General features: G+C 35.0%; 3 protein-coding genes and 1 non-coding gene across 18 annotated transcripts; 3 read left to right on the top strand and 1 right to left on the bottom strand.

Annotated features, from left to right (window-relative positions):
- The first annotated feature begins 2,151 nt into the window (after positions 1-2,151).
- Positions 2,152-96,246, top strand: LOC138714900 (constitutive coactivator of PPAR-gamma-like protein 1 homolog). 2 transcript variants are annotated; one of them, XM_069847160.1, is made up of 21 exons: positions 2,197-2,215; positions 2,337-2,448; positions 9,436-9,739; positions 15,665-15,837; positions 21,695-21,808; positions 29,329-29,475; positions 32,230-32,397; positions 33,117-33,312; positions 35,112-35,236; positions 37,074-37,254; positions 44,106-44,239; positions 47,296-47,451; positions 50,713-50,869; positions 55,672-55,810; positions 57,345-57,470; positions 57,583-57,697; positions 65,930-66,230; positions 69,782-70,071; positions 79,945-80,100; positions 83,117-83,223; positions 90,156-96,246. In XM_069847160.1, the coding sequence occupies exons 3-21, from the start codon at positions 9,514-9,516 to the stop codon at positions 90,433-90,435; spliced, it is 3,291 nt and encodes a 1,096-aa protein (XP_069703261.1). In that variant the 5' UTR covers positions 2,197-2,215; positions 2,337-2,448; positions 9,436-9,513; the 3' UTR covers positions 90,436-96,246. The 2 variants fall into 2 exon arrangements, with proteins under 2 accessions (XP_069703262.1, XP_069703261.1); XM_069847161.1 differs by having other exon boundaries at positions 2,152-2,448; positions 47,368-47,451.
- On the top strand, positions 12,713-12,796 carry TRNAN-AUU (transfer RNA asparagine (anticodon AUU)). The gene has a single exon. It is a non-coding gene; the product is annotated as a tRNA-Asn (tRNA).
- A 9,132-nt stretch (positions 96,247-105,378) lies between the features above and the next one.
- LOC138714901 (protein anon-73B1) lies at positions 105,379-121,128 on the bottom strand. Of its 8 annotated transcripts, none has more exons than XM_069847168.1 (5): positions 120,113-120,275; positions 110,725-110,891; positions 110,317-110,503; positions 108,168-108,320; positions 105,379-107,411 (listed from the first exon to the last, which is right to left on the bottom strand). In XM_069847168.1, the coding sequence occupies exons 3-5, from the start codon at positions 110,347-110,349 to the stop codon at positions 107,298-107,300; spliced, it is 300 nt and encodes a 99-aa protein (XP_069703269.1). In that variant the 5' UTR covers positions 110,350-110,503; positions 110,725-110,891; positions 120,113-120,275; the 3' UTR covers positions 105,379-107,297. The 8 variants fall into 8 exon arrangements, with proteins under 8 accessions (XP_069703269.1, XP_069703266.1, XP_069703267.1 ...); XM_069847165.1 differs by lacking the exon at positions 120,113-120,275 and adding an exon at positions 114,266-114,612; XM_069847166.1 differs by lacking the exon at positions 120,113-120,275 and adding an exon at positions 114,285-114,612.
- LOC138714899 (inactive histone-lysine N-methyltransferase 2E-like) lies at positions 114,733-237,657 on the top strand. Of its 7 annotated transcripts, none has more exons than XM_069847159.1 (23): positions 114,734-115,087; positions 139,962-140,102; positions 148,091-148,751; positions 152,246-152,375; positions 156,932-157,085; positions 164,399-164,561; positions 169,279-169,326; positions 170,664-170,857; positions 176,669-176,964; positions 186,307-186,567; positions 191,154-191,402; positions 197,242-197,459; positions 200,424-200,742; positions 200,954-201,213; positions 202,741-203,047; positions 204,416-204,607; positions 206,345-206,753; positions 207,670-207,854; positions 211,036-211,215; positions 217,834-218,307; positions 224,210-224,492; positions 228,215-228,358; positions 231,891-237,657. In XM_069847159.1, the coding sequence occupies exons 3-23, from the start codon at positions 148,165-148,167 to the stop codon at positions 232,724-232,726; spliced, it is 5,889 nt and encodes a 1,962-aa protein (XP_069703260.1). In that variant the 5' UTR covers positions 114,734-115,087; positions 139,962-140,102; positions 148,091-148,164; the 3' UTR covers positions 232,727-237,657. The 7 variants fall into 7 exon arrangements, 5 of the variants coding, with proteins under 5 accessions (XP_069703260.1, XP_069703258.1, XP_069703257.1 ...); XM_069847156.1 differs by having other exon boundaries at positions 114,737-114,951; positions 210,838-211,215; XM_069847155.1 differs by having other exon boundaries at positions 114,737-115,087; positions 210,838-211,215.
- The last annotated feature ends 46,370 nt before the right edge of the window (positions 237,658-284,027 follow it).

Below are 284,027 nucleotides of genomic sequence, written 5' to 3'. Positions count from 1 at the left end.
TGTGTTCTCTTACTTCCTAGCTGGAGGGGTGTACAAGAATCTATTCAAGTGTTGGATTAAATTGACATTAATTGAACATTATGTAAGAATACTTAGCAAAAGAAAAAGAACACATTTATTGTCAATACATATTGAGAAAATATTAAGCCTAAAATTAATTAACTTTAGAATAATGTTTTATATAATTACATACTACTTTAGTAAAAATTAACAAAGCAGCTGTTTAGTCACGTTATTCCATTCAACAGTAGCATGTAGCGAGTAGCTTATTGTTACAGGAGGCTGCAAATAAACTTGGCCTGGCATATGTTGTTTAGTCAATTGTCCGAAGACAGGTCTGAACAAGTGATACCAGGCAACTAGGTCAGGAGATAATGGGGTAGCATGGCCAGTTTCTTTCCCCCTCTCTTGCATACATCGCCAACTAGCTACATATTACACTAATCAGACTTCAGATGCCTACAAACAGTTTTTCTTCCTCTGATACATATCGTCAAATGAGATGTAATGCCTGATAATGGATTTAATTACATATCAGCCAGAACCCTCAGAGGAGCCTATAGGCATCCAACAAAGAAAACTCAGTGCGCAGAAACCAGCGGGCGTGACTTCGTCGTGCAGATGACGTATGCTCCCGTTCCCAGCATGCTCTCACACCTACTGCAGGGGGGTAAGAGAGGTATAGCACGCGCGCCGCGAGGAGTTCGAGCTGAGTTTTGCTTGTAGGATATTATGGGTAGAATGAGTCTACAATCAGAAGTTAGTCTGAAATAATGATTTTCTTCGCTGTTTAGTCAACTGCCGAAGATAGCTTTGTACCTAATAAGTGAAACCTATAAGGCATCACTCATGACTCATGAGACAGTGAAGTCAGGAGATAATGTGGTATGGTGGCCAGTTCCTTTTTCCCTCCATTGCATACATCATTTACTAGTAACATACCAATTACACTATAATCACACTTCAGATGCATACAGACAATAATTGTTCTTCCCCTGACACCGTCGAGATATGGGCACAGTCTACTATATACAGTCACGAAGCTTGAGTTTTGAGGGTGCTAGAAACAATAGACTGTGACGGTACTATTTTGCATTGCCTGTAATGAGGCAATATTAGCGATCCTAGTGGTGAGCAACTATCTAATGTTTGCATATTTACTATGTATTGAGCTTCGCGACTGTATATACTAGACTGTGATATGAGCCTACTATCTGATAATATATTTAGCCTACATATCGCTAGAACCTCAAAGGTACCTGTTGACAACAATTAATCCAAAGAACTGTCATTGAATGATGTACGTAACAGGAAACATGATGATTGGGGGCTGGAGAGTTGAACCCTCTGATCCTCACAGTTCCAACTTAATAAATAATTAGGAATGAAGGTGAGTGAAGAACCAGAAGAAAACAAAGAAAATGTCGTCTTTACGAGAGATGATAACATATATATAATACATAGCCAGAAATGGGTTTATAGACATATAAAGAGAATATGTGCACAAATAGATATGTACGTATATCGTACCGGGAGCCATAGCAATAATAACTTCCTCTCTTATGAATCTGCGCGCTACTGGGTCACAAGAGAGGGTGAAGAAGAAATTTTTCAAATTTATGTTCCATGAAGTGTCATTGCTTTACAGTAATTTTGAAATTATTATTTTTTTTTGTGTACTCAGATCACAATTAATATTAAGATACCAGTATAACAGCTGATATTGGTTTGACTAGATAAGGGCAGCCACGGTCGACTTTGGGTAGCTAACAAAATTTAATTTCTATTCTTGTGCATGTCATGCAATTATCTTTGCGGAGAAAGTAAAATCAGTACCTCTCTTCGTTATTAACATTGTAGATATCTATTATTTGTCTATGGTGGATATAGGCTACTTCTTTATATACGTATATATTTTGAATTTTTTATGTCTCTTCAAACATTTTACTTCATTATGTAAAAAAAAATAAATTATTAAATTTCATAAAATTAAATTGGTTAGTATTGCGTATAAACCGTTTACATTTTAGTAAATTGTAGTCTTTTTCGACAATTATTTTGACCACAGAGTAATTTTGTCTTATCGATTTTGGTAGCATGTGCTAGGAGCTAGGAACGGTGCATGTGTTGCCTGTTAGGGTGTATTCTACGTTCTGTCTACCTTGTCTTTCTTTATGGTAACCATTTATGGTAAACATTTCTACTGCAATACAGAGTAGGTGGTCACTCACAGTCACGAGATAGATTACTCAATTTAAATATTTAAAATCCGTACACTGAGTTTTTAGTTTAATTTAACTTCATTAATTTCACATATATTTAAATCGTAATTTTAGGCGCTCAACGACGTTAGTGCTATCTATGTTCGAATGGAACCTACGTCATCGTGTGTGTCGTATAATAAAATGGAGGATAGTATTCAATGATGAACAATTTAATACTTTTTATGTAAGTACAAAGTGTAATTGTTATGTAAACTGTACAATAATGACTCTATGTTGAGTGGATTTATTTTAATTGCAAGTTAACCATTTTATGTTCATGTAATAACTAGTAATGATTTGCATGGGTTGGGCTTATAATATGGCCATGCCGGTCGTGTACATTTTTGGAATGGAAAATAAATTAACTGTAATTTAACGTGGGAAAAATTATTGATCATATTGAGTTTCATTGTTCTTTGGCTTACTCTAAAGATTTACGATCGTACTTAGTTGAACTGTATGTGCATTTGGCTAATTGAAAAGAGTGCAAAGAAAGGAATTTAGTTCGGAACATGCTGGTAGTTTACATTCACTAAATGGAATTTTTTATGTTATTGATAATTGGATAGTCAGAAGAATGTTCATATGATATTGTAGCCGTTAGAATTTTTTCATGTTCATGTTTGTGTAAGAGAGTTGAAGTTTTGAGTAGTAGGTTTCAGTGCAGTCATTTTTTTTACAACCATGTGCACATCAGAAATGTTTGCGAGATTTAGTGTGTACATTATGCATTTTTTAGAACACATTGAACTAGAATAGTTGTTGAATTTGAAAATTGAAGGCTTCAGTATCTTGTATCAGTAGTATGTTGCTTTCTTAATGTTTAGCCTATCATGTTAACTGATGTAGAAAATGGATTCTTTTGTCTACATACTGCTCCATGTCATGTAAACATTACTGCACTGCAAGTTGCAATCTTAATTAACGTCTTTGAGGGAAAATGGAGTACTTAATTTTATGATTATTATATTTATGAGAACGTTCAAGAATGCTATTTAATATGTCTATGTGATTCGTTGTTGCACGTTCCCGTGAAGGTAAGTAACATATAGGCCTATTACAAAGGAATGGGATTAAATTTGCCTGCTCTTTCCAACGTGTGATGGCGATTCAGTTTTCTAAACTATTAGGCCTATGCCTATAGCCTATGAGTCAAAGTATTGAATCCTCGATCTCTCTGCAGGTATGCTTCACACACGGGACTGACGTCTGAGTTGTAATTGCGTTATTTCATGATGAAATGAAACTGAGAGATGGTATAACTTTACAAGTACCTTACCGTATACATATAAGTTATCTGGAAAAATAAATAAAGGAGTTTTCGTAAGGTTGAGGATCAGTGACAGATTAGGTTTGGTTTATTCAGGCTTTTGGTATGCCTTAATATGCCCTTTGGTAGATAGATACACAAGTAAATTTACCCTGGACCCAAGAAAGGAGTGCTTTCCCGCTTAGTACAACATTGGGTTACATGATTTCGTGTGAAAATGATAAATTCATAAGTAGGTATAGCTCTGGAGTAACGGTTAGCGTGTCTGACCGCGAAACCATGTGATCCAAGTTCGAATCCCAGTAGGGACAAATTACATATTTCCCGGGGTTTTCCCTCAACCAAATATGAGCAAATGCAAGTAACTATCGGTGCTGGACCCTGGACACACTTCACCGGCATTATTACCTTCATTCCATTCAAACGCTAAACCTGAGGTGTTGGTACAGCATCGTAAAATAACTCACTAAGAAAAGTCAGGTATATAACAAACTAAGGTATTTGGGGAGGATTGAATGAGTCTATGGTTTTCTCAGTGATCACATCGTGTCTTTAGTGTGGTGTACTACAATTTTGAGATTATTTTCAATGATTTAAGTACTTGCTAGGTGGGCTAAAAACCACCAGTTAGTAAACCATGTATTATTCTCTTCAGCAATCCATGTAGATTATACTAATGAGCTAATATGTTCATCGGTGGAATTGAAAAGTGTGTTGGCATCTTTGTTGTTAGAGCGTAACATCCGCACCTCCTGGGAACAGCTACAGTGAGCCATAGTAATGTGTACTTAAGCTGTTTTACGGAAATTTGCTTTAAGTATTGTAAAATATATGCTATTCTTTATTCCACTTGTGTTGTATGAGATTTATAGTATTATATTGTAACATAACCTTGTGCTTATAGTCAACATATGGTGGACTTCGGAAATTTAACTTTACCGACTGATTGTTGCTCTGTAGGTTTAACATTAAGTTGTCACGTTTAATTTTTCTTCAGTATTATGCTTATACTACGCAGTAATTTACTATTATAGTCTAATTAATTAATAGGCTACTGTATATCAGAAGTAGACTTTTGAGATCACATTGTTCTGGAACTTAATATTTCCATTTCGAAAATAAGTAGAGTCTACAGGTTCCATTATCAGGACGAAATAAATATGACCAGAAGGCTTTTCTGTTGGGCTTGTTATGTCTGGCTATTGCAATAATTCATGGCCATGAGGTCGTGCATTTTTGTCAGTAACAAATTCTTTCCTTAATTTCTAAAGCATTAATTTTTATGGGGATCTATTTAGGAGTCCTATATTTGCATCTGTAATGTTAACTCTCATAGTCTACGATGACCGCAGATTTTGTGAGTCAGGATTGCCAATAATTCGTTTTCAAACCAGTCCTCAAATAATGTCTGCATCCATCTTGGCATCTGAAGCAGCCATAAGCTTAGTCTAATACAACAAAGAAAAAATAATAAATCTAATTCAGAAGAAACTAAATCAGTGAAATAAGGAATAATACGTCAAGCCAATACACCAAAATAATCTAAAAATAGGAGCAAAATCATAACGTAAATAATTAGCTAGATAAAAAAGGAAATGTTTGCTTTAAATGTTTTTTGAGAATAAACAGTTATGAACCTAGCCTTTCTTACTTTCAGCATGGAGTGTCATAATTCTCTTTTTCAGAGACAGAGATGCTGGAAGACCCTAACCTTTTTTTTTTATATACATGTGTGTGTCATACCAAGTTTTGTCCAAGAAAAGTATCTGGTGTCCAGCAGCCTGAGAATTTTGTGTAGCATGGATAGTTCTTACTTGTTAGGCACTTTATATGCTTTTACAAAAATTCTTCCAGCTATTTATCTCTAATTAACTTAGGTACCTTATATGCACTCCAGTATTCCTTGAACTTCTTTCAGTTCCTTCTTTTGAAAAGTCTTTTCACCACTTACCTTAACCCAGTTTGCTTTTCTTGCTCTTTTGAAAAGTCTTGTCACCACTGACCTTAGCTTTTTGATGGGTCTTTACTCAACAAAGAACTGTAATTAGGCTTAATGAAACTGTTCATCATAATGTCGCATACAGACTTACGATATGATAGGTGCTTTTGAGATTTTCTTTTGGTAGGCCTGCTCTTCTTAGTTAACTGCCCGGGTCAGTTTTGAGGACCTTTAATCTTTAATGCTGAAATTGTGACACCGTTTTGTTTCTAACAAAATGCGTATCAAGGCAAAGTGAGTGCATAGACTTTTCACTACACTTCCATAGCTGATTGTCCTCTGTAGTCTCCTGGTTACCACGCGTGCCTTTGGATCTGAGATTGACAAGTTTAAACTTGTTCAAACACGATGAGAATTCTTAACGTCCTGAAACTATCTATAATTTTACTCAGTCTGATTTCATTCTCCAGCACTTAAAGAGAGTGTGTATGGATTGTTCAGATACACTTTTTGATCGTCTGCAAATATATATAAAAATATTTTATCATAAAAACGTAAAATCTGAGGTGTTCTCTTTGTAGCCTGATATTGAAATGATCTGTTTTGAAACTAGCCGCATTCAATGGCAACCTTGATGGAAATTGTAGGGTTATTTCCTGAATTGACCTTTACTATATATTGTTAGTTCCAAAACTGGCTATGTGAAGCATGTAATATTGTAATAGTTGACTCAAGCAAGTATGTTGAAATTTTTCTGGATGTGGCATTACTATTCTTCTGGGGACACAATGTGTAGTTTGTGACGGAAATCAATGGCTGAAGACTTTACAAAACCAGCAGGATAGTGGCATTTCAAGTTTTTTCCTTCAAAGTAGTTTTCATTTTGGAGAAATGAGAACAGTGGCGCCATTCTAGTTTCGGGAGAATTACATTACAGGTCAACTTGAACAAAACTGGAATTATTTCTTCACCACTTTGTCCATTGTGCAGTCTTAAGGAAGAAATGGATTAGAATCATCTTCAGTAGTGTACAGCCCATTTCTCTAAATCCACTGTGTGTAAGAAATATTGTAGAACAAAAGAGTTAATGGCTTTCTTGCCAAGAACTCAGTATTAGATCAACAACATTACAGGTCAGATTTTGTAGTCAACGGAAGTGTAACCTAGAGAGACAAGGATCTACGTAAAAACTATTATTTTTTGGTCCTGTTATGGAGGAGAAAAATTCGCTCCGGTGCCGGGGATCGAACCTGGGTCCTTGATTCTACATACCAAGTGCTCTAACCATTGAGCTACGCCGAAGTTCAATCCACAGCACTGATCGAACCCCTCTCCTCCAGTGTTTTTCCCTTTGTGGCCTGACTCCAAGTTGGGCATGTATGCTGACATTTTATATTAAGTCAACTACCATTATACAAATAATATAAAATGTCAGCATACATGCCCAACTTGGAGTCAGGCCACAAAGAGAAAAACACTGGAGGAGAGGGGTTCGATCCAGTGCTATGGATTGAACTTTGGTGTAGCTCAATGGTGAGAGTGCTTGATACATAGAACCAAGAACCCGGGTTCAATCCCTGGCGTCAGAGCGAACTTTTCTCCTCTTAATATTAACTTAATTGTTACCATAATAGATGTATTCTGTAGGACCAAAAAGTAATGATCTTTACGTAGATACTTCGAGCAACAGTGCATATTACTGTACAGATTACTGTGCATATTACTGTGGAATCCCGGCCACCAAGTCACTCAACTGAGTGTACTCCTTGTATATGGCAGTTGGCTTAATATAGAATGTCAGCATAAATGCCCAACTTGGAGTCAGGCCACAAAGGGAAAAACACTGGAGGAGAGGGGTTCGATTCGGTTCTGTGGATTGAACTTCGACATAGCTCAATGGTGAGAGCACTTGGTACATAGAACCAAGGACCTAGGTTCGATTCCTGTCGCCGAAGCGAATTTTTGTTCTCTAATGTTAATAGAGAGAGAGAGAGAATGATTTGAAAAGTGTCACCAGGAGTTGTTACTAATAAGTGTATTCATGTCAACTTCCTGAAGCTTAGGAATGTTGGCAAGTTGTTAGGAACATATTTTGGGACTGACAGGAAAAATTCCTTGCATTCTGTGAAAATGTTTTTGAACACTGTAATAAAGATACTTAGAGCACTTGAGTATATATAGGATGTTAAAAAAACGTATTCCATATTTTGAGGGGATGTAGTGTGCACGAAAACAAGAAAAAAAGTCTGACATAGGTCCTAAAACTCATACCTTAAGAGCTATGAGCATTTGTTCTCCATAGCTATAGGAGGTACTCAATGTGATATCCATTCAGAGTAATGCATCCTTCTGCCTACGTCTTAGGGAAGCACACACTCTTTTAAACAGTCATTGTTGGTCTCAGATGTGCTGGCAGGCATTAATGACGCACTCCTGTAGTATATTGGAGTATATTGGCTAGTTCAGTCTTCTTGGTTGATGTTATCCGCCAGCATTCCATTATAAGATGTTTAGTTGATTCTGTACCATTAAAGTAGTCCCCGCCCGGAGATCCGATTGGGAGACTATTTTACCTCCGGATAATTTTACCTTAATGGTACTCATTTCATATTGGAGTTAAATGGCAATTTGTAGCCGATTTAAGTGAACACCATATTTTAACGTTTTGGTGGCTACTTCATTCACACACAACCCCCAGAGGAGGACCACACCTGCTGTTGGTCGACAGGTCCATTGGACCTAGCTGGGAGATCTTGTTGATCACCAGCTTTCCCTCCTTAAGCCACTGGAGGACGATTTTAGTGCCATAGCAGGTCAGCACTAGGAACAGAAAAGTAGAAAGAGGAGGAAGGAAAGGGAAATGAACCCCTAGGCCTCGAATGCTCTAATGCCATTGGGGTCGAAGAAAGTAAGAGTTCAGTCAGACGACTGGATAGGAAAGGGTAAAGAGGGAATTAGATATTGGATAGAGGAAAATTATACCAAATTCAGTCATTAACTCATCAAGCTGACCAGTGCTAATGGATGAGTAGCCCCTCCCTTTAGTTCAGCTCGTAAAATTATGCTTACTAACAGCTGCACCACAGGAAGGTAGGGATGGGACATTGGGTATTTGTCCAGGTTGGTTCCTTAAAGCCTTCAATGAGAAGGATTAATGGCTCTCCCCCCTGTATCCGACAGATACCCTTTTGCAGCCAAATATGGAATACTTTCTTTTAATAACCTGTATAAGATAAAAGATTATGTTTGTGATAATGATTTTTTATAAACAATATTTTCATTTTCTACCTTATATATTGTGAATTCTATCCATGTATCATGTCTGGGTAATAAAGAGTATTTGTAGGCTTATTAGTAATGTTGATGGTAAGGGTAATGTTAATGAAGACTGTTGTGAAACGATGGTAGACAACACTGAGACTGTGTAGAATGGTCTTAATTTTGCTGCAAGACAGCAAGGCTTATGAAATAGTATATTTGTAACTTTCTGATGTAATAGAAAAGTACTGTGAACAATTCCAGTGCTATGTAGTTGTGAGAAAACCAGCCATATCCACATGGATTAGTTCCAAAACCAGCAATTTCCAAATTTTTAATTTAAATAACTCAATATGGATTAAAATATGGACTTTTTTTTTTTTTAGTGGCATTACAGTTTTGTTTTATTTCAACCAAGGTTGGGTTAGGTTTATGTCTCTACTAAGAAATCTTAATGCAGATGGCTGGTTTTGGAACTAAAGGATTCAATTATATACTTGTGTAGAGCCCTGCTTAGTATAGGATACCAAATTGTCATAATATCCTTTTGTGGGCCTAACTAGTATCTAGAGAGTACTAGGTGGCCAACATATTTGTCTTATGGTAGAACTGTCTTTTATGATCTAATGTCTCTTGGAGAGATTAAAAAAGATAGTATGCAGCAGGGTACTATGATTAAAATTTTATTCCAATTTGTCTTATAGGTCTGAGAGAAGAGATCTGGCTTAGCTTATCCAAAGACTGTTTGAAAAAAAAATACAGTATAAATTAATTTTGTAAACATGGGAGTGCAAGACTTGCAAAGTTTTCTTGAAGGACCACAAGTAACAGGTGGATCAGTTCCTGTGGATCTTCTACGTATTGCACATGGATTTGCTCAGAGGCAGGCACGGCAACAACAAAGAGGTGGCAAGAGTGGTGGATCTCAGCATGCTGCTAACAATAAGCTCAGTCTCGTCGTGGATGGTGAATGTTGTTTGGATAGATTGTATGGAGGTTATTTCTCAGGTATGAATGTATTTATTTAGTATTTTCTGTTTAGAAGGATGTTTTCTTTGACTATATTCATAGCTGTAAATAATCTGAAAAACATTGTTTCAGAGCTTAGCTTGCTTTCCTATTAGGTGATGAGAATACTAGAGTAAGCACAAGAAGTCTGTTGGTTGCTGTCATGAATCATTTCTTGGATGAAAGTAGGAGGGGTACTTACACTGAATTTGTTACGAACTGGATCTTTCAGTTGACTGTTATAAAAAAAACTTTTATCAAAGGCAAATCACTGCTGTTTCTCTCTATAACTAGGCCTATATCATTTTATTAAGCTGTCAGATGTAAGATACACTCCATCTTCATAAGTAGACAGCAGATCTGCAAAAGAATGTCTCAGGAGGAATGTAAAATACAGTACTTCAGAATAATGTAGTTTGGGTTAAACTACATCAATTTAACCCTATGTATTTATGTCCGAACAATTGGGGAGAAATTGATAGGAAAGATATTTGAATGTCTTGCGGTTTCCATGTATTATACTTAATCTGCTACAGCAGGTCTTTTCACATGGCACTGCCAGGGCATTGCAACTTCTGAGCTTCAAAAACATAACTGAATTCACATTCACTTGACATTTAATTCAGTTGAATTGTGTTTTTACAATGCATTTAATTCATCAGTAAGTATACAGTATTATTCTTGAGTTGAATACATTAAATTTGTGTTGTGTTAGAGTCTTGCAGTGCCATTTGTGTATTTGCGTTACGAATATGCAGATATGCCTTTTGTTTATGGATTTTGTGATATCAGTGCATTGGCTGCTGTAGAGGAATATGGATAATGTTTTTCTAATCGAAGAGTTCCATCTAGCCATGTGTCTTTCAGTGTTTACCAGATATTAATCTGAAACTGGTAAGCTACCAGGTGTTTTCATTGAGGTTGGAAAGCGAACCAGTAAGTTACCTGATATGAATTTATGGACAAGCATACTGCAAATAGTATAAAGGAGTCCATTTCTGGGAACTGGTAGAATAGTTTCATGTATTGGTGTGCCTTGTTCATGTATGTGGCGAATCCTGCATGGAGGGCACCTGTATTGGTTTCATGACGAGACTTCATCTCAAACCTGAGAACTATGTTCATCGGTAGAATTTATGTAATTGGATCACTGCTTATCATGAACTGTTAATGCGTGATTATGTTCACAGCTGAAGCCTCCTTTACTTGGTGCGAGATAAATAATACCAGAAATTTTCACACATTGTTGGCAGAAAACCCATACATGACAAGAATTAGTCATTTTCAGAGGTAATTCTTGGTAAATGTATGGTGTGTCTTACTAAATGATAATTGGCCCATTTTTGTTCGAGAAGAATTTGAGAGAAGGCAGATATGAAGTGTTTCTGCCCGATTAGTTACCAGTGGGACTTGAAGAACTTCTGCTCTTGGTGAGAGGTCAGATGTATATTTTCATCATGATGGAAGTCCTCCACATTACACTCAAAGCATAAGGGAATAGCTGTATCATTGGTTCCCTGATTGCTGGTTGAGTCATGGTGGACCATGAGAATGGCCACCAAGGTCGCCAGATCTATCTCCTCTTCACTTCATTGTATGGGTTTACATGAAGATCTTAGGCCCTGTTACTGAAATGTAAATCAAATCAGCCCCTGATCACTAATCAGTTGATGTCTGATTTGATTGTTCATTGTGTTGCATGAGAAACAAATAGATCAGATGGACACTGATCAAGAAAACAAATTAATGCTTTGCTGTTTTGTTGTTTTTGTAAAGTAAAATGTGAAGGGCCAAATTTTTCTGATAATTGTTATGATAGAGCCCTCTTATCAAACATTATCGAGCACATTGGCTCATGCATATCGAATAGGACTTGCATTCAAGAGGTCCATGGTTTGATTCCTGGACCAACCAACCTGACTGTGGTTTTTCCGTGGTTTTCCACGGTTACTAAGGCAAATGCTGGGTGTTGGGTTTGAATTTTCATTGCTATGGTCCATTTTCCCTTCCCCTTCTGTGTAGAAAAAGAATTTAGATTTTCTTATATCATCTTTCTCATCTCGTTCAGTAGCCATATTCAGGTCAAGACGCATGTGTTCATCCGCTTATGGGAGGGGGCATCCTCTCTACAATTGTTTCTGAGTTCCCAACCTTCCCCAATATCTCTGCCAGGATTAATTCCTTAAGAGCACTTCCAAGGGCGCTTTGATACCTTGGAAGTGCTGATGCAATGGATCCTGTGCTGTTTGGTCACCTTGACAGGGTGAACTTAGAGCGGGAGAGGGTAGAAGGCCCCCATTGGGTGAGCGGATGAGGGTCACATGTGGCCGGTGAGTTGGTACACCCTCATCCTCATTCATCACATACACTTAGAGGTGCACAATAGGCCTCTGTGGCCGACATGCAAAGGGTTGTCCTAACCCTACCATAGCCACTGTGACCTAATGTAAACTAACCTACCTATGAAACATAGTAGAGGGCCTTATGAATGTTGTAGAAAATAAGATGGATGGTGTTTGGGTGATGCAGAAAAAAAAATTGTTATTTTTCGTTCCTGATTTTTGAAATCACGACATCATTCACCACATAACATCAGACATTGCTTATGAATATTTACCGAATATTTCTTCACATTGAACAATTTCGAGGGAAAAATTGTTCTGGGGCCGGGTATCGAACCTGGGATCTTTGGTTTAACGTACCAACGCTCTACCAACTGAGCTACCCGGGAACTCTACCAGACACCGATCCAATTTTTCCCTCTATATCCACAGACCTCAAAGTGAGCTGACAACTGTCAAGCAACCAACATTGAGTGCACACTAACTCCGTATGACTTAAATTGTCACTGTTCGTTAACAGAAAGCCACAATTTAAGTCACACGGAGTTAGTGTGCACTCAATGTTGGTTGCTTGACGGTTGTCAGCTCACTTTGAGGTCTGTGGATATAGAGGGGAAAAATTGGATCGGTGTCTGGTAGAGTTCCCGGGTAGCTCAGTTGGTAGAGCGTTGGTACATTAAACCAAAGGTCCCGGGTTCGATACCCGGCCCCAGAACAATTTATCCCTCGAAATTGTTCAAATCAACTTTACAGGGAGTTATACCTGAAAGTTTGATTTGCATTTCTTCACGTTGTTCGAAAATTTCATCAGAAGAATCTATTAGGTCATTTTAGAAAAATATATCTACCTACCTAAACTATTTCCTATTATAAATTGCCATAACTGCACTATAAACAACATACACTTTATTTATGATCACTCACTAATAGCAAAAATCTCGATCTAATGAATCTGATCAATCAAATACTGATTTTTTTTTTGCAACGAATATAGAACTGATGGCCAGTCAAACTTTCCTTAATCGTTGATGATATCTGATCGGCTTTCCTGCAGCTGGACCTAAAACTGTGTATGATCAGGGTCAGTACCAGAGAATAGCTGGTCAAACGAATTTTTGTTGTTGCAAACCACATATTGCTATGATTGCTGCATCTATGCACCAGAGCAGAAAAATGCATAGCTGCTAAAGGAGAACATACATAGCAACTTGTTTAAATTGAAACTTACCATACTGGTACTGTATTAATGTTACGAGATTGTATCTACAACTGTAGAAAAACGTAACTTTGCCGTAGTAGTATTACATTCTGGTACTCCCATGCAGAGTGTACTGATGAAAGTTCTATTCTATATGTTTACTGTATTTTATTTCTGTGCTTATCAGTTGGTGAAAAGAAAGAAACTATCCTTATCTCCAAGATTCACTTAGCTCTGGTGTAAAGATGAGCGATTGCTTATCATACGCATGAATACACGAGCCTGGTCAACTTGTAAATAAACAACACCATTTAATCTGCCTTAAACTGGACAGAAGAAAACTTCACCAAGAAGTTTTAGGACTGTATTGAGAAGCAAGAGAGAAAATGGAGGAAACTAGTTAAACCTCATCACTATTCAACAACAAAAATGTTTTAAAACTTAGAAATACGTGTATAATGCCTCTTTCCATTTAAAAGGTTACCCTTCAGTATCTCTGTTACACTTTGGACATTAAGTATATCAGATTAAATCGATGTAAGTTAACCCAAACTACATTATCCTGAGTATTTTATATTCAAATTTGGCGTGTTTAAAACAAAAAGTTTTAAGCAAAGTGTTCAAAATTGTTTAAAACAATATCCATTGATTAAAACAAGTTTTAAACACTACATTTAATTATTTTTTTTATAATGTTGTAAAACATTATTTCTCACTGTTAATAGATGCTAAATCTTCAGCAAAATATACGTAATTAAACTGACGTAAATTTGAAAATTTTTATGAAACTCGCCTTTAAGTTTAATAAAATTTATTATTTTTTTTCGTTTAGGATATCCATTTTATGAATAATAATATTTAGTTTAATAAACAGCGCAATAAATTAAAAATATATAAAATGCTGGTTTCTAGAACTTTTCTTAAAATATCAGGAATTTCGCGAATTTTTACAATACCCATCTGGCAACTCTGTATAAAATATGTTTTTAATGTAAAAAAAAAAAAAAAGCATGTCAGCTTTATCATTTTCAACAGTTAAAAGATTAATCAACCCAAAATATCAGTTCTCCCTGCCTGCCACAAACTGTTGGGCAAAATTATTGGAAGAAAGGGAAGAGAAACGAAATGAGATATGGCTGGAGTTCTACTCAACGGAAGCAATAGTAAACCGATCGTGGACGGACACGGATCAAGAACTTCGCCACTTTGTCACCTCCATGGCAGTACATGGCTACCACCACAAGCTCTGCAAATCAAACATTTACCACGATCCCAATCCAGAGTGTATATGTGAACTGTGCGACCTAACCTGCGATCGATACCACATCACCCAGTGCAAGAAGCTTGACAAACCAATAATCGAATACAGCAAGAACTAAAGTGGAATCTACTAACACACTCCTGCACAGTTTGTGCGCATTTCATATTTCAAAATATCAAGGTGTAAGATCATTTCCATGAAATTTCAAATTATAAAAGCTGGGACAGTCTCAATGTACAAAATATAATTCCTTAATATCCAAGGAAAAGTGCAGTTGCATCCTTTCTACTGTTCACAGGGCATGACTATTTGTCAAAAATTGTAATTTTTTTTTCATCACTTTCTTCATTGTGTACTCTTCAGAAAGAAATGGATCAGAATCAGAATCCTCTAAACCCACTGTATGAGAAATAATATAGGAGAGCAAGTGAGTTAATGACTTTAATACCAAGAACTCAGCATTAGTTAATGACGACAACGGTATAACTCTTCACAGATAACACATCTTATACAGCGTGGCTTGCTGAAATGGTGTAATACCAAGAACTCAGCATTAGTTAATGACGACAACAATATAACTCTTCACAGATAACACATCTCATACAGCGTGGCCTGCTGAAGTGGTATATAAATTGAAAATGGGTCACAGTCCTGCTATCTACCTGAATATGCGGAACCCAATTCACGCAAGTGAAGTGGGTAGGCATGAGATAGATACTATTTCATGGCATTGTTTAAAACAGTAGGCTATAAAAACTGTTTAAAGCAAATATATATATATATATATATATATCTGTTTTTTTTTTTTTTTCAATTTTTTAAATTAAACTGGTTTTTTTCCCCAACCCTGTTTATATTCCTCCTGAATCACTTTGTATGCACTGCAAGTCAATATATATGGCTGCGTAGCTCAATTAGCAGAGCAACTGACAATGGACTGAAATGTCCTGAGTTCAATCCTGAGTGGTATCAGGATTTTTATCATTACTAAAAGTTACAGAATGGTGGGGCGTTGTTTTTTTTTTTTTTTGTGTGTACGTGTGCGTATGTGTGCATGTGTGCCCTATGTACTTTTATCTTGTTGAGGAGGGGGCTTAAACTATATGTTGCATAATCATTTTCAGATTGGGCATGTGGTGGACAGTGGAATCGCATGGTCCAGTTTCTCGCTGTTCTAATACAAACTGTACAAACAAGTCACATTGAACTTGCAGTTTTCTTTAATGGTTGCTTGGAACAGCAGCGTATGGGTGAATGGATTGCATCTCAACAGGAAGTGAGGAAGAAAATTAATCAGGTATGAAATATTTTTGTGGGTCTTATTCCCTTTCTTACATACACTTATGTGCAGAATAATTGAATGGATATATGGACACCTCAGCAATCAATCACTGATATAAGACTCACAGTTACTGAAGTTTTGAAGTGTTAAAAAAACGGTACTGTAAAATGGGGTGAATAGGGACAAAGTTTTATTATTTTTTATTTCTTTGTGTCAAAGAGTAAATATAATAATAAGAGTGTTTATTTGTTCACTTATTATGAATGAAAACATAAACACTCATATTTAATCTTTGACACAAAGAAATAAAATATAATAAAACTTCGTGCCTATTTACCACCTGTGTCCTTAATCACCCCATTTTATTGTAATTCAGAAAGAAGAATATTACAGTAAAACTTCAGTTTTACGTTTTTATGGGGGTGTGAAGAGAAAAACGTATAGGTGAAATGCCATTTAATTTATTTACATCTGAAATAATATGTGATTATTTTTCCAAAAAAAAAAAAAAAAAAAAAAAAAAACACTCCCTCTTTCTTCCATTCACTGGAATTCAAAAACTAACCAGCAACCTTATCTCATTTTTTGAAATATTTTTAGTTTGGAGGGGTGTTAGGATAGTTGAATTCAGTGCAGTCACAGCTTTGGAGCTGGATCCTCATTGTTTAAAATGCTCCATTTCTTCCCTCTGCACATACTTGCATACTTCTCTTCCCTCTCTGAATTGATTCTCCCACTGGCACATAACTGATTTACTGAAGCTAGCAAGTGCGGAAACAAGAATGGGCAACTTCGAATTTCCAGAAATTTCTAAACCGACCACACCTTAACAATGAACACATATTGTATTGATGTGTACGTAATTATAATATGCACCTTTAAGTTTTACAAAATGTTATCTTGAAAACTGGAGTGTGTTTTGTATTCGCACACAAACACTCAGACTCGAACTAATTTAAATTAACTCTGTATTTATGTTACGAGATATGGTGGGAAACAACTGACAGAAACGGCCACTGTGAGTTCGTGATGTCTTGTGTTTTACACACTTTTCATTTGTAATTTCTTGTCCATTTCTGACAACACTCATAAATAAGAATATTTTTAACTACAAGAATGACGTAATAACATTTTTTTCTTATATTGACAGATTTTATGAATACAACTTCAATAATTGCACTTCTTTAATTAAACCAAAAGAATTAACCAATAATTGAAGCATGGACTGTAATAACGTAAGTTACATTTAGAAAAGTTTATAGAAATCACTAAAAATTAACCAGAAGCCGAAAGGTGTGTCACATGTTGTTGATCAAATAGTGAAGTATGATGCAAATTAACATTTATTAGCTTCTATAAATTTTATGATTTTTTTAAACAAAGAGATCATTTTAAAGCAAGTAAATAATATTCCATGTAACAATGTTGTATATGCAGTGATATACAACGTTGTTACACTAACAAGTAACAAATGGGAAATATATGCACACTTTCTAAAATACTGCATTTTAAGTTTATTGCAGTAGTTGAAGTATTACATAGATGTATCAAATGTGAAAGATTTATCACTATAAAAATTAAATGCTAATTTTTATTAACAAGGAACAGATCAAAAATGAATTTTATGTTTTTATAGAATTTAACATAACACATTAAACAAAGATCGAATTTTCAACTGGCAGACTTTGATAAAACTCCTTGTATTGAGGCAAAAGAAACAGAAACGTGTTCAAAAGTTCCTTCTTTGTAGTTGGTTTGATAGGAAGGGTGTAACGTATGCTGCTTGTAAATGTGAAATATCTTGATTGGAGACATCTCTTTCTTTCCTCAGTTTGCTCGAGGAGTATGATATTCAAGGTTGTGAAATATTATGAGATTTCCTTGCCCGAATTTATGTGGGATCATGAGTAGTCATTTGAAGCTACATGACTTGAGTTATTTTTAGCTTGGGATCTCTTTTCATGCAAGTTTCATTTTGTTAGAAATCTTTGAAATCTTCTCTTTCCATTCGAGTGACAGTGAGCGAATTGCTAGGTCGTGTCATGACTATACACAGAGCATTCGCTTACTAGGTCGAGTGGGCTGTACGCATTTGGCACGAAGGCCATGCAACTTGCGGCAAAGTATATCCTGCATGCTCAGCAGTCCATTTCAGTATTTTCACGGCAAACCTAATTTCGAGCAACAACGAATTAGAATGTATAAATCAGGTTTTGTACCTCCACAGTTTAAAATATGATCATATAAGTGAGCATAACATATAAACGAAAAACATATAACTGAAATAAATTAACATGAAAAGTATAGAAATTTTGCAGGGACCTTAAAAAAAAATCAATATCCAATACAATGGCCTACACCTTCCTAGGACTTATGAATCCAAATATCTTGGAGTGTTTTCGACAGTAAGTTAACATGGAGCAACTAGTTGAAATACATTTCTGAAATAGTTCGTAAAAGATTCTCCATTCTGAAAAGACTAGGAGAAAAGAAATGGGGATGCTCTAGAAATACTTTGAACACTACATACAAAATGTTTATACAGCTAGTGCTGACATAATGCGGAGAAATTTACTTCATCTTCATAAACGAAATAGAATATGTTCAAAAGCAAGCTCTCAGGCTCATTACTGGTGGAATCAAAACAATTCCAATAGATTCCATGAGATTCCTCACTAATATTAACATCAAAATGACAATAGAAGAAAAAGCACTGATTCAATATGAAAAACTTATCATATTACCAGGAAACAACTGGCATTCATACAGTCTTTTCTGTAGATTAGAAACTCAGAAAAACTCAAAGAACTAAAACAGAAAATCAATATCCCGAATTTAAAAGAAAACTTACAAATTAAACCAAACCCTTTAACTCTATTAAATATAGAGTATAATCTAAATTTAACAGAAGAAATATTGAAATCAGAAGTAAACACTGAAATAATGAAACAATTGTCTTTAGAGACAATCTCCAGGGAACAAGGTGCAGGTGCAGGTGTTACGTGCTATCTCTTCTCACTTTATAGGTCTCGTGGTTATGGAACAACAAGTTTTGATGGAGAAATCATTGCAGTAAGTGAAAGTCTTAGGAATCTTCTATGCCACATCAATAAATTTAAGAATGCAGTTATATTGTCAGATTCCACAGCAGCTATTCTATAAATAGTCTCTAGACACACACCTTCATCTCAGACAGCAGAAATAACTAAAATGCTCTCTCAATTAATAACACTCAATAAAGGAATTGTATTCCAATGGATACCATCCCATTGTGGAATCCTGGGAAACGAGAATGCGGATGCTTTAGCAAAGAAGGGCAGCACTGCTACTTACAGACCTGTTACTAAATCTACGTATTACTCTGTGAAAAGATTTATTAAATTACATATTTAGACTTCAACAAACAAAATTTGATAACACAATCTCAAGGGAAAGAATGGAACTCTCTGCATCATAATCCACAGTTAATTCCCGATTTACCACGAAAATCGTCTGTAGCTGCATTTAGATTGGCAACAGGCCATGACTGTTTGGCCAAACACCTACATAGGATTGGAATATATCAGTCCCCTAACTGCCCATTGTGCAACTCAAACCAAGAAATGGATTCAGAACACCTCAAAATCTGTGCTTCAGTGGCTGACCATGATAATATCTTTAAAAAATATTGGAGTGCAAGAGGTCAAATGACTTTATTGTCAAACACCTGGCTTTAGAAAACACCAACAATTTATGAAAACACTTCTGAAAAACTAGTAGGTTGCATTGTAGCCATGATAACTTCGTGTTGAAGAGAACTTACACAAAGCTTCTTTTTCACATGTGAGAACAGGAAATATCATAAAGTGTTGGTTTGGGAGAGAGAGAGAGTGTGAAAATTTGCTACTGTCTTTTAATCTATGACAAATTTATATTTACACTCTGAGGTAATGGAATTGTCATTTCACATAAGTGTAGTCATTTTCACATAGAGTACATAGCAAGATCACTTGTCTGCGAACACTTCATAGAAGACAAAATAAAGTGTAATCTATGATGCAGTGTAGAACAGCTCTGTATGGCTTTCTGTCCACAAAATTGTTTCTCCTATGTAAATAGAACATTATTTGAATATTTAGTGCGTCATAATTTCATTATGCGTTATTTAGAGGCAGTGAAAGTCATTTGAAGGAAAGGTGTGAGATATTTGAAGCAGGAAGTGGTATTGGCAAAATTTAACTTTGAGTAGACTGTATTTCTTCAGTCATCCTCAGTCCAATCTTCCTTTTCATTCCTATGCTACTTTTCCTTCTTTGTTATCATGCCGTCATTTTATTAACTCTGAGTTTCAATGGTTTCGAGATCCATAAAGAGGAATAAATGCAGTACATTATGGATTCATCGAATGTGAACATTTTGGATTTTTATTGTTAAATATTTTGTACATATATCAAGAGACTTATATAGAACTCATTGCCCTCAGTGATAAAGTTGTTACAATAAATGCTGTTAGTTTTTATGTTTGAGAACTTAAATCCAGCTAATTAAATGCACTAAATTTTTCATAGCAAAAAAATTATTTAGGCAAATTAATGTGGGATCCCATGTTACAGACTTAAACTATGTAAAAGGATATGATTCCTTAATGAAAGGGATCAAGGGAAAATTTGCTGCCCATTTCTCTCCCATGTAAAACTTCAGCTCTTTAAATAGTCATTCTCACCTGCCATTGTGGAGAATTAATTCTGATTTACTGATCTCAGAAATTGAATCTTCCATATTGCCAGTTAAGTAGGGTTCATAGATATCAAACATTGTATTTTATAATTAAATAATCATATCTGCTTTTAGTTGCAAGATTTATGGTTAAAAGTGACGGAGAGGAATAAATTTGTAATGTAATGTAATAAATTTACCATTAAGCAATTCTTTCAGTGAGATGGTACTTCACAATATTTTGCATACAGTGCCATCTCACATTACTACATAGCAATTTATACAAATAAGCTCATTACTTAATTCACTCTTCCACTCATGTTCCTTTTAAATGTATCTTTGTCACCTCTTATTCCCCGCCCCCCACTGCCCATCTATTACTCCCCCATTTCTCATACTCGTGATGACCCACTACTGAGACCCACACTTATTCCAACCCCCTCACTCCACTTGCCATTGACATCTTTTATTCCCCCTCTTCCTACTATCTACTTTTTCTTTCTTTTTTCTCTCATTACTTCCCCACCACACCAACTCCTTAAATTATATTGTTTCTTGCTATTATGCCTTTCCTTCACCATTGCTCCCCGGATCAGTTGTACTTCTCGACTGCCTTACCATTGTTTTCTTCTGATGTTGTAATTCTCTTATCCTATTTGGTATAGCCCCCAACTAATGACCGCTAGTCTTCTCCAGTTTCACTATGGTCGAATTCTGAATGAATTTGTGATAAAAAATATTTCCTTTGATGGGAAAACTTAGGGGCACGTGTAGCAAATTTTTGACACGTGAATGAGGTGGTCTCTTACTAAATTTATCTGCAGTTTTCTCGCCAAGCTTCCTTCTTAAATGAACACGTGTCTCTGAAAGCCTGTGATAGTTGTACTGGGGAAAATAAGATTCAAGTCGTGGTATTGTAAAGTTCTATTGTTTTCTTCAAAGTTGTTAACATCTGAAAGGTATAAAACTGATTTGATTCAGGTTATGGCATTGTAAGGTTCTGTTATTTTCTGCAAAGTTGTTAACATGTGAAAGGTACAAAGCTGGTTTGACAATATTGCATATGAAAGAGTTCGCAAAGAGTCAATATATTTACACATATACTTTATCATCATTCTAAATCTAATGTAAATGTTCACAGAGTTTAGTTCAGTAATACTTTGTTCGTTTGTTGCAGGTGTTAAAACATATCAACACTAAAGGCACACCTCCACCAAAAGTCTGGTGGACTGCACCTGTGTGTCTGAGAACATGTTTACGCATGGCCTTGCGACATCTCAGTGTCAGTGTGGTAAGATATTTCTCTTTGTTCTAATGTACATCTACTCTAATATTTGAATGCCTGAATGTTGAAGGTAAACTGAAGATTTGGAAGATCACTACAAATGAAGGATGTATTCCATTTGACTAACGAGGGAACCTTCTATCATGGTGAATTGAAAAGGTGGTAATGCCATATATTTTTGGAAAGAGGAGGCAAAAGTAAGTCAGCAGGTGAAATTTTTCCGCCTGAGCTCCATAGGGATAAAAGTTATGGGACTTTAAATTTAACATGGCAGTCTGTGGGAATTGACTCAATGTGCATACTCAAAGGTTAAAATGAAGTTGTTTTTGAAGTCACTGCATTGCAAACGAGATATTCAGCTGTTGTGCATCTGAATTGCAAACATGGATATTGATCTTCATGCAATGAAGAAATTCTGGGTGAAAATACTTGCGAAAGTATGTCCTTCATATTTGCCTTCTGCATATTCGCTGAATCAGAAGCATATGATTTGATGTTATATGAGTCAGCAAGTTTATTTTTAGGGAACATTTTCTGTGAATCAGCTGACAGAAGATACATTGGCGAGGAGATTTGTCCGTCCATGGAAATGACTGGCGTACGTTGTCGCAGCCTCTGATACTATTGTGAGATAAAATTTCTTCCCTCCTTTGAAACGCAGGGTTCGTCCGGAGTGAATCTCTTTTTTTCAAATCGACTTTGATCAGTGTTGAGGATCTAGCGAAGAGTGAAGCCACGATCGATGAACAACTGCTTCATCTTCGACACGAAACTGTCTGATTTCTGCTTCACCTCTGTCTCTTTCCTGCGAAGTTTCTACTCACTTTATGCGCCACAGAACGAGAAACGGTACGATTCTGCTGCTTGAATCTCAATACCCACGAGTCAGAAGCTCTGAAGTTAAGACGGTCGTCAGGATCAATTTGAGCCTTCACTTGTATGCCCCAAAGCCTGATAGTTCTGTCATGTATGACAGTGTTCGTACTCGACATTTCTTTGAAATGTTGCAGGACCATGGCATTATTATCTGCCATTCCAGGTTTCTTCTTCTTCTTCTTCACTTTTGCATCGTAATCGTAAAGCATCTTCTGTGTGATGAGAAGGAATCGATTATTTTTACAGAGGTGAAGGATCGTCTCTTTCCACTGACTGTATCGTTCGTATAGTCGAGCGATTTCTGCTCGTAATCGCCGTCGACTAGGTTTTGATTCTTTTAGGAGAGGGATGTAAGAAGATGTGCTGATTTGCGACGACGCGATGTCTCCGTCTCTTCAGCGTCCTCCACTTTCTGGCGTCTCATTAGTTCGTCTTCTATGTCACCATAATCTTGCTAACCATCTTCCACGTCCAAATCTGGTGTTTCATCAATAAGAGCGACATGTACGTTTCCACGGCCTCCTGTTCGTCTTTTAACTCATTCTTCAACTGAAGAAACATCCGGATGAATACGACTGACGGTTTAGCGTCACTGGTGCCAAACTCCCGCACCACCGTCTGAACCACAACTTTCGGATCCATCCTGTATATGGCATAAATGAAACGTAAGAGTAGCTGTAACACCAGAATTAGCTCGAAAAAGATTTACCTTCCTGTAATAAAAGTAGGTGATCGCATCCTAGCAATAATACGCAGTATTATTTAAAAGGCACAACAGCTGCAATATCTCGTTTGCAATGCAGTGACTTCAGAAACAACTTCATTTTAACCTTTAAGTGCGCACATTGAGTCACTTGCCACAGACTGTTTTGTTAAATTTACAGTCCCATAACTTTTGTTCCTATGCAGCTCAGGCGGAAAAATTTCACCTGCTGCCTCCTCTTTCCAAAAATATGCGGCATTACCGCCTTTTCAATTCACCATGAGAGAATGTTCCCTTGTAAGTTACGAGAGTGATATTACTAATTAATAGAAATTGGTATTACTGTTAAAAATTAGAGCATGTATTATTGTATTATAAATAGTATGATGTTATGGTTAACTGAGTTCTGCATGAATTAGTGATTACAACTACCCGCAGTTCATGATTCAGGACTGCTTCCTATGAAGAGAGGTTATATACAGTAGAATTACGCAAGTCAAGAGAGATTTGAAAGTCCTCTTTGTATAGACTATAATAAGTACAATTTTGTTCATAAAAGAATTGGGGTTTATTCAGGTACAAACCAATTTCAGAATGAGATATTGTCTCCATTTTTCTCCTCTATCATTAGTACTCTTTTTTTTTCTAGAGACTGAACAGCATTCAGAAGGAAAACTTGGGGATTTCAAATTTTTTTACAACTTTAACAATGACGACAAATTGCAGGGTCCATACAAATTCATTTGGATCTGTTGTAAATTGGTCTACATAACTGACTTTAAATTGGTGAATGACTAACAGTCAAATACCCGTTATTAGTAAAAATTATGATAGGCCCAATAATAATATAGTTACAATATTTAAAATATAAAGTAACATATAGGTTTATTTTTCATCTAATACCTAGTCTAACTAGGAAAGAATACCTTTTAATCTTCCAAAACTCAGAAATTCATTTCCAGATCTAAATGAAGAGTTCCTTGAAACCTCTTTTAACCCTTCAGAGATCGTGCACTGTCTTTTCGACCTTGCGTGATAAACTTTCAACTTCTGCTTCAAGGTTACTTGAGTTCCGGCATTCACCTTCAGTACCTTTCATTCGACTCGCCCAAAATAAGTTCTGATTGTTGTCATGTGCTTTGTTATTGGCCAGTATGATTTGTAACTGTTTCCATTCAGGCCCGGTAGCTTTGACCATGCACCACTCATAAAGCAAGCCAGTTTAGTTGTGACTTGACGTATAAATTTTGTATAGCTTCTGAAATTTGTAGTTTTTCGTGTATATACTGCATACATTTATTTCAACGTGCTATTTTATTCTCACTACCTGTCTTCTAATATAAGTGTGTATATAGGAAAAGATGGAGTAACGAACTGGAATATGTACTGCCCACCATGTAACAGACAAGTTGCTGCTGAACATAATTTAATAAGGTTTTTGCCTAGTGTAAAATTGGTAACAAGAAATGCATCCACTGCATTAGAGTGTTGGAAATTATTTTTTACTGATGCTAACAATGATGAAATCGTTAACTTCACTAATCAAAGAATTAAAAAAATTCGACCAAATTACAATCGTCCTAGAGATGTGCATAACACTGTGAGAATTGAAATTGAAGCTTTCATAGTTCTTCTCTCTATATGGCTGGAGTACTGAGAGCAGCTCTTGTGAACCTGTTTGAGCTTCGGTTTAATGATGGGACAGGCATTCCTTATTTCATAAAATTGTAAGAATGTGAGAAGAATTGAGTTCCTGATCACAGTCTTAAGATTTGACGATTCAAATATTCGACAAGAGCACAGAATAGTTGACAAGCTTGCTCCAATTCAATCTCTTTTCGAACAATAGTTCAGAAATTCTCTGATAATTATACTATTAGTGAGTATGTCACAATCAACGAGATGTTACAGTCCTTTAGAGAAAAGTACAGTTCCATACAATTTATAAAGACAAACTGGCCAAGATATGGGATAAAGGTATTCTTTCTAGTGTATGCGAAAACTTCTTATACTCTGACTATGGAAGTCTACGCCGATAAGCAACCAGCTGGCCTTATCAAGTGGATACCTCTGCCAAAAGTGTAGTGAACAGGATGGTGCAGCCAATTAGTGGATCCAGGAGAAACGTCACCACAAGCAACTTGTTCACTTCAGTGCCCCTTGCAGATGATCTTCTATCAACTCATAAGTTAATGTTGGTTTGAACGCTGTGAAGAAATAAAAAGGAGATGCCTCCTTTATTTTTACAAAGCTGCTCTATGGAAAACAGTATATTTGGATTCATCAAAGAAAAATCTCTACTGTTCGAAAAAGAAGTAGCCTAGTATTGCTCTTGTCCACAATGCAATGTACTGATGACATTGACCCAGACTCTGGGCAGTTAAGAAGTCTTACATGTTGATGTTTTATAACTCAACAAAAGGAATGGACAAAGTGAACCAGTACAAGTCTAGGTACTCAGTAGCAAGAACCAGTAACAGCTGGCCTCTAACTCTGTTTTTCATGCTACTGAACAGTAGGAGTGAGTACTTTCATTACACTGAAACACAATCTTGGGTCAGTTTGACATGGTTCAAAGGAAATTCTTACAAACACTCAGCAAAGAGTTGTGCAGAAGTATCCACTTGAAAGACAGCAACTTGTGTATCTGCCACGTCAACTGAAGATAAATATTAGAGAAATGACTGAAACTGTAGAAGAAATAAAACCACCTCCATCTGAAGAAGAAGAAGAGGATCCAGGAATGTGTCACCTCTATGAGTGGAAAAGAAATTGTAAGTCCAAGAAAAGATCAAGTGTGTGTGGCTGCTATGTACAGTAGCGTGCAAATTAATCCGAACACGACATATTTTTACATTTTCTGTCATTGTTGGCATTACAGCTGCTCATACCGCTTTGACATCTGTAGTACGTGTAATTCCATTGTTGAAGGTCTGTCATTATTTTTTTTATAATATGTGACATATTGCCTGTCGTTTTGTACTTATAAGCATTTCATTGTGTTGAAGACTTAATACTGCAATCCTGTGTACATTCTGTCGTCTTCACAAATGGATACAACTCCACGAAAACGGTCTAAAATTATAACATTAGCAGAGCATTCTTCTATGACACAGAGGCAAATTGCTGCAGAATGTCACATCGGTTTGGCTACTGTTAATTCGATCATAAAACGATACAGGGAGACTGGATCCATCACACCCCAGAAAAAAGGAAACTGTGGCCGGAAAAGGAAGACTTCACCTGCAGATGATCGTTTGTCAGGAAAAGTAAGTTAAATCCTAAACTAACCGCTGTCAACTTTATCCGCGAGTTAATGGCTACCACTGGGGCGAATATTCACGTCACAACAGTGCGGCGTAGACTTTTGGAAACTGGGTGAAGGGCTCGTAAGCCTATTAAGAAGCAACTGCTAACTCCTGTTATGTGCAAAAAACGCTTAATGTGTGCAAAATTACATCAACACTGGACAGTGAATGACTGGAAGAATGTACTTTTTTCCGATGAGTCTCATTTCGAGGTCCACGGCCACCGTGTTTCTTACGTACGGAAAGGATCCGAAAAAGTAACAGCAGCTCATCTCCAACAAGCACCCAAATACCCCCCTAAAGTAATGTTTTGGGGTTGTTTTACACATGAAGGGCTTGGAGCATTAATACCTATCAAGGGAATGATGAATTCTGACAAATATATTCACTTATTGGAAACCAGAATCGTACCCCAGCTGCAAATATCATTTCCGGATGGCAGAGGTGTGTTCTAACAAGATCTGGCACCATGCCATACGTCTTGAAAAACTACAGAATTCTTCAACAAGAAGAATATTCAGGTACTCCCCTGGCCAGGCATTAACCCCATTGAGAACTTGTGGTCAATTTGCAAAAGAAGAATGCAAAAAATGGATTGTTCTACAAAGGTGAAGATGATTTCTGCCCTCATTGGTGTATGGTTTCGCGAAGAAATGAAGAATATTTGTGGGAAATTAGTGGAATCCATGCCAAATCGTCTCAGAGCTGTTATTAGGAACAAGGGAGGCCACATAGATTACTGAGGTATGTCTTAGATCCTTTTTTTATCCCGTTTGAGTGTTTTTGCATAAGTAATTACGTTGTTCGGATTAATTTGCACGCTACTGTATGTGGAGAACATACACAATCAACATGCACTGCTTATGCTAATCCTGAAGTAAAGATGTGTAAGATTTGTAAGATGTATAGTACATTGTTTTCCACAGTAGATTCACAAGAATCATATTCGTATCTAGAAATTATGATGTAGGATTTTTTTTTTGTAGTTCTTTGAATTATTTCACACAAACAATTGTAATGAATAGATTTTTTTAGTTCATTGAATTATCTCACGCTAACAATTGTAATGAATAGATTAACACTGAAGTAATGTTTTTATAAGTTTTGATCAATAAACGTTAGTGAAAAATACCAATTTCGTTACATTTTTTGCGAACGGTCAATTAGACCATGTGCAATCCATTACATAACTTTTACGTGCGTGACATCTCAAAGGTTAAATCAAAATTTGAGTCCTCGTGCAACAAATTGTCCTGCATACCATCCAGTGCATTACTGATGCCACACATCTTAAATGATTTAACCATTGTCTCAGAGCATCCTACGAAGCTTTGAGCCATTCAGAAACTCAGTATCAGCATATTATGAGATGCACCCTTTTTTTTCAGATCTATTTTCAAAGAATAGAAGTGCATCTTGTATGTTACAAAATACGATAATTTCGTAAGAAACTAAGGCATTGTAGAATTTCGTAAGAAACTAAGGAATTGCAGTGGTTCGAAAATCAAATTAACTTCAAATCCGAATATTGACACACACCAATTCTTAAATGATTTAACCACTGTCTCAATTTTAAAACTCCCATAATGCTATGACCCAATCACAAACTCAGTATTGGTGTATGAGACACACCCTGTTTTTTTGATAGTAAGAAATTATCATATGTAATAATCTTTTCATTTAATTTGTAAGGAAACCATCCACTTTATTGAAAAACTGCAAAGTGGTAAAAATGTTAACATTTAGGAGAAAATTTTTTTTCTGAGAAAAGTATTCACTTGGGACTAATATGGGATTAGAATTTTTTGTTGTACTCTGTCCAAGGAATAGGCTGTTAAAATTTGCAGTTACATTACTTCCACACTGTAGATCACATTTCTTGCCTAAGCAGCATCTTCTAGTGCTCTAGGCCAAGGGGACAACTTCGGTTTAGGGTTCTTACTTAAAAGAAATAGAACAAATTATTTTCCCTATACTGTCGAATATCTTCCTTTGTGTTCACGCGAGTTTGGGGAATAAGTGATGGTGTGCTGATACATTATAATTAAGACCTACAATATTCCATAATTTCTTGAATTGTAGTATTCAATTTTAATGGAAAAAACATTATTTTTTTGTTTGTGTATTTGTTATTAAAGAATTATTATGGACAAGAAACAAAAATGAAGAACTGAAGAAAATATGGAAGATAAAAACTTCAATAAAAACAGACGGTGATGAGAGAGAATCACAGATGTATGGCAGGAATTAACAGAATGTGTGATAATGGAGTAACAACTAATTATTTTGTTTAGCAACTGTGCCAATGTTAAGTTAGGAACTTAACTATATTTCTGTTTTTTGAAGAGAGCAAATGTGTTCTTTGAAATATAATGGAGGGGGAAATACCCAAGAGCATTCATTGGTCATGCTCTGTGGAAGAGAACATTAAGACTAGATAGATAGATAGGTAGGTAGGTAGGTAGGTAGATAGATCTATAGATAGATAGATAGATCTATAGATAGATAGATAATAGGTAGGTAGGTAGATAGATTCATAATTGCCCCCCTACTCCGTAATTCACGAGCAACCACTGCTAACTGTACCAGCATTACGAAAAGTCATTATTTCTCTTTTATGTACATTTTTTTTTTTTCAGTTATGTACAATGGATGATCATCATCAAGAAGTGATTGCATACTGTAGAGAAAATGGTTTTCATGGTCTCATGGCAGATGATGGCGAGTATGCTGTATTTGACCCACCACGATATTTCTCTTCTGAACATCTGAAATTAACATACAAGGTATTCAGTTAAGGAATCTTGTAACCTTTGTTTCGTCAAAAAGAAGTTTTATAATTTGAAACAGGACCCAGGTGACTACAGAACAACGAGCTGTGGATTATGTTCAGGACCTGCTTCATAAAAGTAGTAAAAAAACTCTAGTAGTTTACTATAGTAAATTTAGATTTCTACCTAAGTTCATTTTCATGTTTCATAAAATTTTTATTTCCATAGTAAAATTTTTACTCTATTAGACCATAGCCTACTTGACAATACTTATGAATAGACCATCTAGTAGAGTGAGATGTAAATATGTAGTAGGAGATCATGACATTATGAGCCAGATCTCAAACCTAGCAGGAAAAAATTAATTTTCATCTGTAATGAATTCTGTTTGAAGCATTCATATAGGAAATTGTGAAATTGCTTGCACTAAATGTCAGTATTTTTAATTTATTAATTCTTAGGAAGTACATAGTTAAATTATTATTTTTTTTTTTAAATTTTGAATATAAAGTAATAAAAAAATTTCCATCTTTTCTCACTATATCCACATCGAGAAAACTAGTCTAGTAATAACTAAAATTTACTAATACATTCCTAGTATAGTAAACATTTATGAAACAGCCCTATGTTTTGCAACAGTGGCATGGACTGAATGACACACTCATGCCTCAAAAAGTTTGTACAAATGATCAATCATGTGTGACTGTTGTGTGAGAAAAGTTACATTATTGCAACAGTGCACAGAGAAGTACAATGTGAATATGTTGTGAGAAATGCTATTAGTGATAGAGATCTAGAGAATATGTAAATGTACGCGAGTGGATTTACCTGGGAAAAATCAGACCTCGAGTGACATTTATTAGGTAGATTTATCTGGGAAATCTTGGACCTCGAGTGACATTTATTAGGACTATTTCGTAAACAAAATAAAAATGTAAATAATATATCCCTAAAATTCGCTCACAAAATGTTAATAATTACATATTTACGAATGTACTTAACCTATTCAGACATTGTGAAGTTGAAATAGATGAATATTGATTACTGCAATAAAGAAATTGGATGTTATTCAGTAATCACAATTGCGAAAACCAAAATATAGGTTTAATAATGTTATAGTCGTGACGCTGTTATTCCCGGTGTGACTCCGCCTCTTTTCTTAATCTTAGGAAATGAAGGCTCTATAAAGTTTAGGGAGGTAGTATTGTTCGCCATTTTTGTTCTTTCATTGCTGAGCTACCAGACGAGGAATCTATTTGCCACACCGTTAAACATTATCATGTTGTAGCTCCTATGATAATAAATCAAACGCACTGCAATTCAGCAAATAATTGAGTGGCAAATAACGTCTTCGTGTGCTTTCTGTGAACGCCAACAAAAGAGCCAAAATGGCGGGCGATTATATTAAGTATTTATCGAGCCTTAAGAAATGAATAACGTTTTCATCAGCGAATCACAAGACACACCCGTTTAAATGTAGCCGACCTGCAACGTGATTGGCTGCTGGAAATTAGACCGACGGGACTATAATTACATGTACTGCGCTTTTCTCTTAATATTATAACAAATACATTTTCATTATCTGCTGAAATTATAGTTTAAACATTTTATAATATAATTACAAGTAACGTGATTAATAATACATTAATTATTAAATGAAGAATTGTTAACGCAGTTATCAAATCTGAATGAAGGAGTGTAATTTTCTTCAGAGAGCCTACAATGGACATGGAATTAGAAGACGAAGATGAAGATGTAGATGTGGAAGTAGGATTTCACACTTTATTTAGTACTTCATCGTTACATTACACACTACACCGAGAATTATGAACTATGTAATATGTGTGGAGACAGCTATCAATGCTTATGTATTAACACTACAATGAGACAGATGTTGCTACACAGTGGAGCCATCTCTGTATAGATAATTAGAACAGGAATTTTATTATGCCATATGGAAGGCAGTTTGATCAAAGACCTTGTATATAATACTATACAAGATCTTTGAGTTTGATGTTACATAAATTTGAACATGATTTTTTATTAATTGTTCAATTTCATTCACATAATACAAATTTTATAGGCTACAATTAGGTTAGTTAGGTTACCTGTGGGAGCAGGACCAATGTTAACTATGCCTTATTTCGACCATATTCTGTACTGCAGGAAAGCATTTTCCAAAGCTTGACAAACGCATTCTCAGTGTAGTGTGTAACGGGTCTAAAGCTGCATCTACACAGTTCAGTTTTCCATGCGCATATGCTTGCAATCTGGGAAGCATATTGAAAGAATCAAGTTTAAAACGTATGTTCAATCAAGATGCCTGAAGATTTTGTGTCTACATGGTGCACCATTTTGAACGTCGTCTTCATTGTGTAAATATATTAATATTAATTATTAATCTTGCATTCATTGCTTGAATGTCTGAAGTTGAAAGAATAGTTCAACTGTGTAGATGCATCTGAATGGATTCATGCTCATCGATTTACAGGGAAACAGTTGGTGGCACTGACTAAACAAAAGTACGACCATGTAATAAATTGATAGCAATAAATTTAGCTGCAATAATTATCGCGACTGATTGGTTGGAATTCAAAATTTCATTACACTTCATTGGTCGAAAATGGAATGACATATAAACGAAATAGTCCTCTTAAAACTTGTTTTAAAATCTCAAGTACAATAAATGTCAGTTTGGGTTGAAATGGAAGACTGTTATTTTCAGTAGCTATATGTATTTTTTTTTCGTCCATTTCTTCTCTCTTGCAGGGTTCCTTAGAGACGAAAGAGTACATCTTAAGTGAAGTTGCAAAGGGCCTAGGATTGAGTCCTGATAGATTTTGTATATTGGCAGCACTTCTTGGCAACTACCTACTTACTGAACAGGACTTGGCTGATTTCTACCGTAAATTGGGCATGACTCAAAATCCTGGAAAGGTAATCTATATCTGCTAATAGAAAAGTTTTGTTGTAATACAACTCTATTTTGTCTACCTCATTGAGTTACAAGTGGAAGGAGCCAGTTATTACTCAGACAGCTGATATTTACTCATTAAAATGTTAGGTTGATCTCTAGGATATTACATGAGTTGCATGATTTTTTTTTAAATTATTGCAGTTTCCTTCAATTCTATTTTACATTCTTAATTGACAACACATTTCTTGAGTCTTGAAATTTGTTTTCCTTCTTAATGACTCTTCTGCTGTTTAGTTCTGGTTACACAGCAGTTTCTTATTTTATTGTGCCCATTTCATATGTTGTGTGTTGTTTTTCTGCAAGAGGTCTCAGACATTGTTGCAAAGTCAATAAGGTTAAGAACAAATTTGAGTTATTTTGGTAAGGAACATAGGAAATGTTCTTTTATGTACTGTAAGTCTGTGGCTTCTGGTATTCTTCTCTTCTGCAGAAAATAATGCTCAGAATTTTTGTGTGTAGTACTTGAATCCACAAACATTTGCAATTAATGTTCTCTGTGTAAGTATTCATTTCTGTATAACAGTGTTTTAAGTTACATTCCTTTGTTAATTTCCTATGGAATGTGCTTCTGTGATACCGTACTTAACATTAATCCTGGAACACATATGGAATACTTACACTTATTTAATTTGTTTCATTTTATTTATTTATATCTATATATCCTTTTTACTCTTTACAGATTCCAGTTGACGTGTTGGTGAAGACTGTAGCTGGCTTTGTTAAAAATTTACCTTCTATTGATAATCTGGATGCCATGGCAGTTCAAGTATTTGGTTCATCAACTGACAAACGAGCAACTAAACTGAAGCAGAGTGTACAGTACTATTTGAATGGCACTAAAGATGGATTCTTGCGTTACCGGCCTCAACCAGCAGGTACACTGTCAGAACATGTGTATTAGAATTAGATTAAAGTGAAGCAGGAAAGATTTTACATATCACAATTTCACTATGTGCACGAACTAACATTTTCAAAATGCAGTAATGTATGATTTATTGGAAGTATTGTTATCTTGTAAAGAATCATTTTTGAGATAGTTATGTTGGAAAGACAAGTTTTTAACTACTTGTTAACAGTGAGTTCACCAGGGAACAGTTCACGACAGTTGCTTGCTGGTCAGTGACACATCTGGCTGTGAGAGAGTTTCTGCTGGCTAGCTGTATCCCTAAGATGTGCTTATGCAAAGTATGCCACATTCTGTATAAATATTTTACTTGAAATTACTGAGTATAAATATTTTGTTCAAAATTAACAAGACTCAAAGACAACAGCACACTACAGGATTATGTATTTCAGTGAAGTGACCGAAGTTCTATAGAAATGAAAGAACTCCAGTTAATATAAACATATTGTTATGTGATGGGTCAAGTTCTGAAGCTTTTTCTGTACCTTCATAAGAGCAGTTACTTTAAAACCATTTTGTTAGCAATGTAAATATACGTAGGTAGTCTTTGGTAAAATTGTCACAGTATGATTTATAGTATGTACAATTACCTGCAACGATTTTATGTTTATTTCCTCTCTCACCTGTTCCTACCATAGGAAATTGTACTGAATAAATGAGTATATTATTGGTTAAGTATAGCAATAATATATTATACTGTATAGCATGCCTTCGCGTTACAGAATGCACACTGGTTCGGGTCTTCATGGGGGAAGAAATTTTCTCATGAAATTTTGGCCAGTGTATGGGACCGGTGCCCACCCAGCATCGTGATGCACTTGGGGAGCTACGATAGGTAGCAAAAATCCGGTTCAGCAAACCAGTTATAACGGGTGGAGGGGTCATCGGGCTAACCACACGATACCTCCATTCTGGTTGGATGATCGTCCACCTCTGCTTCGGCATGTGAACATGAGGCCAGCAGCTGGCTGGTCGGACTTGGCCCTTCAGGGCTGTAGCGCCATGGATTTACTTTTTTTTTTATTAATAGCATGCCTCAAATCAAAAACTTCTTTGGGGAAAGTATTTTGGTTTATAAATATGTCTTTAAAATGTTTTTAAAAATTTAATAACAGCATTTACATGTACAGTAATTTTAAGTGCAGGCTCGGAATTAAAGGAAAGAGCAGAATTTTGATGTGAGACAGATCCTTGTGAGTTGGCATACAATGCAAGTTGTTACTTGTGTAGGAGTGAGAGGAAACTTAATTGTTTACATAAGACTGCATATGCAACACTGAGCCTTTGACATGCAGTTACTTGGCATATACAGTTTGGACATGTTGAAAAAGTTTTTGACAAGATGATAGTGGTGTAAAAGCTTCAGTTAATCTTTTTGAAATTAGTGCGACCATGCATAAACTATACAAGTTATGAAACGAGGGAAGCATCTTTCTGGAATCAGTTTATGTGTTCTAATGAGGATATTGAGCTAAAGATAGAGAAAAGTGCAATTAAAGAGTACTGACAATGCTGTGGGTATTTGATATTCATTTATAAATTTCATCAAAGTTGTACTTGTGTGTAGTCAATTTTTTTGTGAAATTTAATGACAGTATCGAAAACAGACATTCTTTGTTGATCATAAGAACTATTCACTTATGCTGCTAAAATTCTGTGTGGATAAAGATCGCTGATCTAACATTAGGAAGTAAAATTCAGAATTGGAAATACTAGTTGCTTATTAGTTCTTTCTCATACTAATTGATGTTATTTCTGTTGTGATTACAGCAAGGCGATCAGATGTTGCACATTTTAGTGGACAGACAAAGACACCACCTCAAGCAAATAACAAAGGAAAACAAGCAGAAAATATTGACACTTCAAGGTTTGCTTCAGAAACTGCAGAGAGTGAGGTATGTATGGTTTAGTCGCAGAATTTTCACTTTCTGCAATTCGATATGGGCACTGACTTCACGTTTATGTAACTGTTTTTATGTACAGTATTCCAAATCATTGTCTAGTTATGCTTATTCAATCATAAATAAAATTTGTATATACCGTGTTTCATCATGTAATCATCGCCTTCACATAATTGTCGAACCTTTAATTATAAACTGATCAGGACTTCAAAACTTCACTGCATAATCATCATATAATATCATTAGATCATAATTATCACGATCTAGAATTATTTGAAAATCATGCCACCACTGCAACACAAAGTACCTTTACAGTCAAGGTCGAATGTGTGAGAAACAGTAGTGGCTGCTGACGAAAGTGAATGGAATAGAGATGTGAGATGTTAGCATCAAGCCAGGATATAGATGCCTTCAGTTTATTACAATTGTTGGAAGTGAGTGGTTGTTGTTACAAGTGATAATATCGACTTTATGTATCAGATTTACTGATGCATGTGATTCAACAATACTGTGAATATTTTCAATAGTCATTAAAGTGGTTTAATTCAATAACCACACAGTAATTTGTATTGATTTAAGGTATTATTGTTTTTAAGGTTCCAGCATCCCACACAAATGCTGGTTTCTCTCCTTTTCCTTCTCCTTCCTATTCAGCTTGCTCGCACACATCCCCGTTATATGGAAGCTGATCACTGAAAGTTGATTTGACCAATCATTACCATTTTAATTTATTCTTCACATAATGATTGCACCGTATATTTTCACTCGAAAAAAAGAAAAGGCATTAAAAATGCGACGATTGTGTGATGAAATACGGTAGTTCATTAATGTTTATAATGGGCAGATATTAATATGAATTCCAACATAATCATTCAAGTAGAAATGTATTTCATACGAAACTTTTTCTGGTAAATCGGAGTTTATAAGATAATATATAAAGGTAAAGTACCTCTTGACGCCATGTTGCATATGGAGGGCATGGAGGTAGAGCTTACATGCTTTTATATTAACACAAGGAGATGATATGGTGAATACCATGTTTCGTCTGGTTTTTACGCCTTGTTTCTTGACCCAAGTGTCACAGTTCAAACCTGGGCCATTTCAGTGAATTTTTCGGACAAAGAATCCGAAGTTCTACTTTCTCTTGTAAGACGTAAAAGTGGAATTTTATTCCTATATTGCATTAAATTTGTGGCATATAAAAGAGCCTTATGTCATTGAAATAGTTATAAGTAAAACCCTTAGATCATCATTGTAGACCTAATTACAATTATTACTTTCAGCATCAGATGTTGTTCACTCATTACCAACTAATCCCATTAATGTTCTTGGATATCTAAAAGCAGAAATAATATGAAAAGTCACTAGTGATATTACAGATGTCATGAATCTCACGATCTCACAGATCTGTTTATAACCTACTATATTCGATTTATGGTCAGACAAACCACAATGTATGTTTTTTTCCACAAGCTTGTTGTGAATTCTTTAGACCTTCATAAAGATGTTAGGAGCCAGTCTTCCTTTTCCTCTCTGAGAATTGTAGGTTTTTGTGCAGCATATACCACAGGGCCTGCAGAGATATTTGTCCATTCAGCATGACATGGTTCTTCATTTTTTCGCAAATGTGCAACACAGGACCACTCATCATCATTTCTTCTGAAAGAAATAATGCTGAGGATCTTTATTGCCCTTACAAATTTCTCTTGTGCCATGAATTTGGGATCTATTGATAAGCACAGTGAATACTGACTGGATCACCAAAGTTGGCAAGATGAATTTGGGTTTTACTTCAGTTAAACATTGTTGAATATTGTTCCTTTTGGTGCAGAGAGATAGCCTAGCAGCATACAATGAAGCAACAGCAAATGCTACTAAAGCTCCACAAATTGTCATTGAGCCTCCTGCAATTGGTGGCCAGGGTGATGTTTCCAAAACTACAGTCAACGAGTTGAATGATTGTGATGCAAAAAACCACACAGGTGAAGAGGAAGACACAGCCCTTACAGTTGGTATGTTCTTGATTATGTATTTGGATTAAAGAATGAAAGGAATTTTTAATGTATTTACGCTTATTAAATAGTTTTTTTTATTTACTTTTGCTTTTCTAACTGAGGTTCACTAAGGCCATATTGATTATGTGTATGAATTATGTCCTATACTATGTTAACAGCAGTGCATGCAGTTATTACTGTTACATAAATCAAGAAAGGTTTGGACGAAGGGTTGATGGTAAAAAATCTGTTATAAGAGGATGGTCTGTACTTCTATGTATGGTGAATGACTTCATTGTCAAGTGCCTAGACATTGGACCAATAATAACTTTCTTCTTTGTTTTGCGCGTTTTATGCAAGTGAGTTCTTGTGTCAACAATATTCCCATTTATGATTTGTTCTTTTTTAATTACTGAGTGTCTCCATCTAACCAGAGCAGTGTATATTGGAGAGTACCGCATTCTTTTGATCCGACAAATGCTGCCGCGGCGGCCATTTTTACTCCTGCGGAGAGACTGTACAACGCAAGAATTGTGTAGGAACAGAGGTTTCTAGTGCGATATTTCATTGTTATCTTGAAGAATGCCGTGTTGTTGTGCAGTTAATCAATGTGTAATCAATTGTCGATGTACAAAATTAGCATAAACAAGAGGAAGAATATACTACAATGATAAATTTCTCAATGACATAATATTTTCAATGCGGGCTAAAGCAAGGAGATGCACTATCACCTTTACATTTTAACTTCGCTCTAGAATATGCCATTATGAAAGTTCAGGATAGCAGAGAGGGTTTGGAATTGAACAGGTTACTGCTCCTTGTATATGCGGATGACATGAATATGTTAGAGAAAATCCACAAGCTATTACGGAAAACACGGGAATTGAAGCAAGTAAAGCGATAGGTTTGGAAGTAAATCCCGAAAAGACAAAGTATATGATTATATCTCGTGACCATAATATTATTCGAAATGGAAATACAATATAAATTTAGAAATTTATCCTTCGAAGAGGTAGAAAAATTCAAATAACTTTGGAGCACCAGTAACAAATATAAATGACATTCGGTAGGAAATTAAACGCAGAATAAGTATGGGAAATGCCTCTTATTATTCGGTTGAGAAGATTTTGTCATCTAGTCTGTTGTCAAAAAATCTTATATTACCGGTTGTTCTGTATGATTGTGAAACTTGGACTCACACTTTGAGAGAGGAACAGAGGATATGGTTGTTTGAGAATAAGGTAATTAGGAAAATATTTGGGGCTAAGAGGAATGAAGTTACAGGAGAATGGAGAAAGTTACACAAGGGAGAACTTCACGCATTGTATTCTTCACCTGACATAATTAGCAACATTAAATCCACACGTTTGAGGTGGGCAGGACATGTAGCACGTATGGGCGAATCCAGAAATGCATAACCTATAGAGTGTTAGTTGGGAAGCCGGAGGGGAAAGATCTTTGGGAAGACCGAGACGTAGATGGGAGGATAATATTAAAATGGATTTGAGGGAGGTGGGATATGATGATAGAGACTGGATTAATCTTGCACAGAATAGGGACCGATGTGGAGGTTATGTGAGGGCAGCCATGTACCTCCGAGTTCCTTAAAAGTCGTAAGTAAGTAATGACATAATATTTATAATTGAAAATATCAAGGTGGGCAAAAGCGGATGTTGGAAACCATTCCAAACTGGTATAATTTTTATTTTATTGGGTTATTTTACGACACTGTTTCAACATCTAGGTTATTTAGCGTCTGAATGATATGAAGGTGATAATGCCGGTGAAATGAGTCCGGGGTCCAGCACCGAAAGTTACCCAGCATTTGCTTGTATTGGGTTGAGGGAAAACCCCGGAAAAAACCTCAACCAGGTAACTTGCCCTGACCGGGATTCGAACCCGGGCCACCTCGTCGACGCGCTGACCGTTACTCCACAGGTGTGGACAAACTGGTGTAATACTGGTAACAAAAACAGTTCTTGATTCTCAAGAAAGTTGTCATAATAAAGCGAACTTCAAATATCTTATGCTATATAGATCCACGCAGGATGCGTTAGAAAATTTATTTTCTACTTTCCGTTCCATAAATCCAATCCTGGATGCAAAAGAATTCAAAACTGCATTACGATTTCTCAATTTTTCTCATAAACGGAGCATGGATATTACGCAGTTTGCGATTCTGAACAATTAGTTGAGTTTCTAGGTACAGATGTAAGTAAACCCGAAGCAGAAAGGTCTAGTGAAGATGAATGTGAGCAAAAGGAAATTGATATAGGCTAAATTGTAATTTAATTGAAAACAGAAATATTAACTTGAGTGAACAACAAGCTCTTTACTACTTGTTGGGATCAGTTTTGTTCAAAATAAAACAAAATAAGTTATAGGCATATCGTATTTGTGAAAACTGTTTTTCATCTCTAATAGTAATAACTGGTAACAGGGATGAATCTGTAAATTTTATTAGCACATTAGTGACTCTCAAGTCGTACAAGGATGTCACTTGTATACCCTTGTAAATGTAGACAAATGTGTAACTTTGGTAGAAAATGAGTTTACAGTAAAGGATTTGAAGTCTTTAATTATTAACACTTCAACTCATGCGTTCCCAACTTGTCATAATATTTTGGAAAAAGTCTGATCACTGTATTTTAGAACTAGAATGTATTTATTGTTAAGAGAATTGTCTGTTATAGCAAATGTACTACAACAATCTGCTAAATGGTGGCAGTGGAAGTTTTGGTACGAGAACTGCATAGAAAATTGCTGATGTTATCCCTATTGAAATGGACATAACATAAATAATAAAGTGTTATCTCTAATCAGTCATTTCACTATGACAATAATGTTTATTAATCCTCGTTTCCTGAATTCAATAAACCACAACAACATGTATGATATCGCCTTTAATGACCTTCCTTCTAGCATTATTGCTTATGCATCTGTGCCGAGCCAGGAGTAAATATGGCTGCCGCCGCCGAGAATGCGGTACTCTCTAATATACACTGCTCTGCATCTAACATAGTCTGCATGTACTGCAATTTTTGTATTTGTGACAGTAGAATGGTACACCTATTGGTCATGCAGCATGCTGAATTGACTTTGGTAATATGTTAACATACCCTTTCATTTTAACGAAGAACATGTTGAAACTCCCTAGTGTCCTTCTGTATTTACTTTTGACACCTGTTTAACATTTTGTCCTTCACTCACTCAGGCTGCCATCAAAAAATAAGAGGCAATCTCCTGTTGGATATTTTGAGATCTTCTAAGATGCCTGGCTTCGTCCTGTACACCCCAAAGGTAAAAATCAGTGGGGGTCAGGTCAGAGGGTTAAAGGAGCCACAGGTTAAATCCTGGCCTAATGATTTTGCCCTAGAGCACTTGATTAATTTCTTGTAGGAAAATGTTTAATGTATAAGCAGTGGCAGAATCCTCTTGAAAAAAGGGTGTGAAATTTGATTGACATACCTATTGACATTGTTTCTTAAAAAAATGGTATGATAGTTGTTTTCGTGTTCATGACACCGTACATAAACTTTCTCGTCATGTAGGGAAAACATGTGAATAATCATCTGCTTTTTATGGACCATTTGCTGTAATGTTTTGAATTTATGTGGCCTTAGAGATGAACAGTTTCATTGTCAAAATGATCCGATAAGCAGGTACAATAAAACAAAATAATATTTATATATGGTTCCGTCTGAAACCAAGCTTCTTCAGAGAAGAAAATATGATATGGATCTGTTTATCAATCATACACATTATTCACAAACCATTTACGAAATGTACGCATTTTTCCAGGATTATCTGGTAGTTTGACACACTAATTTTGTATGATTTGATTTTCAAAAAATTTTGTAGCTCTATGTTCGAAAGAAAGAATAATTCCTGGTTGTTGGGCAAGTCATCTAATGGATTTTTAGGAGAATTTTCCAAACAATAGCTAATATCATACAATGTTCCTTCCTTCAAAACTTTTTTTTTTCTTCTTCCTGTGCTTCTAAATTTGTAATACTTTCAATCTCCCGAAATTTATGTACTAATTTACGAAATTGTTTCACTAGCTGAATTCTTTACACCAAGAAATCCTTAAGCAAATTGTCTTTTGAACTTGATGAGCAGACTCTATTCATACATAAGAATCATACAAGAACACATGATGTTCTAAAGAAAATCTAAACTCAGCTATATTATACACTTTTTAAAGAAATCCTGCACTCTGAATACACACATACTTTACTACAACAATTGAATGACTCAGACTGGAAAATGCACATATATGATGTAGTTTGACCTTCATGTTCCTAGGAATCAACTGATACCAAAACACCTGTATGCAGCCAATGTTAGACTGAGACACCCAGTATCATTCAAGTCATACACAAACCATTTACTATGCTTCATATAAAAAAATTAACTTTGTTTTTGACATGGCAGACAAAGAATTTTTTTACATTTCCAAAAAAAGTAAAATAACTGAAATTCTATGAGAGGCTGACCATCTGTCCAAGAATTATTCTCTCTATTGAAACGAAAGAGCATTAGAAAGAAAAGAAAACGAACTCATTTCTAAATTGTATGGTAAAATTAAAAATTGATATTACTATATGTAATTAGTTTTTCTTTTTCTTAAATTCACCATAAAATAGCTAATTAGTATATTGTTTATTGCTTCTGATATTTTGTCCCTTACAGAAACCAATATTAAAAGTTAGTGTTGGAAATATTAAAAGGAATTACTTTTCAATAATAATCTTAATATACTGTACTACCTTGTGATGTAACTGGTGGTGCTGTGAAAATCATTATAGGGAAATTGTAGAACTACAATTCAATATAGTTGGCATCTGCCTACATATAAAAAGGTGTTTTTAGAATTAAAGTAGTTTGTCGTAAGCGAGACCTTTGAAGAGCTTAGATATTTGTAAGCAATAAACTTTGAGAATATTTTAATTTCAAGGCATAATTCTGTAGAATATTTTGCTCATGTACCAATCCACCATTCGAGTGTTTAATAATCCATTGTATTTCAACCAGTCAGAGCATTTATCACTGCAATATTGTCGATTTTGTATTATGAGTTTCGTCTTGTTGCAGATGATTGGCAATAAAATTTTCTTCTCAAGTAGACAGTTCAGAAGGCCATAGCAGACATGTTATGGTACTAGAAATAATTTAACACCCATAGAAATAAAAATAAATAATGCAAAGTATGGAATCAATAAACAGAATTCTGTGTTGAAAGAAATTATAGGATTGGAGATTATCAAGCAATGAAAAAAATGTTGCCCTGTATTTAGGGATACACTGGCATATTGAATAATATGTCACCCAGTTTCGGGAATGAAACAGTTGTATGTATATATCCAATGCCTACCCACTTCACTTTACGTGATTCGGGTTCTGCATATTGCGGATAGATGGCAGGACTGTGACCCATTTTCTAGTTGTACACCACTTTGGCAGGCCACACTGTACATGATATGTATCTGTGAAGAGTTACGTCATGTACTAGGGTGAGTGTGTTTGTGTGAGTGGTGTTCGTGTAGTGTAGTGTCTGAAATGAGTGATGATGATGATGATGATGATGATGATGATGATGATGATGATGATGATGATGATGAGGAAGGGAGTGTTGGTTTGAATATTTTAATTTTGTTTCAGTTTACAGATGGAAAGTATGAGTCTACGATAAGAGAAGTAATTAGTGAAGGGCATGCAATATATTTTCTCTTTATATGAAATGACATTTTGAAATTAGTTCCAGCTCAACAAATTTTTCATATGGTTCACTCAAAGTGTATCATATGCGTCTATTATCACTTTAATATTGCAGAGCTTGCAATTGCAAATCAAATGAGTGGTTGTTGCTCTCGTTGCCGAGATATTACTGAGAGAGACTGCATGGCCAATTTTATGTGCAATTTTGGCACTCTTATGCCTGTAACGAAGGGAGGTGGCATCTTTGGGCTTGGTCACTCAAGTTACATTGGTTAATGACATCATTCAGTGTTGTTACAGTAAGCATTGGAATTAAAAAAAATGTTATGTTTTATTTAACGATGCTTGCAACTGCCAAGGTTATATCAGTGTCGCCTGTGTGCTGGAATTTTGTCCTGCAGAAGTTTTTACATGCCAGTAAATCTACAGCATACTTAAATGCCATCAATCTGGCCCAGGATCGAACCCGCAACCTCGGGCATATAAGGCCAGCGCTATACCAACTGTGCCAACCAGGCTGATAGCATTGGAATTCTACCATTTTATGTTTCATTATGGATCCTGAAATGAGTGCATATACTGGGTACAGGAAAGATGTATTCTATGGAGAAAAAAAAAAAAAAAAAACTTACATACTATCAGTAAATAAAAATATCTCGTCCAGAATAAAATATTACTTCAAATATTTGTGTAATTTTTGTATTTTTGTTAATGACATTTCTTCGAAATTTAAACTCAGACTATGGATTTTTAAACAACTTTCTCAATCTCATGATTTTGAACAAATTGCTGTTGAATGTATTTTACTTTCTCGTGTGATATCTGAAGAGAAAGTATTGTGTTGTAGGTCGGAGTTCAACAGAAATATGTTTTCAGCATTTCTGATAACTGGAAAGTTGTTTTGAGCATGTCATATCTCTCTCTCTCCCTCCCTCCCCTTCCCCTCCCCTTTCCACTCCCTCTCCTCTCGCCCTTACCCTGTGAAACACTGTGGCTCTTCTTGTAAGTAACTGACTGTTTTTCTAGGATGAAGTAAGGAGAGTCTTGAAGTGCAAAATATTTTTTTGTTTTGCTGTAGGTCTGTTATATGAAAGTGCATAATAAGATACTACTTTGTCGTGTTAATTATACGTTTTTCTATTTGACAGGAATGTCTAATTCTCATGCTGTCAATGGCGGAAATCACTCAGCAAGTCTTCTCATTAGTTCATCTAGTTCAAGCAGCAGTTCTAGTGCCACTTCTCCTAGCAGACTCACACCAGATGTTGGGTGGAACAGTCAGGTAAACTGATTTTTAGCTTAGGATGCAAAGTAGTTCAGTTTTTGCGAGTCTATCTGTTAACTCATTGCCAAAGTACCAACATGACAAGAAACCCAATGGAAAATAACTTTTTTTTTTTTCCCTTTGGCTCTGATATCAAGCAGGGACTGATTTATCTGTTTACTTTGATAGAAGTAGTGTTTCTGTTTATATTCAACAATTGTATGCAGAGAGAACATGCTGTCTGTAAATATTCTAAAGCTTTGTTGATTAGAGCTTAAATAGTACTGAAGTGCTGTATCTGTGACACGTAATTCTGTGTCGCCTTGATTTAGAGCTGCTTGAAATAAGATACTATTCTTTGGTCTGTGAGACATAGTAGGTTGTGCCAGATTTGTTTTCATCTTGGCATAGGGAATAATCAAGTATAAATGTGAATACAGTATAATATTTTAGACTTTCTCGGAGTTGTAGGAAACAAGACTTCAGTAATGGTACAGTGTCTAATTTGTTTACTTTATCCATAAGTGTTAGCTTATAACTTGGCTGTGATCATTGCCAGGATGGAATTAGGTTATAAGATGGTATAGCTGATGTTGGACTATAGATAAGGATGTGATTAAACTGATTATGTGCCTGAGTGAGATTGAGTAAAATGTACTTACAACTCCAGTAAGAAACTGAGTTTACTTCGCCCCCTTTTCTCGCCAATATAACAGCCCCAGCAGCATAATAAGGACCAACAGTTACCATGAGATATTAAAACTGTAGACAGACTGTGAAAGAGATTCCTCAAAAGAAATTCGGCTTGAGTGGTCTCTAATATTAAATCTGTCATGTTTAATGTTGGGAGGTAGGAAAGGGGGAGCTCCTAAACTGAATAATTTGTGGTTTATGTTTGCAGTCTTAAAAAAAACACATAAGAAAATGCACTAAAATTCTCCATATGTGTTCCTTGAACCTGCATTAGTCAAATAACCTTCATTGAAGATGGTATAATTTTAGAGCAAGGAGGGCTAAGGCTTTAATGTACATTTTAATCCAGCAAGGTCTGCTGGGAATATTTATTCACTTATTGAACGCGAACATTAATTTTATTTTTTTTTTATGACGGTTTACCTGTATGGTTAAATCTAACACAAATCCCCAGTCAGTTATTATTAATGGGAAAAAGAAAGACAAATTGATAAGATTAAAGAAATACGTTAGTTTCCAGTGGATACTTTTTCGTGTAGGAGTGCAGTAGAATGATATGCAGATCTTTTGGAACCAAACTTAATCATAAACTCGAAACTTACAGTACACATGAATTGAAAAGAATCCTTAGGAAAGAGACAGCACGAAAAAATGAAAACAATTGCAAACAAAATATCTAGGGCAAAATATGAGAAAATATTAAATAAAAATTGGAAATTTAATTGTAATAAACCAAGAAAAGAGCTGTAGCACTATTCCAATTAGAAACTGGCCATGATTGCTTACCACAACATCTACACAAAATTGACATTTTAAACTCAGATCTCTGTACATTTTGCAACAGTCAAGAACCAATAAACAAAGGACTCTCCTCTCGTATTAAACTGGACATATCAGAAGTGCAGAAGGACATGATCTGTCATTTGTATTGGAATGCTAAATTCCAAATGGGCTAGAGGACCCAAACTGGAAGACCATTAGAAGAAAAGAAGAAGAAAAGCTGTATGTAAATTTTTATGCCATACTGAAGTGTTAGTGCGCCACTATGAACTCATGTAACTCCCATCTTTTTTAGACTATGGACCCACTCCTCTGTCTGTCTTTTTTTATATACCTACCTATCCATCCATCTCTATCATGCTCATCAATTCCTTCCATCCATCCACCCATCCATTCATTCACCTATCTACCTACCTAGTAAATTTATTATAGATTGATATAATTTATTTTGATAAAGGTAATGAATGTATAGAGATGGTAGATTTTCGCAAACATAATAAATGCGAAATTTGCCAAAGTAAGTAATGTTATGTTTGAAAGCATATTAAGTATAGTATTGTAGTTTTTATATCTGCAATAAAATGCGAAATGTATGTGTTTCTGCACATTAAGAGCAAAATTTTTTGTCTTTGTGGGGTGTGGAGTTTCTTAATCTGTAAACGAGCTTTTCAATTCAATAGTAGCTCATCAGATCAATACCACAAGCCCTAGAAAGAGTTTTTGCTACTAAGGCAAAAATTTCATAATTCCTGTAGACTCAGTTTTTATGTTATGATTATTTTTATAAACTTTTAATAACTAGTACTAGAGACAGTTCAGAGGTTGACTGCCTGCAAATTCGTCACAGACAGGCAAAACAGATTAAAGGAGAGAGTAATATTGAAATTTGTTTCTTGTTAAACTTTCAGTGATTGTCTTCAAATGAAATAAAATGATTTTTCTCTTGAATACTGATTTGATTTTAAACGCATGTTGCCCCCTCTGTTTTAACAGTCCATATGTTTTAGAAAGTGTGTTAATGTTCACCATTTCACTGTAATATTTTGTTCCCTTATTTATTATTTTCAAGAATTTTATCTGGAAAATGTAGAAAATGCACGTGTTAACACATTGAAGACATTGAATTTTTACCACCAAACTTTCCATAAAAGTGTTCCATCCCAAAATGCTACAACGTGCTGAATTGAAACATTAAAGATGCTAGAAAATGCTGTATTTGTGTTTTAAAGTGCTAAACTTTTAATTTTACATTTCTGAAATCTACCATCTCTAGCAATATATAATTTAATTTAATTTGGTAAATTAGTAATATAGAATACCATAGAATATAAATTTTATAGTGGTATTGAATATCCATGTTTCTTTATAATTATAACCTTCTTCATTTGACCATCCAGGTGCAGACCTTTTGGTACTCTTTGTAGATTTTTTTTTATTGTTTTTGTGTTCAGATCTTTATACCTCACATTATTTTTTTTTTTAAGTTGTCAGGAAGTTTAGGACAACAAAGAATGGCAAATTTTAATGGTGTGTGTTGTGTTTACCTTGATAATGTATTTTATTGACATTATTTTCAAAAGTGTTTTCCCCATGAAATTTAGAATACAAAGTCTGCAACTGGTGCTGAAGATGTAATTGGACCTGCTTCAAATAAACTAACGTCATTGCCACAGATCCCACCTGAAGTGATGCGCACTGCCAGTGAAAGACATCAGAAGGGACTCATGTCACCATACATATACCAGATTCTAACACAGGTTTGTTTAAATTTCATTAACATAATATTAGAAAACGTCATGTAGTGTTTATTAATATCTCTGTTTATAATTTTTAGAATTTTAGAGTTCCGTTCAAAGGATATCTTTTTCCCTGAAAACAGTTTAAAGAAGAAATTAAAAGATGTGGAACTGGAGAATTGTCCATTTTGAGGGTAATTTTTTTTTAACCTTACTTGGAAATATTGACGTTTTGTTTGCTCCCTTTTTTTTTTTTTTTTTTTTTTTTTTTTTTTTTTTTTTTTTTTTTTCTTGGGCCAGATCTCTTTTGGTTTACTGCTATTTTTCAACATCACTTAACACTCTTATTTTGTCTCTGATTTGTGAAAATAATTCAAAGAGCACTTCTTAGCAACTTTGAGAGAGAATTAGTATCAAAAATTTGGCTTTCAATGGATCAAAGATGGGAATTTTCTGTGGAATAAAGTCAGAACTTTATGGTGGATGTGACAAGGTAGTATACTGAAATTTTGCTTTTATACTTGCCAAGGAGCAATGTGGGTTCTTGTGTTATACTAAACAATTCACTTCTTTAAAGCAGAAAAAATTGATGATTACTGTACTTTCAATAGAGTTGAGTAATATTTCGTGTGTAAATACCGTGCCTACTGGATTTACAATAATGATAATAATAATAATAATAATAATAATAATAATAATAATAATAAACCATATTCATTGTGCTAGTAGTGCTTAGTATAAAATTTAAATGACTACTTATTTCATCATTATGTAACAGCAGAGACAGACATTCAGTATAATGTGGTAAGTAAAAAAGCCTAGGTATAATTACATTATATAGTATTTTAAAATACAGTAGAAATCGATTTATAAGGGTTTTTCAAAGTCGAAAATGTACAGTAGTGGTAAAAAAAAAAAAACCAGACCGACCCTTGTAGCTGATACAAAAAGAATCCTGTGCTGTGTATTGTGTCAAACTGTGGTAATTTCAATATGGATAGTGAAGCCAGAGGTATGTACTGCTATTTAATGTAAAAATACAAAGTTACCTTTGCCGAATAGAGGTAGAAATGTAATATTGATGTCAGATGAAAATAAAACTCTCATAGTTTTTTCGTCTGTAAGTTTGAGGCACTGAAGGAAACAAAAGACGGTAAGAATCTAACAAATGCAATAAATTTCATTGTTACAATTAATTATACAAGATGGATGTGTTTTGTGACTAGCAAAATTTGAATCTGTGACTCTGAAATCAGCTACAAGGGTCAGTCTGGTTTTTTTTGCCACTACTGAAATGTATATAGTGTTAGTTGGGAGACCGGAGGGAAAAAGACCTTTGAGAAGGCCGAGACGTAGATGGGAGGATAATATTAAAATGGATTTGAGGGAGGTGGGATATGATGATAGAGACTGGATTAATCTTGCACAGGATAGGGACCAATGGCAGGTTTATGTGAGAGTGGCAATGAACCTGCGGGTTCCTTAAAAGCCATTTGTAAGTAAGTAAAGCACATCTGCAACATATTTACAAAAATGAGGAACAGTTCCAAGTCAACCTTTTAGAATAATCACTGGAACTTTAAAATCAACACCAATAACAGCCATGTACATTATTACAGAAAATGATCCTATTTTATATGCAATTAAAAAAATGGCTCTCCACTATTTGAGAAGTTAATATGTCTGCCACATGATATTAATATCAGTTGCGTGAAATATTTTAAATATTAAATTAAAAATATATTTAATAATTATTTAATGGACCACTACTTTCTTTACAGTTCCAAATTATATATTAATTGTATCATTAGAGTAGAGAAATGACTTTGCCTCTGAAAAATAGGGAAATGTCGAAAAATTTTAAAAACAGATTTGGGTGGATACCCTGTTTCAGAACAAATTCAATTATCGAAGTAGCCATATTTTATGATTCAGAATCTGCAGTTCAGTGTGTTATTTAATTAAAATCAGAAAGAGTGGGCGAAATCTATACAAAATTAATTTTCTACAAAAACAGACAAAATAGTTGCTTTACAGTGGATTGCAATCTGGATGAGAAGAAAATGAAATTTGCAGACTTCTTGGTAAAGAAAGAAATGACAACTCAGCAAAGGTTTCATTCTGAGATTTTGTATTACACAGCAAAATTATTAACCCAATTGCCTTGTTTGATGAGCTGTGGCCGCACAATATTTACCACGCCAAGATATCTTAGTAAGACATCTTAATCAGTAACTGCATACTTTCGATATGGCCTCTGATAAATTCTGCATAAAAAATTTGAATAATTATTTCTTTTATCAGTTTCTTTTAGGCACACTGTAAATTCATCTACAAACTGGACATTAAATATGAGTCCACTGGGCTAATAAAGGAAAATTATAAACGAACAATATTAAATAATAAAAAGTTAGTGAAAATAAATCTTGGTGCTAAATTTTAAATAAAAATTCGATTTCTAATTCTCTAAGAAGAACAGCAGTGGCTATCTTTAGACTAATAACTGGACATGACTGACAGTGCATCTCTTCAGAATAGCAATTTATACATCACCAAAATGTGTTCTCTGCAAAGAAGTGGATTTAACTATGAGTTTGGAGCACATTCTAAACTGCAAAGCTATCAACATTTCAGATAAAAATGTTCATAACATCACAAATGTTTACTGGCATATTAACACATGAAGACATAGCAGGAAGAATGTGTCATGTCATATGTCTGTGGTGTTGAGATATTCTCAGTATTATGTGGATATGAAGCATTCTTGTTCCTGTGATGGGCAACTTTCAAACGTGGCTTTTTGTATGACTCCGGATCATTTTCTGTTTCATGCTAAGCCACTAGATGACACCGTCAGCTCCTTTTACACCGAAAGTGGACGTGAAGTGTTTTTTCCACTTTATCTTCAAATAGAGAAAATCCCATGTTCTGAGCATTTGATTAATCAATTCATCGAATTCTATTATGATAGTCATACTTGCAGAATAACACATTGTAGTTTGAGTGGGTTTTGTTTTCTCGGTTTTTGAAATGCATAGTGATAAATTAAGGGTAAATGGGAGTACACTAAGAAAACTTGTCTCAGCAATATTTTTCCTGCTGTAGTTTCATTTGATCTGCGTGGAGTTTAAGCCTTGTTCTGCTTGAAAAACCAACACATAACTTACCAAGTGAGTGTTACATTGCACCGTGAGGGTCTCTCGATTATTAAAATAGAGGGAAATTATTTGGATTGATGTTCGTGATTTTGTTACTCATTGCTCCTTTCGTTCCTCTTGTCAGGGTGAAATAAAGCTGCCTGTGTTAATGGAGGATGAGACTCACAAAGAATTACCCAGTATTCATCTTCTTTATCGACCTGTGAGGCAAATGGTATATGCCATTCTTTTCAACCTTCATCACCACATGTATATGGCTTCTAAGTGTAAAGAAAAAGGAGGTAGGTGATATGATGTTAAATATATGTTAATCATAGTCAACCATTATTTTCAGAAAATATTGAACTTTGTAGCAAAGTAGTGAAGTTTTTGAAGTTATACTATATGATAGTACTGTAAGTCATACAAATCCCTTGGTTTTTCTTCTTGCTACTTTTTTGCGTGGATTATTGAATGTAGACAAATGATGAGGAAAAGTATTGTAATACTACCAAAAATCAATATCAAGATTTTCGCAGCAGTTCGTGTTTCCAGCATCACTGACAACAAAAAGTGATTTTGTCCATACTGTCTGTCTTTATGTACAGCTATTTTTCCTAAACTATTGGATTATTTTGTTCATATTCAGTAATTCGAGTTATTTGTCCAGGAATTACGTACCTATATGAAATGTTACAATTTTTAGTTTTCAATGTCGTTATCATCTACCATCACCCTATGTAAAGGCGTTATCAGGGGGGAGAGGCAGAGCCTGCCCCATAGACAAATTAATGGGGGGAAAAAAAAATGAAACGAAAAAGAAATGTAGAACTTCAGAGAAAAAAAAAGCGTATGACTAATAATCTGTTTGTTATTATATTGAATGAAGTAAATAATGTTGGACTGCTGGAATATACAATTAAATTCCGAAATACTCTGGAATATACAAACACAGTATATGGAACCCTTCTAGAAGCATGTATGACATGTGTGATGTAGCACCACCCACATTTTCCTGATACAGCACCAGGTTATTTAATCGGCATAGTTCAGGCATCAGTCAATCAGTGTGAATTATACAGTGAGCCATTGTTCACAACTCAGTGTTAAGTGTTTAAGGTTCAAAGTGCCTTAAAAATTACCACACTGTGATGCTGCCATATGGTGCAACACTGCCTCACTCTGAGAGTTTTAGTTCAGTTTCATCAGGTCGACACTAAGAATATGAAACATGGATATTAGAAAAATTCTTTGGTATCTACAGTACCTTTTTATCTTATATAATATAATAATATTTAAGGATCGAAGCTAACAAGCTATTGTGGTTAATGAAACCAGTCAGGAATAATGTTTTCATATATCCTCATGGAATGTACTGGTCATTGCAGTATGCTTTAACTTCTGCAATATATTGTTTTCAGTTAATTTGAAAAGAAAAAAGCCAGATGGAAATGGAAGTATTAGCTACAAAGATAACAAGATACCAGTATGTCAACTAAGGCTACATAAAAGGCAATTCCTCCTACTTCATATGATGCGGGACCCAGACCCAGCTGTTCGACAAGTCAAGTATAATGGGACCAGACATCAAAGCACGAAAACGACATTGATAGATATGTTGGGTGCTCATCTATGATTTTGACTGAGAAAAAGAAATAGTTACTGGAAGATTGTTGAATTCCATCTAAGATTTATAATTTTTCTGAAGATGCTACCCTCTTAAAGAGGAAATTCAATCATTAATGGTTGGAGACATATTCTCCATGGCTGGTATACTCCAGGCACCTAAAGAGAGCATTTTGCAAGTACTATATCTTATTTTTACCATATCAAAGTGTGGTCAGAGGGGTTCTGTGCTCTTTGATAATAAGATCTTTCACGAAATATAAAGATGTGCAAGAAATTTGTAAAGAACATACAAACACCCAGTGGCATAATACTGCTGTTGAAGCTGCAAGATTGTTGCTACAGGACAAGCTGGTATACATCCAAATTAACCACTTATAAGAAAATCATAAAAGAAAATTGAAAGGTAATAAAGGTAATAGCTTCAATAATTTCATGTGTGAAATTTCTGGTACACACAATTTACATCTTCGGGGTAAGCATCATGGCGGAGTGCTGAAATATTTATGCCGTTTAAAAGTAGATATGGAAGACCAATCATTGAAAAAAAATATGTTGCACATGGGAACTAAAATGCCACATACCTATCAGTTCAGATTCAGAATGAAATCATTTCTTTATGTGATACTACCACAATCTAGTATATACAATCACGAAGCTTGAATTGTTGAGAGTACTAGGAACAGTAGACTGTGCCAGTACTATTTCGCATTGTCGCATATTCTCTATGTATTGAGTTTCGTGACTATATACTAGACTGTGGTACTACTATAAAGGAAAGCATTTTTGCTTTTTGCTCAATCATGCTTAAACTTGCTTAATCATGCTAGACATTGTTTTTGCACTTTGCTCAATCATGTTTAAACATTCTGTACAGGATTTTTGTAGTCATGGTAGATAAGTATGCTGCATTGCTATATTAAACATTGAAGAAACATGTTTAAGCAAAAACGTTTTTGCTTAAAGCAGTCAGTTTTCTTTGAAAGAATAGTTAAAAATTTTAGGAGAAGTTGACAAAGACCAAAAGAAGTCTGATGTAGTGAAGAAATATTCAATCAGTGCATCTACTCTTTCAACATTCATTAAGGATCGAAATAAAATAGTGGAAATTGTTGAGCCAGATATTGAACCACAACAGAGGATAAAAACGACTGATTATGAGCAAATTGACAAAGCTATACTATTTACGTGGTGTGTAATCTATTCATGAGAAGAAACTTAAAGTTTATGGGCCAGTGCTGTTTGCTCAAGCTAGATCTTTCGCATCAACATTTAACATAACTGACTTCAAAGACGGCACATGATGGGTTACATCTGTTCAGAGAGAGATATGGGATCGTCCGTCAATTGTAGATGATATTGAATATCAGTTGGCTGTGCTGAACACTTTTGTTTTCAGTTCTTCCATTAATTTTGCCCTTTCTGGCCTTAAAATTGATCGAAGTCTTTTTCATAGCAATTTGTATAGTGTGTCTAGACATTAAACTGTTCAACAAAATTGAAGATTTTGTTGTAAGTCAAACATTTCACAGAATTATTATATTCAATGAAAAAGAAACTATTCTTTCCAAGTGAGATTGAAGGGGGTAGGTGTTGATGGCATAGAATGAGAATCCGAGGAGATGACAATCATGCTTTCATGATGAGTAGCAATCCAACACTGGCAGCTATGGACAACAAAGCATGGAAGCTGATTCAGTATGACATCATTGTGCTTTTATTTAATGCTGTCCCTGCTCATTATGCAATCTAGTATGAGCTGACGACTGGCCATTAGGTCATTCAGTCTATTCCACTGTGGGAATATTAATGTCTGCTTTCTAAATTTTTCGCAGGTTTGTAATTGAATATTTGTAGAGTTGCGTGATTTGGATCCATTCATAAGAGAGTCAAGTTTTAGTAAAACATCAATGTCTTTATTTGAAATCAGGAAAAACAAAATGGCCAGAACTCGAAATCTGCCTTGAATTTCTTTTTTTTATTAATTTTGTTTCTTGCATAAGATGAAGAGGTAAATGGAACAAACAGTGGAATTTGTGCCTGGGTCCCTTTCTTTCATAGAAATTATTCACTCCAGAATTATTATTTTGTTCCTTTAGTTGCAAATATTCAAAGATCAAACAGCCTGCAGACTAAGCAAGTTAACCACCACTATTAGTGAAGAGGATCTCATTATACCAGAGGGATTACTAGGAATAGAGTTCCTTTTCACAAATCCCAAATCATAAATGAATCAAGGCAAAGTATATAATACTTGTCTCTTTTAAATGCTCATTTTCGTAAATAGAAAAATATTAGAAATGATTACAATATATATGCCAATATTTTATGTAAGTTTGTGAAATAGTAATATGCGTTACAAGAGCGGTATGTTGAAGTTTTCATGTTCGAGGAAAAGTTTGAAAAAGCGAAACGTAGTTGAGCTTTTTTATTTCCGAGAATTGAAAGAAAACATACCGCTCGTGTATTGTACATTATTTTGTGCGAAGATAGTTTATTACATACCTGAAAGAGGAATTTCTAATTAGTTGCAATGAAATCTCCATTTTGGTTTCTGTTCAATGACTGCAAATTTGCAAAACAAAAATATCTATCTTCAACATTGTTGCTTTAAAATGTTTTCTGTGTTTACTATACTCCAGCAGGCCGTGATATACGTCTGTCTTTTTTTTCCCCCAGTCTATAAATGCGAACTTAAAACAAACGGCTTCCTTAATGTTACATGCATCACAAATGCAGTAACTTTAGTGGAGTTATAGAGTTTAGTTAATTTTTGCAAATATTTAAAAACAATAATTAACAGTGCAATTTAGGTGAAATTGCAGTGGTAAGTTTCCAGTTTATAATTATTACTATATTGAACGTCTCTAAAAATAATATGTTAAAAGCCTAAAGCAGTAAAATCAATATGTCACTTAAGCGGTAAGAAGAGGGAAATTGTTATGTGTGTTAGGTTGGGAATACTGAATGTGGAATTTTAGACTTAACCGCAGATTGGTTTTGTGTGGAAACCAAGCAAATAACGCACGATCTCGCAGAAAATTACATATTTCTTGTATACCAGTATGTTTTCGTATGAATAGCTGTATCGTGCACTTTCAAGGTTATGCATACGTTGAGATTTATGTGTCTAGATAAGTTGTTACAACAGTGTCCCTTCTAATACCGTAAGCTTAGCATTTTCAGTCTTACGGCTTCGCTAAGGGACTAAACTAATTTCCAGAATTGAGAAAGTCTATGTTATACAAAATAACATGGCTGGTAAATTTTGGTACAATATATTGACTGTGTAAGAAAGTGATTTGTCAGTACAAAAAATTGATTACAAAGTAATGAAATGTATAATTTATTTTGAATGTAAATAGTTACTGTTAGAAATCAATTTTATGTCAAAATTTTTGTAAAATATAAATATACAAATTTATTTTTAAATTCCCTTTCACTCTGTTGTTACAGAATGCTATTTAATATTTTACAGAACCGGAGAAATGTGAAATACCAGAGTTACGTGTCAAAGAATGGGTTTGGTCAAGAAATAATCCTTATCAAACTCCAGATTTGGTCAAAGCAGAACAAATCGGATGGGGAGTGCCCACCATTCAGAGACTTTGGTTTGGGTAGGTGACTGTTAACTTCTCATATGATTAATTTTGCTTCAGCATTTGTAATTTGGCGAATTCTTGTTCATGAGTGAAGATTAGTCTTTAAAATTATACTGTCTATATCAGATCGAACTTTGTTTTCTGCATTAGTCAGCTGTCAGTGACGAAAAGATGGCTGTGCTTAATGTTAAATCGATCAAATTAATATTACAAAAAACAGTAGGAGAGTCACTCTGAAAGTAATGCATGTTATGAAATGAAAATAAGAAGATTTGTATATAAACTACAAGGAAAAGAATTGCAAAATGGGTAGTTTGTTTTTTCAGTTTTTCTCAAAGGATTTGATTGAAGAAATGTGTCATCATTTAAGAAACCAAAATTTCATCAATAAAATCCTATTAAGAAGAAACAAATGACAAACAAATAAAAAAGCATTAGATGGAATAATATGTGTGGTAATATAGTACAAGTTGTGTGCATTACCGTGTTCATATGATTGCACATTCATACCAATTAATAATAGTATTTTGTCAGAAAGCAATGCAAATAATGCTCCTTTAGATTTTGGATGTCATACTGTACACAGATTTTTACACACCAAAATTCATAGGTAATGAATCTTACAGAGTAATTATTCAAAAGGCAAGATTTTTAGTACATTTCAGTGTCTTCTGTTTTCACAGTTAAAATTGTTGATAATTGGGCATACTTGTATGTAATGTGCATTATACTGCTGATGAGTTCACATTATTTCATTTTCTGCTTTGAGTTTTACTTTATTATATGAAATACATAGAGAAAGTATCATGGTGCTGTAAAAAACCATTTCAAAATTTAAACAGAAATACACTTTGTGATTTCATTTCTTACATGCCATTTGGTGAAAATGAAATGATATATGAATGATGTACAGTACGTCTTCAAAAATGTTTTTATTGGAGGAATCGCATATTGCTTATATAATAATTAATTATGTCATGAAAACTTAGACTTTCCAAAGTTTGCTTATTCATACTACTCTCTTTCTACTAAAGAGTCTTGTGTAAAGAATTATTCCTCAGATAATTTCAGGCAAAATATTTTTTGCTCAAGATTATCTACATAAATATGTCACATTGTAAACCTAGTGTAATAATACTCATTATGGAAGTAGGGCAAAATAAATATATATTTGTCTGAAAGCATACTTTTCTGTAGATTAAGTCAAATTTATTCCCAGAAATTGCTTCTTGTTATAAATAATTTGAAAGATAAGTAGGATGGCAGAACCATTCAAGTAATTCTTATAGGATTACCTATTCTGGATTTCATCTATTTATTTTGAACGATAGTTCAAGGAAACCTGTAAATGAAAATAACATTGGCTTAAGAACTGAACTGTCAATAAAGTGCTTAGAATATATGAGAAAATATATAATCTTTGGCACTAATTTTTAATAGTTTTCAGTTCTTACTTTATTTTGTGTTCAGTTCTATTTTTTAATAATTCAGGTAATTTAATAACATTCTTTAGTTCTAGTACTTTGATAACTAAATTTTCTTTTTGTAGGGCTGCCATTGATGACAAACGCCGTCGCCTTCGAGCATTCCTGACCTGTATGCGCTCAGATACACCACTGATGCTAAATCCTGCATATGTTCCTCAACATTTGCTTGTTATGGCATCTGTTCTTAGGTAAGGCAAACTAATTGGTGTAAAAATAAGTAATATGCATGTTATGAAAAATATGTTGTTTTTGAGAAGTGTCTGTGTATTTCATGTACTCTTCTTTTTTTTCTTCTTTTAGATACATAATGTCCTTTACTGATAAGAAAATCCTCCGAAAACCAGAATTAGATGCATTCATTGCACAAGCATTTTCTCCTGAACTCATGAATGCTCATTACCTTCAAGAATTACAGGTAAATTTAAGTATTTTCTTTACACATTTTAAATTATAGCACAGAGATTAAATAGACTTTTTTGTCAGGTTTATAGAGGTTTGCTTAATTGTAGGTTAGTAGAGAATTTAATTCCATGCATTACTGATGATAATATTTTCACCTACTCTCTTTCCAGCTAAAGATTGAAGTAAATGTAAATAAATGCACGTGGCTTAATGGTTCCTGATTGGCTATTGAACGCACAACGCCTCCAAGCTCATGCTTATCATCTTCTTCCTCACATTAAAATAGTTCCTTCTAAAATAATAAAATGTATAATATACATGGAATATGGGTAAATTAAACATGCTTATAAGAACACTTTCTTACGATTTAAACAATATGTTTATATTAGTAGTTTCAGATATTACATGACAAATCATTGTAACATGTATTATGGCAATGCGCATGCGTAATAGGCATTAAGTTCTTCCCAAGGTGACCTGCAGCTGCACAGAGCACATCAGCACAGCTGATAACACAGTGCGAGATTCAATGTTGCCAACCTCAAAGAAATGTCTATAGAATTAAAGAAATTTTCCGCTCTTCAAAGAATAACATTTAATCACGAATCAACAGAAAAAGAAAATACACTATTCTCAGTAGAGAAATAATGAACTCTTCCATATCAACGTGCATATATCTAACGAAAATTCTTTGATAACTCTGTGTTATTGAATCATCGTGTCTGTCAGCACAAAATTTATCTCCCCCCTGCCTCTAGCGCGTGTGCGTTCCGAGAATGATCACATGAGAGATGCATGTCTTGATCACGTGAAAGAGTCCTTTGTGAATCCCCAACTTCGTCTTTCTCACACCATCTGAGGTCGAGGTCAATGTCTCAATCGCAACAGTTTGTTCATGGCAGGCGACATTGCTTTTGTATTATATTGTAGTAGCCTATTGTTAAAGCAATCAGTACATGAAGCATGTGTTATAGTGTTGTGGTTGTGTCGGATATGGAGGGGATAGAGCCTCTTATCAAGAAACGATTAATGGTATATGAGTTCACACACTGACGTAAATAGAATCTAATTATTTGTTATATTAATAACATTTTTTTACTTTATTAAAATCATACAAGTCTTGTTATTAACCTTCTGTGAGCATTTTACGGGTTAGTTTAATGAATGTGTTGAAATGTTGTCTGCAATATATCAGATGATGGCTGCCCTGCGTGCTCACTTGCTGGAAATAATGCACCCTGGTGGCTGCTTTGGTAACTAGCTTGCGATTGTGAAGTAATACATTTCGGTTTTGTTTACGTCTACTTCAGTCTTTAGTTGGAAATAGTATAGGGTATATTGTAATGATGATAAATGTACCTTGTACCAAGTGAAAGAAATTACATTGAAGTATACAGCTTTATTTCTAGGTCAAGTATATTAGAAATGATGCAGGCAACTTTTAAAAAGTTTTATAACACATGTGAAGGGTTAATAATATGAAATTCAATGATACCTTGATTAGCATGAATATAATAATAAATTCCAACGAGCCAAAGTTAATCCATGATGGAAGACATTAATGTTGTCTAATCTTACAGACAGAATATATGGACAGGCCAGTTCAAAAGGGAAACAACTCAAAATTTAAAGTTTTCTGTAAGCTGGACTTTAAAGCTCCATGTTGCTGTGAAAAATCCAATTAACAATTTGAAATTTATAGTATATATAAAACATTAACAGAATTTGGAGTCATTTCAGCAGTTCTTGGATATTTCATAGCAACATCAAGCTTTAAAATGTAGGTTTTTCTAAACTTCAAATTTTGAACTGACATGACAATATGGTTGCTTGTTTATGATGCCAATTGAAATTGTCTTCATCAGCATTGTGAAGGTTGTGTTACGACTTTGGACTGCTTTATCTAAATAGGTAGTAAATTTATATTTTAGATGTACGAAAACAGTGAAGCACAACCTAGTAATTATAACAATGGCGTGTATTAAACTAACTCCATGTTGTCTGAACGATATATATTAGTTTGTTCAAATGAACCTGACCATTGTTAATAGAAGAATAGAAATTAAACTTACAATTTAATACTCGCCACATTTGTTAAAGGAGCTGGCAACATAAAATGAACATATATATATATATATATATATATATATATATATATATATATATATACACCATAGAGTATTGTAGCTGGCAAAATCCGAGCTTGTATCTGATCTCAAATGTTATAATATTTATAACCCTTTAAAGTTTGAAGTGATTTTTAAATGACCTTATTCATATTCATATATTTATTTCTACATCATGCTTACTGGCTATGGTTCGTCACCACATTTCTGTATATGGACTACCCATAGCCTTCTAATTACAATATATATACTATATATCTCATCATATATATATATATATATATATATATATATATATATACTTTTGCTATTCATACTATTATGCCCATAACAGTTCATCTATTCTTCTCTGTCCTTTTTATTCGTTCAAACTAACCTATTTTTACCTAACTTATCCCCCCACAACATCATCTTTTCCTTTCTCTTTCCAATCACCCACATCACTTTCAATGAAGTCCGTATGTCATTCATGCTCTACTAAACTTTAACTTTGTTCATGCACTGTTTATTTTCTGTACACTACTTTTGTTCCTTACCCATGGCTACGAGGCCTGTCTAAAAAGTATCCGACCTTAAATTTTCCCGCGCAAAGTAGTGATTCTAAGGCGGCGCCACTGTGCATGGTGGAAGGAGGAACCGTAATGCACATGCTTGAATTTTTTCCACCGCATTCGCTTGTGCCAGTCACTGGCTGGTGGTCGCCAAATAAGGTGCTGTTCTAAGTGTTTGTCGGATTTAGTTTTCTCGCAAGATGACTGAACGAATTGAGCAAAGATACTGCATCAAATTTTGTCAAAAGCTTGGTGATTCTCAAAGTCAAACAATTCGTAAGATTCAGCAGGTGTTTGGGGAAGATGCGATGGGTGTAACACAAATTAAGGAGTGGTTCAACCGATTCAAAGATGGCCGCACATCAGCGGAGAGTGAGCAGCGTTGTGGCAGGCCCCAAACTGCTCGGAGTGCAGCTGTTGTTGAGAGGGTGCGAAATTTGGTGATGGCAGATTGTCGTTCGACCGTGCGGGAGATTGCCGAAGAGGTTGGAGTGAGTAAAGATTCTGCACATGCAATTTTGCGTGATGATTTGAACATGAACTGAGTGGCTGCGAAATTCGTGCCCAAGTTGTTGTCCCCGGAACAAAAAGACCTCCGTCGTGACGTTGCACAGGACCTTCTGGACACCGCCAACACTGATCCTGGATTTCTGAACACCATGATAACTGGAGATGAGTCATGGGTGTACGGGTACGACCCAGAAACAAAAAGACAGTCGTCGCAATGGAAGCATCCCGAGTCTCCAAGGCCGAAGAAAGCGCGGCAGGTGCGAAGCAAAATCAAGGTGATGCTGACTGTTTTCTTTGATGTCCGTGGAATTGTGCATCACGAATACGTACCGGAAGGACAAACGGTGACAAAGGAGTACTATCACGATGTTCTCCGGCGACTCCGTGATGCAGTTCAGCGCAAAAGACCAGACATGTGGACGGCGAACAACTGGCACTTGCATCACGACAACGCCCCTGCACATTCATCCCAATTGATCCACACTTTCTTGGCCAAACATGGAATTACAACCGTTCGCCAACCTCCCTACTCTCCAGACCTGGCTCCTTGCAACTTCTGGTTGTTTCCAAAATTGAAGACACCACTGAAAGGATCCCGTTTTGAGAGTAAAGAAGAGATAATGCGGACCGCGACGACGGAGCTGAACACCATTCCAAAAAAAGACTTCCAGAGGTGTTTCCGGCAGTGGAAGGATCGGTGGGCTAAGTGTGTGCAAGCACAAGGGGCCTACTTTGAAGGGGATTAGGGTCCCAACCCCGTCAGGTATTTGAAATATTTTTTCTGGCTAAAGGTCGGATACTTTTTAGACAGGCCTCGTTCATGCTCTACTAAACTTTAACTTTGTTCATGCACTGTTTATTTTCTGTACACTACTTTTGTTCCTTACCCATGGCTATAACATATTTTGATTTTTCTTATGCTGTCACTTTTCATATAATATTTACTACCAAATTTTCACTTTACACTTAATATTATGGATCTTTATTTCACTATTCTTTTTCTCACTTTAATCACCATTCCTCACCCACTATTTATTCTTCAACACTATTGCCGTTTGTGCCCTTGTCTTCCTCTTTATGCTTTCCTTCTTTAAACACCAGTTTTTTAAATTATAATTCTTCTGTCCTTGATTTCCTCTTTATTAAAACACCGCTAGCTGAAGACTCGCTTCATCTTCTTCACTTCCCCTCCTAGTCGAGTCCCAGCCATCTTTGTTTACTGAGCTCACTGACCCTATTTTTCTGGTCTTTCTTTTCCATTGTTTCTGTATTCTTGCTCAGCTGACGTGTCATCACTCTGTTATTATGCTGTACAATAGTCCTTTGGCCTTGTCCTCCTCATATTATCTGCTTAGCTGACGTTGTGTACACGTGCTCCAAATCTTTCAGCTGCTCCCTGATGTTATTCACTGCTTTCGCCATTTAGATCACTATAATATTAAATGACCTTATGAATGAATGAATAAGCCAGTGTGTCCCGTGAAGGGCAAAGGCCTCCTAAAAGGGGTGGCGCTGAAAGCTTATTTGGTGGGCCACTCTGAGTAAGGACCTTATAGCCTATATCAATATTTTCATGTGTCATCTCGTTCTTGAGATAAGTTGACGTTAATAGCAGTGATTGAAGTCTGTAATAGTGGAACAAATATATATGGTTAATTTTCTTTTCCTATTGTTTTAATCGAATCCTAAAAAACTATTTCGAAATTTCTATTGGGAAATTTATTCAAACAGACAGTAATGTTAGTGATCTTTAGGTATGGATTGGAAAGAGGGAAGCCTGTTCAGTAATCTTTATAATATGAAACAAGTCAAAGTCAGGACAGGAGAAGAAATGTCAGAAGGAAGTGAAAAGGGAGAGGAGTACGAAAAGGATGCCCTTTTTCATCCACCCTGTTAAACATCTACTTGGAGAATTTGGTGAAGAACCGTTTTCAGAACATGGGAGGAGTGATAGTAGGAGGAAGAACAATAAAGTGCATATGGCATTGTTAGCAGAAGAGGATACAATACTGAGCAATTTGCTACTGGAGCTAAATAACAGCTATGAGCAGTATGGGATGAAGATAAATGCAAACAAGACAAAGACCATGATTATCGGAAGAAAAATAAAGAAAGTAAACATGCGAATTCAAAATGAGGCAATATAGCAAGTGGACAGCTTCAAATATTTGGGGTGTACTATAAGCAGTAACATGAGCTGCTGCCAGGAAGTCAAAATTAGGATAGCAATGGCAAAGGAAGCTTTTAATGCAGACATCTGGAAAAACAAGTAAGAAAGAGACTAATGAAGTGCTTTGTGTGGAGTGTGACATTATATGGGGCAGAAACATGGACATTACGAGGAAGTGAAGAGAAGTGACTAGAAGCATTTGAAATGCGGATGGGGAAGAATGGAGCGTGTGAAATGGACAGACAGAATAAGAAATGAAGCTGTGCTGGAAAGAGTGAGTGAAGAAAGAATGATGCTAAAACTGATCAGAAAGAGGAAAAGAAATTGGTTGGGTCCCTGTCTAAGAAGAAACTGCCTACTGAAGGAGGCACTGGAAGGAATGGTGAACGGAAAAAAGTTCAGGACAGAATATGTCAAATGATAGGTGACATTAAGATATATGGATCATATGCGGAGGCGAAGAAGAAAGCGGAAAATAGGAAAGATGGAGAATGCTGGATTTGCAGTGAAAGACTTACCCTTGGGCAGAAAACTATAAAAATGAATTTCATTAAATGTGGGTGTTGCATTAGACCAATCAGCTGCAGTTTACACTATAATTTTGTCTTAATTCCTATCAGACAGAACTTTATTTTCTCATTATTTTGCTTCAGTGAGCCAAGAGTAAAGGCTGTAGCTGCGTTTAGATTGGCAACAGGCCATGACTCTTTGGCCAAACACCTGCATAGAATTGGAATATATCAGTCGCCTAACTGCCCATTGTGCAACTCAAACCAAGCAATGGATTTGGAACACCTCAAAATCTGTGCTTCATTGGCTGACCATGATAATATCTTTGAAAAATATTGGAGTGCAGGAGGTCAAATGACTTTATTGTCAAACTCCTGGCATTAGAAAACAACAACGACAACATAATTTATTTTTTTATTTTATTGGGTTATTTTATGACGCTGTATCAACATCTAGGTTATTTAGCGTCTGAATGAAATGAAGGTGATAATGCCGGTGAAATGAGTCCGGGGTCCAGCACTGAAAGTTACCCATCATTTGCTCGTATTGGGTTGAGGGAAAACCCCGGAAAAAACCTCAACCAGGTAACTTGCCCCGACCGGGATTCGAACCCGGGCTACCTGGTTTCGCGGCCAGGCGCACTGACCATTACTCCACAGGTGTGGACACGACAACATAGTCTGAGCGCAGTTTACAATGAATGAAAGTTATAAATGAATGCATTACATTCTGTTGTTTTTAGTCCTGATTAATGCATTAGACATATAAGAGCATATTGTGTGGCTTGTTAGAACAAACTTTGTTTTTATAGATAGTTGGTTGCGATAAAACAGTGTGACAGGCATATTAAATATGAATGCTTAATTTGCTGACCTTTGCTATGAAACATGTGTATAATAGTTTTGAATACATTTGTTAGTCTGTGGGACTTTGGTAAGTTCTCCACAGTATAATGATAAATTACTGTGTTTGCCGGCATATAAGTCACTTTTTTTCTCAAAAAAATAGGTCTGAAAAACATGGAATGCTGTGAAAACTGAAACAGTGGTTAAATCATGTAAGAAGTATGGCATTAGTAATGCACTGAATGGTACAGAGAACATTTCTTGTGTGAAGACTCAGGTTCTGGTTTAGAAAAAGTTTCGAGCAACTATTTAGCTCTGGAGATGAATTTTTGGGTTTTGACGAAGGAAATTAAAAGGTATTCTTTTGTAATTAGATTAGGTAGTTGATGAAAGTAGACCTACATATTACTTTATATTTAAAACACTGTAAATTCATTATAATATTTAGGGATAAAGTTTTTTTTTTCCCTTAAAAATGTGTACAAAAGGGGGGGGGGGTGTCTGATACACCAGCAAATACAGTATTTGCTTCCACTGAAGATGTGGTTTTTTAATATCTAGTGGTTTTGTTTGTGGACCAAGATTTGTTTGAATAATGCTGTGTTGTTTTTACAAGATAGTATTGATGTATTGTTTTATGGGTCCAGAAAGTAGTCACCATTACATGGTACCAAAGCGATCATTGCTGTCATTTACAGGTGAATATATTACATACACTGAGCGAGATTGACTGTGAAATGAATGTGTAGTTTGACTGTGAAATGATGTGTACTTCTCAGTATTATGAGCCAGACTACAGAAATTTAGTTTTTGTAGTAGGTCTTTATAGAGCGTGTGTATGATATTGTTTAGTTTTAATTTACGCTTTGACTGTAATTACTAAATGACGTTTAAATTCTAAAATATTTATTTTATGTGAAAGACCCATAGATAATTTCATATAGGCTACAATAATTCAGTTACGAGTACTAGAAGTTAAGGAAGGAAAAACTTTTTTTTGCAAGTGTAACAAAATTGTCCCATAGGTTCAGAATTCAGTGAAGAAGAAAAGTAGGTAAAATTTTAATTCTGTATGCAATAATAGATTCTAGGTTTCTTTCTTTCTCTTTCATTGTGAAGAAAAGGTTTCAAATAGCTCAAATGTTATTTTTGAAGTGTACTTAGAGTGGAAAGTCACTGTTCATTGAATGTGCATTTCAAAATTGCGATGACTGAGTTATACAAGGCCACTAAGTCTCTCTATTGAAATGTAATTGGACTTCCTTTCATTTATATTATGTTATTGTTCTTTATTTGCATTGTCACTGACATACTCATGTACGGAAGATTTACTCAAATCCAAGAATAATCTGTCATTTTCGCATGTTGTTTCTTATATTTTTCTCTCATTATTAGTTTTTACTTCTATATACAGCATTCTATGAATTTGCACTTCCCCCTTCCTCCATTTTGGAGTATTGGTTCAGTGAAACGAGCCATGCATTTTATACTAAAGAATTCGGTATTTTAATCCTGCACAAAATTACATTTTAGCTTCCACTAGTGACGAGTCGAGGTGTTCAGTTGGCAGCGTTATTCATGCAAGGAGTGGAAACAGCATTGTTAGCAAATGATGCTTGTGGTGCCCCTATACCATGGCTCATGTGTTGTCCATGGTTATTCTTTGATGGAAAATTGTTCCATCACAAATTGGCAAGAACAGGAGTCGTGAAAAACCTATTGGAACTCTGTGATCACCACATTGAACATGTTGTGAAAGTAGAGCGCATGCGGAAAGCTGTTCTAGAAGGACTCAGCGTCCAGTTTGCAAGACCACCACTTCCACAGATGCCAGGTAAGTAACAAGTGATACATGGAGACTATGAGTAATGTTTTTCATAAGTTTTGTTCATTTTAATTCAATTCAATTCATTTATTGTATTCCGTAGATCTTATATTAGTATTGAAGCTTTAAGATGCAGAACAAGTCAAGGGTTATATATACAGGGTTTAATGAAAAAAGTACATCAAAACTTTAGAAACATAGTTCTCAAATGTAGAAAGTGAAAATATATTATATGAACATGAGTTCGGAAACTCTTTTATTTCCTTGTTAGACCTCTTTTCCTACAATTCTGCTTACATTGTATGATGCACAAGCTAGTTAGTATGAAATATCATCATCCCACACCAGAACAGTTTGTTTGCATGTAAGCTCTCTTGTTTACCTCATGTTAGGATGTAATTAATAATTGGTGGTGGAGATGATGTAATGTACATTCTATTTCTGTGTGTTTCCCAGAGTTTTAGTGTTGGTGTTCTGGTATGGGGTGTTGTGTACGGTTGCAAAAAAAAAAAAACCTGACTCTTAACCTCCTTATAGAGCATGATTCACATCGCAACGATTTTCAGCCTACTATTATTTGAATAGCATTACAAGAAGGTATTCTGCAACTAATGCAAAAATCACGAAATTGGTCTGAAAATAAGATCAAATTAATGCCTAAGAGTCATTATTAAACAAACACGATGCAGTACAGCAATCTTGATTATGACAATTCATCACAAGCATTCCGATAACTCTGTGATAGCATGCTTGCGTGCAGACTACAAAGTTCAGGTTTCAGATACTTCTGAGTTTCTCTTTCAAATTAGTTATGCAGGTTAATTTTGTTTACCATCATTGTTTCGCTGCACGATTTATAAATATTTAACATTAAACTTAGATCAATTTTCATAGCATCTTTTCAAATGTCTTTCTGATTACAACAGTAGAAATAAATGAATTTCAGTAACTGCCAAAGTGATCTCATGTGTACCACTATTAAAATGGTCTCATAACACTTAAAAGTCTATTAGCTTCACCTACAGTATCCCAAAGCCAAATATAAACATGCATAAGTATAATAGTCAGCTACTGGAGAAACTATTTCAATTGGCAGCAGCCCCCGGACCAGGTCATTGACATATCAGAATGGAGGTTGTGTAGCAATGGGTATGCTGCTGCTACGAGCAGGAGTTCGTGCTAACAATATAACTAATGTTACTAGCAAGTACACTCTGCTCTCTCCAGTGCAGAGCGACTTCCTTCTGCACTGTATATTAATTCAAATCCTCAAACTTCTAAGACATTTATATGTAACTCCTTCCAAATCTGACCATTGAAACAAGATATTCTCAAGACTTCTTTATACGTTTTACACTTACGCATTTTTTTACACTTTTTTTTTTCTGAATTTCTGGCAAAATTCCTATACTTTCTATATTCATTTATTTGTTGCACATTTTATGTTTATGCATTTCTTACATTTAACAATCATATTTTAAACCCCAGAAGATGCGAAACATCTTATATTATGTTCTAAATCAATTTTGCTCGAAATTAGATTTGCCGTGAAAATGTAAGAATGCAAAATTATAGCACAAATATTTGATGTTAAGTTGCGACCCACTTTGAAATTCGAAGCTGTGTATGCTTGCCTTCAACAATCTTTAAAGACACTGTTGCTGCTTTTGTAACAGTGAAATCTTTCATAACACATCATGATGCAACTAAACAAATTATGAAACAGTTACCACAATTTATGGGAACGGTTTATTCCTTAGGAGCAAGCAGTATAAAATCACTGACTTTTTTCTGTAAAATAAATGCACGTTATTAAATGAAGGACACATTGGAAGAACAAGATAAGTCAGTTTCGCAAAATTTTCTGGATTGAAGTTAGAAATGTAATATATCTACCAGCTTTGGTTCTAAGTAGCTAAAATGTCCTACAAATAATCTTACATTCTTCAAGAATGTGTTATAAATTTGAGTACTGTATTGTAGATATATAAGATGGCTTACCTGTGAAGTTATGAATTTCTTTTGTGAAAATTTTACTAAATTGACTTAACTTATTCTCTCTATATAATCTTCAAATGTTATTAAATGTCATTTCAGTTGTATGTTTTTCCTCACTTATGTGTTTTTTTTTTCAGACCATCATAAAACATATAAATGAAGTTCAACTTTATTAAAAAGTTCAGTTTTTCATTTCATGTTGCCTACATATTATGATCACAATGACCGACATGCAAACATCATCTCAAATGGTGGTTACCCATTAGTCTCTCTCTCTCTCTCTCTCTCTCTCTCTCTCTATACTTATACACCTTTTACAGTGTGATTCACTTGCTAGAGACTCCAAATGATTTATAGTGAAGTCACTTTTTAGTCTGTAATATATTTACATACTGCCTGTAATGAAAATTTGTTTAATATTATTTACTTCCTGCCTTGAACCTTGTAAAACAGCTCTCTCTCATAGATGTCAAAAGTCGTACCTTCTCTCTCCCCGGACATCAGAAGACATTTTGATCTGGAATTTCAAACTTTCAAGTTGTCCCTTCTCCAAAAAGTGTCATCACTAATGGCTGTAATCTTATGGTTTAAAGTTCCTTTGAGGATTGCAATTGCAATGCTTATTTCTGTAGAAAATTTACCTCAAGTAGATCTCACTCAAGGAAGCTTGGTGGTGTTAAATCAGGGCATTTTGTTTTGTTTTAAAACATTTTAGGATTTTCAGTAATGTAACATTGAAACTCTAAACAAAACAAACGCGTTTTTCACAGTCCTCAGAAATAGTTCTTGAATCATTATCTCAAAATAAGGTTGCAGTTTCCTTCCTCCTCATTTTTCTTGGCAACCCTTTGACATGCGAAACATGCAAGTTACTCCTTTGTGGCCTGTAGATCAGATGGTTTCCAACCTCTGAATGCTGATTGTTACAGTTTCCTAATGCCTCGAATATTGTTATTAATTTTTGAAGGTACATTTCGTACATCATCTTTGACATACTTTAAATGAGCCTGTTTGTCTTATGAACGAGCAAAACATACAATTTTTATTCATCTTTATTACGCAGTAATTAAACTAACATTAAATTAAGCATAAATTAAATCTAATTGACTGGATTAAGAAAGTAAGAGAGATCTGCTATTCAAGTTTCAAGCTTTGTGTGCAACACTTTCATTGCAGACTAAAAATACATTTTATTTTAATGTTCGGGGACTTTGGTGAGTGAATCATGCTTTATTTAGTAATAAATGATATCCGACATGAGTCCTGAATGATGAATTTAACCTGCCTCATACCTAGTGCTTCTCTCCAATTCTTCTGATATTTATTAATTCTTTCATTAGGGTGGCCAAGAAAGTCAGTAAAGGTATTTGGTTCAATAGGAGAAGATGAAGTCTTCTCATTATTTATCTATGCACCAGTATGTCTGTGATCCCAGCTTGTCAATTTGGTTAGGACATTCAAACATTCTTCAGTCAATCTGAGGGATGTTCCTAAATTATATTGTCACCCAAAATAATACAGATGTCTTGCTTCATGTTGATTGATTTGCTGTTTGTGTACAGGTACTAGGATCTCATTGTCACCTTCTAATGTTATGCCAGCGGGAGGTGCTTTAGTGACACCTCGCACTTTGCCTGTTGGTCGTGGAGGTGGAAACATGTATTCAGCTAACAGTGGTGCTGCAAGAGGAATGCTACGTCGTGCTGTACCTACTAGAGGTGGGCAGTTGGAGATCGCAGGTGTTGTGGTTGGAAGTTGGGGACCGAACTATGGCACGAGAGGTGGTATGGGTGGACCACCACATTCAGGACCCATTGCTACACCCAGAGGAGTTAGACTTGTTCCACCACAGGTAACAGAAAAATATAAACAATGTGCCGTTGGTCTGATAAAAATGACTAATGAAAAACTGAGAAATTATGACCGAGTAAGTGCAAAGTATTAAAGATTGAGAATGAGGGGAACTATGTGAGCCTCTTTTGGAATCTTGTAATATTGTATTTTAACTTCTGTTAAGGTGAAAATACTTCTGCTCCGATAATGACAGTTTAACAATTATGTGCCATGTTAGTTCATTTGTTCATTGTACTTAACACTCGTTTGAATACAACAGTCTAGATTATTTGGCCTGGATATTACCAAAGATGGCAGGATAACGGAAATTGCTGGATCATTTAAGATTATTTGAAATTGTGTTGTTGAAAATGAATTGACATGTGTAACAATATTACATAAAAGCATTTTTTGTCCTTGTAGATATTTGCAGAGTTTTGAATATTTATTTTACAGATAATTAGGTCCAAGTATATGGGTTTTATGGGACCAGAAATGTCTATTTAGATATTAGCGCCTATTTCTGCAAAAGGGTATCTGTTGGATACAAGGGGGAGAGGCATTAATCCTCCCCATTGAAGGCTTTAAGGAACCAACCTGAACAAATACCCAATGTCCCATCCCTGCCTTCCTGTGGTGCAGCTGTTAGTGAGCATAATTTTACAAGCTGAACTAAAGGGAGGGGTTACTCATCAATTAGCACTAGTCAGCTTGATGGGTTAATGACTGAATTTGGTATAATTTTCCTCTATTCAATACTTAATTCCCTCTTTACCCTTTCCTATCCAGTCCTCTGACTGAACTCTTACTTTCTTCGACCCCAATGACACTAGAGCATTTGAGGCCTAGGGGTTCATTTCACTTTCCTTCCTCCTCTTTCTACTTTTCTGTTCCTAGTGCTGACATGCTATGGCACTAAAATCGTCCTCCAGTGGCTTAAGGAGGGAAAGCTGGTGATCAAAAAGATCTCCCAGCTAGGTCCAATGGACCCGTCGACCAACAGCAGGTGTGGTCCTCCAGACATACTGGGAGTTGTGTGTGAATAAAGTAACCACCAAAACGTTAAAATATGGTGTTCACTTAAATCGGCTACAACTTGCCACAAGAAATGGATTCGGAACATTTCAAAATCTGTGCTTCAGTGGCTGACCATGATAATATCTTTGAAAAAATTGGAGTGCAAGAGGTCAAATGACTTTATTGTCAAACGCCTGGCATTAGAAAACAACAACAACATTTCTGCTTATTTTGCGTGTTTTTATTCGTCCTCTATATGAAATTCGTTGTATTTCTACACTTTTCCGCAATTTTCAAAACCGACTGTACAACAGTTACCATTATACAAAATAATCGACACCACACACTGTTTATCACCAATCTGTGAGGCATACATATAGTGGGGCCAAACCTTAGTATGTTTCGAGAGAGCCAACCTGAGGACGGATTATCAAGAAATTGCTGTTGTTGCATTCACCATGTTGAGTGCATACAATTATATTTTATGTTTATCACTGGAAAAAGACTTGTGCGAAGAAGAAAATGGTGGCTCTGCTTGATAGAGTTCTAGAGATTCTAATACATTTTCATTACTCCATTGCAATTGCTGCCAATCCTTTTGAGCTTTGGTCGAAAAACAGACACCTGGTGGAAAGCATCCAATGCTGGTGATAGTTATGGGCCCAATGCTTTATTATGTCCATCCACACGTTGGAAAATGACATTGGACCCAGCCAGTTTAACCGAAATATTGAAAGTTATATTCACGAAAACCTCGTTGATTCGATATTTTGAGAAATGTCCTAATTTCGTAACAGACAAGAAAATTATATTTGTGAAGCACGCAGCATGTAGTCCGAATAGGTAGGTACTCTCTAAAATCATTCGATTCTGTGCAATATTAATCCGATCACTATCATCATATCCCACCTCCCTCAAATCCATTTTAATATCCTCCCATCTATGTCTCAGTCTCTCCAAAGATCTTTTTCCCTCCGGCCTCCCAACTAACACTCTATATGCATTTCTGGATTCGTCCATACATGCTACATGTCCTGCCCATGTCAAATGTCTGGATTTAGTTTCATTTACAGTCTGTAAATGTTCAGTGACAAACATAAGGATTTGTATTGTATTATTTCCTTTGTTTAGAGTAAACAATGAATGTGCTTGTGTTTTTTTGTAGGTGAGCAAAGTGTAACTTTTAGAACCAAGAAGTCTGCTGTTCAATAAAATACAAAACTTAATGTATTCAGATAATGATGTAATATTCTCCAGTACAAATTCTTAGAAAAAATTTAATTGTGCATTTGTTTTTCGAATTTTTTATACAGTGTTCTCCACTTATTCTCCAGTACAAATTCTTAGAAAAAATTTAATTGTGCATTTGTTTTTCGAATTTTTTATACAGTGTTCTCCACTTATTCTCCAGTACAAATTCTTAGAAAAAATTTAATTGTGCATTTGTTTTTCGAATTTTTTATACAGCGTTCTCCACTTATTCTCCAGTACAAATTCTTAGAAAAAATTTTATTGTGCATTTGTTTTTCGAATTTTTATACAGTGTTCTCCACTTATTCTCCAGTACAAATTCTTAGAAAAAATTTTATTGTGCATTTGTTTTTCGAATTTTTTATACAGTGTTCTCCACTTATTCTCCAGTACAAATTCTTAGAAAAAATTTTATTGTGCATTTGTTTTTCGAATTTTTTATACAGTGTTCTTCGCTTGTTAAGTAATACGCTTTGTATCTGCATCTGTGGTTCACTTTACTGTTCAACATAACACAAGTGTCACTTTACATTCATTTATTTAATCTGTATTTATTTATAGTTGCTTTAACTTCCAGATAATTTGCGACTGTCTGTAGTTTAATATTGGAAATGTGCTATTATACTGTTCCTATTATTTCTTGGTAATTGAGGTCCAATCTGGCATTCACCTTTATTTAACAGAAAATTAGTTACATTCAGTTGAAAAAAATCACGGATAAACCTCGACCATATTGGTCAGTACCAGGGATCGAATCAGGGACCTCCCAAATGTGAGTCTAGCGCATTACCACTGAGCCACCTTGCTTGATTCAAGTTCATTGAAGTCCTGTCTATGAGCCATGTCTGTAAAGTGATGATTATCTGTAATTTAGTGTAGTATTTATATTGCTGGTTAAGTCACCATCTCTGCACTATTCGTCTTACAACTCTTGAATATGTCAGGTTTTTGTACATCACTGCCATATGATTAAATTTGCTGCTTTTGATCATTTCAGTAATCAAATCATTTACTTGAAATTCGAGAAATTTAAATTGAAAAAATCTGGGCCAGGTCAGGTAATCTGGATTGCTGGATATTATCTAGACTATGTATTGTTTTTATATATACGAGGGTAATCCAGGAAGTAATTAGTTTAGGCTTTAATTAGTTAAAAAAATATTTTCTTAACCAAAAACATGTCACAAATTTGAAGCTTACTTTATTTCTCCACATAATCACATCTGTTATTTAAGCATTTTTCATATGTGTCCACGAGCTTTAGAATTCCCATGTTGTAGTCATCTGCTGTCAATCCTTTAAGCCAGATGTTCACTGCATTCTTCAACTCATCACTTCCAAAACGTTTCCTGCCCAGAAACTCGTGAAAAGGTGAAAATCACTAAGAGCAAGGTCCGGACTATAGGGTTTGTGATCAAAAAGTTCCCATCGAAATTGTTCCAGCAAATCCCTGATTGCAGCAGCAGTGTGAGGGCGGGCATTGTTGTGAAGAAGCACAACTATGGGAAAGTATTCCATGCCTACGATTTTGGATTGCTCGCCATAGGGGTTTCTGGGCGGGAAATGTTTTGTAAGTGAGTACGAGTTGAAGAATGCAGTGAACAACTGGCGTAAAGGACTGGTGGCAGATGACTACAAGACAGGAATTCTAAAGCTCCTGGACAGATGTGGCAAATGCTTAAGTAACGGAGATGGTTATGTGGAGAAATAAAGTAAGCTTCATATTTGTGACATGTTTTTGGTTAATAAAATATTTTTTTAATTAATTAAAGCCAAACTCGTTACTTCCTGGACTACCCTCATAGAAGACATTTATATTAAGCACCTATATTCAGCCATTGTTTCTTTAAGGAGCATTTGGTTTGCACAAGGTGCAATAGCAACGAGAAAGTATTATCATCTTCATGAATTTCTTATTTTGAAAGAAATAGTACTTTCTACAAAAGAAATGATTTTATTATGTAAGTACCCATAGTGATTCCCAGGCATTCATATTCTTGATATTAAATTTTATTGGTTGCTATGTCTTACTGGAGTTCCTTTATTAACCATAACATGGTCTCTGACAATGGAAAAAATGTTATTGCCAGAATTGCTATATTTAGATTGCTCAAATCATAACATCTCTCTTTAGATTGAAACAGCCATGTGGCGATACTTAAGGTGTTATTAGAGAGCAACACATTATTTATGTCAGCTGTGAGCATTAAGTGTCATTTTAATAAAATAATATCATGTACTATTGTATGTTATTTCAAATAAAATGTACGATAATTGTGATGAAACACACACAAATTACTTCTCCAGATTGTACTACTGATTAAAAATACTTTGTAGGTATTTATTTGCATACCTTTGTCAGTGGCAAATCACATTTTTCCATTTTATGTCTTACAAATTCAAGTAACAGGAAAATTCATTCAATGGTTGAACCCATATCTTCAGATAGTTCAAGCATCCTTCATAAAAGTTTAATTTTTCACAGAAGTGTTTAATTTCATCTTCATGGGCGTCACTTTCCAATTGTTTGATCATGTCTTTTGCTTTAATGGAATGTTTTGTTTTTTCTCATGCACTGAAGACGAAGTCTTTTTCACACGAATTAAGAAATTGCATTGTTTTTGTATTTCATTGATGTGAGACTGAAACTTGCTCTTCACAGATTGGACATTGTACAAATACAGTTCATGGAAAGGATCTTCAAAACAACTGGGGGCTTGTGTGATAAAAAAAATAAACATTTGAATAATTGTGTAAATTGTTGTGGGAAGTGGGGGAGCCAACAAAAAAATCAGGGACTAAAAGTGTGAGCCAACAAATATGTTCCATATTGAATATAAGGATGGGCTGGACAATAGAAACAAAAACTCTGGACATTTTAGTGCTTTACCTCTCAAATGTTCAATGTTGAGCCCCACCCAGTAACTTGGTACACATCAAGCCTGTTGTCATATTCCTCCCAAGCCACATTGTAGCTTGGCATGCTTGATTGATGCGATGACTCCTGTGATGTGTACTCATAGATCAAGCATGATGTGTGGAGAAAGTGACATGTAAACTCTATCTTTAACATACCCCCACATGAAAAAATCAATGGGATTTGGGCCTGAGGAACATGGAGACCAGTGAAGTTCAGTATCATTGCAACCACCACATTTGATCCGTCTGTTACTGAGCTCACTACTGACATCGTGAAAATGTGGGTGTGAAGAATGAAACCAGGAATGTCCTGTTTCACCTGTGGCAGAAATCTTGCTGTTGCTTGCCCAGATACTGAATTCCATTGATTTCAGTGAAAAAGAGAGACCATACACTTTCATGGCTTAAAGTACAGAACAAGTTCACCATAGGGGAATCACATATGCTTCACTGCAAGGACGGGGATTTTCCAAGCCCCAAATTCTACGTTAATTATGTTTATTCACTTTACCCAAAAGATGGATGGTGGCTAAATAACCAAGTAGTTGATACAGTGTTGTTAAATATCCAACTAAAAAATGACAGTCCAGGTTACAAAAGACTTTCCTGTTCTCTATGGCAGCCATTTCGTCTCAAAATGGAACAATATTACTATGCAGCAGTGTTACCACCTGTGATGTATTAAAACAAAAAGGAAACTTTATCTGTGGGCACCGATTTTATGATCTGAGTTTTATTAAACATAACTGTAGAGATCTGTGGAATTTACGAGACACAATAATGCAAATTGTTCTCATTTTGCAAATTTTTTGTACCATTTCTGTATATTATGTCTTCCCATATTCCCAAGAAACATACTTTTGAATCACGAAATAATGCAAATTCGTACACTAAAGTGAAAAAAATATAATTAAAGTTTTTAAATGATTCCAGCAATACGAGAGTCACAGGAAAGTTTTGAGATACGCAACAATGAATAGCAAGAGAATTGTCATCATAACTATTGCATTATTTCGAAATACTCTCCAGCACAATCTATGCACCGGTTCATGCGCAGGAACCAATTCTCAGAGATGGCACTCAGCTCCTCTTCACAGGCAGCAACAGCTTCTTCTGGGCTGGAGAATTGGTGCCTATGCAAGTGACTCTTCACTTTTGGGAAAAGGAAGAAGTCGCATGGTGCCAGGTCAGGACTGTAGGTCTGTTGGGTCAATAATTTTACAGAGGTTTTTCCCAGAAAAGAAATTCTTGCATTGGCCATGTGGGCAGACAGGTCTCTGTATACCATTTAGCAGTAACAGCCCTCTGATTTTCCAGCATGACAGTAGCCACATGACTGCTTTTTTCTCTACACTCCAAGGTCTCTTCACTTTTGTCGGTGGCTGCTCATATGGGAAGATCCAGACTGGTGACTGATACTGGTTTTGCGATCAGACTGGTAAATCCAGATCTCATCCCCTGTTACTATGTCCAAAATTCGCAGGAAGTCCCTGCAGTTAAATCTTTTCAGCATTTTCCTGCACCATTCCATCCTGATGTGCTTTTGTCCTTTGGAGAGAATTTGGCATCCGTCGAGAAAAATTTTCTTCACTCTTAAATGTTCATGTATAGAGGATTCCACGTTAAAAAAAAAGCACTGGTCTTGTGAGCCTTGCATAGTACACTGTTGCCGCAAGATACCTGCATTGCAAGAGAGTGAGGTATAATATCTGTCTCACTCTCTTCCTAACATGTACACTGTTCTCGCAAGTTTATTGCACAAGATAGGCACGTCGTATCTGCCCAAATGATAAAAAAAAACCTATTAATGCCATAATGATTCCTGAAAAAACATTATATTTTATATACATTATAACCGAACTTCGGATATTTACGCCATTAACCAACTTTTAGTTACCTGAAGTAGGCTATAAAATGAACAAAAATGGGCATTAAAATACAGTTTAGACACCTAAAAATACAATTTCAGGCAGCTATTTTAGGCATCTAAATATTTTTTACTACAATAATATAACAATGCAAATACGAGTAATTAGTGAATATTAAATATTACACTGTACAGTGATAAAGACAGTAAAAAAATTATGATTAGAAACTTCTTTTATTATGTCTTTAAATTATGAATAATCAACGTATTATTAATAAATTCATTGGCCTCATTGCTCTGTATGGCTGCTGATACATCTCAGTATTACAATTAAACCAATTAATTTTTTATTAACACATTCATAATTGACTTTGCAGGACATAATGATCATATAGGTCTAAATTTTCTGTTGTGAGACTTTTCCTTTTGTTAGTTGTGCACTTATAAAATGGTTCTATTTTTCACGTGACACTCTTATTTTGTATTCCTACTGGCCGCTTAAGTGCTCAAAAAACCTGTTACTTTCCGAGAATTGTTTCATTCCTACTACCAAACTATTACAATGCCTTTGAGCCAAAACTTTCTCTTTCATTGCTGCACTAAAAATATCTCGCCCATGTTGGAGTGGTTAGGCTCTCTGCCTTCCACCGTGGCGACCCTGGTTCGATTCCGAGTCAGGAAGAAATTTGTAGTGGACAAAGCGTGCGGGATTTTTCTGAGGATTCTCCTGTTTCCTCTTATCATCATTCAACCAATATTCCTCAACATCCTCATTCTAAGAGTCCGAGCCAATCCTCAAAAACAAATACAAAATGGCTGTTAGTTGTACACATTTATGTTTAATAAAGGCTATTATTGCTACACGAAAAATTAAAAATACATACGAACAAAATAGAAATAGATATTTTTTACTCTAAAACCTTAAAATAACTCATTATGGGGGAAAATAGGTATTACGCACCATAAAACCCATTACAAATGTTAACATTTTATGTAAAACAGGAAGCTGTTTCAGCAGTATTAGTTTATTCCTGCAGAAAACATAGGCATTTAGCCTAAAATCCGAGATCTAATTATAGCATATTACATGCTGTATACATATGTGTATTTCTAAACATTGCAGACAATGTTTTACGTGTTTTTAACAGTATGAAATCTTGGCCTCAACTGTACCGTCCCTACTTGTCTGTTAAAGTCCTCAGCGGAGTGGTTTGGCAAGAAAGCGGAAGGCTAGTCCACCTATTAAGCTGTTACCCCGTTATTCACAAATTAAATATATGGTAATTTTACACATGTAACAATATTTTAGCACGTGAAATTGCTCTAGTTTTCAATGAAATTTGTTCAGTGAATTAAAGGGAACTAATTAATTCCCAGTTCTCAAGAAAAGATTTATAAATAGTTAATGGAACAGCCCCCCATATATTCAATGCTTTTTTTTTAACGTGGAATCCTGTATAGGATTGTGGAAACACTTAGTGAATTAATCTGTAAGATCATTTCTATGTCTTTACAAGTCAGTCTTGGGCCTTCTTTTATCATGGCCTCCACACAAGAAATGTTTTCTGCACTAACTACAGTTGATAGCCTGCCACTTCTCTCTTCATCTTCAAATGAGGCTCTCCCCCTCTTAAATTCGGCAACTCAGAGGAAACTTTTGGCACGAGTCAAACATTCAAGAGATTGTGACTCATTCAAACCGCATTAAAAATCTTAGAAAATCATTGCATGAAAATGCTCTCCCTTCAGCTCCATGTTGCACTCACTGTTTCACTTTAAAGTCACTTTAAAGATTGATTGCTCAGACATGACTTAACGGAATTCTTTCAACCTGCCAGGGTTATGGCACAAAAGGACATGAAGTGGCATGAAAGTTCTGAACTTCTTGCCGCCAGATTGTCGTGTCTCAAAATTTTCCTGTGACCCTTGTACTTGTTTTATTCACGAAATTTTGACGTAGTATTTTTAAGTAATAGTTTTTATTTATTTCAGTCTTTTTTTTTTTTCCTCCTTTTTTCTTTGTTCTTTTTCAGTGGCACATTTCGTTCCACGATTTTGTCAACAATTGATTGCTCATAAAAAAGCTGATGCTGAAAATGCTGCATATAGGACTGTTATCATGTTTGGTATCATAAACCAGGATTATAAAAGTTGCATACAGTATATCTACATAATTTTAAAATAAAACAGCCAAATTGGCAATAACACCAAAATCTTGAATCTTAAAACGAATTATCCGAAAAAACAAAACCAATTGCACAGGACTCTAAACATAAGTGACATGTATTCGAAACCCGGAAAATCGTTTTGGGAAACATGTTAGGATGATGCAATAGTGTTGGGCAAGAGTATCTTTCTGACCAAGGATACCCACAGTACTTTTTATCTCCACACTACCCTGTCCAGTATTGCAATCGAAGCTAGGACTCTCCCGACTTTTTCACTTTCTGCACGCATAATGGTAAAGGATCGTGCATCACATTCCTGTTATGTTTTCAGGTGTTGCTATTTTGACATGTGCTACAGAGTGTCTTTAATGACAAAGAAAAATGTAGAAGAAGAAGAAGAAGAAGAGTTTCCCTGTGTCCAACTTCTATTTTTGGCTAATTCTAGTACAGTGAAGTTGGTTAGAAAAAGTGAATTTTGACATGGATGAGAGAAAAGCAATAAATTTTACTCACTCTGAGATAGAATTCTCTTCTATATAATTGAAATGTCAGTAATCTTTAGTTGTAATTGTTTAACAGTGTTGTTTTGTACAGTTGGGCTAAGAGAAAATGTAAATTTGTTCCTGTTTTGGAGGTTTATATGCAAGTAAAGATGTCGTGTTTGTATTAGGTGACGTCAGTGGGTGGTTTGAAAACATACAGACAGAGCGGTACTATGTCAGGATACCATGTAACAGCTGTTGGTCCTGGAGGTCGTCCATCTTTTCACACTCGTGGTGGACCTGTCAAGAGCTCAGCTGGTACTGGCAGAGCCAAGAAGAATCAGGTAACTTGGAAGATTTGTGTCAGAAAGTAGGGTTGGAAATGTAGTATGTAAAGTTCTTAACAAATGCAATTATTGATCTCTGTCCTCAACATTTACCATATTTATTTTTGAGAATCTTTATCTTGACATGGATTGTAATTTACTCCTTTTATTAACATGCAACCCATAAATAAACTGTCTGACAGTTATTCACATTGGTATAGAACAGTGTATATTGAGAAGATTGGGATGGAGTGAGGGAATATCTATACTTACTTATGTATAACCTTTAGAGAACTCAGAGGTTCATTGCCATCTTTACATAAGCCTGTCATCGGTTCCTATCCTGAGTAAGATTAATACGGTCCCTATCATCATATCCCACCTACCTCAAATCCATTTTATTATCGTTCCATCTATGTCTCGGTCTCCCCAAGGGTCTTTCTCCCTCAGGTCTTCCAACTAACAATCTATATGCATTTCTGGATTCACCCATGTGTGCTACATGCTCTGCCCATCTCAAATGTCTGGATTTAATGTTCCTAATTATGTCAATTGTAATTATACTATGATCAGGAATTGAAACGGATACTTTTCACACGCGAATATAAGTATATAGACACACTGTTAGTTGAATGGCTAGAACATTGGCTTTTCAAACTGGGGACCCTCAGGTTCAAATATTGACAAGACTATGATGAATGTGTGGTAGACTAAGACTGCATTGGATGAGGTTTACTTTGAAATATAGATCAAGCTTTGATTAGGAACAGCAGAGATGTTCATCTCTATTCTAGTAGGCATTCCCACGTAACACACTATAGTCCCGCCCACTCCCACGTAACACACTATAGTCCCACCGCTCCTATTTCCGGCAACAAATCATGTTGCAAGTTGGCTACATTTAAACATGTGCATCTTGTCATTTGCTGCTGATGACATTATGCACTTCTTAAGGCTCGATAAATACTTAATATAATCGTCCACCATTTTGGTTCTTTCGTTGGCGTTTGCAGAAAGCACATGAGAATGTTATTTGCCGCTCAATTACAGTGCGTTTGATTTATTATCATAGGAGCTACAACATGAAAGAACAAAAATGGCGAACGTTACTACCTACCTAGACTTTATAGTCTTCACTTCCTAAGGCGTAAGCAAAGAGGAGGAGTCACGGCAGAAATAACAGTGACGCAACTAATAAAAGTTACTTCCTCTTACTTACTGCACACACCACACTTCAACTTACAACCAATTATGAGTGCATTTCAAGCATTAACAGCTCCATTTAGTAATAAAACATTTTTGGATTTTAGTCTCTCCTGCCATTCTACAGATCTTCATCTCATCTCATCATTGGTCTTGTCAAGCTTCCACCATAACCAGAACGTGTTTCATAAGAACATTTTTCCTATAATTTTACTTAAATTTAAAAATACTGTAATTGATTCCATTTGTTGAAGTATTGCATTTTCGTAGTAATATATTTAGAGCCTTAATGTTCAGACACTTATAACACTTAAAATAGGCAGGCAAAAAAAGGCAATTAAAAATATGAAAAAGCACTGTAAATTTAAGTAAAGACGGGCAAAAAAGGCAATTAAAAACAAAAAAAAATGATACTGAAATTAAAATAAAAAGTATAATATATGGGTATTTTATCGACTTTTTACGATAATATTTTATTTAAGCTTTAGTTTGACAAACATTGTTAGTATGGGCATCTAATTAGTCTATCTGCTGTGTAGATCTAATTATATTCGCAATTTGAGGTGGGACTCCAACATTAGCTCCTTAAGAGTTGCCTTGTAAGCTTACTTAATCAGCATTTCTGTAAGAGTAATTTCACACATACTTGTTGCAACCAGATGGTATGAAGCGGCCAGCAGTAGTCACAAATGTAAAAGATCTTCACACGTCAATCGCCAATGACTCACTGTGAAGCCACACATTGTAAATCTGGTTGCCGGCTGCCAGCCACTCTTTCTTGTGGTGTATGTGATTAAATGCATGCTTATACACACCGACACCAGGCATCACTTAGTTAACTGCTTTCACAAAGTACAGTCTTCTGTGACAATGAGTGAATATCAAATTCATATAGAGCTATTGATAACGTTGGTTGAGGCTGGACCAATTTTGTGAGATAAATCAAGTGACATCTAGAAAGACTGGGATGTCAAACAGAAGGCTTGGAAAGAAATCTGTGAAGGATTGAAGTCGGACTTCAGAACATTTACACAGGTTGAATACAATTATTTATCTTAGTACTCTGATGCTGAAGATCATAATTATTTCAATTGATTATGTATCTCATCAAAAGTAGTAATAGATATGTGCAAATAGTTTTAGAAAATCTTTTTTCATCTTTCCTCAATCTTCAAATAATGTGTTGAACAGACAGCTTCTCCCCTTATTCCATGTATTGGATGAACTCAAATTCTACTCGTCTGTATTTTTGGTAGTGTGTCTATAAAAACCACATAGCAATAATGTGCCTACGATCCATAGCAATGACAGACAAGGACTGACTGCTTGTCAGAAAGTGTGAAAGGGAAAGCAAACCAGCCGGCGTTTTACCAATCAGTAAAGACGTGTGTGCGTGCGTGCGTGCGTGCGTGCGTGCGTGCGTGATTCATGTTCCTTCTATCATATCCATAATAGAGACCTGCAGGCAAAATTCGTCAGTTCAGTGGAAAGCATAGGTAAGTAAAGTACAACTATTTCTACTGTCAATCTGACTTGTCCGTTGATTGTAAGGACCCAGGCCAAGTTTGGTTCCCAGTAATAAGGATACAGAAGTTACTGAACTAGAGATACTGCTCTGAAAGGTAAAATGGTATATTCGCGTGAGAGAGGGCCAGATATAGTAAACGACTAATAGATTTATATGTGGTGGTAAAAAAAAAACTTTCATCAAGGAGCTCAAATTGCAGCTAATGCTAACACGTATTTTAAATATGTATGTCATGACTTTCTACTGTCCTTTCTGTCTGTGTTCTCTTCACCGGAGACTAATGTTTTTCTTTAACTGTCTCAGGTCAGCAGTAATAAGAAGAAAAGTGTGACAGGCAGCAAGAAAATTATTCAGAGAGACTCTGAAAAAGGCAAGGGCCGAGGCATGACTGTAGAGGCTCCAGGCTGTGGGTAAGAATTATGACTTCTGTTAGTATGTAAATGTTTGTGAGTTCCCTTAATTTGTTCGAATTCTGGGACCTGTAGTACAGGGTAAGTCAAACCCAAGGGACTGGCATTCCTGCCATCTCTCGGTTCTATAGTCCGTACAGTCTGACAAGCAGATTGTCAGCTGTTGTATATAACATTCTTAGGGCACTACAGGTTGGCAAGTGTTCTTTCACGTAACTAGTGAAGTAATTTATTTAAGGAAATGGAGAGAATATTACTTGAAATTCAGAGCAATTACAATGACCTCCATTATATTTTATGTACATGATGCAGTGACGTAAGTTGTTACACTGACTGCAGCTCATTCTCACTAATTTTGCGTATTAGCAGTGCACAGTGCTTATCGAGAACCTGTTTTTCGCACTTATTAAGGTACATTAACAACACAGTGTTTCAATGATCTGTAGAAAGTGCTGTTGCTTCTTCAGTAGATACATTTCAGTGAGGAAAATGTGTTGCTGTGCTTTGTATCGAATAATGCTTAAACCTGTGTATTTCACAGTAGAGTTCATATAACAGACTGAGTGCGAGAACATAATAAGGAAAACACATGAAATGTATCATGATTCGTTCTATAAATTAAGGTTCAGGCATTCTTACAGAGCTGCGAGATTGTTGTGTGACAATTATTGCATTCAGTTTTCCCGATCTCATGTATAATGTGTCCCAGAACTTACTTCAATAAGGATTCTCTCCTGTAAATAAGTAATTCACAAGTTATGTGAAAGATAACTTGACACAGTATAATACCGTGACATGGCAGCAATGCTAATTTTTTAGATACGACCCTATCTGTACATAACTCAAGGAGAGTATACGATTTTGATGGTGGTATTTTGGGTGAAAGATGATATAAAACAACAAGAAAGCCAATGATACAACACTCAAAGGTTGCCAAATTATTGACAGTGAGAATTACAATTGCTACCATTTAGACATTGGACTGTGTTTCTAAACTTTAACTTCATATAGTCACAGTAACTAATTGTGGAGACATGGAGGTGTGTGTGTGCATGCATGCACATCTTTTTTATTTTAATTCATAATATATCCCATTACAGAGTAATACTACATGTTTTAGTTTTTTTTAATGGTGTGGGTTCTAACTCTCCAGAAATGTTTATTAAATTTTATTCACTTACTGATTATGGGGATAATTTATTCATATCTTCATATTGATAGTTTTTAATTGCAGTTACTTTTTTAAACCTAATTCCATAGAGTAAAAAAATCTTTCCAATATATACTTAGGAAATACAATTATAAGAAATCGGTTTTATTTGATAATTGCAAGAATTACTAATTATTGTTGAAGTTTTCATTTTCTAGAAATGTGTCTTTCTGTTTTTTACATTTGCGTATGATCAGACTCGGATATTATTGCAATTTGTCAAAGTCTGTCGATTTAATGAATCTCCAGAAATGCATTTGTATGTTTTGATATAAGGTTGCTGTTGGTAGTTGCTCAATTTTCTCTGCTAGATATGTAGTTTTTACAAAACATTAGTGAGACCAGTTTTGACATATGCGGCAGAAACGTGGTCAATCTCCAAAAATGATGAAAAAAGACTGGAGATTTTCGAAAGAAAGATTCTGCGAAGGATCTATGGCCCAACATTTGAGGAAGGTCTCTGGAGGAGGAGATGCAACTATGAATTATATAGACTTCTAGGAGAGCCAAATGTAATCAATACAGTTAAAACTAGCAGATTGAGGTGGGCAGGACATGTAATACGCATGGACCCAAGTGAACCTTGCAAAAAAATTGTAATAACAAATCCGGGAGGTCAGAGAAGACGAGGTCGACCGCACTTGCGATGGATTGATGGAGTGGAAGAGGATGCCAGAAAGTTGGGGTGCAAGAATTGGAAGGCTGCTACACAAGATAGAGACGGATGGCGACAATTACTAAGGGAGGCCCAGGCCCACCAAGGGCTGTAGCGCCAATGATGATGATGATGATGATGATGATGAGATATGTAGTTTGCTCTCTCAGATTGCAGGGGCACAATGGATCGCTTATTAGTTTAAACCTGTGGAGGTAAGTTTTTGTTTTTCTGTGTCCTATAACAATGGCTGTGAACTCTGGTCGTAAGGGGATTTTGAGTTTTAGTTGTTCTATTGTTGGAAAGTATAATCTGCATGTGGCACCTTTCTGTGTGTTCTGCCATTGACTCTGCCACTTTTCAAGAATTTTTTTCCTCAGCTCAGAGACAACAGGTGTTATAGTTGTCCTGTTATAGACTATAGGTAGTTCACCGTCTTTAGCTGCTTCTTTGACAAGTTTTCCTGCCAGTTCATTGCCTTCTACACCAATATGTGTCTTCACCCATCCAAAGTGAATGAAGTGCATAAGATTTGCTGCTGACATGGCATTGTTAGCAGAAGAGGAGACGATACTGAGGGATATGCTACTGGAGCTAAATGACAGGTGTGAGCAGTATGGGATGAAGATAAATGTAAATAAGATGAAGAGCATGGTCATAGAAAGAAAAATACAGAATATAAACTTGCGAATTCTAATAGAGGCCGTTGAGGTGTACTATAAGCAGTAACATGAGCTGCTGCCAGGAAGTCAAAAGGAGGATAGCAATGGCCAAGGAAGCTTTTAATAGAAAAAGGAGCATCTTCTGCGGACCTCTGGAAAAAAAAAAAAAACTAAGAGACTAATGAAGTGTGGCATTGTATGGGGCAGAAACATGGACATTACGATGAAGTGAAGAGAAGCAAATAGAAGCATTTGAAATGTGGATATGGAGAAGAATGGAACGTGTGAAGTGGGCAGACAGAATAAGAAACGAAGCTGTGTTGGAAAGAGTGGGTAAAGAAAGAATGATGCTGAAACTGATCAGGAAGAGGAAAAGGAATTGGTTGGATCACTGGCTGAGAAGAAACTGCCTACTGAAGGATGCACTGGAAGGAATGATGAACAGGAGAAGAGTTCAGGATAGAAGAAGATATCAGATGATAGATGATATTAAGATATGTGGATCATACGAGGAAATGAAGAGGAAGGCAGAAAATAGTGTGACAGCTGCAACAGGGTTTGAACACGCGTCCGACAGGGCGCGCGGCAGACGAAACGCTGGTACGGGGAGCATCTGCATGCTGAAAGGCAGAGGGGGTGTATTACGTCAACGCGACGAGGGGAGAGTGCGCGCGCAGCTGCTGCTGCGTGCGGAGTGAAGGGGGGACGGACCCTCCCGACTCTTCGAGAAGTCCGTCGAAGTGGAAAAATCGGGAATTCGAACTTTCCAGGCTACGTCGCTGTGGTTATAAAAGAAGAAGCGTGAGGGAACTCGGACAGTGTGTGGGTGATTCATGATTAGTTCAGTCAGTAAGCCAGTGAACAGAGCAAGCCAGTCAGTGTACCGGAGTTCGACTCGAGTGTGCGTCCGCAACTGTGTCAGCATCTGAAGGCCTGAGTTCGACTGCAGTGGACCGCAGTTGGAGGGACCTGAGTTCGAGTGCAGTGGACCGCAGTTGGAGGGACCTGAGTTCGAGTACAGTGGACTGTCTCTGAAGGTCTGTGGTTCGAGATACTGTGAACTCGAGTGACTGAGCTAGAAGAACTGCGAACTGAGAACTGACAGTTCTGATTTGTAAATAGTGCTTTGTAAATATTAGTTAAGATTAACAGTTCATTGTTGTTCGTAATAGTCCAAGTAAAATTGTCATTGTCGTCAGTGGAGTGCAATAACGAACGCTGTGTTGCTGTGCGGAGAGCAAATCCCATTGTTGACGAGATCGTTTAAGGTGAATTGTAGAAAGGAATTATTGTTGGAAGAATAAAATCCTATTGTTGAGTTGAAATAAATTTACAATAGGAAAGATTGGAAAAATCTGGGTTTGCAGTGAAAGAGCTGCCTTTAGGCAGAACACTAAATTAATGAAATGAATGTGTACAGTTAGGGACAGATTGTAGTTGTTCCAGGAACTTCAGAATGGTTATAGCCTTGGCTTGATTGATTGAGCAGTAATAATCTAGTCTGTACTTACATTTCTTTGTCAGAGTTCTGTTCACATATATTGCTACTCTGGCCCAAACTTTGTATTCGATTTTGCTATCGTCTGTGAAGATATCTACTGTACCAGTATGATGTTAAGTTATTTATTTCATGTATTTTCATTCGTTGTGCTGGGTGTGGCCAGTCTTCACAGGTAGTAGAGATCATAATAAAATCTCTCTACGTTTTGTGTGTGTGCGTGTGGACACCATTTTCATTATTGGTAGAGACAGTGGAATTTAGCGAATTTACGAAAAAGTGAAAATTCTAATAACAATGAAAGAAATCATAGCAGAGTGTTAAGTAAATGCATTTCGTTTGTGTAAGATTTAACTTGTGATTTTTCGAAATGTTACGTTCATTTACGTATTTTGCCTCTTATTAGTAAATGGTTGTGTTTATTATCTGATTTAATTACAGTTAATTGCTTTTGTATTTGAAATCGTATATTTTTCCCTGAGTTCAGTACATTGCAGCCGAAAGTTTGTACTTTATATTGACAGAGCACATGATCAGATAGAATATGGTTGTGTTTATTATCTGATTTAATTACAGTTAATTGCTTTTGCATTTGAAATCGTATATTTTTCCCTGAGTTCAGGACATTGCAGCCGAAAGTTTGTGCTTTATATTGACACAGCACATGATCAGATAGAATATAGCAATTTGTGAGAAAACAGACACTCTATCACTGTCTGCTGCGTGATTCAGCAGACAGTCCACTGTGTACAAGACAATGGAAGAAACCATAGAACACGGGAAACAAAGAGGTTGTTGCAAATTGCGTGTTCCAATGCTTGAGCTTTAATATAATGCTGCTGAATTAAATTTTAGGCCTTGGAATCTTGTCTCTAATTGAATTACAATTGTATCTATAGTCGTGTCGCTGTTATTTCCGGCGCGACTCCACATCTTTGCTTACGCCTTAGGAAATGAAGGCTTTATAAAGTCTAGGTAGGTAGTATCATTCGTCATTTTTGTTCTTTCGTTGCCAAGCTACCAGACGAGGAATTTATTTGCTACACCGTTAAATATCATGTTGTAGCTTCTATGATAATAAATCAAATCCACTGTAATTGAGTAAATAACGTTCTCATGTGCTTTCTGCAAAAGCCAATGAAAGAACCAAAATGATGGGCGATTATATTAAGTATTACCGAGCCTTAGGAAGTGCATAACGTCATCAGCAGCAAATTACAAGACACACACATTTAAATGTAGCCGATCTACAATGTGGTTGGCTGCCGAAAATAAGAGCGACAGGACTATAGAACTTCGTATGCTAATCTCTTTTGATTACATCAAAACAACCTACGTTAAGGACAATGATTTTGATTTTTTTCTGCATTCTATTTCGTTCCTTTTTAGAGCATTTAGACCATTTATAGCTAAAAAGCACAGTACCACTATTTATCAAACTTATTGGCTATTTCATAGTCTTTCGTAAGATGTTTTATATTGTGTAAAAAGGCCTTTTTGAATATGTGAGTGTGTCCGCACGCACGTGTGCGTTTTTTTTTTTTTTTTTTTTTTTCCTGGTCATCTTTTGTATAAAGTTGTTAAAATATTTTCTTTTGGAACTATGAATTTCTTTCTCCTAATTTTCTCCAGCTCTGGACCCTGTTGAATCATTGGTTTTTGTGCTTTGAGTCTTGCCAAATCTCCGGATTAGCCTGGTGTAATGAGTCCGACAGAATTGGTGACCTGTCTGGTCACCTATCTGACTCCCTTCCGTCCCCCCAAAATTACACAGTTGTCAGGATTAGCCTGACTTCATGAGCCCAAGAGAGTAGGCGATTCCTCTGGTATTACCTTTGTGCCCTGTTGTTGGACCCTGTATGTACTTCCAAAATGTTGAAAATGTCGAGTTCCAGAACATGGTAGAATATCCAAAAGCCTAATTCTGATCACTCTCTCCGTGAAAGTCTAAAAACTCATATAGCCAAATCTTTTTCTTTTCTCATGTTTTCAACCTATGTATTGCAAATGGTTTGTAATTTTTAATTGTTTTCCATGGTATATATATTTTTGGCTTTATTTAAAAGTGACTTGCAAATTGTTTTCTGACTATAAATTCATTCAGAGTTTCTTAATTTAGTTTCATTTCGGCTGTATACTCCTTCCAATTAGCCTTTTTTGAAATTCTACCTCGATTTGCAATGTATTAGAGGAAAATTGTTTCTAAGCTGAATAATAGCAATAGCTCTGTACAGAACTAGGATCATGTAAGATTTGTTTGAAAATTAGAGTGTAGATGTTAAAGGATACGAAAAGTAAATGTGCAAAGTAGTAGTGAGTGCATTCCATATAAATAACCTCTCCTACCCAAACTATCTGGAGATACAGTAGTTCTTCATTTGGATCTCCAAGTTGGAACCTTTTTCTGAGGATCCATGCATGAGAACTAGATTTCAGTTTACATTTACTTTCTAAAGGCCGACAAATAAACAGTGAAAGTTTAGTTCGAGTTGGAAGGAATCTTACATTTTTTTTTTTAAATTGTTAAGGCAATTGATAATACAGATAAAATTGAAATAGTTTAAACTACTATTGCTACTTATTATTGTTTCTATTTGTATATTTAAAATGTTGATAATTTATTGTTGTGGAGTGTTGATTTAGAGTTTGATATTGCTTGAAGTGGTAACTTTGGAGTTTGTTCTAATTTAGGTTATTGAAGTAAACATTGCCAAGTTTATAGTCTGTTTTGCCCTTCGATTTTCGGTAGTTTGTTGGTCTCTCATTTCAGCTTTAGAATGTGCTGACTCCATTGTATAATTCATATCATTCCTACTTACTACTGTAATGTGAGAAAGAGTTCCTGCTTGAAGTGTCTCTTGAAAACATGTATGCAAATTTACACCGGTATTATTTTTTGTTCCACAGTGACACACTACCTGCTGCAGAATTGCTTAGTAATGATGTTGGCGGGGGAGGAGATGAAAGTCGGCCTAGTGGAGACTTGAATAAGGTGGCCCCTGGTCAATTTGATGACGCAACCCCTGTGTCATCAACCATTCCTGACAAGTGTGACACTACATCTAGTCCAAAAAAAGCAAAACCTTCTGATCTGTCTGTAACTATAGTAGACGATATTGAACACAAAGGTCAGGGTGACGGATCCACTAAATCTGTCCTGGCAGGTGTACCAACTTCTGAAAATTAAGTGGTGTGGTAATATGTGTCCAAAAGGAGAAAGATCATTCCTTCGATTAATATATTGAACAGACCAGCTAAAATATGTTAATTTTCTGTCATCATAGTTCATTTTATGTAAAAAATTGCAGGAGTGATTCAGATTCAAGTACCATATGTGAATTTTGGTGACAATATATGTTTGAATATTATTCTGTATGGTTTTCATTTTAAATTTTCATAATCCAGAAGACTGCTCATCTGTTCGCCTGTTGCATGACAAATTCGAACACTTGAGTGTATTTATAGTATCATTTCACGTGCATTTTAATGTTTAATTTGAATCATGAATTTTATGTAATTAATACTTTGTTGTCAGCTTTAATGATATTCTGTGATTTTATTAAGAAACTGCAAATATTTGAGAAATGAAACAAATTTAAATTTTTAACTCTGTAAAGGTATAGAGACACATACAAATTGCTTACAATATGTACTTTATCATGGCTATTTAGCTTTTTTATGTAAGACTTTGTATTCTCCTTTTGGACATTGCCATTGTGGTACCAGCAAACAATTTGGCAGCTTTTAATGGATATCTCTCAGCTAATGATTATGAATTACAAAACATTTGGCCAGTCATTACTGACATGACCTACATGGTGTAGAGTTAAATTTAATTTTAGGACTTCTGCTCTAGGACTCGATACAGTAGTGTGTATCTTAATTGAAATTACCGTTCAGATGATTATAAGTACTTAATTTTCTGGACGTGAAATATGTGGAATAGAAGATTTGTATCATGCTTATTGATACAGTGGAAAATGTGTTCATATTTTTCACTATGTAATAACATACCAATGAGCAATCTTTATTTATTCCACTGAAAACGTATGTACAAGATTGAACAAATATAGAGACATTGAACACAATCTTTGCCCATAATGTTATGTTTAAAACTTGACATTAGTAATGTTGACTTGTCAAGATTAGATCTTCCATGACAGAAGCTCATACATAACATGACTGATTTGTAATTCTTAAACAGAGTAACCATGTAAAACTGTTTGGAAAAGAAAACAACGATGAAGGTAAGTTATAACAATAGAGGTAATGCATTGGACTTCATGACAGCTGCCTAGCAAGAGACATCTGGACTCTTAATGTGTGGTGCTGTGTTGTGCTGTGTATTCAAATTGAAGAAAGTGCTTGTTTCTTCTGAAGACATTGTTCAGGGAACATGAAGCTTATTTTTGTTAACTGGGAAAATGGAAAGCAAACTAAGAGTGTTAGTTTTAGTTGCTGAATTTATAAGTGTGATTTACTCGTTGCATAACTGGACATCTGAATTGCAGTTAAGTGGAACGAGATACTAGTGAACGAGCTGCACTGCATAAAACTATTTAAAGAGAATAATTTAAAAGTGAAGAAAGTATATGAAGAATAAAATCGATAATCTATTTTTCTATATTTTGTTATATTGTTACAAAGATATACATTGTATTCATATGATGTAACTTTAAAAAAAATACAATTTGCCAAGGGATGAAGTTCGATGCGAGGACAAGCCATTAGGAGGAGTGTGACCTTAGCAGTCAGGAATATAACATGGCCTAGGATAGATTCTAAATTGAGTATCTTATCAAGTAGGAGAGGTTCAGGGTTTTTTTTTTTTTTTGTTTCGTTGATGCCATAATTCAATATACATGCTGTTTACAATCTAATCAAGTTTGGAATCTATATATTTGATATTTCTTATACCTAGTTGTTATAAATGAAATTATTCTCATTTACTAGCTCTGCTTTCATAATGTCTATTTTCAATTATAATTTGGAAATTTATAATAGGAAGACTTTGTTCTTGTGCCATCTTTTGTTTTCATATATAACAGCTTCCAAAAGAGGCAAAATTTTTCCTGTCTACTAAGGCACTGTTTGAATGTGTATGGAGTGAGCAAATTGTTGTGGTTATTTGGTATAGATTGGTATTGGAACGGGTAAGACTGGTGATAACAGACGATGAGACTATAGGTGTTAGAATGAAATGAGAAGGCCACCCTTAAAGCTGAGAATTTTTTAAGAAACATAGATGAAGGTTGTTTAATGTTCATTGAGATTTGGTGAAATGCTGAATTTTGGTGTATATGTTGTTGTGAAGGTAAACATACTCAACAGATGTCTTCATGATTCAGAATCTGGAAAGGAATTTTGAAAGAATAGAAGATAGAAAAGAAAAGAAGAACTTAAGCACACCTCCTCTGTAATTTTAAAGACCAGCTCATGAATCTAATGATTTCTACTTTTATAGGAATCTCAGGATTTCCTTTGAGATAGTTACTGTGAAAAGGTATACTAAAGAAAAACGTTGGTTTGTTCCAATTCGTAGGGTATTTTCATGCCTATAAAATTCCTCGATATTGCTGTATTCTAATACAAATATGTAGATTGGAAAGTGAAATACTGCACTTTTGACAATTCATATAAATGGGAGACTATGTTGATACATAGCTTCTTTTATGATATACCCACTTTCATGTCTTGACACTACTACAAGCTCGTATTCGAAAGAAAAAAAAAGCTTAAGCCAAAAGCCTTGATCATACACAGTAGTTTCTCGCTAAGGAACTCTGGACATAAATGAAAACGTGGCTGTTGCCAAAAATTTTATGAAGCCCTAGGGATATGTCATCAAAATGCTTTTTTTTTATTATTGGGAAGGTACTGGAGACCTTCATAGATATGTACTCCATCTATAGGTAACATACTTTCAGGGGAAAAACTATGAAATTGTGTAGGATTCTTTCCTTAGGTTGATAATGGGAATATCCCTTTCCATACATGCAGGCATAGGAACTCAAATTGAAAGTATTCATCATATGATAACATTTTGTAAACCTCCCGTAAGTGTATTTATGCATGTCTAGGTAAAAGAAATGGGAAGATAAGTGAATTTCTCTCATATATAAGATCATGTCAAACTAATTAATTGATCACAAGGACAGGGAATTTTAAAACGAATTTCCCCACCCCACAAAAGAAAATTGTATCACAGTCTTGAACATACTATAGTTAATTGTTATATTTAATGAAAATGAATAATAAGTATCTTGAATAATATATTATTTTCCTTGTAGGGGCCCACTGCATGTCTTTTGGTAATGTATTTATAAAGGAAAGTATAAGGAATAAGAAATTACAACCTTCTGCACTTAGGTTTAAGACATAGATTTATAATTAAATTTTCTCCATGTGTTAATATAAATATCGCAACAGAAATCAACCTTCCCTTAAGTAAGAGAAGGAATAAAAAATAGACGCAGTTATTTATGAAGTGGAAGAAGTCCAACTGATGGTGTGTGAATATAATTTTGCTCCTATAAAATAATCTAAGCCATCTGCTTCAGTGTGCTTTCAGACAAAGTACATTGTTCAGAAGCGATTATAACCAGTGTTGTAAATATGAAATGAGTCTCAGATATATAATTACTTTGTTTTAAAAATAAACATTGGCCACTAATGTCTGAAATGTGAATTGTCGAAACTGGCTTGTTCTATGATGCAACATTTATTTGAAACTCTAGACACCATCAAGAGGACTTTCTCTTGAACATAAAGTATGTAATTTAAGTAATGTATAATATATGCAAAAAAAAAATACAGCAGTGCATACGAGAGTATTTGAATATATTTAAATTATGAAAAATGAGAATTGGGTTTGTTAAAGTGGAATGCATGATCCACAAGATTATAAACATTATTTTTCTCAAGAAAAAACTTATTTTGTAGTTTTTACTAGAATTTGTCCACATAAATCTTGTAGGGAACTTGCACTGTGACTTGGTTAGCTAATATTGCTTTGTTTAAAATTTGTATGGTTAAAGATAGTGAATACAATAATCCATTACAAATAAAAGAAGAACCCATATTACAGTAGTGTTAATTTGGTTTGAAGCCTACATATGGATTTCGTGAAATGTCCTAGTAACACAAGGAAGAAAGCATGTATTTTGTGTATAGGACTATGACTATGATTATGAAGTTGGGACGTGTCCCTTATTACATATGATACAAAACTCAGTTTTAAATTTTATGCTGCCCAGTTCAATCATTGGTGCAATGCAAGTTAGATTTATTTTAGCATTTCTTTTTTTCTTTTAATAGACAAGACTTTAATTAAAGTTAATGCATTAGTAATACATTATCAGTATAAGCTTGTATAATAAAACAGTTGTCCCTATTCATATATAACACAATTGAAAATGTTCTCGCTTAACTTTGTTTAATTGTATTTTCATGTGTATAAACTGATGTATCAAAAATGGTTATCCTCTATACACAAGTAGTGCAGTTCTTTTTTTTTTTATCTTTGAACAGGTGCAAGCATGCACTAAGGAAGCATAGAGATGTAAGAATCATGAATAAAGCAGTATGTTTCTGTTGATGTTCTGGTTTAAGGAAAAAATAATATACATATTTTCCTGTTACACAATTTTGTGAAACAAATATTGTGTAAATGTGTGGTTGTTGCTTGCAATTTCAAACAGGTGTTTGTGTTTGCATTTTTGGGGGGAAATCAGGGCTTTGTGCTGTTCTCTCTTTCCCCAGTTGTAATGTTTGTTTCACGTTTGAACTTTTTATCGTAACATAATAAGCATTGTCACGTCTTATAATAGTTCTATAAATAAGGTTTATGTATCTAAGAAACAAAAAAAAAAAATTTCAAAAAAATTTAAATGAAAGTGGGCCCCTAAAATTTCTCCCCAATTATTCTTGTGGCTGTTATTACCAGCCACAAAGAAAGGCAAAAGGTCTTCAATGAAACATTTGTTTCTGCATTTTTAAAATAGTTCATTTTTGTTGTGTTTCTGAAAACAATTGTTATTGTAGGGATTTCAAATAAAAGCATATGGAGACGTTTGATTTTATGAATGTAAATGAAAAAAGATGAGAAATTTTAGTTCAGCTATTTCCTCGTGTTTATCATGAAACAATTGTCTTAATGCTGTTACCTAATTTGACCTTTGGTATAGTGGCTTTTCAGATTGTAAAAGCATTGAAAAAAATTAAACATATTTTATCTTAAAATACAGAATTACTTTATATCTCCATTTGCTTTTAATATACAGTGTATAACCTTATCTGTAAAATGTTAAAACATATATTGCATATTATTGGTATCCCAAGTTTTATGTCTTACCAAATCAATATGGAGGTTTCTTGGATTTGAAACTAGATGTAGCATTCAAATTGCAGGCTTACATTTTGGAGATGAGTGAAAAGTAAGACTTAAATCAATACTGAAATCTTGTATGTGTGCAACCTTTAAAAATTAAGCTTAAAAGTTCAAGGTTATGTAATAAGTAGTTAACATTGTATGTTAAAATAACTGATATATTCTTTTTTTTTTTAAGATTTGTTTCTTTTGTGGAAAACAATTGGTCAGAATACTGTTGTCAAAACATAGACTTTTTTGGAATGGAGATTAGTTAATAGAATAACTGATGGTTAGAGACACTTGGATTGGTGGTTTGTATGTATATTCTCTTGGTATAAGCAATTTCGGCAGTGTTTAGATCTTGAATCATCACTAAAATTATAGTGAGTTTTTTTTTTTTATCTGAATTGTTCACTAGCTGTTGTTAATTTGTTTTTATTTTCGAAATTACGGATCGTGAGATTAGGTATACTGTGTAATTGAGGCATTATGTTTCTATTTAATACAATTTTATGTACATTTTACTACCGCGACTTTGCTTTGACCAAGAGAATGAATTTGGGTTGAAATTGGCATGGAAAAAAGTCGAGTTTTCGTGGTGTAATAAAAATTAAGGATGGTACTTTATTTATTAGTTGATCATTTATGAAAATATATTTCTAGCTAACCTCATGTGAACATACATTCTACGTAAACTATAAATTGGTCTATTGAGAATTTGCAGTTAATATATTCTGGACTGAATGGGATGTTATGTTCTTGGGATATAACTAAAGTTTTAGGTTTATGAGATCAGTGCGTAGACTTAGTATTTTTTTTTTTTTTTATGAATACTGTGCTTGAATTGCATAATAGGTTGTAGGATTGGGTGTTTAGTAAAGAGAATGGTACCATTGAGTTGTACTAGAATAACAACTAATATAGAGAAGTAGAAAAATTCGTCCACTCCTTACTTGTACTTGAGTTTCATGATACAAGCATGGATGAATATATCCATGATACAAGTTAACATGTGAATGTGTCTTCTCTGATTCTTTGTTGTTCCAGAGGGGGGGGGGGGTGGAATTTACTCTTACCTTTTTCAAGTAGTAGTGTATTGTCTTTCGGCTGTGGAGCTGGAAAACTATTGTAATTGATTTTGTAAGACCCCAGTCAGCTGTTAATTTCGAATTGTCAAAATCATACACTAGATGGATATAATGCCATTATTGAGACACATTTCATAACTTTCCAGGTAGTAGTTACAAAAAGAGAGATAGACATAAAAGCCTGAAGGATTAGTGTTTCAATAAGTTTCCATTTTCTTATCAAACCCAAACATCTATTAGGTACTCCGAAAATACGAGTCTGATAGGAATTGCTGTTGTGAGATATACAGTATGAATTTCTAGTTATAATTATATAATGTTACCGCATTCGAGCCCTTTTAACATCTCTTGGTGCAAAAAAAAAACTGATTTTCATGGAAATATAAGTTTTCAATATCCCATACCATGAAAGTGATTCTTGACATGCTATTACGTTTTCACCTAACCTATGGGACAGATATTTGTTAATACTCGTTATCTACAAGTCCGTTTATGTATGGAAAATGTATAACAAATATCACTTTACCAAAGAAATGCAATAAGTCTTAATTTGTAAATAATAGTAATAAAAAAACACGCAAAATGGAATTTTTCGAAATTGGTTGTAATAATTTTTCTTTCCCTCGCGATTTTGATTTTACATAAGAGAATGTGAAAAGTGAAGTGGTATAGACAGTAGTAAAATTGCCATAGAACTAGTGCAAGGTCAATTTGGAATGATGTAACTAAAGGAAAGGAAAAGCGTTTTTCAGATTAACTATCAGTATGGGGTTTACCTTACCCCCATACCAAAGGTAAAAAGTCTACTGGTCACTGATTGGACAACTCAGATAAAAATTTTTGGTGATGTAATGACCAGGGACAGATTCTTACATACATTTTGGATGCTTCACATAAATGACGATACTATTGGAGAAAGTAACACAGCAATAAAAAGAAAAAGATGACTGCTTTATAGAATGCATAGAACAATAATTCCAAAAATACTTTGTTCCTGGCTAAAACATTGCAATGGATGAATTGATTGTGATCTTCAAGGGCAAATTCTCGTTCAAGACATACAATTCCAATAAACTTATGAAGTGGGGAATTAGATTATTCGTATTGGCAGACACCAATACTAGATACGTGCATAGCATAATTCCATATTATGGAAAACAGGCGTTGTGTGCAATTTGCCATACCCCAAAAAATCTTTCACAATTAGAATAGTCCCGTCATTGATGGATCACCTAGGATATAATGTGAATGGCATATTAGGATACTATCTGTTTACTGACATACTACAGTACTCGTAGCATAGACTTGGCCAGGGAGTTGGACAATAAAATTATTACTAGCAGAATTGGAAATCCTGAACCTGCAAGACATGTGTGACAGCTGAGGGCTACCAGTTTGAACACAGAATTTAGAAGGTGAGCTAGCTTTGTTTTGTTTTTGTTAAGGAAGGAGTATTTTAATATTCAATACACTTTTCTGTTTTCTTGATTTAGCAAAACATTGAATTTGTATAGAAGTATCGTGTGGGTACTGTTCGAAAAGCTCTTAATGAGCATTATTCAAAAATAAAAAAAGATATATTGGGTATTCCATTTAAAATAAGAGAGAGTTACTTCCGGTTAAACCGGAAGTATAAAAACTGTAATACCATTATTGAGTTCTTGGTATATGCTTATCTCCACACACCAAGTTTCATGTCACTGAGCCACATGCTTCAAAAGTTATTTAGGTGGTGCGGGACTTTTAACTAACCCTGTGTATGGATATATATTATATGCTCCCATTTTTCTACCTTCCTATCAATTATGATATAGGTATTCTTTTCTTTAATTATTCTAATTATTTTTTATTATCAACTCCCCAAATCTACCTACACTCTCTTATTCTTTCTGAACTATTCTCTCCTATAATAATTATTATTTGTATAATTTTTTTTTTCTTTCTCTATTATCACTTATTATTTCTAAGCTATTCTCTGCTATAGGCTAATTATTTGCGCACATTTTTCTCTTTTCTATTTCCACCATTCTCTAATTCACTCTCTTACTGTTTATTTTCGTACACTTATAAATGAAGAGTCCACTGCAAGAATGATGGATGTCATTTGGAATACATTTTGCAGGAGAAGCAAATGAAAGTTTGAAATGCTTAGCGCTCAAAGCTTAACTGTGATTTTCCGATCATTACTGGACAATGACGTCAGTGTTAATGCCATATAACTCTGTATGTACATTCTATTTGTCTTAAGTTATGCATTGACAGTCTTGGTTCATTTTCGACAAGAAAGTGACATCCATCATTCTTGCAATGGACTCTTCAAATACTCCTAAACTTATAATTCCCATGTTGATACTCTCTACTCTTTAATACTGTTTCACATTTATCTGCTTTACATTATTTCCATTATAATTCTTGCAATTTTATTCATGTTCTTATTCTTGACACTTGTTTGATACCGGGATCTTACTTACACACATTTGCTTAATTCTTCCACTTATGTTTCCTCTTTCTTCCCAAATCACTTTTCTCATTCTCACTGACTCCACATACTTTATCTACCACTCAATAATCTGTTCCCCAACTCAAGTTTCTCCATAATCGAATCAAAATTAATCTTTACATCTTGCCCTATTCCCTCACTTATATACCCTTCCCTTTTATTTCTTACATTTTCTCTATCACTTTTATTTAAATACTTTCTCATACTTGGTCACTGTATGTCCTTCACATTTCTCGCTTAGCCTTTCACATTTGTCTCATTTACGTTCATTGTCTTCCTCCCCATTTCACTTGAATTTTTCTCACTGACATCCCATACTTCATCTATGACACTAATCTCTTCTCAACCTCATTGACCTTTGCCATAACTGGCTCACGACATTCCTATATACCAACATTTTAATTAACATCCTCCAAATGCTTAACATTTTCTTATGATTGACATTTTGTGAGCCTCTTTATACGCCAATGGAAAAGTGTGTGTCCTGGCCTTTTATTGTGGGAAGCTAGCAGCCTGGCTGATGCTTACTACATAATTACCCACTAGCCTACTTCCCCCTCCCAACTACTTTGCTCTACAAATTTTGGTAGAGTTAACAATTCACATAGTGTGGTTTGGTAGAGGAGAGTTAAACAATGAACAGTGGACACTTTTGTGCTGCTGGAGATAATACGTTTTTTATTTACTGTATCTTCATATGTTACTACTGTCATTTGTTTGTTTTTATAGTTCACACTCATAATGTCCCATATCATGGCTGTCTTTAGGAAGACTGGAGTTCGGGCTGGCAGTGGTGTACTCACCCCACTTCCAAGGCAGGTGTCAGGTATGGAAAGGGTTAGGGTTGATGAACTTAAGTGCTCCTTTCGTCTAGTTTTATTTTAAACCTTCATGAAGATGACTGAAGTGAAAAATGGTGAACACACGTGGAAATACAAACCAGATATAATTAGAACAGAAGAGCAAAGGCGGGGTAACTTTCAGCACTGGACCCCGGACTCATTTTGCTGGCATTATCACCATCTCATTCAGACACTAGATAACCACAGCAGTTGATAAAGCATCATTATAAAATAACCAACTAAAAAAAAAATATTACTGCTTACTTACGCTTGATGTTTGTTTTCGAAAATTATCAAACACTGATGGTATCACATTAGGAAAGTCTGCTTTCTGTTATGCTAATGCTAATGTAGTCGTGTGATAATGTGAGTGGCATCTATGGCTTGGCCCATTCGCGACAAATTTCTGAACACAACTTCTTTCTTAAAAAAAGTCATATTCTGTATTGTGTTTCAATTTGTAAACTGGCACACTGTAATAAACCAGTAATAATCACACAAAATTTCAAACTAAATTTCTAATATAATTTAATTCTGACTTCTAATTTAGTGAGGGACATTTATCGTGATTGGAGATAGGTGGTGCCAGTGCCTGTTGACCTATGGCTTAGTTGCCTCGAGGCACATGTCTGTATCCCCAGCACTGATACAACACTTACAGAGTTCAAGAATTTGCACTTACTTAGTTCACATTTGTTGTTAAAAATGTTTCCCATTTGCTGCAAGACATTGCTCGTATCTTTTTATGAAATTATTATTCTCTTTCACAAGTTCTTCACTACTATCGACATATTACTTGCAACTGAGTTGAAAACTGCAATGTCATTATTTGTGTGTTTTCGCACTATACCTGGTAAGGTTTATCTTGTCTCAGTAGCAATAAAATCAAGTCCCTTCAAATGAGGGTGGAGATCATAGGAGTGTTGTAAATTTTCACGATTCCTTTCAAAATCTTATTGTACAGGATGCCAGAACTCAGTTTCTTGAAAGACAAGCTCAGTGACAGAACTACACAGTATGAAGAGAGAGATTTTATTTTGCGCTACAGAATCTATCAACTAGTCCCTTCCGACACTGGATGGATGGACGGCACCGCTCCGCTCCCCCATCACCATAACAACATAGACGAAGTAAGACATATCTTTCTCTTTTCACAGTGAGACAAGATACATCACACAGCCTTTGGTGCTTAGCCAGTCCTCAGCCAGATAACAGACCACTATTTCAGATTACAATAAATGCTCCTCTCTATATATTTACACATACTTAAATAACTACAGCATTTACTATTACTATAAACTACAGACTAATTAGTGTTAAACATTTTTGTTCACCACTGCAAGAGAAAATCGCAAACTTCTGCTTTTCGTGCATTGTAACTGCAATTTCCTGCTAATTAGTAAAAATCACAATATTTTACCATTATATATTAACTTTGATTAAATTTTTAATGTTTTCTTTTGCTTGATATACTATCAACCTCTTTACATTCTATTAGGAAAGTATGTGCCCTGAACTTATATTGCGAGAAGATGGTGGCCTGGCTGATGCTTACTACATTTATTCATTCATTCATTCATTCATAGTGTTCTACCCAAGGGCCAATCTTTCCTATTTTCTGCCTTTCTCTTAGCCTCCACATTTGATCCATATATCTTAATTTTGCGTATTACCTGACTTAATATTTTATTATAATAAGTGAAATGGGTACATTTGGTGTAAATAGGAGGAAAAATTTATAACTACTTCAAAATGTTTAATTACGAATTTAGGAGAAATATAATAGAGATTCAGAGCACATACATTACCAAATACTACCTGATCACATTAATTTTGAAAGCCAATCAGGGGAAGTACAGCAGCACTAGTAAAAATTTCCCACCTACTTCTATATCGCATACTAATGCAACCCCAAACCCTAGTAGTACACATACTTTCTGTATTTAAAGTTAACGAGGTTGGTTAGTATATATTATATTTTAATTAAATTTTCAATGTTTTCTTATGATTGATATATTGTCAGCCTTTTTACATTCTATTAGGAAAGTATGTGTATGTGCTGGACTTATATTACGGGAAGATGGTGGCCTGGCCAATGCTTACTACATTCATTCATAGTTTTCTACCCAAGGGCCAATCTTTCCTATTTTCTGCCTTCCTCATACGATCCATATGTTGACTGCCAACCTGAGGAAGCAATTTCTGACAGCTGATTTGATGGTACCTGACGGAAATTAAGTGTATACAGGACCCTGATCACATGACGACGCTTCTGGTACAGGTGAGACTCAGTGTGTGTTCGTAGATTTATATAATTTTACTTCCTCATTGTACAAGCTATACAGAGAAAATATTGATTTTGCAAAAAATCGATTTCGAGATTTTCACGAAAATGTGCGGTTAAATGACTATGGGTCGAAAACTAATTATTGAATGACAAAACCAGAAACTGAACTGTACTGTAAGACATAAAAAATACAGTTGTAACATTACTTATGACACTCATTCCTGAAAACACTTTCAATTTGTAATCATTTACAAAAAACTGTTGAAAAGTGCAGCTTCCTGCATCAATATAAACTCTGCAATGATGTGTCATTGCCTGTCGTGCACATTTAAAGACTCCAGCCATGTGCTGTGGAGCATCAGCAGCTGCAAGCACCCGAGCGACGAGCCCTTCCTTCGATTCAATTGGAGTCTCGTACTCCAGGCAGTTCAAGTACCCACACACACAAAAGCTAAGTAGGGTGAGGTTGGGAGAACGAGCAGGCTATCCAATGAACCCACCACAGAGAGAAATTTGATATATTGTATTACAGCAAGAAAGTAAGGGATGTAAACTATCAATTACGATATGACAGAACAATAATTTCCATCAATATGGGCTAAGCTTTGGCATAGAAACATGAGGCCTAACAAAAATCTAAATGTGAACAAACAAGAAAATGATTATCAGTGCTTGTATGTGTATATGTATATATATAATTTCTGAGATTTATTGCAGGTTTCTTCAAATTAAAAACTGGAATATTTTCATAGAATATGAGGAGTTTCGGGACTCACTTCTGAATAACTTTTTGGCTCTGTATGGACCTACTTCCATCTGACCACAATGGTATGAAAAAACGAATTAAATGAAGACCTCCCCCAAAAAAGGATGTAATATCAAATTATTGAAACATGTGACTTTGGTGAAAAAAGGAACATTCATTTATAACAAATTACTGCATTCAATATCTGAATATCCTTGATTAGTCAAATGGTTCTGCTAGTAAATATAGATCTAATGAAATATGCCCCTAAAATTATTTTCCTTTCTACTGAAACATGAATTATAGTTCTGTTGATTACATCCTTATTCTAGGGAGGTCTTCAATTGTAATCTGCTTTTCTCCAGAATTCTACAAAAACACGTTAATGAACTCCTAGTTTTATAAATGAAAATAATCTGTCACTAGATTCAGTGAAATGGTGATGACTATCCTTTGTACTAAAAGTTCCACTGAATGTTCCCTTCTTGCCCAGAGGAGGATCTAGGAGCAGTTTTTGCTATTATGGCAAGATTTGTTCAATGATATCCACTATTTACAGGTCTAACCATAAATCCAAAACGATTAAAAGCACAATTTGCAATCATATTTGTAGGAGTAAATATAACATTCTTTCCACAACACTTCCAATATTTACCTTTGAAGCATTCATAAACAAGAGAGGCTGAGTTACTTATCAATTTAAAAGGAAGTGTTGGTCAACTCGACAGTTCAGAAAAATACTATCGTAACTAACAGTGCCAATAATGGTACAGTGAAACTTCACAAATAGACACAGCAATGGTCCATATGCGAGACGAGGTACAAACTCTGTCTTTCTACAGACATTGGTAAACATAAGGGCTGTACAATGTTTTTATGATGTGTGGACCGAAAAAAAAATTAAGGTACATAATTTTAAATAATATATTGTAGTATATGCAAAATATATAACAAAACAACTTCGTGATGAAGCATTATACGTTATACATTTGAAACTTAAAACAAACTTCTGGAGGAAAAACTCTCTAAATGTATCTACATATGTAAATATGTGCACACAATTTCAAAACTTAATTTTCATTTATTGTTCCATATCCCGGATCAGTGTTGTCCATTTGCATTTGCACTTCACTTTCTGTGGTTCTTAAAGAAGTTATCTTTGTACACATTTCCAAAATCTGAGAACTGTGTGGTTGAGTTTCTTCTTGATCCAGCAGCTTGTCCCAACAGCTCTTCAGAAGCTCGGAAGTTACGTCAATCCATGATTCTGCTATATTATAAATAGCATCTTTGATAGTGTATTTTTTCCAGAAGTCGGAAATAGATGTTAAATTAAGCTCCGAAAGTATATTTCGAAGTAACATCTCACAACAGCTGCGCTTGAGGTTGTCTATTGCTCCCTGGCCCAAATTCATTTTGACTACATTTTATGTCTACACTTCACATCAGGTAAAAAGGCCAAAACACAATATTATTTGTTTATAGACTAATACTCGGAAATCACTTTCGAGGAATCATTAAACCTGTCCCTTCAGGACAGCACACCATAAGTTCACCAGACACCACTGGATCTTTCTCTGCCATTTAGTATCAGGTAATTTGATCACGGATTGTCTCATATCTACAGCAGCCATAACGTTATTCCGAAATATCAAGATATGTCTGTTGCAAAGATTTTGTAGATTTTGTTAGCAGATACTGCACAAGTTATTTAAAAGTTAAAGGTATACAAGTAGTATTATTTTACTTTAATTTAAAGTTATATTTGAATGAGAAAAGGGTATAGTATAATTTTGTAGTTCTGCTACTATTACTGCACTGCAGTTACAGTAGAATCCCTCTTATCCGGCACCAAAGGAACCAGGCTAGTTCTGGATATGAGATTTTGCCGGATAATTGAATAAATACCGGTATATATATATAAAAAAAAAAGTATTTCATGATGCCAAATGTTGAAACTGCAGCCATATGAAGCTTATTTTTCTATCACTTGCTCATAACTGAATAAACATAAAAATTGTGTGAATTTTTCTTATTAAAACACATCACACAACACAAATAATACACTAATTCCAGGTTCGAATATTCACTGAAAATTAAAGTTTGTGTGAACTTCTTAATGTGGCAACACTAATGGACCAAACATAACTAAATGAACATAAAAACTATGTGGATTTTCTTTATTATAACACAAATAATACACTAATTTTAGGTTCGAATATTCACTGAAAACGAAAGTTCATACTAACCTCCTAATGTGGCAATACTGACATACCGAACATAATTAAACATAAAAACTGTGTGAATTTTCTTTATTAAAACACAACACAAATAATACACTAATTTTAAGTTCAAATATTCACTGAAAATGAAAGTTCGTGCGAACTTCCTAATGTGGCAAAATTGACAGCCCAGATTGTGGCAATGTGGCAGATTCAAAATTTTTTTGGCCCAGCCAAAAGTGCCGTCATTTTGGTATTGCCAGTTACGAGGAATTTTACTGTATTATTAAGTATATTTTACATATTTCTTAGGTTTATTTCCTTTTTTTTTTTTTTTAGAAAAGTCATACCTAAAAATGAGTTATTTTCAAAACTGTGTTTTGTATTTAATTCTCCAAATCATGGTTGCCATTACTACTGCACACTGTACAGAATTCATGCACATTATGTCATCAAAGTGCTCTCCAGGGTGATATGGCTCATCTGAAATAAACTGAATTCCTGCCTAAAGACTAGACTTACACAATGACATTTTCCTGTTATGATAAAAGTATTATAGACAAATCATTAGAGGTATGAAGATAGAAAGCCAACATGATATTGTTTGACTCCGAATCCTGTGTCTGGCTTAATTCTATTGTCACATAGTACATAGAATACTGAAGAGTGGCGATAACTAGTAAAAGAAATGACTTGCTTCTAATAAATACTATTAAAGCAGGAAACAGATTCTTCTAAAGACACATGAAAGAACTAAAACTTCTTTTGTGATCACTGTCAGAACTCACGTTTCTAAGGACTACAGTATACTATAATGTCTACAACTACTTTATCCTTTTGTCTAACTTTTCACGTGTCTAAAGTAATCTCTGAAAAAAATCTATGCAATTTATAAGAATAAGTGCACTGTAAGCTCATATGTGTTAATGTTATTTAATTCTCACAAAACTGTTATCAAATACTAAATGATTTTATATATTAATTGAATATCCATTACAGAACTGTAAGATATTGCTGAATATTTTACTCTCATCTCAACAAAGCGAGGTCACATTCTGGAAAAGCTATCTTTTAATGAAAGACATACCAGTTGTATTATATGAAAGTTAGATTACAACACACCTGGAATATAAACACTGGCAGTCAACAGTTAAAAAAAATGGTTTTCTAAAATGGTGCAGCCATTAAGTTACTTAACGATGTATCAGTTGCAAACTGTCTTAGGGAAAATTTCAGTATACAGATTCCTCACTGACAATTATATCTTGAAATATTAAAAAGAGCAGATTTGTCTGTGTCGAATGAGCATCATCATACTTACGAAAAGACACTTTTCAGTGCCAATAATTTATTTTGTGTGCACAAGGTTGGAAATTTGAAGTAAGAGGGAAAGGAAGGAATCCGTGTTTTGAAATTTATCCAATCAGTGGGCATAGCCTACCAATCAACATCACAAAATATTATGCATGGAGGTCTAGTTCTTCATCGTTATACCACAGTCTAGTATATACAGTTGCGAAGCTCAATACGTAGTAAATATGCAAATATTAGATAGTTGCGCACCACTAGGATTGCTAATATTGCCTCATTACAGGCAATGCAAAATAGTACCTTCACAGTCTATTGTTTCTAGCACCCTCAAAACTCAAGCTTTGTGACTGTATATAGTAGACTGTGACTATACTTAAATTTTTATTTTATTTTACTTATTTTAATATAGGCATTATGTTTATACTCTTTTATTGATTCTTACTTATGTTTAGCACATTTCTTGCATATATCAAACTAAGGATCCAATAATTTAGTATCAAGGAGGAATATGTTTACATATTTGTAAAATTTAATAATAATAAATTATCATTTTGTAGTGGATATATATAAGTTACTGATTACTATTGGATAATAAAAAATCGCATTCCTATCTGCTATTCAATTAATTACACAAAAGTTATGTCACAATTACTCACTCACTGTTCATAAAATTATTATTACAATTATCTACGTTTCTTCTTTTCTTGTTTCCGAGGCCGATGGTGGACATGTGGACGACGAGGTGTTGCTTGTGGGGTGCTGTGATCTGAGCCTTCATCATCACTGAGTTCTAATTCCTGTAAATACATTGACATATTTAAAACCCAATGACACATTAACGAGGAGATTACAAAACAACTCCATGTCTGGACTTAAAAACTGGTTTCTGAAGGATGAAAAAGTGAGGTAATTGTATTTATTTTTTTACTTCGTCATTATTCAAAGTACAAAGGGAAAGCTTTGCGATAATGCATAAAACAAATTTTAGATTTTCAAGCTAATACACGTATTTTTTTAAACATCATTACTAGATGGTTCTTTGTATGCCTGTGTGTCTGTGTACACACAATTTTTCCTAAACTACTGGATGGATTCTGATCACAGTCAACTGTCGGAAGACAAGTTGGAACCTCACAAGTAACAACAATAAGGTATCACTAATGAGACAACTAAGCCAAGAGATAATGGGGTAGAGTGGCCAGTTCCTTTCCCCCTCCACTGCATACATTGCTGACTAGTAACATATTTCACTAGTCAGACTTAAAATTTATACAAACAATTAATGAGTGTAAATAAAGTTTGTATGTGTACAGAACACAATTTTTCAGGACAGACTTTTTCTCCATCCAAATCATGCACTAATGGTGACAACATTAACTGGAGCCTGCTTCCACTTCGAATTTCAACATACGATTTTTGTAGATTTATAGGGACTTCACACATATAACCTGTTTTCACAACCACTTAAAAAATGACTCATTTCAGGTTATGTTTTATGGAGTATAAAAACAATGAGAATTAATTTTACCATATTATTATATAGGCCTAAATACCTTGCAATAATTTGTGTTGGAGTCACCCATTTTCTCAGGCATAACTACTGCAGCTGCTATACATACAAATTGGAATATTGCTCCAAGATACAAGCCACATCGGAGAACAGAGTCAACAAAATCTTCGGTCATGATCTGCATGAACATACAATTCTGAAACATTAATAAAAGTGTTGCTTATTTTATAGATCACTATTAGACTTTGTGTAAGTATGTCAATAGTTCTCAAAGTTCCTGCGACAATAAACATTTGATTTTGTATGTGTTACTTAAAATTATAAAATGTAATACCAGTATTGTACAGAAAAATCTCAATGTGGCAATCAGGTAAGAACATTTAGGCATTCAAATGAATGAACTGAATTGCATAGTAAGAACATAGAATTTCGTAAACACATCTTTTTTTTTTTTTTTTTTTTTTTTTCATTTTCTATCCTGTTTCTTTCATTAATCAATAACTTTTAAGATGAATTATCAAAACATGTATCGAGGGTGTTGAAGAGCAATCTTGTATGTCCAAAAAAACTTTATTTCTATAAAAAAAAGTTCCCAAACCTCCTACAAACACATCTTATATCAAGGCATGGATACAAACTTCACAAAAAGAGGTTTAAATATCCTCCTATGTTAAACATTGATTCCTTATCAAGATGTTAAAATGTTTTTCTGCTCTCCTGTACAATTTTGACAGGCGAAATTGCTGTTCTAAATCAATATGTTTCTTCACGCAAATTATCATTTACACGTTAAAGTCCACAGCTAATGATTGTGTTCAGTAATGAGTGATGTGAGAAGGATAATTTTTCGCAGAAAATTTTCCGAATTGGATAATTTTCTACCTGCCCAAATTGTTAATTTCTTCGCTTCCTTGCTTACAGCCTCAAGAGCTGCACATGTATTACTCATTCAGTACTCTCACTAGCCAACAACAGCTTATCAAGCTTAAGTTGCAAATCGACTAACCTCTGATTGCTGTGTCAATACAGACTCCAAAACAACGTCATTGTCTGTTTATTTTAACATTGATACTGTTTAAGAAATTAGTCCTTTACAGGTCTAATTTAAATTGTCATAATGCTATTTGCTCCACATCGGGCTGATGTATGCCTATCATTTTAAAATAATTAGCTATTGTTGGCTGAAGAAAACATTAATATGGCATATGCCTGTAGATGCCCTACTTTACATTTGAAGGGCTCGATGCAACACTGCCCTAACCTGTCATTTTGTATTACGAAGAAAACAGCATTTGAAACTTTAAAGAGGCCTGTAAATTTTGTTTTTAGATCAGTGTAGATTATTTTAATTAAATGTTCACACCAACTCTAGGGAATGCTGTATTATTTCTTTGCAGTAGCACCAGTGGTCATATTCGGATGGTTCACACTATTTCGGACGAAACAATTGTTAAATTATTTCTAGTTATATCTGCAATTACCATGGGCGTAAACCGTATATGTTTAACATAGGTACACATGAGAGAACTGGTTGTTAAACTTTTTGAATATCGCCACTGAGTAGCACAATATAAACGTGCTAAAATAAAAAATTATATTATTACATGTGCAAACCTATGGGATAGGGTAGTGTTGCTGCAAAGTTTTTATAACTATATTTTCAAAGAGATAAAAAGAATTGATATTTGAAGATGTTTCTTAGATGTTTATACTTTGAAACAAAACATTATGCAATATTTGCATTCAATTTTACAAATAAATAGGATTAAATCACTTTCATTACTTGATATTTTTCCGGGTTAAGCAGAGCTTCTTGGGATAGTTTCTTAATTTTGTTTTGGACTGCAGCTGCCTTTTTGTAGAACTGATTCATCTCTCGGAGTTACTCCTTGTATTTGAATATTGAATCTATCACAAGTGGCACATGTATCTTACTTCAGTAATTTAAACCCAATATAATTTTCGCAAAAAATTTGCCGGAATTTGTCGGAAATCACTTGTGGTTTCCCTTTTCTTCACACCATTTACGATGATACCTCGAGGAGAGAGGGTTAATGATAAGATCACAATCTAAATAAACTTTATGTGAATTTTGTTGCCTAGGTGCTATAGTGGCTTTGATATTTAAGGAGTTGCTATGAAGGTTTCGACAGATTCTGTCCAATATATGTTGGATCTCTTGCTGTGCTTGCCTCGTTGGTCACTATGCGAAGATGTGCAGCCATCTTTAATCTGCTTCTGGATAGTTTTTATTCTGCTAGAGCTGGGATGTAGTCTATGAAGGTAAGCGATCATGTGCTTGCATATGTTTCAACTCCATTTACTTTCACTATATACATAGAGGACACACTGCATCCCGATTTTCTTTTCTTCACATACCTGTATTGGAAGATACAAACAATAATAGGACAGTCATATGTATTTCTAAGTACACAATATTAGACCTACATGTAAATCTCAACAATGTTTATTTACGATTTCTTTATTGCTTGCATTTTTATTGCCTGAAACAAGTACGTGTTCTGGGCAAGATGGTTTCCCATATCCCACAAAGAAGTGAATATGACTTCAGCCTCAGATTTACTGGTTTGAACACTCACATGGTGGTCCAAGTTGTTTTGCTGGTATCACATTTATTTTCCGCTATGTTTCAGGCCTAAATTCACTCTTCGTTTTCTTTTAATACCATGCTCCTCATTTCCCTTTCTCTTTTGAATCCTATCTTCTTGTTCAGGCGAGAGTTCAATTCCTCATGAAAAAATTAACCCTGAAAACCGAAAGAGAATATGTTTCTACCTTATGCACACACATTCCATGTTGCACAAAACACGTTATTTCCTAATCACATATTGATTAAAACATACCTGTCCATCCCTATCTGTAACACTGTCTCTATCTGGGTTATGATCAGGATCATCTATAGGGTCATCCGTATTCATATATCAATTAAACTTTCTAATCACAGCAGGAAAAATTTAATACTTAAGTTGAAGGACATCCGTCCTCAGTGCATCCATTACGCTGAATACCGAAATCGTGTTATGCACCAGAAGTGTGTTAGGGCAGTGTTGCTCAGAACATCTGCGCTACCGAGCAGCAGCAAGAAAACCATCTCTTGAATACTAACCAACTGAGGTCAGAAACTACTCAAAACACATATTTTCTTGTAGATATCAGAGTAACACAATGTAACACATAACTTAAATTACGCAAATTGGTAGGTTAGGGCAGTGTTGCACCGGGCCCTTCATTTGATAAAGCATTCACAGCTCAGTCACCCATATCCATACTAAGTGCGAAGCTTTACATTGTATTGAAAGTGGTCTATGATTGTTTCATGTAGTTAATTGCTACATAACATTTATTTTTAAATCCTGATCCGTTTTGATTTGTGCATGTACCATACAGAGTTATTGTATTATACAAAAATGTTGTGTAAATGGCGGCTATTTCAGCAGCAATTAAACTAATAGACCTAATATAAAAGTTAACAAAACCAATAACCTAAAAAAATTCCTTTATAAAAGAAAAATTTATATTACATCACAGCCATTCCATGTCAAAGTGGACAAATTATATTAAAACATTACCTAATCATGATACTGTATACCTCTTTTATGTGTTATTCTTGTTAAAAATGTAGTAAAGTGTTGGTCAGTAATAAAACGTGTAATTGGTGGTCCTATAGCAAATAACAATAGTGTATTTTTTAAACAGCTGACTAAATGAGGGAAATAGCCTACAATATTAATTCAACAATATAATTTTCTTAGTTTGCAAAATAATAATTTTTGATGAATCGCAAGTGAATTAGTTCTACACTAGATTGTCCCGTCCATAATAAAAAGGTTCTCTTACAAGTATTACAAACATTATAAAATTATTTTGAATGTACATTTAGATCAAAGAATCTAATGAAGAATCGGTAGAACAGAGAAAAATTCTCTTCGGCATTGAGACTTCAATCCAGGTTTCCAGTTTTATGTGCTAGTGTTTTATCCACTGAGCCACACCAGATTCAAGTTTCGATGCCGGATTGAATTCTTCTCATTTTAAGTTCTACCTATTGTGTATGTGTGACAGCAGACAATGTCCAACCACAAGTACAGAGGTGCACTCATTGCGAGTGACTAAGTGGCCGGGATCCGACAGAACATGGTGCTGTCTTAAATCACAAAGTGATTACTTAGGCTTTATCATATTATGGTGTATCCAAAACTACTTCCGACCTGACAAATGACGCCTTAGCATGGTATCATGGCAACCATTCAAATCAATCAATCACGAGAGCCGTGTAACTATGGTAATTGGACAGTGTTGTTGTGTCTATGTTTACAAGTTGCATGTGCATACAATGCCCGGGATGACTTTGAGTTGGCTGGTTAGTGTGTGGGTTGTTTAGTTTTATTATTGTTTTAGTGTATCGATAATTATTGTGTTTAAATTATATTACACGTATTATCTTCCTTGTCATTGGTGAAGTGTGTGACTAGTGTGTGTTTTTTTAGTTTCTGAGAGAGTTTCTAAATAGGTGACTTGTGCAATGTTGGAAGGAAGGAAAGGCAAGTGGAGAACGAAGAATATTGTACAATATTGTATCCCACATTAAAGAGTCAAATGCGAGAGATGGTATGTAACGTAAGAGAGTATTTTGAGAGGGTAAAATATAATGGCGGGGCTCTTTTACCTTTGGCGCAAGTCGTAATGAGAACTGCTGCTTGTGTTAAAATTAATAAAAGCACTGTTATCGATATTGGAAAAGAAAAAGGCAGGTCGATGAAGATGATGCAGGGTCCTGAAGACTTGAAACTCTGGGAAAAGCGAAAAGTGGAGAAATGTGTAACAAATATAAATGCTTTTCAGCAAGATGCTTTTCTAACAATATTACATGAACGAATACTGGCACTCATAAAAGTAAAGGCATCGTATTAAATTTAAACTCTGAAGTTCATTACCACCCTCACTTAAGCCTGCCATCAGTCCCTATCCTGTGCAAGATTAATCCAGTCTCTATCATCATACCCCACCTCTCTTAAATCCATTTGAATATTATCCTCCCATCTATGTATCAGTCTCCCCAAAGGTCTTTTTCCCCTCCAGCCTCCCAACTAACAAATAATAATAATAATAATAATAATAATAATAATAATAATAATGTACTATAATTTTAATGCATAGTATTCAGCAAATTGGTTAACAATGTATACGTTCATGTCAGCTGCTCATTACTGCACTCTATTGGCAGCATGCTCGCTTACACGTAAGATGGACAACATTGCTTCCCCTTCTCTGTAATCTGTCAAGTCAGAAGTAGTTTTGGTGACACCATACTATGCTGTACCGAAGTACATATGGGGTTTCAGTATAGTAATTCTGCATTTCCATATGGTGAAGAATCGGTAGAATGGAGAAAAATTCTCTGGCACTGGGACTCGAACCCGGGTTTCCAGCTGTACGTGCTAACATAAGGAAAAGAAAGGAATGGTTGAGCCCGAACAAAAAACCAACTCCTCATACAAAGGCCAGTGTGCTTCCACAAAAGATAAAGTTATGCATCTGGTGGAACTGCGAGTGTGTGCTGTACCACGAACTGCTTCCTTGAGGTGTAACCATCACTGCCGATATTTATTGCCACCAACTGAGACGTCTTCACACGCAATCCAAGAAAAAGACAAGACTACGTAAAGTGATGCTACTCCACGATAACGCCAGTTCACACTCTGTTAACCTAACACAAAAAACTGGCACCTGAAAATTTTGTAGTTTTGTCTATACCTATATATGATAATGTTATTGAGTACTCGATACCTTTCCATCGTATCTTTTAAATTGTGTAATTTTCAGAGGGAAGTTCGTCTGGAATGTGAAGAATTCGTATTGGACGTTATTTAACTTGAAAACACGAGAAACTAGGTAAAAATTGGAAAGAATTGGGATAAACTCCAGAACACGGTACCCTACCTTCCCCTCTACCCAACAAGCTGTCATAGACAAGGCATTTTCAATGTATATTATCAAGTTCCTATAATGGCTGGGTGATGAAAAGCTGCAGCTATGTGCTGCATCATTTATATATTTTCATTTATATACAATGTCACAATCAAGATTTTAGTAAACATCCAAATATAATACAAAAAATACCGTAGGTTGTTAAAATTACTCTTTCAATGTTATGAATGAGTTTAATTTTCCTTCCTTTCTTGCTCTATTGTTCTGGACCACAATACTGAATCACTTTTCCGCACTGCTAATTAATTATAATTATTTAACTTTGAATGTAGATAAATGTCAACTCCAAATTGCCCAAACATTCACTTCACAATCACAACACGAAAATCAGTACTGACAAGTTTTGTTGTTCTGTGAGTTTGACGCTTATGAAGTTTGGTTCAGTGGGTATATTTTTTATATGAAGTGGTTCTTCCTGTTTAGAAGCCAATCGACAATCTGTGAGATTTGAGACATACTACACATGCTACACGAAAACAGCCAAGCGAATGTAAATTTTTTTATGAAGTGTGCCCTAGGGTCAGTTCTTAATAGTATGTGAAAATGCATAATAACAAATATTAAAGGCTTTAAAATAAATCGTTGTGTTAGGCTCTTAATTATACTTTTAAAATCTAATGGTAGGTTCTGTTAGTGTTATTAAACTAGAAAACTGAAGAGCACTTTTGGGTTTGAGGCTTGGACTGGAGTCCGTGGATGTAGACCATTGTTTTGTAGCAATCTGAATAGCCGCCATGATTAGTTTTGATGGGGAATTTTTAGAGTGAGAGAAAATAGAGGTTATTTGGTGAGAGGAATGTAATGCGGTACAATTTCAGGTGCATAAAGTCAAATAAGAATTATGGTACTTTAGTATTTCATTAAGCTTTTAAGTTGCCTTTGTATCGTTTGTAGTAGAATGTCAGTGTTTACATTTGAGTTTGAAGTGAACGATTGCTTTGCTGTCAATTGCAGGTAAGTTTATTGAAGAAAAACCGTCTTAAGTGTATTAAATTTGATACATTAGTTTTTAAATAAACATTGAAATTTAACAAGTATTTTGTAATTCGAATTATCTGTAGCTACATGTACATGAATCTATCATTTTAGTAATTAAAATTGTAGGGTTTGATGTCAAGATTGTAGTAAACATACTAAACGGTCAAATTTAAAAATATACAGTTTATGTTGTATACAATTTAATATCTCTCATATACAAGTGCAATACTTTTGTTAATGTTTTATACTAAGGGCAGTTTAAAGTGAAGTACTTTATATGTGAAACTGTTGGGGGGGGGGGGGTAAACGGAAATATGTTTACTTTAGTTGACATTTGAGTAACTAGGCCTATATTATTCTTGAAGTCCTACTTACGTACAAATAAAATTTAATATAGTAAATTTAATTTTGAACATCTTTAATATGCTTTGGTTTAGCTGAAGTTGATATAAGTAGGCTTTTGTAATTTAAATCTTCAATTAACGTTTTGATCATAGGAATATATAACGTAAAAATTATTTTATTATTTTTATCTATACTATTTGAAGAATAAATTTGCTAGATTGCTTGTAATTCTTGTTTTGTCCCCTCCCCGCCTTTTTTTTTTTGTTACAGTATGTATTAAATTCTTGTTAGAGTTAAAGATTTTATGCAGATACTGATTTTCCGATATTTAGGGAAGAAGCCAAATTTGTTTAGATGTTTCCCCGTGACTTTTCAGTTTCGGTTTTCCGTATTGTGGAAATAGACATATTTCCAAGTAACTCTCCGCTTGCTTTTATTTTTTATTGCTACCAAATTAAGTTAAGCCAATAATTAAGTATCAAATTAAGTATCGCAATTAGCTAGCCTCTGCTTCCTTGACAGTTTGTTACGACGAAACTTCGGCTTACTGTATTGAATTGATTTATATCCTGTGCTTATTACATATGTACGGTATTCTTTTGGAGAACGCGGTTACCTTCCTCTCCCTGTTCTGAATTTTTTCCATTCTTTTTAAGTGACAGTTACTGTGAATTCGTTTTTTGGGGAACATTGTTATGTAGGATAATGAAATCTTCTGGGTAATTACAGGTCGCGGTATTAATTTATAGTAGATAAACTTGTGTTTCGTGCAAGTTGCCCGACGTGGGTACCCCCGACGTTATAACCAAGCATTAGGTAGACCTGTGTTTTGATTCTGTACAGATACATTGGCTTTGCTATAGCACGCGATACTGAAACATCCTACTTGCATATTTCTTACTTCTACGGTGCGGGAATCTGTGACAGGTTACATAGGTTAGAATAGCTTAGGCTTTCTGTATGCCTTACATATATGAATCTGTGACAGGTTAGTTCAGGTTTTTGGTATGCCTTGAAATATACGGAGTGAAGTGAAATTTATTTTTCGCGTTCATTTTGAAGTGTTCTACCTCTACATTTCACGTGTTGAATAATCACTTTTAGGTTACCTACACCCTTCAATTCGTTCCAATTTTCACATATTTTCTAATATGCTTTCAAGTCATCTAACGTTCTATATAAATTCACATTCCAAACTACCTTCTATCTGAATATTAGATTTTTTTCCCCTAAACAAAAAACATTGTATCGCGTGCTATAGAAAATCCGGTACTTTTTCTCCTTACATGTATTTCTATAAGTTTGATGAATTATCGAATTATAAAATTACAAAGAGTAGTTCAATGTGGGCTTGTATCTACCAGTAATATGCTAGAAACATTTTGATTACAACTTGGCAAGAAATATAGGTCTATTACCTTTCAGTAGTTTATGTTGTGATTTTAGAATGCCAACATATTTATTTCGATTTTGTGGGCAGTGAGAATGAAAATTAATGAAATGTACAGGTAAGATTTCCTGTAAACTGGGGAGATCTGTATGTTCGTATTTGTGCTGTTGTTCATTTTGGGAAGAACTTTTAGACTAGATATACAAGCGGGACTCTCTTACTACTTGTATCTCGGTTGATTAATGAAATTACATTTAACTCATTTCAAAATATTCTGTGGCGTTTTAATCTGAAAGTGATTGCATTCTAAGAGTAATGCTGCCGAAGTAACTGATCCAACATAGAACTTGGTGACATTGTTAGAAATATTACATAGTTACATTATGTACGTAGTTGTGTAGTTGAATGAGAAATTTAGTAATTCGACAATTGTGTTACATAAACGGTTAATGCATGTGTGCGCACCTAACTTGTTTATTATATAAGCATTCGAGTAGTCTGTTTCTGATTATATCTTGGATTATAATAACTTCTGTGTTTATTAATGTGTTATAATTTTAGAAACGTTTGAAAATAAGCATATTTCAAATATTTAAGTTACAAAATTTGCGATAGCAAAATTTACTACAATGTATAAAAAAATAGAGGTAGACTTCGATAGCAATAACTTGATTAGTGTGCTGGTCTGGTCGCCTCTCGTACTAATTTGAATCAGATGGGCCTTCTTACTGAGGTAAATTGATCTGCTTTTGTTATTTAAACCGTAGCAAATGTGTTATTTATATTATTGACAAATTATAAATAGGCTTATACTAACGAAATCGGGAATAGCCTATTGATCTGACATATATCTCTGGAACTGAGGTGCTTTTGTATTTTTTCGAGTAAGTAAATCTAGCAAATATTGGAGTAACTACTTTGTTGATAGTAGCTAATGTCTGATATATCGAATTTATAATTATGTAAGTATGAGTTTTCAGAATGGTGATATTTGTTAGTTTTCTATGTGATTTAAGCTCAAATTAACAAAGATATTGAATAACAATTTATTATTCCTTTCATTCGAAGTTATTGCGATATTTATGTTACAGCAGAATGCTCCGCAACAAGATCTTGGTGCTTTTGAAAATTTATTAATTGCGGATGTCAACCAATCAGTTAATTAAATGCGATTGCTGATATGCTAAATGAAAAATACCTTTTAAGAATGAGTTTGAAATAAACTAGGCATACATTGTGAAGGGACAAGTAGAACTTACAGAATTGAATGTTTCCATTCAGTAGACGTGAAAGAAAACCATTATGTACTTCATTTTTTAATCGTAGGCTATGGGCTTACAAATTGAATTTTAAGACTTAATTAATATCACAGTTTAGGATATGAATTTACAATGCCGGTTGATTAATATAGACTTGATATTTTAATAAATGAGTCGCTTATGTAATGCTAATATCAGTATTGGAGAGACTACGGTTTTTCATTTCTGAAATACAGCTGTCACAGTTCTAAACTATCTCTAGAATGGGATAAAGTTACGTTGAAGATAGACCCAGGATGTGATAAAGAAAAGGCAGCAAAGTTAATTATAAAAATATTACAGTGGAATGTAATCACATATTCTATATTCAAAATAAAAATGGGTTCTGTAGCTTTACTGTATGGTGAACAGATCCCCCAATATTACAGCATGGAGATATTTGTGAGGCCCACATCGTCAGTTTTTCACTGGTGAAGTGAGATACCTATTCTATTTTATCAGTAAGTTAGGTAATAGTCAAGGATTCTATTAAATTTAGAATATTATAATCTTGCACTAAAAGGGACGTTCTGCTCTTCTAATATTCTAATGTAATGAATATTTGTGCTTTTGTTGCTGTAAGATGTATTTTTAAAGTAATATTTAGTTTTAATTATACATACCGTTAATTAAATGAGAATCATATTTATATTTATTTTATTTTGTAAAATAAACTGTTGGTTAAAATTTTTTTACATGTCTTTTTCAATCGAAATTGTCTTTTGGAAATAAAACTTTGGGCAAATATGAAAGATAGTGATATTGTATTGGTTCAGGTTCGTTATTTCACAGAGTTTATGCGTTGGTAAAACCAGCTTTTGTTCAACTCCTCTCATACTTTGTGAGAGTTATTTCAGTATGTATGCATTTATAGAGATAAATAGGCCTATAGACTATTAGTTTGGCGGACTGTAATTATCTGTTGTTTGCGAAATTATTATACGTACTTTAAAACTGTAACATTTTTTTTCACAACTTATAAGCTACAAAAGGACAGCTGTATTTGAAAGCTAGAATACTAATAGCAATGGTTCAGAATTTCTCACATACCAATAACTGTGAGAAATGTATTTATTCACAAATGCATGCCCTGTTGTATAAATACTTTTTGATTTTTTAATATTCTCAATATACTATGTACAGGGTATAGAAAGGGATATCAGAAGATAATTTACGGGAGTGATGTGCTATTAATGTTATTACGTTTCACAACCGAGGAAGTTTAAATGTAATGAAGATCTACTGTAGTAATTTTTAATGTCAGTTTTTGAATAGCGAAAGTGGGCATAGATAGATGTATTAGTGAATAATTATTAATGATAATATTAATTACCTACACACACAATTGGCTAACTAGTAATGTAAACCGCTAACTAGTGAAAAATTATTAGTAGCTGAACTTATTCATAGTGCAAAATTTACTAGAAATTGTAGTCTTCACTTCTATAGTAACGTGATCTAATCTAATGACTTGCTGAGACAGGGACCAGAAATTCACAGTGTAATGGTTGTATGTTTTCGGACCAATTCAGCCCTACCAAAAATCCCCGCACGACGTACAGTGTATGTCGATTTGGCCCAGTGGTCTGCGCATGGCTGTGGTGCTTACTGGCTTCAGTCTCGCGCATTCTCTTCATCCGTGTCGTATAAATTGATTTTCTCCTGGCTATCATGATATGACGTCATCTCTTTTCTTACAATAGATCATGTAATGTTTTCGATGCGCTCTTTCCGTAAAGTTCCATAAATTAATTGAGAGTTATAAACAGGTTTGGCCGATATTAGGAGCGACATATATACGTGCAATTTAATGTTAAGTGCAACTGTTCTAATTTAGGCATGTATTGTATATAGTATGGTTTAGGTATATATCACCCGTCGGTCTTTAAATTGATTATTTCCCTATGTCAGATTTCAACATACAAGCATCGAACTGTTGGTAACGTTAATTTGATTCACATTTCTTACGTAGATAAATAAGTTATGTGTCCTTTTAATCCTTGCGGTCATCCAGTTATTTTGTTAGTGCTATTCCATAGCAGCCAGTATGTTTCGTTGCCTTGATGAAAACAAACTCCGCTGTCTCTGCGATGGCTCTCGTTTTACGGTTACACTGCTGCCCCACCCATTACTGATCTTGTCTCTTCTCTCTCGCTTCTCTCGGCTCTGTCTGTTTATTACATTTCTCTCATTCTCTCCCGCCCACCATTTTGCCCATTGGCTTGGCATGCTCACACAAGTCCCTTCTCTCTCCTAATCGGAGCCCCTCTTCGCTTTGCAGTGAATTGCAAGCGGCAGCCATTTTTATCCTCTCGACAACCAGAAGCAATGTTGCCAGTTTGTAAAGAACATTAAACGAGTTTTTAAAACAATGGCTTAAGACGTCGGGAGTCCAAGTTAAATCTTAAAGAATTCGGAGGCGAATTTTTCTAACAGTAAACTTTTATTACAGAGAGCGTGCTATGTGTAGTCAGTATATCGACTTAATAAACGTACCGAATACAAAAGTTCACTTTCAGTTGGTTGCAGCTGAAGTACGGTAGTGTAAATAAGTTAAATTTCTGTATGACAATAAAATTACAAAAGTTTTTATTTTAAATAGCTGCAATATTTTTTAAACAAAGGAAATAAATACCGGTACATAATGAATAGTTTGTGATTACTTATGATCGTATGTTATTTATTGAGTAACAGATAAAATTCAATATAAACACGCAACGATATCTTTTAGATTTACATCAGAAACTACTGTCTGTACAATGTCCTTCGTGACCTAAATACTGTAATTTTATATCCATTCACATTGTGCATCTGTATAGAACATTGGCCGTTTTATAAATATACACACATCTGATTGAGATATTATTCTATAATTAGATACTGTATGACTGACTCTGAATACCGTCGCGAACTAGATCATCAGTGCCAAATATGATTTATATACTCGGTATCTTGCATATTACCTTCATATACCATGATAATGCGTTGGGATTTCATTCTTAAAGCAGTGCATTTCTTGTCTTCTGAACTTATAAAAAAATAATACCTACGTTGCCAGATTCCTATTTCCGTGTCATACGATTGAGAATTAAATACGGTATTTGTGGCAACGTCGCGCGAATAGAGTGATTTCTCGCGAGTCCACTACGCCGAGGAAGGTCAAATGAGAGTACATTTCCTAACAAGCATTTAAACAACATTCAGTGTATTTCGTATGACTGAGGCTGAAATAAACGTTTTTGCGATGCAATTCTTATCAAGCCACACTAGTTTTTAAACGTCACTCGTTTTGGGTTGAAACACCATTGAAAGCTTTCAACTTGTTGAAATCCGCCAACATAATCGCGTATTGTGGCTTCCAGGTCGACATCGAACATGGGGGGACTGGATAGGATGTTGTCGGTGTCCGTAACTAAGCTAATCCAGTCTATCGCACTGTCGAAATGTAGGACATTATTTCATTGTGAAAATTAAAGTATCTGACTTCAGGTCTCATGGCCCATGCGTTTTCTTAATGAGAGAGTTGCTATTTCAAAGAAATACTTAATAGCCTACATTTAATAGTGAAACCTATTTCAATCTTCAGACTTATTGTTACCGACTTTAACTGTGGTTAAAACATAATCGAAAACAAAACCTTTTCTGGTCACGTTTCAGTGGGTGTGCCCCTTTTTATCCATGTTTAGTGATTTATTTATAAGCTGTCTTCTAAAATGCTGTTGGTTAACTGTGTTTGGTTTTGTAAACCACGGTTGATCGGTCTGCCTCTTCATTAAATAGTTTCCAATGAACTTCGTGACTGCTCAAAACAACGGAAACGTAAGTTACAATGTTGAGCGCGAGTTGATTTGTATTTTGACTATTAATGCATATTGTTTCGATTAGGGAAAACACGGAAATTTTACTTGAAGAAAGTAAAGCGATAGATTTGGAAGTAAATTCCGAAAAGACAAAGTATATGATTACGTCTCGTGACCAAAATATTGTACGACATGGAAATATAAAAATTGGAGATTTATCCTTCGAAGAGGTTGAAAAATTCAAATATGTTGGAGCAATAGTAACAAATACATAGGGTTACCATGAGAAGAAATTCTATAGGAGGATATGGAATCTAAATCAAGAGGACGTTGCTGAAAAAGGACTTTTTAAAAATTGGTATGAACAAAATGAAAGATAAAAACAATGGCTCACCTTAGTTTTCTCACTAGTTGCTGGATCAGTATTACATCTGTACCCTACTTATCGGTGGAGCCCACTTTGTGCACAAGAGCCTGAAGAGACAAACTTTTATCTTGTAACAAATAACTATGGAACTGTTCACAGGACATGCCCTTGAAATTATATTTCACCATGATACCACAGTCTACTATATACAGTCGCGAAGCTCAATATGTAGTAAAAATGCAAACATGGGTAGTTGCCCACCACTAGGATCGCTACTATCGCCTCATCATCGCAGATCTCTCTCCTAGCAGCCGACAAAATATGTTACACTTTCGTTGTCGTGTTCTTTTGGAAAAATTAATACCTTCCTTCCATTATTGAAATATTAAATGCATAAAGTTAATTTATTATTTTAATGAAGTATATTAAACTCCACATAAACTCGAAGATACCTGCAAGAAATAAGTTAATATAATTTTTGTTTGTGCACAACGAACTGAAATTTACTATAATAGCTTCACTCATTCAAGATTATAGCGATAATTAACTATGAAACCAATAAATATTAATTTGCATTTCTCTTTACAACAATAATAATGGAAATATGAATTAATGGAGTAACTTACGTGTACCGGTACTTGTAGTGTAGGCTTACGTAGTTAACAAAGTGGGATGAGGTTAAGCAATAATAATCACACCAGAATTGGAAATAAAACGTGATCAATAAATTTTATTGTAACAGACTTTTTCTACGTCTCTAGTAAAGCAAATAAAAATAACAACAAAATTAACAGCTATAATTAAAAACATATCCTTTGAAGAAAAAAGTAGGCCTAAGCAATAATAATCCCACCAGAATTGAAAATAAAACGTGATCAATAAATTCCATTAAAACAAACTTAATTTTTATACGTCTTTAGTAAAATAACACATAAAAATAATAACAAAATTAATAGCCACAATTAAAAATATATCCTCTGAAAAAAAAAAAGTAGACCTAACCTTTATTTCTCTGGAAATTTAGCAGCCCAAGTGACAGAACTTTAACCGGTATCTAATGTCCTTTCGGTTAGACTGAAACATTTCATTGTGAAATTTAAGGATATAATGTATTCTAACAGTCACAAAGAACTTCAAATTAACAGTTTTGTTTCTGCACAGCATTCTTGTGGAAACCCAGGAACCTTTCTGAATCTTTCCGAAATAGGAAAAAGAACTCTGGCCTCTTTCTCTTACTGTTGCTACAATTTATAACACTACAAACGTCTCCTCCTTGTCCCATATTATTATTCCAATTATTATATTTTAGCCATTAACATTTTCATTATAACCAATAACGAACATTTCACAAGCATCAATGTGAAATACGCAACGAGCTAGCACTCGATAGAAATACGACACAGTCCAAAGTCGACCATGGACAGTCTATTGTTTCTAGTTGCTAACCGTTTGGAGCGCTTTATCACGAGATTTGCAAAAAAACACCTCAAGCTTCGCGACTGTATATAGTAGACTGTGATGATACCCCTGACTGTCTCCGTTAGCATGCGACTTCGTTCTTTTGTTCATTGAGCAGACATTAGGGAAAATATTCTCTCAGCACTTCCATTGTGATTTGGGATAGATAAATAAATAAATTTACATATTTTTAAGAGTTCTGAGAAAGTTTCAGTGCTTGCAGAACTATTGGAATTGAAGAATTTGCACCATTGTTTGTCTAAACTTAAATCTTTGTCAAAATTAACTTAATTGGCATATCTTTGTACATTGCAGAATAAAATTGATAAAATAGCTTAGAATCGTGAATAGTGACATTTCTAGAGTGTAAGAATTCAATGCATTTCAATAGGTCATCATACTTTGTTTTTTTATGTGCTCCAGCTTCAACCATTGAAAGTAATTAAATTCTTTCATAGGTTCTTACCATTTATTTAGATATTCTATGCATAATATCGCACATTATTCAGTATTCATATTAATTCTAGTTGAAATGAGAAATGCCGGACATTTCTATTTTTTTTTTAAATTCCTTCCGGACAGGATAAAATGATTTAAAAAAAAAAGAGGACATGTCCTCCTTTTGCCGGACCGATGGTAATCCTACAAATATAAATGATACTCGGGAGGAAATTAAACTCAAAATAAATATCGGAAATGCCTGTTATTATTTGGTTGAGAAACTTTCGTCATCTAGTCTGCTGTCAAAAAAAAAAAAAAAACCTTTAAGTTACAATTTATAAAACAGTTATATTGTTGGTTGTTCTGTATGGCTGTGAAACTTGACTCTCACTTTGAGAGGAACAGAGATCAAGGGTGTTCGAGAATAAGGTTCTTAGGAAAATATTTGGGCTAAGAGGGATGAAGTTACAGGAGAATGAAGAAAGTTACACAATGCACAACTGCATGATTATATTCTTTACCGGACATAATTAGGAACATTAAATCTAGACGAGGTGGGCAAGGCATGTAGCACGTATGGGCGAATCCAGAAATGCATATAGAGTGTTAGTTGGGAGGCTGGAGGGAAGAAGACCTTTGGTGAGACTGAGACGTAGATGGGAGAATAATATTAAAATGGATATGAGGGAGGTGGGATATGATGATACTGGATTAATCTTGCACAGGATAGGGACCAATGGCGGGCTTATGTGAGGGTGGCAATGAACCTCCGGGTTTCTTGAAAGCAGTAAGTAATGTATATTGTTTATGTGGTAAACGTAACTGTGTTCCATTTCGTTTTGTTTTACATAAACCTCCTCTCTCTTTGACGTTACGCAGTACTTAGGTTGGGAGTACATAATCATTTTACTCATGCCGCATCAATGAAAGAAAAAATCCAAGAATGTAATATATAATACATTTTTTTAAACTAATTTCGGATATCTGAATTTGACTGTTCGTCATTCACACATATGACGCCATTTGTGTAGATAAATTTACCGACAGAGTCGCCCAGGATGTGCCACAGTTCGCTGGTCTATGCTACACTTTTGAAGAGATGATGGAGATTTGTTGGGTATCACACGGAAACCGTAGGTCCTGGAGAAAACCTCTGTGTTACCTGATTCATGAGCTTTCCCAACACGTCATAAACCAGAATATGCCGGGGATCGAACCCACGTCCCCAAGATTATGAATCCAGCGCTTTAGTCACTGAAACCCACATTATATTAAGAATTTTAGATAAGGACGCAAATAGCCATAATAGTTGACGCGCCCTTCTTAAACCCTACTACTACTACTACTACTACTACTACTACTACTACTACTACTACTACTACTACTACTGCTACTACTACTGCTACTACAGCTACAGCTACTGCTACTGCTACAGCTGCTGCTGCTGCTACTGCTACTGCTACTGCTACTGCTACTGCTACTGCTACTGCCACCCATGGCAGCTTTAAGAATGTGATATTTAGAGCCCGGATGTTTAGGCTTTTATAACAGTTAAAATAGGCAGGCAAAAAAAGGCAATAAAAACGTAAAAAAAAAAAGGCACAATAATCTTTGAAAAAGGCATAATATATTTTAGCAATAAATTTAAATTATATCAACATAACTCACATATATACTTCGTAGTTGATACATGTTGACTTATAAAATACTTTTTTTTTTTTTCGTGATTAACTGTCTTTTTACAAACCTTACATAACAAAACTGTTCCATCAGTTGAAAACACATGGGCACCAAATTCACTAACGTAAGCATGAAGTTTACTTTGCAATGGTTTACTGAATTTAGGGATTCTATTTATTAGTAAAAACACCTTAAAAAGGCAAAATAAAAATTGGCCCTTTCACTTTGATTTACTCCAAATCACGTTTTTATCTATGCAAAAAAGGCTTTTTGCCAAACATCCGGGCTCTAGTGATATTAAACTTCGCTATTATGAACTCCTGTCAAAGTTGTAATGTATATTAATGGAGAAAAACATGTATTCCCTCTAAAAACCGAAACAGTTTTTTAATTGTAACATTCTCGTGATACAGCGATTCGATGGCTGGAATCCTGTATGTTTCCGGGGAACGGGTGAGTAGAAACTGTAAAGAAGTTATTCTACTTCTGAGAGGCCCTGGATTCTGTCCCTGGAAGAAATGACAGATTTATACTGCACAGAATTGTTATAAGACAACTTTTCTCCTACTGTATCGGTTTTCACGCCATTTCTTCACAGGATTTTATTGTTTACATTATTAACTCACAATTGGACTTTGTAGTGTTAGAGTGCCCTTTTCCATGTAATAGACACAATGCGAGGGACAACACATGGCATGTTTTTTTGGGATTAGTACGAGGATAGAAATATTATCTGTTGTATATTTATTTATATGGGACATTTCGTGTGATTCACGTTACACTGATGTGAGAGAACTTTTGATAGCAGTTTCTAAACCGTATTTAGAGTCAGCAGTAAGTTAGAATGATTTGAGACATTGTGCAAAGATGAAAAAGGGGAAGAGGAAAAATTATAGTGTGGTACAGAAATTGTCACTATTTATTACTGCATAGAATTTCGACTAAAGGTGTGACTCATGTTAAACTAAAGTACACCCACTTACATTTACTTTGTTATTTTCTAAAATTACTCTTAGATTATTTAATGTGTTTTTTTTTATAGATTAGTACATCATTTGAAGAATATTTTAATGAAAGTAATAATATTCTATCTTAATTGCAAAGTATTACCCAATTTTGATTTTAAGTGTTCGTATTACAAGATGATGAACTAGGCTACATTTAGAATCACAAGTTTTTCCTTTAAGGAAATGAATGAGAACAGTTGGTTTCCTTTAAAACATAAGTCTAAATATTGATATTTTAATGACACATTTATAATGGGTTGTAGAGCAATTTTTATTATTTTGTCGTAACTGTATTATTCCTCATTCCTTTTGTCGGGCAATTTCCAGTATTTTTCAACTTGAATCATCATGTGCACTAACTTAGAATTCAGTAGGTCTATCTTCAACATTTATGATAATTCCAGGATATCAGTCAATCAGTTCCTATGTTCTTCACTGGGTCGCAACAAATATCTTTTTTTCTTAATTTTTGTCAGTAAGTTCAGATGTGCCCAGGATTTCTTAGTTTCTCGCATCTCCTATTCTACATTTCTCTTCCAAGTCTTCCTAGGTCTGCCTCTGTGACGACTTTCTTGAGGATTCCCTCTGAGGTCTTCTTTCTCCACTGCATTCTATTTCCTCTGATTATGCCCTATCCATTTTCATTTTCTGCATTTTATTTGTAGAACTACTTGCGCCTTCTGTGTTCTCGATAGAGGTCTTCATTGCTGGTGGTTTCTGACCAATAAAAATTCCAGGATATAGTGTATTTTTATACTAACTTTCTTTGAATAATTTCGTTAACAGAAAACCACAATTTAAGTCACACAGAGTTTGTGTGCACTCAATGTTGGTTGCTTGACGATTGTCAGCCCACTTTGAGGTCTGTGGATATAGAGGCCGTAGCTGTTGCAGATCTCCAGCCTCCTTTCATCAGGTTCTTCTTCAGAGTCTGTTTGATTATACACTTAGAGATGGCAACAAAGTTCTGGGTCATAGCATTGGATTGAAGCTCCTTGCTTGGTCAGGTACGTCAGCCTGCTACACTCCACTATGTTCTGGGACCCAGATGAGTTGTACTTAATTTCATCTAGCAAGAGTTTCCAGAGCAGTTCTGCATTCTTTAACCAGCCTGGAGTCGAGTCTATGGGCACTTACTGCAGCCTGGCTATCAGAGTAAATATAGATATTCATGCCTTGGCAAGATCTTTTTAGATTTTCTTGAACACAAGCTACTATATCAAACACTTCAGCTTGGAGAACCGTAGTGTAGCCTATTGGTCAAGGGGAATAGATATTCTAGTCCTAGATCTTCCACACTATAAATCCTTGCTCCATGATCCAGTACCATTGTCAGTTCTGGAGCCATCTGTGAATCGCAGAGCTCTCTTATGATGCAGGGAACCTGATAATGCAGTGCTTTCAGCAGTGACCTTGGATGTTTTGTAGGCTTCTGGTGAACAACTGTGTTCTTTAAAGCATCAGTTTGATGCGTTTGTCTTCAGAGGTCTGCACGTTGTCACACACTTTCTTTTATTTTGCTTTTTTTCTACTTGAAATAAACATTCTATTTGCACTTTTAGTTTGAGCTTCCATTGTCCTGTTCCTACTAGCTTTTGCAGGTTCTCTTTTTTTTTTTCTCTTGAATTCTTCATAGATACCTTTCTCAAGTTTTTCTCTTTCACTCTTCTGTCTTTCTGCACCATAAGTACCATTCTTTTCAGCCAGTTTCAAATTGAAAACAATTTTCACCATGAAAATCAAAGTACTGGACATAGGGATTTAAGATAGGAAATCTGTTTTTCTCAAATGCTCTCTCTGTTCATTTTAGAGGAAAATGTCAAGTATACAGAGTGATTCACGAGGCTTTACTGTCCTTTACGGAGCTTATTTCTGAAGACATTTTGAGCAAAAAATGTCATATAAATATAGTTCCTATTCTCAATATTTTCAGAGTTACATTGATTTAAAGTTGTTTGTGAAATACGTTTTTTCTTTAGTTTGAAGGTAAAAGAGTAATACAAATAGATAATGAACCATTCAGAAGTATCATTTCTTTAATTGGCAAGTATTATGAATATTATGGATTTATTAATTTGTCCTACAGAATAATCTCTGTAATGTTGACAATTAATATTTGAGGAGAAAAATTCGCTCCGGTGCTGGGGATCGAACCCGGGTCCTTGGTTCTACGTACCAAGCACTCTGACCACTGAGCTATGCCGAATTCAATCCACAGCACCGGATCGAATCTTCCTCCTTCAGTGTTTCCCTTTGTGGCCTGACTCCAAGTTAGGCTTATATGTTGACGTATGTGTCTAGTGTCAATTGCCATTATACTAGGAGCGCACTCAGTTGAGTGACTTATTTGGTCGGGATTCCGCAGTTATGATGCACTGCTAGCTATGACAATATTACGGATTTATTAATTTGTCCTACAGAATAATCTCTGTAATGTTGACAATTAATATTTGAGGACAAAATTGTCAACAAGCGTAAAGCGTTGGCGAACAGTAGAGTACGATGGCATGCTTTCATCAAGGCCCTATGCTTCCCTGCAGAGTGACCAGGACTACTACTACTACTACTACTACTACTACTACTACTACTACTACTACTACTACTACTACTACTACTACTACTACTACTACTACTACTACTACTGCTGCTGCTTCTTCTTCTTCTTCTTTTTTCCTTCATGGCATAATGGTATATTATTATCTATCCTTATTAGAAAATAACTTCAACTCTTCTAGTTCTTCTGATATTGGGTGATGCATCTTTATTTACATCAGAATTTAAATTAATTTACTAATTAAATGGCGCCTCAAAAGTGTTAGCTATCCAATAAAGAACTACTTCAAGTTAGTAAGAAACTGCTGGTTACCAGTGGTGAGGAGAGGGCAAAGAAAAACTGTAAGGAAAACATATGCAATCTCGACAGCATGCTATGTTGGCTTAGATTATATTCCGTACTTGCATGAGTTTCCTGAGTTTACCCCTGCATTTACTATCAAATGATACTACAGTGAACTCTCCATTAACCCAGATATGCCTATTGTCCTATTAAAAGGACAGTTGTCAATGTTTCAAATTACCCTCTCTACAGTTAACGCATTTGCTTTTTCACAGGTGTCACTATTACTGGTCTTATTTGAGGCTTGCTAGTTGTGTTAAGACTGGTAATTAGAGTTCTGGCCATCGTTGAGTTTGAGATGTGGACGTGAGAATTGTTCGTTTATTTCAGCTATGGCATCCGAGACGCAAATCAGATAAGAATGTTAAATATTTTTACAGTTCGGAATTATTTTACAAATTGTTGTAGATCAAATGACTCCTAATAAACATATATATAACGTGAAACCACAATGCGTTCGAAATATCTATTCATTGCGACATGACGATGACGAAAACTTATGTGTCCTTTTAAAAGGACAGTAGGCATATCCCCATATATTTTGAAATTGTTTCGATTTTTCAATTTTAGTGGATTTTCCCTGCATGAAATGCTATCTACGTTTAAAAATTATGCTATGGGTGAAATTTCATCTCACATACAGACATATCACTATAATGCAGCCTACAAATGCCACACAGAGTTCGTGTGCACTCAAAATTGGGTTTCTGGCATCTTGTCAGGCCACTGAGGTGTGTGGATATGAAGGAAAAAGTTGAGACAGTGTCGGGTGTAGTTGCTGTGTAGCTAGTCGACAGAGCATTGGTGCGCTAAGCCAAAGGTCCCAGGATCGATACCCGGCTCCAGAACAATTTTTTCTTTGAAATTATTGAAGTCTGTTTCACAGGGAGATATACCTGAAAGCCAGATTTGCACAGCGAGATCTGTTTACAAGTGGAGGACTGGTGACGTTCTGGAGGTAGGTGTTGAACGGACATAAGTTTCTATTGTTTTTCATTTAGTATTTTTGGGAGAGGTCGTATTTTCTATCTAAATTGTCATTGTCATAACAATGTAGATTTTAGAAAATAAACTGAAACCTGTCTTTCGACATTGCCACAGCAATTGCTTCATTATATGTATCGTCACTTCTCTCTCAATATAACCTCCTCCTCGAAACTTCAACACTCTTTTCGACTATTACTTATTTTTACGTATCAATAGCAATACGGTACTATTCAATGACGAAAGCATTCTAGAGTTAAAACGAATTTAGACACAATTCATCATTCTTCAGAATAATATTAGTAGTAATAATAAAGAAACTATAATGAAATAACAACGTAATAATTTGTTAATAATAATAATAGTAATAATAACAATAATAATTATAAATTACAACAATTACATTGTTTCCTTTCATGTAAGCATAGTATACAATTATTCCTCAAAATGTATGCTCATATGCCTACTGTCCTTTTAAAAGGACACCTGTTTCTAGTTCAACCAGTTACAACTAGAATGTTTCGACACCATACAAATACTTCAGTTATATACTGCATTAAATGAGATTTGAAAAATACACAAAAATTTCAAAAAAAATATTTCAGGCATATCTGGATTAACTTGGATGTTGGTTATCCAGAACGATACATAGTGAAAATATATATATGAGGAAGTAGGGGAATTTTGGTTTCAAAACTACATTCCGTGAATAATGCTTTTAATATAATTATTAAAACTATGTTTCAACTTCAACTAGTAATACAGTGAAATCTCGATATGACACTCCCTCAGGGGACTGCATTGTATCCAGTAGAGAATTATTTAGGGGGAAATTACTGTAAAGTGTTATATGGGGGAAATTAATTATGAATGTTGCAAGTTAGATTATATTTTTATTTACTGCAGGTTTAATAATAAAAATATATAGTTTCAGTGAACAAAGCATTTTATTTCTTGTTAATGGCATTTTCAATTGTGGTAAGACATGAAGTCAACTTTTCTGATACAATGCACTCTGATGGCAAATAGTCTTTTATAGTGGACAGTGCTTCTAGTGTAGCTGATTTCAAAGACGAAGTAATGGAAACAACCTCTTCGTTATTCTTCTCCGTTAGCTGCACCATGATTTCAGTGTAGTTAACAACTATTTTTGTCCCTGACAGCTGTTCCGCAACGGCAAAATTTTCATCTATAGCAACAAACTCATCAAAACGAACATTAGCAATTTCTTGCAGTGCAGTGCATTCTTCGACACTGATTTCGTCACAAGGGTCCACAGTTATGTCATATTGGTGGTCTCCAAGCCTTGCCTTACAGAAAAGATTCTCTATTGTCTTTGATTGCAGGTCCTGCTTTTCTGAGGCAATCCAATTCGTTGAATCGAGAACTGTGACAGACAGTTGAGAATCTTCACTGTCCATGGATGACAGATAATGTTGAATCATACGTTTTCGATATTTCTGTTTTATGTCTTTGACCACACCTTGATGGGAGGTTGAAGTTTGCTTGTAGTTTGGCGGAAGAAATTCCAATCTTATATAGGATAAAGTAATGTCTTTTGGATGAGCTGGGCAGTTGTCTACAAAAAGAACTTTACACTTCTGAATGTCCAACTGTTTAACCCAGTCTTGGAGGCATAATACAAACCTCTCTCCAGTCACCCAAGCTCGACATTGTGAAGAATAATCACAAGGCAGTGAATTAATGCACCTCGATTTTGTAAACTTCCCTATCACTAGAGGGTGCAACTTGTCAGTTCCATTACTGTTAGTACTCAACAAAATAGTAAGTCGCTCTTTACTTAGTTTACCACCATGGCAGTTTGTATTTTTCAAGCATGTTGATTTTGCAAACTTCCCTACCATTACAGGGCGCAACTTGTCAGCTCCATTACTGTTATTACTCAACAAAACAGTAAATTGCTCTTTACTTAGTTTACTGCCATGACAGTTTTCATTTGTGAAGACCAGAGACTTATCTGCCATAAGTTTATAGAAAAGACCGAACTCATCGGCATTATAAATGTCACTTAGTGCATAATCCTGTGTAAGATTTCTTACAGTAAGGGAGGTCCAAGAATTGACGACAGTTTTATCAACTGACTCTGCTTCCCCACTGAACTGGTGAAAAACTATGCCATGATATAGTCGAAACCTTTGAAGCCAGCCATTAGATTCACTGAAATCTGTAAAGCAATTTTCAGTATAAGTAAACATTATAATGACCCCTTAAAATAGTATCATAATTTTTTACAGTAAATTATGAACATTGTAATATCCTTAATACTCTTTTCTTTAGCTCTCTTCATTGTTTTTTCTTGTAGGACAGGAGAGTTTACTGGAATTTTGGCACTTCTTGCTTGATGGAACCAAGTGAGAAGACAGTGCTCCCACATACTTTCCTGACTTCAATTTTCTCCTTTTGGCAACCCCTAGATTTGCATTTTATTCTATTTTTCTTCCGTCTTTTACTATTGTTCGCAGGGTTGAAGCTGGGATGCCCAATGATGCAGCAAAATCTTTTTGACACAGAGTTTTATTTTCGCTGAATTTTTTCAAAATTTCGCATTTTTCCGAAATGGAAAATTACTTTCTTTTCTTAGCTATTGCTACAGAAGACATTTCAAACACACGAACGACACAGCTAAATGCAAGGACTCACTAAACAGTTGTATGTCTCTGTGCTCTGGCATGCTTCGTTGTTTCTCCCTGCGCTGCAGGGGAGGAAACAGGTAAGACTGAACTTTGCCTCATGAACCAAGGGACCGGCAAAGAGTGTGTTCTATCCATGAACGTGTTATATGCCACAGTGTTACATCGAGGTTTTACTGTATTTTCAAAACCATTCTACATATTAAAACTGCATGTCCTGAGCCTTCAAAGTGCACAAATAATCATGAGACTACTGCAATCATATTTCATCCTATTAAGAATTGCATTTGAAATTCCGGGATTTCAAGTTCCATAGCCCTTCCTATATTAAAAAAACACCATTGGTACAGCACATACGAAAGACTGAAGTTACAATATTTACCTTTCACAAAGCATAACATAATTTTTTCTGAGAAGTGTGTATGCCGGTCTCAAATTATACTCTGAAATTAACTCTAAACTTTTCAATTACAGTCACTAAGTCTGTAGTAAGGTGATATTTCAAATAAAAGTTTCTAATAAGAGAAAAATTGACGATAAAATGTGTGGGTCAAAATTACTGATACTGGTCGTACTAGGTAGTTTGAAAGTCCCAGTCCTTGTAGTGTTAAAAGCCATTTGTAAGTGTGTATGTTTCATGTTGTATAGAGTGAGTGGAAATATAAAGATATTTTTGTCAAAATATAAAAATGAGAATGTCAAAATATGAAAATTATTACATTTTATTTTGCAAAATATGAAATAAGATTTTTTTTCTGTCTTAAATTTTTATACTTTGAAGGTAAGTAATAGACATAAATAAAAACATAATACTAATAACACTATCGAACATGAAATTTACCTCCGTGAAAATAATAAATGTTTTCAGTCTATTTTTATGCGTAGATTCTGAAAAAATGCTTAAAATATCACACCACATCACAATTTTTATATATTTGAGATATCCTGCATTGAAAACGAGTTTGCGTGCCACCTGGTAATGCGTGTCATATGTTGGCTACCCCTGTCCCACACAATTACTTAACATACTTAAAAGATTTAAAAATGAAAATGTGTTATTTGCTATACCATCTAACCAAGCCTTTGTCACTTATCAGGATATCAGTAATAAATCTATCTTTTCTTCTAGAAGTAGACATGGCAAAGAGATAAACCCTGGTGGAGATCAGTGTGACACTTCTAATGGGGTTGTAATGTAATATTATTTCCTCCATAAAATGTGATGTAACTTATGTGAGAATATGTGTTTCTTTGTAGACTTTAATGGTTTAATGCGTGAATTAGGGGTTGTGCATAATCCAGATGACTGGTGATTGTTTATAGATTCATCTAAGTTTAGTTTAAAAGCATTGTTACTTCATGATTGTAATGAATTTCCATCTGTTCTGGTTTTCCATTCTGTAGGTCTTAAAGAAAGTTATGAAAGTATACTAAGATTGTGCTTGTTTTAAAATATGAGGCTCATTGTTGGAAAATATATGGTGACCTTAAAGTAAATTGGTTTGGTGCTTAGGTTGCAAGGGGACTTCACAAAATATTGTTGTTTTTTGTGTTTGGGGACAGCCGTGTTACAGAAAAACATGTGGTACAACAGTGGGACAAGCGGCAGGAATATGTTCCAGGGGAAAGTAATGTAAAAGAAACACCATTGGTTCAGCCTGACAAGATTCTTCTTCCTTTCTTACACATAAAACTTGGGCTGATGAATTTTGTTAAGGCACTCAACAAGGACAGTAGTGGATTTGCATATTTACAAGGCAAGTTTTCACAGTTGACACACACAAAATTGAAATCAGATAACTTATGGAGGACGAAATGTTTGAGAAAAATTTACAAATGGTTGAATTAGCAGCTTGGCAATCATTTAAAAAGGTTGTGTTTGGTTTTCTCGGAAACACAAAAGAAGAAAACTATAAAACTTTGGTGTAAAATTTGTTGCAATGCTACATGGGTTGTCAAATGTCTTTGAAAATTCATTTCCTTCATCCACATCTAAACTTTTTTCCGGAAAATCTGGGAGATGTTTGTGATGAACAAGGGGAAAGGTTTCATCAAGACGTTTCCATCATGGAGAAATGTTACCAAGGTCGTAAGGATCCAGTAATTATGGGGGATTACTGTTGGTTTCTTGAGAGGGAGAGCAGGCAGGAGTACAAGAGAAAATCACATACTACCAAACACTTTTAAGCAAAGTTGCAGGTATGTTCCCTTAAAATAGATAGGTAGGTACTCTCCACAAAACTGGCTTCATTTATATACCGACGGATTCTTGATCTCCAGGGAACAAGGTGCCGGTGGAGGTGTTACGTGCTGTTGGATATGGAACAACAAGTTTTGATGGAGAAATCATTGCAATAAGTGAAAGTCTCAGGAATCTTCTATGCCACATGAATAAATTTAAGAATGCAGTTATATTGTTAGACTCCAAAGCAGCTATTCTATCAATAGTCTCTAAACACACACCTTCATCTCAAACAGCAAACATAACTAAAATGCTCTCTCAATTAATATCACTCAATAAAAGAATTGTATTCCAATGGATACCATCCCATTGTGGAATCCTGGGAAACGAGAATGTGGATGCTTTAGCAAAAAAGGGCAGCACTGCTACTTACAGACCTGTTACTAAATCTATGTATTACTCTGTGAAAAGATTTATTAAATCTACTTACTTAGACTTCAACAAACAAAATTTGATAACACAATCTCAAGGGGGAAAATGGAACTCTCTGCATCATAATCCACAGTTAATTCCCGATTAATCACGAAAATCGTCTGTAGCTGCATTTAGATTGGCAACAGGCCATGATTGTTTGGCCAAACACCTGCATAGAATTGGAATATATCAGTCCCCTAATTGCCCATTGTGCAACTCAAACCAAGAAATGGATTCGAAACACCTCAAAATCTGTGCTTCAGTGGCTGGCCATGATAATATCTTTGAAAAATATTGGAGTGCAAGAGGTCAAATGACTTTATTGTCAAACACCTGGCATTAGAAAACAACAACATACGTATTTGTGAGTGGAATACTGATAGTAGCAATTCCTATTCTGATGCAGCATCACATTCTTAATAGAATTTCGAAGTATGTTCTCCTTTCTTTTTTTATGTGATTGGCGTATCTTTGAACCTTAAGTTCTTTGTTATCGATTTGTCTATAGACCATAGCTCTGACTCGATATTATTTGACTTCTAAGACCTCGAATTTAGGTCTCATTTGCGTCTGGCTCTGATTTGTGCTGCCATCAGAAGTGAATTCATACTACCTACTACCAAGATTGGTACAGACGAAACTGTAAAGATGAAAGAGCTCTTTCATAGTTTTTCATAAATTTTTCGTTATTATTTATTCCTCCTCCCCCCACCCCTGCGTTGTCTTGACATCAGTTTGGCCAAGAGCCCTCTTGAGTCTGAAGTACAGTTCAGTCATGGCATTGGAGTGTGAGCAAGCTAACACAAGTGATGCGTACCCTTTAAAAAGTAACGAAATTGGAAAGGTTTTAACAATAGACGAATCTAATGATGTCTTGACTCTTGCTGATGCCATAAGGGATGTTGTGGAAGGAGAGAAAGAGACTGATAATGATGACGTTACATTAGTTGACAATAGAAAAAGTGAACATTTTTTAGAAGTTGAAAAGTATGGACAATTAATTATATTGCCCAGTATGAGATTTTCTCTGACAACAGTGATCTCTGAAATGGAACTGAAAATATACAAGACATTGTGGGCGAGTTTTTGTTGTTTTTCACTATAGATTTGATCGAGACCATTGTTGCTGAAAATAGTTATGCACAAATTTATTGTCTCGAAGAATTAGTTTTCTGTGACTGTAATGTACGTTGTGATTGCATTATTTATGATAATGGGAATAATGAACAAACCGAGAATAAGATATTTCTCCACAAAAAGAATAATGTCTATGCCATGGTTTGATGACATTTCCAGGGACAGATTCGAATTAATATGTAAATGCCTTCATATTGCTGACAACTGTAAGAGAACAATTACACAGGGCCTCCTAATCTATGCGACATTTTCTTCATATTGTCACATCTGAACAACAAATTCCAAATGGAAGGGAATATTATTATTTGTGGTTCTTTGTAGTTTACACTGGCAGTACAACTATACTTGAATCATTGATTACACCAAACACAAACAAGACAACAGCTATTGTGTTCAGTGGTGAAGCTCTTAAGAGGCTTCTGAGACTAGCCTACCCAAAAAGTTTGAGTTGTTATAACTAGTAATAGTATAAGTACATAATAACTATTTATTGTAACACTTGGTTTCATTTCGATCCATATATTAAATTCACTATTTGCAGTCATTTCACTGCGAGAGGCTTGTAGCAGAAGCCTTGTAGCAAAATGCGACGGCCTCGCTCACAGGCTTGAGGTAAGACTGGGGAGGAGGAAGTATCGGTTCACTACAACTCAGTAGTAGGAAGTGGGACTAGCCCCAACTGCGATATAATACGCTGGTGTTCTGTAAATGTGCTGCATTGTTGAGTATTAGTTTAATCAAAAGTGCATGCGTGTATGGGTTACATACTAATTTTATGTAAAATGGCTCATACTAAGAGAACATTGAGGTCATTATTTGCAGAATTAAAAGAGAGCATGTTTTCAAGTTTGAAGTAGAAGGTTTGAAAAATGTCTGCATTTCCATTGTATGTAGTCACTTTCGAGCCTGGTATACTGCCTTTCTGCAAAATCAGCTTCAAGAAACGACTTACTGTTGCTGAGAACTTCCACTGCATACAAAGATGTTAATTAGGAAATAGCTACTTGCAATTTTCAAGAAATTTTGTAACCATTTATTGTACAGACCCAGAAACAAAATTTGGGCCACCTAAATTTTCCAAGTTTCAGTAGGCACTGAGCATGTGCAGTATGTTATAACTGGAACTTGGAAATTTCAGGTGGCCAGAATTTTGTTTCTGACTCTGCAGCCTACATATATACAGAAGAGAGAGAGAATTTATAACATGAAGCTAGAAAGTGACACTAAAAGAAAAGAAAAGAAAAATAATTAATAATAAGGATGTGACTACAATGACTTTAGCAAGCTTGCTTTCATGCATTAATTTTTTGAAACTAGGACTGTTATGTGAATTTTTAGACACTATTCCTGATTTTTGGAATGAAAATGTTGAATGTGAGGGAAATTTGAAAGTGATAGATAATATCAGAGCTGTGAATGATCATACTGAACAGGGAATAGCCTTAATTAAGAAATTGAATAGTGTTGTCACAATCTGTGAAAAACAGAAGCAGTATTTATTGTAGGTTGTACCTCAATATCATGTAAAATCCCTGACGCAAAGAAGCAACTTTGATTAAAAGTTATAAGAAAGGCAGAGACCTTAAAAAAATTGACAAATGACGTTAGGGTATATTACCAACATTATTATATAAGCTGTATTTTGAATTTCTGAACTTTTAAATTTGAAAATAGTGGTATGATATTAATAATTCGTAGTATTAGACAAAAGACGTTATTGGTGATGAAATATATTACACTAAATTCAATATTGTGGGTACTTCGTTAAAACCTTACATTTTAAGCATCTTTGAGCACTGGGTAAATTATGTCCAAATGCAGCCAAATTTTACTCAGATTATAAAGACGCAGAGGTATCTGAAATAGTCACAGTGGAGACAATAAAAATATATTTCGCTTTTAACTCCTTTAAGTGTCACCCTAATGGACAACAAATGCATCTGACTTAAGAATTACTGATTTTATAATCATGTACAAATGGTACCTTTTTCGTTTTAAATGTTAATTTCTATTTTTAGAATTTATAGATATAACATTATGTTTAGATTTGAATCACCAGTTGGTGGGTGGTATGTTTTATTTGTTGCCAAAAGGCGGACTGAAATCCAAAAAAAATGGCACACGTCATTAAACCATCTTTTTTTTGTACTAAGGTAGCAAAAATTCTGAGACAAAGTTGTTAACTTGGCAACTGTGGTGATCATGTGTTTGTAATTGGTGGAAAATAAGGATAGTCTGTCTGCTAGATAGTGCCTCATGCAGTTTTACGAACTGTAAAACTTGAAGTACTCGTACTTTTAAACAAACAGTAAAGATTTTTATCATTGGTCTGGTTTAAATATACAGACCAATGAGCATGATTTTAAGACAAACTGTACATACACAGGAGAGGTCAGAAAACCTTTTACTATCTCTTTGCTCCACTATTATTTGTCTCATTGTGGCTCATGCATTGATGTTAAAGTACTCGTACTTTTAAACAAACAGTAAAGATTTTTGTCGTCATTGGTCTGGTGGTCTGATAGCATGATTTTAAGACAAACTGTACTTACACAGGAGAGGTCAGAAAACCTTTTACTGTCTCTTTGCTCCACTATTATTTGTCTCATTGTAGCTCATGCATTGATGTTGATTCTTTGTAGACTAGAGGCTAGCTGAGACTTATAAAACTAGAAAATTGTTATGATAAAGGTACCGGTACTGAGGTGTGTTTTCACTGATTATAAAATATTATTTTCAGTTGGAATGTGTTGTTTTTTTGGAACATATACGGAGGTTAATACGTAAACTATCTACAGTTTTTAAATTTCCGGCTTCAAGACGTTAGTCCCGTCTGTGATTAAGTTGGGTGGTGCTGCAGCAGGTGGCAGCGATTTGACGGGTAAGTAATTAAAGTGACACAGTTTTATTTGTTTTAGTTTTGCTAGTTTTTTTTTTTTGTTACAATTTTTAACTAATGCCATACATGTTTGACAAACATTATTTCCATTGATATACTGTACTTCAATTTTATAATTCCGAAGTAAAATATACATATTTTTTGGAACATAGAAATAGAACGGGACTATAGTTTTGTGAAATTAGCTCTGAGAACCTTTACTTTTGTGGGTCCATTGTGCTTAACACTATAAAACCTTTACGTTTGTGACACAGTTTTATTTGGTATAGTTTTGCTAGTTTTTTTTTTGTTACAATTTTTTACTATATGCCATACATGTTTGACAATATACATTATTCCCATTGTTAGACTGTACTTCAATTTTATAATTCCGAAGTAAAATATACATATTTTTTGGAACATAGAAATAGAACGGGACTATAGTTTTTTGAAATTAGCTCTGAGAACCTTTACTTTTATGGGTCCATTGTGCTTAACACTATAGAACCTTTACTTTTGTGGGTCCATTGTGCTTTACGTCAGAGAAGGAAATTGCAGAGCTTTGTAATCTTAATTAGTTGTGGACCATTTTATGTATTAGGTCTATCAGCCAATTTTAACGAAATTGGTTGCATGATAATTAAAAAAAAAAATTCTGTTCTTCCTCAAGTGTTCCTTTATGAAAATGAATAACGTAAGTAGTTTACAATAGTATATTACGATACAAGCTTGGGAAGTGCTTTTTACAAAATCAAGGAAAAGTTTGAAAAACGAGCAGAGCGAGTTTTTCAGTTTCCGAGATTTTGTAATGCACTTCACAAACGTATTGTACAACATTTTTGCACGATCATATTTTTAAATTTTCAAATACAATATATTTTGCATTGAAAATTTAGAGCAATATTATTCCAAAGCCTTCACAAAACTGTACTGTAATGGTAACTAGGTAACAGTAAGTGCACGTAATGAGCCTATTTTAGTATAGTTTTGCTGTGAAGAATGGTTTCCTTAGCAACAAGTTTCTGTGTGGGAAATCTAACTTTCAAGGCCTAACAGCAATAGTATACATTCTCGATCCCACCATCAGATTTGAGACACACGCAGATCAACTGCATGAGGTGGACAGTGAAAAGAAATGGATCTATGAACCAACAATCCCATTCTATAAAGACAAATATAGCCTGTCCCACATTGATGTGATAGGTCTGATGGTGGGAGCACGAGGTACCATACCCTACTTCTTTGCCAACAAATGTAAAAACCTTGGCCTAACACACAGCATTGTGAAGGAAATAGCCATTAGTGCCCTCAAAGGATCGGTTCAGATATTGAGAAATCATTTGTATGGGAGTGATAATGGAAATTTCAAGTTATCTTAACCGATGGCTGTTGATTGGTTTAGATATCAATGCCAATCAATCCGTACTATTATTTTTCTCGCAGTATATGGCATTCAAATCATTCTAACCTATCTGATGATATCCCCCCCTCCCCCCCCCCGCTCCTTTTTTAACTGTAAATGAGCACAAATGCTACTTAGGTGTAAATTTTTCTGACATTTTGCATATTCGATTCCCTAACCGTTTCAAATGTATATCATTTTACCTTTTAGGTGTGTTTCCAAATTATATGTAATACGCTTTGTCAAATCTGGCAACCTTTTCATAAGGGAAGCTAAATTTATTATATAACAAAAAACACGATCGTGCAATAAAATGTTTTTCCCTTGCATTCCCTTTCATATGGCAGCCATTTTTCCAACTTCCAGTTTTAACCAACCACTTTTTTATACTTCAATAAGCTTTTCCCTATTCCTTGCCACAAAAGCTGAGCATATACCTAATCTTTATACTACTTCCCTCACTGTATCTAAATACAAAATCATCCTCTAGACATGCACCTTTCTCTTTGAGCATTTTGTTAAAATGTTCAATTTTTTTCAAAAGTACCAGTGTTTGGGACCTAATAACCTGGGTGTAGGAGATACTAAAAATATGAAACTTACAAGAATGGAAGACCTGTATGAAGGCTGGTTTGATATTTACAAGAATGGAAGACCTGTATGAAGGCTGGTTTGATATTTACAAGAATGGAAGACCTGTATTAAGGCTGGTTTGATATTTATGAAATTTCAAAATGAAAAAGAAATATGCCAAAATTACTGTGTTAATATGGATGCAAGTAACAAGGAGCAGCAACTGTTACGAAAATCAAACATTTAATTGTTTTGGAGTAAGCAATTTGTAATTACTTAGATTAAATAAAAATTACTTTAAATACATATTAGGTGTAAATTCTATGAAGTTTTGAATAACATTAAAAAGAACTTTACTTACACTTGACACTAAATGTAACATACACAATGAATCCATTCTTTTGCAGGGGAAAACTTAGAAATGTCATCTTTGTTCTGATTAAGTTTTTCAACTCATTAGGCCTAAATTCAGGGTTGGGAAAAAAAAGTTTCATAAAAAAAAAAAATAAAAAGATTGTTTCTTTTTGTTTTAAGCTGTTTTTTATACTGTTTTATACAGTACAATGAAATAGTGCATTTCTAAAATGTGTTCCTGTTGTCGTAAACTAATGCTGAGTTCTTGGCAATAAAGCTATTAACTTGCTTGCTCTCCTAAATTTCTCTCACACAGTGAGTGTAGAGAAAAGAGCTGGACATACGAATCTGATTCTTTTTTTTTCTAAAGACTGCACAATGGACAAAGTGGTGAAGAAAAAATTCCAATTTTGTTAAAGTGTTTTGACAAGTAATCATACCCTGTGAGTGAGTAATTGAAAGGATGCAACTGCACTTTTTCTTGGATATTCAGGAATTACATTGAGACTCTCCCATCTTTTATTATCTGAAATTCTGATATTTTGACTGTAGAAAATGATAAAGTGGACATGATTTCTTTTTTAAATATTAATCATGTTTTATACATAGGGTTGCCAGATGGGTATTGTAAAAATTAACGATATTCAAGACTTTTTTTTTAAAGAAAAATTTCAGATAATGGCATTTTAGACATTTTGAATTTATTACGCTGTTTATTAAATGAAATAAGGTTATTTATTCATAAAATTAATATCCTAACAAAAATAATAATGAATTTTATGAAACTTAATAGTGAGTTTCATAAAAATATATTTTCAAATTTACTTCAGTTTCATTGCTTATATTTCTCTGAAGATGTATCATCTATTAACAGTGAGAAATCTACATTATAAAAAAAGCTTGACAGTTCAGTTTTGAATTTGCACAAAGTTAGAATTCTGATTTCATTAAAACAGTGGGGCAACTGTTCCTGCTGTTTGACCACTTGTACAGTCCATTTATTTAGTCCTGACAGCTCAGCGACGCAAAAGAGGGGAAGTAATACGAGGAGTGGGGGGAGTTCTGGAGTAGAGATAAGGGCAAGCGGTCGGTAAAGGCAAGCGAGTGAATAACCCAAACACCCCTTGGCATAACTAAATGGACTTACCTGTCCCACGCGCACATCTCTGGCGACTGTCAGGACTAAATAATCATACTGTAGTTCATTGTAAGCTTAAGAGGGATTATTCCATGTGGTCACAAGCTAATTGTACAAATCTTTCCATCTCTTTAATTAAACACTTTTTTTTTTTTTTTAATAGAGATTCCTCAACATCAGAATTTCGCTTTCCTAAATATTTAGACAGCATACTTAATATCGATTACTTTGATTTACCATTTATTACTTAGACCACACAACATAAATACAGACACATTACCAATCAAACTGAATATCCAGATTTCTGCTTTCTTATGATGCCACTGTTGAGTATCAATTAGTGAGCAAGTGCTCATGATCGAAAGATTACTTGTACCACAGAGAAAGCTGCCAAACTTAATGTCTTTTTCGTGCACTCAACAATCAAAACATTTCATGAAGTAGAAGTGGTGTTTGGTGGTTTAATGACTCAGTGGTACAACAGAAAAAATTGGTACCTTGTGGTGTACTTTCAAAATTTTATTTTATAGCTCAATTTTTTATTTTGAAATTTTAAGCTAAGTTTGTAGAAAAGTGAAAAAGCGAATAAAGAAATAACTATTCAAGAGTATCATTTCTTTAATTTGCTAGTACTCTGAAGCTAAAAATGTGTTGCGAATTCCATAATTGCTTCGTACAGATTTTTTTTTTTTTTTTCGATTTTTCAACAACAAAATTACATCTTTCTTACGCATTTATCACAACAATTGTTACAAATTACGCCACTATTGTAAATTCTTCAAGAATGTACATTAGGTTCCATAAATAAACTGCAAAGAATCAAGTTCCTAAAGTTGTACGATTTGCAACAATTTTTGTGATAATTGTGTAAGAATGATGTCATTTTTAGTTAAAAATTGAAAAACAAAATCTGTACCAAGCAATTAACAACACATTTTTAGCTTCTGATCACTATCCAATGAAAGAAATGATACTTCTGAATAGTTCATTCTTTATTTGTAATATATTTTTACACTTAAAACTAAAGAAAACAGATATTTTACTAACAATTTAAATTAGTGTAACTCTGAAAATATTGAGATTAGGACACATGTTTATATGTCATTTTTTTTGCTCAGAATGTCTTCAGAAAAACACTGTAATTGATGGTAAATCCTCGTGAATCACTCTTGTATGTTGACATATATTAAGTCAACTGCCATTATACAAGGAGCACACTTAATTGAGTGACTTGGTGACTGGGATTCCACAGCTTGCTACATAGAACCAAGGACTCGGGTTCGATCCCTGGTGCCAGGGCGAATTTTTTCCCTCTAATAACCATTTGAACATTTTGTTTAAAACATTTTTTTTAAACATGCCAACTCTGTAATTAATACATAATTACATGAATCTTGCATCCTACCTATGAAGTTATGAGAAAAAGTTTCACCACTTCTCAAATCCTGTAGTAGACATTGCAGATGCAAGGGAGGTTCCTTGAAGTGCAAGGGTTGCTTGAGAAGCAAGGATCAGTAAACCATTAAACTGAAATAATAATAATAATTTTATTACAGCTAAACCTCGTTTACAACCATTTCACTTTATGTAGTTTTGGGAAAGGGACTGAATCGTAGTTTTGTTTGCATTTTAAAATATTTTCATTAAAGAAACACTGAAAATGAATGTAGCTCATTTTTTAGTACTGCTGTTAGACCCTTTTTATTCATGAAATCCCACTTCGAAATGCTGTTGCTGATGAGTAGAAATGGAGATGCAAAGGAATAAGTGTGAAATTGTTGAATGTCAGGTCATTCCCCTTTAGTCGATCAAATCACACTTTGGAATGAAGCAGCTCAAGAGTATGGTGAAAAACATGAATTACCATGGATCTATTCCAATAAAAAGTTAGTCCAAAAATAGAATGTATGATTTAACTATTTGAATATACTTTTGCTAAACTGGAAAATATGCTATGGTAGCTTTGAAATGTGCTGTTACAGTTACGACCAAATTCAACTAAATACACAATGTCGCCAACATAAGGACATGACGTTGGTCTGTGGTGTCCTTAGAAGGAGAAATTTGTTTTTTTTTTTTTTCTCTTGACCTTCGTTCTGAACATGATTGAGAGATATCACCACTGTTAGCTACAAGATGTATCCTATTTGCGTAAATATTGGTTAGACGAGGGGCTTGTGACAGGAACAGTTTTGCTGTTGCGCATGCGTGGATCTTTCATGCAGTGGCAGTGTGATCCTTACTTGAATTTATTTTCGTGTGTACATTCCAGATCAAATCAAGAAGATCCCTTCTTGCTCTGGTTACACGTCTTGCATATTATACAAAGGTTAGGGTTGGTTAGTTTTGGTTATTATTAACCAAGTCCGTGCATGCCCAAACACCCAAGATGGTTCTGTCGGTCATGGCCCTTATGATAGTTTTTGTTTCGTAATATTGGTAAACAATAATATAGTGAAAGCAGTGAACAATTTCATGACCGTTAAAAGTTTTCTTCGTAAAATACAAGGTATTTTCTCTAGACCACAAATAAAACGGAAATACGGTCATAATTACGTACTTAACTCTTTGGTGAATATTAACCGGAAATTTACTTTCTTTCATTTGAATGATATTCTCTGAAACACACCTTTTTGCTCCTTTATTTTGTTCTGATAACCTACTTCAAGATCTTAATAAATCTGCACTTTCTTTTGGTGCATTGAAAACACCACCGTTGTATTGCATAAACCTTGCACTGGACTAACGGAGCAAATTATTTAAGATTATAGTAGTGAATTTTACTACCACTATTTCGATTGTCTTTTGTTTGACACAGCTCGGTACAGCCCGGTGACTAGTGGCCAGCAAGCAATGTCGACTACTGACTTTGGTCTACCTTGTGTATTATCCAGTTGTTCCTACACTTTATACATCAAGAGAGTCATTTAACATTTTCATATATAATTTCAAATTACAGTTTTTTTGTGGTGGGTGGGGATTCTGATCTGAGGCAAAATAAATTGATCTGTAATATTCCTGATATACTTCTATAGAAATGGTCTATTATAAAAGAACAAATCTTTGTCGATAAAATGTATAGCTGATTTCCATTAATATCAACATTTACACATTTCACTCCTTGTAATTTTATTACGGAACAGCAGCAGAAGTTTTCATGTAAGGAAAATACTTCATCTGATTTCTTTGGAATTTTGAATGCAATGCTAATTTCTCCAAAGCATTCGAATGATCTTGCTCATTACATGGAAATTTATTCAGATTTCCTAACAGTGGACTATTATTACTATGATGTAATTACAGAGTCCCTCTTTAGTTTATAGTAATAATAATAATAATAATAATAATAATGGCGACTTTATTTTCAAAGCAAATATATATTTCTTTGCTTAAAAATTGTTGCATATTAGTTTATTGCTTTCTTATGAAGAAATATGCAGTTTTCTTTATTAATATGCAACAATTTCTTTGAGCACTTTTATGTAGTAGCCTAGATAATAGAGCAATATAATTCTATTGTGAATGTAATATTTTTCTCCTTGTTATTCTTGGTTATTCTTGAAATCTTTTCTGTCTTCTGTTTCACCTCTTCCCTCTCCTCTCAGCTTACAATCCAATGCAGTATAGGGGAGAATATGTAGCTATTGACGAACACTTGACAGGTACTATTGGATGAATGTAATTATATGAAGAAAAACTGTCTTACCAATCTTTGTCCACCACCATTTCATTGTAGCCACACCAGAATTAGAACCAGAAACTGTAGTGTGGAAAATTAATTCACTGAAGAATATATATATATATATATATATATATATATATATATATATATATATATATATATATATATATATATATATATATATACGTTTATTTGTACATACTTTAACATTTGTGGTCACATTGCGTGTTTAGGATCTGTGGGTACACCAGTAGGCCATTTTTACTATTATTGAATTCCTGTTTCTATTATATGTTCTTGTGTTCATGTAACTTATTTAGGATTTGATTAATGTTTATGATATTGGTTGATTGAGGTGGTGATGAATCATGGTTTGTAAATTTCCAATTTGGCATTTGCCTTTGTGACTGAGGGAAAACCATGATAAAGCCCAGTCAGATTGACTAGCCATGGGGTTTGAACCTGGGACCTTCCGAATCCTACTCTCAAACACTACCGTCCGTGCCAACTCACTAGGTGTGGAGAATATTGTTGGCTTACTTCTAAAAGCTCATAACTGCATTTGAGGAAATTGTATGAGAGGGCAAAATGACTTAATCTTTTTATACTCCAGCTAACAATTCTTACGCATTTGTTATTTATAAAATATACAAACATTTGTAGATTTTCGAGGTGTTATTAGCAGATGCACTTTGCAAATATATACATACAGATTTTAACATTCGGGGAAAAATTGAACTTACAAGGTTTTAAATGTAAGCCAGCGATAAATATGAAACAAGAGAATATAACAGATTTCAATCTTAAGTCTTTTCCATGTTCAGGCAAAGTCTTTATTACAGGTGCAGGTGGTCAACATCAGCGCCATGTTGTTGGTGTCAACACACCAGGTCTTAGTTCTTCCTCTGCTTCTGAGATGGTTCGAACAACTACTGCTACCAGATTTGTGCGAAGTCCTTTCCCAGCCACAACTCTGGGCCAAGGTGGAACAAGTTTTGTGGTTGGCCAGGCATCATCAGCAACCATCATTCCATCAGCTACTGGTGGAAGACGGAACTCAGCTGCTGCAACGTCCCTTGGAACATTTATTCCCCTTCAGACTCAGAATTCCTCTGAAGAATCAATGAGTTTAATTGTACAGTTGGGAACAACTGTGGTTGCTACTTCGTCACCACAGATGTTGGGAACTAATTCATCAGTGACAATAGCAAAACCAAGTGCGGCCAGCAATGCCACATTTCCAACTGGAAGGAGTAGCAGTCTGAACTATAGAGATTCTCGGGGAGTGCACCAAATTGCAGGAACGGCGCAAGTTCATCAGCAAACTCAAGTGATACAAAAAGCTTCTCTAAATACTGTTGTGAACAGCAGTGCTAAAAATAGTGTTAACTGTGGTGTGCAGCAAGTGCAGGTGGTTCAATCACCACAGTCAGTCACAGTGAAACATTCTCAATCATTAACAAAGCCTTTGATTGAGACACATGCTTCATTAAATGAACAGAGGTAAGTATTACATTTTTAAGGTTTCCAAATAGTTATTTCCAGGTAAGAGAGATAAACAAATAATCATGGACAGGCCTTTGCAGAGTACATTTCTAATCGTCTTATTTTTCTCTTTCATTTCCTCACTGCCAATAAAGGAATAAACCAACATGGCATGGGTTGTTAGTTGCAGTCTTAATGTAGGTCAATGTTTATCTCATTCTGGATAGTCCGGTGTTTTAGTCATATTTGTACTGTGTTGCTTATTGTATTGTAAGTTATTGCAGTGCTGATTCAGCAAGAAATTATAATTTTATAAATATCGCTGCCTCTGTTCTCGTTTCCAATCATAAAAAAAAGCCTCTAGTGAGTGCATGTTGTTATGTTGCACACTGGCCAGAGCTCCTGGTCAATCTTGTATATTCTGTTCTCTCAAAATGTATATTGTACTTGAGTTGTGACAGATCACTCAGTTGTAGTTAGTTTCTGGTGCTATGAGGTGGTGGTTTTCACGATTATATTTTCTTAGTGTATTGTAACAATGTCTAAAGTAAAATCAATGACAAGGTATCATTTGCACCAGTATATTGCAGAATTTAAGGATATTTTTAGTTCAGATGGATGTGTCCCTTAATGCCAGCTATATGGGAAGACAAAGGCTGAACGGTTTTTTCAGATTACAGAACACCTAGCTGACATCAACTATATCTCTTGCAGTTTTGCACATGATCAAGAAACAACCTCTAATTAGTCATTCAGTTCAGTTATTCTGAAGATTCTTCTAAATTTTCAGTTTATCATGCAGATTGATATAGAGCATTTGTGTAAACCGACATATCCCTTTACTAAGTAAATAATTGCGTGTTACGCAAGTTTCTTACCAGGTGTTCAAATATTGACACTCTTGAAGAGTCAGCTTTGAGAAAAAATTGTCTTTGGAAGTGTTATGAAGAAACTCTGGAAGTGATTCATTCCATTTGTAAAAATGAAAAAATCTAGGTTAGCTTAAACGAAACTTTGGACACTGCTGGAAGGAAAGTTCAGAATGTTATTGATGCGGTATTAAAAAACGATCAAGCAATTCCAAAGAAATGTTTTTATTAATGTGCCAAGAAATGATTACTACGAACCATGTGACATGTGCAAGTAATGAAGCAGTGCAAATCTTGTGGCCAGCTGATTTGAAGTACGACATTGTTATTGTAATTATGAAGTTATTGTTATTCTGAGATTATTCATGTTAGGTACATGCATTGCACATGGATTACACAATATGTGAAGAAATTAGAATGTAGCTAAATTGATTTCTAATGCGAAGAAATGCTACTGAGAAGAATTGACATATACAAGAATGAAAATCGTAACATATAGCTTTAATGAAAACCAATACTAATAAAATTTTGTCACGAACTACTGGACCTGTGTCTGACATTAAATTATTATAAAATTTATAAACAAGCCTCCCTCTTAGTGTTGTATTGGAAATCGGGTAAACTTTTTGCGACTCATTTTCCCTGCAGGTGATTTCGGTACTGGAGCAATGTTTAGTGGAATAGAGAGGTTCCAGATAATATTATTGCTCATGCAATTAACACATTGCCTCTTGGACATAGACCTTGCATTTTCTGTGAATACCATTGTACATTATGAACGTCTTCAAAATAGTTGTAATACATAACATTGCCTCTTTATTGTAATAATTCACTTTTATAACAGGTGACGCACAACACGAACAAAATTTAAATACTTTATCTAAACAACTCCATAAAATTAGAAACCATGTTTCTTCAGTACGAGTTTATTTGTTTATGTCTTCACTATCATTGTCTTCAAAGTCACTATCACTTTCGAAATTTTCACTAAGTTCACTTGCATCATTACTATTGTCAAAAGTTTCGTCGATACATAATTTTCTAAATATTTCAGTTCCCATTTCGCACTGAACTTCTTTATCCACATTAAATGTTTCTTGTGGATCTTGGGGTGAAATTTCCTCATTAACTATCACATCAGAAGGAGATGTACAAGGTGTTTGAAGAAGTGTAGAAACAATTTTCTTCCTCTCTTTTATCTCATATCATAAATTTCATGGTTTCTTTTCTTCAACTTTCAATATATTTACATCTTTCACAGTTGGTATTACTCCAGATTTAAGGATAGGTCCTTTCCTTTTATCGGACATTAAATTTCATAACCTCAGATTCATCGTAATCAGATGGTAAAAAATGGTCAGAGCAGATAACTGCATTGGATGTTGGGATGAAGTGTTTTCTCTTGAAAACCTGCACCCAGGCCGAGTGCCACTTTGGAGAGCGATCTCTTTTAGGAAATGAGTAGAAGAATTTTCCGTCCTTGCCTTTATGACCAGAAATGTTGGAACATCCATAAACACCACATTGAGGCATTTTAATGACTGCACAGAATGAGAAAGAAACTCGCTGTGACACATGCCTTACTGCTACAGCTGTGTGACCGTTTGGCAAAGTGATGTCATACTATTTCTAACAAATACTCTCCTGTAAAAATGGTGTCGAGCTGGAAGTAAAAACTATTGCATTGTTGCTTTGAAGGACGAGTACATTAATTTTATATATATATATATTTATTTATTTATTTATTTATTTATTTATTTATTTATTTATATTTGTGTTGCGTTCCCTTTTAAAGTGGAAGGGATCCTTTTGTTAGAAATAGTTCAACATATTCGTGGTGTTGAGAAAAAATGTAAATCTTACAGCACATGTATTACAAGGAAAATACTGAAATGTGATTAAAAATTAGTGGGTTTCGCACTCTGTGTAAAATTTCAAATGTGTTGGATGGCCAACAAGAAAAGATCCATGTGTGAGTGACATGCCCTACTACAAATTTGCCAGGCTGATTTCTTGTGATGTGGAACGATCATTTTCCTAGTATAAGGCAGTGTTCCATGATATCATCAGTCATTTGTGATTACAATATATTGTAATTCCTCAGCAGTTAGCCGAGGCATTGCATAAATTTATTGGTGAGTGCTACTGCATATTATTCATATTCACATAAAATAATTCCAACAATGTAATATTTTTACTTTTTTTGTCACATGTTTTAAGTATTTTTAACACATAAAAAAGAAATATTTTCCCAATTTTTAGCATTCTTTCTGTAACGTTTGTTAGTGTCGACAGTCGTCCGAAGTTTTTTTGAGAAACTTGCACTGAATCTAAAATACAAAGCACAAAATGCATTGTTTTATATCAACTTTCAAATCTAACGGTACTTGCAACATTGTAAATGATAATGTGCACAATGTTTCACCACTAATTAAAATATCCTATCTTAGTCGTAGGCAAAGCTGTACATCTACTGTCACACTTATTCCATTTGACTTCACACTTTATCCATAATATGTAAATAGTATCTCAATTACTGATGTGAAAATAGTTAACAGTTTGCTTGTTAGAATTGTGTTGGCAACCATTTTTATATTTACTGTTTGAGTAGGTAAATGCTATAGTTCTTCTGTTTTATTTTAGATTAGAACATACTGAAGAGTTGAAAACAGCAAAGGAGATTGAAGACGAGAGGAGACAGAACCTGAGTAATGTTTCTGTTCCTGTTCCTCATGAGGTTGAATCAGAAGAAAGGAGGATGGAAATTGTAAAGGTAAATTTTAATCCATTTTGGTGATTTTATTGTAACTGTACAAAAATTTGTTACAGAAGGGTGGAGGAGTAGTTTGAAATTAAAGGCTAGTGTTAAACTTATACTGTAGAAGTTCTGCCTGTCAAAAATCTACAGACTGACACTGTTATATTACTTCGAGTTTGAAATTCAGATCCACACTTCAATTTGTTGTGTTAAAAATCATACAGTGCTTTCATTGTTCCTACAACTTTTTTTGACTTACAGGTTTGTGAATGCATCCCAGTATGCAAGTTAGTGGATTTTGTTTTGTAACAACCATACAACACAAAGCAATTGAGATGACTAATTCTATTCCAAGAGCATTTTGTGATAATTTCCGATTGGATACAGTTACAGTGGATGTGTGTTAATCACTGTCTTTTGTTCACAATTTTTCCAGAGGTCTTACAGTTTTTTTATATGTTAGGAGGTACTGTGTTAATGTTTGTGTCCTCCAAACAATGAAATAAAATCGAGAAATTGATGTAAATATGAATGATTTAATGAAGAGAGAGGTAGAAAGAAATGACTAGTTTTTTTGTGTGTCACGTTTTAAATAGTTTAAACAGGTGTATAAAAGAGTAGCCAAAGTAACAGGAATACCCAAAACAGAATTAGAATAAATGTAAAGTAACAATATGTATAAAAGAGCCAGGGTAAATTGTCAATTACTTCCAGAAAGTCCATTGTTAATTTCTCCCAGAAAATCACAGTGTATTAACCAGATGATGTGTGTTGTCCAATTAGAAGCACTTTTATTCTTCTACATTGAGCACTGTTACTCTGCTTTGGTAAGTGACTTGCTTTTATGGCGAAGTGTATCAACATCGGTTAAAAACGCAGTAATCGTAAATTATGAAACGACGGTTAAACAGTAACAGTGGTTAAAATGTAATTTGTGTGCACCATTCATAATCGCCGATTACTTAAACATGGCTAGCTGACACCTCAGTTAACCAGAGTAAAGTCTATGATGGTACACTGTTTCTACAAAATGACTAAAGGAAAGCATCCATACCGCTGCAAAGATAATAGTCAACATCTAAAAATGACTGCGCTCACTCCGTTCTACATCTAAATGAACGTGTCCTACATTTTCGCTTTGCATTTGTTTGCCTTTGGGCGCTGTTATACTTGCGAGTTGCATTTCCTTGCTGTTAGGTTAAAATCGTACAAAATAGAAAATTGAATGCAAAAATGATTATATCCCATTGTGTGGTTGAAGTATCGCTAGACTTAATTACTAGAATTTAAATATATTATATAAACAGATGGGATATCTATAAAGGAAAAGGACGCAGAAGATAAATAGGAATGTGTATACGATCCAGGACCCCATTTACACGAGGGAACTGTTCATTATCCTATGATCCATCCATAACCTCTCTTTATTCAGCCAGTGACATAGAGAAAGAGATATTAGAGTATTGCCTCTTAAAATACAGAAAATAACAGTTACATAGAATCGTAATATAAGCAGCCGAACCATAGGAGAAATATGACTTTCTGTGTTATTTCAAGTGGTCCATTTGTAGATTTTGATAAACTAAATCCCTCCTGAAATTTTCTGTCACTTAATTCCTCGTAAGAATTCTCTCTTTCCACTTAAGAACCTTCACACTCACGCTCTATCCAAGTAATTCAAGTACTGTATAATAATAATCGTCTTCGAAATAAACATCTGTGGCTCTGGCCGCCATTTTGCTTTACTTGCTCTACTAATCACTGGTTATCTCCTTTAACCGCTCGAATATGGCCGGTTAGAGATTACTGTGGTTAACCTCCTATTTAAGTCGTAACCGAGGTCGAGCCACTGTAAAAATGCTTAACCAGGGGTTAGGTGACAATTTTAACTGGTGTTTACACTAACCGACGTTGATACACGTGGGCATTAAACTTGAATTGCTGTATTTTACATGTCAAAAATGGTTGAAGAATCTGTACACAGCTTCTATTTTGTTAATTTAAATTGAGTATTTTGACAACTGAAAGAAAGCAGCAGATTAACGCCATTGATAACCAGGTTTTTTCTTCCACTTTACACTTTTGGTAACTAATGAGCTTAAAATATCTCCATCTTTTCTGTCAATTATAATGTTTTATATTCCCAAGAGTCTAACATGTTATCATCATGTGTAGGAATGATAATAAACGATAAACAAATGCTGAATTGTTTCACAAACAGACTTACTTTCAGGTAATTCACTGTATCTTGGAATTTAACATTTTCAACATTTCGGAACTACAAAGAGATTTCATAATCATGTCGTCCTGAGTGGCAGAGTTGGTATAGTGCTGGCCTTTTGTGCCCGAGGTTGTGGGTTCGATGCCGGAACAGGTCAATGGCATTTAAATGTGCTCATGTCACTAGATTTAGTGGCATGTAAAAGAACTCCTGCAGGACAAAATCCCGGCACATCAGCTATGCTGATATAACCTCTGCAGTTGCGAGCGTCGTTAAATAAACCATAATTTAATTCAATTTAATTTCATAATCATGGCAAATAGGTATGACCAGAGTGACTGTCTTCTATGTGTGGTTCTTTATAGATGACTACTCCATATTCCAAACTGAGTTGTTTGGAGTAGCTGACATAACGAGCCCATCAGAGTAGTCTACCCCTCAGTTATACATATTTGCCTTAATGATGGAACCTGTGTGTTGTTCTGGAACGTAGAAAATGTTGAGTTCCAGAATATGGTTAAGTATTCGAAAATCTATTTCTTATCATGTTCACTATGAAAGCTAAAAGCGGATATGCTGAAATTGTTCCTTGTTATCCTTACCATGTTCTTTCATTCATAGTTTTCTGTCCAAGGGTAAGTCCTCTGCTACAAACCCACCTGCAAACCTAGCATTCTCCAATCTTGAGGCGGGCTCGGCCTAACTATCTATCTAGTCTTGCTGGTTGGAGTACAAGACAATTAAATAATAAAATAACCCTCCATGAATCGTTATGATCAGGATGGTAATCTACGTGTCGAGGTAGTCAAGTGACAACACACACTATGTTAAACACAACTATTTATTTGAATAAACAACCCAAAATAAATTCGTAGCACAGAAAATATCTTCTTCACAGAGTAAGGTAAACCAAATCCAGCTAATTACCTTACATAGGTAGGTACTTCCCCATGCTAGCATCCATCTTGTCATACAACCTCGACATAACCATCACTCAGCACACACATAGCCGTAACATACAAATTGGCCACCCCTCAAACGTCACACAACAATGGGTGCCTTCATTGTGAATTTCATACTCTTCAAATTCGTTCTACTGCAAAAACTAAATAAAACGTAAACCAAAACCAACTCACTGAACTGCTTGTAGTTTGTGGTAGGCTTTTAGTTATATCACAGCTAGAGAAACGATCATCTGAAATAAAAATACTGACCAGTGTTTAACCAGAGTTGACTGCACACTAGTCAATCAGGAAAATGAATGCAGTTCAAGATAATAGGTACATCCCAAAACTCGCCACTAAATTCCACACGAACATCTTCTGCGATACACTCGCAGGTTTCCACAACACCGTGGACTATGCAGCTTCTAGTAGACTTATCGAACCCAGTTCGATTCCTGGCCTACATAGGAGCTCGTGCCCTATCACACACACATCCTCAACTGCCGGCACACATCCGACCTGAAAGAGTCCATCCACCAGACTGACGCTACAATCGAAATGAAACTTGGCGTCTCTATCTTAACCAATCAGAAAGCACTATTATGAAATATTTACTGCTCCCTCGATCTTAACCAATTAGCAACCGTTATTATAAAATAATAACTGCTCGCCAGGTTTTAACTCATCACAGGTTATAGGAACAGACCCAGAGAAAACGGAAAAAATAGAAAGATGAGAGAAAGTAAGCCATCTATGAAGTGTAAGATGAACTAGAACAAACAGAGAAAGGCATATGGATAGAAGAAAAGGAAAGGAGAAACTGACGTGCCAAAATATAAACGGCACAATCTTCCCTCTTTTCTGTCTTTCTTTTAGTCTCCACATAAGATGCATCATCATCATGAATATAGTTAGGTTTAGGCATGCGATGCCTGTTCCTCTTCTCTCAGGATGAAAATTGATCCTTCCATCTAGTTTTAGGTCTTCCTCTGTTCCGTTTACCAGTTGGGACAGTATCCATATATTTTATTTTAATGTTTGATGTTATCTTTGATTTGATACCTTCTTATGCCCTTTTTCTGTTACCATTGTACCTCCACTTTATATAACTTTAAGGAAGTTTCTAGTAAATCATATTCTTTCTGTTTAATCAAAATTATGTTAATTTAATGTATATTGGATTACAGAAGAGTCGTACTATTATTATTTTAATGCTAGATGACTTACAGTGTTGCCATATATAGAAAAATAAAATAAAAATAGCAAGTAAGTCTTCTTTACTGAGATGAATTTTAATAGCTTTGTTGTAAATTGGACGTCAGAAAAAAACTTGAATAAGCCAGAATGTCTAATTCAATGGCCCATGCTTTGATTCATCATATTGCAGGATGTTATTTATGTTACAGTTTGTGTTGCAAGATCATAACTACGGAGCACCACCACCAGCATCACCACCTATGTCACCATCTCATCTTGGAAAATCGGTGAATGGAACTGTTAGTACACAGAACACACTAGGATCCAACAGTTTTGCCCAGAGTGGCAGTGTGTATCAATATGGTATAGTATTAATATACAGTATCTACGTCTTATAAAATACATTAGACTCGAGCTAATCTGCCTCTCAATTATTTGGCCTCTATATAGTGTCCTTCCTGTCACATATATACTTTTATACGTATGTGCCGGCCACATGTGGAACATTATGGTATTGGAGTGGTTGGTGCAGCTTATAACATTAAATTTAATGACATTTTTAAGCATTCTCAATAATCCGACGCACTTGTTAATCTGGCACCACTCTTGCAAGGAATGGTCGGATTAGCAAGAGTCTATCGTACCATAATCTTAAGTTTCGTTAACATGTTAGTAGATAGACAAAAGATTGTTTGTATATACGAAGTATATGCGAAAATCGTCTGTAGCTGCATTTAGATTGGCAACAGGCCATGATTGTTTGGCCAAACACCTGCATAGAATTGGAATATATCAGTCCCCTAACTGCCCATTGTGCAACTCAAACCAAGAAATAGATTCGGAACACCTCAAAATCTGTGCTTCAGTGGCTGGCCAAGATAATATCTTTGAAAAATATTGGAGTGCAAGAGGTCAAATGACTTTATTGTCAAACGCCTGGCATTAGAAAATAACAACATACACAAAGTTTCCGTATCTTGACATCATACAGCATAAAGCAGAGAAATAGAACTGCACGAAATGTAAATGTATGAGTAACTTGAAAAAAAAGCATTTGTTAATAAATCTCTGTGACCCATTAATAGCAGTGATAGCATCCAATTTAAAATCAATTTCTTACTGACTGATATTATGTTTTGGTGCATGTGTTTCTCTTGTGCACTTGTACCTTTCAGTGAACCTCGAAGATAAAAATGGCTTCAGTAGTGCAGCAATGATTGAGGCTAGCCCCACCCCCTTCTCCAGAAAAAAAATGCTTTTTATTATTCCAATTAATGGCTAATATTCACTGCAGTACAATTAGTGATAATGACTGCTTTATACTTTAAAACCTTTTTTTCTACTGTTTTACTTGATGTTTTGCCATTCATCTATATGAAGCCATTTATGTAGATCAAATTACCAACAGCCAAGCTATTCCCCAGGGTGCTCCATAGGAGCTGGTCTATGCTACACCCTAAATAAGATGAGATGATAATGGAGAGATGTTGGGATTCCACAGAGAAACCAGAGCTTCCAGAGGAAACTCCTGTGTTACCTGGACCATGGACTTGCCCAACACAAGTTTTAAATCGGTGGTATGCTTGGGACTAACCTGGGTCCATAGTATTAAAAGTCCGGTGCTGTAGCCACTAGACTAGTGTGGCAGCTACTTTAAAACATTTCACATAAAATGTTTGAAAATAATTATTGAAGAGTTCATAGTATTAATTTCTGTCATAATATCTGTGAAGATTTCAAATGCACCATCCCGATCACTGCTTCTGTGATCCTATTCATTGGCTATAGAAGAATATAGACTGCTATGATCTAAAAGCAGTGTCTTTTCTTGAAAGCATGACATTTTATTTTAGCCCCCCCCCCCCCCCCCCGGTTTAAATCCTGGCTATGTGCCACTGAATGCACTTCTAATTTTAGATATAAAATTTTAAAACAACATTGTGTTAATTTATCATAATTGGTACATTTTATTATTTATTTCCGAACTTCCTTCCACCAAAAGTAGCCTTAACACTCGGTATGCTCACAGTTATTAATTACAATTAGAAATACAATAACAGTATTAGCAATACAGTTATCTAAAAAAATTTTTGAATATCACAGTATCGTAGGGTCATTATTATTTTCTGTTGGATTGCTGTATTTTACATTATATGTCAATTGTGTTCCATGTGCTTATTACTGGTGTCTTACAATGAATAAAAATAAGTCTAAATATACAAGTTATATGGCGAGTCTCAAGTTAAAAATGATTAAATTTGCAGAAGTTCACTGAAATAGAGTAGTTGGTTAAGAGTTTACACTCAGCAGGCATGCACAAATGTGACTCAAATAAGTCACCATTCTTTGCAATCTTTGTTATGAAGATGTAAGCATCACACAATCCCTTGTTATCAACATTTTGCCAAGCCCATCCATTAACATCAATACAATATCTGCGGTGCACGGAAAAATGTTCAGAACAGAATTAATAAAATTTCTTGATAACTTTTACTCAACTGATGAATTGTTTTGCTTGTAAATGGTATTAATCTGCTTGCTATATATTGTATATATATATATATTTTTTTTTTTATAAATTTGACTTTTTCCACACCTTAAAGCTTCAGTGTTGATGTAAGATCTATGGAATGAAATAAATGAGATCCAAACAATTTTCAGATCTAGACAGTATGCATGCCGAATTTCTTAAATAAACATCTCGACAAACAAAAACTATGATGATTTTTGTTTTATAATCTGTCCTATAATAAAACACCTGCTGCCTGGAAAGAAACTGATACCAATTTTGAAAAGCAATAAACCAGGTAATACTTTTTAGAGTTATTGACTGATGTCACTTGCTGATATGGTAGCCAAAGTTAAGGAAAAGAGATTTCATACAGATTAAATTTGTTCTTGGAATCTAATACTCCACCCCCCCCCCCCACCTCCTCAATCAGGCTGATTTTAGAGAATTACATTCAACAAATGGTGAACATATTTTAAATTTTAGCCGAGAAAATAAAGATAGTTTAAATATAAAAGAAGACACCCTTAAAGGGGAACATAACACAGATATCGAATGTTAGTTGAGTGTCGTATAGCAGAGATTGACTTATTTTAAATTGAATGGTGCAACTTTAATCTGCTGGCGACAATTGGATCTTGAGTTATTGACAGTTTAAAAACTTCCATATGACGTCAGCCAGGTGCTGACAGCACAGGCTGCTTGAGTCATGTTATTTAACACACCAGTTCAGTGGCGTAACATATCAAACATCAGTTCGAACCTGAACATGAAGAGATTGAAGTGTATATGTATTAATGACGATCCAACACTGGATATTAATTTTGAGGGAAGAAAAATACACTTGATGGAAAATATAATATCATGCCATCTGATTGCGAATGTCTGTGTTGTGTTGAGAGTTAAACTGTGTGCAAAGTGAAAAACAATTATAGAATCCGGTGTTTTCTAAATTAATTTTAGATATGGTTGTGTTAAATATTACCAGACATAATTTAGCAGAAAAAACAAAGAGTATCCAAGAAACGGAGTCTTCAATCTAGAGAACCAAGTAACATTATGGCGGTATTTTGCATACAAACAATTTATTTCTTGGATTAACCCTTGGATTTCTATCGGAAAAAACAATAGATTTGTTATTCCTTCTTTGTTGTCTCTAAAATACGATGAGCATGACGATAATTATGTGGGATTTCGTCCTCTCTCGCATTGGCCACAGTGACATTACAAGGTAAGATCCAGATCAGAGGCTTGTTTTTTTTTTTCCCATTTATAACTATTGTTAACAACTTGTTCACAACAATGTCAATACAATTAATTTCATTAATTAAATAAGTAGTCTCCTATCTCTACTGTTTGCACGATCTCTAACTCCATCATATGAAAGAATGATGTGCTTTTGGAACAGTCTTATTCTTAGGGTGCAAAGTGCACTGTTACCATACAGTATAAGCAGCAAGCAGAGGAATATCGACCATCACATTATTTCCATCTTAACAGGTTACATATCTACTAGAATAAAATTATTAGGGGCAGCTAGAAAAAAATATACACACGCGCGTGCACACACACACACACACACACACACACGAGTAAAAAGAAAAACACTATGCAGTTATAGGGGATAATTGTGAAACATTTTTAACGTGTTTTCAAAAGGTATCTCTTTCATTTATAAAGACTACAGAGGAGTCTTCTTTCTTATAGCACTATGTATAGGTCTACTTATTTTTCCATTTTTGTATTCTTTAGGTGTCATTACGTATAAAATATTTTTTTGACCATTTTTAATTATTATTTTGCAAAAATTATTTCAAATTTATAATTCCAAGGTGTGTGTACAGTCTTAGAAAAACGTTTTGTCGCACAGATACTTTATAAAGTCCCAGAAAGGAGGCAGTACACATGATCAGAGGACATGCGACCTGAGTCACAATAGAAGAACAAATTGAGATAATAAAATTAGTTTTGTTTCATTGTATGTCTGGGACTTAAAACGTATACGTGTGACAAAACGATTTTCTAAGACTGTACATAACAAAGAAATCCTTCAGTACTGTATATACTTTTGCGACTTTGGAGAATAAGGAAGCCTTGAATTAAATAAACACAGACAAAAGTTAATAAAAAACAATTGAACAAAAATGGATCTTGAATGACCACCAACATCACTGATCTCAACACATTACACTTTTTTGTTGGATTATTTAAGAGATACACTAGGCATTCCGAACACTGTTGCTGAAAACATTAAACAGTTTCGAAGCAGACTTATGCATTATTTGGTAATGAATGGGAACTGTTTTGAACACCACCTGAGAACACGCAATTAGAACTTTGTTAAATTGTTTTTATGGCTTTTCTTACTTTATTTTAAATTTCAATAATGTATATCTGTTTTCAGGCACCAGTGTTCTTCCTTCCTTTTCCTTTTCTTTTTTTTTTTTTTCTTTTTTTTTTTAGGGTTGAAGAATCCAGAACTGAAAAAGTACTGGTTCCATTAAAAGAAAGGGGAGATAGCCTCCTTGATGCACCCTAATGTTTTTCAAACATGTTTTGGAAATATTAATTTTTTCATCCGTAGTAAGTTATAAGCTGCACATATGAGATTGTTGAGACCTTTATTGGATTTAACAAGATTAGATAGACTAAGAAACATAACTATTAGGGAGAAATTAGATTTTACAACATTGTTGATGACTTTTGCAATTATCTGTTACATTGGAGGGAACACATTAACCAAATGGATTCACATCGCCTCCAGGTCCTATTAATGTGGTTCGTGATGATGATTAATTTTTAATTTTTTCATCCCCTATAACTTGTATATAGAATTTCTTAAAAAAATTAAAACTTCGAAAGCTACAAGCACCATGTGTGCGTGTGCCCGCATATATTTTTTTTGTTCCTTACATTATACAGTACAACAATTTTGGAGTGATAACAGAAATCTCTTCTCTCTAATTCTATGCTTCAGCTATTTAGTGGAGTATATGCATTGAAAGTACACTGTTTCATTCAGGTATCACCCTCCCAAAAAAAAAAAAATCAGAGGCTATAGGAAACATATCCAAACTGAAAGATTAAGTATCTCCAAACATGCCCCAAAGAACTGTCATGTTCTTTCTCACAGTATGGACATGGCACAGATTTTTAAGAACATGCATTTCAAGTTGAGATTGAAGAAAGTTCTGTATCATTTCGACATCATGGTCAGAATTAATAGTGATTGTATATCTTGTAATGTCCTAGGAAAAAGTAGGAACTAATATTGTCTTTTGCAGTGATAGCAAACCAAACAATAACTTTTCTGAGTGTGGTGGTTATTCATGAAGTTTTCCTTGGATTCATATTGGACCAATATCGAAAGTTCTGCTTGTTTACAAACCCAGATATGTGGCAGTTATTCTCATCAAACATTAATGGCATGTCCAGTAACAATGTATCTTACTGAATTAATTCCTGCATTTGTCAGCAAAAATATAATCAATTTAATTAGTTCTTAGTACTTAGTTCTTGAACGGCTTGCATTTTATTGGGATGAAATAACAAATCAAGTTGCAATATGTGGCATAATTTGTGGAGTTTAGAGAATGTGTGTGTCTTCAAGCTGAACAAGTTGGACTTTGATGGAATGGCATTTTCATCTTTTTTTTTTATTTTCAGGAGTGCATAATGTTTTCAGTGGCAGATTTCTCTTTACATTGCACATTGAACCTGATTCTCTTCACTTCTTTACCAATGAGAGAATAATTTTTTGAGTTGAAACTGGCCCTCTGTCACGATTATCCCAAAATTCTTTCGTGCCCACCTTGTATATAATGCTTTTTGCTTGTCTTCAGTGCTTCATTATTTCATAGACTTAGCATATTCTTCATAAGGTGATGTCTGGCCTTTCAGCTAAGTTTTTCTATTCATTGGTATGTCTTCCATTTGAAGCCCATTCTCTTAATTTTCTTGCATAAAAATTCTCTGTTACAGTCGATAACATAGTCTTAAAGAGACTCTATTTTCGGATGATATTCTATTTTCCTTTGGGCATAGAACTTTTTTCCCTTCCTTTAATAGATTGTTGACCAGTCTTTAATAATCTCTGTGGCTTTGCTTGTAACTGCTGCATTGTTTATATTTATTCTGTTCTTTCCGCTTTTTGAAAAGTTGTACAACATTGTACATGTCTAATGGATCTATTAGAAATATTTTTCTATATGTTAAAGCCATTACATATGGATCATATTGTAAATAAACCATATAATGTTATAAGTAGAACTTAAAAGAACATGACATCATACTAATTCTAGCTAATATTCATTGTTAATACATTTTGTTTGTGGTCCATCTTTAAATATTACCGGTACCTCTAAATTTATATGAAATTAGTTGTATACTATAAATATTATATAATAAATTTATATATAACTCAAAAAGTTTGACATAATAATGGCATGTTTTCTTTAAAATGTTAATCCTCGTAATGCCATGAGGCCAGTCTATCTTGCCCGCTCATGTTATGCACATATTGCCACCAGCTGATTCATCAGCTGCTATTTTTACATAATCGTAATTTGCGTTGTAATCATAATATGATGTCAGCATAAGTCATACCAACTTAACAAAGAGAAGTTTTCTTTGAACAGAGATTCATATTTGGCACAATCGCTTTATTTAACAAATGTAAAATTAGAGTTTAATGATTTTGTAAAATTTATGTAATTTCCAAACTATTTGATGAATTCTTTCAAAATTTATGATATAGTTCACAAATGTGTGCTCTGTACATATTTCCAAGACTCAGGTTGAGCATGTGCAAAATAATGACAAATTTGAAATTTTGGATTTTGAATATTAGCATCTGAAACAAGATTGTTTTTAATACGTAAAAAAAATACGTACGAATTTATTCTATGGATATACCTTTCAACAAGAAAAAAATTCACTCTTTATCGTCAGAATAAGTGTTGAGTACAATTTGTTTAAGGACGCTGCATTTTTATCAAATTGTGCAGGACTCTTCTAGCACAGCCTATATAAATATGGCTGACACTAAAAGTGTTAATCTTATTTCTGTGAACAGGTCTAAATAAGATGGCAAGTAGTTACTATGTTCATCTCAAAATAGAAGTTCATAAACTGTGAAGCTCTGTTTAAATTTATAATTTGTTTATAGGTTCAGGATTGTTAGCTCTTCGTGAAGCAGCTGGTAATGATGATGATGCAAACAGCGTGATTAGTAGCAACACTGGCAGGGAAGTAGAACCTGAGGGAGAAGAGACTGAGACTGCTCCTGAAGGAGAGGGAGATGATGAGGACAGTGTGACACGATGTATCTGGTTAGTCTTGATTTGCTATAACTAACAAAATAATTTCGGTAGCATACTAATAATTGCACTATTCAATGTCATTCTCAAGAGTAATCTTTAATTTTTCTTTATTCTGTATTAATTTTATGGTGTTCTAGTGATTTCTGTGCATTTAGACTTGAGTATTATGAGCTTGCTGATGATGAATTTTTCAGACAAGAAAAAAAGGGATTAAAAGTTGCATTTATTTCATAGAGGGAAGCAAAGTTCAAGATCCAGTAGGACATAGTTTGTGGTATGTACAGGAATAATATGCCATTGGAGCATTTAATGTCATAAAAATTCTGAAACTGACTTTTATATTGTCCAACAAAATCTCTAATTCACTTCCAGATGACACTTTTGACAAACTTGTGACAATGTATTCTGGTATATAGAAATAAAAGTACTGTGAAAATTCCAGTGATATCTATTACAGATATGAGAATTACAACTACACAGACTTGTGTATATTGTGTAGTAAGTTAATTGTAACTAGACTCACATAAGTCATTCCACGTCAAATCAAATAAAATCATGCGATAATTTACCTCAGGGTCTTAGATATTTTTTGAACTCTTATAAGTGTATTCTAATGGATAAAATATAATGCATGTATAGTTTTGTTTGCCAGAAAAAAGCATATTTTCGTATCAATTGGTTATCGAAGTTTTCAAAATTTCGCACACATCTCTGTATATAACTGAGCATGTCTCCGGTTATATTTATCATAGAGAATTGTTGTATATGTCAATTTTAAGCCAAAAGTAAGCACTTTTTTGTACAATTTTCGTTCTTGAATTTAAAATGTAATATAAAGTATTATTATGCATTTTATTTTTATAAAATTATGTTTTAACCTCACCTGATGCATAACTCGTCTCCAAATTACTTGTCTTTACGCTTTCAGTTCCTAACTACTTCACGAAATCAGCATCAATCTCTCCTGTCTATTCCTCTTCACAGAACTTCCCTATACTCATCCTTCTATGCTGTATCATTGCCTCGCCTCTGGAATACGTTACTTAGTGATGTTAGGGATTGCTGGACACTGTCACAGTTTAAAAGTAAACTAGAAAAGTATGTTTTATCTCACGAAATCCGTTTCTGAGAAGTTGCTAGATTTATGCCGAAGTTTTTATATTTTTTGGCAGTAATTTCCTTTTGTTAGATTAATCCTTTCTCTTGTCTTTGTGCCTGGATACTACAATAGCTTATTGTCCCTTAGTTAATAATAATGATGCTGAGTGTCACTGTTACTTTGTGTCTGTATTTGTTTTATATTATGTTTTTACTTATTGTTCTTTCTTTGTATCATTTAATATGTTAAACTAATTTTTATTATTTTCAATTTCTATTTGTATGTCGTTTTTTTATGTCATATTCATTCTGTCACCTGTTATCACTGTAGATTAATTGCATTGATGTATAATTTTTCTTGTAGTTGTATTGTATTTCTGGTGGTGTGGAAGAGAAGCTCTGATGGCCTTAACTCCACCAGAGTAAATAAATAAATAACTAAATAAAATTCTAGAAAACTTACCATGTAATTCCCTCATATCTATTACTTAACACTACGAAATTACGGGATGGAATTGCTATTAGTTCTATCAAAATTAAATTACCTACCAGTTGGGTGCGAAACGGGATTGTGTGTATATAGTGCAGGCCACTGGATACACATCACTGGCTCAGGCTGAGTGCTCAAGACAACACGCACATAATGGGTAGTTAACACTTTTAATTAGCTACTAATAAAATTTAATAATTTTTGTCTGCTGCTGAACTGCAGGTGACCACAAGGGACTAGAATACAAAAGAAATCTATTGCCCAGGCACTTGAAAGTTCTTCATTCGCTTTCTAGCTTCACATTATAATTTAGTGTCCAAATCCAAAATATTTGATGCCAAAGCTGAACATTTTCGTAAATGTTCTTGATTCATCAAAGAGTCTTCTAGGTTACACAGGGTGCATTTTATCAATTATATAGTTTAAAGAATGAATTTAACAATTATAATATAAAGATATTTATAAAATTTTCAATTTCTAGAGGGAAAGAAAGATGTAAACAGTATGGAATATTATTAAATCTTAAGTTAACAAGAATGGTTTGAAATACTAATTTGAAAACTATAAATGGTGGTGAAGAATCCCTAAGGAATCTTCTATAACATCAATAATTATTTCTCGCAAGGAATTTACTGTGATACCTAATTCTATTAAGATTTTATGTAACACCATCTCTGGCTCCAAACAATAAACTGTATATTTTTTCAGTTATGCAAAGGGCTGTTATATTTTGTGCTTAAGTAGAGAAGACAATCTTCGTAAATTTCTCTCTTCTCTTGATCTACTTCTTCGGCTTGCATTATTTTCTCATATCTTATAGTTGCATCAAGAACAGAGATCTTCTGTTGTTCTGTATCAGTTGCAACAATATCAACCCTTCTGTTTTTGTTGATATACAATGTACGTACTTCTTCAAACACTTGCCATTTCCAGGAGTGTAGTGAAGATGCCAGTAGTGAACGAACTCTGTGATGTCTTGAGTTTCTTTGAAGTTCTCTTTTAGAGCAGTGTTTCAGTCTCGCTACAACCAGTTTGGCGGCAGCAGACAGTGTTGAGACTACTTCCTGGAGTTACTCATATGGGTCATTCCATGAAAATGCGACATTTTCACGAAAAATAAAAATCTCACGTATCTCTGCTTGTTATATGTCATTTTTACGCTATGATCCGAATTTTTTTAATCTGACAACATTGATTGTGTAACAACACGTATGTGGGAGAAAAAGCACAAAGAAGTCTGTGGTTTAAGAGCGCAAAATTATGTATTAGAAATCAGATATTTGAATGCACACTTAAAGGCAAATAAATCATTACTTCTGTATGTTAAATTCAATTAATAATGAAGTGCTGACCTTTGTTAATATTATCATGCATAGAAACTGCACTACAATAATTATTTCGTGCTTGATTACAATTATTACAAAGAACGGTTGAGAGTTTGTGTGTCATGCTCAAATGGACTTTTATTTATATTTTTTCAAAACCATTTCATTTTTTAATGTTTCATAAATGTAAAAGTGAGACACATCACATAACAATCAACTTCTTATATGGATAACATTTTGATTTATGTACAAATTCTACAAGAAGAACATGTGACACACAACACAATGATTTGACACACAAACAAAAATGTTATGTTCGTGTGTCACTAAAGTTTATCCTAAAATCCAGTTACAATTATTGTTGTTATTGAAAGTCTTTACGCCTAAACATAATTAGTAGTGGAATTTCAAATACTTATTGTTGATTTAGATAATTTTGTGTGTGTGTGTGTGTGTGTGTGTGTGTGTGCGTGCGTGCGTGCGTGCGTGCGTGCGTGCGTGCGTGCGCAAATTTATTAATTTACTCTTGGCTGGGTTTATTTTGATACCATTTGAAGTAAGATGATTTTCAGCTAGGTCAGTGAGAGCTGTAATACTAGCAGAATCTTTTGCAATTAAGGCTATATTATCAGCGAAGGCAATGGAAGACAAGTTGTGCAGATTTTCACATAAAGCAAATCCAGATTGCTTAGCCACTTCATAATCAGTTCTTTTATGACCTCATCAATGACTAAATTAAAGAGTGTTGGTGAGAGGGGACTTCCTTGAGGATCTCGTTTTATTAAAATTCGTTTTGTCTTATGTGAATGAATTTCAGTTTGAATATTATTATTACATAGAATTTCAGAAATAGATGTTCTCAAATTGTAAGATATGGCGCAATGTGACAGTGATTTTTTAATTTGATTGTGGCTAATAGATAGACTTTACTTACATCAAGAAAAGCTATGCAAAGATTCTTCTTTTCTCTTTTTGCTGTTTGAAGACAATCACTAATCAAGGTTTTGATATGGGTTCCAAATGAAGATACAAAACCTCTCTGATGACAAGAAAAAGAAATACAATTTCAAAGGCAATTGTCGATGACACGTTCTATAATTCTTTTTATAATGGAGAATATGGTGATTGGTCTCCAATTTTTTATATCGTTGGGGTCACTGCCCTTGAAAATAAGAATAGTTCGGGCTTTTTTAAATTCAGTTGGAATTTTGTGAATTTGTATCATTGCACTGCCAAGAAAAAAGAGATGAATTTTGCAGCATTAAGGTGTTTAAGTACTCTTAATGTAACACCATCAGAACCAGGAAAAGTATCAGGTTTTATCTTCTCTTATACCACATTCACTTCTTTTTCTGTTACCTCATTCAAACCACTGATATGTGTTTCCTCTTCAGACTCATGGTATGGCTGTTCAGATAAGTTGTTAGAATTCAAAGTGAAATCTTTGTCGCTTTCTATTAGAACTCAAAGAAGTAGAATCTTCGTCAGTTTCTAAGTTGTTAGACTGATCAACGTGATAGTTCTGCTGGGACTTTCTATAAATCATTCTTTAAAAATAGGAATGGTGAAATGAGATTCTACTGTATCATCATCATCATCATCATCATCGAAAAATATTCTGTAGAAAAATCATCATTGTATTTACTGTTTTATTTTTATCGCTTGAGGAAAGAGCTTAAACTTGGAGATATATTCTGACAGTGATGTATAATTATATGACATGTATTTTATTCAGTTTGTTCTATGAACACTTGTTTGCGACTTAGAGCATTATTTCCGATTTGAGCTCAGGTTTATTTTAATTTCTTTTCAGTGATTTTGAGCATGATGATGGCTACATGATCTGCTGTGATAAGTGTTTGTAAGTATACAGATGTTTTATTTTTAAATGTTCCAATAGTTTTAATAACTATACGCGATTAGAAACACTGTCTAATCTTATTTCTCTGTCACTAGTCTTCACTGTTCTTTACAATTTATTGATTTCCATAAGTCTAATCTGCATTCAAATTTTGAAAAAGTGCTATTTATTGTGATGTAATAGGACATGCAGAGCATTGCAGTACTTTATTAACGTGATCATAAGATTTTGTATAGAACAATATTTATTTATCAGTTCTATATGCATGATATTAAACTATATAATTATAATATTATGAATAATAGTAATCATTACCTTACATATATTAAGGTTCATAACACACTTTCATGCAGACCCAAATGTTACAGATTTTGTAGAAAAACACTGCCTTTTTGTTAGTAGAATCATACAGACTGTCAATGAAACATTACCACTTTTGCAATATACAGTTATTTCTCCATGCTTGTGGCAACCACGAGAAATCTAAGACCTGATTATGCTTAACCATTGAAATTGAATTCCTTCAAGCATATATCAGTGTATAAAAAGTTACAGCTTTCAAAATCATTATTATGAATGTTGTTAAGAGTTCATTGTAGTACAGTAAAATCCCTTGCAACCGGCAATATCAAAAGAATGGCACTTTTGGCTGGGCCAAAAAAAAAAAGTTTAAATCTGCCAGATTGCCTCTACACAGTTTTTATGTTTATTTAGTTATGTTTGGACAGTGTTGCCACATTAGAAGTTTCCACCAACTTCCATTTTCAGTAAATATTCGAACCTAACATTAGTGTATTATTTGTGTTGTGTGATGTGTTTTAATAAGGAAAATCCACACAGTTTTTATGTTTATTCAGTTATGAACATGTGATAGAGAAATACTCGTAAGCTTCACATGGATACAGTTTCAACATTTGGCACCATGAAATACGAACTTTTTCTGTATATAACAGTATTTATTCAATTATCTGGAAAAACCTTGTATCTGGAACTAGCCTGGTCCCTTTCGTGCCTGTTAAGAGGAATTCTACTGCGTAACAAACTAAACAAGGCCATAAGATCTATCAACATCATTAAAAACTTAACAAATACGTATTGAGAAGAAAAGAAATAATATATTCATGTAATCGTCGAAATTTTTACGCAAAAATGTATCCTGCATTTTCAAGTGTCTTCCCCCCCCCCCCCTCTTCCTGTGTGAGTAAATTAAGGAAGTGTGCTATGCAGTGATATCATGTCCAAAGAGTTATAGAAATGTGAAATGCCTCATAATATAAACATTATATACTGTAAGGATTAAGATATAATCAGATGTTACTAGTATGTACTTATTTCAGTGTATGGCAACATGTAGACTGTATGGGTATCGACCGATCCAATATTCCTGATGAATATATGTGTGAGAGGTGTCAACCTCGCCGTGTGGACCGCCAGCGGGCAAGAACATTACAACTCAGGAAAAGAGAAGAACTATTAAACACAGACAGTTCAAGTGATACATCTTCATCATCCTCTACAGACACTGATACTGGTTAGTATTATAGTAATAGGGATAAGTTTAGGAGACACCTTTGTGACAATAGAAAGGGAAGGCAGGCACACTGCTATGCATCTTATGTATATAACAAAACACTAAAGGCACGAATTTTTCCAACATAAAAGCTCCTGCGATTAATTAGTAATATAACTTCTGATGAATATAGTACTTAATCAATTATTAATGCAAAATATTCATAAGTAAATATTGAGTTATAATACCTCTTCTGTTTATCGAAACAGTTTTAATTCTAAAAGTTACTGCTGCTACTGCATCTCAGACTTCATTGGCATCTTGAGAGATACTGTTTCGCAGATTTACAGTGGAACCTTGTTGCATTGTTTTGTCCCACAAATAGTCTCATAAATAATGCTATATTTTCCCAGCTCGATTGATCCCCAAACAATTATTTTGTTGGATTAATAGTTGAGAAATTATGATCCCAATGCAGTACCACATTGCTGATATCTGTACTCCTCATTGTCCATGCTTCACTTCCATAACATAGTACAGGTCTAGCTAAGGTTTTATACAAATGTATTCTTGTGTGTCACTGTACTATAATAATAATAATTTTGTTGATTATTCCCATTGTTTTGTTATGTTTGCAAATTTTAGAAGTTATATCTGTTTCACCAAAAAAATGTTAAATTATAGCCCATATACATAAACTTGTTTACTCTTTCTATTAATAGGTGTGTTTTTATAGTTTCTTTAAATGCCAGATAATTTGCTGGCATTCCTTAATTTGTATTAATTTTATATTGCAACATGTTAGTGCTTAAATTGCTGCCGTTGTGTCATATAAGATCACAGCTTTCTTAAACCTGTTCGGCAGAGAAGTTGTCGAATGATGTATGGATAGTTGTTATTTCTGTATCTAAGTTTGTTTCATATTGTCAAACTGATTGTTATTACTTTCTGAGCCATAAGTGTACACATGGAGGTATTCATCTTGTGGGTACCTGGAATTATATAGAGAGAACCAAGCAAGACTTTATGGCATTTTAGCACGTTGCTGATACTGCAGTTACCGTGATCTGGAAGATGCATCACCCACATTCATTTCATTCACCGTGCGGAAAGATAGCGGCAACATGAATTAAAGAATTGAAGATAAGTTAAATTAAATTTCCTTGGCAACATAAGACACAAATACGCAAGTTGAAGATAAATTCTCTTTCTCTGAGCAGTGTGTGTTTGTCGAAACTTAAAGAAGAAGTCTTACGATAGGTATTTACGAAAATTTCGTATACGTTTTCTGATGTTGCGATGCCATCGAAGCCACATATGCTCGATTTGTTTAAAAAATGGCGTGAAATGGGTTCAATCTTAAATAAGAAGAGGCATTACACAAAGAGAGCCCTTACAGAAAAGACACTTCAAGGTATGCAAGCAAGGATAGAATTAAGTCCCCATAAGTCTTCTCACCGCCTGGCTTAGGAATGCTGCATTTCGCAAAGCTCGGTAATAAGAGGGCTTAAAACGCTTAATTTTTTTCTCCCTACAAAATTGCAGTAGCGCATAAGTTAAACAACATGGATCCTATTGCCCGCATTAATTTGTATCGCTAGATGTTGCAATCCGTGCATGATGGAGATGTCGATCCTTCTCTTCTGATCATCAGTGACGAAGCATGGTTTCACCTGAGTGGATGTGTGCATTCTCAAAATACACATTACTGGGACATTGAAAATCCACGTATAGTGCATGAGATTCCTCTTAATGATCTGAAGCTGGGTGTGTGGTATGAAATTGATGGACAAAGAATATTTTGACCAATATTTTTTTTTGAGACAGTAAATTCAGAACGATAATGTGAAGAATATCTTGCATCCTTTCTTTAATATTATGTCAACTGAAGAAAAGAGAGAATTTGGGTATTTCCAGCAGGATGATACAACAGCGCATAATCACACAATTCTATGCAGACAATTGAAGTAGAGTAATTAGCATTGGATGATGGCCAACTCGTTCCCCTGCTCTAAGTGCATGTGATTTTCATTTGCGGGGGAATTTAAAGCTAAAAGTGTATAGAAGAAACCCACGAACACTTGAGAACTGAAGAACAAAATCTGGAGAGTGATAAATGAAATTACGTAAGAAGAGTTTCAATGAGTGTCACAAAACTTTCTTTGGAGATGCCAGGAGTGCTTGGACCAAAACTTGCATTACTTTCAGCAGTTCCTATGACATTCAGGTAAGTCTGAGAAAGAGAATAAATTTATGTTTTAATTTATCATCAACTTGTTTATTTGTGTCTTATGTTGCCACAATCCTTCCACAGGGTGACTGAAATGAATGCAACAGGCATTGCACCTTCCAGATCCCAGTAACTGCGATGTCATCGATGTGCTAAAATGCTGTAAAGTGTTGTTTGGTTATCTCTGTAATTTCTAGAGCTAATATTCTCAGAAATGGTACATGTTTGGGATTTGGTTATAGGTTCTCTTAACTTGAAGTTGAAAGGAATACGTTCAAAGAATGGTAGATTTTCTTCGATTAGGATATTCTTTTTGAGATTTGGTGTATTGTGTGTGAGTTTGATATCTGTGATTTTTTTTTATGTAAAGCTGGCATGTTTTTTCAACTTGATTTCTCTTTTATCCCATTTGCTTATTGGCATTCATCACATCTTTCTGTGCTTAATTGGTTATCTTTTTTCCAATATGGTGGTATTAGAGTTGACTTTCTAGCTCTGGTTATTAGTCATAGAGTTTGGTTTTGACCACGGCCTACTTGATGAAAGATCACTGTGCTATGGTAGGTTGTATGAAGTACAGGGTGGTTGGTTTGTCTTCTGAACTTGGTTTCACCATAAAGGTTGAAGAATACACGAGAATATATAGATAGTTTTGCTCTATGGTACAATTTTTTTTATTTTTCATTCATAGTTTTCTGCCCAATGGCAGATCTTTCACTGCGAAGCTAGCAGTCTCCAATCTTCCCTATTTTCTGCTTTCCTCTTAGTCTCTGCATTTGATCCTGTTACCTTAATATTGTCTAACATCCGATATTGTCTTAGCCAGTGACTCAGTCATTTTTTTCTCTTCCTAATCATGTGGCATGAGGGCCGACCAGAAAGTATGTTTCCCTGGGGCCATTTACAGAAAGAAAACATAATTTCATGGAAAGATTTATTGAACAGATACAGCAATTGTTCAGCATATTCTCCATCGGAATTGAGACTTTTGTCATAACATGGGATATTTTGTATTTCTGTGTCGTAGCAGTCTGCCACCTAGGAATGGAACCCATATTTGAAAGACATAAAAGATGGATATTAAGAGTTCCAGTTGACAAACTGCAATGCAGGAGCAAAAAGAAATAACATTTTGTTAAATATTGAGTAGTTTGTTTGGTTGTCATGAGACATAAAATTGAGGACAACGAAAAGTCCCTGCAAGTACAATGTGGAAAGAGAAGGTGCGTAGGAGTGGATAGAAAGCTTTCAAAACTGGAAGAGAGGTGTCGAAACAAACAAATCCTGGAAGAAAAGTGGAGAAACAGAGAAAAAAATAAATGAAAGGAGCTACTTTAGGAGTGCTTCGTATACCTTTATTACATCACTTACGTTATCTACTTTATCTATGAACTCGTTGAATTTTATTTTCTTGGCTTGATTTATTTATTTGTTTATTTATTAAATAATGCTGCCTTTTTCCACCAGTCCTGAATGCATGATGAGTTAATTGGTTGTCTCTGCCATTCTTCTTGCTTTATTCTTTGTTATTTTTAGGTTTGTCAGTTCCTTTGTCCAGAAGGATTTGTAATGTTTTACTCTACCTCTTGGAATCCATTTTTTTTTTTGCAAGAACAAATATTATTTTGGATTTTTCTGTGTTCGGTTTGTTATGGGATGCTTGTTTTGGCATGATATGAGTGGACCTTTTTCTTCTCTGGATTTGGTACATTTTGATTTCCTGAAATTTTATTTGGTTCTGTTCCCCCCCCCCCCCCCCTGGTGTTTTGTATTTGTATGTTGAAATGACAGGTTGGTGACTTGAGCCTAGACTAGATAGCATTTCGGAAGGTGGTCGGCTGCTATATGTACCGTAGCATTTCTGGTATGTGACGTCACAAACTTGTACAGTAGAACCAATCGGAATCAGTCTAGAACAAGTACTTCCCGAGTTCGTTTGTTCACGTGTGAGTGTTTCAATACATTGAATAAGTAAAACTAACATTTACTGTATGTGTGTAAATTAAATAAATGGAAGAAGAAACTGTAAAAAGACAAGTATTGCACAGTCAGGTGCGGAAAATAATGTTTAAGGTGTATAATTATTTTAAAAACGTTGACGAGCAGAATGCTGCCGGCCATCTTGATGCTGGCTGCAGCATTGCCAACGTGCAAGAAACGACTGCAGAAGCATATAGTGCAAAGAATATTATTAGTGAAGGAAAGAGGGTTTGTTTGGTGTCATGCTTACAGTAATCAACGGCTATGGTTATTATTGTCTTTTGATAATTTAAATTCTCTCATGCGCTGTTTGTATTGCACGTGTGTGTGAAGTACGATGTGGCAGTGTTTTACACTGCCTTGCTCTCTCTATCTGTCTCGACGCAAATGCTAGCAGACTACCGCCTTCTGAATTGCCGTCGACTCTAGGTCTTCAATTATTTCTCGTTTCATTTTCTCATCTATGTCTTATGATACAATCAAAATTCTTGGTTTGTGCAGCTGCCATTATAATATAGGTACAGTATGTCGTCTTTCTTATACAGAAACTCAAGTGTTGTTTAGTAGATCTTCAGGTTATTGTTTTGCCTCATGCATTGGAATCTTTATAAACCCACTGAGTTGAGTGACCATTCAAGTCTCTATTTAGTATGTTTTTGATTGGATGTTTATTATTAGGTGGTAGTTTGGTGGATTATAGTTCCATAGGTTCCAGGTAACAATAAGTCTTTGTTTTTTCGAGGTAATTCAAGGACATAATCTTATCTCTAGAGTTAGGATTTGTATGTAGTAAAAGCTAATATTTTTAGTCGGTATAGTTTATAAACATGCAAGCCATGCCCCCCACTCTTATACTTGTAATTCTTATCATTCAGTTCTTCCATTAGTTAGCACTAAGGGTCTTTAATCCTCTTAACTACCACTTACAAAACAATGGGGGGGGGGGGTTAAAAGCTTCATTGTCTAGTCCTTGTGACTTTTCTTGCATTTTGAGTCTTGTCAGCCAGGCTTAAAACCTTCTTAACCACCATGACATAGACTCAACTATAGTCGGCGTCAATTTTAACTCTTACTATATATAAATCCTAGCTCTGCTTATCTCTGTAAATGTTACAGAATTAGAGGTTTTGCGACAATAATCTATCTAAAGAAAATTCTGTAACTATGTGGTAAAGTTCTTAAGTTCTCTTTTTGACTGCTTTGCAGAAGCTTTTACATGTGTAATAGAGTGTAATGTATTTTGTATAATACAATATTACTATTGATTTTCACTCGAAAATTGAGAATTTTATTAATGTGGTGCATGGTTTGTGCTTTTGCACCATGTCATAGATAAAAAACATTTAGCTTTCGAGAAATAGGAGTTGGCTGAGTCATCAAAAATGTCGAAGGAAGGGAAAATATCTATTACCATACTGGAGATACCCAAAAACCTTGCATATTTAACGCTATTAATCTTAAGTCAGTATTTCAAATCAGACTACTGAAATTTCGTCTTCATAAATATATATGATTGGTCAGTCAATATATTCTATTTACAATTTTAGTATTGTGCTGTTGTGTTCAAACATTTAATGAGCCAATAAGTGTTATCCAAATCATAATATTTTGCCACTTTTCAGGACTTATAAACTCTACTCCAACTCTGGCCTCCAAAAAACGTGCTGCAGCTACTACAGTAACTAGACGAAAGAGTGAACCTGCGAGTACAAATAATAAAAAGAACATGACAACAAGCAGCAATGTGACTGCTATTACAAAACAGCAGAGACAGAGGCGAGAATCAACAAAAGATTATTCACAAACTGCGCAAACAACAGCAGCATCCTCACAGAGAAGGGCAAGCACTGGGCAGAACAGGAAGAAAGATATTACAAAAGGAACTACAGAGAATAAAAGGACTACAACAAGGAGAAAGGTGTGTGCAGTAGGGTCTATTTGCTAAGAAGCTTATGAGTAGATTTTCTTTCCCTTAATGCACAGTCTTAGAAAAAAGTTTTGTCGCACATATACTTTATAAGTCCCAGAAAGGAGGCAGTGCATATGATCAGACATACAACGAAACAAAACTAATTTTATTACCCCAACTAGTCCTTCGCTTGCGACCCAAGTCGCACGTCCTCTGATCATGCGCACTACCTCCTTTCTGGGACTTCTAAAGTATCTGTGCAACAAAACTTTTTTCTAAGGCTGTATGTATTTTGACATCAGTTTATTTATGAATGAAAACGTAAGTTTTACGTATTGAAGGAAGTGCATGTTCTTCCTGAGTATCACCATTATGATAAGATTTTATAATTGAATGAATGGTAATACTATTTAATTGCTTTTATCACTTATATGTAGTAATACTTCTTACAGAACTTCAATTATTGTTAATTCGTAAAATCTGCAACAGTTACTGAAAAAGTTTGGTTATCCATGTTGATAATCCATGTGTGATTATCCATGTTAAAAAAATAGAAGATACATTGCTTTAAAAAGACACTGATGACCTAATTTAATATTTATTTAATCTATGGAGTAATGGTGCGCATAGCTGTAGAGGAGGAGAGTAAGTAGATGGACAGAGACAAGCAGTGCATGCTGCTACAAATTTCTAATATCCACTGAAGTCAAAAGCAGAAGAGTGAGTGTTACTCTGATTAGTGATTAAATTGAAATAGACCTATAAATTTTGCAGAGTGGCTCCCCCCTTCCTTCTCCCTCTTATTGCTGTACAACTGGTACAGACGTCTCACCTTCACAGAAACTACACAACATGTGCAACAATGATCGATGTCTCCAAATGTTGGAGCATAGTTCAGACACTTCTTGCCTGTCATTTCCAAGAAAAGTGTGCCAGTCTTCTCTTTCTTGACTGTTTTGTCTCTTTCCATTTATTGTATATGGTTATTTTCGCAGCTATTGTAAGAGCAACGATCTCCATAGTACATTTTTCTTACTATTTTGCCATCATATGCTGACAGATTCTTATATACTCTCATTCCTACATTTCACATTTTTATCAGTGGTGTAGCATGAGTTTTTTTACTAGGGGAAGCTCATTAATATGACAGAATCACTTAAGTTAATAATATAATAAGATAACTTTTCTTTTCTATGATATCTGTAACGTTGTTCCTTTAATTATTTTTTTAATAATACGATTCTCTCTTTTGTAGTTTAAACACGGTGATTTAATAATAGATAAATTGTTGAATTTAGTTAAATTTGGATACAGTTACGTATAATTTAATTTAACAACTTTGGAGGTACAAGCTTGAGTGGAAAAGTGTCTCTAGGGGTACGGAGAGAAAAAAGGTTGAATACCACTGATCTATACATTAAAACCCAGTTACCGCATGGAGATTGGGGGAGATGCTTTGCATCCATATTTTTAGGTACGAAAAGCTAATATTCTAACTAGCTATAGTTATAAAAGAGCAAAGAATACCCCCACTCTGGTACTATAAATAATGACATTGGCTTTGAAAGCAAATAGGCAGTTGTAGCATTTAATGAAAGAACATTCTTAACAACACTTGTAACATCAAATTGCGTCGGTTTATAACTGATTCTTGATGGTCAAATATGGCTGAAAGACCTGCATGCTGGTTACCTTATTTACAGAGAACTGTGCATGCATTGAAGCTGTATGTCAGTTGAGTTGTGCACACCATATTCTGCATCTTCGCATCCGTTGACATTAGGACACGTGTTTATGTGAACTTTTGCTCAGAAAATTATCAATACTACAACATACCAAATATAGTCCACTGAGTTAGCTCTGTGGTAGTGTGTCTGCCTCCAGACTAGCCCGCCCAGGTTCGATTCCCTGCGGGGTCATAGATTTTCTTGTAAAATTTCTATCTCGGGACTAGGAGAGATGGCGGTGCACAACTTTTAATCACTAAATTGTGCACCAATATGCCGGGTTAAATCCCAAATTTCTCCGCATTGCATATGAAGGGAAGGCATATGTCACTGTTGATAGTGATTCGTACATCGGATGAGGACATTAAGCTTGGTGGCCCACTTGGTGCTATTTGACAGGAGTAGGCTATGTGCCGGCACCAGGTTTCCCCTTCTCCCTTCCTCACCATCATCATCCTCACCCATTACCTACACTACACTTAACATCAGAACAATCACCCTAGTACACAACATAACTCTTCGCAGATACACATCATGCATAACGTGGCCTGTCGAAGTGGTGTGCAATTTGAAAATGGGTTACAGTCCTGCCATCTATCCGCAGTATGTGGAACCTGAATCACGCAGGTGAAGTGGGTAGGCATTAGTCACACACACACACCAAATGTTTGAAACATACTACACAGACATTCCATAATTACAGGTGGGACATTCTTACTCGGATTTTTAACTTCAAATTGCTATGTTACTTTAAATAATGCAATACAATCTTTCATGTTTGAATTCTGCAAATGAAGCATAACCCTACATAATGGATGTTGTTTCAACTTTTTAAATTTTACTAATGTATTTGAATCGTGGATTGCAGAAACAGGACATGTCACTATGTATGGCGTATTGACATGTGCTGTTTCTGCAATCCCTGATTCATTTGAAACAAGAATAACTCTTCTCGGGTTCTCAGCCAGGTGAGTTGGAGATTAGCTTCCAAGCTTTCGACGGCTAGCTCTGCCATCTTCTTCAGGGAATGAAGTGATATGGGACGAAAATCGAAAAAAATCGAAAAATCGAAGGAGAATTGGGAGGAAAATTTAAAAGGTACGCAAAACGCGTCCTTGCAAGTGGGTTGGGGGCTGTACAAAACTAAATGTGTGAGCTCCAAGCCTGTTGGCCACTAGTCTCACTCCGGGTTACGCTGCTCCCCTGAAGGAGCTCTAGAAAATTTTGAAGGGGAAGCCGAAATTGGACGTAACCTCTTAGGTACCACATACGCGAGGGGGCTGACATTGATCAATTGATCACGGAACGGGGCGAGGAGGAGTTGGCTGGTGTTTGCCGTTAGAATGGCAAGACGCCGTCATCTGTTGTTCGATGACAAAGCATGTGAAGGCCGTCGGAAGAAGCGCCGTGAAATATAATCTGCAATTTGAGAGGTCCCTATCCTTTCAATTTGCGACTTATTAAGTGACCTCGTATATTTAATAGACTATTTATATTATCTGAACTAGGGCATACATCGTTTATAATAAGGGTGGAATATGTATGGGGAAGGGCATATAGGTCCGTGGCCCATTTCTTATAGGGCTCATCCCGACATTTGTCTTACGCCTGAGGAAAACCACGGAATACCTTAGGCGAGTTGAGTTGTCTCATGTATAAGAGACTAGCCAATTTGGCTATTATGTAGGAGGTGATTGTTGTCATGAGCCTTGTTGAATCGTCTCAACTTTGAGACAAGCCATTTGGCTATATGATGGCTCAATTACGAAGAGGGGGAGAGATGTAATTAGTTGATTAATTTAAGTAATTAGGGAGATTAATGGGGATATGAGTGCAGGTCCGTGGCCCATTTCTTTTAGGGCTCATCCCGACATTTGTCTTAGCGCCTTAGGAAAACCACGGAAAAACCTTAGGCAGGATGAGTTGTCTCAATATCAGAGACTAGCCAGTTGGCTCTTAGGTTGAATGACTCTATGAATCGATGGATATATACTAGCCAATTGCCTCTATGATAGTTCCATCGATCAACAAAAGTAGATATTGTTAGGGAGGGATTTTGTTTAGCCCAGTTAAGACAAGGTCATTTTAAAGCGGTTGCACTATCCAAGGAGTCTCATGGAGTTGAGTCGTGGCTACCAAAACCTGGGAGTAACGCAGCCTCCCTGTCCTCCTGTCTCAATAGTATAGCTAATGGACCTGTCTGGTGTCTACGCCGTAACCTAGGATCATACTGGCCGAGGCCAGATATGAGCGGGTTGGGGTTAGCACGAGCTTCCGCATACAGGTTCCTAGCCAGTCGAGCAATGAACTCGTCTATGGTTGGCAACTCTAGTTCATCATGGAACTTTCTTCTCGAGGCGACTCGGGGGAGATGGGTAATGAGTCGAATCACCTGGTTTTGGACAACTTGGAGTTTACGGAGATGGGACACTGCCGCAAACCCCCATGCGGGTGCGGCATAGGTAATGACAGAGCGAATGAGGGCCTTATACATGGTAAGTCCTACCCTCAGGTTGTCAGGAGTTAAGGCCGCCAGAATGGGATAGTGTCTAACTATCAGCCCGTTGGCCTTACGAAGAAGGGATTGGATGTGATCTCGGAAGTTGAGATGAGAGTCCATAATGATCCCTAAATATTTAATTTGGTTCATCCACGGCATTTCTCATCCGAAAAGTGTGGGTGGTGGTGGTATGTCTTCGAGCCTCGCTCTTAGTGAAAAGAGTATGGCCTGACATTTCTCTACATTGACCTTGATTCTCCAGTTGTGGAACCAAGGCTGGAGGTGATCTAAGATCGACTGCAATCTACGGGATGCTAATCTATAGGTTTTGCCCATCGCCAAGAGGGCAGTGTCGTCTGCATAGATATACAGATGACTACTTCTGCCGTGGATATAGCAAAACGGGAGGTCATTAATGAATATATTGAAAAGTATGGGCCCGATAATGGAACCCTGTGGGACTCCTGCGTGAATTTCACGGGGGGTGGAGAAACTAGTGCCTACATGGGTTTTGAATGTACGACCTCGGAGGTAGTTAGAAATGAGGCGTATCATTCCATCTGGGACTCCCATGCCCAGTAACTTAACAAGGAGTCCCTCATGCCAAACCTTGTCGAATGCTCGCTCGATGTCCAGGTAAGCTGCAGCTACTACACGCTTCGTGCTCATAGCCCTGGTAATGTCCTCCGTCATGCGGAGTGCCTGGAGTGTAGTGGAACGACCAGGGTGGAAACCGAACTGCTCGTTCCTGATTTGGGGCAACACTACTTCAGTGAGGCGTCTATGTATGACCCTCTCCGCCAGTTTGCTGAGACAACTGAGGAGACTAATAGGCCTATAGTTGCTTGGATTCGTCTTATCCTTTCCGGGCTTTGGAAAGAGAACTACGTGAGCCTCTTTCCAGGGAATGGGATAGTGACCGGAAGCCAAGATGTTATTAATTATCTCTGCTATGCGCTTCATAGCTGACCTTGGGAGATGCTGCAATATAATTCCTTGGATACCGTCGGCTCTTGCGGCCTTATGAGGGCCGAGGCGACGAATGAAATGGGCGACCTCGTGGGTGTTCGTAGGTCGTATCCCGATATGGGACCATGTCTAGCCGGTATATATGCAATAGTAGGTCTTCCCGCTGCAGGCCAATCAGGAGCTAGTTCCTAGTCCCGACTGCCAGGCGCATTCTGGTTGGTGGAAGCAGTAGCCAATCAGGAGCTAGTTGCTGGTCCCAACTGTCTGCTGTGTGCTGGTGGTCTAAGCGTATTGATAGCAGGTTTCCATGCTGTACTCAGCTGTAGACCCCCGTCTGTTGAAATTATTGCCATCTAGCTGGATTTCAATGGCTTCCTTGATAACAAAGTCCCAGTAACCTGATGTCTTGTCCAAGATTGTGGTGGCGCGGAAATCTATCTTGTGACCAGTTTCTAGGCTGTGTTAGGCTACTGCAGACGTATCGGGGTAATATAGTCTTATACTGTGTTGATGTTCCTTGCAGCATTCCATAATGGTGCGTCCCATCTGCCTGATGTAGCATTTCCCACACTCACAAGGTATTTTGTAGACACCAGGTGTCCTAAGACCAAGGTCGTCCTTAACTGGTCTCAGCAAGTTCTGGATCTTTGTGGGCAGCTTATGGATGGTCTTAATCCCGTGTTTTCTTAGCAGTCTGCCAATCTTGCCCTAGATGGGGCCATAGAACGGGATGTATGCCATGCCCTTCATCTCCTCCTGTTCCTCGGCGGGTGATTTGTCCAAAAAGGCCCTTCTGAGGGCCAAGCTGATTTCCCTGCCGCCGAAGTTGTTCTGTTGGAATGTCTTACGTAGGTGACGGATCTCAGAAGGGAGACTCTGTTTGTCCGAAATCCCTCTCGCCCTGTGCAGAAGAGTCGACAGGACTATTCCTTTCTGTGCCGGGTGGTGGTGGCTGCGTCCATTCAGATATAGATTGGTATGTGTAGGTTTCCTGTATACGCTGTGACTCAGTGTGCCATCTGGCTTCCTGGAGATAAGACTGTCTAAGAATGGGAGACATCCGTCTTTTTCCAATTCTTTTGTGAACTGGATGTTCGGGTGGATATTGTTCAGGTATTCTTGGAATTCCTGAAGTTTTTCTTCTCCATAGGCCAGATGACCAAAGTGTCATCTACATAGCAGTAGAAGTGAGCTGGTTTCAGGGGCGCGTTCTCCAGGGCTCTGTGCTCGAAGTCTTCCATGTACAAATTGACTATGGCTGGTGACAGATGTGAGCCCATGGCTACACTGTCGGATTGCTCATAATACTGCCCTTTGTACATGAAGTAAGTGGAGCTGAGTGTATGGTTAAAAAGTCCAATGACCTCAGGGGGGAAGTGAGGTCTCAATAACTCCAATGTTTCCTTGAGTGGGACTCTAGTGAAGAGGGACACAACATCAAAACTCACCAGAATATCAGACGGATTTGTTCTGATGCTCTGTAGAGTCTTGATGAACTCTGCTGAATTCTTGACATGGTGGCTGCATTTTCCTACAAGAGGATTCAGAAAACTGGTAAGGTATTTGGCCAGCCAGTAGGTGGGAGAACCTATGGCGCTGACAATAGGTCTCAGTGGAACATTCTTCTTGTGGATTTTTGGCAACCCGTAGAGTCTAGGTGGTCTCATGGAATGTGGAGTTAAGGACTTCGTCACTTCAGCTGGCAGATTGGCCTTCTTTAGTAAGGCTGTTGTGCGCCTTCTATGGAGCTCGTGGGATCACGGTGAGTGTCTTGTTTGATGAATCCGCTAGTAGTTCCAGGATCTTCTCATTGTATGTTGGACTCCATGACGACTTTTCCTTTATCTGCCAGTAGTACCACAATACTTTCATCCTCTCATAACGAGTGGAGTGCTTAGTGTTCTGCCTTTGTGATGTTGGGTGTGGCTTTATCGGCCCTTATGAGGGCCACGCAGACGTCCCTGCGAATCTCTTCCTCAGTGTCGGCCGGGAGTTTGTAAATGGCTTGTTCCACTCCGCTTATGATTTCCTTTACAGGAGGTTTCTTAGGTGCTAGGGCAAAGTTAAGTCCTTTCGCTAGAACTGATACCTGGTTCGGGTCCAATGTTTTGCCAGTCAGGTTGACCACCACACGGTCAGTGTCCAAGGGTGGTATAACCTAGTTGGCAACAGACAGTGTATTAAATTTATCGCTTTGTCTAGTGGTCGCCTTTCTCCTGTAAAGTTGTTCTTGTGCCCTGGTGGAACTGTCAATCCACTCCCAATCCTGCGGATGAAGCGTAGACATCCACCTTCAGTTGACTTCAGCAGACAGTTGGGACCAGCAACTAGCTCCTGATTGGCTACCGCTTCCACCAACCAGAATGCGCCTAGCGGTCGGGACTAGGAACTAGCTCCTGATTGGCCTGCAGCGGGAAGTCCTACTATTGCATATATACCACTAGACATGGTCCCACATCACTTCATTCCCTGAAGAAGATGGCAGAGCTAGCTGTCGAAAGCTTAGAAGCAAATCTCCAACTCACCTGGCTGAGAACCTGAGAAGAGTTATTCTACATCAAACTCCGGGAAAGCCTCAAGTCATACATTTGAAATAATATTTTTAAGATTTGTTTTGGGTGAGACAAAAATTGGAAATTCATTTGTGTGATAAATGTTAAATCAAACATTTTCTGTTCTTCTATTATTGTCAGAATTTTAATATCGATATTAATGGAGAAATAGAGATTTGAAAAACGCGAAATAATGTTTCCAAGATCCTTAAAATATATATTCACGTAGCAAAACAACAAAATAAAGTTGCTGGCAGTGTTACAGGTGGGACAAAAAAAAGGCAAAGTTTCATTCTGAATTAATTTTCATCTTGATATTCCAACAAAATTTACTTATTACTCTTTTTAAATAGTAAATGACCCCGTTTATTAAAAACTTTAGTTACTGACAATATGGAGGCATGATATTGACACACATATCTTTTAAAGTGCTGAAATTTCATATCATTATTATTATTATTATTATTATTATTATTATTATTATTATTATTATTATTGTTGTTGTTGTTGTTGTTGTTAGGTTCAGTTTGACTACTCATACGTAGGCTTTTCCTTAACTTGTTTTTCAGGTAAAAATTCCTTTTATTTTATGGAATGGCTGTATATTGGTAAGCCTGTTACTTAATTTAAGTTTGACAACAGTCGAATTCGATTGTATTACACACACACAAACACTCTCTATTCCACTGCTGTCAGACTCTACTTGGCTGGTAACAGTGCTTCACTGATGTGCAGAAGGTTGAATGAGCTTAGAATCTGTTCAGTTGATCATCCACTGCAAATCCAAATTATACAGTTACAGTACAAACTTTTATGTAAACATAATTGTCTGACATATGCAGAAGGCTTTCCGAACGAGAAATGTATGGCATGTAAGGAATGGTTCAGTTGGTATTGTTGACTGATGGAATCGATTTTGTGTTGTGATGAAGACAAATAAGTTTAGTTTACATTTTGTGTCATGATGTTTTAATGTGTAGGCAATTCTTATATTACAGGCAATTTTTGTAGTGTTGCTTGATTTTTTGTACCATTTAGGTTAAATTGAGTTCCATTCACGACATTCTGCAACTGCATGACAGAATGGAATGGAAAGAACACAAAATTGTTTATTCTTTCAGTCAACATTACCACATAAAAGCCAGTAGAATTGATTATTCCTTATGTACTATAATTGTTCATATTTGCATTTGGAAGGTAGCCTGTCATAGAATTTAACTAACACTGAAATATCAATTAGATGTTTATTCAACATTGTAATTGGGCTTTGCCTGTTATGTTCAACAACAAATGAATAAATAAATAAATAAAACCTTCAGCCTAGAATTATCTCGTAATCAGCATTGACCTCTTATCTAGTATTAATTCTATTTCTATTGGAAGAATCTGAAACATAGAATTCACTAACACTGAATGCTAAGACGAAAAGTCAATGATAAACATTTCCTGTTGGGTCACGTCTTGATCGGGGACATGATCCTGTCCTTTTTGTATTGCATATGTTCTGAAACTCGGCTCTAATAGCATGGTAACCTAAGATTATTTTTATATAAAATTACGTCATATTGCATGTGTCTCATTAATTTAATTTTGTTATTTATAGAGCAAAAATCGTACGAGTGAGGATGAAAGTCAGGATAGCTGGGACAGAATAGCATCTGGCTCTGGAGCAATGCTGCAGCTTCGACAATGGATAGATAACTATGAAGAAGCTGTAACAAATCATTACTCTCCTGAACTGCGAGCTCGAATCTCAAGCATTAAGGTTAATGGAATCCATTCTGACCTAAAGGCAGGAAATCTTCATGGTGTAGTCAGTGGAGCAACTAAATGCAGAGTTTCACAGTTGGCTCCAGGCATCAGGGTGAGATTCCAGTAATTTGCCTCTTGAAATTTTATTTGACAGTCATTAATTTATTAGTAAGTTAAGGTTCTGAATAACCATTTACTGGTTTTGATTGTTTGAACACCAAGAAATAAATGTAGATATACGTGATTATTTACAAAATTCTCACTGAGAGAGAGAGAGAGAGCTCGGGAAACACACATTACTTCTCAAGGAGATTCAATAAATCAAACACAGCAGCATCATGAAGCTGATCACCCGCTGTGGTCTCCTGGGTTGATTTCTAGTTTATGGGGTGCACAATGGGCCATTTGTGCCTAAGTGCTTCTATAGTTGTCTACATCCTCAGATAGGAAGGAGAAGGACTGAGTGTGAGTGTGTGCGTGTGCGTGCATGTGTATGCACATGCGGGGAGGGAGGGAGAGTGATGGGGAGCTAAAATTTGACATGCTGGTTTCATAAAAGAACTGAAAAGAAAGCATCTGAAAGTAATAATCTTTTTTTTCTACATAGTGAAATCTGCTGAAAGAACCATCTTCACTCAGGAGTCACCTGAGTAAATGATGAATATCACACAAACTTCTGTACATAAATGCCAGATCCATGGGAAAATTCTATAAAATACTTTTAGAATCTTCCAAATTTATTTTTAAGAAGTGTCAATGGAAGTGGTTAGGTTTTTTCTAATATTTATTGTGTCTCATTTATATATGAAATCGTGGCTTAAAGCAACTATGAATGTGGTGGTATGTAATAATTTCAAGAATTACTGCTGAAAAGAATTGTAAAAAATCTGAAGTAGATTATGCTGTAGATTTTTTCGGAAATAAAATTTGTTGAAAATAATAGACTAAATATTGACATAAAAATTAAACTAGCGTACTTGTGAATTCATATTCTCGTAAAACCAGGTGAGACTTTTTCAACTTATTACTATCACTTACTGATGCAATAGTTGCAATTGTGGAGATGATGATTTCATACAGATTAAAATGATTCCTGGAGTCTAATAACCTACTTTCCATAATCAGCTCTAGAGAATTACTCGTATATTCAGCATATGGACATCTCCTGGCACCACATTATCATAATCATCCTATCACATCATCGGGGTAATGTAACTCCGCCTTCCAGGCGCCCTAACCTCAGAAGTGGGTTACAATTAAGCCACGGCCAGGAGAGAAGACCAGAAATGTCGAAAAGACAACCTGGTGGCATTGAATATAAAATATAAAAATTTTAGTCAAGATATTAAAGACGGTTATAACAGAAAAGAAGGTGAATCCTCATCCTCATTTCGCCAAATACCATCTCACTATAACTGATACCATTGATGTTAAATAACCTAGTAGTTGATACTACAGCGTCGTTAAATAACCAAGTAAAAAAAAAAAACAGAAAAGAAGACATCTTATCAATATTTGAAGGGTTCAGAGTCATAGTGGGCCAAGCGCCATTTATTAAAAATGGAGAAAGCAAGGGTTAAATTTAAGTGAACAGCATAGTTTAAAGAAGATTGACATATTTAGTTTTAATGTGTATACTTTATAACCCTTGTTTTCTACGGTTTTAGTAAATGGTGCTTGGCCCACTATGGTTCTGAACCCTTCATTTATTGATTTTCAAAGAGCAAATGACACTGTTTGGAGATATAAATTATTTAAAAAATTGCAAACTGTAGTTGTTTAAGACAAAATAGTACACTGCATCACTCATTTCATTACCCATTGATTTATTATTTCAAAATTTGACCATTTATCTTTATACAGATTCATCAAGGCTTGCCATAGGATTCACTTATCAGTACTAGACTTTCTAATACCCGTACCAATATTTATGTCAGTGATCTACATATATACCAAATAAAAATCTCATTATTTGCTGATATGGTTGACTAGATCAAAAAATCAGATCATGTGATGTGGTTGTCTAGACCAAAAAAATCAGTCAACAATTAATAAATTTAGCCCAGCAATATCCAGTACATTTACATAATTGGTTATCTAACAATTGAATGAAAATAAATGCTCACAAACTACCAATTATTTACACTAAGGAAGAAACCATTGAAAATTTCATTACGTTTAAATGACAAGCATTAAATGAAACATGCGAAGATGAAACATATTGAGTAGATATCCCTTCCTTAATTGTAAAAAGATAGAGAAAAAGCTTTTACTCTTAAATGACTGACAAGGAAAAAATGGGATATTCTACACACATCTTACACATATATTTCGAAATATTTATACAACCAGGTTTTTAATTATTTTATTAATAACCACAAAGTGGAAAACTTAATATACTACAAAATAAAATACTCCAATTATTAGCAGACACTGCTAAAGCTACACCAATAATGGTTACATAAATTTTTTAATCGAAAAGCACATAGTATGAAAACTTGATGATTGATTACCTTATAGCAACTGGGACAGAGGAAAATCAGAGCTATGCTTAGGAACATAACAGAGCTTTCTAACTCTGGTTCAAGACATCAAAAAGAAATTATAACTTCCTCAGATAAAGAGAACTTTACTAATATAACACAATCCCTTAGAGTTACTTGATATTACATATTATTTAACTTCAACAGGTGTTACGAAATCAGATACACTTCCAGATATTTTAAAATTCTTATTTTGAGAAACGATAAATTTAAATCACCCTCTCAATGAGTGTCTATACAGGATGATTCAGACCACCTGTAACAGTTATTTATTTCAGAAACTAGTGCATTACAATTTTAGAGATACAAATATTTGTAACTAAGGCACATGTGAACTTTCATGTGAGCTTGATTTCACACCTTCATTCTGGTTGGATGATCGTCCACTTCTGCTTCAGCATGTGGACATGAAGCCAGTAGCTGACTGTTCGGTATGGGACCTTTGGGCTGTTGTACCACAGATTTTTGTAATTCCTTTAATTTGGCATATGACAAAGGAACTTTTTTTGCTTCATCTACTGAAAGGAGGAATCACAAAAAAAAAAAAAAAAAAAAATTTCTTTTGTGTTGTAATGGGTAATTAGTTTCGTATTTTGATATTTCATCATAAAAATACTAGTGAATTTTTAAAGATTCATTTCATAAATATTTTTTCTTTATAAGAAAATGTAAAATAATATATTATAAAGATGCTAAACATTTTTCTTTACAGAGGTATTTAAAAACAGATTTTATACAGGGTGGAAGGGAACCTATTACAGTAATTCACAAAGGTAATAGATGAAGTCATTTCGAACAAGTCTTTTGATAAGTCCAGTAGCTTTGAGAACATGAAATGTAACGTGTTGCAACACTTCAAAAAGTAGCAGTGCTCCTTGAGATCATTCCTCCGCAGTGAGGGTGAGTGTAACTGCAGTCATCCACTCCGCAAGACTTGCGAGAAGGGAATATAAATAAAAACGTTTCATCAGATACGTTTCTATCAAATTTCTGTAGATCTAAACATAAAGTATTCAATGAATTAATTATGCAAATTGTTTGGTTTTTAACATTCTTCACTACACTGTAACTTCTTTAACTCTAAATTTAATATCATGAAACTTATTTAACATTTACAGTATCTTTTGATTTTTTGCTTTTTACGTAATTACAAAGTAGTAAAATTTTTATAAAACAAAAATATTTTCATTAAAGATTCCTTTACATTTGTTGTAATCTCAAAATAACATTATTTCGAATATGCATTCTGTAACTCAATTTCCATCTTAAGTTATTATCTTTGAACAATTTAAAAAGAAATTAATTTTATGGTAATGTGTTAAATATTACGAATGTACAGTAATTTGATCAGAAACATTTCTGATGATACGTTTTTATTTACATTCTTGTCTTGCAAGTCTTGCAGAGTGGACGATGGCAGTTACACTCACCCCCACTGCAGAACAATGACCTCTAGGAACACTGCTACTCTTTGCAGTGTTGCAACACGTTACATTTCGTATTCTCAAAACTGTTGAATGTTTTAAAAAACTTGTTTGCATTGATTTAGTCTATTGCCTCTGTGAATTAATGTAATAGGTTCCCTTCCCCTCTGTGTAATCTGTGTTTTATAGCATTTGTGCATGTTAGTAGTTACAAATCCTGCACCCTCAAGTTCATTTTCTAGCAGATAAGATTAGGGATTGGGTATGTGTTCCATGTCTGGAGTTAGTATGTGTTGTCTAATAGCAGCATATTAACCACATGCCCAGGAAGTCCTGCTATGTAAGAATATCTAAAGATGGTTTATAATTCTATTTAGATGGGGATGAAATGGGTCAAAGGACTCAAAACTTGGTGATAGATGGTGTTCCAATACAACATTTGAAATCAGATACAGATAGAACATACAGAACGAGTAAATAAAATAAACTGCAAATAGAGAGACAATAGAACCAAATTAAAATTGGAGAATAACAATGGGATAGAACTGAGCAGAATGTCATGATGCTGTGAACCGAATGGACGTAGTCAGAATATGATTCACTGGCAAGAATGAGTGTGACAGTAACATTTCAGATTCTCATTTGCATTTTATTTTTATGAGAAAATAATATATAATGGTCACTTGGACCTTGGTACACATATTATTCATAACACTTTTTCTTTTCTTCAGATTCTTCTAGCTACAGCACTGTTATCAGCAAATCAGCCAGTGATAGAATTGAGAGGAAAATACATGCTGTCAACACAGCACCGACCTTCCACATTAGCTGTAATTAACAACAAACGAACCCGTCCACCTCCTGGGCCATTTATTTTTTTTTATCGTCTCCCAAAAGATGGTACAGAGGTCTGTGTGGATACCAGAACTTACGGCAATGACGCACGATTCATACGTAGGTCTTGTAAACCTAATGCAGAGGTGAGTTGTCATTTTTTCTTTTTTCTCCATTTTTTACTTAAATTTTTACCACGTTTTTCTTGTAATGTCTGTGAAATTTCTCAATTCACAATTTAAGAATTTCCTCCTATTAAAGATATTATGGGAAATTAGCAAATCAAATTTGATGCCTTAATCATTGCTATTAAAAGATGTGTAATTTACTGTGAAGTGAACAGTCCTATTGTCTGTTTACATTAGAGAGGATTCAAATTTCTGTCAGTGTATTTTTGTGTGCATGCATAGATGCTTATTTGGGGATGTCATAACTATTCCCCTGTGGACTAGAGTAACTTTGTGTAGAAGAAAATGGTGAACTCGTGCAGGGTAATAGTAATGCTTATGATTAAAAAAAAGTTGAATTGTTGGAAGAATTAAATGGAATAAATGTAGCTGATACTGTTTATTGATGATATAAGTGCCCAAATTGATAATGCTAAGGAAATGATGACGACAATATTCATGGTGAAACATTTTGTAATGAAAAATTCGCGTAACTCCGAAATTCCTTCTTAAACCTGCTGCAGCCTTTTGTGATAGAGCAGTGGCTTTAGACTGGTGAACTGATTTCTAGTTTGGTGGCACAAAAAATGTACACAAACCGTACCCTCATTTTGTATATATGCCTTGTATCTTCTAAATACAGCATGTTGCCCATAACATTGCATAATTTGTGTCACATTAAATATTTCATTTTATTTCATCTACAACATGAAGGATTGTTCGTGTATATCCCAACTTTCAATTTCCTCCATAAATAAAAGTTTAAGATTTTAAATCTTGGGACCATGAACCATGACGACCATAGTCTGATAATAACAATCACTAAATGCCCTTCTGAATTCATTAATTGCATGATTCGAAGTAGTGGTAGTGGTAGTCGAGTTACATGAAATAACTAGAAGTTTCCTCTTTTGGTCATTCCATTGAAGAATGGAGTTAATATGTTGTTAACATAACCTTCAGAATTCCTAGTGTATCCATGAAACTCATATTTTTACATGTAATGGAACTTCTTGCATGTGTGCAAATTTTCTTTTAATTGTTCAAAATGCCCCTCAAATATTCTGCATTTAGTGACTGGATCTAGTTCAAGATGGCTGCCATGTATGACCTTATTTTAAACAATTTAGTTACCACAAAGGAGTTTTATGTTCTTATTTGCTCTTTGTACCGGTATTGATTTTCTTGGGATTGACCTAGCTTCTAATCAATTATTGAGCCCTTATGTCTTTACTCAGAATGTACCTTCTTTGATTTTATTCTATGGATACTGAATGTCTTTAGGAAATTTTGCCATCAATTTAGAAATCATGAATTTACTTAGCACTGCAGAATTTTGATATGTTCTACGAAATTTTTGCGGACATTTATCCACATCGAATAATAATACCTCAAGATTTTTTTCTACAGTTTGTCTGTCACACACACTACCACAATAGCACATAGAACTCGTTACATTAACTCCTTTCGCTATTAGTCAGTGGCGTATACTGGTTTAAGGGTCTGGGCTACCACTGACCCTATTATGACACAAAATATATTTTAAAGTCCCTATAATAAAATTCCTTACCTATTTATATATGAATTCCAGACGTCTTGATTGGGACGAAAATACTTTGATGACTTCGTCATTGAAATTACAGTTGGGCCACTTGCAAAGTTTCTGTAGAAATGACTTTTCAATGGACATCAGTGCCAAGCCGGATAAACGTTGTTATGTATGAGTTGATCTACAGTAGGATTTTATTCTCTTCAACGCAGAAAATGTTCTTTCTACTGATGCTGACGTAGCTAGTATTGTCACAATTAATGTTGCCAATTTAAGGACTTCAGGAATAACTTGGTTCAGCTGGTTTTCATATATGGCAGATAATATTTCATGGATAGGTTCGTTCGAAAAATCAAAGACCTCTGCTGAATACATTACACTTAATTCATTTTTCAAACGTACTTGATCAAAGTGACTGTTATAGGACTGGAATAATTTGTTTAGTGCCTCATTCGGGAAGTTTTCTCTATAAGCAGAAAATTTTTGAGAATCTAGAAGATATGTGAACTGAAGCTTTCCATAATCAGAAAATCTGTCGGTAATTTCCATGTGCATACGATCTAGTATGCTGTAGTACAGCTGCCTGTATTTCAATTCATCATCTCCTTTTCTTCGCTTTAATGGTGGTTCCATTGTATTGGCTGAAGAATTTTCATTTTCCATATTACTCCATATGGACGGAAACCCACTACGTCTGAACTCGAATATAGTATTTTTTAACTTTGATACCTCTTGCAAGCAGTATGCTATGTCTAGACTTTTTGTCTGAAGAACATTGTAGAGCACCTCTGTATGTGCGAACACTCTAGCATTGACTTCAAGAAGAAATATATTCTGAAACTGTGTGAAAAAAATACAAATATCCTTGAGCCTGCACAATTACATCACCAACCCAGTTTTCTTCAGAGTCATTACAAATGATATTTTCAAAGAAAGCAGTCAGTTGTTCTTTGTATTACTTTACTGTATTTACAAGCTGAGATGTAAAATTGCATCTAGTTGGTGGTACTTTTGGGAGTTTCTTTTTCATAAATTCTTGAGTTTTTCTGATCTTTTAGGAGATGATGAGAAAAATGCAGTTAAACACGACAGTGTTTTGAAAAAAAATGCGGCATTCTGGAATGGATGAAGTAGTTTGTTGCAAAACTAAATTGAGAACATGGCTGTAACAATGGACAAATAGTGCTTGAGGATACTTTCCTTGAACTTTTATTTTTAAGCCATTAATATTTCCCGCCATAACTGAAGCACCATCGTATGTCTGTGCAATTAACTTATTGCCGACATTGTATTCTGCTATAACACCTTCCACATGCTGAAACCAAGCAGCAGCAGTTTTGCCCAAATTGACATTTGTGAATCCTATAAACCGTTCTTGAACATTGGCAGTACTATCGACGTATCTTAAAACAGTGGACAATTGACTCTGATTAGAGCAGTCACTTGTTTCATCAACAACAATGGCCGCAAAAGGTGCTTCTTCTATTTCAGATTTTATGTTCTTTATCATAACCCCACTTATAGCAAATATTAAGTCATTATGAATTGCGGGAGAAGTACCACGAAATACTGTTGAACTCTCAAGATGATTGGCCAGTAAATGGTCAAATTCACTTAAGGAACTTAAATATTCAATATAATTTCCTTTATTGTCTGATTCCACACTCTCATTATGATCCCGAAAAGCCAATTCTTGTTTTCCTAGAAAGCAGACTGCGTTAATAAGACGCAGTAAAATCTCCTGATTTTTTTTCCACAGGAGCATTGTGTTGGTTGATATGTAGAGCTTTTTGCTTATCTAGCTGTAAATCAATTCTTGTCTTCCCAAAGTTTGCAAAGTTCATGCTACTACAAATATGAGGTTTTGATTTGTCGTGTTTTAGGACTGCCATTCGAAGGGAGTTGACATTAGAAAACCCTCTTTTGACCACACATTAGTTTCGCGGCTAAATAACAAACATGGCCAGCAAAATAGTTTAGACAGTTTAGAACTACCACACAACCAATTCCACTTACCATATGATGTTGAAGTGAAATGGCGTGTGTACTCATGCTGTGTTTCTTTTACGTCCATGGACAAATTTAACTCAGGAGTTGGTCTTTCCATTTTCACAATTTCAACTTCCTCGTTGTATGTACGACGGTTAAAAGGCACTTTTAATAAACCTTCTATTACACAGTCATTTTCAACACAAACCTCTCCAGAAACTTGTTCTGCCATATTTTTCACAATATCACTTAATTGGGAAATTAAAAACTTAATAATTCACAATTAATATAACTCTTAGACACTCGAACAAATCACAAATTTAAAATACTGCACTGCAAGAACACAATTACATTCATGAGCTAGCGTGCTAAGCGTACTGTTGCTTCGCGCCTGCGAAGAAACCGATCACGAGAGCGGCAACTCACCCGGCCTTACACTGCACGATGGAAACAGAAGAGAGCGGGGGGGGGATGGGCAGTTGTGCGACCAGACAGTGTGCACGGTATGGTCACAGGCTACCTCACGTAGCAAGCGGTTTCTCCAGTGATGCCGCCTTGACAACTTGTTTCTTTTCGAGAGCAGAGAGCGCATATAAATCTAACAATTACTTTAATTTTAATTACTGTGGTAAAACTAATACGGTAATACAAAATTATTACATTATGTTATATTATAAACTTTTTCTTTTGTAATTTCCTTGGGCTACCGCCGGTAGCCCCTGTAGTCCGCAAAATACGCCCCTGCTATTAGTAAATAGTGCCATGTTTGCACTCAACTCTTCAATGGACTTAGATATTTGCATTATAATGTATGATATTGTGGTGCGTTTGTAGCTATGCTGTCAAGAACACTAAAGAAATGTCCAGGCAACATATGGTGCTAAAGTTGGTGGATTCGAATCTCGGCCATCGCAGTCAATTGAAGCCTGTGGTAAAAGATGGGAATAATACCCATGTACGAGGATCGATCAGAAAGTAATGCCTTTTATTTTTGTTCTCCTTAAATAAGTTGTTAATGTGAAAAATTTGAATTTGGCGCGATTCCTCGAACTTTCTTGCACAACCCACAACCACTAAGTCAGTTGATGGCAGCACTGTATCAATTTATAAAATGGCTGACATCGACGTACATATGAGACAGTGTGCTGTGATAGAATTCCTGAATGTAGAAGGTGAAATGCTCATTTGCATTCATGAAAAGCTGAAGAAGGTTTATGGAGATGCAACAGTGGATGTCAGCACTGTTAGACAATGGGTTCGTCGCTTTACATAAGCTGAAGGGGAAACACTGCTGGCTGATGAAAAGAGAAGTGGCCAACCAGCGGCTGCAGAGACACCATGCAACATCCAGCGAGTCGATGAGATGATTCATGATCAATGGGTAACAACAGATGAATTGTGTCACATGCCCTCCATCGGTAAAGGCAGTGTGATGGCCAACTAAAGTTTGTGTATGCTGGGTACCAAAAATGTTGGCCAACCAGAATAAAGAGGTAAGGAAAACAATAGCCTCTGATCTGTTGCAGTGCTTCAGTGTGAAGGGGGAGGAATTCTTGACTGAGGATGAGACTTGGGTTCATTTTTTTTAACCTGAGTCCAAGAGACAGTCGATGGAATGGTATCACACATTGTTGCTAAAGAAGAAAACTGTGTGATCTGCAGAGAGAGTTATGGCGACAGTCTTTTGGGATGTGAAGGGTATGATTCTGGTTGATTTTTTTAAGCAGGGGCGAACAATAAATTCTGTCAAATATATCGAAACCCTCAAGAAGCTTAAAGCATGTCTTCAGCAAGTTCGCACATCAAAAGCTACGGCGGATATTCTTCTTTTACACAACAATGCAAGATCACACACCAGTCAATACATCACTGGCAAAATTGCGAAAATTGGTTACAATGTCTTTCCTTATCCACCATACAGTCCTGACCTAGCACCATCAGACTTCCATCTGTTCAGTTCATTAAAGGAAGCTCATCGTGGGCATCACTTTGAAGATGAGGAGACCATGAAAAATTTCGTACACCAATGGCTAAGGAAGAAGGTTCATGATTTTTATCGCATTGGAATAGGAATACATGCTTTTGTTTCAAGGTGGACAAAAACTGTGGAAAAAGACGGGAGATTATATTGAAAAGTGATAAATTAATCGTGAATGTTGTTTTGCTATGTAAATTTATTTTAATTTTCTTGTGAATTAAAAGAGAAAAAGATAGGTACAATTGCTAATTTCATTGGAAACTGATTTGTATAAGGAGGTAATAAATATGTTCTTATTTCAGGTACGTCACTGTATAGAGAAAGGTATTCTTCATTTATATGTTGTAACTACGTCCAGCGTTGAAAAAAATTCGGAGATAACCATAAATCATGATGGAACACAGGATGCTTCTGCACTTGTTAATAGCAGTGGGAATGCTCAGCAATTCATATGTGCTTGTGGGAATCCCAAAGAATGTACTATACTTGCAAGGAGAAATGGAATTCATGAACCTACTGAGTAAGTATCTGCCAGTACATACATCCCTATTGCTGCTGTAACATAATTCACAATGGCTCAAATCATATAGTGCATTTAGTGAGATGAACACTAATATCACAGTGACAATAATTTGTAGATTTGCCTTTATTCCTGTAACAAAATTCATACTGCTTTGTTATTGGGAGATTCAGGAAGAGGTAGTTATTCACCGATTATTCTGTTAATTTAGGATCTGTGAAATTTAATAAAATTAATTTATGTAGTTTTTTCAGCACAGTGTGGCATAAATGGAAATGGTAGAGCTGATATGTTAGCAAAAAAGGGTAAAAAATTGTTCATCACGGAACCCATAAGCTTTCATATGAGTCTACGAAACTAATCATAAAAACATAAAATTAATTGCCTGTAATTACAGTTTCACTTTTAATCGTGTAATAATTGTAATTGGAGGGAAATTTTCAAGGATCCTGGTTTGGTACCTGAAGCACCTCGTAAACAGCTGTAGGCATGTTTAGCTTGATCACTGGACATGCTTAGGCAAACATCTCTACAGCATTGGAATAACAACAGCACAAACTATTTCCTATAACATTAGGAAATAGAGATGGCTATGTATCACATAGAATTGTATGAGAATCTTAAGATACATCATGAATGAAATATCGTCCACCCCCCCCCCCCCAATAACAGGGTCTTAACTTCTTATTGATCCCAATTCTATGAGGAACTCATAGATGTGACTAGTGCCAAGAAGCATAGACTGCTTAGTTCATCAGAGATGATAGTACTCCACAGGCAGGTCCACATTACACTCGTAATGAATGATGATGGAGACTTGTTGGGATGTCATAGGGCAGGGGTTCTTAACATGTGGGTCGCGACTCAAACAAGGGTCGCCATGACTTTCGGAATGGGCCGTCGTAGCTTCCCAAAAATATAGAATTAAAGAAATGTTAAAGTACTTGGGATTATCATTACATTTTATAATAATTATTGCTTATTATGAAATATTACAACTCTATATTAATAAATAATTGCTACAGTAGCATTGTTTATCTTCAAAATAGGCCCATGGTTCGCGCAAGTTTATAGCCCAGTTAACTTTGGGTCTTGGCCAAAAAGTATTAAGAACTTCTGTTATATCCGGAGAAAACATGTGTTGCCTGGACCATGGACTTGGCCAACACAAGTTATAAATTCAGGAGAGAAGGAGTTCTGAACCCATGCCCCTTGGCTTGTAAGCTCAGCACTCTATCAGTGAGCCACCGTGATGTTATATCAAAATATTGGGAAGCAAGAGAGAGAGGTTAACTTCATTATTAAATCAAGAGCGTTATACACAATTTTTAAGACCATGTCTACAAATTTAAATTAAAACCTTTCATCGAAAGTAGGCTAGTTTGCATGATTTTTATACTGCCTGCCTTTTCATTGGTAAAAATCTTTACAAAGTGTGATTTTCAGGAAAAGTAAGTAAAGCATCTCTTAAAAGTTCAGAGTTCCTTAAATTTCAGCTTCAATAATTATTTAAGGGAGTCTATTGCAATGTGTAATGGAAACAGCAACTGTATTTTAAGACTCGTTTGAATAATTTATAATTTTTGTATAAAAGTTACTATGGCAGCTTTCCGTTTTTTTCGAAATTCAGCATTTTCTAGTACAGTAAAATCCCTCATAACCGGCACCCAAATAACTGGCAATACCAAAACAACAGCACTTTTGGTTGGATAAAAAAAAAAGTTTAAATCTGCCAGAATGCCACAGTCTGGTCCGTCAGTTCTACACATTAGGAAGTTCACACGAACTTTCATTTTCAGTGAATATTCGAACCTAAAATTTGTGTATTATTTGTGTTGTGTGATGTGTTTTAATAAAGAAAATGCACACAGTTTTTATGTTTATTTAGTTATGTTCAGGCTGTCAGTGTTGTCACATTAGGAAGTTCGCACGAACTTTCGTTTTCAATGAATATTCTAACCTAAAATTAGTGTTTGTGTTGTGTAATGTGTTTTAATAAAGAAAATCCACACAGTTTTCATGTTTAGTTATGTTCAGGCCGTCAGTGTTGCCACATTAGGAAGTTCACACGAACTTTCATTTTGAGTAAATATTGGGACCTAGAAATAGTGTATTATTTGTGTTGTGTGATGTGTTTTAATAAGGAAAATCCACACAATTTTTACGTTTTTTCAGTTATGAGCAAGTGATAGAAAAATAAGCTTCATAAGGCTGCAGTTTCAACATTTGGTACCATGAAATAGAAACCTTTTTTTTTTCTTCTATACTCCAGTATTTATTCAGTTATCTGCAAAATCTCATCCGGAACTAGCCTGGTCCTTTCAGTGCCAGTTAAGAAGAATTCTACTTATTAAAAATAATTACTGGTATAGGGGGTTAAAATGATTGATTGGGATTTGTTAGGATTTCGGTGGAGATCAAATTCAATCACAGTGAATAGCAGATAGTAGTTAATAAAACGACGGCTGAAATTTCATTGAAAAAATAATAATAATTGTAATACAATCTTATCTTTAAGTTTATCCACTATAGTGGAATAAGGTAGAACCTGCTGGAACGAGGATTGTAGTGGCAATTCTGGCTCTGTGTTAGAATTCATTGCAGATAACTGTTCACAAATGATTACAAAACCTTCGTGTTTTTTCCTTCCGTTTGTGCAGTTATATGCACAACACACACGAGGCATATTTTTATACCATTTATTTGCTCTATTATGTTTGTAAGTAACATACAGAAAGCAGACGACACATACTAGAGAGTCCTTATAATATGATTGTCTCTATTTTATCTTGACATCACTCAAGAGCACTGTACAAGTTCAGGTAGCTGCTCAGTACACTCTACTCTAGCTCATAGAGAGCTACTGAAAGATCACAGTGTAGTTGTGTATTATTTCTCTTGATATAATGAAGTTCCTATTTTAAAACACATTATTTAAATTAAATATTTTATTGAATTTTGCAGTCGAGAACGTCGTCGTCGTGGAAGGAGAACAGCTTCTTCTGAAGATGGTGATGTGGCACTTACCTCGCAACATCAAAACAGTCTAAGCAGTGGTAATCATCAGACATCTTTAACGAATGGCAGTAGTGACAGTCTTCCTTCAAGGAGAAGTTCCACTAATGTGCGCTCACCTACTAAGGGTCCACCGCCACAAGAACAGTTTGAACAGCAGCAACAGCAAGAACAACAGCAACAACAAACAGCTGAATCAGGAGATCGAGAACAAACAGCATCTGATTCATTGTCTGAGAATCCAGAAAAAGACAAGAAACGAAAACTGGTATGATAATCTGTTTATTTCTTACAATAAAGTTTCTTTCATGCTTAATAAAAGTAAATATATTAGAAAGTAAGAATTCCCTCAGATATAACAACTTACTGGTAGATTTTCTTTCTTTCTTTACATCTGATAGTAAAGCTGGACTATAAGCAATATTTTAACATATGAGCTTTTGTGTAGTAAGAGATTTAAGACTGTATTTTATTTATAGACTCGTGAAGAACGTAAAATGGAAGCAATTATGAAAGCTTTTGAAAGATTAGAGAAAGCAGAGCAGAGACGACAAGAAAATCAGGCCAAACAGGCTCATCGGAAAGAGCATCAACATGATAGTGCAAATAATGTCACTCCTAAAAAGGAAATAGCACCTGATCCAAAGAAAGTGACTGTTGAAGAGAAAGAAGAAATTCCAAAACAGCAGGGTTTAATTCTTCCTAAGTCATCTGCTCCTGACAGACCAAGAAGGAAAAGGTAGTATAACTGTAACTAGTGTGACATATTCATTGCAGGATTGAGTTTTGGTGTGTGTACTTCTTTCAAAGCTGTGGAAAATGCTTCAGTTTTAGTGATGTGTTTATTTTTTGTATTATTATTATTATTATTATTATTATTATTATTATTATTATTATTACTACTACCAAAATAATTACAAATAATAAACTGTAGGTCGTATGTTTCCAAAATTAATTCAGAGTAATTATGAGAATGGGCGCAATAGTGATTTAACTAACAATTATTTTAAGAAGTGAAAGTAAGGGTTAAAAATCTTTCGCATTGCAATGTAACAGGTTCCTGTATTTAGTAGGGGATGCAGTGAAACTTCCAGTGGAATGTATTTGACATTGTAATATTGTTGTGTTACTTTTATTTAAAGTAATATTTGGTCGAATTATATACAGACACATTATATAGGCTAACTGAACATTATTGACACCATAGCTACTCTTACAGTGTAAAAAAAAAAAAAAACTTAATTATTGAATTGTGACATGGTCGTAACAAAACTGTAATTGGACTTTCTAAGAAATGAAACTGTTAGATTGCATACAGTTGTCTTCTATGTAATGTGTTCATTGACACCATGTTAGCTCAGAGAGGTAAGAATCTAGTCTCCTTATCTGAGGCTTTGCTTGAACTTTAGCATGGCTTCGAATCCTGCTTTGGCTGATTACTTCGTTGCGATTTTTTTATTTAGGTTTCACCCAACTCCAAAACAAATGTCATGCACTCCATGAGAAATCCTCTGCCTAATCTTCCTAACATGCCATCCTGTTGTCATCATTTCCAGTTATGCTAGATAACCTCGCAGTTGATACAGCATCATTAAATAACCCAGTCCACACCTGTGGAGTAACGGTCAGCGCGTCTGGCCGCGAAACCAGGTGGCCCGGGTTCGAATCCCAGTCGGGGCAAGTTACCTGGTTGAGGTTTTTTCCAGAGTTTTCCCTCAACCCAATACGAGCAAATGCTGGGTAACTTTCGGTGCTGAACCCCGGACTCATTTCACTGGCATTATCACCTTCATTTCATTCAGACGCTAAATAACCTTGATGTTGATACAGCGTCGTAAAATAACCCAATAAAATAAATTAAATAACCAGTGATAAACAGTTATGTTTAACAATCAATTACTACTTACATTTAAGTACTACAGTGAAATAACATTCTTATAGAATGAGAACTATTATTTGTTAATTTTCTTAAGAGCCATTGTCATCGCATTTGTATTTTAATTTTCAAAAACCAGAGATAATGCATTGCCTTCAGATATTACTTTTGTTCTTGTATATAGTTTGAAATATTACACTATATAATAATAAAGTTCTTATTATTCTGAACTAAATGTCGTTGTTTTAATTCCTATCATTTGTACATTTATTGTGTATATACTATACACTGAAATATTTTTGTAGCGTGCAATTATAGTTACATATTTAATACATTGCATAACATTTTCTTTGTTCAGGTCAATAAATTTGTTGTGGCTTGTTTGTACAGGCGTAAAGGCCGTGGACGGACTACAAGTAACACATCACAACCTCCACCACCTCCACAAAGGCGGAGAACACGGCTGAATTCTGGAGATTCGGACATGACATCTGCAGATGAAGCTGTTGCAGTGTCATCTCAGCCTAGCATTCTGCACTCTCCTGTTGCTGCTGCCAGTACTAACTCTGCAGGCAGCCATCAATCTTCTCCAGTTTCGGCAGCTGCAGGACTACTGTTAGCTCTAGCCAATGGCAGCAGTACGCCACAGCAAAACTCTGTTCCATCATATCCACATACTCCACCTCACTTAGAAAGGGTAAATATTTTTTTTTTAATTACTTCAAGAACTTTTAGAATTGACAGTTGGTGAAACTGCTGTGGAAGAACAATAGTTTGATAGCAATGTATGACTTGAAGCAAATCTCCATCCAACTCACCTGGCTGAGAACCCGAGAAGAGTTATTCTTTATTCAACAATTTGATAGATAACCTTTACTTTATCAGTCATGAACGGCACATAATCATACCTGTAGTAACTCAACATTGTCAAACATTCTTCTCAAATATAAGTCATTACTACAACATTGGTTAATACTAAATACCTGTATTTGTCAAAACATTAGCTAAAAAATGTTATCTAGTAATGTACCCATTTCCATTATGATAGCAACTGTTGTTTTTCTCCAATGATCACTTTTCAGCTTTCTGAAGATGATAATGTATTGAATGTCTAGAATAACAACACAATGCCTCTGCTCTGCCTCCTGAGGGTTGGGAATTTGTCGGGTTGTTCCCTTACTTCCTTTGGTCTTCCGTCCTCCAGCCGTTGAATGTCAGTAGTCTTTTATGGCATCGACATTTTGGGTCAAGTCCTCCATTCTTGTGGTTTGTGGTTTCTTTTTTCGTAATAGTTCGTGTTTGCAGGTGTCGAAGAGCCAGATCACTTTGCGGTTCTTCCTTCTGAGGATGTCGAACTTCCCTAAAGACAATCTGGTGCATCCTTTGTGGTGCCTTCTACAGCATGTTCCATCACATTTGATTGACTTATCATCCTCCTGTGTTTTCTTATCACATGATCCATAGAGGTCATCACTATAGTTCTCCTGTTCACTGCGGTGTCAGTGTTCTGTATGACATCCTTCATGTTGATGGTCTGTTATCTTTGAACTTGCATCTGATGCTGTTTAAGATTGTTGTGCTGTTAACAGCACATGTGAGTCTTTGTCAGATATTTCGTATAGCAATATAAGATGAGAGAAATGCACCTACCTTAAAAAAATTAAATTAATATGTGTAATTTCATTTTATCAAGTTTTTTGTCCCTTCTATAAAATTTATCATCGTTTGTTTTCTTATCACATGATTCACAGAGGTCTTCACTATAGTTCTCCTGATGACTGGGTGAACTATGATGCTTAACTGCATTTTTACTGTGCAATTCTGAATGACAATCTGGAAAGAGGAAACTCTTCTTTGAAATAATATGAGACTGTTACATTTTGAGTCGGTTCCCAAAATATCGCCAGTCCTATTGATGTCACTTTCCATTAAGTTATTTTTCTTTGATGTATTAATGTAAAAAGTTCTGAGGGAGGCTAAGGCTAAACTATAAGGGCCGTAATGCCAATGATGATGATGATTAATGTAAAAATAAATGCTATGTCTCTGGAAAACTTAATTACAGATACAAAGGAGTACCACACCGCAGGCACAAGGAGGCGTAAACCCAACATTATTTTGTGACAGTGCGAATAGTAGCGGCAGTGGTAGCTCTCAAGGCTCTACACCCCCCACACCACTTTCTTCAGCTTGCTTACTGGTTGCAGCTGCTGTCGGACCTCTGGCACCAGGATTCAAGTTTCCAAAGACGAAAAAGGCAAGTTCTCAAATATTTGTATGCTTGGTATGCTTGCATGATGAATAGGTTGTGCCATGCTGTTTTTCAAGAGCAGTCGATTGTTTCAATAAGTTTGAGAGCTAATCCAGATTGGCATTTTCATTAACTTAATTTGTAATACCAAAGGGATAAAACGAAATATTTTGTGATACGGTATTTAAGTAGTGTCTGGGTTATCTTAAAATACTTAAAAATGAATACATTTAGGTTTCATTAAAAAGTACTGGAAAGCAAGAGCACTAATGGCTTTATTACCAGATGCCAGGCATTAAACAACAACATATTTCATTAATGACAGTACGATTAAAGAGCATTTTAACAAAAGTGAATGTTCTGTTTTAGTTTCCCCCTTCCCCCCCCCCCCTTGTTGTGTGGGTTATTTTGCTCTCTCACTTAATATATATATATACATACTCTTCTGCCCAGTGGCAAGTCTCATCTTCTTCTGCTCCGAACTCTTCTCCCATTCACCATTCCTTCCAGCGAATCCTTCAGTAGGCAGTTTCTTCTCAGCCAGTGACCCAATGAGTTCCTTTTTCTCTTCCTGATCAGTTTCAGGATTATTCTTTCTTCATCCACTGTTTCCAACACAGCTTCATTTCTTATTCTGTCTGTCCATTTCACATGCTCCATTCTTCTCCATATCCACATTTTAAGTGCTTCTATTATCGTGCATTTCGAACTGGCGGCTCAAGGTCAAGCAGTGGACTGCATTTGCCATTGTGCTTACCTCAATCTTGGACTATTCTCCTCAACTAAAGTCAGCAGGGACAGCCGAATTATGAGTGCTTCAGTTCACAGTTTTCAGTTCAGTGACTCGTGCGTGGTTTGTACTTTTGTACATGACCTTGATCTGCCAGTTCGAAATGCACAGATAATAGTTGCTTCCCTTCATTTTACTAAACCTATATTTAAAACATTGTAAAATTTAAACTTTTTGTGAAATATTAACTTCCCCTGCCTATTCTCCTCCACCTCAGTGCATGACAAGTAGAATATCAAGTCTAGGTAATGTTATTGGTAATGTATTGATAATGTAGCTATTTATGTACTTGGTAAAGCATTTAAAATAATTTTTCATTCCCATTCCCACTCATTTTGCATGGAAGATATCCATTTCTATATTTATCATATTTATTTATTTATCTATTTATTTATTTATTATATCACATAAATGTCATGTTTTTATGTTCGGTATTTAACATGATAGTAAGGAAGAGTTCATTCTTTGAAGAGAAGTAAAAATTTTTTAATTCTTAGTAATAATAAAATAAGTACTATAAAATGATTCTATTCATCAGGAAAGGTAGATTCTTATATGTAATTGAAAATAAGGAGAGTTCCTGAGAACACATACGTGAAAGTGGAACCATTTTCATGCATAATAAATATTTTCTGGCAATGTACATTATTAAAGCATGTTCATCTTCGTGAAATATCTTGTTCATGTAAAAATTCAATAATTGTCTTTCGTATTTCAAATCTGAATTCTAAAGAATTATTATTCATGGTGTGAAGGGGATAGTAATAGTATAATGATTAATAGATTTTTTTTAACTGTACATACAAGAATTTTCAAAATATTTTAATACTGTTTAAGTCATCATTAATCGTTTGAGTTGTGTTTGTAAAACAAACTGACAGGAATACCAGGTAGGGGGATAATTCAAATTTACTTCCGAGATATCACAGATTTGCTTTCCTTTCTATGTCCAGGTCCTGATGAATGAATGGCTTAACAAGTCACCTGAACTTCCTCAAACTCCAACACCAACAGTTCCTGCCCCCATGTCATCCCCTATCCTTTCACGACCAAGTGATCTCCCCCTCAATCCAACAGATCTCGTACTAAATCCACAAGTAGCTGACAGCTATGGATATTCCACACATCATTCACCTTCAAAGTCTCTAGCAACACTTGCCCAGGCAGCTAACAGAGTTGCATTGGGACCTAGTACATCACCGACTCCTCACTTCTGTCGATTAAATCTTGGCAGTAAGGGAATGGCATCTGCTCCAGGCAGTGGAGTTGGTTCTGCAAAGAAGAGATGGCTACGGCAGGCCATCAGTGAAGAATGTGATTCTCCCACCATGAATTCTTGTGCCAGTCCAAACAGCAGAGCAGGTATTTATGTTGCCAGCTCAACTTTATACACACTGTGACTTACTGTTCAAACTGAGTCATCCTTTGAAGAAATGAAGTAAATCATAAATATGTCATTTCAAGAGAAAACATATTTGTTATATTAATAGAAGGAAATTTATGACAGTTTTCATATATGACTACTAATGTAAAGTGGTTGAAACTTATTTACTGTCAATCCAGTAAAATTTATCACACAGATGCAACTTAACCTTTCACTAAAATAGCATTTAATTTCCGCAGGTTTATCTTTATGAATTCTTTCATAATATACATAAAGAAATTTAAATGAGGTTCTGGATTTTGTATTTATCCTAGACAGGAGGTAAACGAGTTCTATAAGAAATGTAGGACTCAGACCATTTATAACTGCAAACTTAACAGTTTAATAATTGCGAAAGTTCCATTTTGTAATGGTACTTTCTTATTTTTTATTCCCCCCCCCCCCTCCAAATGTTCCTGCATTTTCGTGAACTGAAAGACAAAATGCACAATGTCTCTGTCTCTCTTCTACATTAAGACTGTTTATTATATCAGACAAATAACCCTTATTGCCATTAAAATAAAATGAAGAGTCCACTGCAAAAATGGGGAATGTCGTAAATTTGTGAAAAATGAGATGAAGGGTCGGTACTATAGATCACGGAGAGTAAAATATAATAATACACTTTGTTGCACTGCAAGAAAGATAATAGTTCCAGATCTACATCATGTTGACGATTTGGTATACCACACAAAGAGTGGAAATGTTTAAATTTAAATTGCATTTCCTGCAAAATACAATACATTCGACATTCCCCCTTTATGCAGTGAACTCTTCAAATGTATTAAGCTCTCATATATATATATATATAAATGTGAACATATTATGTAATTGTTTTTAAATTTTGTTTGACAGGCTCTCCACCTTGCCCAGATTATGTTACTCCATTGAAAAAGCGTAGACTGGCTCGGGAATCAATGTCTTCAGAGCAATCATTTACTCCACCAACTACACCTACAATGCTGACAGATCAGCAGCTATCTAGCAGTTCACCAATATCTCAAAAATGTAGCCAGTATGATGAGTCCGGCATGAATCTCGTGAGTGTTTTTCCATACTATTAAAATATTGTTTTGTATAAAAAAAATATTAAGCAACGCAAAATATAAATATAACGTCTTACTCTAAATATGAAAAAGTATTAATGTATTTACAATGCTATGTGCTCAATATTGTAATATTGATAATATCTGGAACATTATAATACCGTATATAGAAAGGGATTGGTGAACCAAAATGCACAGAGGAGGCAATGGTAGTATCATTAAAGAGTATCTTTTAAATTAGGCATGGTTGAATAATTTGATTAATCATAGGAAATTGGTTCTTTTATTAGGCACTGTAGTTCAGTTATAAGTAGATTTGGAATGGGGGGGGGGGGGAAAGAAAAAATAAATGATTAAGAAACAAGTAGCAGCTCGTGCTTGAATAACTTCTGTATCTCAGCTTCCTAGTATAATACCGGTACATATTTATTGGCTTTTTGTTAAAAATTGTGTTTAATTACTTTTGGAAATTATCATACCGAATCTTCCTGTGTATAAATGATACAGATGAATAAAACTAACTGCCACTCTAGCTCGCTGTGTTCATTGCATTTGTCTTTCGAGTCTCGTCTCGTCATTCTCGTGCCCTTCGAGTCTCACTCATCATTCTCGAAATAGCATTTGGTCGACATGGAAAGATTTTGTAACTTTGAATAACATACATCATTGAAATATGTAAATAACATTATAAATGTTTAAATGAGACAAAAAGACAAAACGACAAAACAGAACAATATCTTAGTTAGCAAAATGTTCTGGTTCTATTATATGATATTACCTGTGGTTATATAAATAGAAAAAAAAAACAATTCTCAAATAAATTTGCATTTCTAAGAAACATAAAACTAAACGTTAATATCTTTTTACTAGAGATTGCACACTTGATCTCAAACATACGAAAAGAAAATTCCTAGCCTTTTAATAAGGGCCTAGCAATTAAATAAAGACTGGGGAACGGATTGTTATACACTGAAAGATAGAGATGATGTTTCGAATAGGCTACTTGATTGTTTATACAAATATAACAGTTGCCAAACTAGATAAAAGTTCAGTCAGGTATAAACAATGTGACGATTCAAGGCTGCTTGATGTTCAGGACTTCAGGAGTGATCAGTTTCGACATCTCGAAACACTCACAAGCAGTCTTTATTCAACGACGTGACATTACAACATTGTCATGCGGATTTTCGGCTTTGCTGGCACTGTTAGTCTTGCTTTCTTGATCGTTGTTCATCTCTAATAAATGATAATCTGAAAGTGGATGTAAAAAAATGTTTATACATGAGCTATCAAACATTTGCGTTTTGTAAAAGTCAAAACTTAAAGATTTCCTTATGCTTGAAATAGGAAAGTTTATTTAAAGTAGTCTAAGCCAGCCTTCATTTGAATTATACTATATTTACGAGACAGTGTTATTAAACTTCCTTTTAAAAAAAATAATTCTCTAATTTAATATTTACATAGGTGGCCAAATTGTTAAATAGATATTGAAAAACATAATTTATATAATACCTTAACAAAAGTGACAATGAGTACTTGAAACAAATAAGTATAACATAGTTTTTTTTTTTTTCAAGTTATGTATCAGGATACGAATTAAGTAAATGGAATATTCACTAACACTAATATAATCATATTAACACAGTAGAAAAATAAATATGACAGTATAAAGAGAGAGGTAAATAGAATGTTGAATTTCTTATATCCTTCTCTTATTGTTTGTGAAGTCAGTAGTCATTCAGTATTTTTTAACTTTCTAGTTTTTCACATCTAGAAGTCTTCTTCTGGTGATTCAATGTTAGCAGTTGTTGGCCAAGATAAGATAGCTTCATAGAAATACATTTTTTGCTGGGGATGTCACAAACCAGCTTCTTAATGTATGTGTTTTTTTGGGAGGGGGAGGGAAGCTTTCCTGAGTATGCTATAGATGAAGGCAACTTCGGTATTACTGCAGAAGATTTTTCCAATGAAAATTTAATTGAAATACAACTATCGATCTAGTAACAGGTAGTAACTGTTCCTGGTTTATTTGAGTCATACTTAAATTCAAAATACTGAGAAATTTGAAATTCAATTTTCTGTCACTTCGATTTGTATAGTGAATCCACTGAGAAAGTCAATTCAGCGATGTCGATGAGATGAGTGGCTCCAATGAAGACATATTGCAGTGCATTCTGTTGGAAATGCAACTATGGAGTAGTGGCCTTCTCGAACCAAACAGTAGAATACCAAGTGGGTTTTTAGGGGCAATGCTGCATGCTAGAGATGGCGTTTTCGCACATAATGTGTCTACCATTACTGAGTCGATTGCCACCAGAAAGTCAATTTCGAAAAAAAAAGTGGAATGTGTCCTTTTCCAAATAAGCAATTCAATTGAGATTAAACTTTTTTTTTTTTTTTTAAATAAACTGATACTAAATGAAAAATAATTCAATTGACTTTCATGTGAGCGAAGATTCAATTTCCTATAATAAAAACTTGTCGAGTTATTTCAAAATAACTGAAAACAAGTGTGCCGAATAGTCTAAAAAATCGTGACGACTTTAGAAATGACTCATTTAACAAAAAAAAAATTGTTTGCCTCATATTTTCCCCTGTAGAATGCACTAAAAAAATTATAACGAAAATAAAAATTGTGTATATGTTTTTCCCAAAAAGTATTCCATTTGATGTGGAATGCCTCCATATCATTATCTTGCTTACTTTGAACTAAAGTACTACTTAATTTAAAACAGATTAGTATTAAACACAAAATGAAGTATTTAACGTTATTTTACATAATCAAGCCAATGTAACATGCTGGAAAAATTATTAATGGTATTTTAAACAAATTTCATTTATAATTAGTGAAATCGTGATGAAATTTGGAAGTTCATAAATTCTGTTGGATTATAATCTATACTTGTCGAAAGGGGTTTTGTGTTTTATTTATTTGCGTCATATTTACAAATAAACTAAATAACTTCTTTATGTACAGGGTGGATGTGAGGAGGATGATACAATTGCTTCTCCAGATGAGGAAACTCCTCTGATGAATGATGAAGAGTATGAAGAGAGAGAAGAGAAGTGTGAAGGAGATTTTGATGGACATGTAAATGATGATTGCTGTGGAAGACAAAGCTCTCTCAGGAGTACTCCAGTGACAAACTATTCTGCTCATGGTGTGTTATTACAGAATGTTATGGGCAGGGACACAATTGATGGGATTGAGATGACCCATCCAGAACATGAGGACACAGATATGGAGAAGGATAAAGAAGATACTGAAGAACCTGGACAAGGAAGAGAGCTGTCAGTGGATGAGGAAGATGAAGACGAAACTCCATCTTCACCTCTGCCAGACATTGAGTCTGAGGTATGTAAAACATATCACTTGTTCATATGCATATTTCTCAGAATAGGTTACGTTATGCTTCTCACAGTAATGAGTTGCCAGCTTGTTTCTTAAGCCTGAATCATTACTATTGTCATGTATATTAGATTGTTTCACTCAGATAATTTCAACTGTAAAAAGTTAAGGCGTGGATTATATTTGCTATCCTAGTTTTTACATTTCGTCAGATCATATGCTGTTTAAAAATGATGAAGTGAATAGTGAAGTCAGTGATGACAGTTAATAAGGTAATGAAAATGTGTTGTGTACACAAGAACACTGTGCCAATGTACTAGTATACTTTATGTTAAGAAAAAAGTTCACTTGTTACTACTGAAGTTAATGATCAATACCGTGCCTAACAAGAAAAGAAATGTATTGGAAAAGGGAAATTCTATGGTATATATATATATATATATATATATATATATATATTGTTTTCCAAATACTAGATAAGGTGTGTAGGCTAAATTGCTACATTTTGCTTCACTCAATTTCTCTGATCATTAGTTTTTTCTCTTTTCCCTCCTCCAGTTTAAAGGTTGTGGCTTATTTTCGGGCCAATAAGATAGTAGGCCTAATGAAAGTATGCAAATGTGAACAGTTATAATAAATATTAATTAGATTACAAATTCACTGTATTTGATACATCATTAAACTATTCACGAAGTATAGGACTGCTTTTCAAAATAATATCCAATGGCAGAGCCCTTAACTTGCCATTATTTGCCCTGAATATTTGAACAGCCTCATAAATGTTGATTAAAATGATTCTATTACAATTTAATTTCACTTACATATAAGTTCAGTAAGAGCTTATAAGTGAATAGTGTTTCTTTTCCTCAAAATATAACCTATCACACTCGTGAGTCTTAGTTCAAACTTAGGGTTAAGATAAAAATTAGATTTACTTTAAATGTTATTTTAAGTGATCGTGCTTCATTTAATACAGGATGCTCTTTGTTGTTGTTGTTGTTGTTGTTGTTGTTATCTTTCTTTATTATTAATTATTAATGTTTTTTATTAGTTGCATTTATTATTAATTGTCATTATTGAGTGTAATTAGTTACCACTGCCACTGGGTGTATACCCATTTGCAGTGTGAATAAATACATACATAATTATAGAAAATTTTAAATTATAATTTTAATTAGAGCATAAACAGATAAATCCTCTAGATTCAAAACTCCCTAAAGACCATTTTGTTCATAATTGAGTTATGTCCCATATTGCTTTGTAACAATGAATTCTAATGATTTGAATGGTTTGAATTCAGAATCCACTAAATGTAAAGCAAAAGTTTGTTAAAGTGTATATAGGGCATTTTGAATCTATGGGATTCAGATGATGAGACTTGTTCTTTCCAAGAAACATGTACTTATTGAAAGACAGAAAAGCAAACGCATGTATCAATTTTTAGAAAACCTTTGGATTGCAAATAACGAACTCAGAAGTATCATTTCAAGCAGCAAAATTTAAAATTTCAAGAACAATGAAAGCAAAATTAGAAGAATACTTAAGAATACAGATTTCCCCTGAGACAGCATTAGTGGACTTATTCCTTCTCCACACAGGATATGACTGTTTGGCAAATCATCACCACAAATTGTCACACATATTGCCCACTATGTAGTCAGCAAATAATAATAAAGACCATCTTTTCAAGTGTCAAGCCATCACGAAGATTTATGCTGATGAAAAAAGTACTATAGTAGAACCTCGATTAACTGGTCATTGGATTATTATCTGACATTGTTCCTAGTCCTCCCCCCCTCTCCACTAATTAATCACTAAAACCCAGCTAAAATTCGATCTGCACGCTTTAAAGAATGTAGCAAGAGATCCTGTGCGAGACTACTATGTAATGGAAAACACTGGATTAGCCTTGTATTGGACTTCAAAATCGAAGCATGTACAATTACCCTTTCCTTCAGTACTCTGTTGCCATTCACAGCAGTTCACATCCCATCTACTGCTCACATTTCAATACAAGGGCAACAACCTTGGCATTGAGGAACTTGCAGACGAATTTTAAGGGTTTGAAGAGAATGACGACATGGAAGAATATTTATGGAAGGCATTAAAATGTTGGTAGAGCAAAATGATAAATACTTTGATGTGGATGAAGAAAACATTATAACCAGTGATGTTTTCTGAGAGTGAAATAAAAAGTGATAATGTTATGGCTGACCCTGCGAGTGAAGCTACAAGTGTGACGATGTCGATAGTTGAGAGGAAGAGTAGATAGTACCTGAATCACATGTTCCACTAAAAACTGTACTATAATCATCTTAGAGTCTCATGAGGTTTTGAAGTAAGAAGTTGACCCTTCATTCCCGGACATTGTTTTACTTTAGAGAATTATAATGATCAGAAAAAAAATTGCTGGTAGTGAAGTTCAGAAAAAAGTGACAGACTTCTTTCAAAGAATGTAAAAACCATGTAGGAACAAACAAAATGAATTATCATTCTTTTTCAATTATCCATTCCTTCTCTCCCCTTCATTATGATGAATAATTGAGGTTCTACTGGATTGGGATGCAAGATGGTAAATGGAGGATATCCAAAGCAGAGAGCATTAGTGAACAACAATAACATGTTTAGAAAACCAAATGATTAAATTTAACAGCAGGTTAGGGTTAGTTAGGAAATGTATACTGAAGAAGGAATAAAGGTAGGCTGTCTAACATGTAAATTTTGTAGAACTACCTGTTCAAGAAACATCAGAGATCAAATCTGGCTGGCATTATTACACCATGTGAAATTGTGACTTTAAGGTCATATTTTCTCTGAATTTCCATGGGCAAAGCCTATATCTAGCCGTCCGTGATGGTCTAGTGGTTACTGGAGTAGTCATTGAACTGATATACGGGGGTTCCAGTCCTACTGAGGGTGATTGATTTTAAAGCATAAGATTCTTGGCATGGTTTCCTCTTGGAGGAAAGTAAAGCTTTGTGTTCCTTGTAGATTTACGGCTTGTAAGAAAAACTCTGCATGCAAAATTTGTCAGTCATTTCTCATCATGGAGGATTTTGATGCTGAAAACCTCCCTAGTTGAAAGTGTCATTTTGTATCCTTAAATATTGCAACAAATGCTCTAATGTTGATGTAATCAATATCTCTGCCTTACTAAGCATAGAAGGAGTAACTGACATTTTTGGGGAAAAGAGTTTGGGACTGCCACGTGAATCAGCATAATTTTTTGCATAGGTTTCTAGATTTTTGAGAATGTAAATGTCCGGAAAATATGAAAATAACTCTTATTTTTTCAGTTGTATATTCTATTTTCTTGTTGGCCTGGGTAGCTTAGTCTGTATAGAGCTGGTCTTCTGTGCTCGACATTGTGGGTTCGATCCTGGCCCAGGAGTCTGCTTAAATGCTACAGGCTCATGTCAGTAGATTTACTGGCATGTAAAAGAACTCTGAGACAAAATTCTGGCACACTGACGATGCTGATATAACCTTGGCAGTTGCGAGCGTCGTTAAATAAACTATAATTTAAATTTCTATTTTCTTCTCTAATACTAAGCAAGATCATCAGCATAGGCATAGCTCAGTTTCATTTGCATGTCAATCTAAAGTTGCGCTCGGGTACAGGTTCAATTCCCGCTTGGGCTGATCGCCTGGTTTTTTTTTCCGAGGTTTTTCCTAACTGTAAAGCGAATGTCAGGTAATCTGTGACGAATCAACTTCATCTCGCAAAATACACTACAATTGTTTTCAGCCCTCTTTATTTCACTACAGAAGGGAGCCTCCACCCAGCCAAAGATTCTGCCCAGTGATTTATTTATGAAATGAATGTAGGCCTACAATGATTTATGCAAACAACACCCACATTTTCAGTGTTCCTACGATCTATACCATACTGAAGTTCATATGTTTAATATCTCTTTCGTTAAACTTTGAAACGAAGAATGTGAATTATGGGGGTTTTTCAATATGCATCCTCATTAAAAAGATGATCTGCAGATCAACTGTTAAGAATGTAGGAAGTGGAGCATACAAATTAAAAAGGAAAAAACTATGATAGATCATTACAGAATAGATGTACAATATGTCAGAAAAATAACATTATTCGTTCTATAGACTTGGAGAAAGTGATAATGCTTGCTCGCTGTGACATGTTTATGTCAGTCACATCCTCCCAAAGTTGACCATTTATAATGAGAGGTTTGTTCCAGCGAGTAAAGGAAATAAATTACCATCTGTAGCATGTTTGTTGCATGAAGCAAACCGTGGACAGAAGATTAAAAGACATAATTCATTTCAAAGGATCCTCTCCACTTCAGCTCGTGATTATTAAACTATAGCTAGAGAAGTATTTAAAAACTATGATGAAGGTGTGTAATTTTAAAACAACAGTAAAAATATATTTACTCAAACATTGTAATCATTGATATGGGAAGGATAATTCTTCATTTCACCAATTACCAAATATAATAAATGTTTAATTTCATGTGTCAAGTAGCATGTATATTGACTTCAATTAAATTATATAAAGATTGATAACTTAAACATTCACGATTGTGCAGAAGTTACTGCATATTTCTTTTTGCCGATCGTGTTTTTTAACAACCTTACTGATGTTGTTGATTAGGCCTCTCTAAGTAAATAAATCAAATCAACTTTTCTTTATTTACTTAAAAGTAACGAACTATCAGTGTCACAACTATGTGCTAGTAGTAGTAGTAATAGTAGTAGCAGCAGCATCATATTGATAACCATCCAAATCTTGGGATTTAAAATATCGACATCCTAATCAATTCAAATGAACAAAAAAAAAATGTAAATTAATGTTAGAAATATCCATAATAAAATTTTAACTAACTAAATGTCTTATTATACCTATATTCTTTCTAAATTAATTTATTGAAGTGGGGACTTGTACGAAAACAGGAATTAATGTAGATAAGATGTAAGCATGAAAACCATTTCTGACAACTTCTGATTGTTGCTCTGTGCGCCACTCGTGGGATCGTAGCTGAACGCGATAACATTCATGGAGTAAAATAAGTATTCAAACATTAACCTGTACCATTATGCTATTATTATTTACACTGTTGTATGATTAATGTGTCACATACAAACATTTTCTATATGCTATTTACTTATATAGATAAATGATTAATGTGTCAACTACCTACTTCTTTGAAGACAAAACTAAACTTTTTATAATTTATTTTATTACAACATTTTCACAGTCTTCGAATAATAATAAATGAATAACACCTATCGACAAATATGAATAATAACAAATGAATGACACCTATTGACAAATAATAAACGGAAATCACACATGAAAATATTAGCATCCAAAAACAATCTATTTATTTGAATTAAAAATGATTAATAATAATTTATTTATTTTTTTATTAAGATCAGCCAAAAAATAGTATGCAATACATGTGTTAAGTGCATAACAGAATATCGGAAATAGAGAAGACTAGATTTTGTCTCATCTTCTCTAACTTTTCCTCGATTCTGTTATAATGCACTTACCATGCTTGTATCGCAATATACTAATAAGGGCTTAATTGTCTCTTGGCTAGCTCCTTTATAACTGGAGATACAATTTTTAAGCTTAGTAAAAGATTCTAGAATAAATAAAAGAAATTGTCGTAACTACAAATTGGCCAAACACCTGCATAGAATTGGAATATATCAGTCCCCTAACTGTCCATTGTGCAACTCAAACCAAGAAATGGATTCGGAACACCTCAAAATCTGTGCTTCAGTGGCTGGTCATGATAATATCTTTGAAAAATATTGGAGTGCAAGAGGTCAAATGACTTTATTGTCAAACGCCTGGCATTTGAAAACAACAACAACAACATTTAATACATAAAACACTGTATCTATAGGCTTAATTTTAATAAAAGTAGAGTTAATTAGCAAATACAAATTTGTAATAATACCACATAATAAGTACTTTTTCCGACAAATAACAAAATGACAACTATCAGAACAAAAAACATGAATTTCTCAATTTCAATGAAAATGGAGTTACCCCTTCTGTGTCTAATATGGCAGCTATGTCCTTAACTCAAATTTAGATTTTATTGCACTTTGAAGGCCAGAGTTGCATATTAATGTTCTAAACATTATTATATTACTGAGAAAGAACTTGAATTAAAAAAAAGGAACACTTTTATTTCTCTGCAACAATGGTTTTATATGTACTAATGTTGATTAAATTATTGTTTTGCTGCATTTGTTATCGAAATTCAACGCTTGTTTGTTTTATGTGCATAACATTTAAAATAACCCGTCATTGTAAAAAAACACACACATACATTGAAAATAATGGTGGTTGTGTTTATTGTGCTTCATGTTAGGGATACATTGGCTACTATAATTAAATCACAAAGTATAACCTATGTTAAGATTTTCATTATAACCACTGGCAAATGTGAATTCTTTATAGCAATTTTCTGAATTACAGTACTATATGGAAAAATTTCACATTTTTTAAGAGAAAACTATTGTACTCGTGTCCACAATTGTGCAAGAATGGGACTCATCTTTGGATTGCTTTTCGTGCTGTATAATTGTTGTAAATTCAATTAAAGTTGGAATTGATAACTTCTTCTTCTCCCATAGGTCTCATCAAGAGAGAAAGGTGCAGATGTCAAGCTTGATTTATCTATTAATTCAAGTGAAGAGACAGAAGAGGAGGGATGCAGAGGCTTTGAAGATCAAGAAGGAAGTAGAGAGCATGAGGAAGGCAGCCAGCACAGCTGTGAGGATGCAATTGGCAATGATACTGGGAACAGAATGATTGTCAGGTCTAGTGTGAAAGAAAATGGTGATCATAGGGGCCCTTCCAATGTGATGGTTGTGCAGAATTCCTTCCCGAAAGATGCTGAGGGGTCTCCTAGCTCTGAATTATATCTAAAGACACCTGAAGTAGCACTAGCTGAGATGGAGAATGGAGTTGCTGATCTTTGTAAAGATGATGTATCAAATTCAGCATTGAAACGATCACAAGTGTCCAGAGCTGAAAGTCTGTCTTCATCACAAACAGCAGTGGTGAGCTCCACAACAGCCCAACCTGCAAAGCGCAAGGTTAGAATGGTAGGAATTAATAATATAGACTGTTACAGAGTGATAACTTATTTATTGTGTCATTTATTCTGAGAGATAATGCTGCTACAAAAATTAATTTCATACATCGATTTTTGTATTAATTCTGTAATCCCAGTGTAACATTTATCATCATCATTTATTGGCTCTGGTGATATCACCTTTTTCATTAAATCATGGTTAGGTTCATGAACTGTTTTTGCAATGTGTACTTGGTGACAATGAACCATAAATTTTACTGATCAAAATTTGGATGGTATTGCATATATCAGCATTGTGACGTCTTCATTGTCATGAATGTGTTACAAGAAGTAATGTCCAGATATTTGTGGGCCGTTTGAAGAGTACATAGAATTATACTGCTACTCTTTCGACACATAGCTAGATCTGCATATCACACTTATTTTCCAAAGTCACGTAATTTCGATTGTTAAATCAGTATGTTTTGATATATTATATATGTAGACAGTATATTTGCTATGTTTGGGATCAGAAACACTTTAATTTTTGTCCAAAGCTATAATATTATAATTTAGTCTGTTCTATGTGGTGATGCGACCAAGCATCCAGCTGTATTTGCGAAATACTGAACAAAATTTCTCATACAATTAAAAACGAAAATTATGTGAACACCTCTAAATCCGTGAGAGTATCATGTCAATGCGAGAGAGCAAAAGTCGTATGCTAATTGTGAGTGCCTCTCGTATTTTACAGGAAAGTATAACCATAAACTGATTATAACAAACCAACAGCAATGACCTGCTTGTGATACTGTTCATCCCTATGATGCATATCATTATTATTATTATTATTATTGTTATTGTTATTATTATTATTATTATTATTGACGTTGATCAGTTTTGTGGTGTAATGATTAGAGCTTCTGGCTATAGTTCATGAAGTTTGATTTCCAGTTAGAACACAATGAATTGTTCCAGTGTTCGTCCATGCTGTGGAATTAGATTAAGTTTAGATTTAAAGCCTCTTCTGGTGCCACATAACCATACATGATCATCATATCCTATCCTATCTGGGTAATGTAACTCTTCTTTCTGGGCACCCCTAATCTCAGAACTGGATTGTTGTTGTTGTTACTACTACTACTCAGTTTTAAAAGAAATAATAGTCAGCATGTATAGTTCAGTTAACACACAATTTTAATGTAGAAGATTCATATTTTTCTGACTGATTTACTACATTTAAAGTTAAATTTCTTACAAACAGCGTAAAATTAAACTGAATTAGTTTTTAGATACTGCATTAATCCATAGGGAGGAGCTATTTTCTCCCTGAGTCAGCCTTTGAATTCATTAGTGATTCTATTTTCTTCTCACCCTCCCCCGGTAAATTTTCTTTGTGGATTTACTTGTCACGTGTGCTCGAAGTTTTTAAACTTCATAATTTTCACTTTGATTTTTAAAATCCAGATTTAATTTTCACTTTGAATTTTAAAATCCAGATTTTCTGCTCCTGGGATGGAAATATCTTTTGAGAGTAATCTTTTTCTTATTTATTGATCAGTGAGATACCTGGCCTAAAAATAATAGTAATTTAAATTTGTTCGATCTATAGCTCTTTGTTATTCCTATTATAACACAGTTATGGTGTAATTAGTTGATGGAATCTTTGTACAATAAAGTTTTATGTTTATTGGTGTATGCTTTGTTACCACTTTTTGCTAGTTCAGTTCTAATATTTGATTATGTATTTGGAGATAGCAAGTCTGTATTGTTGTAGGAAGGCCACAAATTATTTCATTTACTGCACAAGTCGTTGATTTCAGATATTATTATTATTATTATTATTATTATTATTATTATTATTATATGGTCTTTATTTCAGTGTTGTATTTTTAATAAAATTGATTTCATTTTATGTTTACTTGTCTCCCCAAACATGAACTAATATTTATCCATTTATGTCCCTTGGTAAATTTCGTATCTTGGTCAAGTTTTATTTCTTAAGTTATCATTGGTGGAAGACAGACATAGTTACTTTTCAACAATTTCTGAAGTAAGATGTTATTAAGATCTTACGCATTCATGGAGAATTAAGATATAAATGAGTAGAGTGCATATAATCAATTTAAAATATCAGACTTGCTGTTAACCTGTTATTTTACTGGTTCATTGCATCATAATTCTGAAATATTTTCAGTCATTCAATGAAGTGGATAGTATCAAATTAGCGTCTCTTAGAATTCTTTCTCCTAAAATATATTTTAATAAATATTAATTTAGGTACATTATGTAAGAATAACGAATATCTGAAAACGGAACTGTTAATGAGCCTATGTCTCCCCCCCCCCCCCATGTGTTTTATTAGGGAGCAGATTTTTATGTGTTAAAAATTTAAATGATTTATTTTTATGTGGTAAAAATTACAAAAATATTTAGCAATATTTGACTGAAGTACCTTTTCTCTTATAAAAGAAAGATAACTTTTAGTATGCTCCTGTAACAGCAAAACACGAGTTGCTGGTAGTTTCATTAGGACTGCAGTGTATAAGAAATTTAATCTCCAAATTATTCAATTTAAATGCATGTTTATTGTCACTCAAAAATGCCTTATACTTAACTTTGAAAATATTTGGCATAGTATGTTACAGCATTTAGCCATATACCCCAGCGTGTTACTACAGGTAGAGGAGGAAGAGAAACTTCGAGATTTTCCTTTTCCCCACTTGACAATAACCTATCCACATTGGGAAATAGGATTTGGATAATTTTTGCAGAACCTGTGTAGAGCATGAACCACACGTGACTTTTTCTTTTTTTAACTAATGGTGGGTACTTGACTTTTCGTCATTCACCCATATGAAGCCAGTTGCTTAGACTGATTACCGACAGAGTTGTTGTTCAGGGTACGCCATAGGAGGCTTGTCTACATTACACCCACAATGAGATGAGATGATGGAGATTTATTGGAATATCACAGGGAAACCGGAACTCAACGGAGAAAACCTTTGTGTTACCTGGATCACAGGCTTACCCAACACAAGTTATAAATTGGGAGTATTGCTCTGGGGATCAAACCCAGGTCCACAGGATTATAGTAAGTCCAGTGCTCAAGCCACTAAACCACCATGGCTGCTAGGATCAACAATAAGTTGTCATATTTTACACCCTTTGGCCATAGATGTATAGCTTCATTAAAGAGCTTAGCAAATTGTCATGTGATTTGTTCTAGACTGTTCTTTACACATTAGCAAAAATGAATGTTTGTAAGCATTCATCAATTTTCAACACACCAACAACAAATTTCTTCATAATGCTTTGGGAGATAGTTCTTAATGTCGATTTATCAGTAGAATCAATGTCAGTGTAGTTAGTTAAGAACGTATTAACTTCCCTGTTATTTAATATCTTAAGTGAGGTATAGGCTGCAACAAGTAATTTGCATAAATCTTAAATATTGTTGGAACACTTTGATTGCCATTTATTTGAAGATGATTATTCACCAATTAGAACTTACGCCAACTCATATGTAAGCAACAGCAATGCGCTTGTTTTCAGCCAGGTGTTTCGTTATTTGAGAATTCTATTCGGCTTTGACTGTTTTATCACATTTGGCAAAATAAACTCCTTCCCATCAGTAATAAATATCTTTTTAAACTCATAAACATATTGGTAAAACCGCATATTTGTACTTGGATTCACTGTAGGCATTGTCTCACCTTCACTGGTTGTATCATGCTATGCAAACTACTGATAAAGATACCACATCTCACAGCTAGCAGGAACAATTCTCACATATGTACAACACTCATACTCTCTTAGGTAGCAAATGGTTTAGCAGCATTGTAAATTTAAAATATTTGCATTGAAGGAAAGCATAAAAATTAACAACTTTTTGTGGCATAGTGATGAAAAAATATTCACTATGGGGGAAAAAAAAAGTGAATTATATGTTTATAATGAAATATTTTCAAATGCTCAGGATGACAAATTTTTAAATTAATACAGTTGCATTTGTGTTCATACAAAAAAAAATATTTACATAAACTTCTCCCTAGTTTTGCTCTCCACTACAGTTAGACGAGTATAAAAAACTCAGCTTGCCATAGTAGCTGTAAGGGAGTAAAACTTACTTTGAATATTGTGTTAAAGAATAATACCTCCTTGAAGATAGTAGTTGGTTTATTCTGTGATGTGATATGCGAGATAAGATCATGCACTACTACTCTTCACCAGCTGAGAGAGTACTGTCTATTGCTGTATACTCAAAGCTTGGAACTACTTATTGTTTTTGTTCATATTTATTCGAACACTAATTTCTCAACTTTTAAAATAAAAATTGTCTTTCTCTGTAAACCACTCTTTCACAGTACTTATTACTGCTTCATTCAAAGAAAACTTATTTCCATTCTTTATCCCATCTCTCCCTCCCGAAAATAGATGATGATCTGAGGAGCTAATTTTGGCAAATGTGGGGGATGATCATTTATTTCAAAGACAACTTCATCAATTTTCTGCAACACAGGGGCTTATGAGTGAGTGTATTGATTTGCAATAACAGTACTCCATAACTATTCCGTCATCCTAAGAAAAAAAGTGAATTGATGACCCCTCCTGTTTTTGGAACACGAAATCTTTTGGACTGAAAAAACTAGAGTATTTTCATTTATTTTATTGTTATTTTGTTTCTGGATCGTAATAATGGATCCATGTTTTGTCCATAGTTATACGATCAAAAAAGATAGAAGAATCCTCTTCAAAATGGTGGCATAGCGACTTGGAAATTGTCACTCTTGAGCTGTTCTGATCAGCGTTCAGGTGTTCAGGGATCCATTTAGCAGGTAATTTTCTCATACCCGAATCTTGATATGCAGTGTGAAAGACACGTTCATAGGAAACTTTAAAAGTTTCAGACGTATATTTGAGTCCAATACATCGATCCTTTAAAATCATGTTAGGGACATCTTCAATATTTTCTGGAGTGATCTTGCAAGGCGGTGTTTTCTTTGATCTCCATTCTTCTTCTAATGAATTTTCAATCTAGTTTTTTATGTTGTACGAAAGACAATGATCCCTGAGTGAATACACCATAACTGCATAAATTTTCTTGCTGGATAAACATTTCAAAAATAGGTACTTCGACACTGACCAATACTCAAGTTTTAGTAAAATAGAATTTTTTATCTGACGTAATTTCTTCAAAAATTTACAATGTATAATCGGCTTAACTTTTTATCATCAAACATGGAGTAACTGTTTATCAAACAGTGTGTTCTTTTCCATGGTGACTACTTTCGCTTTTGTTTTTAACAAAGATCTGAGGCTAATTATATATCAGTACCCTTTAGTATGCATCTGTGTATCTGCTATAGAGATCTGACAATGTGCTCAATTGGAAAGAAGATTTTGACTTGCTCTTAACAGTTTCGTTGTGGATCATAGATGTGTTCCATTTTGTAGACAGGACTAATTTTTTCCTTATTATTATTATTATCATCATCATCATCATCATCTCATAGATTTACACTTGTCTACTGTCTCTTTGAATTTAATTTCTCTGATTCAGCAATGGAGATGAGTGCAGTCCTTATTGATCAGTGATTTGTCTGGCCTGTTGCTTATGCCTGAAAATATTTTGTCTGTTACTTTGCTTCTGTTCCAATATTACCTGCATTGATTTGTTGCTGTTGTTTTTTATCACATACCGTACAGATGACACTAATGCTTCTATAAAATATTCTTGGAAATCATTAAAATAATATTGGTCATGAAATACCATACTAAACTAATTTTCTAAATAGAAAGTGGACATTGCTCCTAGATTTTAAAATGTTAATTATTATATAACACCATACATTTTTACACTAAAGAAAAAACTGTGGTATCCTTCTTTAATATATATTTTGAATTTCATTTAAGAATTGATTTTGTTTCAGCTTTCCATCTCAGAATATCGTCAGCGTAAACAACGTAACAGCAGTACAGAAGTGAATCCTAGAGGTGTGGAAGGTGATGGAAGCAGTAGAAGTTCTCCTGTTCGTCGTGGAAGTAGAGATCGTACGAATAGTACGAGCAGCTCATCCTCATCAATGTCGTCAGATGATGATACTCCCAATGCAGGCACTTCTGCTGTCTGCAAAAACATGCTGCTGGACAGCTCACCTGCTCTTTCTACACTTCCACTTTTTCTCCACACAGATATGCCAGATGACAAAAAAGGTGAGAATATATGGATAAAATACTGAAGTACTGTAGAAGTTCCATCTTTTGAAGTAATATATATATATATATATTAATTTTGGCTTATAATAAAATGTACAGGGTGATTCACGAGGATTTACTGTCACTTATGGAGCTTATTTCTGAAGACATTCTGAGCAAAAAATGTCATATAAACATTTGTCCTAGTCGCATTATTTTCAAAGTTACATGAATTTGAAATTGTTAGTAAAATACCTTTTTTCTTTACTTTTATGGGTAAAAAGAAATATTAGAAATAGAGAATGAACTATTTAGAAGTGTCGTTTCTTTAATTGACTAATGTTCTGAAGCTAAAAATGTGTTAGTTGTTTTGTACAGATTTTTTTTTTTTTTTTTTTTTTTAACTAAAAATTACATCATTCTTACGCACTTATCATAAACATTGTTACAAATCGTACGACTTCAGGAACTTGATTCTTTACAGCTTAATTATGCATCGTAATGTACAGTCTTAAACAATTTACAAGAGTGGCGTGATTTGTAACAATTGTTGTGATAAGTGCGTAAGGAAATGTAATTTTATAGTTAAAAATAGAGGGGAAAAAATCTGTACGACGCAACTATGGAATTCACAATGCATTTTGTCCAATTTTTGAGAAGATGAACTCCATATGTAGATGAAGTTATTGAGGATCATGAATGTGATTTTAGGCGTAATACAGGGTGGACCGCTCGAATGTACCTAATTTCAATTGTATGTCACTGGTAAACGGTTGAAGATAGAAACATACAGTAACCTTTATATGAAAGGAAAATTCAACAAGTTCTGATATGCACATCACCATATCTCTATGTGAGCTCCAGCTGTCACTGTGACGATATCGAGGCTATGAATGATTTCTTGCCAAACATGTTGGAGCATGTCTTCTGGAATGCTCTCATTAGCCTGTATGATGCGCTCCCGAAGATCACGAAGGTCTCTGACTGAGGTGGCATACACTTTATCTTTAACGTAGCCCCAGAGAAAGAAATCGAGCAATGTTAAATCCGGAGATCTCGGGGGCCAAGCGATCAGTCCTCCCCTACCAATCCAACAGCCAGGGAACACGTCTAAAGTTGTACGAACGTCATTGAACCAGTGTGGAGGAGCGCCATCTTGCTGGAAAAGGATGTTAGGCTGCAGGTCTTCAGTTTGTGGAAAGTAGAACTGCTCCAGCATGTCAAGCATGAGACACAGTTTTCTCGGCGAAGAAAAACGGCCCAATGACCTGCTGCTGTGACAAACTGCACCACACATTTAACTTGGGACTATCACGAACTTGCTCTTGTATAGCGTGAGGATTCTATGATCCCCAGATTTGCACATTATGCCGGTTTACTTTACCTGACACATGGAATGTGGCTTTGTTTGAGAAGAAAATCTTGGACATAAAATCAGGATCAGCACTGAGACAGTCTACCATCGTATTGGCGAATTCCACATGTTTGAGTTTGTCATCTGGCTCCAGATGTTGCATTAACTGCACTTTGTATGTGTACAGTTTGAGACATTTGTGGACAATTCATTGCAATGTTGATTTTGGTACTTGAAGTTCCCTCAAAGCTCTTCTTAATGACTTCTGCAGGCTTCGCTCATACGCGGCTTGAACATTTGCAACCATTTCGTCGGATGTTCTACAACCACCACCATGCTTCTTCAACACCGATTCTGTAGCTAAAAATGTATCTGCCACTTCTTAATGCTTCTAGCAGTTGGAGCATCATGGTTGAACACTCGCCTATACTCCCTTTGAACTCTTAACAATTGATTTAAACTCCGCATACCACAACACAGTTTGTGCTTTCATCTGCAGTGTCACCATTTTGACAATCAATACAATCTACGAAAAGAAACCGTATCTGCGCACCATCTACTGACAGGATTCGAAACTTGTTGAGTTTTCCTTTCATATAAACGTTACCGTAAGGTTCTATTTTCAACTGTTCACTAGTCACATACAATTGAAATTAGGTACATTCGAGTGGTCCACTCTGTAGATCGACTATTGATAAGATTTTTTTTTTTTTTTTTGTATTCGATAGATAGTGGAGAGAAAATAGGAATATAAGGGCACAGTATGTCAATTATTTATAGATTTCAAAAAACCAGAAAGGAGAAGTTTTATATAATATTGTTATTGAATTTGGTATTCCCAAAAAACTAGTTTGATCAATTAAAATTAGTAGTAGTAGTAGTAGTAGTAGTAGTAGTAGTAGTATTTATTTATTTAACCTAGTAGAGATAAGGCCGTCAGGTCTTCTCTGCCCCTCTACCAGGGGAAAAGTACAGCAAAGTCTGTATAGGCCAGTTTCTGTCTTGACTCTTTTCCAATTTACTGTGGGCTAAAACGATTATTTTTTTTTTACCTTCGCCTCCCAAACTGCTTGTAATGATATGAAAAGAAAAAAAGAAAATAATTATGTAAACTAAAATAATTAGCAACAAATATAATAAAATATGCCAGCGTTTTTACACACACAGTCGGTGGTTCAGTGGAATGCATACTTTTGAGACAACACCTGGGGATATGCATAGCATAGTTTGCATACCACTGCCATTAGGATAGGCCAGGAAAACAGGGAGGATTTGGAATTGAATGGGTTACATCAGCTACTTCTTTATGCAGATGTGTGAATATGTTAGGAGAAAATCCACAAACTATTAAGGAAAACACGGAAATTTTACTTGAACCAAGTAAGGACATAGGCTTAGAAGTAAATTCCGAAGACAAAATATATGATTATGTATCATGAGCAGAACTTAGTACAAAATGGAAATACAAAAATTGGTAATTCATCTTTTTGAAAAGGTGGAAAAATTCAAATATTTTATACCTTGGAGCAACAGTAACAAATATAAATGACACTCGAGAAGAAATTAAACGCAAAATAAATATGGGAAATATCTACTATTATTTGATGTCAACCAGTCCACTTTAAAAAAGAACTGAAAGAATTTATAAAACAAGTATAATATTACCATTTGTTCTTTATGGTTGTGAAACTTGGACTCTCACTTTAAGGAGGAACAGAGGATAAGGGTACTCGAGAATAACGTGCCTAGAAAAATATTTGGGGCTAAGAGGGATGAAGGTACAGGAGAATGGAAAAAGTTATACAACGCAGAACTGCACATTGGTGGTCAACATGACATGACGAATGGAAGACATAATCGCCACTAGGTGTGGTAAGATATGCACACAGTGACAGTTTCAGTGGCATAATCATGTGTGTTAATGTAAGCCATTGCCTCAATAATGCCATGAAATGCATTACTTGAAATTTTGCATAAATTTTAACACTTCAGAACATTAAAATAAACTGCAAACAAAAAGCATTTTGATGATGGGAATGAAGTGCACAAGATACGTATTTACTTGATATTACAGTGTGGCTTTGTTAGAATGTAGAAAAAACAAAGCATAAGCTATAAAATTTAACAAATTATGTGATCCACTTTTTTGCCGATCAGTGTAGTTCAAGAAAAATAAAACAATAAATCTCAATGTCATTGTAACATAAAGAAACTGAATTGCTGCAAAACATATGAAAAGCTAGTGTCATCTTCGTGAGAGACAATTTTATAATAAAGGTGCTCCCTTATATTGTGTCAATTTTTGGTTAGATATTGGAGAAGTTAATGGGAAAGTGTTATCTTCATGAGACAGTGGTTATCTATTACTTTGATCAATTTTGTGTAGGTGTTGGAGAAGAAAATTATATGAGATGGAACTCGGCTCCAACTCTTGTTGAACGTCAGAGAGAAAATCTCACAGAGAGATTGAGAAGAGAATTTGGGCTTTTCCTCAGTGATGATGAAGAACAAGAAAGAGCACGTAAGCAAGGTGAGAACAGAACTTCATTTTTTAAATAATTTTATGTAGCAAACTTTGTATGTATTAAAGGAGTGAGCTCTTTAGTCTATGAGACAGACACCAGGATGAATCTGTGCATTTTGCATACAACTGAAAACGTTGGTCATGAGTTCTCTTATGTGATAATTCGTTCTTTACTTATGTGAACAATGTGGCTGCAGACTGAGGGATTGCAATAATGTTGTATACTCCATAAACCAATTTCAAATTTTATCTTACTTTTGCTAAACACATATAGTACACAGTTACTACTGTAAACACATTAATACATAGTTCTTCCACATAAACTTAAGTACTGTACTATCACTGCATGATGAAATTACTATAGATTCCAGAGATCCATCAAAGGTTGGTTTTCTGCATAGAAACTCTCTGTTCTCTTTACTTTTTCGCAAAATGATTTCCAGTCATCAGTGGTCTTGTCTGAAAACTTCGTTCACACAGCCTCATAAGGCCATATTTATATAGAAAGTGACTGGTAATGGAAAGTGAAGTTGCCCAATACAGAGTTGCTAGTTTCCGGTGACTGGCTTATGTGGTGTTACCAGAGCAATGCTAGTTTATGTGTAGTCATCTCAAGAGAACATTATGTTGTTCCTACTCTACAGTTTTCATAGTCTTTGCTATGTCATCCTCAGAGGAGGATTATGACTTTACTCTCTGTTATGTTTCAATCAATTGAAATTAACAACAAGTAGAAATAATTGTACTCACTCACCTGCTATTTTATACTCTGCTACTACCTCGTACAAACACAGGTGGTTTTCAATAAACTGCGCGAATTTGATGTTTTCATCTTGTTCTGATGACATTGTTTGAACATATACATTTGATAACAAAACTGCCTGAGCAACTAATGCAAATGAATCACGAGTTTACAACATGTTATGACTGGAGTATCTTCATTTGCTATGTCGCCACTGGCATTGCGACTACCTTTGTATTGCTTTTGTAAAAACATCAACATTGAACTGCATATACTGTTTCAGAGCAACTCCAGTTTCTGTAACCAGTTGCTGTCTATATAAACACGGCCTAACATCGGCCATTTGAAAGGTAAACATTTGCAACATTTTGTTTAATGTCTACCTGTACAATTGCAATAGCATTAATGTCTGGATGATATGGTAGAAGGCGTAAGACCAAATGTCCACATTTATTCAACTACTCATCAATTTTGTACATTCTCAGTCTTGGCTTCTGAAGTTGTGGTGCTTTCTTTTATTTCATTGTTATGTTGGGGATTGTTATCAATAACTAAAACTGATTTTTGAGGGAAATTTGGGATTAATGTTCCTTTCACCCACTGGAAATAATTTGAAGTGTTAAGCTGGTCGTAATAATTTCCCGATACTGGTCCAGTTTTCCACAGACCTAGAGCATCAGGTCTCATATCTATTTCATCACCTGCATGAATAATTGCTCTTTCCCCTTTAAATATAGAAATGTGTAGTTTCTCATTAACATCTTCATATAAGTTTTCTTTGTTACATGTGATGACAAAATTCACACTTCATCCACGTACACAACTAGCCGGATAATGTGAAATTGTATGTAAATATAAGATCCTTTTTTGTGATATTTCACATTTTTCAATAAGAATTGATCTGTTATCAGGGGTATAATTCCATCTGAAATCTAGTGACTTAAACTGTCTCTAAGACTCCAATTCACTTTTCTGAAAATTAATTTTCTCCAGCAGACTTATTTTTTTTTTTTTACATTCAGCACCTGCATTTACTGGATATAAAATGCATGCATAGTTTGTATGACAATGATCAGAGTCATCAAAACCAGTGACATACATCATGCTTGTACTTTTTTTTTGGCATACTAAACGAACATGCATCTTCATTTTCCGTCATGTCTCGAAATTCGTCCTTTATATTCTGTATATGATTCTCTTTGTGATACCACATGCTGCAGTATGTTTGTCACTTTTTTGTAATTGAGACTCAAGAACGTATACAACTGTCTGCATTACAAATTCTGACTTAGCTTGTCATAGTGAGATGTTGCAGGTAGATCAAAGGAATGTTAAGTATTGGATTAATAGTTGTTAGCAAGGGACAATTTATTTTGGTAGCCTTAGGGATGTTGTTGTACTGAAAACAAAAATCTCGCATACACCTAAGCACGATGACAAGAACAATATGTTTCTGCACACTGACATAATACACCATACACATGATTTCTTGGTGTGCTTCTCTTCTGCAAAAATAGATGTCTTAGTAAATTTCTACATCAGATGATAAATATGTAATTGGCAGGGATTAAGAAAAACTTGGCATAGAAAAAATATACTAGGCCTACATCTGACTTCTAAACATCGTAACTTCTTATAATGTAATATGCAGCAAAACTAAGATACTGAAATGTTGTTTAATTGCGTTGGCACAGTACGTGTTGAAAATGTGTACCATAATGTGCCACACATTGTTCATAACATTTCTGAAGATTATTGAACATGTTGATGAACAAAAGTTGCTGTAAGAACAAAAAATTACTTTATCTCCTCGTGTAATTGGGGAATATTTGTAGGTGGGTCATCTGTCTTGAAAACTGATTCTTTCAACATGCCCCATATCTCTGATCACATATATAGGAGATTGACCATCCCCATGTTAAAAAACAGTAACATGTGGAAGAGGAAAACCATCAGATTGCCACCATCAATTGGAAACGACCACTTGAGGAAGTATAGTTGCTCCTTGCAATTCAAATGAGAGTTATAACGTGATTTCTTATGCAGATGGCATATAGTGAAATTGATAAAAGTTGTTGCCATCAAAGTCTATAAAGCTGAGCAATCTGTTATATGAGATGTGGGCCCATAGGTAGGCATCTGGGGAGCAGAAAGGGCACAGGAATGGAGTTCCACGAGAAATTAGGTGACCTTCAAAGTGTCGTTGCAGAAGGGCAAGTGACTCCCCCCCCCCAATGTGAGCTGTAGCTCCATCTTACTGCATCCATTGTTATTCGAGGAGTAAATTTCTGGCACGAGAAAAATGGCGTAAATCCCTCACAAATGGGATAATAATGAGGTCTCTGTAGAGTACTCTTTTTTTGGATTCTGTGCAGCATTCTCGACGAAATAAGGGCCCAATATTCTATTCGAAAACGGTGCACCAAATTGTAACCTGCGCACTGTACAGTGGTTTCCTAGCTTTTTAATTATCCGCCAAACAGACCTGTCGTTCAAACAAAGTTTCAGTGATGTTCGTCTTAGACTATGGTTTGGGGACTGTAATACCTGTTTGTGGTGCCTGTATGATGGAACTTGTTAACGACAGCTAACATTGTTCTGCTATTTGGTGCCTCCTTATTAAATCGATCCTCGTACTGTTCTTTAACGTGAAGCAACTCCATATGACCAGAAATAATGTTCCACAGTAAACATCTTCTCCCTGCAACAACAACAGTGGCAAGGGGTTGATATTTTTTGTTTCATGTGATTGTGATAAATGAAGCAGAGAACTGAAATAAAATCTTATGTTTTCAGGTCTGGCCCAAGAAGCTAAAGACAGCAAGAAGAAAACTCCTCCTCCACCACCACCTCCACCTCTTCCCCCACCAGAGTCAGTGACTTCATCGTCATCTTCACTGTTAACCAATACCCAACATCTGATCACAATGTACTCATCTGCACCAAAACTTGGCCAGCCCAACCCAGCCCTGTCCCCTGTGTATCCATCAGTTCTTGTTCCAAACAATTCTGTTTCCATTGGTCCCTCTTTGAATTACATCTCACCTTCTGGTAGTGCCAATTACTCATCTACAAATTCAAATCTACCCCCCCCAAACCGTCAGCCACTTACTGGGCAAGCTTACAGTCCATATTCTCTCACCACGACATTAAAAAATCAGACTTATGGTGCTTTCCCAGCTGGACTGGGAACAAAAGGATTGCCCAACAATCCCATCCAGTCAGTGAAGGGACCCACAATTGCAGCGTCATCTGTTACAGCAATCTATTCACCCACTAGCATCAACACTGGAAGTAATAAGGCAGCACAGAAATATCTCCTCACATCTCCATTGCCAACTGCAGGGAACACTCAGTTCGTTGTACCAGGACCATATGGTACAGCACCTTCGAATCTCTCGCCACAGACTGTAATGATGGTGGCATCTGCAAGAGGAGTTACAGGTAGTGGACCTTCACAAGGAACTACACATTTCGCGAATCCATCAATAAACTCTTCAAATCCACAGCAACAAACAACCCCTGGTAGTACTTCGACATTTTATACTGTGGCAGCTGCAAAGGCCTACTACCCTCCTCCTCCACCACCACCACCTCCTCCACCTCTACCCCCTCCGCCACCTCGAACTTAAATGTTTGTACAAATATATATGGGATTAATTCGTAAATATGAAAGTAATATAATGACTAATTTATCGACGTCTGATCCTCTTGCTGAGTTTTTACCATAGCCAGCCAATAATGCGATCTTGATCTCTTCATTAAATAAACCATTTGTGACAAAGCAAAATTGTTACTTTCGTTGTGGCACTATTATACTGGTGTTAGTAAACTTTCGTAGTCATTTTAGCAAGTTCACCTTGTACATTTTGAATTGCTCTGTAAATAGTAACATAATTTTTTCTTGCTGTTGTCTGTCCTATATGCTTTCTTGTAAGTTCCATACCCATCCTCCCTTTCTGTAAATATGTGTACAGAAGAAACATCAGCATGAAGTTCGTAAAGAAAGTTTAATTTTTTAACTGGTGTTGAATATAGACGAATATCAAGATGTACTACTACTTTAATTTAATGCTAATGTATGAGAACAAAAATTAGAGTCCTGCCTATATGAAACCATTCTACACACATTATTACATTTTTTTAATAAGTTAAAGTGTGGGGTGTTAGTGCTGTGAAAATTTGCTTTCTGTGTTGTAGTTTGATGTTGATTTAGTCAATAAATCTTGTTAATGCCACTGAGTACAAATTGATACTTCGTAACTTCGGAGTATAATCATTGTGAACGAATTGCAGTGGGCACTCTCATACATGTGTCACTCTGAAGAATGTGCATAGAATCTCGAAGAATCATCAGATATAAAATTGCGGTTTTGGAAAGGTAGTCATAAAAACTGTAGTGATTAAATTGCGAAACACTTGCACAGTGCCATTGAGTACGGACTAAACGAAGAAATTTTTTGAAGTAACTTGGTAAATTTCATGTTAATGTTTAACTTATTGTACTATAACGTCACCCAATTTTTTTACATGCTTGTAAAAGTGTGTAGCTTTTTTATGACAGTTTGAGATGTGTGCTTTGTTTGAGAGGCATGCATTATCATATAATTTTGTTATTTGTGGCTTCTGTATGGCAGATATCTTCTAGTTCTTGCTAGAAATCTGTAATATTAATTTCGGTAACATGTGAATATATAGGCCTATATATATCTGAAATTTAAAATTGTGAAAAATTAAAAATTTTGAATATAATCCTTTATTTTAAGTAAAATTATTACTAATCCACAGGGAACTAACATTATTTTTTTTTTTTTAGTTTGAATATAAAATAAGAGAAAAGTGTCATTTAATGTTCTTCCTTCCAGTACAAAATTCACAAGTTAATTGTGCTGCTGTAATATTAGAACTATCAGAAATTTCTAATTCTATTGATGCATGCAATGCAAAGCTTGGCATTATCGAGATAATGCATTGAAGCAGTTCAGTTCTCTTGTACATAAAATACTTCCTTTCAAAGGAGGGAATTCAATTTTAATTTTTAAAAAATATTAAGTTAAAACTTTGTTCAAATTGTACTGGTGCCTAAACCAGAAGTACTCAACTCTGTAGATGATGTTCGAGAAATTTGTAAATAATCTCGTGAAATTATTACTGCCCTCTCTTGTTACATTCCCAATATGTGGGATAAATGACATTGGAACTACTAGACCAGTTTCAGTACTAAATGACCTGGAAATTTTCCAAGGCAAAAACCTTGGTCATTAAATTTAGTATATGATCAGTTTTGGCTGAATATTATTTATGTTACATTCACGTGTTAATCTTCTATCAAGATGGCAGTCACTGATTACTGTTGGTATAATTTTCTTTCATTAGAGTTCTTTATTACTGTCGTATTGTTTATTTTATACTTCCCCCCCCCTCTCTTTTTGTATATGCTAGCAGGGGCATTGACCTCTATGTATGTATATGTTAAAATATCATAAGTAGTACTGTTACAAACTCTTTCTTCTTAGATATATCAACATAATTGATTTGTATAATTATAAATTAAAGTCTTTTGCAAATATTCATTAAATGATAATGGATAATATATGGAATTATTCTTCAACGTATCTGCAGTTGAGATCAAGAGAAAGAGCCAATTCCACTGTTAGCTAGCTACACATGAAAAAACAAAGTACAACCTTGGCGGCAAGTAATCATTCACAGAACAGACATAGTAAACACAATAAGCCTCATGCTGTGGTGCAAGCCTTTGGACCCCTCCTCTGTTAAGAAAATCCTGTGCCCGATCTTACAAAGTGTGAGATTGGGATGAAGTATATACTGCACTCTTTTAATTCTTTTTTTCCTCAAAGTCATCACTGCATATCTTAAAACACGTTCTATTTGTGTGGTAACATCTTTTGGGATGACTTGAGCAGATGAGTAACTTTGCTCGAAATGTTTTATTTGCACACAGCTTTAATATAAGTTATATTTTTGTCACTGAATCATTTGACAGCAGTATATCATAATTTATTTATTTTTAAATACAGAGCTGTGAGACTGTTCAGTGATCTGCTTCATGTTATAATTAGAAATAATTGTAATTTTTTAAAAGAAAAACTGGAGTAAAAAGCGAAATTTTAAAATGAATACCATATGATGTTATTAACATTGTTCAGAAAGAATTACAATAATGGCTATGTCATTGTATTTGTAGTTTTAAATACTTCATTATCATAATTTCTACTTAATTTTGATTATTAATTCTTTATTCTACATTTAAGTTAAAAGTAATTTCGTGTATTGTTTAAAATGAGTTTAACTCATGAGAAAAGATTTTTTTCTTTCGTAATTATGTTATACTAATTTAAATGTACCGTAGGGTATGTTTAAAGAAAATAGCACTCTTTCAGTCTGGTGTCTTAAGACACCTGTAATGAGAAGCTTTGTAATTATATGTGCTGGCAATATTTGATAATGCCTGAATTTTGAAATTCTTATGAGATGCAAATGTTATTTCCCTGAGGATTGACTTCCCAGATTAGACAATTTCTGGTTACAACTTCTACATAATTTTTGGATGCAAAATTGAGTCTAGAGCTATTACAACCATCTTTTAACAAAGCACATGAAGGTTTAGCTGTATTGGTGCGATTGTGTCATTCAGCACATGATGTACTGAGAGTGCAAAATGCCATTTTCAATTTACAGGTGTCAGTACTGCTCTGAAACAATATGTATAGTATTACTAAGTATGTGCGTAATATATAAATATTGTAAAATTTAAACTGAAAATTCGGTGATAATTTTATAAATAAAGTTCAGAAATGAAAAAGTATAATAAAGCTCATATACTTGTAATATGTCTTTATTTTATTCAGAATGCTATAAATACCAGCAAAGACAACAGCTTTGTGGTAGCTGAAAAATGTGATTGATTTAATATCAAGTGAGAATTTATTATTTGTTTGTAAAATTCATAATGAAGGGAGTAAAGTCCTTTTTGTAAATAAAGTTTAAGTCCTTCCCTCTTTCTTTTTCTTTTTATATTTCTTTCTCCCCTTATTAGGGACTTGCCACTTAAAGTGAGAAACTGTAATGCAAAAAGATGTTAGCACCTTACACGTAGTATAATTTTTAGTTTACAGTGAAGACTTAAGACCACTGTAGAGCTTAAGAAAAACAGGTTGTATATCGATTGTTTCTTGCAGCAGTGGAGGGAGCTAGGATCTTTGTTTATAAAAACTGATACTATATTACGAGATTGCACATCCTCTCCCCAAAATAATTGTTACATCTTCATTTCTAAGTAATATTTTATCTCCATACAATTTGCGTGTGTCTGTATATTATATGTTTCAACAATATTCTGATGTCTGGTGCCAAGGCAATAATATAGTACTGCAAACAAAATTATGAAGTTAAAATTTTATATTGTTTGATCATTTGTATTTTTTAAGTATTGAGACATTTATTGTAAAAAAAACTGGTTTTCTTTTTTTTTTTAATATATATATATATATATATATATATATAGTTCACGTTGAACTATTGTTATGCAAGACATGAGGGTGGGGGAAATGGATCATAATCAGTGGAAAAATATTCTTTGTCATGACTAGTATACAGAGTTAGAGATAATGAATTGAAGATTGTATATTTAAATAATTTAATTTATGTAAGATAAAAAGAGTGGTGTATTTTATCCTACAGTTGTAAATATGTAAATTGTGAAAGTGAGAACTAATGTTATTTATAAAATATCAGCAAACGAGTAAATTTATACGTGGTTTTTAAAAGGATCTGTGGTCTACATAATGGTAAAAGTGAGATTTCTTGATGCATATGCTCATCTGTGATTCCTGCCTCCCTCTTTGATAAATGGATCAGGATGGAAAATAATTCGAATGAACCTCTGTGAATTCAAATGGATCTCTTGCCACCGAAAAGTGACCTGTACACAAAAGTTTTTTCTTTGCATTTATAATATAAATAAAAAATATATATGTATTATATGCTTCAGTACCAGCAGATAGTAGACAAAGGTCCATTGTCGTATAGTTGGCTTTAAGTTGAAAGAAATATTGCTCCTTTTGTGGGCATTTTTCTTCTTTTCTGTCTTTCTTTCGTCTCCTTTTTTTACGCTACTCTTCTGGATAAAGCAATGGTGCACATAGGAGTACAAAACATGATTTTTTATAATATTGGTGTAATGTATGTCTGTAAATATAGATTCTTCTTCATAGATTCAGAACTTTATATAATTACTCTTAATGTGTTTTGTTATATAAATAAAATAAGAAAATGCAGTACATTTTTCTGAGCCTTAGTCGTAAGTATTTTCATGGTGTACAGCTTAATTCACAAGGTAGCAGACAAATTTTCAGAGTGTCACTTTTTAGATAAATGAACAAAAATAAATAATATATATATATATATATATGATTTTAACCTGTACATAATGTTAATTGAAATTCAATTTCTTGAAACTACTATTCTCTGAAAATTGTAAAGCGCTCCCATTTAGGAGAAAGCACTGCATAAAGAATAAACAGTATAATAATTAACAATATACAGGTTATTTAACTATCCCTGTGTGATATTCCTTTGGGTCCTGGATCATAAAAAGGGAAGAAACCATTCTGTGAATGTGAACTTTAAAAATTTAACATACTTTAAAACATACTTTACGAAAATATTGCAATAGTAGTTGTTGTTTCAATGCCTTGCATCTAGCAATGAAGCCATTAGCATTCGTACTTTCCAATACTTCTTATCTACAGCGTCTTCTGCAGATAGTGCATTGCCAATATTGCAATAGTTACGAAGCAACATTTTTCTCAATCTTCATCAGGCTCCCCTAAGTATAAGTCAGTTTTAACAGAAGCAGAAACTGAAATTAGGAATTTTGAAGTTTATATTATAATTTTAATTTCTGAATCTTAAATGCTGATCTCTCACACTTTGTTGCTTCAGTTAATGCTTTTCTTTCGTCTGCAAAGCACATCTTGAATGATATCATGATTACAATGCTATGATCTATGCTGAAGAATCGAAAACCACTTAAACTTATTTTTCAAAGTACAGTAGAACCCTCTATTATCCATGGTAATGAAGGAGGTGGACTGAATAGTTAATAAAAAAAAATTAGATAGTTCGTACCCTAAAAGATTTTCATAAATTAAGTGCACAATACTTACAGTTTCGTAATTTACTCCGTGGTCTTGTGGTTTTTTTTAACATACTGGGCAGTGGATCAAGAGTTCACTAATTTAAATCTGGTTATCAATGACTGATTTTTAAAGACCAAGGAAACTCCTTGTGATGTGTGTCTGCGGAAAGACAGGAATGGAAAGGGTTTGGTGTTGCAGACATTTCTGATGCGAGATAAGCCACAATTTTTCCTTTCCCAAACTGCTCAATTATTTTCACTTTTAAAATACTCGTCACATTTTCTTCTGGCACCTATAGAATACAACTTACATAGCAGTTAGGGCCTATACAGTATGGCTACTTGAACAGAAGAACAGTGACTGACTGGTGCACGTGTTTGCATTTGTGTGAAAATTCTTATGAAATACTAATTGCAAGATCTGTGCTAAAATCTTTAAGCAGTTAAAAACTTGTAAGGGTGGGAGAGGAGGATAGTGTATATGTTTATAATGTGGTGGAACAAATACGTCAGACTGCCTCAAAAATTGTGCAGTGTTAGGTAAAATTGGCAAAAACGTTTGTAAAATGCTGATTATTTTGTAGCCCCCTATTTATAAGTCGCTCCTCGATATCTCTGTCTGGTGTTTGTTTCTGTTGGTGGAAAGAGAGTTATCTTTGCCAGTTTATGGGTAATACAATAAGCGATGAATCATACATCCCATCATAAACTTGACTCCAATGAGATGTGTTGAAAGTAGCAGTCTCTCATTAGAAATGAGCCAAAACATTATTTTTCATTCATTGGTGAAGTAGTGATAGTTCGTTTTGACCATCGTGATTTTAATTAATGATCCAGTAATAAGTAATTTCCAGCAGGCAGTGATAATGATAAGAAATCAGCTGTCTTGTATCAGCTGATCACTAGTAGAAAAGTGATCTAGTAATTGGAATTGGAAATGATTTCTCACTGTGCAGTTTCTGTTACATTTGATGCAGTGCAAAGTATTCAGCTGTTTTGAAGTATTGGTGTATGTGATTATGATCGTGGGATGCGTGGGTGTTGCATTAAAATATTGAATGGATAAGATAGCGTAGGTGCATTAACAGTAGTGAAAAAAGTTTCTTCCTGCTTGGGATTACCCTCAATGTATGATGTTTGTTGTAGTTTGGAAAACCTGTATTATAGTAAAACCAGATATATTATTTCAGAATATTTGTGGATTTTTTCTTTAAATATGTATTTAAATTAAATACGTAATTTTCACTGGTAGCATGTATAATAAAGGTAACTGGTAAGAGCTGTTGAAAATACTACCGTTTTATATATATTTTACTTGGTTATTTAACGATGCTGTATCAACTACGAGATTATTTAGCGTCGATGAAATTGGTGATAGATGAGGCCAAGGATTCGCCATAGATTACCTGACATTTGCCTTATGATTGGGGAAAACCTCGGAAAAAACCCAAGCGGGAATCGAACCCGCGCCCTAGCACAACTCCTCATTGGCAGGAAAGCGCATTAGCTGACTGAGCTATGCCAGTGGCTACCGTTACATTAACCTTAACTTATATTAGTCTCATTATTTATGTTTACATTTGACAATTAGTATGGTTAGACTACTACATTAAACACTACTACTCACCTAACCAATTAACTTAAATATTGTATTCAAAAAGTATGGTTAAACTGTGACAATAACTGGAAGTCAATAATTACTAATTAAGAAGAGCAACATTTCAGTTTCTCTTTTGCTCAGTTATTCTTTCTGAAAGAATACCTGCAATGGAGGAGAGTAATCACTGTACACGTAACAGTGCAGTGAGTTAATCACTGGTGAAATATTATTGTTAGTGACTAAGTAAAACTAAGTCTTTGTATTCGGCATAGGAGGTTGCCAACTGCTTGGTAACAGTATCCAAAAGTGTGTTGCATTATAATCGTGTATAACTTTTGAACAATAAACATAGTGAAATGAAAAGTATACCCACCATCAGAAACATCTGCATGAAATCAGTCAGACTCTGAGAACTGGCGAGATGGGTAGGACAAAATATGCCTCGAAAACTATTTTCCAATGACCATTTTATCACTGATCAAATTTCTAACTTCTTTACCGTGTTAATATTTAGGATTTACCTTGCTTGACTAGTTTCGAAGTCTTTTGCTTCATTGTTCAAAGACTAGTGAAGATCCTGCACTATCTTCTGGTTTTCTGTTGTGGTGGGGTTGTTCATGATTGTGTCGAAAAGGGTGTGTGTTTTGAAATTGAGTTTAGCGTTCAGGATGTGATGTGGATGTGTTTTAATATGTTTATAAATTTCATATTGCTCTAGGGCATCAAGTTTCTGTTTTTTTGGCTGGATGTGTAGTATTTTCATGTCGTCTGTGTTACTGTAGCTGTGGTTGGAGTTTGTGATGTGTTCTGCATAGGTTGAATTGTTCTGTAGTTTGGTTATGGCTGTGATATGTTCTTTGTAACATGATTGAAATGATCTTCCAGTTTGTCCAATGTAGAAGTCGTTGCAACTGTTGCATGATAGTTTGTAAACTCCTGTTAAGTTGTATTTATTTGTGTGTCTTGTCTGTGTGTTAAGATGTTTCTGTAGTGTGTTCTGTGTTGTGTATGCAATGTTGTATTTTAGTTTTTTGAATGATGATGCAATTTTGTATGTGTTCTTGTGTTCATATGTTAGTGTGAAGTACTTGTTTCTTCTCTGTGTTTATGTGGTATTTTCTTGTTTGCATTTAGTCTTTCTTATGATGTTATCTATGTTGGAGTTTTATCCATTTTCCTGTGTATGTATTTGATAGTGTATTTCTTTGTTATAGTCTTGTTGGTTCATGGGAATGTTGATGAGTCTGTGCATCATGGATCGGAATGCTGCGTATTTATGTTGTGTGGGGTGATTGGAGGTGTTGTGAATGGTGGTGGTAGATTTCTTATATGTTGTATTTTAGTTTTTTGAATGATGATGCAATTTTGTATGTGTTCTTGTTTTCATATGTTAGTGTGATGTATTTGTTTCTTCTCTGTGTTTGTGTGGTATTTTCTTGTTTGCATTTAGTCTTTCTTATGATGTTATCTATGTTGGGGTTGTATCCATTTTCCTGTGCTATGTATTTGATAGTGTATTTCTTTGTTATAGTCTTGTTGGTTCATGGGAATGTTGATGAGTCTGTGTATCACGTATCGGAATGCTGCGTATTTGTGTTATGTGGGGTGATTGGAGGTGTTGTGAATGTGTTTGTGGTAGATTTCTTGTATATTTTGAACTTGTGTTTGTTGTCTGTATTCGTTATTGTTTATGTCTAAGAAATTTATGGATTTATTGTTTTCTGTTTCTAGTGTGTAGTGTAGTTTCGGGTGTATTTTGTTTGTGTTTGTGTAGGTTTTCAATCTGTCTTTTGTTTCCTTTGTATAATATTAGTATGTCGTCTATGTATCTGTGCCAGTATTTGATGATGTCTGCGTGTTTGCTCTCATCTTTGTTTAGAATGTGTGTCTGTTCTATGTTGTGTATGTAAATTTCGGCTAGGATGCTGAAGATGGGTGATCCCATGGGTAGGCCTTTGGTTTGAGTGTAGCATTTGTTAGTGTATGTGAAGTAATTTTGCTTGGTGATGGTGTCTAATTTGGAGGATTTCTTTGATGTGTTGTGGTATGTTGTTATTGTGTTCTAGGATGTGTAGTGTTTCCTTTATTGGTATGTTATTGTATAGGTGGTTATGTCCAAGACCCGGACCTTGGAGGCTTGTGTTGCTGCATGTATGTAAGTAACCGACTTCAATGTCAACATAAACTCATTCCAACCCCGCTTCCGTAAAGGAGGTACTGTCAGATCCGCTTGAAAAGTGACTTCAGTCTAGAACAACATATATTTTATTAATAACCTTGGGAAATACATTGAATTTAATGGTGTGCTCTGTACATTTTATTACAGTGTATGACTATGTACATTCGAAGGTTTTCGAATTGAAAACTTTTTCGATTGTCAGAACCGATTTTAAGCGCGAAAAACTTCTTTTCACGTCACAAGACGTGACGGGTGCAAACTTAAAATACTGAATGTATTCACTGTCACTGTTATGTGTTTGATTTTCAGTACTTGCTAGCTGATCACGTATTTGGCAAAGATCAGAATATCCAACATTTTTGTCAATAATTGTTTTCGGTTTTTGTGTCACTGCTTGGGCAGGCCCCTCTCTGACTTGATCTAGGGCTGTGGACAAGTCTTGTACTACTTTAAGAGACTTAGATATTTCCATGGCACTTGTTTCCAACAGCTTAATATATTTTGACAAATCCTTGAACTTCTGTTCAATATACATAATGTGGTCTCTTAGCTGTTCCGACACTAACTCTTTAGCTATGGCAACTGAAGAACAATTCTCACTATTGAGCACTGCTAACACGTCTACTATTTTTTTCGTAGTATTTTGCATAGTAGCTTGCAGCATCCAAGTACCCCAACGTGTTATGATTGGCTTTGGAGGTAAGGGAATTTCTGGCACTATATTTTTAAATACTTGTAACCTAGTAGGTGCTTTTAAAAATATTTTTTTCATATTTGATATGAACCGGTCCACATCTGGATAGGAACTCCTCACAGTCTCGGCTAATCTGTGAAGACAATGAGCAAGACAAGTCATGTGACAGATGTTAGGGTAGCTTAATTTTATTTGTCTGCCTGCTTTCATCATGTAAGCAGCGCCATCGGTGACTAGCAGGAGGATATTTTCACGTCTGGCTATAAAAGAGACATTGAGTTTTCAAATAGTGTTACAATGGATGCATGATTCACTTTATCAAGTACCTCTGCGGTTAACAAAAACTTTTCACCAGGTCCATCAGGACTCACATGTTCCGACAACGACATGTGCTACAAATCGCCCTGTTTCATCAGTCGTTTCGCCCACAGAAACCCAAATCTTATTATTTCCTACAGCTTTCCTTATTTGATTTAAAACATCTGCATAACAATCTGGCAGATAGTTTTTGCGAAGAGTGGATTCGGAAGGAAGTTGTTTTTCTGTATATTTTTGTATGAAGTTCTTAAAAAAAACATTCTCTACTTTATGGAATGGAATGTTGGCCCCCACCATCATCTCACAGACGTCCCGAAAAATGTAGACTTCCGACTGAGAGAAAAGTAGATGGAACTTTGTTTACTTCCTGCTCCAATAAAGCTACACTTGCCTTATATTTTTTTGTGTTGCAATGTCTTTCAATGAATGCTCGTTTCCAGCCTCTAGTTTGTGTGCGGCACAATCTACAAATTATAAATTCTCCATTCGAAGAAAATATTTCACCTCCAAATTCCTCCACGAAACAATTCACCTACAATTCAAAGTAGTATTGTTAAACTTTTATAACACCACTTCTAATAACACGTATGTTGTGAGTTCTCACTTCTTTGAATGTAATTGACTTCGCCATGACTCTGTTACCTCGTCCGTATGCTGTACTTGTATGTGCCCGCTTTGTTATTAGTTGTGACTGTCACTGTGCACTTGCAACGCAAACTACCAGCACAAACCCCCCGTCCTATCTGAAGCCGTAGTCACGCGGAGAACACAGACGTACCCAACATCCGTGGCCTGGTTATGTCGAATGTTGTGTATGTCCTGTTTGTTCATGATTACTGGCATTTTCCTTTGTCGGCTTTGACAAAAGTTAGATTATGTTGTTCTTGCTTAGTTTTCAGGGTGTTTAATGTTTTGTGTTCTTGTTTGTTTATGTTTCTTATTATGTCTTGTCTTCTGTATTCTTGGTGTTGATTTTGTGTGCTTTGTATTGCTCTTTCTGTGTTTACAATTGTGTTTGTTGTCGTGTTTTCGTTTATTAGATTGTAGGTTATGTTTCAGTCCCTTTCCAAGTAGTTAGGTTTCGTCGTGACAGTGAACATCCTTGAATTCTGGTGATGTTGATACCACTCAGTTTCTGATTTTTTTATATTTTATCTATGATATCCCTCCCCTTGTCCCAGAAATTACTTACGATCCTTTGAATCTGTGCGGTAATGTGTTACTGTGACTTACAATATCTTCAGATGGAACATAAAAGATACTGGATGCCTGTTAACTGTTCATATGTATGCAAATTTAAAAATTTTCAACTGCACTTTGTAAACTGGCGTTAGTTGCAAGTCATTTGACTGTTCCACCGATTCATCATATGCACCCTTGCCATGAACTTGGTACTGTTGTACAAAGAAATGCCATTTAGCCTCCATACTATGGAAGTCTCTTTTTATGGATCAGAATACTTGTGAAATTCTTATTGTATTTGTACTAACAACACCATAAAAAAAGAGTATCTTTTGTAGCTCAGGATGCTTTCCCCAAAAATACTCAGCTAGACCAATTTGTTGAAATTAATGGACAGTTGGAGTGCTATATTCCATACTAGCCATACCCGTGCGCTCCACTGCACTTGTTAGAAATAAATATAAAGTAATTACATAATTAAAATAGGACATCTGGTCCAGGGAACATTCGTGTTTAATAGAATAATAAATCGTTAAATATGTTACTTAATTTAATTTGTATTTAAATAATTAAAATGCGATCATTTTGGTCCAGAGACCACTCATTTGGTGCAATGATAATTCCTTTAACATGTTTCTTAATTGTTATTACATGCAAATAATTAAAATATGATTATTTGGTTCAGAAAACATCTGTTTTTGGTGCAAGGATAATTCGTTTAACATTTTTCTAAAATAGCCTTGAATGCATCCTTTAATAAATCACTCCAAATTAATAGAGTTGATTGTGTACGAAGATAATTTTTATGTTAACCTTACTGTGCATCTTTTTTTTTTTTAAGTTTATTTTATTCACGCCTTAACATCTGTGGTCATGTCGCGTGTTTAGAATGTGTGGGTATATGAGTAAGCCGTTTTTACTCTTGTTGAGTTCCTGTTTCTATTGTGTGTTGTAGATGGCTTGTGTTCATGTAACTGATATAGACTTCGATTAATGTTTTTGGTATTGGTATTTGAGGCGGTGATGAATCATGGCATGTATCTATCCAATCCGGCATTTGTCTTTATGACTAACAGAAATCATGAAAACCCCCAGTCAGGTTGGTCGGCCACGGGCTCTGTACCCGGGAGCTCCCGAATGCGTGTCTCAAACACTACCGTCTGAGCCATCTCACTCGGTTGTATATCATTGTTTATGCAAATAAAGAAATGAGGTACCCTACATAAATATTATTTTAAGAAACACAGGAAACGAATATGGGTAAATTATGAGTGCAGGAACGCCATTTCGTGACACCTTTTAAAATAACTCTGCTCCAGTGAGCTCTATGGTAAAATGCTCATTTATTATGGGCTGTATGATCCAGTAAAAATACTCATCTTTACGACAAAACTCTTAACTATTATGTTCTGTGAACAAAAAGAAATTTAAGTGTATAAAATTAGAGTGTTTTATGTGGACCAAATAAAGTTTCAATAATCAAGTTATACAATATTTCGGCAATATCAAATTTTCTGTGCGTAAAGATCTATTTTCATCTTACCTCAGTCCCCATATGTAGTATTACATCCATCTAGAGAAACTACAAATTTCAAATAGTGAAGGAATTATCCAAAATTAGCTTCTGAGATTACTTCATAGAAACACACAAAAATATTCTATGTATATTAACATTGATAAACGTCAAGGCCGCCTTAAATAGACTGAGTCATTTGTTTTTATTTCATTATAGCCATCGACGTCGTTCCTGCAATAACTCCTATGTGACATACCGATTTTCACATTTTTGCTCTATTAAATAACTTAAATAGTTATACAGAAAATAATACAATCTCCTATATATAATTATATGTCTTTCTTTCGAAAATGTAAGAATTCACGATCTCCTATGTACCACTGCCATAGAATGAATAAATCTGTTTTTTCTTCCTACTGAAAAATTGTATATTTTGCACATAGGAGTTACGGAACAACGACGCTATAATCTGAGGCGGCGATGAAAATGTATTGCATTGTTATTTTAAAACTCTTGTATATCATTAAATATCAGTCCTACCAAAATTTTGCTTGGAATAAAACTTACAGGAAATCATTTTAAAGAAACTTTTGTTATGTAACATTTTTCACAAAAATCAATAATAAGCGAGATATTTCGATTTATTTAATTCAGACCCCCTTATAACCCCCCTTTTAAATAAATAAATAAAAACGAAACCTAATCCGGCCCTCAATTATCCGGCTCTTGTAATGAACTTACACTGATGCCATGTGTTATACTGTGTTTACCAGGTTTTGTGTTAACAGAATAAAGCACCAAAAACTCTTGTATACCTAAACATCTACTATACGAGGTTTTGTTAACAGATGTGCTATCATTCGACTAATTCTTGAAACTCAGAAATTTTGTGGGAAACTTTTAACGTCTGAGTAAATAAAATTATTAGGATATATTAGTCTGTTTGTGTTAATTGTTACTGCAATTGATACTAATTAGTAATTGCGGTAGCATAAAGGGCAGGGTTACTGGTCCTCGTGACATCACAAATTGTGAGGCACGCGATGCTGGTCACGTGTGTAACGTTCTAGTTTTCATTTAGAAGTGCATGTGCAGTGGTTGGTGCAACTTATAACATTGAATTTAATGAAGAATCTGGACAAGGAATGACTGATTGCAAGAGTCTACTGCATTAGCACTGTAAATAAATAAATAAATCAATACTGTCACACCTGTACCTACACAAATCACAATTTTGTAAGTAGTTTGCTTAATATTGTCTCTATACTGTTCATGTACTTCTAGTATGCTATAAAAGTATGTATATAATAGATAGGATATTTAGTAGGAACTGTCTGCAAGATGTGCAAGACATGTGGTCCACCATGGCAAGATCACTAATTGTATATACAAACTAATCGATTTTCTCCAAATTTTAGCTAATCTCGAAAAATGGATTTCACTTTCGTCATGAGGATATAAAAATACAAGTGCGAATTTCACTGTAACTGAGGGAAAGTTATCCGTTAAGGCAAGTAGTAGAGTGACATTTTGTCCATCACACAACTGTCACCAATGCAAAAAGTCGTTGGTGGAAGAAAGTTCCTCGAGTGCTGTTGCAACAGGAATGCGCTCTCGCTCTCTCTCTCTCTCTCTGACGTTCTGATTTTCCATTCATTCATTCATGCAGTTTGATGTAGCAAATATGTTTGGAAGGTCATGGTCGCATTCCTTTGCAATATTCAAAGAACAGTTTACCAGGATTCTGTGCCAGTACTTAGAACCATACTCAGAGGACTGCATGACATGCAGATAATTATTGCCATGGCAATATGAGACCTAGTATAACAAATGAATGCCATTAAATTAATAATTCAAATGTTTAGCCTCTTAAAACAAAGACTTCCTTTGCATTGATTTGCTTCTATTTCCAAACATGAAGCAGTATTACCACCACAACCAACATAACAATAGTGAGTAGCCACAGATCCAGTTGTCAAGGCCTTGTAAAAATATGAGCTGTGTTGTGTGTTTAACACTAATAGAAATACTGGGACAGGTGCAATACAGTGAACAGGAATTACAAGAAGCCATAAAAAATCATGATCAGTCTTAAACATTTGTCAGATGTGCTTATCTGTAACATTTTATCAACTTCTAACTAATATGCTTGTCAACCTGGCTATCCATCCACATATCTGTTAATCCAACCAGTCTCTCTCTTTGTATGAAGGGAAAGAAATACAAAAATAAACATGTCTTTATCCCAGATCATCCATATCCAACCAAGAATAAAGAAGCATACACTAAATGGTAACACTCCAGTTTACATCACCTCCCTCATGAGACAATATCGTCACCTGTCAAATTCCTTGATGTTCTGGGAACTCGCCAACAATACAATACACTGACATTTGCAGCCGTCCAAGATTCCGAACTTTTCATTTAAAATATTCCCACCACCTCTTTTGGCACAACCACAAAACTCTCTCTTCTGACTCCTGAACCCCCAAAACCTCAAACATCTAACAACAAGGAATTTGGTGTAGTGATGAAGGCATTTCTTTAGCAAAACCTATCATTGATCTACTGGAAGAATTCAGGCAACAAAATTTCAATATCAGACAATTATATAGTGTAGCGTCGAGCACTACAGATAAACAAATGCTGCTCATCTGCATTTTGTGAAAGACTCTACAACTGCAGAACAAATGCTGTAGGGAGTCTGTATCATGCGTAAAAAGTACCAAAAAAAACTATTTTCCATCGACCTGATGGCAAATTTGCAAAATTCGGACATACCGCCAGTGGTTGCACAGCACCTAAAATTTGTTATCAGTGCGGGACTAGTCCTTAAACTTCTCAACATAGGTAATCTGAGAACATAAAATTTTGTGCTGCACAAGCACACGTGTGGACCATGATTACATTTTTCGTTGATAGTTGTATAGCAGGGTGCCTTGTAATACGTGTAAAATAATTCAACATACAGACCGATTATTTAGTCCTGATAGCTCAGCGACGCGAAAGAGGGGAAGTAATAGGAGTAGTGGGGAGAGCTCCGGAGTAGAGATAAGGGCGAGTGGACGGTACTGTACTGGAAACATACCACTCTACTGCATGCATGACATCGATCACTCCGAAGGCAAGTGAGTGAATAACCCAAACACCCCTTGGTATAACTAAATGGACTTGCCTGACCCAGAGCGCACATCTCCAGCGACTACCAGGACTAAATAATCTTACTGTACTAATGTTTGTTTTATGTATACATACGCAGGTTTACGAAATGAGGTGTTCTGGCTAGATGTGGATAGCTTATGAGGGGATGGGGATGAAAAAAATATTGTTTCATAATACAGTGTACCGGTATTTCATTTTGTTTAGTTTATGAATGAAATATCAATTTGTTAAAAAACCAGTGTACAAAGTCTGGTTGTGACATCGTCATGTATAGATTGGGAAAAAATTATTTCATATGAATAGCAATTACGGTGTTGATCAACAGAGGTCGAGGTCAATGAAACAGTCTTCAGTTTCACCAACATAACCAGCAGCTCAGGTAATCACTAGTATTGCCATCAGGTGAGTATGTATTTAAAGCAAGTTGTTCAGCGAGAGAGAGAGAAAGAAAGAAAAAAACCAATGACGCATGGTAAGTGGCTGGAGGACTAGGAATATAAGAGAGAACGTAATGACTAAGTATCAAAGAGGTGTGCATTTTTCAAATCGAAAGTTGTAAATTACAATACATAGCACAAGTTCAGGTCAATGCGAATATGCATATTAGAAGCATACGTTCATTAAAAATAATGTCAGTTTACAACCTGTTCATTTACAGAACCTTGATATTCCTTAGATCCAACACAGATCTTTATCAGACTAGATCAGATATACATTCCTTCAACACTAGAAATAAAGATAAATTAGATTACACAAGGTGCAGATTGAGCGTGAGCTCAAACACTTGCTTTTTTAATGGCATAAATATATTTAATAAGCTACCATTGGAGGCGAGAAAGATACCAATAAATAGGTTTTAAGTCGTGCATACATAGATGGTTGCTGAACAGACCTTTCTATTCAGTGAATGAATTCATGGAGTGTGATATAAATATTGTATATTTTAATTTTTCTCTTTGCATTTCAATTATTCCTTTTGTCCTTATATAAATGTGTTAACCTACATCATACTCTGTTCATTTCTCAGTGTTCGTTTATTTGACTGTGTATGTTTATTTGCTTATAATTATTTGTTTATTTCCCAATATTTATTTGTGCTAAGTTTGTTTGTGCATGTGTGAGTATATATATTATCGAACCTGACAATGTCATATCCAGGCTTTGTATACTGGTTTCTGACAAATAAATATTATTATTATTATTATTATTATTATTATTATTATTATTATTATTATTATTATTATTGTAGAAGAATGTAAACAAAACTGGTTTATGTAATAAAAATATTGTAAGCATAATGCTTTGTAGTATTTGTAGCAACGAGTTAGAAAGAGAAGACTATAGAGTGGTCATGTTGTCCTGTACAGCGCTCTTTGCGGTGCCACCGCGAAACACGGCAGATCTGAGCTAAGCGCCCAACCTTGTAAAAATTCGTCTGCTTACAATGTTATATAACGGAGGTAAGAAGCACAAAAAAAAACGAAGAAAAAACATGCTTGTTGTGTGTGCTGCATATAACTGCAATGTCAAAAGGAAAAAAGACAACTGATATATCATATTTCATGTAAATTTTATGAAGTTAAGTCCATAGTTTTGTTAATTAGCAGCATTTTTTTCATGCATAAATGTGTAACAACGCCCGGCATAAACAAAATAAATGGTTCACTGGTAATGTACTTAAACTAAATACGGATAAAATCAATACAATTCCGTTTCAGACCCAGTGAAAAACAAATAGCAATACAATATTAAAACTGTATTTCGACACCGGCATCCTTTATTTCTGCTCCTTCTGTCCTTACTGCTTATACAAGAAGACGATGAGCTGTAGCTTATAAGAAGTAGGCCTATTTCGAAGACAAACGATTAATCAAATAAATGGTTCACTAGTAATAAAGTTAAACTAAATACGGATAAAACCGCTACAATTCCGTTTCAAACCTAGTAATAGCAATCAAATATTAAAATTGTATTTCGACACTCGCATCCAAAATAACGCAAAACTCTGGGGTAGGTCGTATTGTTGTTAGTATTTTGACTGGAAGGACATGAAAGAACATAATTGAGCACCCACGTGCAATAATGGGGTAAGTATGAATATATATATTTTCGTAACTACTTACCCCATTATAGTACGTGGGTGCTCAATTATACACTAATAATAATCTGTGGTGCCACAGGCCTTGAAAGGCTCAGACAGACCAGCCGGCTGTTGGCTTCACGTTCACACTTCGATAATAATTATACTTTACTGTAACAAAAAAACTGAAAGCGAGTTTTGTCATGTTTCACCCACGTTACAAGCTTGGAGGTAAAGGTTGTTTACTGCAGATAGGGCCTACTTTCATTCTATATCTTATGTTATAGTAAATAGTTTTGCAACGTGTAGAGACTGGGAAAACAATTTAATAAAATCATCCGAATCATACTCGTTCATTTTATAGGCAATCTTGCAGGTCGCATTTAAAAGAACCTAGGAATATTAACATTTTCTTCAGTATATTTGCTAGGACTTCTTGTCATACTGCATGACAATTTTGCTTAGGTTATTCTTTTAAGCATTCCTTCTAGGATTAGCTCAAGTGTTTTAAATTTAGCGTACATAAGTTTAGATTAAGTTCCTAGCACGTATTTGACGAAATACAAGGTTTTTCCACTTCAGTTTAACTGATTTATGCAAACGAAATTTAACAGCTGACGATTCTAATATCAGTTATCACCACGCCCACTTTGTTTTGGGCGCATAAGTTCATTACCGACGATCGTTCAATTTTCTTCAAACATGGCGGCGCAATGACCACTCTATATCTTTCTCTTTCTAACTCGTTGTTTTGTAGCCACATCATTCTCACACCGTTATATACGAGAGGCTCGGTGCAGGATTATCGACCGTGTGAGATGGCCAAGAGCAGGTTCTATATAAAGTAGAAACGCGCACGAAAGTTAATAAGTTTGTTGGGTGCACTACGGCTCTTTTACTATATTCGCTCAATGATTTTGTGCGATTTTTGCATTTGTCAAAAAGATATCTTTCACATTTCTTATGGCACAGATTACACAAGCAGTTTTCACTTGGTTCATGGAAATAGCTTTTCCCGCACAAAGAGCAGGTTGTGAGATTGCTAACTGCGCATGCGCGGCCATCTCATGCACTGCCAGTGCGATCCTTACCAGTGTTGCGAACTGGACGGAAATTCCGTCAGAAGTGACTTAAGCCTGGTTCAGACCTTATAACGTCTTTGGTTCAGACGGTGCGTGTTTCTGTGATGGATTCCAAGGTGGCTAGCAGGCTGGGTGCCGTGGTGGCTGCGGTGATGGGTTTTCGTTCACACGGAGCGAGGTGCCTTGCATGCTGGATCCAAAGAGTTTGAAGTATTACAAACTCTTTGACTGGATCCCAGTTTGGAAGTTGGAGATGCTGGCGCGGTACGATTTGTAAACATCAAATATGGAAGCTGTATGTGAAGCTGTACGAAGAAGACGTTTAGCAACCTTTGCTGTTTTGCTAGCTTTGAACGCTGAGGAGACGGATCAAATTAAAAAGAGTAGAATGTGGAGCCGAAAATGGTTATTGCATAGAAATACGGGCCACGATGGCATAAACATGTTTCTTCTCTGTACGCCTCAATTAAAGTTCTGACTTGATGTTTGGTCCAACCGTAGGAATTCATAATCAAAATTTTCGACTTGCTCTCTTAAGGGGAGAGGATGGTATTTTTCAAAACTTTTTTCCTATTTCGTGTAAATTATTAATTTTTTGTATGAAGAGAGTTCCAAATAAAAATATTTAAAAAAAATTATTTGGGGGCCCAAATTTGAAAAAAAAAAAAAAAAAACCCCAACGCAGGATTGTACTAAAACCGATATATCTAAACCGTTTTTAAAGATAGATTCCAACAGTTTTTGCAATGTATTTGCAAAAGTATGTTCTACAAACTCTCTGTAACAGAATTTTGATATTAGTCCCTACGTTGGTAAAATAAACAATTAAAATTTAATAACAATTTTCTGATTTCCTTTCTTGCAAACAAACGCACGTATTTTTGAAATGAAATCAATTAACAAAATTCTGTTACAGAGAAAAGTTTCCTAATAGTCTAAAGAATGTGTGTTCAAAATATCATGCATGTATCTTTAATAGTTCAGAAATTAAATTCATTTTGTCTGGCAATTTAACAAAAAACTGAAGTTACTGGAAACCAATAAAAGCGAGCATGTGATTTAAAAATCCATAGCGCAGGAAGTTTAAAAATGACGTCTCAACATCCGATAAGGGCACAAATACCCACAAAATGCTATGCAATGTATTCCACACACATCAAAGGGTATTTTAAAGAAAAAACAATTTTTTTTTATTTAATTTACCGAAAACAACAATAATAGTGGGCGAGTGATTTAAAATCCATAATGCAGGAAGTTTAAAAATGGCGATCCACACATATCACAGTGTATTTTAAAGAATTTTTTTTTTTTAATTTAGTAACTTTCATCAAAAATACCATCCTCTCCCCTTAAAATAGTAGCTTCTGCAACCTTCCCGAGGTTGATCCACACTGTTGTTTTCTCGCTCCCAAGGTCCCAGAACACTCATGATAAATAAGAAACTAACCATAAGTGGAAAACAACTAAAATTCTACATTAACAATAGTAAATGTTGCAACAAAGCAATTAAACAAGAAGTTTAAAACAACTAAAGTTCTATATTTGATTATTCTATCCTTAGAAACTAAGAAATACATAAAAATAAAAAGATTTAGTTGGAGAACAACTATTTTGGTGACACTGAACCAGCACAGAAGCACGCAGGAAAAATAGCAAGGAACCTACCCTCGAAATCCAGCAAGCTAGCCATCCACGGAGCCACCAGAGCGCATTATTAACGGTGAGTGACCACGCAGGCGACCCATCCGCGCAGCCACCTTAGAATCCATCACAGAAACACGCACCGTCTGAACCGGGCTGTAGTGGACGGGAAAAGAATGGCTTTGACGGGTGACGGATTTTCTGTCGGAAATTACAATTTACATCGTCTTTTGACTTTTTTAACTGCTGTCATTTTATTTGTTTAAATTTTTTGGGATTTTACTTTTCATTGAACTGTGCCGTACCTATATAACGTCTTTGGTGCCGTACCATGTTAAAGAATCTCCTGTTTAAGATTTCCTCGTAGTAATCAAGTCAGAGGTTAACGAATTAATATTTTAATCAAGACTGGTAATTAAGTTACCGGTATATTAAAATTTGCTTTTTATTTTATATAGATATATTGAGTGGGTTTTTTAAATTTTGACGGTTTCTGGCGGATTTCCAGGTGTTAGACTGACAGGGATACAATTTATCTATTGGTAACACTGATCCTTATCGGTATTTACTTCAAATGCGAGTATCGAGTAAACGGAAGTTTGTTATTCGAATATTTACATGTTAATATACAAATATGTTACGTAAATATCACGTACCTGCTTCTAAAGGCAATTATTTAACTGGTTCGAAATTCAGTGTATTTATATTCCTTAAAGAGGAAGATTTACGCCGGAAATATATCATGACGGGATAATTTTGTCCCAATTAAATGTGAGGTAAGTACATAATTATTTAGGACTAGCTGGTAATTAATGCATATAATATGTATAAATAATGTAAGATACGTATATAATATTAAAGCTAGTATGAAAAATAAAACTTATGAATTTCAGGTTGGTATGAACTACTGTGTAAATTGGTATACTTCATGTTCGAGGTTAGTTCAACATGCCTAGAGCTACTAGTGTGAATAGGCCTACTAATTGAGATTTTCTGATATTTTTAATAGTTGCAGTGAAACTCATGAGCCATTGGACACTTAGTCGTAAAATAAATGACATCTATGTTAACCAAATGTTTGCTGCAAAAGAGGAATTGGAAAAGCTTAAATATATTTGCACAACCACCGATATTTAGTCCAGATACAAGAAGAGTTTTTGGGGCTTACTGCTCACTGGATAAAAAATTATTTACAGAGAAAGGCATTTCCTTTATCCTGTATTCGATTTCAAGGAACCCATAGTTATGAACATACCACTGGATTAGCTACTGAAATTCATGAGTTTGGTCTTCCAGCTAACAAAATTGTACCTACTGTTACCAGATGGTGGAGGCAATTTCATAAAAGCATTCCGTAAATTTGGGATAAAGACAGAATGTATAAGATTGACAGATGACGAAGAATGTTATGTTACGTTACTGAATATTACGAAACTTCTGAAGACGTGATATTCATCCAATGCTTAATGTATCTTGTGCAGATATTAATAATTCAAATATTCATCTACTGTACCTTCTCATTTAAGATGCAGTGCGCATAAACTGAATTTGTGTGCTACTACTGATATCAATAAGGCATTTAAAAATCCGAATAATGCAAAGTTGTCAGAAATGCATAATACTGTTACCGATATAAATAAGTGCAATGTTTTATGGAAAATGGGAAATTATCCCAAATTGGCCGAGAAAATATATGTGATCTTAGGACATAACTTACTCTTTGCCATCCAGGAGCTACAAGATGGATAGCATATTTGATTCTTTGAAACAAATATCAGGAATCAAAGAACGTAGTCCTATCTTATAAAAAAATCTGGGTTTAAAAATGTGATAGTTCGGACATGTACCCAGAATGAATAATAAAAGCTATACTAAAATGGTCTGGGAAGCAAAAATAGAAGGAAAGAAACCCAAAGGAAGACCCCCCCCCCCCCACAAACTTGAGAAGAAGGAATATAAGTCCTCATGAGAGGATGGAAAATTGAATGTAGCAAAGACAAGTGTTGTGGATGGAATAAGATGAAGGTCTCTCTGTAAACCTCTGCACCAGGGTTGCTCAAAGTATACTCTCCAGGCTACAGTAGGGAATAATGGAGGAAGAAAGCAATTTAATAACTCGAAAAAAATCTGGTACAATATTCGCACTAAGCTAGTGCAGAGGATTAGTGCTCTGATTAGTGTTTCCCTGCCAGTTGAATGATATCTGTTGAAGGGTTGCCAATGCAGCCATTTTGTAACCAAGTCTACCTTTCTTGACATTTATTTCCATGCAAATACGTTGACAACACAGGAGTTCAACTACTTTGTATGCAAGGTTAACTATTAATTTACGGTACTTGCTCTGCTATTGCCGACATAATATATTTCTTCAGTTGTGACTCAGATATTTCATTGAGGTACGCATCGGCAACACTAGTCATTCTGCTGTTTATAGAAGGTCGCTTGAAAACTTCTCTGTAGTCTGTGAATTGTTGTGGATAAAAAAAAACAGTTCATTATAAGTGCTTGTTCTGACGCATAGAGAAAGATCAATGACTGAGGTTCGGATGCTGAAGAAGAATCTCAAGTCGACTTGAGATGATTCTGAACACTCCTGAAAAATCCGACATGCAGGCTGCATCTCATTCGCCAGAAGTGACTCCAATAAAAGACTGTCTGTACTAATTGTAAACAGTTCCATAGAAGACAGTACAAATAAAAAAGAGGTATTTTTATGTGGTGCTGTATCGTGGATAAAGAAATTAGCAGAAAATGACACTACTGACCACTGCATTCTTCCTGTAAGAAAATGTCAAATCCTCTGAAGAAAATTCTTGATGAATTGGTGAGTATAATAAAATTCATGTACCGGTAATGAAGATACTGAATATCCGACTTTTTAAGAAGAATGGAAAGCATCCACCTTACTTTGCTCTTCCACACAGAGGTAAGATGGTTGTCCCGTGAGAAGGCATCAGTTCAAGTATTCGAAGTGAATGATTTCACAAGATTGTATGAATGACAAATGTTGGCTTTTGAGGCTTAGTTATGTTTAACATATTTTTACTGAAATAAATTAAAGTAGTGTGGTCTGCAAGGAAAACTACACTATATTGTCCTATTGGCATTCAAGAGAATATCCCTGTGTGCAACTGTGTTGTGGAGTGTTTCTCAATATTTCAAGAATTCTGTGATCAGTTGGGATCAGCTCAGTTATTGCTAGATGAGCTGTATGATGAAATAATGAAATTTCTTGTTGTTTTGCGTGAGTCTGTCGCACAACAGTTTCCTGAAGAACTAGATGGTGGTAAAGTGTAAGAGATTTCCAGGGTGAAGAGTGCCTTTGTAACTTCAGAAAAGTCTCGCAACTATATTTTGTATGATAATAGAATGCAATTCTATAGAAGTAAATTGTTAATTACTAAGGCTTAAAGAAGTTTAATCTTTATTTATAGCTTTGAAGGATATTAGTTTAAAATTAACTTAAAGCCTTTAAAAGATATTAATCACTAGTGTACATAAAATTAAACCTAATATGGAAATTGACGATAAAATCATTCCAATTGGAAGATTTTATTATTATGTAATTGGATATTTCATTTTGGTTCATCATATAAAATTATGAAACGGAAAAATTTGTTGGTATCATTTCTGGCTCTAAATGCAGACTACTTTACAGAAGAAACCATTGACAGAGTTTTGATGCAGTGTTAAGGAAGAATATCCTGAATTATCTGGGAAGACTGTTTTGATTATTCATTTGTCAGCATGTGCGTGTGTGAAGAAGGATTTTCCATCTAACAACAAAGACGAAGTACTACAATCAGCTGCATGCTGACTTGAGATGAGACTTGAAGTAGGTATCTTGGATCAAGCAAAATATAAAGCAAATATGTAGGGCTAGAAAACAGTACCACTCATTGCATTAAAAGAAAATATTGAAATTGATGATAGAAATAAATCATATGTTCTCTGTAAATTTGTTCAAACCACAAATAAATATTTTAATGTACTAAGCTAAGTAAACTTCTGAAAGGAAAACATGGCTGAGCTCCGTGAACATTACTGTCACTGACAAGGAATCGGTGGATGAAAAAGTTTGATTAAAAGAACCTTATATTCTAGGACAGTGATGTCAATCAGAGCGTATATGCGCTATGAGAACGCTTGCACTACTGGAGCACGCAGAGCGCGCCAGCTACGAATACGAGCTTCAGTGAGGGTTGTACAGTGTACAGTTGGCATTGATCATGCACCAGCGAAGAGATCGTATAACAAGTTCCAGGTCGAATGAGCACTGCAGTTCCTATGCAAGGAACAGGAAGGAGATAATACAGTGCTTAATATGTGGACAACATACGATTAGTAAGAAAAGCAGCATACAGCGACATTATTCAACATACCATGAACAAACATACAGAGATATCGAGGGGGAAGAACGATCAAAATTATTACATACATTACAGACTACTGCAAGTGCAAATATCTAGATTATTTACTATGTATACATTAATTTATTATTTCTTTATTGAGGGTCCTTACAGGGAGTTATCCTCAATTACAAGTACACCAACATAAAGAAATACAAACAACAAATTAAAAACAATGATTCATAAACATGTGCTGTAAACACAAAGTTTACAAAAGTTCAGTGTATATACTAATGTGATAAACTTCTAATTTACAAATACGTAAACTGAATTGACAGATGTATAGGGCTACATAACAAAAAAATCAAGTACAGTTATTAAAGAGGTATTGAATTGAAGACAGTCTTGTAGGCCTAAATAGTGTTCAAATTTAATGTATGGGCTATTCCATCTCAAATCGACCGAAATATAGAGAAAATTGACCTTGCATTTTTTAAATACAATGCAACTTTTTCTGTCCGTTGACAACTGTGATACAATGCTTTGTGCGAAGTTTGAGGCATCAGAACTTAATAGTGTTTAAATTAAAAATATTTTAATTTATCGTATTTTCACAAAATTAGCAACTTTAAACTGTTGTGGCTCCGAAACCCTTTCACCCAATGATCAAAATCATGGTTTATTTTGATGCTGAGAAATTAAAATTTTTATTGACATGTAAACAGTTTTTCTTACTTTTTATGGAAATGGAGGAATTTAGATTTTTCTTCATTAAGACGCCTTTGCCCACGAAAAAAATATTTTTAAATTATATGGTTAGATTCCGCATTGAAAGTACAAATAAACATATTTTTTACTGGTGCACCGTTGAAAAGAAAGTATTGAAAATATCAAATAAAGAAATAAATAGTAGGCACGTGAACTAACCAGCTGACTGTGAGACGGGACCTAGCAGAGACAAGTAAGGCCAGGAGACAAAACATGTGATATTTCGTTTAATAGCGCATAGCTGGGCTAGCTTTATCACAAGTTTTCATAAACACAGGAGTAAAGTGACGCCCAACGCTCGCTTATCTCCAGTGCGTGCGGTATATACTGCTCCGTTCAAGTCTAGGCGTGTGAAAATAATCCACTTTGTCCGCCCCTGTGTCTCGCTCTTATCTGTGTTTACGACATCCCACTCCAGCACTTGAACACGGGAAGGAATCGAACGTCCGTTATGCGCTCTTTCTTTGACATCACTGTTCTAGGATATCCAGACAATTTTATCCCTGCAAACCCCTTAGTAACTCCAGTTCATATTCAACCAGAATGATATTTTGAATTTGCATATGCCATTTTACAATCAGTTCCTAATGAATTAGGGGGAGAAAATGTGCTTGCAATATCCATCACAATTCTATTTTATTATACCTTTATATGGCGGCCGGGTAGCTCAGTTGGTAGAGCAGCTGGCTACGGACTGGAAGGTCCGAGGTTCGATCCCAGGTGATGACAGGATTTTTTCTCGTTGCCAAACTTTCAGAGGTTGCCGAGGTTCACTAAGCCTCCTATAAAATTGAGTACCAGGTCTTTCCTGGGGGTAAAAGGCGGTCAGAGCATGGTGCCGACCACACCACCTCATTCTAGTGCCTAGGTCATGGAAAGCATGGGGCTCTACCTCCATGCCCCCCAAGTGCCTTCATGGCATGTTACGGGAATACCTTTACCTTTTATACCTTTACATAACTTTAATATAATTGATTAATTGGGTAAAATTTTATGCTGCGGAAGTTAGAATTATAATAATAATAATGTTGTTTATTATTATAATTCGAAGTTCCGAAGAATACAATTTTACCCAATTAAATTATATTTTGATCGATAAGAAGAGAACGCCTGCTGCACAGCATTAGGTAGAAGAGGAAGTAAGTAAGTGTTGTTGTTTTGTGTGTCAGTTGCGCATGTGTGCCTCAGCTTTCTCTGCTATATGCCTCCAATTATCACTCTTCCAGTCCTTGTCTTACTGTTTTGTTTTATTATAGCAAGGCCATGCCATCTACACCGAAAATTGTAGCAGTATTGAATGAAATGTGACTCCTGAAACTATTAATTGTTGGTGGTGTGACATTAGAATAGAATGATTATTTAAGATGAAAATTACAGGCATGTGAATATGTTGCAGAACTTAGGAAATCATCCAGGGAGGAAGACACATTATGGAGATGCTGATGCTCCAGAAGATGAGAAGAAAATGTTTGGAGTGCATTATAGTTGTGAGTACTACAAATCTTTTTAGTGAGTTTTTTTTATTATAGTCTCACGTGCTTAGAGTGTGAAAATAATTTTCTTCTTTTGTGGCTCTACTGCCTGGGGTGGAAGGTACGCACCTGTTTAGCCCTCTTCCACTCCTTGTCTTAGTACAGTATAAGGAAGATACAGTAGGGACAGCTGTTGCTGGCACCTTTGATGTTGTTGGTACTAAGATCTAGCTCAGGAAAGTGTAGTTCTTAGTGAATTCAACTATGTGGAACTGACGGCTGATTTTAGCAGTCAGCTGTTTAGACATGTTAAACTACCAGATGAAACTTTATGTATTAACTGTTGTATTCCTATGTTCTATATCAGGGATGTCGAACAGCGCTCTCAAGCTGTGAAACGATTAGTACTGTTTCCTACCTGAGCTGGAATGACAGACAGTCAGTCAGTGAGATCAGTCTACCCTCGCTGTAGCAGTGTTCTGTATGCAGTGTGTCAACACTGGCGGCTGGTATGGATATGGAGTGATGTTTCAATAGTGAGTGGATAGGTAAGTATTTATTTATCTGAAAGGATGGAAAGGCACATTGCTCTATATGTAAAAAGGAACTTGGATATATAAGCCATCATAATATTAAAAGGCATTTTAATTCAACACATGCTGAAGCTTACGAACTAGAAAAACTATCCAGTTCTGCTCGTGAAAAGGCTGTAGAGGAATTAAAATCAAGATGAAATTCATAAAACCTTCCATCATCATGGGGTGTTAGTAGAACAAACTTTGTTCGTGATAGTTACAAAATTTGTGAAAAATTGCAACAGCTTCAAAGCCATTTACTGTCGGAGAATTTGTGAAAGACTGTCTTGTAGCTGTTGCAAAAGAGTTATGTCTGGAATACGTTAATGCTTTTAAATCTGTAAGTTTGTCGTGCAATATTGTTGCAGAGAGCATATTAGAAATAGGAGATAACTTGGAGGGACTGTTGATAGCAAGAATGGAAACTTTTACTTGTTGCTTACTAGCTCTTGATGAAAGTACCAGCCTCAAAGACACAGCGCAGCTAACTATATTCATAAGGAGTGTCGATTCAGATTTCAATGTTCAGGAAGATCTTGTAGATGTTGTTTCACTAAAGGATCGAACTCATGGAGGTGATATTTTTTAATCTGTAACAAAAACTATGACTAAATTTCAGTTTCCATAGAAAAACTTAATGTGCATAGCAAGAGATGGAGCACTTTCTGTGACTGAACATGAAACAGGATTTTTGGTAAGAGTACGAAAATTCTTAACTCAACAAGGACTCGATGCAGACAAGGTCCTAGAAACTCAAAATTTGCCAATTCCAGAACTGACAAGTGAGGAATGGATTTGTCATTTGGCAATTTTGACGGATTTGACTTCGTATCTCAATTACCTGAATATAAACTTACAAGGTACGGACAGACCCATAATTAACATGATACATGACCCTGAAGGTTTTCATGGGCAAGCTTAAAATGTGTATTAATCAGAGTTATAAGAAGGAATTGCGTCATTTTACATGTTTACAAAAAGTGTTATTCCCGTCACTAACGAACAACATTCATGGCATGAACCATTAAATAAAACGCTATTATTATTATTATTATTATTATCATCATCATCATCATCATCATCATCATCATCTTCATTGTGCATCCTCATGTAGGCCTACATTCTTTGTTCATCAGAGTTTATCAAGTGCAAATCTAAAATGATCTCCCAATAAATTGGTAAGATGTATAAAAGTTATCGAAGTACCACCCGCTGCATTAGTGGTTCCGCTTTTGTTTACTGTCATCACCTGGTCTGTCTGCTACCTGTGTTGAACCGTTGCACGGTAAGGCTCTGCAGTTCACAGCTCGAGAGCACTGTTCGACATCCTATTCTATATCAATGTGTGTCTTATCAAGTAGGTTTGTTTGGTTTTCTTTCACTTATTTAGAGACGTCCTATTGAACCAATACAGTCCACAATTTTGACATGTATGTTAATTCGAATTTGGAAACCAAAATTAATATACAAAATATTACTGTCAATAATATGTACATTCATGCAGGCCTAGGTATAATCTTACTGACATGAAATATCCCATCACTAATATAATGTTATTAGCAAGTCAGTCATATCCATTGTTGACATCCACATTTGACTGAAATGGATGTCATGTCTAGAGCCTGGAATTGTAGGTGCTAAAAGTTAAGAATGACACTGAGTGTAGATGAATAGATGTGGTGTCCATCAGGAGGGTTTTAAGCTTAGTTCACAGGAGTCTGATATGTAATAATAGACAACAGAGTCACAAGAACTGGGTAATGAATCTTGTAAACCGTGTGCTAATTTCTAAGTGGTAGTTAAGAGGATTCGAGACTTTTAACGGTACCAGAAGGAAAATACTGAATGACAAGAATGATGTGTCAAAGAAGTGGAAGCATGGCTTCTATTTTATAAACTATACCGAGGAACAATATTAACTTTTAGCACCTAAAATTCCGGGCTCTAGTCATGACTTTTATGTAGTTCATGGTTCAATATTAGGCTGTATTACCAAGTTAAGGATCAACCAGTGATAAAATGCAAAAAAATTTAAAAAACAGTGAAACAGTTGTATGAACACGTGTGCTTGTTTGAGCTCAACAAGTACATGTGTTCATACAACTGTTTTATTGTTATTTAAATTTTATTGCATTTTATGAACTTTAATGAACACTGTTGAAAATTGATCAATTTGTGTATTTTATTATCAACCAGTGACTTGAACATTCTCATAATGTTTACATACAGAAGTTATTATTATGCTTATGTTGCCATTCTTTTGCCTTATGTGTTTGAAATTGTTAAAAGATGAGTAATAAATGTTCTCAGTTCATATTGAAATACGTCAGCCCTGTCAGATTCCTTATGTATATGCAGAACCATCTAGTGGAGATTCCATCCTGTTTTCTGACATGCGCTCTCAGAATTTGTTCCCGCAAAATATGCTAATTGTCCCTACTGTATCTTTATACTGTGGTCTTACCATCCTGCTTTATCACAGCAAGATCCAGCTCTGTGCAGTCCATCTTACTACTGAAATCAGATTTTGCTATAGAAATGTATTAGAAGTAGGTGGGAGGGCCACATCTAGAAGGTTAATTCGTCTGAAATACTTTACTACTAAAATCAGATCTTGGTAAAGAAATGTATTATATTCGTATTGAGGATAGCAAACATATCCGTTCTTAACCTAAAACAATCATATCTATACCAACCTTGGTTTGAATATCAACTCTTGCCACATTGTGTCCTTTTCTTAGTCACTTTATAATTAACTGACTAGTCTTCTAATTTGAGACAACTTGATCCTGTCTGCAGTTCTCTGAAGACACTAAGAGAAATTTTGGGAGAAGCCTTAAAATAATTTGGGCACAGTCTTAGGTATTCCCCACCATATAATCAGTGTGCTTTTATTCTTATTTCATTTAATTTATTGCGGGCCTTCTGAACCTTTTTCAATGACATACCACTGTTTTTTATTTAGGACATCAGCTGTATCAGTAACCAAATTTATAATGGTAAATTATCAAGTGTTGTTCCCAGGGTCATAATAAGCAATTCTAAGCTGCAATACCAATAATTGATTGCTTTATTTCAGTTACTATTTGATTTCATTTAATGGAGTGTTCCATAAAATATACAGAAAACAGCTGTCTAGACTTATGGTTATATTTGACCATAATTTATATTATTATTTGACACTTTAAATGCCATCCAGCAGTAGCTTATGTACCACCAATGGTGCATTACCATAGGTTGAGAATCACTGATTTATTGCATTCCATAGAACTTACATCAGCATTGTAGCTTTGAGATGTGAAACAAGTGGAAAGTTATACGAAAATATACAATACATAGTAAGCAGATTGATTGCATTTACGAGCATAAAAAATTCATCATTTGCGTAGAAGGTAGATAATTGTGTTCTGAACCTTTTCTCTTTGCCCTTCAAATCTTTAAGAAAATTAGGCAGTACATCGAAGACTGTAATATATGAATAGTTTTGTTTTTTTTTCTAGCTTAGACTAACAAAAGAGTAAATAGAGATCTGATTTGTGTCTTGCATTAAAATTATGAATGCTTTGATTAAAGGTCTGCTAACACCAATGCAGGATGTGGGAGTGACAGTGAAACTTGTAATCCGAAATTCATCGTCTTCACACCATAGCAGGATGCAGTCGCAAATAGGTATGGATTCTTCTGTTGAAGAAGTAGTTCTGCTTCTTGGAGTTGCTGAAGATGATCACAGGTTCGTTTATGTACTACTATACCACTACTACATCACTCTTGCTGACACAGTAGAACTTGGTTAACTGAAACTCCGGTTAAGAGAACAGAAATTGTTTTGTAATAATTACAGATGCCCGAGAAGTGATTTCCACATGTCCAGTCCAGCTTCTGTTGATTATAGCGTTGGTGGTGTACAACTCGTCTTCAGTTGCCTTCAAATGATTCTCCATTAGAAGTCTGTAACCGTTGGTAGGTGGCAGTAGTATCAGGTATCATAGCTCCTTGATAAAAAAAAGTAATTATGTGGTAAAACCGCCCCCAATAAAGATCCAGAGTGTAAAGAAGCTGACAGTATGTCAATCATAAGAAAACCTTGAAAATTTAATTAAAGCATATGTATATATTAATTTGGTAATGTACGTGCCCAGGACCTCTATTGCAGAAAGATAGCCTGCCTGATGCTTACTAGGCCTACATAATTACCAAAATTTCTTCTCTTGCCAGTAGATACACTAAACTGGGTCAGGTGATTTTTGAAACTACTAGTACGTTTTTTAGAAACTTGGCCTTTACCCTTTCTCAGATCATCAGGTCCTTCTTCTTCAGGTATTCCTTTATGATATGGATGCCATACATCAGAATGGGTATTATTTACATTTCAGACAATTTCGTGGCTGTCTCTAGCAATAGCTTTTGTAAGTGGAAGATGTCACTAGTAGCTTGGGTTGCAGGAGTTGCTTTATGTCTGATATGCATACTAAGATTGAAAGGTTACTCCAAGGTACTTCAAATAATTTACAGCATTCTATTTCCCTATTCCATATGTTATCTTCTCTTCAGGGAGAAGTTTCCCTCCTCTTTGGAAAACCATCTGGACTGTTTTCTCCTTATTTACTGCCCAGCCTACACGACCATTAAATATTTCTTGTAAATCTTCTGGTGTCTTTGGTAGCAGCACCTTATCATCATTATGTATATAATATTGCTTCTGGACTGTCCTTTGTGTATATCTGTTGTTACAATATTGACTTAGAAGCTCTCCCATTTGTTCGACATAGCAGTTTTTGAAGAGCTTATGTCGTCCTCTAGGGTTGCAAGGAGTAGTGAAGTGCATTCCATAACCTCTCCTACTCAAAACCCAGCCTCACCTTCTCGTGGTGCAACCTGTTTTTAACAGACGAGGCTCTGGGGACCGAATCACAGCGGTATAACTGTACCATAAAAATGGAGGAAATGCCATTTCAGCATGCTGACCTGCCATGGCGTGCATAAGCGTCCCCTAAGTGGTGAAGAGGGGATATGGTCGGTGGAGTTGTCTGACAATCCTTCCGGCTAGGTCATATTGACCCGCTAACCAACGGCAGGTGTGGTCCTCCAAACAGTTTGGGGGTTGTGTGTAGGTGATATAACCGCCATAACATAAAAATATGGTGCCTACATTAAAACGGTTATACTTTTTTGCTACATCACTCTCCTATATTGGAGAGCAAGAGAGCTGGGCTTCATTGCCAAGAACTCAGCATATTGTCCTCTATTACCATGTGCTTTACTTCTAGAATTATTCTGTTAATCTACCTTTGCTTTCACTGTAACTATCAATGCCACGCTGCAGTAAACAATCGTCTGCTAACATAGCCAATGAGAAACTACTGTCATAATGCTGGCAACATTCTTTTTAGACATTTCCTTCCATTCGATCTCCCAACATTATAAAAATTAGTTGTCGATAAAGACGAGCATTTTCTCTGGACTGAAGTGCAGAAACACTGCATGTGAATAAAAAGTAGTATTTACCCTTGACTAAAGTACAGGAAGTTGAGAACTGTGGCAAGGTTAGGATGGATTAGATGAGGGGATAGGAGAGTGCATTTTCTTCCAATTATACTACTACTTTTCAAATGCTGACAACATTACTTCTACGGTTTCTGCTAGAGATGGCATATCTTTGTAAATTGTTGATAAATTCATTGTTCGGCAGACTCGGAATCTGTATGCATCTGTTGGTATGAATTCCAATCTGTCTGTATCTGATATGGGACTAGGGAATGGAGGAATTATCAATAAACACCTTTAGGCAAAATCATGAGGCACGAAGGTAGAGAGTCTAGTTTAGGTAGGATTGATCATTCTGCCTTTGTTTCTGTTCCTCCATTTGATTAAGCTGATGGGCTGAACTTGACTACTGGTGGCCTGGCATCCAACATGGAGGATGATGAGTGCACTCGAGCCTTTATCCATGACCCACTGTCATCTCATCCAAGCCAGACCTAACCTCACCCATCCTAGCTGTTCTCTGGTCCCTATACTATTCTCCATAAAGCCAGGGTTCCAATTCCTTATCCTTCCTTCACGTCACCGGGAGAGACCGATGTGGTTGGACTGGGATTCTGGCAGCCCAATGTCCAGTGTGATAGATGATGGTACCAGTGACTGATATGCTAAATTCAGACCGAAGGTATTGCAATCGCCCTCACCCACTAGTGTCTCTCTCAGCCAGGACTCCACTACCCTCTCCTCTCTGGCTAGTGTTACTTTCCCATTTCTACATAGAATATCCTGTCATGGCTTCATAAACATGATTCATTCTTTATTAATCACCAGAAATAGTCAAACAGTACACTCTCTTAACATCCTGCCTATGGTTTTTCTAAGGTGCAAATACAAATTTTGTGATGAGCCCTAAAGAAAATGAGTTATGGATCTATTTGTCCTTCACTTTAAATTTAAAGTTTTTCCAAATTCACATAGTCATTTCTTCATATATATAACATTTTTTGCGTTGGTGACATGACTCTTAAATTCACAGAATTGCAGTTCAAATCACCACTCACTATGGACAGAACTCCAATAGGCTTCTCTCTCAGCTGGCATTGTACCTCGTAAAACTGCAGTAACAATATTCAGACTTTATCACTAAGCTTGATTATTTGGCAAAACTTCTAAATAAAATGAAAATTTACCCTAGTTCAAACTGCCCTCTGTGTGACAAAGTAGAACTGACAGAAGACCATCTCCAGACTTGCTGGGTCTGTAATAGAAAGAAAGATATTGGAAGGCAAAAGTGCTAATGGCTTCACTGCCCAGTGCCAAGCATTATTTAGCAACATTATTCCAAAGCCGCTGCGTAACCTGAGATCATGTTAGTATTAAATTGCCTCTTGTTTCAAACCTAAGCAGTGATCAACTCGTCTAATATTCTGTAATGTGAGAAATAGGCATTGTGTCACGTATACCCAGTTTCGCCTGCTCTCCAGCTGTTTGCTTCATGTCTATTTTTACACAGATATAAATGTATGATTTCTTCTTTGTGTTCACAGATTCGAGAGAGAAAACAAAGTGTGATTATATGATGCATAAGAATTTATTACAGGTTTCCACATATGAGAGCATGACCAGCATAAGATGAGATGCCCGGAGTTAGCAGGAGTGGATCCCAGAGAAGCAACTCTGGATTTAATATTGAGTTCTTGATTCGTGCAGGAATTGAAGTCCTATTAGTTCTTGTCAGTTGCCTTTGACATCGCACATCTGAGATATTTTCCAAACAGGTTTCTTTGGTACAAGTCCCTATTATATAATTGTGTGCATGTCAGATTTATTTCAATCGAATTTGAAGGGTGCAGTATCTCTTATGAATATTTTCATTACACAAAACTAGTTATAGTACAGATCTGATTTACCTGCTGATCCTTAGTTGCATTTGGGCGTGGGTTCAATTCCCACTTGAGCTGATTACTTTTTTTTTCCCCTAATCGTAAGGCAAATGTCAGGTAATCTATGGCGAATCCTGGCCTCATCTCACAAAATACCATCTTGCTATCACCAATTCCATCAATTCTAATTAACCCATTAGTTGATATATCGTCGTTAAATAACCAAGGGAAAAAGGAAGTACAGGTCTGGTATCCATACACTTTAAATTGTGAAGTTTGGATTTTAAGTCATTGATTACTCTAAAATGGTTTGCTGTGGGTATTGGTCATTTGTAATTGCTGAAGATATGTATTCATGAAAATCAGTTGTGCCCAAAAAGCTTAATTTACACTAAATTCGTCTCAGATGTTGCATATTATCAATTTATATGTTAGATTACCACACTTGCATTAGAATCAAGGTCCCCAGGATTAGCTCCCAGCCACTGAGCACAAATTCCACGAACAGGACAGATAAGAGCCAGCAACAAAGCTTTCTTTCAGAGGTAAGTGAATTAAATTTTCCACGACGCAAATTGGCAATCATGTCTCGTTCATTTGTTCTTGCTGCTGTCTGTGCTAATATTCTATTGTTGAGTACTATGGGTATTATCTTATAGGTATTTCCAGTACCATAAAATTGGAATTTCGGACAATGCAAGCATAGCATCCACCATTTTACAGTTCACTATTTTAATTGCTGTAAAGAGGTGAGGATGGTTGCGAGATGATTTACAAATAAACAAAAAATGTCTTATTAACATACATTTATTTTGTATTTAGGAACATAAAACAACATTGAACACAAAAATCAATATGTTTTAGTACTTACAAAGTAAAAAATAATTAATGTGATCGATGTGCATGTTTTTCAGAAAGTAGCTTGTCGAATCCCATGTATTGTGGGTCTCTATCACCACAACGTGGTGAATTCTCAGGTTGCAGATAGAGGAGATGGCTTCCAGATATGGAGGGTAGCTATGAATATATTGAATAAGCAGTTGTGGACAGCCGATAAGGGTGATCCTCCAGCTCGGGGGCAGGGCGAAGGGCTAGCAACCCATCACTGTAAAAAGAAACTTGTTATGAAACACCAAAATAAGCCTCGGAATGGGACTGATTCTTTGGTGCAACCACCACAGCAAAGGAATAAGGTTATGAGATTTGGTGCTTGGAATGTCGTGAGTCCTTATAGAACAGGAGGGGTAACATTAGTAGCAAAAGAACTAGCTAGATATAGAATAGACTTCGTGGGAATACAGCTGGTTAGGTTAGATGGGAATGGCATATCACCTATAGGAGATTACTGTACTTGTACTATGAGAATGGAAACAATTAGGATCAGAATTCTTTATTCATAAAATAATAAAATCACCAATAAAAAAGATCGAATTTATCAGTGACAGGTTATCATATTTAGTACTTGAGGATAGATGGTGTGATATCTAGTGATAAATGCATGCGCCCTAACAGAAGAAAGAAAGCTTCTGTGAGGAATTGTAACACACTTTTGATCAGTTATCTGGATATCACATGAAAATTTTATTGGAGGATTTCAATACCAAAGTAGGATGGGAAGATATTTTTAAACTGACTGTTGGAAAAGAGAGTCTACACATAACTTCTAATGATAATGGAGTTAGGTTAGTCAACTTTGCTACATAAAGAAATTTATTTGTGAAAAGTTCAATATTCCTGCATAAGGGTATACATGAATATACTTGGACTTCTCCAGATAGATTGACACACAACGAAATAGATCACATCTTGATAGATTGATAGATGAACGAAGACATACTTATATAATAGATATTCGATCCTTCAGAGGGGCAGACTGATTCTGACCATTATTTGGTAATTGAAGAACTAAGAGAAAGACTATCAGTAGTCAAGCGAGTAGAACAACAAGTTAATATTAGGAGATTCAATATTCCGAAATTAATAGACAAGGAAACTAAGCAACATTATCAGCTTTGCAACTTTAGGAAGTTCCAGCGAAGTTGAGGAGGAATTAGATATTAATAATGAGTGCGAAAGTACTAATATAACATCAAAATTACAGCTAAGCAGAGCATAGGCTATTTTGAAACTAAGAAAAAGAAACCATGGTTTGATGAAGATTGTTGCATGGTAGTAGAAAAAAGGAAACAAGCAAAATTGAAATTCTTACAGGATAGGGTTGAGGCGAATAGAGATAATTATTTCAATGAAAGACGGGAAGCAAGTCATACTCTTAGAAACAAAAATAGAGATTATTTGAAGGAAAAACTGAATGAGGTAGAAACAAATAGTAAGAATAAAAACATTCGAGGTTTATAAAAGGGTATAAAGGAATTTAAGAAAGGATATCAGGCAAGGGTAAACATGATAAAGGTTGAGAATGGTGACTTACTTGCAGATGCTTATTTCATCCTGAACAGATGAAAAAACTATTTTGGGCAACTATTAAATGTACATAGGCCAAATAGGAATGATCTGGATGATATTCAAATATAAACTGCTGAGCTATTTATTCCCGAACCCATACTTTCTGAAGTCGAAATTGCGATACAAAAGCTGAAAAAGTACAAGTCTCCAGGTATCAATAAAATTTCAGCAGAATTAATACAAGAGGGTGGAAATGCATTATCTAGTGAAATTTATAAGCTTGTACTTTCTGTTTGGAAAAAGGAAATTGTACCAGAACAATGGAAGGAGTCCATAATTGTATATATCTTTAGGAAGGTTGAAAAGACTAACTGTAGTAACTTTCCAGGAATATCACTTTTGTTGACATCATACAAAATTTTGTCCATTATTCTTGTGAGAAAATTAACTCCATATGTAGATGAAATTGTTGTAATCATCGATATGGTTTTAGATATAATAGATCGACTATTGATCAGATTTTTTGTATTCAACAGATACTGAAGAAAAAGTGGGAGCATAAGGGTACAGTACATCAGTTCAGTATGAATATCAAAAAGACATATGACTCGGTTAAGAGAGGTTTTATATAATATTCTTATTGAATTTGGTATTTCTAAGAAAGTAGTTAAATTAATTAAAGTGTATTAAAGTGAATGGTACAGCAGACTTTTTGTGTCTGATGCTTTTCCAATTCATGTGGGTTAAAACAAGGAGATGCACTAAGCTTATCACCTTTACTTTTAACTTTGAGAGAGGGTTGGGAAATGAACAGGTTACATCAACTGCTTGTTTATGTGGATGACATGAATATGGTACGAGAATATCCGCAAACAATTAGGGATAACACGGGAATTTTACTTGAAGCAAGTAAGGAAATAGGTCCCAAAGAAGAAAGTATATGATTATGTCTCGTGACCGGAACATAGTAGTAGTAGTAGTAGTAGTAGTAGTAGTAGTACATCCTTTCACTCCTTATGTGGAGCATAGGGCCTCAGTGAGAACCTTCCAACGGACCAGAGCATAGTATGAAGTGGAAATATAAATATTGGAAATTTATCCTTTGTAAAAATGGAAAAATTCAAGTACCTTGGAGCAACAGTAACAAATACAAATAACACTTGAGAGGAAAATATTTGGTGTTAAGAGGGATGAAGTTGCAGGTAAATGGAGAACTGCATGCATTGTATTCTTCATTTAACATAATTAGGAACATTTGAATCTAAACGTTTTTAGATGGGGAGGGCATGTAGTACGTATGGGTGAATCCAAAAATGCATTTAGAATATTAGTTGGAAGACCTGAGGGGATAAGACCTTTTGGGGAGAAATGAATCTGAGGGAGGTGGGATATGATGGTAGGGACTGGGTTAATCGTGCTCAAGATAGGGACCAATGGCGGGCTTATGAAAGGATGGCAATGAACCTCCTGGTTCCTTAAAAGCAATTTATTAGCTAGCTAGTTTGTCAAACCTGGACTCTGTATTCAATATACTCAGTGATATTTGTCAGACTGGAAATGTCTCATCGCTCTTTGCTGGTTATATATAGTTGAATTGTTTCCAGAAGACTCCATTGCCATGTAGTTACAAGTAGCGTGCACTGTTGAAGCAGCTGGAAAGTCCAGAAAACAAAATTAAACAAATTGGAATAGTCAGTAACAGATAGCACAAGTATCATTTTCGATTTGCATTGAAGTATTTCTGCAGCGATTGTTCGAAGTGCAGGAAATGATGTTTACATAATATTTTACATCATTGTTGCGCCATATATCGTACTTCTATTTGGCCGTTCTTTGGTTAGTATCCAATTGTTCTGAGTAAAATTATCATTTTCGATTTTACAGAGATTTGTATTTTTCGAAGTACTATAGTGAGGATCACAAACAAATACCTCACTCAAAAGTGAGCCATGTCTTCAAAAAAAATTAGGGAATCACTGGTCTATAGACACATATCTTGAGAATCTTATATTGGTAGAGTTCACGGAGAAAATAATTACTTTCCTTATTATGAGGCAGCATATTATGTAGTACCGAAAATAGTCGTAGCAGTATTTTATTAAATAATGCTTTGAACTGCAGTGTCAGAGTTCAGTGAACGAGACATGGTCAACAATCTCTCTTACAGGGCATGTTGTAAATCTACGAAACAGGACCCTCACCTTTACTTCTATACAATATATCATTATTGAACCTAACAACTTTATATGCATGGTGACCACTAACCACTGAGAATGACAGTAATGAAAGCATCAGATAAGAGCTGACAAATGACAGTATGAGGGTATACTGATATGTGAAACTCAGTGTAGGCTATATTTATTTAAAGAATCATTTCAAATCAGTAAGCATCCACAATGCGGTATGCACTGGAACCAGAAATTATTTGAAACAAATACAAAGGAATCATGTATAACTAAAGTGACGCTCAACCTACAATGTCATAATTCATCCAGTGATAGGATATAGGTACAAAAGCATATTCCGTGATAGAAACTTTTATTACCCAATGGCAGATGGTTGAGAATTTCCCTCTAGTAGCAATGTGCCAGTGTTTTAGATCAGATATAGCAAACATAACCCGTGAAAACCTGCCCTAACACCATCTTTCTCCACCACCAATCATGAAGTAGCAAAGATTTGAACTCGTGTCACTGGCATGCAAAGGTAACACGTTCACTCCACTTGAAAGCTACTAAATTTAAGTATTACACAGAAATTCATGCAGCATTATAACAGGTCTAAGAAAATAGCCTTGCTTTGTGAAGCTGAAATATCATTGCTAACAATGAAAAGATATGCAGTCATTTTAAATAAATTTGAAATGCACAGTAGAATTTGCAAATTCCTTGTGCCCTCAAAGGGGAATCAATATTCAGTATGACGTACGGAAACATTATTGTGATGAAATAAAAAAACACATAAAGTTTGTCCTGATTACATAAAAAAATTTGTACTGTATCTGGAGAAAGAGTTTTTCACCCCATTGCTCAGAAGTATTCGTTCAACGCACTTCTATAGTTTCTCACAACATGTCTTACATAAGATATATCATGATTACTTAAGACTTTTTTTTATTATAAAGACTAGGAAATGCGCACATATCTGAAAGATACAAAATGTTATTTCACCTAAATAATTATAAAAATGTTCAGATAAAGTTGTTCCTTGTAAATAGTGTCATGGATTGGTTGGTGCCACAGACTACCACTTAGGGATCACTTATCTAGACTACACTTATGTTTTGGCATAACTAACAATGAACTATATAACTTAAGAACGATGATAACATTTTTAACACATCTGAGTAACATCTCAACTCACTAACGAACTAAACCAAATTGACAGGCATGACTCTGTGGCTCTCAGTGTCTGGTTCACTCCTCAGTTACACCTGAATACTCCCAGTAAGGAGCCGTGCTCAGAACGCTACTAACTGTTCTCTACTTTCATTTTCTAATGGTGAGAGCAGGTAACAGTAAAAAAACCTGTTGTGGATGGGTTAGTGGTTTTGTATATATATATATAATAGTAAGGTTGCCATTCACCTTTGGCAGCTTGGATTGCATTTGTATATCAAATACAAACCAAACCTTTTTCATGTTGGATACGTGAGTTCACATATCAGTTGAATAAGAATTTATGACAAAGAATAGTTGCATTTTTACACAAATCTGTTACCAATCATACTGGCGCAAATCCTTACGAAATATCTGGCATTTCAATGATTTGTTACCAAAACCTGCTATTTCACTTTATTATTTGTATAGGAAGGAGCTTTAAAATAAACGAACCAATTTTTAAATACTGGTACATCTTTATCTTCTTGATATTTTATACCAATCCATGTACTTAACTTAATAGATTACTGCATAGTTTTTCAATTAAAATGTAAGATACGATAGTAGATTTTGGCCTGAAAAAAAAAAAAACATAAAATGGAAGGTTTTGGAAAAAAATCATAATGCTTTTAAATATTTTCAGTAATAAATAGCAGGAATTGGTAAAAAAAAAATTACTCTATCATTGAATTCACAGTTTCAGATATATATATATAGGTATACATATATGAGCAAGCAGGTTTTGGAATCGGACCATTCATTTCCAGCCATAATAACCAGATACGTCCTCTAGAAAATAGTAAAGGGAACATAAGTATTTGACCAGGAAGTTAGTCTAAAAGCAGATTACGTACATATATAAGCATATATATATATTTTTATTTTATTTTATTTATTAATTTTTTTTTATGTTTTCGTTTAGATAAAGTGCGGGAGAAATAATGTGATTGCAGAAAACCAATTACGAGATTTTAATAAAAAAATATATGTAGGTTTTCAGCGTACATGGTAATGAAGAAAATGGCTAGAATTTATTCACTCTCCCATGAGTAGCTTCATTCAGGGTTGATTTGTATGGTAACCTAATATTTACTGCAATACGAAATAAGAAAGCCAAGGAAATTTGTTAAAATTTATCATAACCAGGGAACGGATTTATATGGACTAAAAATATATGAAATATGTAAATATATATGTAGTTATTTTTACCAAAATATGGAATTAAATATGGATTTTTACCAAAATATGGAATTAAATATGGACTTAAAATTATAAAAAAATGACTATGTACGTTAAATATTGGTACATTTTAATCAAACTAAACAAAAAATATAATGGACGTACCTTATCTTCCAATGTAGTTTCAACAAAACACAATTTTTATTGTCTGTTACCATAACATTAGGTTACAAACATTTCTTTCAAGTGCTGAAAAGTGAATCTTCTTCTATTGTCTCTGAGGATAGATTTATACTGACTAAAAGAGCGTTCGACGTCACAAGAAGTAACTGGTACATAATTCAATTTCACAATGTCTGCTGGGGATAAGTCCAAGTTAATCTTCACTGTTGATTCACCACTCATCACAGCAACAACCTTTTGTAGTTCTTCATATCCAGGGTTTTTTGAAAGTACAGTGTCCACCTTAGCTCTTACTGCATCTGCAACTTTACCTCTACCATGATTCAGTTGTTCCACAGTACTATTTATAATTTCAAAACTTTCAGATAGTGAAAGGTGCCTATTTTGGAGACTTTTGAGCGTTTTTATGATGCATGAAAATGTATGCTGAATGTGAGCTAAGTCATTCTTCACACTTATGTCACAGGTAACTGTTTTCGCAGTATCAATTGAGACTGCATCTTCAGAGTCCAATGCAAGGAGAACATTGTTAATAGAGTCTATATGTTCGGCATAATATTCAACTGCTTCTAGCCATGTACCCCATCTAGTTAAAATTGGCTTTGGTGGCAATGGAATTTCAGGGTACATTTCTTTCAACACGTTAACTCTACTGGGAGCTTTGAGAAATACTTTTTTCACTGATGAAATCAACAAATCTACTTTAGGGAAATTGTCTCTGACCACTTCTGCCACACGATGAAATGCATGCGCCACACAAGTAAAATGAGTCAATTTAGGATATACAACAGATAATGCTTGTCCAGCTTTGACCATATAAGGGGCAGCATCGCTAATAAAGAATAACACATTATCGTACATAATACCCTTTGGCCACAGGATACCCATAGCTTCGTTGAACAGTTTAACTATAGTTTTGTTATTGCACTTTTCTAGAACATCACAATGTAAAAGAATTCGTTCAGAATATTGTTCACTTAACAAACCGATAACTACATTACCAACAAGTCTACCTTCTTTGTCGGGAGTCTCATCAATGGAAACCCAAATTGAACTATCTTTAATTTCATCTCTTATCTTCTGTATTGTCTCATCGTAGATGGATGGAGCATACGTCTTCCTAAGTGTTGACTCATCCGGGATTGTATGTTGAGTATATTTTTCAAGGAATTCCCTGAAGACCTTATTCTTTAGTTTGTAGAGAGGAATATCAGCAGAGATGAGAGAACGGCACAGGTCGATGTTAAACTCAGATCTTACATTCGATGTTGTTGGTTGTGTTAAAAACAATTGTCTCTGCTTGGAATTTAGTTGTTTGTTGGCCTGATGTTTACTAGTTGTAATGTGTTGTTGCACCAGGAACTTTTGTGTAGATGATACTGCACACTGACACAAATTACAAAATAATATTTTATTGTCAGTTGATAAACCATCTTCTTTAAATTCTGAAATGTAACTTGTTAGTTTTGATTTTAAATTGACTGAATGACGTACTTTTGGCATATTTACCGTCTTTATAGTATGATTTACAAAACTGAACCTATGTGTACTCTGACTGGCATTTAACTGTTGAGCTGCACAACTGAAGTCTGTTAAAAATTTTAAATTAAATTAATACAGTTTTGTAACTTACTTTCCCATTGTTGATAGGACTGCTAATTTTCAAATAACTCTGATGTTAAAGGGATTACTGAACATGTGTTTAAATCTCTATTGTTGAAATGTATTTTTAAAAGTTAATGGAATTTTGTTTTGTTTTATTGTTAAACCTAATATAATATGGACTGTTTTATATGAAATATGGAAAATATATGGAAATTAACGAAAATATGTACTAAACTCTAAAATATGGAAAAATATGGAAAATAAAAGTAGGATTTTTCAACCCTACACATTGTGAAACATAAAGATAATGCAAAATATAAATTATATTAGCTTTATAAGTAAATATGTATTTACATATAAATCCTTTCCCTGATCATAACTATTTTCTTTTATTATATATATATATATATATATATATATATATATATAATTTATTTTATTTTACAACAAAGTAGTATTGGTGGTGTGTTCGCAGCATTTCTATGTCTGTTAATAAAGATTCCCGCTCCCTCCTTTCAAATTCTTATATTGCTGCATGAGGACACTTGTGAACAAGAATTACATTATTAATGTGCATGAGGTACGCGAACTTGCGTAAATAGGTACATAAAATTGAAGAGGAGGTAACCAACGATAACGGGAAGGGGACCAAACTTCGAGCTCCGGCCCTTCTTGACGAGACTCGCGGTACATTGCTTCGCTTCCGCAAGATCATCTGCAACAACAATCGATACCACGGCCCTAGCGACAATTGTGTGTGTTCGTTATGTGAACGAGATACCATATCCTACGATGTGAGAAAAGGAGGACTTTGACACAATATAGCAAAGACTGAAGTATAGCAGAGTAGTTCGAACATTCTCAAAATATGTAAATGGCTAAGTATTAGAGACATTTGCCGGGAAAATATGTTTCTGTGGTTTGTAATTTATAGTGCGGAAGCGCCATAAGATATAGTAGTTTGTGTCTGGTGGGTTTCAAAACATTCAGTGAGTGAAATGAGAGTAAAGTGAAAGATCATTATCACAATGTGAAACTCCTGTAGGTTGTAATGTAAAATTAGGTTATTTTATGTATTGTAATTATAATTGTATAGTGTATTGTAATTTTATTGTATATTGTTTGTATCACTGCCACAGAGTGCTTGCCCACTTGCAGTGTAAATAAATACACACATACATTCAGCGATGTTTTTGAGACATATTAGACGAAAATTTCATATTTAAGACTAAAGACTAATTGGTTTAAGCTTGCGATAATTTGTCTTCGATACTTGAATTCGAAGCTTTGAATTATGTATAGGCCTACGGATCTATAATGTATTAAACATAATACGTTGTACCCGCAGGATCCTTCCCCATTTTCCTGTTCACTTCACTTATGTTACAAGCAACAAAAATTGATATAGATGTCGCCACCGTTCAAATCTCCCGAGTCCAAGAAAACTTTCTTGCTAGAAACTGAAGTATTACGTAACTTCCCTGACGTCACATCCGGTGGTCCCGGGTCCGATTAGGTCCCGGGTGCGAGAAAATTTCCTTGCTAAGATCTTTGGAATGCGTCGAAAAATTTTTTGTCATTTGTGGGGGTCCCGGGTCCGAGAAAAATTTGCTTGCTAAGATCTTTGGCGTTTTCTTTTGTTTTTATTGTTCCTGGCGCCATCTATGTTTGTGATCTGGAAACTTTCTTGCTGTCTTTTTTACGCTTAGCGACATCTATACTTGTGATCCGTAAATTATTTTGTATCCTTTTTACTTTTAGCGACATCTATATTGTGATCTATAAACTTTCTTGCAATCTTCTTTCCTCTTAGTGACATCTATATTTCAGAACTGTAAACGTCTTTGCTATTAGCGACATCTATAGTTGAAATCGTTGAACTCTTGATGCCTCTACATTCCGAAACACATATGGAAAGGAATATAATTGTGTGAGAATGCTGCGGCTACAAATAACTACAAAGCATTATACTTACAATATTTTTATTACATAAACCAATTTTGTTTACATTCTTCTACAGTAATAATAATAATATTTGTCAGAAACCAGTGTACAAGGCTTGGATATGACATCGTCACGTTCGATAATATACACACGCACATATTATACACTCACACATGCGCAAACAAACTTAGCACAAATAAATATAGACAAATAAACATACATAGTCAAAAAACAAACACTGAGAAATGAACAGAGTATGATATAGGTTAAACATTTATATAAGGGCAAAAGGAATAATTAAAATATAAGGAAAGGGTTACATTTCTAAAAAAAAAAACAATACATCACATTCCATGAATTCATTCACTGAATAGAAAGGTCTGTTCAGCAATGATCTATGTATGCAGGACTTAAACCTATTTATTGGTATCTTTCTCGCCTCCAACGGTAGCTTATTAAATATATTTATGCCATTAAAAAAGCAAGTATTTGAGCTCACGCTCAATCTGCACCTTGTGTAATATAATTTATCTTTATTTCTAGTGTTGTAGGAATGTATATCTGATCTAGTCTGATAAAGATCTATGTTGGATCTAAGGAATATCAAGGTTCTGTAAATGAATAGGTTGTAAACTGACATTATTTTTAATGAACGTATGCTTCTAATATGCAAAATCGCATTGACCTGAACTTGTGCTATGTATTGTAATTTATAACATTCGATTTGAAAAAATGCACACCTCTTTGATACTTAGTCATTACGTTCTCTCTTATATTCCTAGTCCTCCAGCCACTTACCATGCGTCATTGTTTTTTTTTCTTTCTTTCTCTCTCTCGCTGAACAACTTGCTTTAAATACATACTCACCTGATGGCAATACTAGTGATTACTTGAGCTGCTGGTTATGTTGGTGAAACTGAAGACTGTTTCATTGACCTCGACCTCTGTTGATCAACACCGTAATTGCTATTCATATGAAATAATTTTTTGCCAATTTATACATGACGTCACAACCAGGCTTTGTACACTGGTTTTCTGACAAATTGATATTATTTCATTCACGAACTAAACGAAATGAAATACTGGTACACTGTATTATGAAACAATATTTTTTTTCATCCCCATCCTCTCATAAGCTATCCATATCTAGCCAGACCACCTCATTTCGTAAACCTGCGTCTGTATACATAAAACAAACATTAGTACAGTAAGATTATTTAGTCCTGATAGTCGCTGGAGATGTGCGCCCTGGGTCAGGTGAGTCCATTTAGTTACAGCAAGGGGTGTTTGGGTTATTCACTTGTTTGCCTTCGGAGCGATCAATGTCACGCATGTGGTATGTTTCCAGTACAGTACCAACCGCTTGCCTTTATCTCTACTCTGGAGCTCTCCCCACTTCTCCTATTACTTCCCCTCTTTCATGTCGCTGAGCTATCAGGACTAAATAATCGGTCTGTATCTGTTGAATTATTTTACACGTATTACAAGGCACCCTGCTATACAACTATCAACGAAAAATATAATCATGGTCCACACGTGTGCTTGTGCAGCACAAAATTTTATGTTCTCAGATTACCTATGTTGAGAAGTTTAAAGACTAGTCCCGCACTGATAACAAATTTTAGGTGCTGTGCAACCACTGGCGGTATGTCCGAATTTTGCAAATTTGCCATCAGGTTGATAGAAAATAGTTTTTTTTGGTACTTTTTACGCATGATACAGACTCCCAACAGCAGTTCTGCAGTTGTAGAGTCTTTCACAAAATGCAGATGAGCAGCATTTCTTTATTCTGTAGCACTCGACACTACAGTATGTAATTGTCTGATATTGAAATTTTGTTCTCTGAATTCTTCCAGTAGATCAGTGATAGGTTTTTTTAAAGAAATGCCTTCATCACTACACCAAATTCCTTATTGTTAGATGTTTGAGGTTTTGGGGGTTCAGGAGTCAGAAGAGAGAATTTTGTGGTTGTGCCAAAAGAGGTGGTGGGAATATTTTAAATGAAAAGTTCGAAATCTTGGAGGACTGCAAATGTCAGTGTAGTTGTACTGTAGGTGAGTGCCTAGAAAATCCAGGGATTTGACAGGTGACGATGTTGTCTCATGAGGGAGGTGATGTAAAATGGATTGTTACCGGTACCATTTAGTATATGGTTCTTTATTCTTGTCGGATAAAGACATGTTTATTTTTATATTTCTTTCCCTTGATACAAAGGGAGACTAGATGGATTAACAGATATGTGGATGGATAGCCAGGTTGATATGCAGATTATCTAGAAGTTGATAAAATGTACAGATAAGCACATGTGACAAATTTTTAAGACTGATCACGATTTTTATGGCTTCTTGTAATTCCTGTTCACTGTATTGCACCTGTCCCAGTATTTCTATTAGTGTTAAAACACACAGCACAGCTCATATTTTTACAAGGCCTTGACAACTGGATCTGTGGCCATTCACTGTTGTTATGTTGGTAATTGAAGCAAATCAATGCAAAGGAAGTCTTTGTTTTAAGGGGCTAAACATTTGAACTATTAATTTAATGGCATTCATTTGTTGCCATGGCAATGATTATTTTCATGTCATGCAGTCCTCTGAATCCTGTTAAACTGTTCTTTGAATATTGGAAAGGAAAGTGACCTTCCAAACATATTCGCTACATCAAACTGCATGAATGAAGGGAAAACCACAACGTCAGAGAGAGAGAGAGACAGATATCATTCCTGTTGCAACAATACTCGAGGAACTTTCTTTCACCAATGATTTTTGCCTTAACGGATAACTTTCCCTCACTTACAGTGAAATTCGCACTAATGTATTTTTATGTCCTCATGACGAAAGTGAAATCCATTTTGCGAGATCAGCTAAAATTTGGAGAAAATCGATTAGTTTGTATATACAGTGATCTTGCCATGGTGGACCACATGTCTTGCACATGTTGCAGACAGTTCCTACTAAATATCCTATCTATTATATACTCGTACATACTTTTATAGCATACTAGAATTACAAGAACAGTATAGAGAAAATCTTAAGCAAATTATTTACAAAATTGTGATTTGTGTATGTACAGGTGTGACAGTATTGATTGCTTGATTTATTTATTTATTCACAGTGCTAATGCAGTAGACTCTTGCAATCAGTCATTCCTTGTCCAGATGTTTAATTCTTCATTAAATTCAATGTTATAAGTTGCACCAACCACTGCACATGCACTATAATGTTCCACACGTGGCCAGCATCGCATGCCTCACAACTTGCGATGTCACGAGGACCAGTAACCCTGCCCTTTATGCTACTGCAGTTACTAATTAGTATCAATTGCAGTAACAATTAACACAAACAGACTAATATATCCTAATAATTTTATTTACTCAGACGTTAAAAGCTTCCCACAAAATTTCTGAGTTTCAAGAATTAGTCGAATGATAGCACATCTGTTAACAAAACCTCGTATAGTTAATGTTTAGGTATACAGGAGTTTTTGGTGCTTTATTCTGTTAACACAAAATCTAGTAAACACAGTATAACACATGGCATCAGTGTAAGTACATTACAAGAGCCGGATAAGCAATTTATGGCTTAATCGGTCAAATTTATTTTGTTATATATATAATCGAACTGACAACGCAATCTCTATTCTAATATTTATCTCATGCTATTAAAAAAGCATACGAATATAAGGTTGGACACCAAGAAAAGAGTTAGTCACCACACAAGTTGCAGTAGATGTCCACACATTCATTCAATCATTCATAGCGTTGTGCCCAAGGGCAGGTCTTTCACTGCAAACACAGATTCTCCAATCTTTCTTATTTTCTGCCTCCCTCTTAGTCTCCACAAATGATCCATATATCTTAATGCTGTCTATCATCTTCTTCTGCCCTGAACTTTTCTTCCATTCACCACTCTTTCCACTACATCCTTCAGCAGGCAGTTTCTTCTTAGCAGTGACCCAGCCTATTTCTTTTTCTCATCCTGATCAGTTTCAGCATCATTCTTTCTTCATCTACTCTTTCTACCACAGTTTCATTTCTTAATCTCTTTGTCCATTTCAGATGCTCTATTCTTCTCCATATCCACATTTCCAATGCTTCTAGTCGCTTCTCTTCACCTCGTCGTAATGTCCATATTTCTTCCCGATATAATGCTACACTCCATACAAAGCACTTCACTAGTCTCTTCCTTAGTTCTTTTTCCAGAGGTTCGCAGAAGATGCTCCTTCTTCTATTTATTTTCTCACATCTTCTGTATATTCTATCATTTCTTCTGCTATTATCTGTATACAGCTTTTTAGATGAGTACAGTACTCATTACTGTTTTCAAATGTGGATTCTAATGTGGCGGTTTCTCTTGAAAATTTGCTTCAAGCTTTCTTCTGTCTTCTTCCGTTTTTCCATATCCAATTTCTTCGTCAACTGTCTTCCTCTTATCTTCTTCAGACGAATATCTACTTCGCCAGTCGGCCTCGGTAGTGCAGTTGGTATAGTGCTGGCTTTCTATGCTCGAAGTTGCGGGTTCGATCCCGGCCCAGGTAGATGACATTTAAGTATGCTTAAATGCAACAGGCTCATGTCAGTAGATTAACTGGCATGTAAAGGAACTCCTGTGGGATAAAATTCTGGCATACTGGCGACGCTGATATAATCTCGACAGTTGCGAACATCGTTAAATAAACCATAATTTAAATTTTTTCTATTTCGCCTATCAGCAGGACATGATCTGAGTTAAAATCCGCTTCTGGTAAAGTCTTTGCACTTTTTAAGCAATTTCGGAATCTTTCCTGTACTATTGCATAGTCTATCTGATATCTCTTTTCGTCACTTGGGCATATCCATGTGTACCTTCTTCTTTTATGTTGCTGGAATAATGTATTTTCAACATTCACTGCATTCCTTCTAGAGAAATTCACCAAAGATTCTCAACAAAGTTCAACTCTATCATTGTTTATTATTGACTGATACCTTCAAACATTGTCCTGTATGTCACCCCTGGAAATACTGAGAAAAAGAAAAGATTCTCTGTTACGCCCCTTTAACAGTGAATAAGCCACAGAAGGAATTTTTTACGATGTATACAAAATGTCAAGACA

This window comes from Periplaneta americana, chromosome 15 (genome assembly GCF_040183065.1).
Source record: "Periplaneta americana isolate PAMFEO1 chromosome 15, P.americana_PAMFEO1_priV1, whole genome shotgun sequence".
Classification (NCBI taxonomy): Eukaryota; Metazoa; Arthropoda; class Insecta; order Blattodea; family Blattidae; genus Periplaneta; species Periplaneta americana.
The sequence above is the reverse complement of the archived record's forward strand: the minus strand, read 5'-3'. Positions and strand labels throughout refer to the sequence as shown.

Excerpts from the sequence above, each read along its gene's own strand:
- LOC138714900 (XM_069847160.1), top strand. The coding sequence starts at position 9,514 with ATGGGAGTGCAAGACTTGCAAAGTTTTCTTGAAGGACCACAAGTAACA. Across the intron at positions 44,240-47,295 it reads ATGTTGGGTGGAACAGTCAG|AATACAAAGTCTGCAACTGG; the intron begins GTAAACTGATTT and ends CATGAAATTTAG. Across the intron at positions 80,101-83,116 it reads GCAGAGCCAAGAAGAATCAG|GTCAGCAGTAATAAGAAGAA; the intron begins GTAACTTGGAAG and ends TAACTGTCTCAG.
- LOC138714901 (XM_069847162.1), bottom strand. The coding sequence starts at position 119,781 with ATGAAGAGAATGCGCGAGACTGAAGCCAGTAAGCACCACAGCCATGCG. Across the intron at positions 108,321-119,682 it reads ACGTCGTGCGGGGATTTTTG|AATTGTATGTTCATGCAGAT; the intron begins GTAGGGCTGAAT and ends TTAATGTTTCAG. Across the intron at positions 107,412-108,167 it reads CCAACACAAATTATTGCAAG|GAATTAGAACTCAGTGATGA; the intron begins GTATTTAGGCCT and ends ATGTATTTACAG.
- LOC138714899 (XM_069847157.1), top strand. The coding sequence starts at position 148,165 with ATGGTTCGAACAACTACTGCTACCAGATTTGTGCGAAGTCCTTTCCCA. Across the intron at positions 164,562-169,278 it reads AGTGTGACACGATGTATCTG|TGATTTTGAGCATGATGATG; the intron begins GTTAGTCTTGAT and ends ATTTCTTTTCAG. Across the intron at positions 169,327-170,663 it reads ATCTGCTGTGATAAGTGTTT|TGTATGGCAACATGTAGACT; the intron begins GTAAGTATACAG and ends TACTTATTTCAG.